Genomic DNA, 247651 nt, shown 5'->3' on the forward strand with positions numbered 1-247651 from the left:
TGTGGGAATGGATACTAAGGGTATGGGATAATGGTGGAAGGAATATAAGTTGGATCAAGCTGAAATTATTGATATCGCCCACTAAGTAGAAATTCTGGATTCAACACTGTAGCTCGAGGGGTTAGAAATGGCTCTAACAGTTTGTTTGGGTGACTGACTGAAACATGGATCAAAAGATGGCCTAGCATGTCTGAGGATGAGATGCCCGATTTGTCCTGGTATACAGTAGAAGAGAGAATTCAAAGACTTAGGGAAATTGGAATACTAGAATGGATTTACTATTTGAGGGCTGCCTACCCACCCTAGGAATGTCCAGAGGACACACCTATAACAAGGACTGTGAGGAATAAATGTTTAAGGCTAACTCCACCTTCCCTGAAGAGCTCTGTGGTTGCTCTTCACTGTAGTCCAGATATTACTGTAGGGAGGGCTGTGATGGAATTAGAATCCTTAAACATTATGGGGATGATTAAATGTATATCTGGTAAAAGTCAAGTATCGGCAGTTAATCACCAAAGTCAAGGTCGGTGGGGCTACCACCATGAAAGACAGATTCAAAAAAGAACTCAAAATAGTCTGAGTCACATAGAGTTATGGCATTGGCTAATACATCATGGGGTATCTAGCAGTGAAATAGATGGGCAGTGTAGTAAATTTCTTCTGGATCTGTATAAAGAGAAGAGCTCTAGGTCAAATGAACAAAACCCTAACTCAAATTACGGACACAGAGAATCATGGCCCCTTAATCAATTCCCAGACTTGGGACACCTTACAGACCCAGAGCACCTTGAATGAGGAGAAGGCTAGGTCTCCTTGGGGAAGGATCCTGTTAAAACTGCCCAAAATTTATATGGTTAATCTTCTTCTCCTTTCCCCAAAGGGATCTATGGCTTTTTACCAGAGTAACTGTGCACTGGGGAAAAGGAAATGATCAGACATTTTGGGGATTATTAAACATTGACTCAGAAGTAACTTTTATTCCAGGAGACCCTAAATGTCACTGTGGTCCACCAGTCAGAGTAGGGGCTTAAGGAGGGCAAGTGATTGATTAATGGAGGTTTAGCACAGGTCCATCTCACAGTTGGTCCAGTGGATCCCTGGACCCATTCTGTGGTTATTTCCCCAGTTCCAGAATGCATAATTGGAACAGACATACTCAGCAACTGGCAGAATCCCCACATTGGACCCCTGACCTGTGGAGTGAGGGCTATTATGGTTGGAAAGGCCAAGTGGAAGCCACTAGAACTGCCCCTACCTAGCAAAAGAGTAAACCAAAAGCAATACCAGATTCCTGGAGGGATTTCAGAAATTAGTGCCACCACCAAGGATTTGAAGGATGTAGGGGTCATGATTCCCACCACACCCCCATTCAACTCTCCTATTTGGCCTGTACAGAAAACAGATGGATCTTGAAGGATGATAGTAGATTATCATAAACTTAACCAGGTGAATCCAATTGCAGCTGCTGTCCCAGATGTAGTACCATTGCTTGAACAAATCAGCACGTCCCCTGGTACCTGATATGCAGCTGTTGATTTGGCGAATGCTTTTTTCTCAATGCTATTAGTAAGGACCACCAGAAACAGTTTGCTTTCAGCTGGCAAGGCCAGCAGTATACCTTTACTGTCCTGCCTCAGGGGTATATCAACTCTCCAGCCCAATGTCATAATATTGTCCGCAGGGAACTTGATCATCTCTCCCTCCCACAAGACATCACACTGGCCCGTTATATTGATGATATCATGTTGATAGGACCTAGTGAGCAAGAAGTAGCAAAGACCCTAGACTTATTCTGCTTTTGTGTCAGAGAGGATGGGAGATAAGTTGAACTAGAATACAAGGTCTTTCCACCTTAGTGAAATTTCTAGTGAAATTTCTAGTGGAATGGTGTGGGGCATGTTGAGACATCCCTTCTAAAGTGAAGCATAAGCTGTTGCATCTGGCTCCTCCTAAGACCAAAAAAAGAGACACAACAAAGTTGGTGTCTTTGGGCTTTGGAGACAAGACATTCCTTATTTGGGTGTGCTACTCTGCACCATTTACTGGGTGACAGAAAAGCTGCTAGTTTTGATTGGGGACTGGAACAAGAAGAGGCTCTTCATCAGGTCCAGGCTGCTCTGCAAACTGTATTACCACTTGGGCCATGTGATTCAGCAGATCCAATGGTGCTGGAATTTCAGTGGTAAATAGAGATGCTGTCTTGAGTCTTTGGCAGGCCCCCATAGGAGAATCACAAGGCAGACCCTTGGGATTTTAGATCAAAGACCAGCCATCCTCTGCAGATAACTTCTCCCCTTTTGAGAAACAGCTTTTAGCCTGTTACTGGGCCTTAGTAGAGACTGAATGCTTAACCATGAGCCATCAAGTTACCATGAGACCTGAGTTGTCTATTATGAGCTGTGTATTGTATGACCTACCAAACCATATAGTTGGGAGTGCACAGCAGCACTCCACAATAAACTCAGGGTGGTATATATGAGATAAGACTCAGGTGGATCCTGAAGGCACAAGTAAGTTATATGAGGAGGTAACCCAAAGGTCCATGGTTATTGCCCCTGGCCATGTTACCTTCTCTTTCCCAGGCCATGGCTTTGGCCTCTTGGGGAGTCTCTTACAGTCAGTTGACTGAGGAAGAGAAAACTTGGGTTTACAGATAGTTTTGCACAATATGCAGGTACCACCCAAAAGTGGACTGCTGCAGCACTGCAGCCCCTTTCTGGGACATCCCTGAAGGACAGTGGCGAGGACTAATCCTCCCAGTGGGGCAAAACTTCAAGCAGTGCACCTGGTTGTTCATTCTCTTTGGAAAAAGAAATGGCCAGAGGTGCATTTGTACACTGATTCATGGGCTGTTGCCAGTGGTTTGGTTGGATGGTCAGGGACTTGGAAGGAACATGATTGGAAAATTGGTGACAAAGAGGTCTGGGGAAGTGGTATGTAGATATACTTTTTTGAGTCATAAAAAACATGAAAATATTTGTATCCCACATGAATGCTCACCAGAGCATGAGTTCAGTAGAGGAAAATTTTAAAAATCATGTGGATAAGATGACCTGCTCTGTGGCTAATGCTCAGACTCTTTCCCTATCCACTCCTGTCATTGCCCAATGGGCTAATGAACAAAGTGGCCATGGAGGGAGGGATGGAGGTCATGCATGGGTTCAGAAACATGGACTTTCCCTTTCCAAGGCTGACTTGACTACAGCCACTGCTGAGTGCCCAATCTGCCAGCAGCAGAGACCCACACTCAGCCCCTGATATGGCACCATTCCTCAAGGTGACCAGCCTGTTACGTGGTGGCAAGTTGACTACATTGGACTACTTTGACCTTGGAAGGGACAGTGATTTGTTTTAACTGGAATAGATGTACACTCTGGATATGGGTTTGCATTTCCTGCATGCAATGCTTCTTCCAAAACTATCATCAGTGGATTTAACGAATGTCTTATCTACTGCCATGGTATTCCACACAGCATTGCTTCTGATCAAGGAACCCATTTCACAGCAAATGATGTGTGGGAATGGGCACATGCTCATGGAATTCACTGGTCTTACCATGTTCCTCATCACCCTGAAGCAGGTGGATTGATAGAATGGTGGAATGGCCTTTTGAAGACTCAATTATGGTGCCAACTAGGGGGCAATACCTTGCAGGACTGGGGCAGTGTTCTCCACGAGGCTGTGTATGCTCTAAATCAGTGTCCACTCTATGCTGCTGTTTCTCCTGTTACCAGGATCCATAGGTCCAGGAATCAATGGGTGGAAATTGGAGTGTCACCACTCACTATTACCCCTAGTGTCCCACTAGGAAAAGTTTTGCTTCCTGTTCCTGCAACCTCAAACTGCTGGTCTACAGGTTTTAGTCCCAAAAGGAGGAGTTCTCTCACCAGGGAACACACAATGATTTGATTGAATGGGAAGTTAAGACTGCCACCTGGGCACTTTGGGCTCCTCTTCCCTCTGAATCAATTGTCGAAGAAGGGAATTACTATACTGGCTTTGGAGATTGATCCTTACTCTCAGGGGGAAATAGGACTGCATCTACATAATGGGGGTAAAGAAGAGTTTGCCTGGAATACAGGAGATCTCAGGCATGTCCTAGTACTGCCATGTCCTATGATTAAAGTCGATGGGAAATTGCAACCCAATTCAAGCAGGACTAATAATGGCCCAGAAACTTCAGGAATGAAAATTTGGGTCACCCAAACAGGCAAAGAACCATGACCAACTGAACTGCTTGCTAAGTGTAATGGAAACCTGGAATGGGTAGTGGAAGAAGGTAGTGATAAATATGAACTTCAACCAAGGGACTAGTTACAGAAACGAGGACTGTAATGGTCAAGAATCTTTCTTCCTTGTTTCATTATGATGATGTCTGTGTGTGTACACAAAATGAACTTCTTTGTCTTCTTCCCCAAACTTTTCCCTTATCATGTAACAAGTTGTATCCATTTCACATCATAATAGTTAAGGATGTCAAGTTTAAGAGTGAATATCACCCAGGAATTTGCATGCTATTCTGTATGGAATTAAGAAGTTTCCAGTTGTACACAAGAGAGTTGAACATTGTTAGGCAGAAATATATATATATTTATGCATGTTTGTTATTGTTTTTACTTAGAGACTGAGTATGGTTTAAGGTAACTTGTATGGTTGCCAAGTTGACAAGGGGTGGGCTGTGCTTGTTAGGCTAATGTGTCAACTTGGCAAGGTAATTGTGCCCAGTTCTTTGGTCAAGCAAACACTAGGCTAACTGTAATACAAGGCATTTATAGACTTTAGTCACCACTGACTTTACGGCAGTGGTAAATCATAGATAACTGATTACAATTACAGCAATCAGGGAGATTGCCATAAACAATGAGTGATGCTTTATGCAACCAGTTCAATGTCTTAGAAGGGGAAGTGATTCCAGCATTGAGTGAGAATTTTCCAGCTCTTGTTTGGAAAACTATTGCCTCCCAGAACGCGCCAAGGACCTTCACTGGACTTTCTTCGGAGCCCCTGGTTGCAGCCTGCCTGCAGAACTTGGACTTGTGCATCCCCACGGTCATATGAGAGACTCATAAAATCATGTACTATTGACAAATTCTCTTGCTGATTCTCTTTCCCTAGCAAACCCTGACTAATACAGGGCATATGGTGTTACCTTCTGCAAACTTGAAAACAAGTTTGTTTGTTTGTTTTATCAGTGAGTGGTCATGTTCAGACTCAGATTCTTTAGGGTAGAAGGGAAAAATAACTTTTTATTCTAAAAGAAAATTTTAAACCCAGTAGAAATATGTACCTATGTAAATTGAAGCTAAAGGTAAGAGAGCTTAAGAAGCCATTGCATACAACTCCATTACCTTCAAAATCTAAAACTACAGCCTGAATATAAAAAGTTAAGTAAGCAAAAATCCTGCAAAGTAGTTATTTTGCTCATTATTCCAGCCAATTAAAATATTAATCCTGTAAAAATGTCTCTCTATTACATAATGCTACAATTGAATGTCAGTATCATGTATCTTATGTCAGAATGGTGAAAAGCATTGTCCTATAATGATGAATTGAATGCATATTATTGCATGTCAGCATCCCTATTTAGACTTCATAGGTAAAATATCCTAATATGTACACCATTTGGGGATTTCAACATATGGATAAAGATGAGGGAAACTCTGTCAATCAATTTTTAATTCAGATTGTCATTTTGTATACATGCTTTTGTAGATGGTAGAGGTTTGACTGCCCATCAGAGTTCAATTCCCTTGAGACAGCTGTTGCAGATAAACCTCTTTTACATGCTAAAGATCAAGAGTAGTTAAACCTGTTACAGCACCTGCTTTTGCATATGCAAATCTGTTGTTTTGTCCTATCATTAAACTAAGAAGAGATTAAGAGTCTCTTGGGTTGTAAATAAGTGTGTAACATCTCCTATGTGAAATGAAATCCAGCAAAAAAGACAACTGTGGTTTCTGTTCTGTAGTCATGGGAGGTTGAGACTGCCCATAATTCACAGGAAGGATAGAGAGGAAAATATGTTTGGAGGCCAGAAAGGTAAGGTGATTTCTGTCATTTTGACTCTAGGGTAGTTGTGAAGTTTGACATGCTCAGAAGCTACCAAATGCCATGTGGGTCCACAATACCACATCCCTCAGTTTTCATCATCTGGTGAGCCTGCAGCAGGATTTCCAGGCACTGGAGTTGACCAAGTTGTGGTTTGGAGCTGACTGACCCACAGAACAGAACACACTTGTAGGATCTTCCCTTGCTATAGAACAACATAAATTATTGAAATCCTTTTTTTTTTGTAAAATCAAAAGGATATCATTGGTTTATAGACCTTCCTGCTTATGGGAAGTAGACTGTTGAATAATAACACAAGTATAGTTTGCTGAAAAATTTCATAAATTAGTGAATCATTTCTTGCTCATCTTTGGTGAATTAGAAATTAAAATGGGAAAACACAAAGAAGGGAAAGAGAAGATAAAAGGAAAATTTCTCCTTATTTACTGTATTCTTAAAAAGGACAGTGGCATATAATAAAAATGGCATTTTAGGATTTTTAAAATGACTGAAGATTTTACTCTGTGTTGCCATAGATTGCTTTGGGGAAGAAAAGGGAAATACTAGAATTGATGAACAAATATTACATGCTGTCTTTTTAGTTTACATTAGTTTACTGTGAAGTTGTTCCTAATTTTCCTTTCTGAAAAATAGTGCAAAATGCCTTTACATAGAAAGTAATTTTACAAATCTGCTAATTGTGTTAATTATGTTGAAATGTGTTTATTCTGACAAGGGTTTACTTGGAGCAGAAGTAAAAATATTTCCTAACTTTGGGGGAAATTTTAAACATTCTTTCCTGACCTTTTAACCTTGTCAAATCATTTCCCTTCTTTGACACAGTACATTATATTTGCAAAGGTTGGGAGTTAAATTCAAGGTATCAGGAATCATTTTTATTGGGATATTAATTCTCAGAGGTACTAATCTCTTTAAGATTTATATGCATTTTCTTTCATAGGCCATTCTGATTTGTAGCTCTTTCTTTTCACAGCAGTGTTAAATACCAAACCTCTGATGTGGAAGTTCATTTGAGATAAGTTTTTGGTGGCAGCTCTTTCCTCTCTTCAGTTTCAAATACCTTGATGTAAAGTTTAAGAAGCCATTGTGTTGTAAACCCTCCTTGATGTGCCTTATTTAGATCTACAGAGTAAATCAAGGAAAGTAAGTAAAAAAGCCGCAGATGGAAGCATGAATATAAGACCAGTAGGGAAGCGGATTTGCTCAACAGAGCATCTGCCTACCACATGGGTGGTCCAGGGTTCAAACCCAGGGCCTCCTGACCAGTGTGGTGAGCTGGCCCACACACAGTACTGATGTGTGCAAGGAATGCCACACAACACAGGGGTTTCCCCCACATAGGGGAGCCCCACATGCAAGGAGAGCACCCTGTAAGGAGAGTCACCCAGTGCAAAAAATGGGCAGCCTGCCCAGGAGTGGTACGTCACACATGGAGAGCTGATGCAGCAAGATGATGCAATTTAAAGAGACACAGATTCCCACTGCTGCTGGCAAGAATATAAGCAGACACAGAAGAACACATAACAAATGGACACAGAGAGCAGACAATTGGGGAGAAGCAAGGAAATGGAGAGAAATAAATAAATCTTAAAAAAAAAAAAAGATAAGGCCAATGAACAATTGTACTTAGTTTTTGTTATGACGTTGACAGGAGCTAAAATTCACTAATCTAGTTGAACTGATCTGCATTTCAAAGAAACCTCACTTAACAGCAACTTGAAGGTTTATAGGCTAAAGTTATTTTATTGCAGCTTTTATTGCATTATTTGCTAATTATCTGGTCAATATTTTCAAGATTTAGCCTTGCTTACTTAAAGCTTCAAGCATGTTACAGGGAGTCTTAAATATTATGAAAGCATTAATGCCTATACTATGAACTAGAGGTAATTACAAATCCAGTCCTGAATAGGGTACATTTAGAAAATATTGTTGTCCAAACTGAATTGTCAGGGCAATACAGACAAGGTAGGTTTTTTAACCCCCTCTCCTGCCAGTTTGCTTTGAGATATTTTCTATGTTATAAACAAGCTCATATACAATCAACTCAGAAATTATGCACAAAATAAGTATATAATCTTTATGGATGAATTCATTAATGCTGATATTGTCTGTGTACTTTTGAGAGAGGAAGATTATTTGTTTAGGATGTCTGATACCCTTATTTGACTCAGTACAGCTATAAAATATGTGAAATGAGAAATCTAAAGTGTTTGAAAAAGTATTTGAAAACAATTTAATGAAAATTTGTTATATTGAACTCTAGTTGGAAAAATTATATACATGTATTTACATTATTCATGTATATTGTATATATATACAAATCATATATGTATATTTACATAGTGCATTTATAGATATATTTACATATAAATTACTACATATGTACATTACATATGAGAAAAACTATATATGTGTATGTACATATTTATAAACAATGATTTATTGATATAAAGAAATAAATAAAAATGAGTAGCAGACACTGACAGTTTCTTTACCAGCATATCTAATTTAATGAATGAGAGTTTTTTAAAGATTTATTTATTTCTTCTTCCCCCCATCCCCCCTGTTGGCTGCTTTCTGTGTCCATTAGCAGTGTGTTCTTCTGTCCCTGCTTGTATTCTCATTAGGGGGCTCCAGGAACTGATCCTGGCTCCTTCTGGAGTAGGAGAGAGAGGCGATTACTCTCTTGTACCACCTCAACTCCCTGTTCTGTTACATCTTCTGATTTTCTTTCCTCTGTGTCTCTTGTGTCATCTTGCTTCACCAGCTCTCCACATTGGCCAGCAATCCTGTGTGGGGTGGCTTTCCCACACAGGATAGCATTCCCACACAGGGGGCACTCCTGTGTGGGGTGGCATTCCTGCATGTGCCGGCATTCTTTGTGGGCCAGCTTGCCACATGGGCCAGCTTGCCCTCACCAGGAGGCCCTGGGCATTGAACTCTGGACCTCCTGTATGTAGATGGGAGTCCAGCTGGTTGAGCCACATCTGTTTCCCATGAGTGAGGGTTTTAATTGCCAATATTAATGATTGTTTTTTGTATATATTAAATCAATTGACAAATATACAAGCATCATTTTTATGGCCTTAATGGAACTTAACTACTCAGTTAAAAAAGTTGGTACCCAGTATATATCAAACTCTGTCCTAGGGCAATGAACATGATTAATATATAGTTACAGTTATTAAGGATTTACTATTGTAGTTGAGAGTCTGTGAACAAAATTTCCATGTAGTATGATAAGTGCAATAATGATAATGATAATGTCCAACTAACATTTTGGTATATTAGTCCTATGTTTTTTAGGGTTAAGATGATAGCATATTAAATATTGAAATGTTGAGGACTAGTTTGAGTCTTAAAAATTTGTTTCAAGGGAAAATATAAGTTATAGATAATTGTACATATAAACAGGTTTTTCTCTATCATAAAAAGTACATTCATTATATATATATTTTTTTCCATAAAGAGATGCATTTCCATATCCATAATATAATTTTAACCACAGTCAAGCTATATTTTGTGAAGGGTCTGGCATATTCCTCAACACCTCTACTAGATATGGATGGCATTAATTAACATAGGTCTTGCTTTAAATGACATCAGTCCAAGATAACAAAAAGCATTTGTTACTCTTGTCAATCATTCATCCTTTGTCAGTTCAAGAGGCTTCCCTGAAGGAATGTGTACTGATATACACTGACCCAAAGTACTGCAAAAATCATTTCTGTATGCTAGAAACCATAGTAGAACTATCCATGTTTATATAGCTATATGGAAATATTCATATAGACAGTGTATATTGATAAATTTTAGCAGTAGTACTTTAAAATAGGTCAAGACTAATTGAATACTTGCAAAAGAGAACACAACAGTTGTTTATAATACAAATATCTAGTCTTGAAAGGGTTATTGCCTTTAATAGCTTTCAACATTTGTATTCAAATTTAGGTTTTTTTTTATTTTGAATGATAGTAAGTAAATAATTCTAAGTACTATTTATAATGGTTAAAAACAGAAGGGGATCCCAAGAGTATCAATTTGTGACCAAGTAAATGGTTTCAAGAGGTTCCCTTTTAGGCCACATTTATTATGGCTTTATGTTTAGCTATTCTGATGTAGGTATTGATTGGCTTCTTTTTAATTACTTCATTTACTATTTTCCACTATACTTTTCAAAAAATAAATTTGCAATATAATAGATTTCTGAGCAAAAACTGGCTTTAAAGTAACAGCAGGCTGTGTCCCCAAGAATTGAACATTTCCCCCCAAAATCTATATTTTGTTTCAAATGCTCTACCAACATTATGGAGTACAAGGGAATATGAGTGAATTTAAGGTAAAACAAGAAGGTATGATCTAGCTATGGCACAGGCCAAAGACATTTATCTTAATATTTAATAAGCAGAAAGTGCCCATTATTAGAAACCAACCTTTTGGTAAAATTTGTAGAGTAGGATCAGTTCCCCTCAAATTCTGAATGTTTCTACCACCAAAGCTCACATAATCACTCAATCACCTTTCTGTGTCCCTGAAAAGGTAGGATGCATTGCATTTTATGAGTTATAGATTTGGTAGAGAATCAAGATGAAGCCAGATTTAGAACATTCTTGTGATTTATACTCTAATTTGCCCAATATGCCTGTTTAAACAGCAATTTACCAACCTTATTTTACCACCTTTAAAATTCTTATTCTAGACTTCTTGCCTGCCTTACAGACCCTCTGTTGCTTCTGGTCTGTCTCATGTTCTTGAAATCACCCTTTTTATTATTCCATTCAAATTTTTAAAAATGGATTTTGCTATACATTTTTTTTAATCATCCTGTAATTCTTTAGCCCTAAGACAATACCATGAATGAATAAAAATATTTAATACCTAAGCATCTCTGTCAGATGATTCAAACTCATGGATGTGCAAAATTATGTTAAAGTCTTATAAAAATGCATTGAATGGTCTTTTGTAGTCATTTGGATTTTGAGTATTAATTTTCTCTTGCTGTGCTGCTTAGCCATAAAAATAGAAAAGAAGATAGATGTGGGTTTCTTTTAGTGGTTTAGATTTAAAATACTAATTTTGTTTATTACACTGTTCAACAATGGCAATTCCTATTTTTTCTGTTTATCAAAGATCCAACAGAAATTAATGGGATGTGCCAAACCCCTGTCCCCACCAGCACTGTAAGAAGAAAGTTTGATGCATTTTGAAATAATTAAAAGTGTAATTTCCCCTTAGATCAAACAAATGATAAAAGTCTGTTGAAGCTTTGTCCTGACCTATTCTGGAAGTAGAAGAATACCCAGGAGAAAGGAGCATTGTAAGCACAAAGAATAAGACTTCTCAAACCTGGGAGAGAGAATTATTCTACACTTCTGAATGTAAGTCATCTGCACTTTATATTTTCTTTCCCTGTTTTTGTGCCTATTTAGGTATTATTAGAGAATAATGTGATAAAAATAGTGTTTGGAATTTCTTCCCTACAAAATTTACAGGTGTAATGGTTGGTAGCTTTTTAAGTTCAATTTGTGTTAAGCCTTTATTAACTAATAACATAAATATTGCCATAATAATATTTAATGAAAAATGGATTAATTTTATGTGAATTTTCTGGGAGAAAATTGTTATGAATTTTAAGAGTATTCTGATGAAAAGAAGTAATTTCCTTTGAATTTAATATCTGCAGTTGTGCAATGATAATCCCTTTTTGCTCTGAACTTAGATACTTCCTTTTATACTGCAGAGATTGCCTATCTTAATATGTAAAACCACCACCTGTAAGAGAAACTTTAAGTCCTTTTATCATTTTACACATTGAACCTGAATTGGACTAACTTTGTATCCATAATCTACTATGAAAATATATAAATTTTGCAGGCTTAGTGTACTGCAAAGACCAATTCCATGTCTTCTTAGGAAGAACTTAAAGACATGTGTTATTGATTTGCTGTTTAGAAAGTAAGAAATTTATCCTCTTTGTTAACTTCTGAAACAGAAAAAGAATGGCAGTGCAAGCTAATACTTGTTCTAGCAAAATTAAATTTCATGTTCATAACACTTTTTTTCTGGAAAGTTACCTAGTATGTAATCCTTGTGGTATTCACATGATATGTGATGTAATGGCTATACTATCAGATTTTTACTTAACAATTGATAACTTTTGCAGAAGGTTTGCCCTCATGCACAACTGAGCAGAGTCAGAGAGACAGATAAAGCAGATACAACCCCCAGATATTGGTTCCTTTGAGGGCTAAAGAGACCCATGGGAGTTATGGTCATGGCCGATGGGGTTAACTACCAGGGCAGATGGCCCCTCTTTGGAAATGGTGTTTATGTGTGATGAATCTGGACTCAGATGGGATCTCCCTTCATAAGACTTTCATGCTAATGTGCTGGAGGTGCAGTTAATGTTGGGGTTTAAGATATATTTAGGGGATTTGAATCTCTGGACTGAAAATGTGATAGCCAGATCCTGAGCCTCAACAGACTCCAGCACCTACAATCTGATTTATTGGACTTACCACACTCAGCTAAGATGGAGGTGAAGAAGGACAACCACCACACCATGGAGCCTAGAGTGATTACAACTGAAAATGGGAGGATTGCATCCAGCATCCAGGTGGAATCTGAGCCTCCTCTTGACATAAAGGTGCAATGGACACAACCAATCCAGTGTCCACATAGAAGAGGTGGCATTGGATTGGGAAAAGTGGACATAATGGACAAAGGGTATGGGGAAAGGCAGGAAGAGATGAGAGGTGGAGGCGTCTTTGGGACATGGAGCTGCCCTGGATGGTGCTTCAGAGGTAATCACCGGACATTGTAAATCCTCACAGGGCCTACATGATGGAATAGAGGAGAGTATGGGCCATGATGTGAACCAATGTATATGAGGTGCAGAGGTGCCCAAAGATGTACTTACCAAATCCAATGGATGTGTCATGATGATGGGAACGAGTGTTGTTGGGGGGGGGGGAGAGGGGGGGTGGGGGGGTGGGGTTGAATGGGACCTCACATATATATTTTTAATGTAATATTATTACAAAGTCAATAAAAAATAAAAAAATTAAAAAAAAAAAAACAATTGATAACTTTTTCCATTCCTCAGCAATAAGAATCAATAATTGATTCTTGTTTTGATTTTTAAAAGTATCCAGATTATGCAATATAAAATGAATACTTATTTAAATGCACTTAAATCATGTATTCCCCAGTTATCAACACAACTCTACAGATTTTGAATGTAACATTCTTGATGACATAGCTTCTGGAAGAGTTGTGAGAGTAATCTACAGTGAGAAATCTCCATAATTTCTAGGTTCATGTCTAATGCCATTTATTTGGAGCATTCTGAGTCACCATACATTATGGCTGTTGGAGAAAAGGGGGCCCTTTCTGGGACACAGAGACTGATTGCAGGCAGGAAGTTTATTTCAAAGCTCTATCAATGGAGGGGGTCTGAGAAGGCTTCAGCCCTTCTGCCAGCATGGTGGGTGTCTGAAGAGAGACTTCAGCCCACTTTAGGAAAGGAGGAGATTTAAATTTATACAGTACATCCTAGGTGGGGAAATGATAGTTGACGGGAGGGGCTCGAGGGTCCAAGTGAGGTGCAGGAACCAATAGGAAGCCTAGAGGTGAAAAATTTCCCTTGTATGACTACTGGGTAGTAGGTTAGGGAGTTATGTTTTCTTGGAATGCTGGGGGAGGAGGTGGCACTTTGATCTGGAAGGAGTAAAGGTCTCTATCTCCCTTTACTATGGTTTTCATGTGGTTTCTTTTTTCAACCTCTGGAAAAGTGCCATGCTTTCAGACACATAGGGTTATGGGGGGTGGGGTGCTTTTCTTTCCTCAGGGCATGTCAAGGGGAACTGAGTCACAGCTTGCTAGTTATTGCAAACCTAGTGAGAGGGAACCTTTAACATTCCTAACTCTTTGTTTATATATAGGAAGATGTGGAGGGTGAGTTCAGAGATAACACCAGAGGATTATATGGAGGAGGAGGTTTTGGGGGGCATGATCTGAGGAATCAAAGTCAGAGTGTTCAGAAGATTTAGGAGTTGAAAAATTGAGGAGGAAGATTTCTGAAGAGGTTTCTGGTATAAAAGAAGAACAGGATTGACAGAGTGAGGGAAGGAAGGAAAAGGAATGCCTGAATGTAAGGGATCTCTGGCCATCTGTCTTTGAATTGGATGAAGTTCTCTAAGTCTTGGAGAATTCAGAAATTGGAAGTGCTGTTTTTTTTTGATCATTGACTTTCATTGTCCAGTTTGTACTGTGGCCACACAGAGGTTGAATAGAAAATGAGCTTTTGAGGTCTGAGGTCTCCTTCTGGGTACAGAATTTTAAGTTTATGAAAGAGACAGTCCAGAGGTGTGGTTTTTTTGGGGGCTGAACTTGAATTCCCCATTTTAAGTGACTGGGTGAGACTAAAGATCTCAAGGAGAGATTCTGAGTGAGAAGGCATCCCTAATCTGTCAGATATCTCCAAGGAAACAGGAAACCATGCTTGGAACCAGAAGTCTCTAGAGTCAATAGGTTTCTTCCCATGAGAATGCAGGCATTCCACATGCTATGGCCCTCAGACACAGTGAGGTCACTGACCTAGTGTTAGGTTTTTTCCTGTGGGTTGTCCTGGACAATGGAAAAGGGGAGAGAGAGAGGCTGCAGTATCCCCCAGTGGAGAAGTCCTTAGGTCACCCAGCTGTGATTCAGTATCCAATTTTGGATGGGGATTCAGCCACAGCAGAGGGGAGATTCCTCACCAATCAGTCTCAATTTGACCCAGGTTTTAGCACCAAATGTAGGAGAAAAGAGGGCATTCACTGGGGCATGGAGACTGATTGCAGGCAGAAAGTTCACTGGGAAACTCTCCAAATGGAGGGGGTCTGAACAATAGACTTCAGTACCCTCCACCAGCATAAGAGTCTGAAGAGAGACTGAAAGGGAGGCTTGAATTTATATAGTACATTCCTAGGTGGGAAAATGATAGTTGGTGGGAGGGAGTCAAGAGTCCGAGGTGCAAGGACCAATAGGAAACTAGAGGTGAAAAATATCCCATGTATGACTGGAGGGTAGTGAGTTAGGGAGTTATGTTTCCTTGGAATGCTGGAGGAGCGGGTGATGCTTTGATCTGGAGGAAGTGAAGGTCACTCTCTCCCTTTTCTCCCATTTCCATGTGGTTTCTTTGTTCAACCTTTGGGGAAAGCCATGCTTTCAGCAATGTAGGCTTATGGTGGAGGGGCTTGTCTTTCCTCAATGCATGTCAGGGGGACCTGAGTCATATCTTGTTAATTATTGCAGACCTAGTAAGAGGGAACCTCTAACAATGGCTATTCCTGACAATCTGTAATTGTAAGTTAGGATTCTCAAATTTAGCAGTAACTGTACATACAAAGAGAAAGCTTTAGGTAAGGATTTAAATGTTTAGTTCAAATTTTGTTCTTAAAACTAGATAGAAATACCTTGGAGAAAGACAACAAGGATTATCATTCCTTTCACTGACAAAAAAAGTTGTTTTTCATTTAAAACTACTTTTTATTATTGAAAAGTTTGATGGAGCATAAAAATGTATTTAAGCATGGTGGATCAGTTGTGTACTACAATTTAATGGTTTGAGGCTGATAAAAGATTGGAAAATAATGCCTTTTACAGAAAGGTTTGCTGACTTCATGGTTTAACATGAAGCAATGAAAATGAACAAAGTTCAGCAACAATAACATGAATAAATCTCACAGACATAACTGTAGCAGTTTGATATTATTGATGAATTCCAAAAAGAAAATATTGGATTATGTTTGTAAACTGATCTTTTCCTCTGGGGATATTAGATTATATTGGATTCATAGGTTTTCTTGATTAAGTAACTATGTAAACCTCTTGTGTCAGTAGGGCATTGAGTCCTCACCCCATGGGGAGGGGATTCACAGATAAAAGGCATGGCAAAGGACAGAGTTAAGAGTTTTTGATATTGGAGTTCTGATGTTGGAATTTGATGCTGACACCTTAAGCTGGAGCCCCAGGAAGTAAGCACACAAAGGAAAGAGAAGCAAGCCCCAGGAAGGGAGGAACCCAGGAAGCCTGAACTCCTGCAGACATTGGCAGCCATCTTGTTCCAACACTGAAAATAGACTTTGGTGAGGGAAATAACTTACGCTTTATGGCCTGGTATCTGTATCTGCATGCTCCTACCCCAAATAAATACCCTTTATAAAAACCAACCAATTTCTGGTATTTTGCATCAGCACCCCTTTGGCTAATATAATAATGTTAAGTGAGAAAAGCCCAACACAAAAGAATAATACTGTATGAGTTCTCATACAAAGTTCCAAAGCTAAACTATAGTATTTAGAGGTATGAGAAATGATTACCACAAAAGTAACCATAATGATTAACTCAAAGAATAGAGGAATGAGTTAAACTTTAGAGAGATGAAGAGAAATTGTAGAGATCATTGTGGAGTCTCTAGGAGCTTCTGGTGTGTGGCAACATTCTATTTATCTACTGGTTGTTGGTAGCATGGATGTTTGCTTTATAAAATCCATTGAGCTGCACATCTGAATTTTGACATTTTTGCATGTTATATAATTCATAGCTAAAAGTAATTGAAAAAGCAATCCCAATATTAAGTAGAATTCTGACAAAAATTGAAATAATGTCAATCTATCTGGACATAAATATTCAAAATTAAAAATAGAACTTAAAAATCATTATTTTGTGTCATTAAAAAGCAGTGAATTTTATTTGGTGTTAAGGTCCATAGGAGATGACCTCTGAATTTTGTGATAATTTACTTACCTAGCATAAATTTGCCTTTAAGGTATTTAAAGATATTAGATATTTGGTTTGAATTAGAAAAAAAAATTAACATTCATTACATTAAATGTAAGCAAATATCATCCATTCTACAATAATGAACTACTCATTCTTATTGAGTTATTCATAGCTTCTTTCTTTACATTTTAACTTTTTTCTATCAGTTGTCTACCAACTTCAGTAACAGTCTCTCATTTAAGTAGGACTTTTATTTGTTTTATTTAACATGAGAATACTGTAAGAGAAATGAAAAAGAGATGCTTGTTGTGTTTTCTTTTACAAGAATTTTAAAAGTCTAATTGTAACTGCTGCAAAGATATATCAGAGATGGGCTACTTTCTAGTTCTTTTTGCCTTTAAAAATCCTTTCTTTCTCCCTCCCTCCCTCTTTCCCTCTCCCTCCCTCCATCTCTACATCTCTCCTTCTCTTCCCCCCCTTTCATTTCCTATTGAGTAATTTTCAAAAAAGTGAACATAACCTTATTTGATTGGCTGACATTAAGAGAAACTAGGAATACATTATTCATAAAAATGAAAAAGCCTCCCTCTTCTTCAAGATCTGGATATAACTAGGTTGAACACAAATATCTAGGGAGACTGCATCTGTTGCTTTTGCATTTTTGTTTCTTTGAAAATTTGGCATTTGTAAAATAGCTATACTTTTGATCTGTCTTGCCAAAGCCCAGATTACAAAGAAATTAAATTTTGAACATGTTCAACTAAGAATTCTCTTTGTAGCAATCTTTTCCTTTGCCATATCAAAATTTTGGGAATAGAATCAGATTTTGCTTTGAAAAACAACTGTTTCTTCATAGTGCCAGAATTTCTTTTTTGGTTAAAGAAGCAAAGAGAAATACTTACATACTTAAAACTTATTTTAAACATACAATGGAGGAAGCAGCACCCATTTTTACATTGGACAGACCTGGGTTCAAATGTTTTCTCTGCCACTTGTTTTTCATATTGATCTTGGGTAAGGATTTTGTCTGAAAAAAAAAAAAGCAATAATAATAATTTCATAATAGAGTTGTTGTGAAGATTACTTGTGATCAAGTATAATAATACCTGGCAAATTTCAGGTACTTAATCACAAAATAATCATTTATATGTGAGCAGTGGGATGGATTTCATCCTCTTGTCTATTCCTCTGTTTTTTAAAATATTTTTTATTTATTTGTTTTTAAATACTGAGATTACACAAAATAATATAAAGTATTCTCATATGCCCCACTCAACACACCTCCCACCCTTCCTCAATTAACAATTTCTTTCATTAGTGTCGTACATTCATTGTGATTGATGAACACATTTAGAGCATTGCCACTAAGCATGGATTATAGTTTACATTGCAGTTTACACTCCCTCCCACTCAATTCTGGAGGTTATGGCAGGATATATAATGGCCTGTATTTCTTGTTGCAATGTCATTCAGGACCATTCCAAGTCCCAAAAATGCCCCAATAGTACACCTCTTTTTCCCTTTCCCTGCCTTCATCATCTCCAGGAGCCACTGCCTCCACATCAATGATATAATTTCTTCCATTGCTAGAATACCAATAAGTCTATAGGAGAATACCAGTAAGTCTACTCTAGTCCATATTTTGTTCCCCAATCCTGAATATTCTGGGATGGTGGTGCCCACTCCACCTATACTTGAGAGGGGGCCTCGATCCCATATGGTTGATGAATGAGACTCTTTTTTTACAGTTGTACATTCTCTTGGTTCCTTGGTATGTTGGTTGTCCATCCTCACCTCCTTGTTAGTTGCCCTGGGTGAGTCCAATGAACAGGAGATTAGGTTTTGCAACTCTGCCCAGCTGGCACATGGACAGACCAGAGTCAAGTCTCTTGGATAAACACCTACTCTATTAGTCAGGGTTCTCTAGGGAAACATAATCAACAAGAGATACCTGTCGATAGTAAGAGATTTTATCAGAGTCTCTCACATGACCATGGGGATGCACAAGTCGAGGTTCTGCAGGCAGTTTGCAACTAGGGACCAGGGGTGCCAATGAAAGTCCATTGAAGGTCCTTGATGAGTTCTGGGAGACACTGGCTGTCCAAAGATGAGGGAAATTCTCACTTAATGATGGAATCACTTCCCCTTTTAAAGCATTCAACTAAGTGGATAAAGTTTCATTCATTTCTGATGGCAATATCCCTGATGTAATTGTAATCACCTATTTATGATTTACTACTGCAGTGAGGTCAATATTGACTAAAGTCCATAAACGCCCTTGTATTATAATTAGACCAATGCTTGCTTGACCAAACAATTGGGCACAGCTACCTAGCTGAGTTGACACATTAGCCTATCACACCTACCAACTCCAGCACCAAGAGAGGTTCAAATAGAAGGAAAAGAATAGGCATGCATAGAGAAGTCACAACTGAATACAACTCTGTCACACCCAGGAGCACAAACTCCAAAGAAGGGTAGAATAGCAAGGCTCCAAACTCCACAGTTATGTGCCATGACCTAAGACCTGGGCATCTCCAGAGCCCTCAGGAGTCCCACTATTTGGGGTAGTATCTACTTTGGCCATCTATGAGATCCTGCAGTTATATGCATAAGCATTATCTTTGGGATGACCTCCCGACTCATTTTGATGTCTCTTAAGTATATAAACTCATATCTCTATCTTTTCCCCCTTTAATTCAAGGTCTTTTTCCAGTTGCATTTCTAGTTGTTACTTGGTAGTAATCCCTTAGTGCCAGGGAGGTTCATCCCTGAGAGTTATGTCCCACTCTGGGGGGAAGGGAATGTATTTATATGCTGAGTTTGGCTTTGAGAGAGAACACATTTGAGTAACATGGAGGTTCTCAGAATGTAATTCTTAGATACCCTACAGCACTAGGCTAAGTTCCAATTTCAAGAGAAAAGACTCATAAGCATAGTTATCAATATCAAGGGCTGCATGAATTGACCATCCTTCTTCACTAGTCATTTGTCACTGCACTTGGGGGATTGGTGCTGTTCCGTTAGAGAATGTAGCAGAGCTCTCCAGGATGGGACTTCAATCTTCTCTTGGTTATTGTGTGAATCTCTATCCACTGTGACAGTGCCCAATTAACATCTGAACACATTTAAATACATTATATGTATGCCCAGGTGAACTTTCTTCCATATATACACCATCACTGACACGCCATACCAATGATCCTCCTCCCTACCACAGTTGTAATCCTTCTGTAATTGAAAACATCATCAAAAATGAAGCCAAGACTATTGCCCAATACAATTAATAGGAAAATCAAATAATCAAAATTGGTTTCGACATAAGAAGTAAAATACACAATAATTTAGAAAAACTGAAAGTAAAATAAAATTTAAAAATTGGTATATTAAAATAATAATGAAAAGTATTTTTTTTGAATTTTTGACATTTTGTTTTTCATTGCTGTAATATCTTTTTTCCTGTATATAGTGACATTTTCTTCCATTTCTTCCCCAGTGTCTTACTTTTTTTCATTTTGTTTTCAAAGAAGTTTTAGGTCACAGTAAATTCACATATGGAACACAGGGGACTCCCATATACCAAAATATCCTCTCCTCTTTCCCCCTTCCTGTATCAATACCCTTTTTATATGTGGATGGTACATTTGTAACAACTGATGTACAAATACTGAAACATAGTCACTGACCATGATCAGTGGTTTACATTATGGTCTCCCTTCTAGACCATACACCTTTAAAATTTTTGATGAAATTCAGTATGACCTGTATCCATCACTTGCAAGATCACACAGAACCCTTCCATTGCCACCTAAATACCTCCTTTCTGTGTATTCTGTTCCTCCCTCTCCCTCCCTTCAGGGCCCATGGCAACCACTGTGCTTCACTCAATGAAGGGCACAATCTATAATTAATTGCAACTACACTGAGGTCTGGACACATACTGATCTGTTCTCCCCTATTAAGAACTGCCCATGCTCTTGAGAGACACTGACCCCTCTGTTTGAGAACATATTGGGCCTCCCCAGAATGGGAGTCATACTCCTTCCTGCTTATTATGTGGGTCTTCCAACCACTGATACACCACAGTACGACAAAATGTTCACATGCACATTCTCTGGAAGACTGCCCCAGGTGTGCCATGTCCTGAATTCCCCCCATTCATCACCCTAAACAGTAACCCTTCCATGTCATATTGCCAGAAGAGCTTTCCCAACATTGTAGTTTCAACCAGATACCTGCCAACTCCCAGTGTTCACCTGGTCCTTCACCCAAACCTCCCAGCAGTTCCATGAACCACCCAAACCACCCTCCCCATCCTACTCCCCTGTCAAACTTGTATCACCCAACTTTGTAGTATGACTGCACCCAGTGATATTCCTTCACTTCACAAATATGCACTTCTACCTTATCATAGATTTCACCCATATGGGTATTGACTCACAACCTTCTTTTCCCTTTCTTCTTCCTATAAACATATCTTCCAGACTCTCTCTGAGTCTGCTTGATATGCTTAATTCATATCAGTGAGGTCGTGTAATATTTCTCCTTCAATGCCTGCTTTACTTCACTCAACATAAGGTCCTCAAGATTCATCCATCTTACCCCTTGTGTTAGGACAGTATTCATTCTTTCACCAGCAGCGAATGAGGGTTCCCATTCCTCCACATCCTCTCCAATACTTGTAGTTCTCTTTTTTTAAATGGCTGCCAGTCTAATAGTGTGAGATGATATCTCATTGTAGTTTTGAATTCTATTTTGCTACTAGCTTGTGATATTGAGCATCTTTTCATGTGCTTTTTAGGCATTTGTATTCCTTCTTTGTTGAAGTGTCTGTTCAAATCACTTGCCCATGTGTTAAATGGGTTGTATGTCTTTTTATTTTCAAGATATAATATTTCTTTATACATACTGGATATTTGGTTCCTATCAGATATATGGTGACCAAATATTTTCTCCCATTGGATAGGCTGTCATTTCACTTTCTTGACAAACTGGTATGAGGTGCATAAGGTTTTAATTTTAATGAGGGCCCTGTATTAGTCAGCCAAAGGGGTGCTGATGCAAAATACCAGAAACTGGTTGGTTTTTATAAAAGGTATTTATTTGGAGTAGGAGTTTACAGATATCAGACCATAAAGCATAAGTTACTTCCCTCATCAAAGTCTATTTGGAGAAAGATGACTGCCAATGTCTGTGAGGGTTCAGGCTTCCTGGGTTCCTACATTCCTGGGGCTTCCTTTTCTCTCTGAGTTCAAGGTCACTTTCTGCCTGGGGCTGGCTTCCCTTTCCTCTGTGTGCTGACTTCCCACTGCTCCAGCTTAAGTCTTCAGCATCAAACTCCAACATCAAAAACTCCAACTTCAGAAACCCTCAACTCTGTTCTTTGCTATGCCTTTTATCTGTGAGTCCCCACCCCTTGGACTCACACCCTAATTATAACTCAATCATTTCCAGGTAAATATCAGATTACAAGCATAATCCAATATGTATTTTTGGAATTCATAACCATATCAAACTGCTACAGTCCCATTTATGAATTTTTCTTTTGTTGTTTGTGTTTTGGGTGTGAAATTCATGAAACCATTTCTTATTACAAGGTCCTGAAGATGCTTCCCTACATTACCTTCCAAGGTTTTTATGATCTTTATGGTCTTGGCTCTTGTATTAGGTCTTTGATGCATCTTGAGTTGATTTTTGTATGAGGTGAGAGATGGTGTTCTTCTCTCATTCATTTGGATATGAATATCCAGTTCCCTAAGAACCGTTGTTCAAGAGGCCCTTCTCTCCCAGTTGAGTAGGCTTGGTGGCCTTGTTGAATATCACATAACTGTATATGTGAGGATCTATATCAGAACTCTCACTTTGGTTCCATTGGTTGGTATGTGTATCCTTGTGCCAAGACCATGTTTTGACCTTTGTAGCTTTGTAGTATATTTTAAGTCAGGTAGCATGATTCCTCCAATTTCATTTTCCTTTTTCAGTATGTATTTGTCTATTTGGGGCCTCTTGCCCTTCCAAATAAATTTCATAGTTAATTTTTCCAATATAGTAAAAATGCTGTTTATTTTTATTGGGATTGCATTAAATCTGTAGATCAGTTTGGGTAGGATAGACATCTTAATGATGTTTAGTCTTTCCATCCATGTACAGGATAATCTTCCATTTATTTAAATCTCCTTTAATTTCCATTAACAGTGTTTTGTAGTTTTCTGTGTATTAACTGCTTACTTCTTTAGTTAAATTTATTCCTTGGTATTGGATTCTTTTACTTACTATTGTAAATGGGTTTTTCCCCCTTGAAATCCTACCATGAAAATGTAAGTGATTCCCATATACCCCCTTTGACAATTTTCCTTATTAATAACATCTTACATTCTGTGTACATTTGCTATAGTTCAACAAATATTGAAGCATTATGACTAGCTATTGTTTACCCTTTGCACTGTACAACTTGTAGGTTTTGAAAAAAATGTATAATGGTCTGTATACATCACTGCAGTATCACGCAGTGCAATTCCAATGACTTAAAAGTGCCCTGTATTCCACCTATTCTTCCCCAATCCTCCCCTCAGACCCTTGATTAATGGCCACCTTTATAGGCAGCCCAGTGGTCTTAAGAAAAGAATAGACTGGAAAGTCTAGAAAGTCTTGGACAGTATATTAAATTTAGGAGCAACATCTGAGGTCTTTACTGAATTCACAGACCTCTGCACCAGGATCCATGGTGGCTTCACAGCTCCTATTTAAAGTCTTCTGGTGAAATTTAACATGTCCTATATCCATAATTGCATGATCTTGTGGAACACTTCCATTGCCCCCCAGTTACCCTGCTTCCATCTATTCTATTCCTCTCTCCCCATCCCCTCAGGGCCCATAGTGACAACCAAGCTTCACTGTTTGAAGGACCAGATTCACAGAAATTCACAGTAATGCTGAGGGCTTGACACACTAGACTGTCTTCCCCCATTGGGAGCCACCAATCCTCTCTAGAGACACAATTCCCTGTGTTTCAGAACATCATGTTAAAATTCACCAAAAATGGATAAAAGTCTATAGGCTAAAATGTAAAATATAATGTAAACCATAATGTAACTAAAATTTTAGAAAATTGTACAGTCTAAAATATAAACCAAACTGTAAACCAAAGTGAAACCATGTTTGGTAGCTATGTTTCAGTATCTGTACTTCAGCTACAGAAAATATAACAAGAACATATAAAAAGATCATTACTGGGGAAGGGGTAAAAGGGTTTGTTGTTGGATATATGGGAGTCCCCTATATTGTATATGTGACTTTACTATGATCTAAAACTCTTTTGAAGATAAAATTAAAAATTAAATAAAAGGATATAGACACTGAGGAAGGAGAGAAAGAAATTGCTTTGCCACTGTACATACAGGGCAACACTTATTACAATGATGAAAGGCAAAATGTCAAAAAACAAAGTTTTATGATGTTTCTCATTTTTTAATACCCCAATTCATTTTTTACTATATTTTAGTTTTTCTAAATTAGTATGTATTCTATTTCTAATCTTTAAACCTATAATTACTATTTCATTTCACTACTAATTGAATTTGGCAGTATATTAGGCTTCATTTTTTAAGAAGTTTTGGACCACAGAGGGGTTCAACTATGGCAGGGGAGGAACACTGGTATGGGGTGTTATTGAAGGTGGACACATGGCTGGGAGGAAATTCTCCAGAGAATGTATATAGGGTATATAAAAATGTTCAGGTGTTCATTGGGTATTTTCATAGTAGTTACAGTTATAAATGACAACTGAGGGAGTAAGGAGTTCCTATCTGGGGGAGCTCTGTCACATTCCCCAGTGGAACAGCAACAATCCCTAAAGTACAAGGGCAAAGACCAGTGAAGAATGGTGGTCCAATGATGAGACCTTGATACTGATGACTATGGTTATGAGCCTGTGTGCCTGAAATTTGAACTAGGTCTAGAGTTGCAGGGTGCCTAAGAATTACATCCTTAGAGCCTCCATGTTGCTCACATGTGGCCACTCTCTAAGTCAAACTCAGTGTGTAAATGAAGTACCTTCCCCCCAAGTGTGGGACATGACTCCTGGGGACGAGCCTCCCTGGCACTGAGGGATTACTACCAAGCACTAACTTGTTATGCAACTAGAAAAAAACCTTGAATAAAAGGGGGAAATGGTAAAGACAAATTAGTTTATACAGCTAAGAGTCTTCAAAAAAGAGTCAGGAGGTCACCAGAGGGATTGTGCTTATACCTCAGCAGGATCCCAGAGACAGTCAAAGATGATACAATCCCAAGTAGTGGTGCTCCTGAGGGTTATGGAGACACACAGGTTCTACAGTCATGGCAGATGGCTCTGGAGTTCAGTGCCTTGTCAGTGAGCCCTGCTTTGGAATTTGTGTTCCTGAGTGTGATGGAGTTGGACTCAGATGTGACCTGGCTACACGTGCCTCTTCTGTCACTTTTACTGAACCTGTGGTTGGTGCTGGGGTTGGTGTATACTCAGGAGACTTGAATCTCTGGATTGGCCATGTGTCAGCTGGACCCTGAACCTTAGCAGAGTTGCAACTCCTACTCTCCAGTTTGTTGGTCTTACATAGGTCAGCTAAGAGGGAAGTGAAGATGGTCAACCACCACACCAGGGAACCAAGATTGCCTATGACCACAAGCAGGAGAATTGCATCCATCATCCATGTAGAATCTCAGCCCTTGATTTATAGGTGGAGTGGACATCACCATCCCAGGGTCCACAGGATGGAGGAATAAAATATGGATTAGAATGGACTTATTGGTATTCTACTGTAGAACTATTTTGACTAGTAATGGAAGAAACTATAGCATTGATGTGGAAATAGTGGCCATGGCAGTTGCTGAGGGCAGGGAGAGGGAAGAAGAGATGTGATGTGGGGGCGTTTTGGGGACTTGGAGTTTTCCTAAATGATATTGCAGGGACAGGTGCTGGACATTATATCTTCTGCCATAACCCACTGACTGGGCTGGGGGAGAGTGTAAATTACAATGTAAACTATTTTCCATGCAGTGCAGCAGTGCTCCAAAATGTACTCACCAAATGCAATGACTGTGCCAAAGTGATGAAAGAGGTTGTTAAGTGGAAGGCATGAGGTGGGGTGGAAATGGGGTATATGGGAACCTCTTATGTTTTTTAATGTAAATTTTTTTGTGATATATGTATCTTCAAAAATCTTTGTTCACAAGCCTCTTCTGTTACTTTCACCAGAACTGTAGTTGGTGCTGGTGTTTAATGCATACCTAGGGGACCTGGATCTCTGGACTGACCACATGATAGCCAGGCCCTGAGCCTCAACAGACTTCAGCTCCTACACTCTGGTTTATTGGACTTACCCCACTCAGCTAACATGGAGGTGAAGTAGGTCAACCACCACACCAGGGAGCCAAGAGTGCCTACCAGTGAAAGCAGGAGAATTGCATCCAGCATCCATGTGGAATCTAAGCCCCCTCTTGATATAGGTGTGGAGTGGATACAACCATTCCAGGGTCCACAGGATGGAGGAATAGAGTATGGATTAGAGTGGACTTACTGATATTCTGTTCATGAACTATTGTGATTAGTAATCGAAGAAAATGTGGCATTGGTGTGGAGAAAGTGGCCATGGTGGTTGCTGGGAGTAGGGAGTGGGAAGAAGAGATGAGATATGGGGGCATTTTTGGGACTTGGAGTTGTCCTGGGTGGTGCTGCAGGGACAGTTACCAGACATTGTATGTCCTCCCATGGCCCACTGGGTGGAATGTGGGAGACTGTGGGCTATGGTGTGGACCATTGACCATGAGGTGCAGCAGTGCTCAGAGATGTATTCACCAAATGCAATGAAGGTCTCATGATGGTGGAGGAGATTGTTTTTATGGTGGAAGGACTGGGGTGAGGGGGTGGGGGTATATGGGGACCTCATATTTTTTTGAATGTAATATTAATAAATAAATAAATAAGGAAGTGTAAATATCATTAATCTGTCCATTCTAACCAAATGATTTACAGATTCAAAGCAATCCCAATAAAAATCCCAACAGCCTTTTCTGCAGAAGAGGAAAAACCAATTATCACATTTATTTGGGGCTTATGGGAAAGTGGCATGCATATAGGTAGGCACTGCTCAGCTCTTCTGCAAAAAAAACAGCAGAGAAGGGGCAATATCTTACCTGAGTGAGGTCCTTTGGGCATCCACAGAGCAAAAGCCTGCAGGGCATGGTTCAGGAAGGAGCTGGATAAAGTGTCAAAGAGCCCAAGGGAAAAGCATGAGTTGCTTGCCCCATGTGGCTGGGAACTGAGGGCAGGTAAGCCCCACATTCTGTAGATTCACTGGCTCTCATCAGCCAGCTTAGTGAGAGGGGGCATTTCCCAGAAGGAAGAGGAGTCTGGTGAGGGATGGAGAGTGGTTTTCTTTCCATGGGTTTGACCACCTGATCCCCTTTGAATCTCAGGATGGTAAAAACCAGCACAGGGGTTGCACTGGGGAGAGGAAAGGGGGGTATGTGCTTAGACAGGCTGTCACACCCAGCTATCCCTGGAGAAAGGAACTTGGTTAGAGAGACAGGCATCTAACTACCCTGAAAAATGTTAGAAGGCCAACTCGCCTAAGGGAAACAAGGGCAGGAAGAGCCAGATAAGCATTTAAAAGCTTATTTATGTGGTAGTGATCCCTTGGGGCCAGGGAGGCTCATCCCCAGGTGTCATGTCCCACGCTGGGGGGAATGCACTGCATCTACATGCTGAGTTTGGCTGTGAGAGTGGCCACATTTGAGTAACATGAAGGCTGTCAGGAGGAAACTCCCAGGCACAATGCTACTCTAGGCCTTGTTCTTATTGCAGGTGTATAGGATCACAAGTATAGCCATTAGTATCAGGAGCCCACTGTTGGGCCCTCATTCCTTCCTGGTTCTTACCGTTGCACCTGGGGGACTGCCGCTGCTCCCCCAGGGACCATAACAGAGACCCCCCTGCCGGGAACCCAGTACCCCCCCAGCTGTTGTTTTTAATTGTTTCCACTATATCTAAATGTTACCATGTACCCTGGACATATGCCCTGTATAACTCCCTGTCAGCCATATATAGCCTGTCAATAACATCCCATATCAGTATTCCTCTGCCACCATTGTTGAACCACTCTGTGATCCAAAACTTCCTGTAAAGTGAACACTACCACATACCAGCTGAAGATGCAACTAGAAAATGATCTTGAATTAAAGGTTCAATGCAGATCAGCAGAATATCCCTGTCTACATATAATAACATGACTTCAAAATGCTGTTTGACCTAATGTAAGGGGGAAATGGAAAGGAGAAATGAGTTTATAAGGCTACGAGTCTCTAAAAAAGAGTCTGGAGGTTGTCAGAAGGAATGCCCTTATGCACAACTGAGCAGAGTCTAAGAGACAGATAAAGTAGATACAGCCCCAGGTATTGGTTCTTTTGAGGGATAGAGAGACCCACGGGTTCTATGGTCATGGCAGATGGGGTTCACTGCCATGGCAGATGGCCCTTCTTTGGAGCTGGTGTTTATGCGTGATGGAACTGGACTCAGAGGGGATCTCTTTTCACAAGGCTTGCATGCTACTTTACTGGAATTGTAGTTGGTGCTGGGGTTTAAGATATATTTAGGGGATTTGAATTTCTGGACTGACAATATGATACCCAGGCCCAGAGCCTCAACAGACTTCAGCTCCTACACTCTGATTTATTGGACTTACTCCACTCAGCTAACATGGAGTTGAAGAAGGTCAACCACCACACCATGGAGCCTAGAGTGTCTACAACTGAAAGCAGGAGGAGTGCATCCAGTATCCATGTGGAATCTAAGCCCCCACTTGACATAGATGTGCAATGGACACAACCAATCCAATGTCCACAGAGAAAATGTGGCATGGGTGTGGGAAGGGTGGCCATGGTGGCTTCTGGGTGTGGGGAATGGGAGGAAGAGATGAGATGGGGAGGCGTTTTCGGGATGTGGAGCTGTCCTGGGTGGTGCTTCACGGTCAATTACGGGACACTGTAGATCCCCCCAGGGCCCACTGGATGGAACGTGAGAGAGTCTGGGCTATGATGTGGACCATTGACTATGGGGTGCAGTGATGCTCAGAGATGAACTTACCAGGTGCAATGGATGTATCACGATGATGGGAGAGAGTGTTGCTGTGGGGGGAGTGGGGGGCGGGGGCGGTGGGGTTGAATGGGACCTCATATATTTTTTTTAATGTAATTAAAAAATAATAATAATAAATAAATATTTAAAAAAAGGTAATGTAATATTTTAAAAAAATAAAATAAAAAAGCTTATTTAGTCTTAAAACTGCTGTGGCTAGTGCAATGGGTGAATTCCTGCCTTGTGTGCAGAATGTTCCTGGTTTCAGTGCCTGTACCTCCTAAGAGAAGGGATCTGGGGAGCGATAAGGCATATAGGTAACCTTTTATGATAGGGAACTTCTAGACTGAGTTTCTACTACTGTGTTTTATGGGTTGGTTTTTGCTTTTTGTGATTTCTGGATTCCCCACCCCCCTCTTTTTTTCCTTTATTGTATTCACTAAAACTGGATATGTCACCTGAGGAGGGCAGGCTGCAGGGTGATTAACTGATAAGCACCAGCAGCCTTAGTTAGGTCCCTAGGGGCCTAAGAGGGAAGGCTGCTTTTCCTGGATTGTTTCTTTGTTCTTGTTTTGTTTCTTGTTTGTTCTTTTTCCTTTCTTTGTTTCTTTTATCTCTTTTACTTATTTTTTCAACCTACTTTATCTTCTTTCCTTCATTTTTTCTGTCTTCTGACTTCTATTGCTTTTCTTCCATTCCACCCCTTCTTGTTTTATCTTCATTTTTTCGTTTTCTCTCACCTATTTTTTTCTTTGATTCTTTTCTCTTCTCTCTGGCCTTTAACTCATTCTATTTTTCTCTCTCTGTTTTGTTTCTTGCTTTTTTTTTTTCCTACTCATGTTTCTGAACACAATGGAATGAACCTGGAAATCAGTAAGGAAGATAAAAGCAGATTAGGCACAAAGATATTGTCATTAAACAACACACTCTTAGACAATCAGTGGGTCAAGGAGGAAATTTCAGGGAAGCAGAATTGGCCCAGTGGTTAGGGTGTCCATCTACTATATGGGAGGTCCACGGTTCAAACCCCAGGCCTCCTTGACCCATGTGGAGCTGGCCCATGTGCAGTGCTGATGTGCACAAGGAGTGCCCTGCCATGCAGGGGTGCCCTCACGTAGGGGAGCCCCCCACACAAGGAGTGTGCCCCATAAGGAGAGCCACCCAGCATGAAAGAAAGTGCAGCCTGCCCAAGAATGGCACCGTACACACAGACAGCTGATGCAGCAAGATGACGCAACTAAGAGACACAGATTCCCATGCAGTTGACAACAACAAAAGTGGACAAAAGAAGAACATGCAGCAAAGTGGACACAGAGAACAGACAACTGGGCCAGGGGGGAGGGGGAAGTGGAGAGAAACAAATAAAAAAGTAAATATTAAAAAAAGGAAACTGCAGAAGAAATCAGTAATTACCTTGAAAAAATGAAAATGACAACACAATGTATCAAAACCTATGGGAATCAGCAAGAGCAGTGTTGAGAGGGAAATTCATAGCCATTAATGCCTACATTAAAAAAGAAGAGCTAAAATCAAAGACATTATAGCACACCTAGAGGAATTAGAAGAACAAGAAATTTATGCCAAAGGAAGTAGAAAGAAGGAAATAGATGTTTTTCTTTCATTATCTGGAGCTACTTTCTCAATTTGTTTTACCTTCAACCTCAAGGAATGAATTTAATGTTTGGCAGAAAGGAGTTAAAGTTGGCAGTAAAACTTCTATAACCATGTCTGCTTTGACGGGTCTTTTTAAATTTTTAGAATAAATTTGCTTATTGTCTCAAACTGTTCATACTTCCTGGAACTCCATGTGTGCATCCTGTGGTCACTAATGTATATACTTTATCTCTGAAGCCAAATAATTTCAGAGCATATATACCCTGTTGGCTTCTAAGCTGTGCAGCTCTCTGCACTTTAAAAAAGATGCCTTCATAATGGAGAAGACATATGATATGAAGATTCACATCCAACTACCTATACTTTAGAATTTCGCTCTCCTATTCCTTCTCTTCAGACAAACTACAGAAATATCACTAGAAAATGTATAAGTATTTGCTCATAACTTAACCTTATACTCTACAATTCATAGTCTATATCCTTTATCTCCTAAAAATCAGCATTCTAAAATGTTGACAACCTTTTTCATAATAAAAATGAAATTATAAAACTTATGCAACATTTGTGTTCCAAGTACTGCCCATATATAGAGAAAAATAAGACTTTTAATGTAAAATTTGTTTCTCCTCCTGTTTTTCCACATCTTTGTTCAACAATAAAAAGAATTTTCTTGTCCTGTGAACCCAGAAATACTTTTGAGTATAAAGAATAGGGAAAAAATTGTTCCAACTAAAGATCATTTAGGTTGGCCAGTAATTACTTAAGGAATTGTATAAGGCAGCGAGAAAAATACAAGCATTGATTTCAGATTATTTATCTTAGATTTTTAAAAAAAATTTTAATGTATGTTTTGTTTATTTTTAAAAGATCCTTAGATGTTACATAAAAAATATATAAGGGATTCCCATAAGCCCTACTCCCCATACCTCCCACCCTTCCCCATATTAACAACTTCTTTCATTAGTGTGGTACATTCATTGCAATTGATGAACACATTTTGGAACATTGCCACTAAGAATGGATTATAGTTTATGTTATAGTTTACACTCTTTCCCACTCCATTCTGTAGATTATGACCATATATATAATGACCCGTATCTGTCACTGCAATGTCACTCAGGACAATTCCAAGTCCTGAAAATGCCCCCGTATTACACCTCTTTGTCCCTCTCCCTACCCTCAATACCTCAAGTGGCCACTGTCTTCACATCAGTGATCTAATTTCTTCCATTGCTAGAATCACAATAAGTCTCTAGTAGAATACCAGTGAGTCCTCTCTAGTCTGTGTTAAAGGGGAAATCATATATGTGAAATATTCCAGTTGTCACAAAGTGCCTGACAGAATTTAAGAAGCACTAAGTTCAGTTTTCAGTCCAAGGGAGGCCCTCTCTCTTTGACCCCACCCACTCCTTTTCCCCTTTCTGTTCCAGGATTTCTGGTTGGGGAGGGATTTTTATTGTTAGTGTACCCCCATGAGCAAATCTAGGTCTGGTGTATCCAGGAGAATGAAGAAGCCCCCAAGCTAGTGAAGTTCTCATTTGACAGGCACAGCTTTAAGAACACAGCACTGGGAAGGAGGGATTTTTTAAAATATTAAAATGGTGCCAAGTTAATAAGACTATAGTTTTGAAATATGAATAGTTGCCAAAATTTTGCCTACTTAAATCATCCTTCTCTGTGCTTTTTAACACTGTGCTCCTGCCTTCCTCCTACCTTGTCATCTTTTCTCTGATGAGCACTTCTCCCTTCTCTCATTTCTTCTTCATCCAAGTAAATGTTTAATGCATTCAATTTAAATCAGTTGAATAGAATAAAGGATGAAGCATCTCAGATTTCATTGATCTACAAACTATTTCAAGTTTTTAAATTTAGGGAAGTATTAGTTTTCTATTGCTGCATTAAAAAGTCACCAAAAACTTACTCACTTTATATAGCATACAGTATTACCTCATAGTTTTTGTGAATCAGTAGTTCAGGAACTGGTTAGCTGAGTCCTCTGCTTATAGGCTCACAATCAAGGTGTTGAAAAAGTTTTTTCTCACTTGAGGGCTCTTCTGGGGAAGAATCTGCTTCCAAGCTCTGTTAGTCTTGGGCAGAATTCATTCCATTGAAGTTGTAGGATTGGGGCCCCAGATGCTTGCTGACTATCACTGGTTAATGTAATGTAATGCAATGCAGTGTAATGCAATGCAACTGCTTGTCTCTGTTCCTAGAGTCCACCTGCAGTTCCTGGCCATGTGGTCTTTTGAAACATAGCCACTATTGAAGCTAGCAAAAAGGATCTCTAGAGCAAGTTATCTATCAGGACAGTCATATAATGTAATATAAACACAAGAATGACATCCCAGCACCATTGACATGTTCTATTGGCTACAAGCAAGTCACAGATCCCACCTACACTCAAGAGTAGGGGATTACATGGTCCTGAACACCAGGAGTGGGGGTCATGGAAATCCATGAAGGAAATCCACTCTGCAGAAATAGCTACCATTTTCCTTTATTATCTAAAAACAATGGATTTTAAATTTGTTCTTTCCTCAGAGTATCTATACTAGCACAAAAGAATTAACCTACACATTAATGACTTCAAGGACTTGTACAAAATATTTCAGAATTAATAGTTGAAGAATAATACACCAACACAAACTGATCATAACTCCCTTACAGTGATCAAATCTGAAATGAATAACTACAGAAAATAAAACTTTCATTTAGAACATGATGCAAGGATTTAATCAAGAAATATCATAGTTCTTTTTGCCTTAATTTTTCTTTCTTCGCATATCTTAGAGAGGAGATGTACAATTATATCCCCTAAATGCTGCTTTGATTTATCTCCTTTTCTCCATCTTGTCTACCTCTCTTTATCCAGTTTGTTCCTATTGTAGTATATGCTTTACACAGGCAGGAAAGTGATTTTCCATTTGAAAATCCTCCAATTTTTCCTTCAGGGAAAGTCCCAAATTACTTAGCATGGCTTACAGAAGCTTCCACTCTCTGGCCTCAACCACCCTTTCCAGTCTTAGCCTGTGTTTCTCTCTATCCAAACACACTCAACTAAACTCACTTGTCTCTAACTACACCATGTTTTTTTGCACAATTTCTCTTTATATAAATGATCTTTATATAACTTGTTCACAAGACCACTTCTCCTTCTCTTTCTGTTGCTCACTTATGCATCTATCAAGATACAGCTAAAATATCAGCTGCTTTGTGAAGTCGTTCTTGAGTCTCCTGGGAATTAAAAAATGAATTCTTATACATATTGTACTTTCAGAAGACATACATCATTCATCTATATTGTATTTCTTTGTCACTTCTTTAACTAGAATGTGAAACACTCAAAATCATAAACTTTATCTTATATTTCTTTTATTCCATGCACTTTCTGTGCTATCTGCTCCGTGATGTATAGGCTCACTACTTACTTATTAAATTAATACTTTGTCTTCTACATATCTCAAATTATTTGGGTTTATGAAACACAGTTAATTTTTATAATTAAAATAATACATGTATCTTTATTTGGTCAACAGTGTTATTTTTCCTAATGAGAAAATTTAAGGATATTTTAATAAATACTCTTAAATTATTTAAGTATCAATTCAGATATAAATACATTGAACATTTAGTAGATACATACCATGATTAAAATGCTGCATAAACACTGCGGATGAACTCAGTATCTAAATGGAAAGGGAGAAATATCCTTTCCAGAGAGTGCTGTACTGGTGTATATATATATCTGTTGTTTTCCAACTAGGCTCATGACTGAGTCATCATTAGGTTAATTCACTATTTCATCAAGTCACCTGATTGTATGTGTGTCAGCCTTCTGCTCATGTATTCTGCTGTAAAATGAATTCTCTAGTAAGAATGTTACACAAGCTCCCATAATGGCAAATAAGGCATTCAGTAAATTCCATAGATAGTGATACTGATAAAAAACATTGTAGTTAAGGAATGCAAATTCATATCCAGAGTAATGATCTATTTGAGAACAAAACCAGTAGTGCCTCTATGTAACCAACCCACCAGAAATGGTTGTTTGGTTCTACGAGGAATGGGCTGGAGGGTTCAACAATGATCTCTGCTCTTGACAAGTTTGGCACTCAGCTGGCCACTTCTATCCAGGTGAATCTTTATGAGGACAAGTCTATGTTGTTGAGTCCATCCATAACCTTCATCCTTGAGTCCATTGATACATTGTTTGTAGGCCTATTGGATAAGAACTGTGCAGAGGAAGGAGTCAAATATCCACAGAAATGTTCATTTTGTCCACCTACTCATTGAGAACATTCTCAGAAGTGGGTTCCTTTTACATCATTTCCATGAGATGCAAATATCCTCACTTTCTGTAACTATTCCAAGAAATTCACCATGATAATTCTCCTGGACCTCCTTATCACCAACATTCTAATTACATTCCTTTCAAGTCCATGAGAATTTGACTAAACCATTACCCACCTCTAAAATACATTGCTATCAGTCCATACTTCTGACCATACACAGTTTCTGGTCAAAACTTCACTTATCAACTGATCACATAATTTTTCAGCCCTAATTCTAATTAGGTGATTTTTGTTGGATCATTAATTAGTAAAGTAGTTCAAAGTCTTGGTATGTTCCTCTCCCAACTTAAAGGAACACTGGTAATGACCACTAATCTGGTAGAAGTTATAAGAAAGATTTATAGCACATATCTATACCAGTGTCTACAGAGGTATGAAGCTATCACTTTATTCAGAATTGCTAGTTTGTAAACATGCTGAGTTTGACAATTATGGAGAGAAGGTGTCACTCTCCAATGTAGAATATCAAGAAAGCTGTTGCTTATAATACCAATATTTTTTCAATATACAGATTAACCAAAACTTTAATAGGCTGTCAATTTATTTCAGTCCCAGGGGAAAATATGATTAAGCATTTGTTGCAAAATATCATGAGGTTGAAACAATTATTGTTATCATCGTTGCCCTGCTGCTCATCATAATTGTTCTGAAGTAACCCTGCTGCTACATACTACTAGTATACAAGAAATCAAGAAGTAGAAGAATAAAATGAAACCAGTCTATGATCTGAGCTTCCTGCCACACTGAAGTATGTCCATATAGTTTTCTTGTTTAATTCTGTTGGTTAAAATAACATATTTTGTATGATTTCAATCACTTATAATTTTTGAAATTTGTCTTATGACTCAGAATATACTCTATCTTATGGAATGTTTCATACACACATGCAAAGACATTTTATTCTGTCATTCTTTGGTAGAGTGTTATATAAATATCTTTTGGTTATGCTGGTGATTATATAGGTCAAGTCTTATCTATATTTTAATGAATTTTTTCTTACTTTCTATTATTTTTTAGGTTGGGTTTGAAATAGCCAAAAAAATTGTTGATTTTTCTGTTTTTCCATTCAGTAGTAGCAACATTTTTTCATGTAGTTTGAATTAAACAATATTTTTTCCTGGTGAATTGAACTCTTTATTATATTGAGATGTTGCTCCTTATCCCTCATAATTTTCTTTGTGCCAAAATATAATTTTTCTAATGTTAATATAGCCATTCCAAACTTCTGTTTATAGATCTTTACATGATAACCTGTGTTTATAAATTTAAAATGGGTTTCTTGTGGAAATAATATAATTGGTTCTGCTCTTTAAAATAAAATCAACCTCTTCCTTTTATTTGAATTGTTTAGACAATTTACCTTTAATACAATTATTGATATGCTTGGGTTTAAATCTATTCTTTAGGTGTTTGTTCTATTTTTCCTACCTCTTCTTTGTTCTTCTTTTTCCTATCTTATTTGTATAATAACTATTGATTTTCTTTATTAGAGAAGTTATGGGTACACAGAACAATCATGCATAAATGCAGGATTCTCATATACCACCTCCCTATCACCTTGAAATGGAATGGAACATCAGTTACAATTCATGATAGCACACTTCTACCATTGTACTATTAATTAAAGACCATGGTTTAACTTAGGGTTCACTATGTAGTGTACTTCGTTAGATTTTTAAAATAATTTTTCTTGTTACATATACACAGTCTAACATTTCCCCTTTTAATCATATTCATATACATATATCAGTGCTGTTAATTGCATCACATCATTGTGCTACCATCTCTACTATCCATTACCAAAACATTTCCATCATTCCAGATAGGAACCCTGTTCAGATTAAGCCCTAACTTCCCATTCCCTATTACCATTCCATCCCCTGGTAAACTATATGCTAGATTCTGATTCTATGAGTTTTCTTATTCTGGTAGTTTCAAATCAGAGAGATCATGAAATATTTTGGCCTTTAAGTCTGACTTATTTTATTCTCATGGTCTTCAAGGCTATGTATCAAGGACTTCATTCCTTTTAGCTGCTGAATTATATTCCATTGTATGTATATACCACATTTTATTTATCCATTCAACAGTTGATGGTAACTTGGGTTGCTTCAGTCTTTTGGCAATTGTGAATAATACCTCTAAGAACATATGTTTGTAAATATCTGTTCAAATCCCAGTTTTCAATTCTTTCAGATATATATCTAGTAGTGGGATTGCCAGTTTCTGTGGTAGTTCTATATTTAGCTTTATGAGGAACTACCAAATTGTCTTCCACAGCAGCTGCACCATTTTACATTGCTACCAGTCATAAATGTGTGTTGCTGTTTCTCTGCATCCTCTTCAATACTTTTTCCCATTTAAAAAAAAGTAATCATTCTAATGTTGAAATAATATCTCATGGTTTTGATTTGCATTTCTCTGAGGGATAATGATGTTGAGCATCTCATCATATGCTTTCTGATCATTTTTATTTCTTCTTTAGAGAGATGTGTATTCAAGTATTTTGCCCATTTTTAAGTTGGGTTGTTTGTCTTTTTCTTGGTAAGTTGAAGGATTTCTTTATATATACTGTACAATAATCCTTTATCAAATATGTAGTTTCAAAATATTCTCTCCCATTGTGTAAATTGTCTTCTTTTATGATAAAGTCCTTTGAGGACCAAAAGTTTTTTATTTCAATGAGTCCCATGTACCTATTTTTTTCTTTTTGTGGCTTGTGCTTTGGATACAAAGTCTAAGAAAACATTGCCTAACACAAGATCCTAAAGATGCTACTCTACATTTTTTTCTAGGAGTTTCATAGTTGTAGCTCTTATATTTAGGTCTTTGATTAAATTTTTAAGTTAATTTTTGTATATGGTGTGAGGTAGGTGTTGGAAACTGAGGCACAGTGGCCTCACAAGGAGAGATGTGCTGTCTCCATGTAGTGCTGTCTCCATAGCTATGCTTGCACCCTAAGGAATGTGGTAATTAAGAGTTCCCAGCAAATGGGATGAAGCTGTTAAAGGCTGAAAGACAAGATGAGCACATACCTTTTGTAGTGAATAGAACACTTAGACTTTGTACCTTGAGATAAGATTTTTTTAAATTCCTTAGGCTATGGGTAATGCTGATAGTTAACTGCATGTTGCTGCTTGATGTCACATAGGCTATGTGTTCCTGCTTGTTGTCACATAGACTAGGGTATAGAGAGAGTGCCTTGTAAACAATAAAGTTGTCTGAGGAGTTATTAACTCACAGACCCCCTGATCCCAGCTCTCTCATTCTTTATCTCTTGCTCTTTCTTTCTCTTTGTTTCCTTCTCCCTTCTCTCTGTCTTTCATTCCCGATACCCTTCAGGTCCAAATCTCCAACAGTAGGGGTTCTCCTCCTTCTTAAAAAATTTTTTTTTTCATTTTTGAAGAGAGTATTCTTTCCCAATTGAGTGGGTTTGTCCCCATGTCAAAAATTAGTTGGCCATAAATATGAGGGTTGTTTTCTGAGCTATCAGTTCTAGTCCATTGGTTTATAGGCCTGTCCTTAATGCCAGTAACAGGGTGTTTTGATTACTGTGGCTTTGTAATACATTTTAAGATCAGGAAATGGGAATCCTCCAACTTCACTCTTCTTTTTCAAGATGGCATAATCTATTTAGACACTTATTCTTCCATATAAATGTAATGCTTGGCTTTCCCATTTCTGCAAATAAAGTTATAGGAAGTTTATTGGGATTTCATGGAATCCATAAATTGCTATGGGTAGTCTTGGCAATATAACCTATTCAGTCTTCAAATCCATGAACAGGAAATTATACTTCCATTTATTTAGGTTTTCTTTAAATTTTTTAGCCTTTATGGTTTTCTATGTACAAGTCCTTTATATCCTTGTTAAGATTAATTGCTAGACATTTAATTCTTTTAGATGCTATGGTGAATGGATTTTCTTGATTTCTTATGATTTTTCATTGCTAGTATATAGAAACACTACTGATTTTGAGTGTTGGTCTTGTACCCCACCACTTTATTGAATTAATTTATTAGCACTAGGAGCTTTGCTGTGGATATTTTCAGGAATTTGTGTATATAGGATCACAGCATCTGCATATAGGGAAAGATTTACTCCCTCCTTTCCAGTTTGGATGACTTTTGTTGCTTTTTCTTGCCTAATTGCTCTGGCAAGAACTTCCAGTACCGTGTTAAATAACAGTAACAGTGGTCATCCTTGTTTTGTTCCTTATCTTAGAGGGAAAGCAATCAGTCTTTTACCATTAAGCAAGATGTTGGTTATAGGCTTTTCATATATGCCCTGTATCATGCTGGAGAAGTTTCCTACTATTCTTATCATTCTAAATATTTTTATCAAGAAAAGGTGCTGGATTTTTGTTGATTGATCAATCTGCATTGATTGAGATAATCATGTTTTTCCCTTCATTCTGTTAATGTGGTATATGACATTGTTTACTTTTCCTATGTTAAACCAACTTTGCATATTAGGCATAAATCCTACCTGATCATGGTGTATAATTCTTTTTAATTTGGGAATTCAGTTTGCTAGTATATTCTTAAGGAGTTTTGCATCTATATTTGTAAGACATATTCTTCTTTAGTTTTCTTTTCTTGTGATATCTTTATATGACTTCAGTACGAGGGTGAGATTTGCATCATATAATAAGTTAAGGAGTGTTCTCACTTCAATTTTTTGATAGAATTTGTGCAGAATGGGAATTAAGTCTTCCTGGAATGTTTGGTAGAATTCTCCTGTGAAGCCATCTGGTCCTGGGCTTCTCTTTGTTGGGAGGTTTACTGTTTCAGCTGCTTTACCAATAACTGGTTTGTTGAGATCTTCTGTTTCTTCTTAAGTTAATGTAGGTAGTTTGCATGTTTCTAATAATTTTCCATTTTATCTATTTTATCTAATTTATTGACCCACTTATAGTCCTGTTTTTTTAAAATGGGGTTTGTAGTACTGTTCCCCTTTTCATTTCTGATTTTCATTATTTGTATCCCCTCCCTTTTTTCTTTGTCTGTATAACTAAATGTTTATTGATTTTTTTATATTTTCAAAGAGTCAACTTTTTTTTATTAGTAAAAAGAATTTATTGGGAAATGGGGGAAAAGAACAGACCTTTCTGAGAAATGCAAGAGAAGGTTGTAAATATGCATCAAGCTTTGATGTGGGATCTTCTAGGCAGAGAGAGTGGGTTTTGGCACGTGTGGTCACCTTTTAAGCTATTAATTATTCCTCCCCTTGATCATGCTAAGGGTAGACAACCCAGGTGTTATTGAGTAACCCACATATGGTCGGGGCTAATTGTATGGCCTGGTTGGAATATCCAGATCCCCTCTCAATTCTGAGACTTTAAGGTCAACATCAAGGTCTTGGTGGGTTCTCACTGTCCTGTTGTCTGCTGGCCATGTTGTCTGTCAGTCAGGTTGTCTGCTGGGCCTGCTGCCTTCCCGCTTTCACTATACTAACCTGCCTCAATTCCCTTCTTGACAGTTCATGCCCTTATTCTTAAGGGGACACTGAGGATCTTTGGTTATTCTTCTGTAGCTACTTCCTGTTGAAGAAGCAACTTTTGATTTTATTGATTCTATCTTTTATTGTTTTCTGTTTCATTTATCTCTGCTCTCATGTTTAGTTCCTTTCTTCTGCTTGCTTTGGGTTTAGTTTGCTCTTTATCCATTGTTCTTCTAGTCTTGAGGTTTGGTTACTGCTTTGAAGTATTTCTTCTTTTTCAATGTAAGCATTTAGATTTAGCATGTGAGGTTTATTTCAGTGTTAAATTTCTTGAGCCTGATAACTGCACTTAAGGTGATTAAATAAGTGAGTATCCTTCCTAAGAAACATACAAGGAAGCATTGTGTTTGAGGATTACATGTACAACCTGCTTTCAAATGTTCAGAAGATAGATAGATAGGTAGGTAGGTACATAGGTACATAGATAGATAGATAGATAGATAGATAGATAGATAGATAGATAGATAGATATGTAGGTAGGTAGGTAGATAGATAGATAATATAATGATATAGCCAAAATGGAAAAATGTTAAAACTTGTGGATCTGGGTATCTGAGTACCTTGGGTGTGGGATTATGTTGCATTTCTCTGTATGGGTTTGGATTATTTCTGCAACTGTCCTGTAGATTTGAAATTATTTTAAAATAAAGAGTTAAAAAATAATGTTGCTAAAGAATTAGATGCCAGCTAATGATCTTTGTGGTCAATGCAGCCCTTGTGTGAACAGTGAATCCAAAGATCACACGAACAAAATGTATGTGCTTGAAATCTAAAGACTTGAAAATTCCATTATTTCTCCCTTAGTTTTTAAAGACGAAATTAGTAAAGTGAGTTGAATCTCTATGCAGGGGCTGTCATAACCCCTCTCATACTCAGAGTACACATTAAAGACCAGGAAGACACAAATTAAGGAGGGCAGTGACAGTTTGGAGTCTTATCTGATCACCATGGGTTGGCTTAGGTGTCCTAAGCCATAGAATGAAAAGCTTATGTGGCCAAGTCTGGGGCCTGCAAATCCTCTACCATGAAACCTCCCAATAAACAATCCAGATAGTTACAGGTATGGGAAGACATTTATCTCTTTCTTTCCTAAGGCAGTAGGGAAAAATTTAGGGTGGCCATCCTTGTTGGCCTACAGAGCTTACTCTATATCCCCTGGGTCATGAAATGTGACCACTAATTTGTGGGTCAAGATGTGGGGAAAGATGGAGGCACTGCTTTTCCAGACCCCTCCCCCACCTCCACTGAGGTCTGCCTTGGTTGCCAGGCAGTTGGAAGTTCTGGGCAGTATGCACACCATGGGGTTCTATCTTGTGTTGTGGCAACAGGTTCCTGGCAACCTGAGGTGACTCAGCAGAGGCTTGGGAGCCTCATATGGTCTGCTGATAATCATGATGCTCTGTGCAATCCTGACCTTGGTGACCTTGTGCCAGGTATTGGCAGCTCTGACAGAGGACTTTATACAAAGCCCAGATCTCCAAGCAATGTTGTGGAAAATGGTGGCTTGGGTAGTTATAGTGGGGATTTTTATAATTAAATCATATTATGATGGAAGGAGAGACAAAAAACTGGCCACTGGCATTTCTGCTCTTCTAGAGGGAACATGACAAAATGTTGGTAAGTTTCACCACATTGAAAAAGAATTTGGAGACCTTAAATCAAGTATAACAAAAGCCAGACTCAGGAACAAAGTATCAGAAACTGTAAATGTGAAGATCATGAGTGAAGAACTGGAAAGCTACAACTCTTCACTTGCACTTAAAGTAGATGAGTCTAGAAAATCATGGAAAGGATTTACAAGATGTTCTAAATATTTACAAGATGTTCACCTGACAACTGACCCTACAGGCAAAACTCTGACCTTAGAAGACTCAACAAGGCAACTCCAACATCAGGTAGCACCAATCAAATAATCCTTCAAAATCTCTCAAGTGAATACAGAACAGCTTCCCACATCAGTGACAGGAGCTTTCAAGAAAAATTCCAGACTTGAAAGAAGCATAAAACTCTCTTCATGGGAATCTCAAAAACAGAAGGGAAAGCTGGACACTTTTACTAAAAAGAGAGAAATCTCAGAAAACTCTAATCTACCTCTGGAGCCAGTTCTTAGTAATAAAGAGGGTCAGGTCAAACCTCCAGGTGAGCACTTGCTTAAGATTTTTTATTCAGCTGCTGTTCGTGAGAAAGATAATGTAGATCTTGGGAACATGGAAATGGATATACTGAAGACATCAGAAAATGGAGACTTCATAGTGGGAGGATCCAAAGGAGTGTTGATCAATGATATGAAGTTAAATGCTTACTTAGAAAGTGTCAAAGAAAAAAGAAAAGAAATGCACACAAAATTAGAAGAAGAAACTAAAATAATCAGTGAACTTGAAAATCACATAGAAAGATTCAAAACTGAAAAAGCTTTGCTCCAGTTATAAATCTCCCACCTGGAAAGGGAGAGGGAAAAGCTCCAGCAGAAACATCAAGTCCATCACCATCGAGAAAAGGAAACAAAAGTTTATCCAATATTCAATTTAAAGAGAATTTACCTCATAAAGATGGAGGAGGATTTTTCCAAAGCAAATAAAGGCATAAGCAATGGAGGTGAAAAGCTAAAAACCTATAAAATTCAAGCAGAAATCATTGCAGAAAAAGTTGATAGAACACTGAGTATTATGAAAGCCTTCTTATTTCCCAGAGGCATAAAGCACATGATATGGGGATAAGAGCTCTGATAGCTGAGAGAAACCTATTTGAACTGAGAAAAGAAAACACATCCATGGCACAAAAACTAATTGAAGAAGAACATAAAGTTTCTGAAAATTATCATTCCACCCCTCATGTTCCAAATGGAGCACATGGCAAAGTCCTGGAAACACAACCAGGATCCCTCTGGAGCAATAGTTCCCCAAAGAAGGAGGAACGTCAGGCTGAGATGGTAAAGCCATGCCCTGTATCAACCAGTTACCACACCTTGGGGTCCCTGCCCTTGGGCCAACCCCATCTAGAGTCAGAAGGTGCCACAGAAGATCAAGACAAATATTGTCTTGGAGCTCCTGTCACAAGCAGAAGCAGCTCAATAGAATCTTCTTATCCAACCCTGTCACCTGATAAGGAAGCAGCCAGCCCAGGCTCTGGTCCTCAACATTGCCCTCCTGTCAAAAGTCAGTTGTTAAGAAGGAGTCACAGGAGGAATGTTGGCAGAAGAGGACATGCTGTGCTTCCCCCTATTCCAGAAAGTGAGGAGGAAGCCCCTGAAGAGTCCATTTGTTAAGGGACTTCCTTGGCCCAACACTAATCTCCACCGGTAACAAGAATGCATCAACACCAACCTCTTGACTCCAGCTTCTGTTTATACAACCTGGAAACAAATGTAGCACCTGCTGTGTGGATCCTGCTTCCAATGAGTCTACTTTGAAGACCCACAAACAAGACCTTTTTGTCTCAAATGATACATTTTTCTTTCTTGTTTAGCCTTATTCTATTAAGAGATTATAAAAATGACTTAGTTCGATATTTGAGAAGTTATAACTGTTAGTGTATTTCATAACTGTAGATTATATAATATGAATCTGTAAGTTTTTTCTATTCTATTTAATTATTTTTTATACTATTTAATTTTAGTTACATTTCTAGGTAGGTATGGCATGATATTTGTAACAGCCGTAGTAGAGTTTCATATGAGAATGTTTATTTCTATATATCAAGGGGTCAATATCCTCTGGCTATAACAGTAATGAAATTTACCATTATAAAATTTGTATAATTAATAAAACAAAGTTCATATACCTTCTGTGTGCTGTTTTGATTAAAGATCAGAACATGAGATGTGTTTATCAATAATGTACAACTTAATCCATTTTATTTACTGGAAAGGAATATGTTTTCTGGACAGTAATTGATCATGTGATGACCCTTATTTATTTCTGTACATCTGCATTTCCTAAAAAGGATTCTGGAAGAAGTCTATCAGGCAAATGCACAATGCTTCCATATAGACAACATATTTGTCCTGTATTTAGGTCCCATGATCTTACAGAACCACCTGCCTTATTTATCCCTGTTTACCCAGCATCAAGAGTAGTTCCTTCTCTGGACTGACAATGTGATAGCCAGATCCTGAGCCTCAACAGACTCCAGCACCTACAATCTGATTTATTGGACTTACCACACTCAGCTAAGATGGAGGTGAAGAAGGACAACCACCACACCATGGAGCCTAGAGTGATTACAACTGAAAATGGGAGGATTGCATCCAGCATCCAGGTGGAATCTGAGCCTCCTCTTGACATAAAGGTGCAATGGACACAACCAATCCAGTGTCCACATAGAAGAGGTGGCATTGGATTGGGAAAAGTGGACATAATGGACAAAGGGTATGGGGAAAGGCAGGAAGAGATGAGAGGTGGAGGCGTCTTCGGGACATGGAGCTGCCCTGGATGGTGCTTCAGAGGTAATCACCGGACATTGTAAATCCTCACAGGGCCTACATGATGGAATAGAGGAGAGTATGGGCCATGATGTGAACCAATGTATATGAGGTGCAGAGGTGCCCAAAGATGTACTTACCAAATCCAATGGATGTGTCATGATGATGGGAACGAGTGTTGTTGGGGGGGGGGAGAGGGGGGGGTGGGGGGGTGGGGTTGAATGGGACCTCACATATATATTTTTAATGTAATATTATTACAAAGTCAATAAAAAATAAAAAAATTAAAAAAAAAAAAAAAGAGTAGTTCCTGATAGGAGCAAGGCCCCGTAAATAATTGTTCAGTAAATGACAGGAATCAATTTTTCAAGTGTGGAATTACTTTCACTCATCCTTCTGAACCCATTCATTTCCTTTCTCTAAAATATGTATAACAGCTTTATTGAGGTATGATTCACATACTGTGGTAGATTGAATTATCCACCCAAGAAGAACAAAAACACATTCTTAATACTAGTCCTGTTGGTGTGAACCCATTGTAAATAGCACATTTTGAAGATGTTATTTTTAATTAAGGTGTGCCCAGCTGAATCACAATGGGTCTTAATCCTATCTTTGAAGGCCTTATAAGGAGAAAGTCATGGGGAGAAGCAGGAAGTCACCACGAACACCCAGATGTGAAAAGAGAGGATATACCCATGGGCTTGGAAAGCCAAGGAACCCAAGAATTTTCAGATAGCCAGCCAGCCAGAATGCTACAAACTCTGGGAGAAGGCAAGCCTTCTAGCCCCTGAAACATTGTCAGTAAATTCCTGTTGTAAAGACAACATATTGTGTGGCATTTGTCATAGCAACTGTGGAAACTAAGACACATACCATACAATTCATTTAAATTGTAAATCATTCTTTTTTAATATAGTCACAGAGTTGTGCAACCATTACCAGTCAATTTTAGAACATTCTCATCACTAAAAAAGGAAGCTCTATAAATTAGCAGTCCCTCCCCATTTCTCTCCAAGTCCCCTAGTCCTATGTAAACATTAGTGCTTTCTTTTTTTTTGCCTACTAGCATTTATTTTGTTAATTTTATTTTATTTATTCGTTTTTTAAAAAATATTACATTCAAAAAATATGAGGTCCGCATTCACCCCCACCTCCCCCACTCCACCATTCCCCCCACAGTAACACCCTCCCCCATCATCATGACACATCCATTGCATCTGGTGAGTACATCTCTGGGCATCGCTGCACCCCATGGCCTGTGGTCCACATCATAACCCACACTCTCCCACGTTCCATCCAGTGGGCCATGGGAAGACATAGAATGTCTGGCAATTGTCCCTGCAGCACCACCCCGGACAACTCCAAGTCCCGAAAATGCCTCCACATCTCATCTCTTCCTCCCATTCCCCACACCCAGCAGCCACCATGGCCACTTTTTCCACACCAATGCCACATTTTCTCGATTATTAACCACAATAGTTCATGAATAGAATATCATTAAGTCCACTCTAATCCTTACTGTATTCCTCCTTCCTGTGGACCTTGGCTTAGTTGTGTCCATTCCACATCTATGTCAAGAGGGGGCTTAGATTCCACTTGAATACTGGATGCAATCCTCCTGCTTTCAGTTGTAGGCACTCTAGGCTCCATGGTGTGGTGGTTGACATTCTTCAACTCCATGTTAGCTGATTGGGGTAAGTCCAATAAATCAGAGTGAAGGACTGAAGTCTGTTGAGGCTCAGGGCCTGGCTATCATATTGTCAGCCCAGAGATTCAAATCCCCTAGATATATCTTAAACCCCAGCACCAACTACAATTCCAGTAAAGTAGCATGAAAGGCTTGTGAAAATAGATCCCGTCTAAGTCCAGCTCCATCACACAGAAACACCAGCTCCAAAGAAGGGCCAACTGACATGGCAGTGAAATCCATCTGCCATGACCATAGAACCTGTGGGTCTCTTTAGCCCTCAAAAGAACCAATACGTGGGGTTGTATCTACTTTATCTGTCTCTGAGACTCTGCTCAGGTGTGCATAAGGGCAATCCTTCTGACAACCTCCAGACTCTTTTTTAGAGACTCATAGCCATATAAACTCATTTCTCCTTTCCATTTCCCCCTTACTTTAGGTCAAACAGCATTTTTAACTCCTGTTATTATATGTAGACAGGGATATTTTGCTGGTCTGTGTTGAACCTTTAATTCAAGGTCATTTTCTAGTTATGCCATCAGCTGGTACTTGGTAGTGATCCCTCAGTGCCAGGGAGGCTCATCCCCGGGTGTCATGTCCCACGGTGGGGGGAAGGCATTGCATTTACATGCTGAGTTTGGCTTTGAGACTGGCCACATTTGAGTAACACGGAGGCTGTCAGGAGGGAACTCCCAGGCACAGTGCTGCTCTAGGCCTTGTTCTTATTTCAGGTATATAGGCTTACAAGCATAGTCATTAGTATCAGGGGGTCACTGTTGGATCCTCATTCCTTCCTGGTCCTTGCCATTGCACCTGGGGGACTGCCGCTGCTCCCCTAGGGACCACAACAGAGCCCCCCCTGGCCAGGAACCTAGTAACCCCCAGCTGTTGTTTTTAATTGTTTCCACTATGAGTATAGCCAAACATTTCCATGCACCTTGGACACATGCCCTGTATAACTCCCTGTCAACCATATGTCCCCTGTCAATAACATCCCATAACAGTATTCCTCCACTTCCCTTGTTGAACCACTCTATGATTCAAAACTTCCTGAAAAGTGAAGCCCAATATAATGTCAGGTACCCTTACTAGTAAAATGGAAAAAGCGATGAGTTTAAAGGTTAGATATAGAATATTTATTGATTTGGAAAAATTCTACATCCTATCTTTTTCTTTTCTTTTTTCCTAATTATTGAGCTTTTCTTCACAGGAGCCCTAGATCACAGTAATTCATATATACAAGATACAGCACTCCCACACATCCACCATAAAACCTTTTCCCTTCCACAGCAATAATCTTTTAACTTATTCATATCATATTTACTGAAACTGATGTACAGACCTTTCTATCCCTACAACTCTGCCTCTTCTGGAAAATTCATATGAATAAAATAATGTAACAAGAGGTATTTGGTAGAAAAATATTTATAGAATTATAGGGTATGGGTTGAATGATTTTAAGACAGCTCTTACAAGACAGAAGAGTCTGTGGATGTGGGCAGAATTTATTTAGATTGGTGAACCTTGCAAGGACACTTTCTTGAAGAGAGTCTTGAGGGGCAAGTTCTTGATTCATAAGCCATTTAGATCTTTCACAGTTTTACTTTCCAAGAGCAAGTATTCATGGAGCATCCATTTACACTACTATGACTTGGTCTCAGTATTGTTTAACATAGGAAGAGAATTATCTTGGCTTTAGTTAACAAGCCCTCAATTTTTTTCCAACAAGAAAGATATCACTTTTTATTTGTGTTGTCTATATTAATTAGAGCCTCCACATGATATATGACAGGGATGTCTTATTTCTGATTTTAAAGCAAATGCTCCAGAAATTTCCTGTTGTACTCTTGGATTTATTTGAGAGTTCTATAATCATGGAGTTTTCTATTATACTTTTTATCTTTATTTTTATTAAATGTTTATTACTACATGTATGTTGTATTATTTGGAATATTCAATTAGATATTTATTATGGATTGCATCCTTTACTATTATAAAGTATACATCTTCATTTCTTGGCCCTTTTTTGTCTTTTGTTTTTTTCCTTTTTGTATTACCCTATATTCATATTTTGGGAGCAAACTCTCCAACTGTAAGTTAACATGGTTGAAGTCCATTTATTCCACACATGGCTCCAGGGTGGTGATATCTTCCAAGTGTGCTGGTCAAAATATCAGTAGCTGCAACAGGGATATGAATAGGAACAAACCAGAAGAATGAACAAGAGCACAGGGGAATTTGATCAAAGAGAAATAGGCTCCCCCAATTTTTTTTTGCTAAACTGGAAATTGATACACCTAGAACTGATGGTGTTGGATACATCCTACCTTAAAAAGAAACCAACATAGGTGTAAGCTTCAGAGAGAAGTAGAAAAGACCCTTACAGCATTTCCAAGGAATGAGATCAAGTCACCTTCAGTTATCTGTACCTTTTGACATTTAATTAATGTGATCCAATAATTACACTGCTTTGGGGGATTTAGATTAATTTGAGTTGATTTGTGTTTTTTACTGCTAAAAATACCCATTCTGATACAAGTGGCAGGTTTTCTAGGGTCCTATTTTTCCCCTCAATGCAAAAGACATATTCCACAGAGTCTGTATAATTTTAAAATTCATTAAAATCCTTTGGTTAACTTCCAAAGTTCTAAAAATGTTGACTCTGACAACTTTTGCTGGGCTTTTTTTTTGGCTTTTATGGTGGGGTAAATTTTCAAAGGCCCTTAATCCACCATTTTGCTGATATACGCTACAAGATGGTTTATCATACAAAAAAGGAGAAACATACAAATAAATGGTAGCCAAATCATTTAATGACATTTGAAGCCTTTAAAAATAATTATATATGTAAATATTTGTGATATTTTTATCATGACTCAAGATTCAAGAAAAGAACTTCAGCAACAAACATTTATTAAACATATGCACATGCCAAACACTGTGATACATGCTTTGCATGCAGAATTCCATTTTATTTTCACAACAATGCCATGAGGAAGATATTAAGGTATCCATTTCACAGGCGATGAGACTGAAGCTTAAGATTAAGCAGCTTTTCCAAGGTCAGAAAGGGAGCTAATATCAGAACAAGTATCCAAACTGGGGTATGCATGACTCTTATAACCTCTCAATGACTAAAATCCTAATCCTTTAAATCTCCCCACTCCTTTCTTCCATGCAGTCCTAGAAGTTCCTGCATTTCCCTCATAAGGTAGATATACCCATTTATCATAGCTTTTTTTTTTTAACTATTAGACTTCCCATTAAAATATGGGCTTCTCAGGAAGCAGACTTGGCCCAATGGATAGGGCATCTGCCCACCACATTGGAGGCCCACAGTTCAAATGCTGGACCTCTGTGACCCATGTGGAGCTGGCCCATGTGCAGTGATAATGCATGCAAGGAGTGCCGTGCCACACAGGGGTGTCCCCTGAGTAGGGGAGCCTCACAGGCAAGGAGTGTGCCCCATAAGGAGAGCCGTCCAGTGCAAAAGAAATTGCAGCCTGCCCAAGAATGGCACCGCACACATGGAGAGCTGACACAACAAGATGATGCAACAAAAAGAAAAAGATTCTCAGTGCCTCTGATAAGGATAGAAATGGTCATAGAAGAACACATAGTGAATGGACACAGAGAGCAGACAACTGGGGGGAGGTGGGAAGTGGAAAGAAATTTTTAAAATGGGCTTCTTGAAGAGATGAGCTGTCTATCTTGATCATTATTGTGTCTCACAGATCAGTCACTCAACATGAATATAATAGTTATTTTTCAGTTATCAACATCAAATAAGTAAATGAATTAATAGGTATATAAAATTTTTATTAGTCTTGTGGTTAGTAGCATCATCAGAAGTGTATTCAATGATCAGATGCACACCTGGCAGAGAGGAAAAGGCATATGAATTGTCTGCATGATATTATTGGCATGAAACCTTCTTCACGATTTCTAGAAAAACAGGAGATAGTAGGAATTGGTCTAGCTAAGGAAGCTTTAAATGAGACTATTTAAGAGACAGATATACCTTATAATAAGCAAGGTTTAGGGTGCAAACTATAAGGTGAGCTAACCTTATCTAAAAGTCAGAAAAAAATGCCTCCCTGGTGAAAAGGTGATATTTAAATTGTGACCTAAATATAAGTTGCCAACAATTAAAAACCACAGCATGGGGGGTACTGGGTTCCTGGCCAGTGGTGCTCTGTCATGGTCCCTAGGGGAGTAGCGACAGTCTCCCAGGTGCAGCGGCGGGGACCGGGAGGGAGTGAGGGTTCAACAGTGAGCCCCTGACGCTAATGACTATGCTTGTGAGCTGATAAGCCTAAAATAAGAACAAGGCCTAGAGCAGCATTGTGCCTGGGAATTTCCTCCTGTCAGCCTTCATGTTACTCAAATGTGGCCAGTCTCGAAGCCAAACTCAGCATGTAAATGCAATGCCTTCCCCCCAGCGTGGGACATGACACCCGGGGATGAGCCTCCCTGGCACCAAGGGACCACTATCAACTACCAACTGATGATGCAACTGGAAAATGACCTCATACGGAAGGTTCAATGTGGATCAGCAGAATATCCCTGTCTACATAAAATAACATGACTTTAAAATGCTGTTTGACCTAATGTAAGGGGGAAATGGAAAGGAGAAATGAGTTTATATGGCTACGAGTCTCTAAAAAAGTCTGGGGGCTGGCAGAAGGATTGCCCTTATGCACAACTGAGCAGAGTCTGAGAGACAGATAAAGCAGATACAACCCCCAGATATTGGTTCCTTTGAGAGCTAAAGAGACCCATGGGAGTTATGGTCATGGCCGATGGGGTTAACTACCAGATCAGATGGCCCCTCTTTGGAAATGGTGTTTATGTGTGATGAATCTGGACTCAGATGGGATCTCTCTTCATAAGACTTTCATGCTAATGTGCTGGAGGTGCAGTTAGTGTTGGGGTTTAAGATACATTTAGGGGATTTGAATCTCTGGACTGACAATGTGATAGCCAGGTCCTGAGCCTCAACAGACTCCTGCACCTACAATCTGATTCATTGGACTCACCACACTCAGCTGAGATGGAGTTGAAGAAGGACAACCACCACACCATGGAGCCTAGAGTGATTACAACTGAAAGTGGGAGGATTGCATCCAGCATCCATGTGGAATCTGAGCCTCCTCTTGACATAGAGGTGCAATGGACACAACCAATCCAATGTCAACATAGAAAAGGTGGCATTGGATTGGGAAAAGTGGACATGGTGGCTGATGGGTATGGGGAAAGGCAGGAAGAGATGAGAGGTGGAGGCATCTTTGGGACATGGAGCTGCCCTGGATGGTGCTTCAGGGACAATCACCGGACATTGTAAATCCTCACAGGGCCCACTGGATGGAATGGGGGAGAGTATGGGCCATGATGTGGACCATTGACCATGAGGTGCAGAGGTGCCCAAAGATGTACTAACCAAATGCAATGGATGTGTCATGATGATGGGAATGAGTGTTGCTGGCGGGGGAGAGAGGTGGGGTGGGGGTGGTGGGGTTGAATGGGACCTCATATATATATATATTTTTTAATGTAATATTATTACAAAGTCAATAAAATAAATAAATAAAAAATAAATAAATATAAGTTGCCAGGGCAGCAAAAGAGAAAATTACTGAGAAAATAGCACATGCAGGGTTAGTAGAGTATGAGAAAATGTAATAAACTTGAGGTACAAAAAAGAAAGGGATAGAGGAGGTGGGAAAGAAAATGGAAGTTTGAGGAGTAAGAAATGGCTCCCAAAGTTACAAAGGGTCTTTATATGTTATTTTAAGTATTTTGGACTTGCTCATAAAGACAATGGAGGACACTGAAAATGGGTTAGAACAGATAATTAACATGTCTAGAATTACATTTTTAAAAAAGCAACCTGGCTACACTGATCCCATAGAAATAAAAGAGATCACAAGAGGATACTATGAACTGTACACCAAAAAACTCAATAATGTAGATGAGATGGAAAAATGCCTAGAAACACACAACTTACATTGACCCTAGAAGAAATAGAACCTCAACAAGCCACAAGTGAAAAGATTGAAACAGACATCAAAAACCTCCCAAAGATGAAAAGCCCAGGACCAGATGGCTTCATAGGTGAATTGTACCAACCATTCAATCTGAAACCAGTCTTGCACAAGCTCTTCCAATACATTGAACAGGAAAAAATACAATCAAAGTTGTTCTATGAAGCCAGCATCACTCTAATACCAAAACCAGATGAAGATACTATAAAAAAAGAAATTTACAGACCAATATCTCTAAAGAATACAGATGCAAGATCCTCAACAAAATACTTGCAAACAGAGTCCAAAAACACATTAAAATAATTATACACCATTATCAAGTAGGTTTTATCCTAGGTATACAAGGGTGGTTCAGCACAAGAATATCAATTAATGTAATAAACTACAATGATAAATCAAAGAAGAAAACTTACATAATCTTAATTGATGTAGAAAAGGCATTAGACAAAATACAGCATTCTTTCTTGATAAAAACATTCCACAAGATAGGAATAGAAAGAAGCTTTCTCAATATGGTAAAATACTTATATAGGAAAGCTACAGCTAACATTGTACTCAATAATGAAAGACTGAAAGCTTTCCCACTGAGGTCATGAGCACAACAAGGATGCCCAGTGTCACAACTGTTAGTCAATATTGTGCTAGAAGCTCTAGTTAAAGCAATTAGGCTACATAAAGAAATTAAAGTTCTCCAGATAGAAAAGGAAGAAGTTAAACTTTCCCTAATCACTGATAATATGGTCCTATATTTAGAAAATCCTAAAAAATCCACAACAAAGTGACTAGAACTAATAGATGAGTTCAGCAAAGTTATGGGATACAAAATTAATATGCAAAAACCAATAGAATTTCTGTACAATACTGATGAGCAAACTGAGGAGATAATCAGAAAAAATTTTCCATTTACAATAGCAAATAAGAGAATAAATATTTAAGAATAAACTTAGGCAGTGGACTGGTCCAGTGGTTAGGGCATCTGTCTACCACATGGGAGGTCTGCAGTTCAAACCCTGGGCCTCCTTGACCCGTGTGCAGGTGGTCCATGTACAGTGCTGATCCGCTCAAGGAGTGCCGTGACACGCAGGGGTGTCCCCCACGTAGGGGAGCCCCACATGCAAGGAGTGCGCCCCGTAAGGAGAGCTGCTCAGCGTGAAAGAAAGTACAGCCTGCCCAGGAATGGTGCCGCCCACACTGAGAGCTGACACAAGATGATGCAACCAAAAGAAACACAGATTCCCATGCCATTTACGACAACAGAAGTGGACAAAGAAGATGCAGCAAATAGACACAGAGAGCAGACAACCGGAGGGGAGAGAAATAAATAAATAAATCTTAAAAAAAAAAAAAAAAAGAAAAACTTAACCAATGACATAAAGGGCCTATATTCAGAAAATTATAAAACATTGCTAAAAGAAACTGAAGAAAATGTAAATAAATGGAGATTCCATATCCATGGACTAGAAGACTAAATATTAAGATGTCAATTCTATTGAAACATATTTACAGATTCAATGCAATCCCAATGAAAATCCTAACAGCCTTGTTTGCAGAAATGGAAAAACCAGCTCTCAAATATATTTGCATGGTTAAGGGGCCCCAAATACCCAAAAATGTCTTTTAAAAGAAGAACAAAGTTGAAAGATTCTCACTTTCTGACTTTAAAACATTTCATTTAGCTACAATGATAAAAACAGCATGGTACTGGCGTAAATACAGACAGACTGACCAATGGAACCAAACTGAGAACTCAGAAACCACTCTCACATGTACAGTCAAGTGATTTTTGTAAAGCTGTCAAGCCCTCCCAGTTGAGTCAGAACAGTCTATTCAATAAACGGTTCTGGGAGAACTGGATATCTATAAGCAAAAGAAAGAAAGAAGACCCCCATCACACACCTTATACAAAAATTAACTCAAAATGGGTCAAGGACCTAAATATAAAATGGATAACCATAAAACTCATAGATGAAAATTTGGGAAAATGTCTTCAAGATTTTGTGGTAGACGATAGTTTCTTAAACCTTACAACCAAAGCATGAGCAATGAAAGAAAAAAAGAGATAAATGGGTCCACCTCAAAATTAAGCAATTTTGCATGTCAAAGAACTTTGTCAAAAGGTTGAAAAAGCTATCAACTTAATGGGAGAAAATATTTGGAAATCACATATCCAATAAAGATTTAATATCCATGATATATAAAGAGACACTACAATACAACATTAGAAAGACAGACTACCTGATTTAAAAATGGGCAAAAGACCTGAATAAACAATTGTCCAAAGAAGAAACAGAAATGGTGAAAAAAAAAACACATGAAAAAACTTCAACATTACTAGTTGTAGCAGTTTGATATAGTTCCAAAACTATATCAGACTGCTACTATATCAAACTGCTACAACCTGCTACAACTGTTATGAATTCCAAATGTAGATATTGTATTGTTTGTAAACTGGTCTGTACCTGGGCATGATTAAATTGTGATTAGGGCTTTGACTGGGCCACATCAGTAGGGTATTGAGTCCCCACTCCTTAGTGGGGGGAAAATCACAGTTAAAAGGCATGGCAAAGGACAGAGTTGGAGCACTTTGATGTTGGGATTTTTAATGTTGGACTTTTAATGTTGACGTTTGATGCTGACATCTTAAGATGGAGCCATGGGAAGTAAGCACATAGAGGAATGAGAAGCAAGCATCAGGAAGAGAGGAACCCTGAGCCTGGAAAGAAGCAAACCTGGAAAGAAAGGAACCCTGAACCTGGAGAGAAGCAAGACATGGGAAGAGAGGAACCCAGGAAGCCTGAACCCTAGCAGATGTTGGCAGCCATCTTGCTCCAAAACGTAGAAATAGACTTTGGTGAGGGAAGTAACCTATGCTTTATTGCCTGGTATCTGTAAGCTCCTACCCAAATAAATACCCTTTATAAAAGCTAACATGCTTCTGGCATTTTGCATCAACACCCCTTTGGCTGACTAACACACTAGTGATTAGGAAAGTGTATATCAAAACTACAATGAGATATCATTTCGCACCTATTAAAATGGCCACTATTAAAATGTTGGAAAACTAAAAGTATTGGAAAGAATGAGGCTAGAGAGGAAAGTTTAGTCATTGTTAGTGGGCATGTAGAATGGTACAGCCATTCAGGACTGTTTGGTATTTCCTAAGGAAGTTGAATATAGACTTGTCATGTGACCCAACAATACCAGTACTAGGTATATACACAGAAGAACTGAGAGCAGTGACATGAACAGAAATCTGCAAACCAATGATCATAGTGGTATTATTCACAATTGTTAAAAGATGCAAACATCACAGGTGTCCATCAACCAATAAATGGATAAACACTTTGTCTATACACATGTTGGACTATTATGCAGCTGTATGAAGAAAAGAAGTCATGAAGTATATGACAACATGGATGAACTTGGAGGACATTACATTGAGCACAGTAAGTCAGACAAAAAAGATAAATACTATATGAATATGCTATTATGACCTAAGTATATTGTGTAATCTCATGGACTTAATAATTAGAATATAGATCTAGAATTTTTTTAAAAATGTAAAACCCTAAGCTTGTACAACACAAACATTGAACACTAATGTAAACTATGGACTACAATTAATAATACAATTATAATAATATTCTTTCAACAATTGAAAGAAAGATACCACACTACTAATGCAAAGTGTTGATAATAAAGAAAACTGTGAATGGAGGGTGATATATGGGAACTCTGTTTTTCATGCATGAGTGTACATGTTTCTACAAGTAAAAGAAAGGAAAGAAGGAAGGGAAAGAGGGAGGGAAGAAAACTAAAGAGATGACAATTAAATGTAATACATGATACTGGGTGGGATCTAAGAATGAAGATGCCAAAAGGACGTAATTGAGACATTAAAAAAAAAAATTGAGTGTATTCTGTTTTCATTGGGTGCAATGTTCTATGTATGTCTGTTAAGTCAAGTTGGTTTAGTGTATCATTCAAGCCCACTACTTTCTCAATGATCTTCTGTCTAGATGTTTTATCCATTATTGTGAGTGGTATGTTAAATTCTACTATTTCTGTAGAACCATTAATTTTTCCTCTCAAATTTGTCATTGTTTGCGTCATAAATTTTGAGGCTCTGCTGGTAGGTGCATATGTATTTAAAATATTAATTACATCTTTCCATTGAATTGTCTGCTTTATTAGTATATAATGACCATATGTATCCCTCATGACTGTTTTGTCTTAAAGTCTATTTAATATGATATTAGTATAGCCACCACAGCTCTCTTTTAGTTATTCCTGATGTGGTATATTTTTTCCCATCATTTCAACCTCAACCTACCTGTATTTTTAAATTTAAGGCAAGTCTCTTGCAGACTACATATAGTTGGGTCATGCTTTATTATCTATTATGAAAATCTCTGCCTTTTGACTAGAGAGTTTTAACCATTGATGTTTAAGTCACTACTGATAACACAGAAAATTCTTCTGTCATTTTTCTACTTAGCCTTTGAAAGTCTTACACATTTTTTGCCCCTTATTTCCAGTAAAGCCTAATTTTATATTTATTTGTTTTCTTGTGTTGTACCATATTGAGTGTTTTCTCATTTTTTTCCCTTTTTTTCTTCTTCTTTTTAATTTTATTTTATTTATTCATTATTTTTAAAAATATTACATTAAAAAATATGAGGTCCCCATTCACCCCCACCTCCCCCACTCCACCATTCCCCCCAACAGTAACACCTTCCCCCATCATCATGACACATCCATTGCATCTGGTGAGTACATCTCTGGGCATCGCTGCACCCCATGGCCTGTGGTCCACACCATAGCCCACACTCTCCTGCATTCCATCCAGTGGGCCATGGGAGGACATAGAATGTCCGGCAATTGTCCCTGCAGCACCACCCCGGACAACTCCAAGTCCCGAAAATGCCTCCACATCTCATCTCTTCCTCCCATTCCCCACACCCAGCAGCCACCATGGCCACTTTTTCCACACCAATGCCACATTTTCTCGATTATTAACCACAATAGTTCATGAATAGAATATCATTAAGTCCACTCTAATCCTTACTGTATTCCTCCTTCCTGTGGACCTTGGCTTAGTTGTGTCCATTCCACATCTATGTCAAGAGGGGGCTTAGATTCCACTTGAATACTGGATGCAATCCTCCTGCTTTCAGTTGTAGGCACTCTAGGCTCCATGGTGTGGTGGTTGACATTCTTCAACTCCATGTTAGCTGATTGAGGTAAGTCCAATAAATCAGAGTGAAGGAGCTGAAGTCTGTTGAGGCTCAGGGCCTGGCTATCATATTGTCAGCCCAGAGATTCAAATCCCCTAGATATATCTTAAACCCCAGCACCAACTACAATTCCAGTAAAGTAGCATGAAAGGCTTGTGAAAAGAGATCCCATCTGAGTCCAGCTCCATCACACAGAAACACCAGCTCCAAAGAAGGGCCAACTGACATGGCAGTGAAATCCATCTGCCATGACCATAGAACCTGTGGGTCTCTTTAGCCCTCAAAAGAACCAATACGTGGGGTTGTATCTACTTTATCTGTCTCTGAGACTCTGCTCAGGTGTGCATAAGGGCAATCCTTCTGACAAACTCCAGACTCTTTTTTAGAGACTCATAGCCATATAAACTCATTTCTCCTTTCCATTTCCCCCTTACTTTAGGTCAAACAGCATTTTTAACTCCTGTTATTATATGTAGACAAGGATATTCTGCAGGTCCGCATTGAACCTTTAATTCAAGGTCATTTTCTAGTTATGCCATCAGCTGGTACTTGGTAGTGATCCCTCAGTGCCAGGGAGGCTCATCCCCGGGTGTCATGTCCCACGGTGGGGGGAAGGCATTGCATTTACATGCTGAGATTGGCTTTGAGACTGGCCACATTTGAGTAACACGGAGGCTGTCAGGAGGGAACTCCCAGGCACAGTGCTGCTCTAGGCCTTGTTCTTATTTCAGGTATAGGCTTACAAGCATAGTCATTAGTATCAGGGGGTCACTGTTGGATCCTCATTCCTTCCTGGTCCTTGCCATTGCACCTGGGGGACTGCCACTGCTCCCCTAGCGACCATGACAGAGCTCCCCCTGGCCAGGAACCCAGTAGCCCCCTGGCTGTTGTTTTTAATTGTTTCCACTATGACTGTACCAAATATTTCCATGTACCCTGGACACATGCCCTGTATAACTCCCTGTCAACCATATGTCCCCTGTCAATAACATCCCATACCTGTATTCCTCTGCTGCCACTGTTGAACCACTCTGTCATCCAAAACTTCCTGAAAAGTGAAGCCCAATATAATGTCAGGTTCCCTTAATAGTAAAATGGAATATAGCGATGAGTTTAAAGGTTAGATATAGAATACATATTGATTTGGAAAAATTCTACATCCTATCTTTTTCTTTTCTTTTTTCCTAATTATTGAGCTTCTTTTCACAGGAGCCCTAGATCACAGTAATTCATATATACAATATACAGTACTCCCACATATCCATTATAAAACCTTTTCCCTTACACAGTGATAATCTTTTAACTTATTCATATCATATTTACTGAAACTGATGTACAGATATTGAGACAAGAGCTTTCAAACAAGGTGACCTTTGTGTTTACATTGTGGTTTATACTTTAGGCTATACAGTTTTCTAAATTTTTTAGTTATCCTATGTTTTACATTATGGTTTACATTATTAGTCTGTCATCCCCTATATGTCTTTGGTGTAATATTACATGTTTTATATCCATCCTTGTGTACTCTTGTGAAACATTTCTTTTGCCCTCACATTTACTTTGGTTCCATCTATTCAATATCAATTTCCCCCTCCCCTTGGGGCCCACAGTGACAGTCAATCTTCATTTCTTGAGGAGCCATGCTTAGAGATACTTGCAACAGTGTTGAGGGCTTGACTTGCTCAACTGCCCTAATACCCTGGGAGCCACCACTTCTCTTGAGAGATACAGTTCCCTCTGTTTGATGGCATTAGTCCTCCCCAGGTTGTGGGTCTACCTTCACTCTCATTATATGGGTCTCTACCCATTGGTATAACCCCACTCTGGGAAAATGAGCATTCAGATATTCCCTAGGAGTCTGTCCTGCATCAGGTTATCCCCTTTTAGTATCTTAAACAGGTAACTTTCGTAATTATATTTTGAAAAGGTTTTCTCAGCATTATACTCCCAACCAACACCTGACAATCTCCTATGTTCGTGTGTTGCCCCACCCTCCCCCCAATTTCTTAGGCAATATTACCCATCTGCCCATCCCTAGCCCCCCTCAAGCCCACAAAGCCCCACCCAGAGGTAACTCTATGCCCCCATTTTATCCCTTCCTTGTACACATACTTACCTCCAGCTTATCATAGATTTCACCCATGTAGATGTCAGCTTACATCCTTCCTCTAACCCCCGATTTCCTGTAAGCCTGTCTTCCAGTCTCTAGCTCTCTGAGGAAGCTCGTTTATTTCATATGATTGAGGTCATGTAGTATTTGTCCTTCAATGCCTGGGTTGCTTCACTCAACATAAGGTTCTCAAGATTCATCCATGTTATCACATGTGTTTGTAGTGTAGTTGTTCTTAAAGCCGAGTAGTATTCCATTGTATGTATATATCACATTTTATTGATCCACCCATCTGTTGATGGGCATTTGGGTCAATTCCAAATTTGGCGATAGTGAACAATGCTGCTATGAACATTGGTGTGCATATATTGGCTTGTGTCCCTACGTTCAGTTCTGCTGGTTATTTACCTAGCAGTGGAATTGCTGGGTCATATTGCAAATCTGTGGTTAGTTTTTTGAGAAACTGCCAAACTGTCCTCCAGAATGGTGGGATCCTTCTGCATTCCCACCAGCAGTGGATGAGTGTTCCCATTTCTTCACATCCTCTCCAGCATTTGTATTCTTCTGTTTTTTTCATAGCTGCCAATCTTATGGGAGTAAGATGGTATCTCATTGTAGTTTTGATTTGCATTTCCCTGATAGCTAAAGATTTGGAGCATTTTTTCATGTGCTTTTTAGCCATTTGTATTTCTTCTTTGGAGAAGTGTCTGTTTAAATCTCTTTCCCATTTTTTAAATGGGTTGTTTATCTTTTTATTTTCAATACATAGGAGTTCTTTATATATGCAAGTTATAAGTCTCTTATCGGCTATATGGTTGCCAAATATTTTCTCCCATTGTGTAGGTTCCCTTTTTACTTTCTTGACAAACTCCTTTGAGGTGCAGAAGGCTTTAATTTTGAGGAGGTCCCATTTATCTATTTGTTCTTTTGCTGCTCGTGCTTTTGGTGTGATGTTCATGAAGCCATTTCTTATTACAAGGTCTTGTAGATGTTTCCCTACACTGCTTTCCAAGGTCTTTATTGTCTTGGCTCTTATATTTAGGTCTTTGATCCATCTTGAGTTGATCTTTGTATAAGGTATGAGATGGTAATCCTCTTTCATTCTTCTAAATATGGATATCCAGTTCTCTAGGCACCATTTGCTGAATAGGCCATTCTCTCCCAGTTGAGAGGGTTTGGTGGCTTTATCAAATATTATATGGCTATATATATGAGGTTCTATATCAGAACTTTCAATTCGATTCCATTGGTCTGTGTGTCTCTCCTTATGCCAATACCATGCTGTTTTCACTACTGTAGATTTGTAGTATGTTTTGAAGTCCGGTAGTGTGATTCCTCCAATTTCATTTTTCTTTTTCAATATGTCTTTGGCTATTTGGGGCCTCTTTCCTTTCCAAATAAATTTCACAGTTAGTTTTTCTAGTTCCTTAAAGAAGGCTGTGTTGATTTTTATTGGGATTGCATTGAATGTGTAGATCAGTTTTGATAGGATAGACATCATATTAATATTTATTCTTCCTATCCATGAACAGGGAATAATCTTCCATTTATTTAGGTCTTCTTTGATTTTCTTGAACAGTCTTGTATAGTTCTCAGTGTATAAGTTTTTTACATCTTTAGTTAAATTTATTCCTAAATATTTGATTTTTTTATTTACTATTGTGAATGGTATTTGTTTCTTGATTTCCTCCTGATCTTGCTCATTATTGGTGTACTGAAATGCTAGTGATTTTTGCGCATTGATCTTATAACCTGCGACTTTACAAAATTCATTTATGAGTTCTAGAATCTTTGTTGTAGACTTCTCAGAGTTTTCTATGTATAGGATCATGTCATCTGCAAATAATGACATTTTGACTTCTTCCTTTCCAATTTGAATGCCTTTTATACCTGGTTCTTGCCTCAGTGCTCGAGCAAGTACTTCTAAAACAATGTTAAATAGAAGGGGAGACAGTGGGCATCCTTGTCTTGTTCCTGACTTTAGAGGGAAGGATTTTATGATTTCTCCATTGTAAATGATGTTGGCTGTAGGTTTTTCATATATACTCTTAATCATGTTCAAAAAATTTCCTTGTATTCCAATCTTTTGGAGTGTTTTTATCAAGAAATGGTGCTGTATTTTGTAAAATGCTTTTTCTGCATCTATAGATATAATCATGTGATTTTTTTCCTTCAATCTGTTCATATGGTGTATTACATCGATTGATTTTCTTATGTTGAATCATCCTGCATACCTGGAATGAATCCCACTTGGCGTGGTGTATAATTCATTCAATGTGTTGTTGAATACAATTAGCAAGTATTTTGTTAAGTATTTTTGCGTCTAGGTTCATTAGAGAAATTGGTCTGTAATTTTCCTTTCTTGTGGTGTCTTTGTTTGGCTTTGCTACTAGGGTAATGTTGGCATCATAGAATGAGTTAGGCAATGTAACTTCTGTTTCAATTTTTTGGAATAGTATCAGCAGGATTGGTGTTAGTTCTCTCCAGAATGTTTTGTTGAATTCACCTGTGAAGCTTTCTGGCCCTGGCTCTTCTTAGTTGGGAGGTTTTTAATGACTGATTCTATCTCTTTACTTGTGATTGGTTTGTTGAGATCTTCAATTTCTTCTTTCATCAATATAGGCTGCTTATGTGTTTCTATGAATTTGTCCATTTCCTCTGAATTGTCCTTTTTGTTGGAATATAGTTTTTCAAAGTATCCTCTAGTCTTTATTTCTGTGGGGTCAGTGGTGATATCTCCTTTCTCTTTTCTTATTTTGTGTATTTGCATCTTCTCTCTTTTTTTCTTTGTTAGTCTCGCTAAAGGTTTGTCAATTTTATTGATCATCTCAAAAACCAGCTCTTGGTCTTGTTAATCTGTTCAAGTGCTTTCTTATTTTCTATTTCATTTAGTTCTGCTCTTATCTTTGTTATTTCCTTCCTTCTTCTTCCTGTTGGATTACTTTGTTGTTGTTTTTCTAATTCCTTCAAATGTGCAGTTAGTTCTTCAATTTTTGCTCTTTCTTCTTTTTTGATGTATGAATTTATGGGTATAAATTTCCCTCTCAGTACTGCTTTTGCTGCATCCCATAAATTTTGGTATGTTGTGTTATCATTATCATTTGTTTCAAGGTAGTCATTGATTTCTTTTGAGATTTCCTCTTTGACCCACTGTTTTTCTAAGAGTGTGCTGTTTAATTTCCATATCTTGGTGTGACATCTGGGTCTCTGGCCCTTGCAGATTTCCAGCTTCACTCCACTGTGGTAAGAGATATTATTTTGTATGATTTTGATCTTTCTGAATTCATTAAGCCTTTCTTTGTGGCCTAGCATATGGTCTATCTTGGAGAATGATCCATGTGCACTTGAGAAAAATGTATATCCTGCTGTGTTTGTATGTAATGGCCTGTATAAGTCTATTAGATCCAGGTCCTCTAATATACTGTTCAAATATTTCATTTCTTTAGTGATCTTTTGAGATGTTCTATCCAGAGTTGATAGTGGTGTATTAAAATCCCCCACTATAATTGTAGATGCATCTATTCTTTCACTTAGTTTTTCCAGTGTTTGCCTCACGTATTTAGAGGCACCCTTGTTAGGAGAATAAATATTTATGATTGTTTGTTCTTCTTGAGAGATTGTCCCTTTCACTAATATGTAGTATTCTTCTTTGTCTCTCACAATTGTTTCACATTTAAAGTCTATTTTGTCTGATATTAATATAGCTACTCTTGCCTTTTTTTGGTTATTGTTTGCTGGTAAGATTTTCCAACCATTCACTTCAGCCTCCATGATTCTCTCAGTCTCAGATGTGTCTCTTGTAGACAGCATATAGATGGGTCATATTTCCTTATCCAATGTCCCAGTCTGAATCTTTTGATAGGTGTGTTTAATCCATTGACATTCAGTGTTATTACTTTCAAGGAATTATTTATGTTAGCCATATTTTGATTGGACTTTTGTTTGTCATATTTTGTTTGCTTTTTTCCCCCTTCTCTTTTTGTCTTTTTTGTTGCTCTTACACTCTCCTCCAACTCTGCCTGTCCTGTTTTTTCCTTTGTTCCTGCAGAACTCCCTTTAGAATTTCTTGAAGGGGAGGTTTCTTGTTGGCATACTCTTTCAGTTTCTATTTATCTGTGAATATTTTGAACTCTCCATCATTTTTGAATGCTAGTTTAGCTGGATAGAGTATTCTTGGTTGGAAATTTTTTTCCTTTAGTACCTTGACTATATCATTCAACTGCCTTCTTGCCTCCATGGTTTCAGATGAGAAGTCAGCACTTAATCTTATGGAGCTTCCATTGTATGTGATGGTTTTCTTTTCTCTTGCTGCTTTTAGAATTTTCTCTTTGTTTTGAGTGCTGGATAATTTGACAAGTATATGTCTTGGGGTGGGCCTGTTGGGGTTTATGATGTTTGGGGTGCGTCCTGCTTCTTGGATATGTACATCTGTCTCTTTCAGTAGATTTGGGAAGTTTTCAGCCATTATTTCCTGCAACACTCCTTCTGACCCCTTTCCCTTCTCTTCTCCTTCTGGGATGTGTATAATACATATGTTTGTGCGTTTTGCATTGTCATTCAGGTCCCTAAGTCCTAGCTGAATTTTTTTCTATCTTTTTATCGATCAATTCTACTATCTGTTTGATTTCTGATGTACTGTCTTCCACATCACTAATTCTCTGTTCTGCCTCTTCTAATCTGCTGCTATTTGCTGCGAGTGTATTTTTGATTTCTTGAACTGCGGTGTTCATTCCCAACATATCTGTTACCTTTTTGCGTATGTCTGCAATTTTCCCTCCAAGTGTTGTCTTCATATTGTTAACCTCTTCCTTTACTTCATTAAATTTGTCTGTGATATATGTTCTGAGATCTTTAATTACTTGTGTGAAGTTCTGATCCCCTTCCTGGTTTTAAGTTTGTTCATTGGATTCAGCCATTTTTTCCTGATTACTGGTTTGGTTTGTAGGTTTTTGTTGCTGTCTGGTCATCATTTTATCTTGACGGGTTTAATCAGTTCCTTAGCTTCTTTGTCTAGTCTTGGGGATTAATTAGCTGCTGTTTTTGCGTAAGTGTTATATCTTCTCTTTTTCACTTTGTTTTTCTTATTCTAATTTCTTGTTGCTGGGTGAGTTCACTTTGAAGGAAAGTATTAGGGCCAGGAAAAGGCAATTGTGTAAGCAAGGAAAATGTGTAAAGTAGTATTGGTAATAAATGTTAACAGAGCAACAATATGAGATCTGGGAGGATGGATATTAAATTCTTGTAAGTTGTGTAGAGTTATAGCAGTAAGTAGAGTACCTATAATGAGGTAGTCGACTGAATATGGGAGGAATATGGTATGAATTAAAAAGCTAGTGTTTTCATGAGGGAGGGAAAGAGAAAAGAAAGGCAATAGTTTTGAGAGTGGATAAAAGACAGAAAACAAAACAAAGGTATTAGAAAGTAAGAGACAATTTGGGGATCAAAGAAAGGGAGATGGAATATAGGAGAGACAGTAGATGATGGAGGATATCAAGATGTGGGTGAAAGGGGATAGTGTAGGTAGCCAAAAGCAATTCACACAGAAATGAGACAACAGAGGATGAGAAACCCAGCAAATGTGAGTTGTTCCCTGCAGCACCTATTGTATAAGTAAGATAAAATAAAATAAGAAGAAAATTAGGGACAAGAGAGAGAGAAATGAAAAAAAAAGAGAGAAGAAAGAAAGAAAAAGGGTGGTGGGTAAAGGGAGGGGAACAAGTAAGGGAAAGAAAAAAGGTATAGAACAACAACAACAGCAACAACAAAAAGCCCCCCTAAATAACTGGAAAAAAAAAAGACCTTGGGGGATACAATGGGGAAAAGACTAGGAGATATTGCAATGTTAGCAATCAGGACAATAAAAAATTAAAAAAAATTTTAAAAATTAAAAAAACAAAACAAAAAACAAAAAAGAAAAAATGCAAATGTTGAGGGCTAGGACATTCAATGACCTCAGATGGACCTCAGGGCATGGTGGATTCAGGAATGGAACGTCTGTGATATTGCAGACTCAAGAGGTGTGAGTCTCTGGGGTGTGGGCCACCAGGGTTTAGGCGACACAGACCTGGCAACCTCAAATCTGGTTAACAGGGAGCCTGGGAGCACCGCAGTGCAACACAGCCTTCAGGGATCCCTGCAGCTGGGTGCCAGCCCTATGGGGGGAGGTCACATCTGCAAACTCTGACCTATGTGTCAGAACCCCGCAATTCACCCTCTCACTAGGGTCTTCTCTGTGGCTGTATCACCAATTCGTCTTCAGGACACCTCCCGCCCTGCAATCACCTGAAACAGCCACCTGGTGGCGCCTCTACACTGCAGCCAATTTAATGACATTGCAGACCAGCAGCCAGACTCAGGGGGCAGGGCTCCAGCCAAAAGCACCGATATCAGTGTCCAAACCCAAAATTCCCACACCTCACAAAAGATTCCCCTAATCAGCTTCCAGACATCTCCCACCCTGCAGGCCCCTGAACCAGCCTCCTGGTGACGTCTCTTTATTGTGAGCAATTTAAGGCCACTGCAGATCGGCAGCCGGCCTTGGGGTGGGGCTCTAGCCAGAAGCACTATTATTCATGTCAGAAATCAAAAATTTCCCTGCCTCACACAATACTTCCGTCTGTCTCCCCAAATTGGTCTTTGAAGGCCTCCTGCCCTGTTAGCCCCCCAATAGCCAGCTCAGGGCTTATGAATTCCCCAGTACCGCAGAGCCTCCATAAATCACTGCCATGGTGCTGGTGCTGCAGCTCCGCCCACCCCAGGAGGGAGCGTCCTGTGCACAACCCCCACCTCCGTGTAAGAGAGCCTCAATTTTATCTTATACACGAATTTTCTCTGTTACCTTCCCACCAAATTGATGTCCAGACACCTCCTGCCCTGCAAAATCCCAAAACAGCCTGGTCCCAAAGAATTTCCAATGCTGCCCAGCCACTTCTTTGCAGGAGAGACACTCAGGTGCACTCATTCAACCACCATATTGCCCCACCCCCCTCTCTGGTTTTTTAGTAGCTGCCAGTCTAATAGGGATAAGTTTTGATTTGCATTTGCCTGTTAACTAGTGATGTTAAGCATCATTTCATGTGCTTTTTTAACCCCCAGGATCTCTTTTTTTTTTTTAATGTTACATTCAAAAAATATAAGAGGTTCCCATATACCCCACACACCCCCTCACCGCACTCCCCCCACATCAACAACCTCTTTCATCATTATGGCACATTCACTGCATTTGGTGAATACATTTTGGAAAACTGCTGCACCACCTGGGTAGTACTTTACATTGTAGTTTACACTCTCCCCCAGTCCATTCAGGGGTTATGGCAAGATATATTATGTCCTGCATCTGTCCCTGCAATATCACTCAGGACAACTCCTATTCCTGAAATACCCCCTTCACACCTCTTCTTCCCCCTCCCTGCCCTCAGCAACTCCCATGGCCACTGCCTGTACATCAGTGATACAGTTTCTTCCATTGCTGGAGTCACAATAATTCTATAGTAGAACACCAGTAAGTCCACTCTAATCCATACTTTATTCCTCCATCCTGAGGACTCTGGAATGGCAATATCCACTCTACCACTAAATCAAGAGGGGGCTTAGATCCCACATGGCTGATGGATGGGATTCTTCTGCTTGCAGTTGTAGACTCACTCAGTTCCCTGGTGTGGTAGTTGACCATAGTATGTTTTAAAGTCAGGTAGCTTGATTCCTCCAATTTTGTTTTGATTTCACAGTAGCTTTTTTTTTTTTTTTTTCATATTCAGGAACCCTTTCCCTTCCAAATAAATTTCATATTTAACTTCTCCAATTCATTAAAAAGAAATGTTGTTGTAATTTTTATAGGGATTGCATTCAATCTGTAAATCAATTTGGGTGGAACAGACTCCTGAATAATGTTTAGTCTTCCAATTCATGAACAATCCATTTATTTAGGTCTTCTTTGATTTCCTTTAATAATGTGTAGTTTTCTGTGTATAAGTCCTTTACATCTTGTTAAGTTAATTTCTAGGTATTTGATTCTTTTGTTATACATATTATGAATTACAGACTTTACACCGTTACTACCACTGGTACATTTCACCATAGTTTGTACACATCATATGATCATCTCATATAACATTATATTTGAAAATGTATCTGAGTGACACTTCTGTAACATTCACACAACATGCCACAGTTCCCTCCTGTAGCACTTCATTCTTGGTAATAAGGACAGTTTTTTGAGCTTAAAGGGCATTAGATCTCAATATAGTCAAGTAGCTGTGATTTACTAAAGGCCATCAAGGGCCATGACTGGACAATAAGTTCTTTTAAAATGAATGTCCTAGAAACAAATACCATCATTGGTTAAAACATCATCTAAAGAAGTCAGTTTTTATGCTGAAAATGATGTTTACAACAAAACTGAAAACTATTATATTAGTCTGCTAACCGGCTGTTGCTGCAAAGTACCAGAAAACTTTCAGCATTTATAAAGGGTATTTACTTGTGGTAAAAAGCTTACATTACAAAGCCATAAAAAGTCCAACTGACCAAAGTTATTTTCTCACCAAAGTCAGCTGCCATGTGTTGAAACCTGATGATTGCCCATCTCTGGCTTGTCTCTGCCTTCCCCTCTGGGCTTTCTCTTCCTTTTGAGACTCTGCTTCCTTTAAATTTCAGCTGCAGGCATAGAGCTTGTCTCTCAGGACTTCCTATGTAAGACTCAGCTCTCTTCCCAAGGCCAACTGAAACATCAGGAAAAATGGTTCATCTTTTTAGCTGTTTGAGCTTTCTCCTTTCTATCACATGGCAGAATAATGAAAGAGTTCTCTCTTCCATGTCTCTTCTTGAGTGAGTGTCCATTTATATAAGACCCAGCAAATGCCTTACTGACCTGGTTGAACCAAAAAACTCTAATCTTAACAAGCAATCTAATCAAAGTCCCCTCAGCTGAATTTAATTCCAACAAAGGGTCTCATGCCCAGTGAATAGATTAGCTTCCAAACATAACTTTTCTTTTCTTTTCTTTTCTTTTTTTGAATTCATAAAATTATCTCGAAGTGCCACAGTTACTAATGTTTTAATACACTTTGTTTCTTATTTTTCTGTTTACTTCTGATTTCTCTGAAACTTTTGCAATTTATTCTCTCTCTAATGTGTGCTCCATTTTACCCATTTAACATCATCACCTAAAATGGCATTAATATGGTGGTGAAAAATTCACCAGGGAAACCATTTACTCACCAGGAATATTCAGCTACTCAACACTAATCTAGTGACACACTAAGCAGAGCTGTACTTGATGAGAACATTCAGAAAGCTGCCATGCTGTGTCATTTCAGGGAAAGCAGAGAATCTTGCCAAACTGTACACATAGTTAACAATGATACCAACTCTAGATGTTGAAGAGGACTAGTAAATGATGGTCTCTTCCATGTCATCTGTTTGCTAAAAAGTTGTCTGGGGTTAGTAGGTTGGAAAATATAAGTCTGGATTCCTCAAGTGTTCATGAGAATGGCAAGGGAAATGCTTATATATCACTGGTGTGTATGTAAAAGTAGGTAGAGCTGATCTGACAAAATGTTTGGTATTATGTCAATCGGAAACAAAAAACAAACCAAAATGCAGTAACCAGAAATAATGTTTTGGAGTTGAGAGCCACAGAGATTATTTTAAAATTATGACACACATTCCTTTTGTTTTGACTATGGCTTTTCTCCATGCCTTCTATGTCCAGGCTGTTCAAGCTCCCTGTTTATGAGATGGTTCTTTGTCCATGCTAGAATAAATATATATCCTGAACAAGTACACATACTTTAGATCTTAAACCCACACTCTTAAGTTTTACTCACATTTTATTGTCCAAAGAATGTCAGCTGGTCAGGTTATTAATGAATTGGGACACTAAAACCCTTATTAGAAGGCTTGCTATGTTCTAAAATGCAGGGGTGGGAGTCTCTTGGGAGCATGGGTGGTGCCTAATAGGAGAGGACAGAACAATATGTCAAGCCCTGAGTGTTGTTGCAAGTAACTGAATTTTGTCCTTCAGGGAGTGAAGCTTGGTGGTTGCTGTGGGTTCCAGGGGGAGCATGAGGGAGGAGTAGAACAGATGGAATGGGGACATGTTGGGGGTGATGGAAGTGTTCTACATGGCCTTGCTATGATGGATACATTTCATGTTAAATTATATCAAAAATTTTAAGTATATGGTCCAGGGTGTAGACCATAATGTGGATCATTGACTATGGTTGGTGACTATGTTTCAATATTTGTACATTGGTGGTAGCAATCATGCCATTCACATATAAGATGTTATTGATGGGGGGTAGAAGGGGAAGATGTTGGGTATATGGGAGTCCCCTGTATTCAGTGCATGGCTTTTCTGTGGCCTGAAACTTCTTTGAGGTCAGAATGGAAAATGTGAAGACACTGGGGGAATATATGGAAGGAAATGTCACTGTACATATAGGAGAACAGATCTTACACTGATGAAAGACAAAATGTAAAAAAAAAATTTTAAATATTTTTTCATGTTTTATTATCCCAACTTTTTTTGTTCAAAAATTTTTTTTGTATTTTATTCCTTTTTAAAATCATCATTTTATTTTCTTAATTATATTTGGGTACATTATTGGCTTCATTTTTTAGAAGGTTTTGTATCACAGAGGGTTGTGGCTGTGGTGGGGGTGCAGAGTGTCATTGATGGGGGATGCATAGGAAGCAGCTCACCTGGGAATACATATAAGGCATGTAAATGTGTTCAAATGTTCATGGGACACTGTCATGTTGGTTGGAGAGTCATACAATAAGCCACGGGAGTCCAAGTCCCATCCTGGGGAGCTCTGCCATATTCTCATGAAGCAGTGGGGGTCATCCAAGTATAGGGACAATGACTGGTGGGAGGTGGTTCATTGATGGGTCCTTGATATTGATGACTGCTTATGAACGTTTTTTGGAGTTGAAACTTAGCCTAGTATTACAGGGTGCCTAAAAGTTGTCTCCTGGGAGCCTCCTTGTTGCTTAAGTGTGGCCTTGCTCTAGGCAAAGCTCAATATGTGAATGCACTGCCTTCCCCTCAGCATGGGACATGACTCCTGGGGATGAGACTCCCTGGCACTGTAGGATTGCTACCAGGCACCAACTGGTGATGCAACTGAGGAAGGATCTTGACCAAAAAGGGGAAAAGTAGGGACAGATGAGTTTGTGTGGCTGTGAGACTTCAGAGTGAGTCAGAAGGTTATTCCAGAGGTTGAACTTGTGCATGTCTGAGCAGGATTTCATTGCCAAAGTAGATACTACCACAAATAGCAGTCTCCTAAGGGCTCTACAAACATCCAGACTCTATAGTCAGGTAGATAGCTCAGAAGTTTGGTACCTTGCCCATGGGATCTACTTTGGAGTTTATGCTCCCCTGTGTGACAGAGTTGGACTCAGTTGTGGCTCTTCTGTCCTTCTATTTGAGTCTATAATCAGTACTAGTGGTGTTAAGTGTAAGTCCAGGGAACTCCAATCTTTGGGATGTCCATGTGGCAACTGGGCCCTGGGTCTCAGTGGAGTTGCAGCACCTACTTTTTAGTTCATTGGTCTCACCCAGGACAAGTAACAGTGAGGTGAAGATGGACAACTACCATACCAAGGACCCAAGAGTGTCTACACCTTCAAGCAGGAGAGTTCTTCCACCAGCCCTGTGGGATCACAGCCCTCTTTCACTTCAAGTTTAAGTGGATATCACCATCCCAGAATCCCCAGGATTGAGGAATTAACTATAGGCTGGGGTAGACTACTTGTATTCCACTATAGATATTGTGATTTTTGTTGGAGACTTGGACCCAAAGGGTATCAGGGATGAAAGAAAGAGAAAAGGGAGAAGGAAACAAAGAGAAAGAAAGAGAGCTGGGATCAGGGGGTCTGTGAGTAATGACTCCTCAGACAACTTTATTGTTTACAAGGGACTCTCTATATACCCCAGTGTATGTGCCAAGAAGCAGGCATAAGTAGCCTACATGCCAATAAGCATAAACACATAGCCTATGTGTCATCAAGCAGCAACACATATTAACTATCAGCATTACTCATAGTCTCAGGAATTTTTAAAAAATCTTATCTCAAGATACAAAGTCTAAGTGTTCTATTCACTACAGAAGGTATGAGCTCATCTTTTCTTTCAACCTTTAACAGTTTCATCCCATTTGCTGGGAACTCTTAATTACCACATTCCTTAGGTTGCAAGTGTAGCCATGGAGACAGCACTAGCATGGAGACAACACATCTCTCCTTGAGAGGCCACTGTGCCTCAGTTTCCAACATCTCCCCCTTTCTGTTTTAGTGGAGGTGACCATGCCTGTCTTAGGTTGCCCTCCTCTGAGAGTCTTACCCATCATTGACTACTGGTCAAGCTCTTCGACTTGGGGACATTATTGAAGTGCTTTTGAGAGCACCAGATTATTTGCATGTCCCATGGCTGTTATGCTTTGCAATATTCTCCAAAAGCACTGTCCGGCACAAGCAAGGATCATGAGCAATAGAACAAATATGATTAACCTATTCCTAAAGCTGACAGGAAATGCTGTGATTTCCACCAATTAACTGGGTTAAATTTTGTAATATGTGAAATCATATCTGAGAAAATGTCCTTATCATTGGCTACATGAATTTGACTTTCAGACATTTCTAATATTTTCCTTTGTAATTCAATTATTTCCAGAGAGATATTACTTTTATGGCCTAATAAATGATTATCAATTTTTTTTCTATCAGATGAATTATGGCAAGAAGCAACAAAAGTTGCTTTATTCCAATCACATTTCAATCCCCTTAAGAAGTTTAAATTATACAATGATCTCCAATATGCAAAACAGCAGATTCTAACTCATTAGCCCAATTATTTAACTGTTCATCAATGTGCTCTTGGCTATGCCACAAATCACTAGCATTTTTATGCCAATCATGCATGTATTGTTGAGTCTTACTTTTGCATAAAGCTACCATAGCAGTAGCAGCAGCTGTAATGATTTCAATCAGTCCCAAAATGCTTATAATAAGTAGTCCAATAAAGCATTTAGTCTGTTTGAAGAATTCTTTTGTAGCAATAATTGACTTTTAAAAGATGACTGCCAAATCTGCTTCATTCTCACCGGTATCCAGATGCATTTTCTTCTTCTGGCCATTGCTATTGTTTCTTCATCCTGCAACACACTTTCTGATAGACATATATACAATGCACCATTTTCATAAAACAATGAGTCATTCTTAATAGTTATCTTACCAGTTATGAAAACAAGTGGATCTCTAACACAGGTTTTAAAATGATATGTCTGATTAAGAGTCAAATACTGTCCTGTCTTCTTTATAGTCCCCAACCATTCAGAAGTAGGGGCAATTCCAAGGAATATTTTCCACAAATTCTTTTGCAGGTTATGACTATGAGTGCCATTAGCCCAAGGGACCAGTATCCATTTTCCTTTGTAATGTTAACAGTTCCTGCCACAATAGCATAAGGATAGGGCACACAGGCACAAAGTCCATAGGCAGACACAAGTTGCAAGTTCACAGTTCCAGAATTTGTAAAGTTAATGTAATGCATGGCAGCATTTGCCACAGGTCTCAGTGAAGTATTTTAATCTCTGGCCATATTTCCACATTTGCCCCTTTTTGTTTTTGTAACATATGGGGAGGATGCCTATAAGCTGTTGGCAAGTAACAGGCAGCTGGAACTGCTGAACTAGACACCACAAAGTTTGGTACTCACGATGTTCATCTTTCTGGTGGAGCCACTCTGCCTTTTCTCAGGTTTCAGTGGTAGGCCCTGGATCTTCACAAAGGCATCCGCATTAACAGTCCTAAAAGGGGTGTTAGAGGAGTGGCAGGGACATGACAGTCACCTGTTACTACTAGTAGGTATTCTGGATGTTTTTTCATAATCTGAGAGTGACTTATAATAGTCCATCATTTCTATCTTGTTTTTAGTATTTGCAATCTACCCCTGGATAGGTATGGCAGTCTTTAGAGTGACCAGACACTATTGGGTTAAGTCTTTCACTTTTAGCAGGACCTCCTATGCTGCACACAATTGCTTTTTTTATATTTTACTTTTGGCCTCTTTTCAGAATTGTGATTAAAACCCAAGGGGTACTTGTTTAGAATTTTTCCTTTGCCACAAACTCCACCCAAAGCCAATATAGGTGCTTGCTACATCCAATTCATAGGCTAAGTTAATGTCCACAATTTACCTTCCTTTTATTATTATTTAAAGCAGCTTGCTGGAGGTTTTCCTACTTCCATGAAGGACTTTTTCAATTAATACATACAATAGTTTTAACATTTGAGCTAAATGAAGGATGAAAGATTCTTAGCACTTCAAAATTATTACAAACTCTATTAACATGAGAAAACATTGCATTCAGTCAGTTATAACATAGGGCATAGTTTTATCCCACCCAACCAAACCACATTTAGGAATTTAATAGAGCAGCAGGGACTTTGCAGCCTGTGCCAATTGTTTGCTTAGTTCAGACTCTTAAGATAAGATAGTGTCTCTGACCTTTCTTTTTATTCTGAAAAAATGATTACTGGTTAACATAATGTCATCAGTAGAGTTTCAGCCACCAATTTTATGCAGTTAGATTATCACCATGCCAGGACAGATGGTTGGGCTATGCACACAGCCTTGGGGGGACACTGCAAAAGTCCATTGTTGGGTTTTCCTTTAAAAGAGATAAGATCCTTTCTTCTTCAAACACTAAGGAAATGATGAGGTTAAAGCACAAGAAGCTGTTTTGATAAAACAGACTTTCTTTGTATACTGATTTTTCAGGATAAAAACTTTTCATAAACTTTTACCAAAACCGACTAATGATTTGAGAGACTTTGAAAAGGACAAAATTTTTAACTTTGCATTAGTATACTATTTGATACTAAAGCTTTTAAAACTTTATAGATCCATCAAATCTTACTCCACTTAAATCATAAAAATTTCTTTTCCATGAACCTTCTACACTTTCAGTATTCATTCAGGTTTTGTCCCACACTCTACTCTTTCCTAATAATCAATCATTTTATCTTAGGACAAAATCATTACTATTATTTTTAATAATAAAACATTCTATATATTCCACATACTGAATTGCCAGGCAAACTTCTTACAACATATAATTGCCATCAACACTAAACAAGATTGTTAAAATAATGAACTTTTCTTCACTTTAAATACATAGTAGCATGTAATACTAGAAACAGTTCCCTAGAAGCAAATTGGCAGGGGAGGCTGGCCACCAACAAGTTTTCCTGTTATAAAATTTACTTTTATTATTATTGTTATCGATTCAGGTTTTGTTTAATAATGACTTTTTGGAATTTCCATTTAAATACCTTAATTTAAACAAAGCTTCATTAAAATTCTTATAATTATTTATAATTTTAAGAGAAATTTTACCTTCAGAGAACACATTCCCTTACTTAAAGTTACACAATACCTTCTACAACTTGCCACATACATTTAGGTTCCAAGAGTTTATGAAAATTAGCCATCCTGTTTTAGGACAAAACACACCTTTTAGGAAAAACTTATTAAATTTCAGTCAGCATTCCCATAAACTTTTAACCTTTTTTAATATTCATTTAAGTTTTACATCCTTCATTTTATACTGTGAAGAAAAATAAACTATTCATTTCAATCCAGGCAAAAACTATTTTTTTAAAGACTTATAGTAATTTTGTTAATCAAGACTTACAACTTTTATCATTGTAGATATTAACATATAAACTTATGTATTAATATAAGTGCTTATTTAATTTTTGGCCATTTGAATAGAGCTCTTTTTTAATAATTTTTACTTATTAATTTATATTACCATCCAGAGGTATCAAAATATACACTGACATTGAACAAACAGACAAACACAAAACAAATACAACACATTAACAGAAACATGCAGTTTACAATTGACTCATAATTCTTACTTTCTTGGTATAGCTGCTTTTAAGTTCTCCATTATATCACATCTTAGATTGTATTTTTTAAAATTTCTTCTGGAATCCATGTTACCTGTAACATGCAAGCTTGTGCTTGGAAACATTTTTATTACTTATCAGCAATCAGTTAAGATAACTTGAGCAGCATAAATGTAGCTAAGCTCTTATTTAGCAGTTTAGACAGACCATTAAAACACACATTTTTGGGTTACTACTTTGTAAGACTATACTGAGCACCTCAAGTTCCTGTTCTTGTTCCAGTTTGCTTTCTTTCATTTCAAATTTACTTATGGGCTTAGGAAATATAAATTTCATCTTTTCTCCTTCTTCAGACTGTAAAGGATCTAAAGCTGCCACTATCTGGTGGTATAAGGCCCATACTGATAATGGAATGAATTCCCTTTTTTTGATACACTCTTTGTAAAGCTTTCATTACACATCTCCACTGTTTCAAATTTAAAACATTATGTACCTGAGGCTGAAGTCAGCAACAATGCTTTTGTATATTAAAGCTAACAATTCTACTAATTCATAGCTTTTTACAGGCACCCCATTAACTTTCAGTAAAGTTCTTAACACAAATGAATATGCTTCCACAAGTCCCATTTGATTACCCATTACCCTGATGACTTCACAGAAAATGTTACTTACTTAAAAGAAGACTCAAGACACGCTGCTTTTGACGTCACATGACCCTCGACAAGGTCTTTTCTGCAGTTCCCGATACTGATTTGGAAGTCTCACTAACTTCTTCAGGCCCCATCTTGGGCACCAGATGTTGGAGATTTGGACCTGAAGGGTATTGGGAATGAAAGAAAGAGAAAAGAGAGAAGGAAACAAAGAGAAAGAACGAGAGAACTGGGATCAGGGGCTCTGCGAGTAATGACTCCTCAGACAACTTTATAGTTTACAAAGGGCTCTCTATATACCCCAGTGTATGTGCCAAGAAGCAGGCATATGTAGCCTACATGCCAATAAGCATAAACACATAGCCTACGTGCCATCAAGCAGCAACACACATTAACTATCAGCATTACCTATAGTCTAAGGAATTTTTTTTAAAATCTTATCTCAAGGTACAAGAATTTTAAGTTCCTTTTATACAGAGAGGAAGTGCCAAATGATGAGCTTCCCTGGCACTGAGGGATCACTACCAAATACCAGCTGAAGATGCAACTAGAAAATGACCTTGAATTAAAGGTTCAATGCAGATCAGCAGAATATCCCTGTCTACATATAATAACATGACTTCAAAATGCTGTTTGACCTAATGTAAGGGGGAAATGGAAAGGAGAAATGAGTTTATATGGCTACGAGTCTCTAAAAAAAAGTCTGGAGGTTGTCAGAAGGAATGCCCTTATGCACACCTGAGCAGAGTCTCAGAGACAAATAAAGTAGATACAACCCCAGGTATTGGTTCTTTTGAGGAATAAAGAGACCCGAGGGTTCTATGGTCATGGCAGATGGGGTTCACTGCCATGTCAGATGGCCCTTCTCTGGAGCTGGTGTTTCTGCATGATAGAACTGGACTCAGATGGGATCTCTTTTCACAAGACTTTCATGATACTTTACTGGAATTGTAGTTGGTGTTGGGGTTTAAGATATATTTAGGGGATTTGAATCTCTGGACTGACAATATGATAGCCAGACCCTGAGCCTCAACAGACTTCAGCTCCTACACTCTGATTTATTGGACTTACTCCACTCAGCTAACATGGAGTTGAAGAAGGTCAACTACCACACCATGGAGCCTAGAGTGCCTACAACTGAAAGCAGGAGGAGTGCATCCAGTATCCATGTGGAATCTAAGCCCCCACTTGACATAGATGTGCAATGGACACAACCAATCCAATGTCCACAGAGAAAATGTGGCATTGGTGTGGGAAGGGTGGCCATGGTGGCTGCTGGGTGCGGGGAATGGGAGGAAGAGATGAAATGGGGAGGGATTTTCAGGACATGGAGTTGTCCTGGGTGGTGCTTCACGGACAACTACGGGACATTGTAGATCCCCCTAGGGCCCACTGGATGGAACGTGGGAGAGTGTGGGCTATGATGTGGACCATTGACTATGGGGTGCAGCGATGCCCAGAGATGTACTTACCAGGTGCAATGGATGTGTCATGATGATGAGAGAGAGTGTTGCTGTGGGGGGAATGGGGGGTGGGGGCGGTGGGGTTGAATGGGACCTCATGGTTTTGAATGTAATATTTTTTTAAAAAATGAATTAAATAAAAAAAAGAAGATATCTATGGTATGATACTGGAAAGACAAAATTTCAAAATAGTCAGGTTTGAACAGTTTGTTAAAGAGGATCATGGGTTGCTGTGAAATAATATTTGGTTACTGTGGCATTTTGATATTTATGTATTTAATAAGAGATAATGATCATGTTTTTAAACTGGTCCATTTCTCTGGAAAAGATACCCTTTGCTTTAAATTCAAAGTCTTTACATTTACTTGATTAAATCAAGATTAGGGTTTTGATTCAAACACATCATTAGGGTATATAGGGTTGAGTGCTGGCCCCTTGGTGAACCCATAGAACACACTCTCACAGAGAAGTAGATACACAGTGGAAGATACACAGAGGAAAAGAGACACCTTCATCGACATTGCAGAGACCCTGGGAAGACAGACAAACCCTTCACCTGATAATTTACAGCTGGTTGTGAAGGGAACAGAACAGCAGGGCCTGGAAAGAAATGAGCCCTGGGAAGGGAGATGAACCCTATCCTGGCTTCAGCTGAGAGCTGAAGAAGCTAGACCCACATATCCTAAAGAGGGAAGATTAAGACTAAACCCTCACATATGGCAAGCCTGCCATCCTGCTTCAACATGTGGCAACAGAGTTTTTTAAGGAAGTAACTAACCTTCAGTTGGACTCTTTAGGACCTTGTGACTTTAAACTTTTACTCCAGATAAATACTTTATAAAATTCAGCAGATTTCTGGTACTTTGCATTAGCATATTTTTGGCTGAATAATATAGTTTTCTTTATATGCAAAATGACAGTAAAATATTTCAGAATTAAATAGAGAAGTTATAACGTTATAAGAAAAATACTTCATTCTTAAAATATTTTTCATAATTTAAAAAAAAATTGTAATAAATTGTATTTTTAGAGAAGTTTTAGATTACTGAAAAGTTACATCAAATTATGAGATTCTCATATAACCCCCCTCACCCACACATATATTTTCCCTATTACTAGCACCTTACATTAGTGTGAGACATTAGTTACAAATGATGAACCAATATTGAATCATTGCTACTAACCAAGGTCTGTAGATTACATTATGGTTTACACTTTATGCTGTTTTATAGGCTTTGATAAATATATTGTGTCATGTATTTGTCATGGCAGCATCATACAGAAATATTCCAGTGTCCTGGAAATGTCTTGTATTCCAACGATTCATCCATCCCCTCCCCTCAGAATGTGATAATCACTGTTTATATCAAGGCTAAAATTTCATTACCACATGCTAATAAAACAATAATATTAAATCTTTGTTCTGTGCTTACACTCCTCCCTTATGTGTTTCCACTCCTCAATCTTGAATAATTTGGGATTCTGACTGCTACAGGTTGAGAGGGTTTTAATTATTATGGGGCAGATGGAAGGAATTGTTTTGCTTGCAGTTGTACATATTCTTTGTTTTTTGGAATGGGACTTGTTCATCATCATTTTCTTAGTTGTTCTGAGCAAGTCCAGGGAACTGGAGAGAAGGTGGTGGCCACAACTCTGCTTAAACAACACAGGAGCAGACTGAAGATTTAAGTCCCTGAGACAGATCTTTAATGGGGATAGTGATAAATATAGGTTCAGATAAAAGGGATAGAGCTGTCAAGAGTAAAGAAATTATAAATTATTCCAACTTTGTTGTATGATGGAAATAGATTATCATAATCTCAAAATAGGACCTGCCAAGGCTTGTTGATTTCATGAGGCTGTATGTCTTGCCTATAGTTCCTGGACTCACTACCATTCCAACAATGTGAAACATGACTCCCAGGCATGAACCTCCCTGGCTCCAAGGGATTACCAGGAGCCATCAGTGATATATTTGGAAAAACACCTTGACCAAAAGTGGAAAACATTAAATACAAAAGAGCTGTATATTTCAAAGAACATTTCAAAGGTCATTGCAGAGGTTATGCTTATGCAGGTCTCAGGCAGATCTCACTAACTGCCACAGTAAACAAAGGTTCAAAGACTGAGTTCTTTTAAAAGTGAGAAGGTATGTTTTCTAAAACAAGTAACTATTATATGGGCAATATAATGCACAGAGAATTATTTTGTTTAGAGTCATAGTATTTGCCTTCCAGGCAGATTACTCAAAAGTTTAAGGTAACCAATTTAAACCTCTTGGCAGGCTAACCAAGAAAGCAGTTATTTTAACAAAGATAAAAACTAATTCCAGTTTTGTATTAGAACTCAAATTTGTATAAAAACTCTTTAAAAATTCTCATAAACCTATCAAATTTTAATCAACCTTGACCATGACAAATAAAATTCCTTTTCCACAAACCTTCTACAAGTTTCTATATCTATACAGGTTTTGTCCTACACATTGCTTTTTCTCACTCTGTAACAACCAGTCATTTTACATTAGAACAAAACTTCTCTTTTCCCTTAACAAAACACATTCTGCATACCTTACATATTTAAATTACCAAAAATATCTTGGAAATTGTCTTCAGACCAACAGCTTACAAAGCACAATCGATCAAAAGAATAATAACTCAACTTTTGTAAACAGAGATTTACATTTTTTATCATCTTAAAGAGCTCATAGATATGTTAGCTTCTTTGATCAGTAAATGTATGTAAATTTAAGAAGGAAATACCCAAGTAGGAAAAAATGTGTGCTTGTATTATAAATACCATTACAGTAGACATAGCTAATTTTATTTACTGAGCTAATTAGACCCATTTGTGAAAGGTTTATCTGAATTACATTGATTTGATTTGTTTTTAAATTTTGATATAGTTTTGCACACATTCTTTTTTTCTTTGGATATATTTGAAGTTTTGTTTCTTTAATTTCTAAGACTATAAGATTAATTTATATATAAGCATTTCTTTTTCTTCTAGAAAATTAGAAAATAGCTTTTTAAGGGGTTTTATAAGTTAATTTGCTATTAACATCCAGAGGAAGGAAAATCTCATATTCAGACATCCAGACAGATACAATTAGATTTTTGAGCTTCATTTAAAAATTTTCCAGTAATGAGTCAGAAAAAAAACACAGAAACATAGAAAATATAGGAATCTCATGAGCTTTTAATTTCTCATTTACTATTTGTTAGATATTCTTTTGTTTTAGTATGCCAAGGCTGCCCTTACAAAACCCCAAAAGTCTTTTGACACTTATAGTGGGGATTCATTAGAGTAAAAGCTTACAATTAGTTCCAAAGCTGCTAAAATATCCAAATCATGGCATCCTCAGAGATGCTTTCTCATCAAGGGTCATCTGCTGATCAATCCTGGGCTCCCTCCACATGGCAAAGCAAGATTTAGCTTCTACTCACTTCAGGCCTGCTCCACCGACTCCAGCGTCTGGCATTTCTCTCAGTCTCCAGGGGTTTCTCTTGGCCTCTCTTTCAGTTGTAACTAGTCCTGGAGTCCTCTTTCACAAGACAATGTGAAAATGGCATCCACATTTTTCTGAGTTTCTGTTTCCAGTTTGCTATTTATGTAAGACCCCAGCAAGAGGGTGGAGGCACAACCAACCTGGATCACATCTCGCTGAGGTAGTTGAAGCAAAGGCCCTAAAGTGATCTAATTCAAGTGACCTACCCAAAGGCTCCCATAGTGTAATCAAAGTCCCCACTCTCTAAGCTGCCAGCACCATGGAGAAAGTACCCTCTTAGGTTTTACTCCCCATCTCCAGGCTGTAACATGGTAGGCCCCTGGGAGGAATAAAGAATTGAGGGAATGATGAATGAGTTGTTTAGCCACAATTTCATTTACTGATATCAATCATTGTCAAGCAACCAACAGATGAGGTCAGAAGCACTGGCTTCTAGTGTGATTCCTGCCACTAACTTGCATCTCAGGTTCCCTAAACAAGAACTAGGGCTACCACTGCTGCCGAGCCTCCTCAATTGCACTTGGTGAGTAATGACTGAGCTCCTGCTTCATGCAGTTTCCCCTGTACCAATGAAGAATGACTGTCAAGGCCTGGCCCTGCCCCTGCATGTGGCAGAGACTGCACTCAGAGATCTTTCAGCAATCATCCATTAGCATCTCTCCCCAAATGTCTTCTAGGCTCTGCAAGGACAGGATCCAGTCCCATTCAGCTCTGAATTCCAGAGCCCAGCTAGTGCCTGGTGCACAGAAGGGCTAGCAGGGATATGAATGGATAAAACATGAGTACTCCTTGGAAATCAACAGGAAGGGGAACAATAGGAAAACAACTATCTGTGACTCAAGTTCTTGAATGTAGTAAATGGGCCTGACAAGTTCTGTGGGAACTTGGAGAAGGAAACTATTTATTCTGCCTGGGGAACATGAGGGTAGACTTCCTAGAAGAGTTGACATATGAGCTGTGCTCAGTAGGATGTTCTGGGGGACATTCATTACCCCAATGGAGGAAGGACAGGCAAAATTCCAGTGCTGACAATCAGTGGTTCTGGGAGTTTGAGGATCATATTAGGGACAGAGGGTAAGGCAATCCTTCCACTGTGGCATTCAGTGATTCTGGTTATTCAAGGATCATATTAGGGCAGACACTCACCAAGGAGGAAGCTCATCTCAGTGCCAACAGCCTCAGTGTTTTCCAGGGATCCAGACAAGGGGTAGACATGTAGTGGATGAGGACAAGCATGATGACATTTCAAAGAACTGCCTAAATATCAGGAAATGGATCTCCAGGTGTACCTGTTCTTCTGTGCCCAAGCTCATGCCTCTTTCACCCAGGTTCAGACATGGCACTAACGCTGTTTGAGAGACCCCAGGTAACTCCAGGATGAAGGCATCCCTTGGATCACTACTCCTGAACCTCAGAAGCCACTGTGATGTTATTGTCAGCAATGGCTTTCTGGACACTCACAGATAAGATCACCTGGAAAGCCCATGCACCTATGAGCATGGGTTCTAATAGTCCCTAGGTACCCACTCTTGGCCAAGTCTGTGTTGTTCATTAATTGGGTTGAAAGAAGCAGAGGCCCAGGCAGACTAGTTCCCATAGCCATGGGATAAGTATTGAGGAGATGAGAGTGGGACGAAGGGACAGGTGCCTGGCTGCTCTCTCTTTCTCTCTCTCCCATGGACCCCAGCTCACCCCCTCTCTCCCCACTCCCAGTCCCAACCTTCTCCTCCCTATCTCTCTTTCTGTGCCTTTTCTCTCTGGTCCTCAGCTCTGCTCTCTGTGTTGTCTGACTTTCTCAACTTTCTCCTAGGTTCTGCTCCCTCATCACTTCAGCTAGCAGGCCATGTTCATTTGACATGCCCTTCCTTTTTATGCTTAAACATGTTATATTTAAATGTTTTTACAGTGCAAGTGGCCATTGTTTCTTCCCACACCCCTTGAAAAGTCTTGGGGCATCTGTTACTGACCCTACCCCATAAACTACTGAATCCATCTCCACCTTCTCATGGAAAGCTCTGTACTAAGTTGCCTTCCCTCCCTTTCTTGGCCATACAGGACCCTTCAGGGGCTTTTCAGCAGAAAAGTACCCATCAACCCCAAGAGGCCTTGATGGCTTGGAGACAATGAGCAGGAAAAGCTGATCTGCTTTGACAAACAGAAGGAGCTTAGGGTCACGTGGTCATGCTTTTTCCCTGACAGCCAAGGAGTTGTGATAAGGCCTCCTGGAGTATTGGAAGGCTGGAAGAGAGGAAGTGCCTGGTGAGGGTTCTCTCAGCCCCAGGGCAGCCTAAAGGCTTGAGTGAGGGGGAACAGGGAAGGGAAGATTGGGGTGAGTGTGAGATTTAGAAAAGCTAGGGTCTGAGAGTGTCTTTCTTTGTTTTCCTGCATTCTGAGTGGCTTTTCTCTTCAGTCTCACAGCTACAAGATTAGTTTTGAGGTAGTCAGGATGGGGGAGGGAGCAGGGAGGAGCACCCAAGGAGCTAGGCTAGCAGTTTGGTCAAGAGAAAGAAAATCAATCTTGGTCTGGGTCCTGAGGCCCCTGCCATGAAGCATGAACCCTTTAGGTGCCAGGGAGGTCATGGGCCCCAAAGAAAGGGCCAAGGAGTCTAGGGTAGCACTCAGGCAACTCAAGGCCATGCCGGTTTATCAATCAGCACAGTAGTGCTTGACCAGTGACAGCACCCTGCTGTTTTACAAGTTCCCACAAAGACTTTTTCTTACCCATGACAGACTCAGGACTTCAAACAGCTTGCATAGAAGCTCAGGGTAATGAGAAGACTCTCTCTGAGCCCTCCCAAAAATACATGAGGGGGGATGCCATTCCCAGGAGGCCAGCCAGTGTGGGGTGTGGGATATGGGCAGAAGTGGTCAAGGGAAAAGGCCAGAGCTTGGGATGCAGCAACTCACCTGACCACCCTCCCAATTCCTCTAGTCTCTGAAAGCCCCTGAGTTTTCTTAAGACCATCAGTGAACGTGCAGGTATTTGTCTCTCTCACAAGCTGTACAGGCTCCACTAAAGGCAAATAATATTATGGACTTCCAGTATTGACTTAATTTTTTTGTTGTTGTTGAGCTATAATTAACATGCCATAGTTTCAGCCTGTGAAAGTGCCATACTCAGTGCTTTTTAGTATATTCATAAGGCTGTAAAACAACCACTCTCTAATCTCAGGATATTTTCTCAATTTCAAATGCAATCCTGGACCCAGTAGCAGTCACTTTCCCCCAACCACCCTCAACCCAGCCCCTAGCAACCACTAATCTATCTTCTGTCTGGATTTGCATAGTGCAGGTCCCTCATACAAATGGAATCCTCTTGTGTCCAGCTTCTTTCACTTGGCATAATATTCTTCAGGTCCCTCACCTTCTAGCATATATCTTCACTTCATTACATTTTATAGCTGATAATATCTTACTGTATGGCTAGATCATATTTTCTTTGTCCCTCCATCATTTCATGGGCATTTGAGTTGCTCATACTTTTTGACTATTATGAAATCAAACTTGTCTCAGATGTAGCCAGAAGGCCTTCCAGTTGGCTCCTGTCATGTTTTGACTCCACCCCTGAGGGCTTTGGTGACTTCCATTCTCTCCAGTAATGCCATGATCATTAAGTTCCTCTCATGTACTTCTTGTCACACATACCTTCTAGGTGCCCTCTTTCTTTCCATGAAAATATTTTGGGACCACAATAAGGGCATCAGCGGTGGATGTTGTTACCAGATTTTCCTCACTTATAGGCCTGCTCAATAAACAGAACAGGAAACTCTATGTTATTTACAGAGAAAAATGGATTATTTCAGACATATATTTGCTAATTAAAATGTAAGATTATAGTGTTTTACTTCCCTGATAAACCAGACTGAAGTGACCCCACAGCCCACAGCTAGGGCAGGGTCCTGGGGCTCTGTGTTGTGCCAGGGTTTAAACCTTTATTTCCTGAACATTGGGGAAGCCAGGGGAGGGCTCCCATATGGTAGACGGACGCCCTAACCACTGGGCCAAAGTCCGTTTCCCAGGTCCTTTCTTTTAACCCTTCCCCAGAGGAATTGCCCACACCCCAAAGAAAAAAGCAAAGCACAAATTTTAGAAAATGGATGCAGTCATCCCAGGGGGCTGCAATCTCTAAGACCCAGAACCAAACTTCTTTTGAGGACAATTAGTAGCAACACAACTGAGTGTAAACTGGAGATCCCCAAGGTGGTGGACTTCAAACCACATGGCCCAAGACTTCACTATGACCCACAGGAAAGAGTGCCTGGTTTCTCTTATTTAAAAGGGATAACTATTCTTGGCATTCAGAGGTCACGGGTGATACCTCAAGCCCAGTCTGGCAGGAGAGGTCGCCAGTACCTGACACAGAGTACAAGACCTGCCAGGAATTTTATGGGTTAATAAATTGCACAAGGAATGGCAGGGCAGTGGGAAGCACTAGTTCTTAGGGAGCATAAGTGTTTATGAAATGAAGCCCAGCTAGAGCCTGAAAAGCTGCCTCCTAATCTCCCCAGTCCCTTCATAAGGAAACAGAATTCTGGTGTCAGGGATACGGATCCAGAAGCATGAAATCTCAGGTAAAGATTTGACCATGGGGCATAGAGGGGGACTGAGGGCTCAGAGTGCTGCCTGCCCTGGACCATGTGCCAATAATCTTCCTCTGTCCTTTTTCCTTTCCACATTAGAATATGTGCCTTAATTTTATCTGCAACAAGTGCTGATGTAATTCAAGACTTTGCCCCTGAAAAGTACAAGTTCCTATTTGGTGCACAAACAAAGCCTCAGCAAAGAAGCAGAAAATGTCTTCCACCAAAATGGTAGAAAGGCAGCCACTGCCTTGTCCAGGGTCAGGAAATTGTCCTGGCAAATGGAAGTACCTTCAACGTCTAAATCTTGATGTTCTTTATGGGTGGTCTTTGCTCCTTCTAGGAACAAGACTTTTTTTTTTTAATTTTTTAAATTGATTTTGTAAAAATATTACATTACAAAAAATATATGAGGACCCCTTCAACCCCACCACCCCCACCCTACCACTCCCCCCCCAGCAGCAGTCATTCCCATCATCATGACACATCCATTGAATTTGGTAAGTACGTCTCTGGGCACCTCTGCACCTCATGGTCAATGGTCCACATCATGACCCATACTCTCCCCCATTCCATCCAGTGGGCCCTGTGAGGATTTATAATGTCTGGTGATTACCCCTGAAGCACCATCCAGGGCAGCTCCAAGTCCCTAAGACACCTCCACATATCGTCTTTTCCTGCCATTCCCCATACCCATTAGCCACCATGTCCACTTTTCCCTCTCCAATGCCACCTTTTCTCTGTGGACATTGGATTGGTTGTGTCCATTGCACCTCTATGTCAAGAGGAGGCTCAGATTCCTCATGGATACTGGATGCAATCCTCTCACTTTCAGTTGTAGGCACTCTAGGCTCCATGGTGTGCTGGTTGTCCTTCTTCAACTCCATCTTAGCTGAGTGAGGTGAGTCCAATAAATCAGATTGTAGGTGCTGGAGTCTGTTGAGGCTCAGGGCCTGGCTATCACATTGTCAGTCCAGAGATTCAGATCCCCTAAATATATCTTAAGCCCCGACACCAACTACAACTCCAGCACAGTAGCATGAAAGTCTTAAGAAGAGAGATCCCATCTGAGTCCAGATTCATCATGCATAAACACCAGCTCCAAAGAAGGGCCATCTGACATGGCAGTTAATCCCATCTGCCATGACCATAGCACCCATGGGCCTCTTTAGCCCTCAAAGGAACCAATATTTGGGGGTAGGAACAAGACTTTAATAATAAAATATTCACATCTAACATGAAGAATGGGCTCAGTGAAGAGGGTCTCTCCATCCACTTCTGAGGAGTGGGGGGACAGGATGGGAGTGAGCAGAGACTCCCTCACTCCTGATAAAGGCTAGCATGGGGGAGGCTGTGCTGGGAACCCTTGAATGTCATGACTGTCATTCAAAGGCTCCAGGTGAAAACCTCAATGGTCCCCTCAGTGAGTGACTGGTCACAGGAGTCCAGGACAGCCTTTCAAAAGGCAGAATCATGCTGGGCAGCAGGATAGATTCAGGAGTTTGAATGGAGTCTGGGGTGGCCCAGACTGGGTTGGTGGGAAGGGAAGTGCCTGCCTGGCTTGGGGGTCAGCAAACCTACTTGGGCAGGCAAACCTGGAAGAGGGACCATGAGGCTGGTGGGCACCAGGGGCAGTTAGAATTTCCCCATTTGGAACTTGGGGCCCTTCTGCTTCTTCCCCAGAAGGGCTGAGATAATTTTCTTCTTGACTTTGTCATTCATGCATGTGTCCCACTTCATAAGCAGAAAATGATATTTGTGTAAAGGATACATAGTATAGTACATGTTTCAACTATCTGGGATCTGCAGCACTGGGGAGTGGGGCAGAGGGGTTCAGCTGTACTCTGAGGGACCACAGGACACCCCAACTCTTTGTACCCTCATGAGAGCAGGCCTCCACCAGGGACCTGAATCCCCCAATCCAATGCCAGGACCAAAAAGGAGCCTCTGAGTGATACCTGCCTGAAGGAAAATCTCTGCAGAGGCACAGCTGAAAATGAGGAACCCTTGTTTTAAATTTACTCTGACTCATAACTGCTAACCTCAGAATGGAGCTGCTGATAAGCTGCTGATATTTTCTCCCTCGCTGCTCCCACTGATGTCTTCACTACTCAGGATCTCAGAGCTGAAATTGGATTTCTGGAGCCCAGTCCACAGCCTCCAAATCCAGCACTACCCAGGAAAAGACACTGGGGCCCAGCAAAGGGCAACCCTGGCCCAGGCCTCTTGAGCAGGGTTCCTGAAGGTCTCCACGACCACACAGAACCTGACATCCAGCAAATATTTACACTGGTCTTATTTTCCTCCAGTCTTCCTGGCCTAGGGTCAGTGAGACATAAACACTGGGCTGAACTCCTGCTCCAGCCTCAGTGGTGTGGCTACTCATCTCCTTTCTCAACTCTCCAGTCCTCAGTCTTCCTGTTCTGTAGGATGGGTGTTCCTGCCCTTCACACCACACAGCTCCCATTTCCCATTCAAAAGACAAGAAAGGATTTAGAACCAACTTCTAGGAATGGTGGGAGTCACTTTAATTTGCTTGAGCTAATGGCTGGGAGAAGGTGGCCAGCTCACTGACAAGAATCCAGCTAACTTTATTGTGCACAGACATACCATGTGCACATATCTTGGTTAATTTGCTCTCCCCTTCAGAGATGAGAAGCCAGCCCAGGTGCTTAGGAAACTTATCTAAGGGTTCAGAGTCTAGGACTCCTGGCTCTGGGTCTGTGCTGTTCTTCTGGATTCTTTTCTTTTCCCACTTTCTAGAATACTGAGTCAGCTCCCTAGAGCCTCCAAAGAGGATCAAGGAGATTTGGTCTAGTTGTCACTATCATAAAGGCATGGCCTGTAGCTTGCTTGGTGCTTGTGTGCACCAGTCATGGTGTTTTGGAGGTACAATCACGCCCTCCTGTCCAGAGGATGTCTTTCAAGTTGAGGCCCTCTGCTTGGCCATCTTATGATCCAAGGTGAATAGCCTTTTCTCTGGGTACCTCAATGTTGTTAGCTTTGAACTTGGTTTCCCACTGCCTGGGTCACATCCAGGAAAGGGTACACAAGGGAGAAGGGGAAGGTAGGGAGAAGAGGCTGAGGGCACCAAGGACAGCTCTAAGCAGCCTGGTTTGTAGACAAGGTGCCCACCCCACCTGCTGTCAGGTACACTGTTGCCAGAAGGCTTCGGACCTTCAGGTTGGGGACGTGGTGCTCAGCCTACCCCTTCCACCACTGCCCTCTCCAGCTCTCCCCCTGAACTTACTTTGATCCTCTGAAATGATTTGCACCAGCTTGTAGTCCTCTGGATTGTCACCACCCAGGTTGTGTTCTTCCATGACCCTGTGGATAATGGCTAGAGCTCTTGGTCAGTCACCTGTGGTGGATCAAGGGACAGGCCCTCAGGGTACTCCCCCAGAGTGCAGCTGCCAGAGACCTTGTGGCATCACCTCTGATCAGGGCTGGGTCTTTTGGGGCCTCACTGTCTTCTCTTGCTCCCCCAGGGACTCCTCCATGGAATGAGGTGGGTCTTTCCAAACATTCCTCATACCACCTCCTACATGAACCTTCACCTCTGTCTTGAGGTGGTTTCCCAGTGTGGGAAACCCCTGCCCTGTAGACTGAACCCTGTCCCCTGGTCCTCAGCCTGCACAACTGCTATGGGCTCCCAGGGCCCTGGGGTCAAATGGTGACCATGCAGCAGAGGGTGGGGACTGAGTGAAATCTGGGTCTCTCTCTGTCACCTCCTGCCTCCCAATCATGGGAGATGGATTGCTCTTAAGAAGTGTGCCTGCCCTGCCCCTACCCCTCCAGGACACCTCCAGGTAGCAGTGAAACCCCAGGGCAGGGAACAAAACATCTGTCCAGAGCCCAGATGTCAGAGAGGAAGAGGGGCTGGACAACAACCTACACACACCAGGACTGCCCTGAGCTCCAGGATGCAGCTGTGGTCGGCAAGGTTCAGACTGCAGTTGCCTTGACCATGAGGGCCCAGCTACATTCTGGGCTCAGGTCAAGGGTTGAACAAGTGACAGCTTAGTAAAACCACACCCATTCCTTTCCACAAGAGAAGTGTAGCCCAGGGTTGGTGTATAACACCGCAGCTGGGGCAGCCTCTGTGCAGTGGGAGCTTCAGGGTCTCCATCTGCACATCCCATCCAGTATCTGGCTCCTGTTCACACCTTGATGGCCACCATCCTGGGGCTAACCTGCCCTCCCTTCTGGTCATGACTGTAACCCCTCATTGGCCAGTGTCTCTGCACACTGGCCCAACCTCCACTTTGAGGTCAAAAGTAACCTGCTGTCCCTGTTCTGCTCTGACTTTCCAGTGACTCCCATCTCTCCCCAAGAGAAAGTCAAGCTCCATCCAGCAGCTCACAGGGCCTAATATGACCCAGTTCCCAGCACCTCTTTGACCTCAACTCTTTCCCTTGACCCCTGCTCTGTCAGCCTGGCCTCCAGGTTGTTCCTTGGGCTGGCCAAGCACATGTACCTATTGGGCCCAGCAGGCTGACCCCTCCCTCCTCCTTGACATTCTCCCATTTGGTTTAACTCTGTGACTGAAGGAGGAAGGAACCAGTGCTGAGGAAGTACAGCTGACCTCAGGTCATATAGAGACATAGAGCCCTACCCCCCCCCCCAGTCCCTGCCCAGGAGCCACTGCCTCCCAGGCTACATGAAGGGAGATGCCCAGGTCTGTGGGGTCCGTGGTCCAACCTTCTGTCCCTTGGAGAGAGGCCTGGCCACCTGGAAACTTCCTCCCATATCTTCTTCACATGGTGAATCGAGTGGCTTTTGAGAGCAGAGAGGATGGCCTTGAATGAGAAGTTCTTGAGGATCCAGCACTCCTGGGGAGGAAGAAATAATGAGCCATGAGGTGTGGTCTGAGTGCCCCCCTACTCCAGTTTTAGCCCCTCAGCTGACATCTCCCCTCCACAATGAGACAGACACCAGACACCCAGGGAGACCCTGAGGGCATGCCGTGGACTCAGAAACCTCAATCTGAGGTGGGAGGTGAAGATATTGTAGGGCTCTGTTACAGGACTGGGAAGGCCTGGAGGCCTGAGAGCCAATAAGAGCGCAGAGGGGTTCCAGGACTCCAGAGAGGGCCCTCTGAGCATACTGTGGCCACCTTGATCCAGTGCTGGACCACCCTGGTGCTGCCTGGACCTTCATGCTCTGGTCCCTGAGGCAGGTTGTAATGATGCAGCTTGTCACATGGTTTAACTGGGTGATTGTGGCATGGACAGAGGGTGTCACATGCTCCTTGCATTTTTTGTTGCACTGGGGCCAAATTGAGCCCAGGCAGTAACAGGGCACCACCTTTTTGAACAGCTCCTGGAAAGAAGATGTTAGCCAGCCCCAAAACCATACAGCACAGCTCCCAAAGACCCTCAAGACCCAGGCCAGGGTCCAGTGGTCTCTGCTGGAGCTTGGGAGGCTGAGGACAGGATGTGTTCTCTGTCCCCTGAGGGACCCTAGCACTTGAGTGACCCAGGGCCCAAGCCTAGAGGGAAAGAGAGAGCTGCACTTTCAAGTCCCTCTCACAAACTCCAGCATTGGAGGTGCCTCATGTCTCCACAAACCCAGGTGGCACCATCCTCCCACCTGATAATGCCTACTGGGCTTGCTGGTGGTCAGGTGCATGGTCCCTATTGGGACCAGAGGTTTTGGGAGCTGGCCCAAGGATCCACTACACATTAGGGTCTTATTAGCTTTGGTGCTGTGGAGACCCCCAGCACAGAGTGGACCACCTGTGGAGATGGTTAACCTCAGTGAGCTCCCTTCAACCCCCGATGGCCAAACCCCCTCAGAATTTCTATTTCTTTGCTTTCATGTAATCTTCAAGTCAGTGAGTGTGGCAGGTACTGTTAGTGTACTGTATCTACTCTCCAGAGGGGGGAAGTGTGGGCTTGGGGATTAATAAACTTGCCCAGGTTACAATGCTGGGAGTGGAACCAGACTTTGGACCCAGATCACAAGATTCTGGATTAGGCTATGATAAGGCAGGGACAGCAGATCCTGGGAGGACAATCCATCCAGCTCCAGCCAGCCGAGCCCAGGTGCTCACTGAATCCATCCATGTCAACTTTCTGCCACCAGCTCAGGAGGAAAAGCCAGGAGATTGATTAGCCTGCTCCCCATTCAGACTGTTCTCTGAGTTCTCAGGCCAGGGGCAGGAAAGCTCTGGTGGGGTTGCCAGACTTGCTTCGGCTATGAATTAAGATGGACTAGCTCCAGGGCAGGCATGGGACCTAATTCTGTGGGTTGGAGTTGTGGCAGACCTAGAGCCACCTTCAGCTCTGTAGCTTGTGCTACATCAGGTAATACATCAGGCTCTATTTCTAGAGCAAGCACTGGTGGAGACTTGGTAGCTGGCAGTATAGGTGGAAATGGAGCCGATTCTGGCTCTGGAACTGCCACTGCGTCCGCTGCAGTGGTGGAACTGGCACTAGAGGTCGCACTGGAGGCATTTGCAGCTCTGGAGCTGACAAAGGAGATGGGGAGGAAGAGGTAGATTCCATACCATGAATGGCTCCAAGAGTCTTTCAAATAAAGAGAAGATCCCAGAAGAAATTTTGGAGGAAAAAATGGCTCAAAATTTCCCAAGTCTTATGAGGCACATAGATGTACATGTCCAGGAAGCACAGCACACTACAAACAGAATACTAACAGGCCTGCCCTGAGATTCATACTTAGCAGATTGTCAAATGCTCAAGGAAAAGAGAGAATTCTGATAGCAAGTAAAGAAAACATATCCATCACATATATGGGAGGCACAATGAGATTAAGTGCTGATCTCGCATCTGAAACCATGGAGGTAAGAAGGCAGAGGTAGAATATAAAGTGTTAAAAGAAGAAAACTGCCAGCCAGGAATTCTGTATCCAACAAAGCTGGCCTTCAAAAATGAGGGAGAGTTCAATATATTCATTGTAGCAGTTTGAGGTTATTGATGAATTCCAAAAAGAAATATTGGATTTTATTTGTTAACTGATCTTTTCCTCTGGGTATATTAAATTATATTGGATTCAGAGGTTTACTTGATTTAGTCCCTGCCCTTTGGTGGGTGGGGACTCACAGATAAATGCTTGACAAAGGACAGAGTTGAAGCTTTTTGATGCTTGGAGATTTTGATGGAGTTTTGAGTTGGAGTTTGATTCTGGAGTCTTGACCTGGAGCCTTGAACTGGAACCCTGGGAAGTAAACACACAGAGGAAAGGGAAGCAAGCCCTCAGAAGAGAGGACCTAAGCCAGGAGAAGAAAACAGAGGAGTAGACACAGATCCTTAGGCACAGCAGAATCCCTGGAAGAGAGACAGAGCCATTTACCTGATGGTCTACAGCTGACCTCATGGAAAGAGACAAAGCCTAGAAAGCCTCAGAGTCTACAGTTGACCTTGTTGAGAAAACAGAGGACCTGATCCCAGAGAGAAGTAATACCTGGGAAGAGAGGAACCCAGGAAGCTTGAACTCTGGCAGACTTTGGTAGCTATCTTGATCCAACACATGGAAATAGACTATGGTGAGGGAAGTAACTTAGGCTTTATGACCTGTTATCTGTAAGCTTCTACCCCAAATAAATACCCTTTATAAAAGCCAACAGATTTCTGGTATTTTGCATCAGCACCCCTTTGACTGACTAATATATTCATAGATATACAGAGATTGAGAAATTTTGTCTACATGAGTCCTGCCATGAAAGTAATAATAAAGGGAGTGCTGCAGCCTGCAAGGAACAAAACAGGAGAGAGGGCTGGAGGAGAAGGTAGAAAGGAAGATTATTGGTAAAAGTAACTAAAATGATAAATAGAAATAAAATATGACATATATAAACAAAGATAAATAGCTAAATTAATTACTGCATTTACAGTAATAACATTGAATGTTAATGGATTAAAATATCCAATCAAAAGACTCAGATTGGTAGAATGGAAGAGGAAATATGACCCATCTATGTGCTGTCTACAAAAAGATGTGATCTTTGTTCACAAGTTTCTCCTGTTACTTTTACTGGATCTGTAGTTGGTGCTGGGGTTTAGTGTATACCCAGGGGACCTGAATCTCTGGACTGACCATGTGATAGCCAGGCCCTGAGCCTCAACAGACTTGCAACTCCTACACTCTGGTTTATTGGACTTACCCCACTCAGCTAACATGGAGGTGAAGAAGGTCAACCACCACACCAGGGAGCCAAGAGTGCCTACCACTGAAAGCAGGAGAATTGCATCCAGCATCCGTGTGGAATCTAAGCCCCCTCTTGATATAGATGTAGAGTGAACACAACCATTCCAGGGTCCACAGGATGGAGGAATAGAGTATGGATAAGAGTGGACTTACTGATATTCTATTCATAAACTATTGTGATTAGTAATCAAAGAAAATGTGGCATTGGTGTGGAGAAAGTGGCCATGGTGGCTGCTGGGGGTAGGGAGTGGGAGGAAGAGATGTGATGTGGGGGCATTTTTGGGACTTGGAGTTGTCCTGGGTGGTGCTGTGGGGACAGTTGCTGAACATTGTATGTCCTCCCATGGCTCACTGGGTGGACTGTGGGAGAGTGTGGGCTATGGTGTGGACCATTGACCATGAGGTGCAGCAGTGCTCAGAGACATATTCACCAAGTGCAATGAATGTCTCATGATGATGGAGGAGGTTGTTGTATGGGGGAAGGAGTGAGGTGAGGGAGTGGGGGTATAGGGGACCTCATATTTTTTGAATGTAACAATAAAAAAATAAATAAAGACCAAAAAAAAAAAAAAGTTATGTTAGAGCCAGAGATGCAAGGATGTTGCAAGTGAAAGACTGGAAAATGATTTTACACCCAAACAATAACCAAAAAAGGGCAGAAGTAACTATTTTAATATCAGTCAAAATAGACTAAATGCAAAACTATTGTAAGAGTCAAAGAAAGACATACATATTAATAAAAGCTGTAATCTATCATCACAAAACAATCTTAAATATTTATGCACCTAACCAGGGTGACCCAAAATACACAAAGGAAACAATAACAAACTAAGAAAAGAAATAGATGCCTCTACAATCACAGTAGGGAACTTTAATATACCATTATCTCCATTAGACAGAACATGTCAATAGAGGCTTAAGAAACAAAGACCTGAAATAATTCTTTAGGGAAACTACACCAAATAATATACACAGAATTTACACCCAAATACAGCAGTATATACATTCTTAAGTGTGCATTGGTCATTTTACATGATAGAACACATGCTTGGTTACAGAACAATTCCCAATGAACTTAGAAATATTGAAATTATACTCCCCCAAACTTTCTCACCACAATGGAATGAAGCTGGAAATTAATAAGGGGCAGAGAACCAGAATAGGCAGAAATACATGGAAGTTAAACAACACATTCTTAAGCAACCACTGGGTCAGGGAGGAAATTGCAAAAGAAATAAGCAACTACCTTGAAATGTGCATTAGGGAAAGGGGTGCTGATGCAAAATACCAGAAATCAGTTGGTTTTTATAAAGGGTCTGTTGCTGTGTGTTGATACAAGAAGGTGGGTGTTGTCTGTGAGGATTCCATCTTTCTCCTCTTCCCAAGGCTCCATGGTCCCAGCTTCTTCCAATCTCAGCCCCAGGCTAGGACAAATCTTGTCTCTCTCCTGGGGCTTGTTTCTCTCTGGGTTCAGCTGCTCTGCTCTCTCCACAAGGTCAGATGTAAACTGTCAGGTGAGTGACTCAGCTTTCTTCCTGGGGCCTCTGTCATGTCTAATGGAGCCCGCTCTCTTTCCTCATGTATCTGCTTCTCTGTGTGCTTACTTCCTAGGCTCCAAGATCAAAACTCTAACTTTCTCCTCTGCCATATTGTTTTTTCTGTGTGTCCCTGCCCACCAAATACATCCTACTGATGTGGCCCAATCAAAGCCCTAGTCATAATTTAATCAAGTAAAAGTGAAACCTCTGAATTCAATACAATCTAAGGGTATCACCAGCCCAGAGGAACAGACCAGTTTACAAGCATAATCAGTATTTCTTTTGGAATTCTAACAAACTGACATAAAACGGGTGAAAATGAAAACACAAAATATCAACCTTATGGGATTCAGCAAAGATAGTACTGAGAGGGGAATGTATAAATGTATAAATGCCAACATTAAAAAAGAGAAAAATCTAAAATCAAAGATCTAGCTGCTTACCTGTAGGACTTAGAAAAAGAAAAACAAACTAATCCCAAAGCAAGCAGAAGGAAGGAAATAAAGATTAGAGCAGAATTAAATGAAATTGAGAACAACAAACAAACAAAAAAACTAGAAAAATTAACAAAACCAAAAGCTGGTTCTTTGAAAAGATTGATAACATTGACAAACTCTTAGCTGGACTAACAAAGAAAAAAGGACAGAAAATGAAGATATATAAAATAAAAAATGAGAGAGGGGATATTACCATTAATCACACAGAAATAAAGAGTATCATAAAAGGATACTTGAAAAAATTGGATACCAATAAATGGATTACTTACATAAAGTGAATAAATTTCTAAAAGCAAGCAAACTACATAGAAGAAAGAAGAATTATAAGACCTCAGCAGACCAATCACAAGTAGTAAGATTGAATTAGTCATCAAAAACCCTCCATCCAAGAAAAGTTCAGGACCAGATGACTTTGTGGGAGAATTCTACCAATCATTCTGGAAGGAAATAACATTTCTTAAATCCTTCCAAAAAAGAAAATTGGAGGGAATATTACTTAACTCATTCTATCATGCCAACATCACATTATACCAAAACCACATAAAGATGCTGTGCAAAGAAATAAATCTAGAGACCAATCTCTCTATTGAACTTAGATGCTGAAATCCTCAACAAATATTTGCTAATCATATTCAACAAGAAATCAAGTGAATTGTACACCATGATCAAGGGGGTTTTAATCTCAAGTATACAGAATAATTGAACATAAGTAAATCAATCAATGTTATACACCACTTTTAACAGATTTTAAAAATCACATGATCATCTCTATTGATGCAGAAAAAGTATTAGAAAAGATAGAGCATCCTCTTTTGATAAGAACATTTGAAGAGTTAGGAAAAAGGAAACTTTCTCAACGTGATAAAGGGTATATATGAATAACCCATAGCTAACATTGTACTCAATGGTGAAATGCTAAAGGCTTTCCCTATGAGACCTGGAACAAGACAAGGATGCTCACTGTCTCCAAATTAATTTAATATTATATTATATGAACTTGTTCAAACACTTAGATAAAAAAATAAAAGGAGTCCAAATTGGAAAGGAAAAAGTAAAACTTTCACTATTTGCAGATAATATGATCATATATGTTGAAAGACCTGAAAAAAATATATAACAAAGTTTCTAGAGCTGATAAACGAGTTCAGTAATGTGGCAGGCAGGATATAAGATCAATTTGCAAAAATTAACTGCATTTCTGTACATTAATCATCTGAGGAGGAAATCAAGACAAAAATTCCATTTGCAATAGCAACTAAAGGAATCAAATATCTAGGCATAAACTTAACTAAGGATATAAAGGTCTTGTACACAGAGAACTACACAACATTGCTAAAAGAATTCAAAGAAGACCTAAATAAGTGGAAGAATATTCCATGTTCATGACCTGGAAGACTGAATATCATTAGATGTCTATCCTAGGCAAATTTATTTACAGATTTAACACAAACCCAATTTTAAAAACCCAGTAGCTTAATTTACTGAACTAGAAAAGCCAATTATGAAATTTATTTGGAAAGAATGGCCAAAAGTATTGAAAAAGAAAATCAAAATTGGAACAATCTTGCTTCCTGACTTTAAAGCAAACTTACTTCAAAGCTAGAGTGGTCAAAATTTCATGGTATTGGCACAAGGTAGACATACTGACTAATGGAACCAAATTGAGAGTAGTGATATAGACCTGCAAATATATGGCCAAATGATATTCAACAGGGCCACGCCAAGGACACTTAACTGGGAAAGAACAGCCTTTTCAGCAAATTTTGCTGAGAGAACTAGATAGCCATATCCAAAAGAATTAGAAAGGATCGTCATCTCATGCCCTATGAAAAAATTAACTCAAGATGGATCAAAGACCTAAATGTAAGAGCTCAGACCATAAAGCTCCCAGAAGATGGTGTAGGGAAGTTATCTATGAGAACTGGTATTAGGAAATGGTTTCATAAACTTTACACACAAAGTACAAGCAATGAAAGAAAAAATAGATAAATGGAGCATTCTCAAATTTTAAAATGTTTGTGCTTAAAGAAGTTTGTCAGGCAGTGGACTTGGCCCAGTGGTTAGGGCATCTGTCTACCACATGGGAGGTCCACAATTCAATTCCAAGGCCTCCTTGACCCATGTGGAGCTGGTCCACACACAGTGCAGATGCACACAAGGAGTGCCCTGCCATGCAGGGGTGTCCCCCGCATAGGGGAGCCCCATGCACAAGGAGTGTGACCCATAAGGAGAGCCACCCTGCACAAAAGAAAGTGCAGCCTGCCTAGGAATGGCACTGCACACACGGAAAGCTGACACAACACGATGACACAACAACAAAAAACAATACAGATTCCCATGCTGCTGACAACAACAGAAGCAGACAAAGAAGACACAGCAAATAGACACAAAGAACAGACAACCGGGGGAGGGGGGAAAGGGGAGAGAAATAAATAAATCTTTAAAAAAAGAAGTTTGTCCACAAAGCCTACACAATGGGGAAAAGTATTTGGGAGTGCCTTATTCAAAAAGGAACTAATAACGAGCATATATAAAGAAACTCTATGGATGTGTCATGATGATGGGAACGAGTGTTGTTGGGGGGGGAGAGGGGGGGTGGGGGGGTGGGGTTGAATGGGACCTCCCATATATATTTTTAATGTAATATTATTACAAAGTCAATAAAAAATAAATAAATAAAATAAATAAAAAATGATAATAATAAAAAAAAAAAAGAAACTCTACATCTCCAAAACAGACAAATAACCCATTTTAAAAATGGGCAAGAGACTTGAATACATGCTTTTCCAAAGAGGAAATACAAACATCTAAAAATAGCAGGAAACGATTCTCAACATCACTAGCTATTAGGGAACTGCAAATCAAAATATAATGAATTATATAAGGTAAATAATTGTGTTCAAATGTTCATAGGGCATTTGTCACAGTGGGTGGAGATTCACACAATAACTGAAAAAAATATTGAATTCTCATCTTGGGTAACTGTACCACATTCTCTAGTGGAAAAGCAACAATCCCCCAAGTTCAGGGCCGTGAGTATTTAAGGACAGTCCTTTGATTGGCCCTTGATATTGGTAACTATGCTTACAAGCCTCTGCTCTTGAAATTGCAACTTAACCTAGTGCTGTAGGATGCCTAAGAGTTACATCCTGAGGGCCTCCATGTTGTTCAAATGTGACCACTCTCTAAGCCAAACTCAGCATATAAATGCATTTCCTTCCCTTCAGTGTGGGACATGACTCCCAGGGATGAGCTCCTGGCACTGAGGGATTACTACCAAACACCAATGAGCAACATAACTGGTAAAAACCTTGAATAAAAGGGGAAAGTGTAAAAACAGATAAGCGTATATGGCTAAGAGCCTTCGAAGTGAGTTAGGAGGTCATCCCAGAGATAATGCTTATGCACATCTCAGCAGGATCTCATTCACTGCCAAAGTAGAGCCCCAAATAGTGGGGCTCCTGAGGGTTCTGGTGACACCCAGGTCCTAATGCCATGGCAGATATCTCTGGAGTGTGGTGCTTCACTAATGGGTCCTACTTTGGAGTTTGTACTCCTGAATGTCCCAGTGTTGGACTCAGATGTGACTTCTCTCCATGTACCTCTTCTGTCCCTTCTATTTGAACCTACAGTTGGTGCTGGAGTTGGTAGGTTTATGTCCAAGAGACTTGAATCTTTGGGCCATCCATGTGTCACCTGGGCACTGAGCCTCAGTGGAGTTGCAGCACCTACTCTCCAGCTCATTGAACTCACCCAGGACAACTAACAGAGGTGAGGATGAACAATCACCATACCAAGGAACCAAGAGAGCCTACAACTGCAAGCAAGAGGGTCCCATCCATCAGCCATATGGGATCAAGGTCCCTTCTCAATTTGGGGTGGAATGGGAATCACTATCCCAGAATCATCAAGATTGGGGAATAAAATAAAATATGGACTAGAGTGAACTTACTGGTATTCTCCCTATAGACTTATTGGTATACTGACAATGGAAGAAATTATATCATTGATGTGGAGACAGTGGCCACTGGAGGTGCTGAAGGCAGAGAGAGGAAAAAAGATGTGTCTTATGGGGGCATTTTTGGGACTCAGATTTGCCTTGAATGACACTGCAATGACAGATACAGGCCATTATATATCCTTCCATAACCTACAGGACTGAGTGGGAAAGAGTGCAAACTATAATGTAAACTATAATCCATGGTTAGTGGCAATACTTTAAAATGTGTTCATCAATTGCAGTGAATGTACCACACTAATGAAAGAAGCTGTTAATGTGGAGAAAGGTGGGAGGTGTGGGGAGTGGGGCATAAGGGAATCCCTTATATTTTTTGTGTAACATTTTGTGTAATCTAAGTATCTTTTAAGATTTATTTTTTATTTATTTCTCTCCCTTCCCCCCAGTTATCTGCTTTCTGTGTCTATTTGCTCTGTATTCTTCTGTGTCAACTTGCATTATTGTCAGTGGCACCAGGAATCTGTATCTCTTTTTATTGTGTCATCTTGCATCAGCTCTCTGTGTGTATGGTGCCACTCCTGGCAGGCTGCACTTTTTTTGAGTGGGGTGGCTCTCCTTATGGAGTGCACTCCTTGCACGTGGGGCTCACTTACATGGGGGACACCCCTTCATGTCATGGCACTCCTTATGTGCATCAGCACTGTGCATGAGCCAGCTCACCACATGGATCAGGAGGCCCTGGGTTTGAACCCTGGACCTCCCATGTGGTAGGTGGATGCTCTATCAGTTGAGCCAAATCCACTTCCCAATAAGTATCTTTTTAAAAAATAAAATTAAAAAATACAATGAGTTACCATCTTACACCTATTGGACTGATGGCTATTAAAAAAACAACAAACACCACATTGGAGAGGATTTGTAGGAATGGGAACATTCATCCAGCTGGGAATGTAGAATGGTGCAGCAATATTGAAGGACGTTTTTGTGGTTCCTCAGGAAGCTAAATATAGAATTGTTTTTTGATCTGGCAATCCCACTACTAGGCATATACCCAGAAGAATTAAAAGCAGGGACACAGCTAGATATAGGCACACCAATGTTCCTAGTGGCATTATTCACTATTGCCAAAGACTAGAAGGAACCCAATGTCTATCAACAGAAATGGATAAGCAAAATGTGATATATACATACAATGGAATATATTGACATATGTGATAATATGGATAATCACAAGGGCCTTCTGTTAAGTGAAGTAAGCCAGTCACTAAATGACAAATATTGCATGATGTCAGTGATATGCTCTAAGCATATTGAGCAGACTCACAGATATAGTCTAGAAGACAGAGTACCAGGAGACAGAGAGTAGATAACAGTAAGCTGATAGTCTGGGCAGATAACGTGGAAGGGTAAGGTTTGTCAGTGGATGGAGGTGATTGTGGTGCAGGGATGTGAGTGGGGTTGATGGTGCTGGAGTGTGAGTGTGGTCAGAGTTGGGGTGGTGGTTTGGGCTCTCCATCGAATGGGGCAAGTGCTAGAGGAATGATCAGGTGAATTCTGGGGATTTGCAGGTATGGTTTAAAATACAATAGTGAGAATATTCTTTTGGCAAATATGGCAGGGAGCTCCACTGGTGCAGGGTGTGGGAAAGGGTGCACATGGGGCATGCTTCTAAAGAATATGAATGTATTCATCTTGTCATAGTGTGTTATCTCAGTGGATGGAGATCCACACAATAAATAACACAATAATTGTTGCGGTGCCGTCCAGCGGCTCTGCTCCTGGAGAGGTAAATGAACAGAGCAAACAACACACAGTAACCACTCTGGAGACACAGGCTGGTGGCGCAGATCTGACTTATGGAGGAAGTGTAGTAGCTTTTATAGACCATGAGGCAATGTGCAAGGAGATTACTGGCTATGCTAATTTAGCGAGGCTGATTGGTTCATGCGCTCTAGTTGCTGGGGGGAAGGCAGATTTCTGAGGGACATGCCCAGGCATGCCCGGGCATGTCCGCTGCATGGCTCAGCACCAACTTTTGGGTGGAACCCCAAAGGCCTTATAGTTAGAGAGGTTTTCCTACATCCAACAAGGCATCAGTGGCTTGCCCACAATTCCCCCTTTTTTCTTTTTTTAGAGGCAAGGCGAAGCACCGGTGTTGTTTTGTGCCAAGGTGACTGTGCCTGTCTTAAGTTGTCCTCCTCTGAGGATCTTACCCATCATTGGCTACCAGCCAAGCTCTCTGGTATGGTGTTTATCTCTGCATTTTTTGCAGGACTGCAAGGCCGAAGATATTTGCAGCTTGAGAAACGGTTTCTGCAGTGCCTTCTTCTGCTTCTAGAGTGCTGACCATAGCCTGCTGGACAAGTACTAAAGTTTTAACATCTTTGTGGAGGTTTTGCACTTTGCACAGTACATATCTTATACAGAGTATACACATTAGAAGAACAGATCCAATGATAACAAATGTTATGAGATTAGAGGGAGTGAAAAGGGATTGAAGGTTAGGTAGAATATTGGTGATCAGTGTGGTGTCTATGGCAGTCACTTGGTTGCTATTAAGTGTCAGAATTTGATGGGTGAGCTGAGTGGTTAAATTTAAGTTGTTGTTCCAATGTCTGAGTAGGGTTTGTTTTAACATTGCTCTGGCTGTGGTAAAGTTTGCCATGCCATCAGTGGCACTGATGGGGGTAACACAAATGTGTGGATAATTAATGTCACAGGGCAGTCTTGTCAGTTGCATTATCATTTGTACTTCTTCTTCTAGTAAATCTATTTGTTGTTGTACATTAAGTAGGCTGCCACAAATATGATTATTGAGCAGGTTTTGTGTTTGCAAGGGGGTGGCCATTTTTTCTACTAAGTTGTTTATTATGTTAGCATTGGGATTGGATTGGACTATAGAAGTGATACTAGTGGCAGCGGCTGCTAGACTAGCCATAATAGCTGCGATGAGAGCTACAACTATACCAACTGCTCTTTTTTGCCTAAAATGTAAGTGCATAATTAATTCAGAAGGGCCAGTCCACTCAGTAGCATTAATGGGAACCCATATTAAGGAGGGAATTCTAACAATAATAGTGTAGGGATGCTTGGTATGGTTCCAGCAATTGGAAAGGACGCAATGGGTGATGTTACAGTCAAAGGATTGGTTGCTTGAGTCTATAAAAAGAAAGGGAAGAGTTACACAGGGTAAGGTGCACACAGAGAGGCTGGCATTTGCAGTCTTATTGAGGCTGGCTGTCCAGTCTGAGTCATTCGTGTGTGAAGAAACCCAAGTTCCATTAGTGAGCGTGGCATTCATCATTATGAATGGGCGAAGATCTAAGCAGGCATTTTCTCCGCAGAGCGTCCATTTTCCAAAGACTGTCCTCACGGCATAGCGGGGGTTGCAGCCTTGATTTGGATGTCCCATGACTGGAAGGGCAGGGGTCGAGGTCCAGAGGAATGGAGTGATCCAAAGGAGTGTGCCTGAAGCGGTGTGAGCAATTATTAAGAGAAGGATACACCCGATGAATAAAAGTGGTCCTGGTGCCTGTAATTGATGCAAGAGTCCAGAATCTTTCTTTCTCCTTGGTATTTTGGTGCTGTGTATCGACTTCATCTCTAGTGGCTGGTCAAATGAGCTGGCTGGGGACCCAGATTGGCTGTTGTGCATTCTCTGGAAAGACACAAGCATACCCTCATCCCTGAGTTAATAGGGGATGGGGCCCTTGCCATGCATTTGTAAGGGGGTCTTTCCATCTAACTAATGGCATGGGAGTTGGAGTATTTCTAAGCCCTCCCCAGTGTCCGACTGCTGGAGTACAGCATTCATTGTCAAATGTGAGAAAATTCATAGTGATTAAAGTCTTATTTAGAACATCCCTGGGGGTATCTCAGGGATATTGCCCCTTCATGTTTTTTATTTGGTTTCTAAGTGTGAGGTGGGTGCATTCTATGATAGCTTGGCCCTGGGGATTGTATGGGATACCAGTTTTGTGTGTGATGTGCCATGAGGCACGGAAATTTTGGAAAGATTTGGGAGTCCAGTGTGGGAACCAGGGATGTTTGCAATTTTCAAGGAGGGATTTCAAAAAAAGCAACATATTATCTTGAATGGTCATTTTGTTTTTAAGGACTGCATGTGGCAGTGCACAGATAGTATTAGCCACATATGCACTGTCAGTGAAGATATTGAAAGGGATGGATTGGTGATGTAGGAAAACTTGGAGGAGAGCACGTAATTCTCCTTGTTGAACAGAGCCAGTATGTTGCTCAACGTGGATGGAATCTGAGGCTCTAAGGGATTTTACTACTATAGAAAAGTGAGTTTTGTTAGCATCAGAAAAGATTGTAGCAGCATGAGGGATAGGAGAAGTTGTAGGAAAGGAGTGAGAGGAGAGAACAAATGGAAGAAGAATCATGGCAGTGATGAGTTTGTCTTTTGGCAAATGGTTATCAAGTTGACCTGTGAATCCTGATAGGAGAGTTTGCATGTTCAAATCAGTTTGGGAAAGATGTTGTATTTGTTCTTGAGTGAATGGTAGAACTAAGGTGTCAGGTTTGATGCCATACAAGAGAAAGGCTGTTTTTCTGAGTTTTCTCCCAAGGATACATACGGCATCACAATAAGAGGTAATTTTACCTAAATGACTAAAAGATAAGTGTACCCAAAAGAGGGGGGAATCCTGATATAGAAGACCCATGGGCGTCCCAGGGGAGTTGATGACTAGACCAGAAAGAGGGAGTTTTGGTTGAAAGCGGGCTAGGTGAAGATTTTTAATTCTGTCATTTATGAGGCTCAGGCAAGCTCGTTCTGTGCTGCCCACCAAACGACAGCTGGAAGGGTCGGGGTCACCCTCCAGGAGGTCAAAAAGAGGTTTTAGCTCATGAATGGTTACACTCAGATGAGGACGCAATGAACTGATATCAACACAGAGGTGCTGAAGCACATTAAGAGTACATTTATGGGGCAAAACAATAGTGGGAATGGCAGGATTGATAGAGCTCGTGATGGTATAGCCTAAGAAGGTGTAAGGCAGGTAGTTTTGTACTTTTTCAGGTGACATGGTGAGGCCCAGTTGCATAAGGCTATGTAGAAGAGCTTTCAAGCAGAATTGTAGGTGAATTGGGTCTGGGTGAGCAATGAGGATGTCGTCCATATAATGAATGATTTGACAAAACTGAGAAAGGGGACGGGTGGCTTCACTAACGAATATTTGGCACATAGCTGGACTGTTTTTCATTCCTTGCAGGAGTACCTTCCACTGATAACATTGTAAGGGGACTGAATTATTTGTTATGGGTATGGAAGAGGCAAAGTATTGGCGGTCATCCTCATGAAGAGGAATGGAAAAGAAACAATCTTTGAAGTCTATTGCAATAATGTGGTAATCGTATGGGATGGCTGAAGGATGAGGAAGGCCTGGTTGCAGGGAGCCAATCTTTGTCATATGAGCATTAATATTTCTGAGGTCATGTAGTAGCCTCCATTTACTGGATTTTTTTGAATCACAAAGATAGGAGAATTATGAGGACTAGTAGAGGGTTCTTTGTGCTGCAAGTTCAATTGTTCTTGCACAATTGAGTTTTAGTTGTTCTAATTTTACTCGAGGCAGTGGCCACTGGTCTGTCCAAATAGAGTTTTGCATTTTCCATGTTAATCTTATAGGTTTTGGTTTGGATAAAGTAAATAAAGGTGGACGGCCAGTGACCTTTATGCTTGGGGGTAATTTGTAGGATTAGTAGTAAGGATGGCTCCCACTTTGGGGAGAACATCATGTCCCCAAAGGGTATGAGTAAGGTTGGGTAACACAAGGGGGTGGAAGGTGCCTGTTCTGCCATCCGGGTCTGTCCAAGTTAATGTTGATGTAAGCTGGTGTGAGGGTCTTAGGCCTCCCACACCTTGAACTAGGGGACCTAGTTTTAGCGGCCATGAAGGGTCTGTGTCAGAAGAGCGGAGGACAGATAAGTCAGCTCCGGTGTCTATTTGCCCAGTAAAGGACTTGCCCTGCACTGCAAGAGTGAGAAATGCTTTACCTTGGGTAATGGGGGTAGTCCAAAAAATGTCGGGTGGGGGGTCCTCTCTTAGTTGCGGGGCTGAGAGGTGCCCCTGATCTCATTTAAAGGTGGAAGAGGATTGCCCTGAAGGTCGGTTTTTGAGTGACAATCTCTCTTCCAATGAAGTCCTTTCCTACATCTCGGGCAGACTGAGGGGGGAATATTTTGTGGCTTAGGAGTAACCACTCCTTGGCGAAATGACCAGGCTTGCGGCCCTGTAGCAGGTTTTGTGAGGTGGCTGGATGCACAAATGATCGGCTAAGGCAGCAGCTAGGACAGAAGCGGTATTAGTTGCAGCTGCCATAGCAGAAGCGGAAAGAGACCCAATCTCTCTGCAAGCAAGGACCTAGTCATTGGGGCTTCTATTACGAGTAGGCATAATTGTTTGTTGACACTCGGTATTGGCGCCTTCCCAAAGAAGGTCTTTTAATAAAGCATCAGTGGCAGCAGAATGGGAAACTTTTCTATCAACAGCCTCCTTCACTCGACTATAATAGTTGGAAAAGGGCTCGTTGGGACCCTGCAGAAGTTTGGAGAGGTGAATAGGTTTTCCCTGAGGGTTGAGTTTTTGAAAAGCAATTTTAGCAATGGTGAGGCACTGATCGAAGTAGGGCGCTGGACATGCAGCTTGGACTGTTGGAAGAGCCCATTGCCCCTTCCCTTTTAAAGCATCAGGGGGGAGGGCCGTCATGCCGTTGGTAAGATTGTGCATGCCTGTTTTCTCTGCTTCATCATTGTACAAAGATTTCCAGGTGATATAATCACCAGGAGTCAGAATGACATGCCCAAAGTTCTTCCAATCAGTAGCGCAATTGTGTTCAAGGGACAGATTATCCATTAACATCTGAGCATATGGCCTATTAAGGCCATCTTCCTGAATGGCTTTGCGAAGGTTAGAAATAGTTTTATGATCCCAAGGGTACCAATTGTAGGGGGTGTGATCGGTAGGATTGAAGTTCACTGGGTAAAGGTGTGCAGGGGAAGGGGTGGGAGGAGGGCCAGTGACAGATGGGTTAGCCAAGATGGCTGCCGAGCCAGAAGAGGAAGTAGAAGAGGAAGAGAAAATGGTGGGTGCAAGGGAAGGGGGGGGAACGGTTCTAGGGTCAGAAAGAAAAGGGCAAAGACCGCAGGGTGAAGCTCTAGAGGAGGAAGAGGAGGGGGTGGGGGTTGTGTAGGAAGGGAAAGGGGAGGTGTTGAAGAAGAGGAGTGATTGGTCACTGCCGAAGCAAAGGTGATTAGGTCCTCCTCCTTTGCAGAAAAGGAGGTGATGTTCTTGTGGCCAGCAGCTTCTGCTGGAGCCCGTGGAGCAATGGCTTCCTGTGGAGGGCCGTTAGTAGGGGTTTTTGTTGAGAAATGTTGGTAGCAGGTGTCGGGATGAGCAGAGGGGAAGTTTCAAAGGGGGAGCAGTTGGGGCTTTGGGATATATCTTTGAGTAATGGGTATAAGGAATCACTGTCAGGTGGTACGTAAGGAGGCGTGGGGGTAGAAGGAGTTGCGGGCATGACGGAAAATGGGATTGGGGAAGGTACATCTAGCAGAGCACCCATAAGGCAAGCATGAATGGCTAAGAGAATGGGAATGAGGCCTAGAGGAAAGGTTTTTCCCTCATGGACTTCAGCAGAGTCACGTGCTTAAGCAGCTTTGCCCATGTGGCAGGATCCCATAGGGTGGCTGTGCAAAGCCAGGGGTTAAAGCAAACAAGGTCCCAATATTGATTAGTTCCTTTTCAGAAATTCTGATGCGCCTACTTGTCAAAAGGGCATGTAGGGTGCGTGCTTGTGGAGCCTTCTCAGAGGAGGAGAGATTACCCATTCCAAGGGTCACTTACCGACTGCAACGCCGAGCTGCACTTGATAGCTCGCTGATATTGTCTCCGGGGTTTTCAGGCCCAATGTTGGGTGCCAGATGTTGTGGTCCCATCCAGCGGCTCTGCTCTCAAAGAGGTAAGGATGAACAGGACAAGACAGCACACAGTAACTGTTCTGGAGACGCAGGCTGGTGGCACAGGTCTGATTTATTGAGGAAGTGTAGGAGCTTTTATAGACCATGAGGCAACATGCAAGCAGCTTACTGGCTATGCTAATTTAATGAGGCTGATTGGTTCATGCACTCTAGTTGCTGGGGGGAAGGCAGATTTCTGAGGGACATGCCTCGGAGCCATCTTTTGGGTGGAACCGCAAAGGCCTTATAGTTAGAGAGGTTTTCCTTCATCTAACAAGGTGTCAGTGGCTTGCCCGCAAATAATAAACTCCCAACCTGGGGGGGGGGGGGCTGATATGCCCTCAAATAGGCAAGAATCTCTTGAGTACATTGGCAGTGCCTAATAAAAGGAAACAGAAGAATATGCCAAGGCCTCAATATTAATGCATGTGACTATGAATCTTATTCTTGAAATATTGAAACTTAGCCTAATAATTACAGTTGCCTAGGTGTTACCTCCTGAAAACATCCTTGCTACTCAACTGTGGTCTCTCTCTAAGCCAAACTCAGCAAATAAATGCAATAATTTTCCCATAGTTTAGGACATGTCTCCCAAGGATGAGCCTCCCTGGCACCATGGAAATAATACCAAGCACCAACCTGTGATGCATTAAAAAAAAGACCTTAACCAAAAGGGAAAAACATCAAATACAAAGAGTTTTTAAGGCTAAGAGATTTCAAAATGAGTTGGAAGTTCATTCACAGGGTTACAATTATGCAAGTCTCAGGAGATCTCACTAAGTTGCTACTGTGAAAAAAGTCTCAAATAAATGTGCTACTAAGGGCTCTAGAACAATTTGGACACTATAGGCAAGTCACACAAGTCCTTGAAATCAGCACCCTGTTAGTGGGCATTACTTTGGAATATATGAAAACCTATTTCTACAATGTAACAGAGTTAAACTCATTTATAATTTCCCTATACTTGATTCTTCTACTCCTTTTATTTAAACATAACTATCAGTGTAATTGTTAAATACATCTCAGAGACTTAAATCTCTGGTGTACTCATATGCCAGTTGAGTCCTGCATTTCAGAAGAGTCGCAGCCAATGCTTACTCTCCAGTTCATTGGATTCAACCAGGACAATTACCAAAATTATGTTGGACAACTGCCATCCCCCAAAACGAGTATCTACAACTGCAAGCAATACAGTTCTTTCTTTTTTAAAGATTTATTTATTTATTTATTTATTTATTTCCCCTTCCCACACCCCAGTTGTCTGTTCTCTGTGTCTATTTGCTGCATCTTCTTTTGTCTGCTTCTGTTGTTGTTGGCGGCATGGGAATCTATGTTTCTTTTTGTTGCATCATCTTGTTGTGTCAGTTCTCTGTGTGTGAGGCACCATTCCTGGGCAGGCTGCACTTTCTTTCATGCTGGGTGGCTCTCCTTACAGGGTGAATTCCTTGCACGTGGAGCTCCCCTATGTGGGGACACCCCTGTATGGCAAGGCACTCCTTGCACGCATCAGCACTGCACATGGGCCAGCTCCACATGGGTCAAGGAGGCCCAGGGTTTGAACCACAGACCTCCCATGTGGTAGACGGATGCCCTAACCACTGGGCCAAGTTTCTATCTGCTCCATAATATCTAATCCCTATTTAAATCTTAGGCAGAAAGGACAGCACAATCCCTAAATCTCCAAGTTTGTGGAATGAAGAGTCATAAGAGGGCAATGTAACCATAGACAAAGTAAAGTTATTAATAGCATAGTAATGGAAGAACATGTAACACTGACATAAAGACAGTGGTTACTAGAGGTTCTAAGGGTAGTGGAGGGAATAATATAAATGTCTATATTTTTCACTCAAATCATAGGGCATTTTTAGGGCTTTAGAATTCAGTGTAAATCATAGTGTAAACTATAGATCTTGCTTAGTAGCAATGCTTCAATATATACTCATTAATTGTAAGAAATCTACCACATTATTAGAAGATGTTATTAATAGGGGAAGATGTGTGAAGGGGAGAAGGTAAAGTTCATGGGAACTTCTTGTATTTTTTATGTAAATTTTCTGTAATCTAAAACCTCCTTAAAATAAAGTTTATTATATTTTAAAAACTTAAATGAGAAGCAGGATATTTCACTATGATAATTATATTAGGATAATGACTGTCACCCTGATGCAGGATATAAGATGTGACTGTGAAGTAGAATGCAGTGGTTTCCTGAATGTTAATTATTTTCTGTTTTTTTAACCTAGGTTGCACTTACATATAGGATTAATTTTAGAACAAATTTTATACTGTACATTTATTTATATTTTATGCTCTTTTCTGTATATTTATTTTATTTCACCTCCAATAGAGAACCTGATAATCCTTTAATAATCAATATCCTGAATAATATTTTTACAGATAAAATCATGACCTTTAGAGGAATGTGCTATAAACCATTAAAGAATGTAGTAAATAAAATCTTAACAAAAATTCTTCCTGGGAATAAAAAAGTAAAAATTTGCTTAATCATTTTTCATTTTTATGGCTTTATTGAAGTAGGATTGGCATACTTTAAACCGCATATATATAAAATGCACAAATGCATAGGTATTAATTTGCATATACACCCATGAAACCATCAAAAAAAAATCAAGATACTGAACATAGCCATCACCTGATAATTTTATTCACACAACTTTGTGGGGTTTTTTTTTCCTTTAACCCCTTCCCACTCCCTGTAAGGCATGCATGGAACTTATATCTGCCACTATAAACTAGTTCACATTTTCTAGAGTTTTATATGTGGAATTATGTGGTATGAACTATTTAATTATATTTCACTCAATAATTATTTTGAGATTAGCCCATGTTCTTTTGTTTCAATAGCTCATTCATTTTCCTTGCTGAGTAGAATTCCAATGTATGAATGTACCAATGAAATATTTTATTCATTGGTTTTATAATTTGGGTTGCTCCTAGGTTTTGGTTACTTTAAATAAGCAGTTATAAATCCCTAATTAATTTTATGAGGCAAATATAAAGAAAAATTTAAAATATATTATTCCAATATTAGGGCAGAAAAAGGAGATTTTTGGTCTGAGAAGTGATGAGAATGAGATGGTAATAAGGAGGCTAAACATTTCAGATTCCTTGGTTGTATGACTAAATATTGTGGACATGAAGCTAAGGGCTTGCACAAAATAATTTTTTTTTTAAGATTTATTTATTTCTCTCCCCTTCCCACTCACCACAGTTGTCTGTTCTCTGTGTCTATTTGCTGCGTGTTCTTTATCTGCTTCTGTTGTTGTCAGTGGCATGGGAATCTATGTTTCTTTTTGTTGTGTCATCTTCTTGTGTCAGTTCTCCATATGGGCGGTGCCATTCCAGGGCAGGCTGCACTTTCTTTCGCACTGGGCGGCTCTCTTTAAGGGGCACACTCCTTGCACGTGGGGGTCCCCTATGCGGGGACACCCCTACATGGAAGGGCACTCCTTGTGCACATCAGCATTGCACATGGGCCAGCTCCACATGGGTCAAGGAGGCCCAGGGTTTGAACCACAGACCTCCCATGTGGTAGACGGACGCCCTAACCACTGGGCCAAGTCTGCTTCCCCACAAAATAATTTTTATACTCTATAAACACATGAAGAAAGGTGAGTGAACTCAAATTTCAAAGCTAATGATTTTCTTGCCATTAAACTCATGTACACACAAACACAAATGTACTACCTTGCATTTGTCTTGCAGATTTTTGATATTTGCCCTTTAGCTTGACCTCTCTAAGAATTAGTCATTAAAGAAGGATGTTTTCAGCAGAAGCAAAGTAATTAATAAATGAGGTATGGTAATGATGGAGCATGTCCTTGAACTCAGGGCAAAAGGATTAAATCCTTATCCATTCTGTTACATACATATGAATTAAAAAGTGTCAGCACCAGTTCCAACCACAATCATTTGCAGCTGAGACATGTACCTAGAGGGCCTGGGTAACAAAGAATGCTTTTTCCTCAGACATCATGCAATCTGAATGCCCACGAATGTCACTTTGTGTAGCCAATAGTTAAATTTCTGCAGAAGGGAAAGGAAGACAGATGAGATGTACCAGGATTTAATGCTCCTGATAATTTTCTCCATTTTGCAAATCATAATAATTTACAGTTGGAAAGGAAATTAATGAGAATTGTTCAACTCTTTTAATTTGATTAATATAAGATCTCAAGGCCTAAAAATTTTAAGAGATTTTCCCACAGTAACTTTTTATTGACTGCTATTCAACCTACTAGTAATTCTATATGTTTAATAGGAATTAATTTTCAAACAAACTTGGTATTACACACTTCATTTGACAGATCATTAAGGTGTGCCTCTGAGTATGGAACATGCCCAATTTTACATAAGGTAAATATCAGTGTCATTTCTGGAATCAAAATGTTTTTCCCTCTTGTCAGTAATTAGAATATGACAATAAAATAATCTGATAGCCTTCCACACCCATCTTACTTAAAATATTTATGAAAGCTGATAATTGTAAGTATTGACAAATAATAAGTAAGGGGTAATTCTATACATTTATGGTGATTAACTTAAGGGTCCCACTCATTTGAAAAGCCATGGAAGTTCTCCAAGTTCTTTCAGTTATCTGTCTACTCTAGAGAATATCTTCACTTGTCTAAAAGGTGACATATTCAAAGAAATTAATGGTCACAGTGTCTGAAATACCAAAACATAGAAACAATAAACCTGATATCAGAAAGGAAATTAAATTGCAGTTTAATCATAGAATCAAAAACTATAAAGTAATATGTTATTTAGTTATCCCTCCATATACTGGCTTTGTTAAATCTAAGACAATATTGAATTTAAGTTTTACAAGTTATAAATATTATTATGATTCTATTTATATCATTATTTAAATTAAGTTCTAAAATAGCACAATGCATTATGTAGATAAATACATCTAAAAAAATACATAAAACACCCTTAGGAATGATACATGACAACTTTAAGATGGTGTTTCCATCTGGCAAGGGATAATGGGAAGGGATTGTGAAGGAGATTTTAGCCAAATATATGATTTATTTGTTAAACAATCAAGAGGTCATTTTTTTTCTCCTTATGAATTTTCTTATGTCCAGCACCATAACGCAAGTCCATTTTTATTGTTTATAAAATCATTACATATAGTTTATCCCTTTTGTGTATCACAACTGATCTTCAGAGCACTGGTCTCAAGACTATTTGGCCACACATTCCCATTGGTAAAAAGAAAAGTAAGCATATGCCACTTTTTCTTTGTTTTTTACTTGGCTGTTTATTAATACACATGATCTTATTTTACTGTAATTAATATATTAGGTACAATATATGCAACCCATATTTTCCCCTGGCTTCCCTATCTGTCCAGTACCCTCTCACTGGACTCAGAGCACCTCCTGTTCTATATATATCCAAAGGAACTGGAAGGGAAGAAGGTATCTGCTCCCCTCTCAGTCAGATACAATTCACCAGGAGCTTTACCCTCACTTAATATCTTGGGGATGGGAGAGGGGAACCCTTCCTCATGACTGAGAGGTTTAATAACAGGTGATTCGTTGTTTTGGTTTCTTTGTCTCTCTGTCCCTCACTCTCCCAGGAGTTGTGAATCACTGTCCTGGTTTGCTGTATCCCAAAGCAGGTCCCCAAGCAGCCTCTGGTTCTTTCTCCTTTGTTTTAATGAGAGCTGAGCCTTATCTGCCTAACCTGCCAGCCATGTTCCCATAATTCTTTAATATAATGTATAAAAATGTTCAGATGATGAGACTTAAAATAATTAAAAACACAAGTTTTAATATTTTCAACACTCCAAAGGACCTTCTAGTGTATCCCAGGGCATAGTACCTATCTGTGGGAACCATAACAAAAGAACAGCTTCATTTCATGAAAGAATCAAGACAGAATTTAGCAAAAAATTCAAAATCTATGCCTATGAATCTAACAAGTTGTCTGTTTAGAAAAAGGGTTCAGGAGTTCTGGCTCCTAATCACATTCTCTATCAAAGCACACCGCATTGCCTTCTCAGGGCTGCCTTCATGTCCTTGTTCCTTAAACTATAGATGATAGGATTCAGGGTTGGAGGCACCACTGTGTAGAGCACAGTTAGGAGAAGATCCAGCATTGAAGGAGAATCTGATGTTGGCTTGACATAGGCAATGATACCAGATATCATAAAGAGTGTTACAACCACAAGATGTGGGATGCAAGTAGAAAATGTTTTTGATCTACTCTGCTTGGATGGAATCCTCATGATGGTAGAAAATATATACACATAGGAGAGAGTAATTGAAACAAAACAGACTATTGCAAGACTTATAATAAAACTGTGACTCCAATTTCAATGATAATTACTTCGGGATCTAAGAGGCTTAGGAGCTGTGGGATATCACAGAAATATTGATATACTATATTAGACCCACAAAAGGGTAATGAGAATGTTGCAGCCACATGCATGACTGCACAGATCATCCCACTGAGCCATGAAATGGCCATCATCTTCACACAGGCACCTTGATTCATGATAACTGCATAGTGCAAGGGTTGGCAGATGGCCACATAGCAGTCATAGGACATCACGGTAAGGATGGCTGTCTCAGTACAGGCAAGAACAAAGAAAAAGAAGACTTGGAGAGCACACCCAAGAAAAGAAATGGAGGTATTGTGGGTTAAGGAATTAAAAATGGATCTGGGAACTGTGACAGATATGTAGCAAAAATCTAAAAATGATAAATTTTTCAAAAAGAAATATATTGGGGTTTGAAGGTGGCCATCTAGAATGGTAAGCATGATGATTAGGAGATTTCCAGTGACAGCTGCCAGGTAAACCAGCAAAAATAGAGCAGCATGTAAGGTTTGAACTTCCCAGGAGTCTGAAAATCCCATGAGGAGAAATTCAGTAACTTCAGTTCTGTTTAGATCATTTGTGGTTGTTCCCTTTCTTCCTATGAAGAAAGCAGAGTGGAAAAGATTAGATATAAATATGGTGAATGTGACTACTCAAAATGATATTTCTAATTAGTGATAATTAGATTAGATTTGTGATAATTAGATTAAAATCTCTCATTTACATATGTTTATACTATCTTCCTAAACCTGAATCTTTTTTTTATTGACTTTGTAATAATATTACATTAAAAATATATATATATATGAGGTCCCATTGAACCCTACCACCCCCACCCCACCTCTCCCCCGCCAGCAACACTCCCTCCCATCATCATGACACATCCATTGCATTTGGCAAGTACATCTCTGGGCACCCCCGCACCCCATGGTCAACGGTCCACACCATGGCCCACACTCCCCCATTCCATCCAGTGGACCCTGTGAGGATTTACAATGTCCTGTGATTGCCCCTGAAGCACCATCCAGGGCAGCTCCATGTCCCAAAGACGCCTCCACCTCTCATCTCTTCCTGCCTTTCCCCATACCCATCAGCCATCATGTCCACTTCTCTCAATCCAATGCCACCTTTTCTATGTGGACATTGGATTGGTTGTGTCCATTGCACCTCTATGTCAAGAGGAGGCTCAGATTCCACATGGATGCTGGATGCAACCCTCCCACTTTCAGTTGTAATCACTCTAGGCTCCATGGTGTGGTGGTTGTCCTTCTTCAACTCCATCTTAGCTGAGTGTGGTGAGCCCAATAAGTCAGATTGTAGGTGCTGGAGTCTGTTGAGGCTCAGGACCTGGCTATCACATTGTCAGTCCAGAGATTCAAATCCCCTAAATATATCTTAAACCCCGACACTAACTGCACCTCCAGCACATTAGCATGAAAGTCTTATGAAGAGAGATCCCATCCGAGTCCAGATTCATCACACATAAACACCAGTTCCAAAGAGGGGCCATCTGACCTGGTAGTTAACCCCATCGGCCATGACCATAACTCCCATGGGTCTCTTTAGCCCTCGAAGGAACCGATATCTGGGGGTTGTATCTGCTTTATCTGTCTCTCAGACTCTGCTCAGTTGTGCATAAGGGCAATCCTTCTGACAGCCTCCAGACTCTTTTTTAGAGACTCGTAGCCATATAAACTCATTTCTCCTTTCCATTGCCCCCTTACATTAGGTCAAACAGCGTTTTAAAGTCATGTTATTTTATGTAGACAGGGATATTCCGCTGATCTGCATTGAACCTTCTGTATAAGGTCATTTTCCAGTTGCATCATCAGTTGCTAAACCTGAATCTTAAAGACATACTGTAGTGTTTTATACATGGCATATCTCAATGTATCCTGCCTTCAAAGATGTATGTAAGATCTCATCTCCTCTGCCATGGATACAAGAACATTACAATATATCAATACTTAGGGTCAACAACAAGCTGTATAAAAGAGTATGGAATTTTTCCTTTTAGGGTAATTAAAACATTCTTAAAATGATGTGATGAAAACACACCCCTATGATGAAACTGAGTGCCACTGAATGTACACTTTGGATGGATTGTACAGGGCAGGGTACTGTATAATATAGTGAACCCTGTGGTGGATGATGGACTGTGGTTGACAGTACAAATATGAGAATGTTTTCTCATGAACTATAACAAATGTATAATACTAATGCATGATATTAATAATAGGGTGGTTTATGGAAAAATACACCAAATGTAAGGTATGGACTGTAGTTAGTGATATTATGGTGATGTTCTTTCATCATGTGTAACAAATGTTCCACAACAATGCAAGGTGTTAATGGTGAGGTGATGTATCAGAATCCTGTATTGTATACATAGCTGTTTTGTAAGCTCACAACTTTTCTAATAAAAAGATGTATGAAGATATGCAATCAAAATGCAAAAGGAAAAATGGGGATGATTACAACAATGAAGTAATCAAGGGGAAAAGTAGTAAGAGAATAGAGGAACACACACAAACTTGGAGATAACGTGAATATGAAACATTATTTGTTAATTCTGTGTTAAAATATAGCATTGAAAATAATTATCCTTCTGTTCACTTTTGGTAAAGTGAAGGTAAAGTTGTTAGCAATCTGAAAAAGATGCCCTATTTCCATAACTATTAAGAATTCAAACGCAAACTTTCTGAGGAAAAAAATGTATTTATTAAAATCTGACATAATTGGCATAATGATAGACTCCTATGATAAAATATTTTATAAGATATAGTTCTCAAATTCGAGTTTTCCAAGTCAATGGAGAACATGTTGAGTAAAATATTCCCTGGAATCTGATGTGATAATATCAAAAGGGATAAGGCTTAGTGATGGTAGATTATATCAGGGACAGAGACATTTTTCCTACTTTGTCTTTTTATAGAAAATTTATATATAAGGCATATTTGAGCTTGGATATGAAAAGCATTCTGCTAGATTAAGTTTAGAATAGCATTTTCAAAAGAACCATACAGGAAAAAACAGAGGATCAAAAGTATTTATTGTGTTTATGATACAAGTGTGGCTTAGGTAGAAAATTAGACTTGCTTATGTTAAACCTCATGCTAACCTTAGTGCTTTATGCCCTAGTCTTCAGAATTAATCTTCAATGTTGAGATAAAATGGAATATTGAACATATATCCAAGTATATTAATAAATTTCTATCCTAAATCTTTCCTAATGCCTGGCTCCCAATTCATCAAGTGTTTTTATTTAGTTCAGCTTAATTTAGTTTAGATTTTAGTTATGTTTAGTTTGGTTTTATTTTGGTCTAGTAAATGGTATTGGGGTTTAGCTCCAGAACTTCTATGATTTGTTCAGCAAAACTCTTGTGCTTTTTCCTTTTATCAATTTATGGAGCAATAATTTATAACAAGAAATAGCATCAATTTAAATTGTGAAATTCAAGGAGAATTGATAGTTGAATATACCAATAAAACACCACTCCAATAAGGACACAATATTTTCATCACACCCCAAATATTCTACCTATCCTTTTGTACACTATCTCTACCTGCTCCAATCCAGGGAACCACTGATATTATTTCTCTCACTGTAACCTTATTCTCAATAATTATCTCTAAAATCAACAGAGTAAAGATAATCCTTGCATGAACAATTGCAGCAGAATTGATTAATTAGTTGTCATTTTTTAAGGTTTTATTACCCATCTTCATTATACCAGTAAAACTCACCTCAGATGTGTTTCTCAAAGAGAACTGAGGAATGTGCCTTTTTTACCATTGAGGTCAAGTCAACAGTTAAATAGGTAAAAAAGAACAAAGAAGGAGCCAACCAACTGGTTCTCAATTGAAAAATTTTGTGTTTCCACTAATTGTGGTTTGTTCACACTGATTGCCTAGATAGCCTGATGTTATTATAGGGACAGATGCAACCAAATGGAAATGAAAATATTGTATGCCAACAAACAGATGAATTCACTCTATTTCAGATTTTCTTTTTAGTATGGTTTACCAAGGAGCCACTGAAAAATTATCTTTTCTTCCAGAAATCATTAGTGGGTCTTTTGGCAACACTAAGTAGAGAACAGGTATCAAAGTCACTACCTAATGTGAGAACTGTCATGTGGATTGAGGGAGGGAACCAGAATCAACTAATTGGCTATAAATTTTAAAAATTAAATCAAACCCAACTTTTTAAAAGCTCCCAGAACATCCCCTTCATACAACAATACACACACACCAGAAACCTTCCACCACTGAAAAGAAACATGGATACTTCTATCCCACAACACTTTGAGACTCTTACACTAGAGAATTATGCTAGCAGTCTACTCTCTCCTCCATCCATATGAACTTGTCACTTTAAGTTCATGAACCTGCTATCCCTGAAATGAAAGAGGTGAATGCATGTTTTAAAATTAATGGATAAGAACATGATATGGGAATCCATAAGAGCACTCTCTTGAAAGAATGATAAAAGTAACATATTTATGGTTTTATTGTGCAAAGTTATGGGGTAAAAACTGAATTAAAACTTACTGCATGGCATGGGCTGATTTTGGATGAGCTGGGTCATTGAGTAATTTCAGTTGTTAAAAATGTCAAACTTCTCTTTCTTTTCAAGGCAGAAATTTCTATTCCTTCAACTATATATTGGATAAAAGTTGAAAAATGCCTTGATCATGCAATGTGGCTAAATTTAATAAGTAAGGATCACAAACGTTTCCATCTTCTCTCTGATGCAGAAAGGTAAACTTGGTGTGTACCATGTCTGCTTTCCACTTGGTTTTGATTTGATTCACAGTCTTTGTAAGAAAATGGTAGTTTCTGGTGAGAGGAACTTTCATATTTCTTAGGCCTCTGGAGACAGAAAGAATTCTTGATATTTTAAATATGACCTTTGAGGAAAACAACCAAAACAGAGTTTAATTAATCCCAGTGGATAGCAGCCAAAGGAAAGTTCCTTTTTTGTTTGATGTAGAATAATAGAAACAAAATTAATTGATTAGTATTATCTTCCTCACACACAGTGGTTCAATAAGTAGAACACTTGCACTAAGAGTGAAAGATGAAATGATAGCTATAATCAGACAACAGATATAAACCCACCTAGATATCATATGACTACATTTCCATTTTTCATATTTTCTTCCCTAATGGCTATATTCTAGCTCCACTCATGTAAAGCAAAATTTATCATGTTACACTTGCCTTTATGACCCTTCAGTGGATTTCCTTGATAAAGATACAACTTGTTAATGTTATCTTATGGTGGAATACTCTGATTTGTATTTAGAATACTTTCTCATTTGATGCCATTCCCCACCCCTAAGTGGACAGAGTAGCCATTTAGATTTTGTCTTTTGTGAATTGCTGACAAAATATTTTCCTAATTTTTTATCAAGTTTATTTTTATTAGTATATATTATTTATAAATTGTAAATGCTAATTGTTTTTGAAATGGCTTATAGATGTATTCTCCTAGTTTGAGACTTGGCTTTTCTCTCTTTTTTTAACATAATTTTTTATTGTATTTGTTGATGATATATAGATCATAAAAAAAGTTACATTAAAAATATAAAAGGTCCCCACATACCCCACATCCATCCCCCCACTCCTCCCACAGTAACAACCTCTTTCATCATTGTGGTATATTCATTGCATTTGGTGAATACATTTTGGAGCTTTGCTGCTCCCCATGGATTATAATTTACATTGTAGTTTACACTCTCCTCCTGTACGTTCATTGGGTTATGGCAGGATATATAATGTCCAGCATCTGTCCCTAAAGTATCATTTAGGACAACTCCAAGTCCCAAAAATGCTCACATTACATCTCTTCTTCCCTCTCCCTACCCTCAACAACCACTGTGGCCAGTTTCTCCACGTCATTGCTACAGTTTCTTCCATTACTAGTCACAATAGTTCTATAGTAGAATAAAAGTAAGTCCACTCTAATCCATATTTTCCTCCATCCTGTGGGTACTGGGATAGTGATGTCCACTCCACCTCTATATCAAGAGGGGGCTTAGACCCACATGGTTGATGGATGCAATTTTCCTGCTTGGAGTTGTAGGCACTCTTTATTTCATGTGCATTTCTTTAATACACCTGCAATTGACTTTATTTTTGCTCTAGATCATATAATTTTACTTTTTCTTTTCTTTTACCCCAAATTTTACAACTTTAGTCCACAAATTATATTTCATCTTAGGGTTTCCTTTTTCAATATTTTATTATAGTAATATATACAATATATTGTGTTTGGATTAAATATATTCAATCCAATAGTTCCCATTTTAACCATGTTCAGGTGTAAAATTCAGTTGTATTGAGTACATTCACAAATTTACTACAATCACTAAGATCCATTACTCCAATTTTTATTACCTTAAAAAGAAACAGTAGGGAAGCAGATGTGGCTCCAGTGATTGGGCTTCCACCTACCATATGGGAGGACCCAGGTTTGATCCCTGGGGCCTCCTGGTAAAAAAAATAAGCATGCATGTGTGGTGACCTGAGTGTGCCCACACAAGTGCCTGCACAGCGAGGCAAATACCTTGCAGCAAGCTGAGTGCCTGTGAGGTGAGCCAGTGCCCATACAGCAAGCCAAGTGCCCATGCAGTGAGCTGAGTGCATGGGCAAATGCCCATGTGGTGAGCCAGGTACATGCACGGTGAACTGAGTGCCCATGCAATGAGCCAGTGCCCATGCAAGTGAGTCACATAGCAAGATGATGACACAACAAAAGAGAGATAAGGGGAGAGTCAAGGCAAGGTGCAACAGAAGCCAGAAACTGTGGTGGTGCAAGTGGTGGGAAATCTCTCTTTATATCAGAGGTCACCAGGATCAAATTCTGGTGAATCTTAGAGGAGAAAAATGAGAAGAGAAGACAAAAAGAGAAATAGATACAGAAGATCACACAGTGAATGGACACAGAAAAAACAAAACAAAACAAAAACCAGCAAGGTGGAGGAAAGGGGGAGGGGAAGGGAAAAAAAGAAACTGTATCCACTAAGCAAAAACTCACTCTCCCTACATCCCCCAACGCTTTCCCCTTGTATTTATAAACTACTCTCTCTTTCTAGAAATTTACTTCTTCTAGGTATTTCATATATGGAAGACCATATAATATTACAATATTTGTCTTTTTGCATCTGGCATATTTCACTTAACATGATATCTTTAAAGTTCATATATCTTAATATTATTAAGATGCCAGGTAAATAAATAAAAATAAATCTTAAAAAAAAAAAAAAAAATGGGAAACGGACTTTGGCCCAGTGGTTAGGGCGTCCGTCTACCACATGGGAGGTCCGCGGTTCAAACCCAGGGCCTCCTTGACCCGTGTGGAGCTGGCCATGCGCAGCGCTGATGCGCGCAAGGAGTGCCGTGCCACGCAAGGGTGTCCCCCGCGTGGGGGAGCCCCACGCACAAGGAGTGCGCCCGTAAGGAAAGCCGCCCAGCGTGAAAAGAAAGAGCAGCCTGCCCAGGAATGGCGCCGCCCACACTTCCCGTGCCGCTGACGACAACAGAAGCGGACAAAGAAATAAGACGCAGCAAAAAGACACAGAAAACAGACAACCGGGGGAGGGGAGGGGAATTAAATAAATAAAAATAAATCTTAAAAAAAAAAAAAAAAAAAAAAGATGCCAGGAATATCTAAAGCAATATACATATTCAATGCAAACCTATCAAAACACCAGCAGGTTTTTCTTTTTTATTGTCTTTTATTTTAAACATAAATAGACCACATAAAACACTACGTTAAAAAATGTAAGAGGTTCCCATATACCCCACCCCCCCAAATCCCCCACTCCTCCAACATCGAAATCCCCTTTCATCAGTGAGGCACATTCATTGCATTTGGTGAATACAGCCTGGAGCACTGCCATACCACATGGACCATAGTTCACATTGTAGTTCGGTTTCTCCCAGTCCATCCAGTGGGTTATGGTAAGATAAACAATGTCCTGCAACTGTCCCTGCAATATCATTCAGGACAACTTCAAGCCCCCAAAATGCCCCATATTGCACCTCTTCCTCCCTCTCCCTGCCCTCAGCAATTCCCATGGCCACCATCTCCACATCAATGATACAATTTCTCCCATTGCTAGAGTCACAACAGTTCTATAGTAGAATACCAGCAAGTCCACTCCAATCTATAATATATTCTTGCATCTTGTGAACTCTGGGATGGTGATGTCCACTCCACCTCTCAATCAAGACTTGGCTTAGATCCCACATGGCTGATGGATGCAATTCTCCTGCTTGCAGTTATAGACACTCTTGATTCCCTGGTGTGGTGGTTGACCATTCCCACCTCCCCATCAGCTGACCTGGGTACATCCAATGAACTGGAGAGGATGTTGCAACTCTGCTGAGGCTCAGGGCCCAGGTTTTACATGGACAGTCCAGAGATTCAAATCTCCTGAACATATAAAAAGCTCAGCGCCAATCACAGTTCAGTAAAAGTAACAGATGAGATATGTGCAGAGAGGTCACATCTGAGTCCAACTCATCACAATCTGGAACACAAATTCCAAGTAGGGCCCACTGGCAAGACAATGAACACCAGTCATCTGTCATGACCATAGAGTCTGTTTGTCTCTCTAGCCCTCAGGAGCACCAGTACCTGGGATTGTATCTACTTTGGCTTTCTCTGGGATCCTCCAGCAATCTTTTTTCCAAAAATAAAAATAGGAAAGCTAATCCTCAAATTCATGTGTAATCTCAGGAGGCCCTGAAGAGACAAGTCAATATTGCAAAAGAAAAACGAAGGTGGAGATCTCACACTTCCCCATTTCCAAACTTACTACAAGCCATAATAATCAAAGCATTGTGGTAATGGAATAGATTTTTTGAATGGAATGAGGTAGGGGTTGAAATATGTTGTTGTTGTTTTTTGACCTGGTGGATAACCAATTACCCTGCACAATTATTAGAGTCCATCTTCTTTGCTGATCTCCAATATACTTTTATACTTCATTGTGTCCATGGTGTGATCCTGTTTCTGAGCTGTCTCTTCAGATCCTTTGCTCTTTCACTCATTCCACTGGGCCAATACCATATCCTCCTAGTTACTCCTAGACATAGATTTATAATGCCATGCAAACAATTATAAGGCCCTGCTACCTGGTAGGGGAAAATCTATGATGTTTTTATCCTCTCAAGTGTGCTTTATATATTTTTTCTTACCATTTTGCAACTTTATTCATATTTTAGAATCAAATTCTACAAAGTGCCTTTTTTGAATTTTAAGTGAGACCACATGTTTAGGCAAACATGATATGAAATATACTTAACCTTGCAATACATGATGAAGATATAGTTCCCAATTCATATGGATCTAATTTAAAATATTTTAATTAAAATATTGTAATGTGCTGCCTAGCATTATCACACAAGTTGTATTAGATCTGTATGCAGGTATTTTTTATATATATATGTTATATATATATTATATATATTATTTTTAGAGAAGTTGTTAGCTTACAAAACAAACATGCATAATGTGCAAAATTCCCATACATCACCATTCCACCAACACCTTACATTATTGTGGAACATTTGTTACAGGTTTTGAAGGAAAATGATCACATTATTACCACTAGCTATGGTCCATAGTGAGGTACTTTATATTGATGATAATGTAAATAATTTGGAAATTATGTTGTTAAATATATGTTGATATAAGGAAATGCAATATAATTTATTTAATGAATTTGAATCTATCAATCTTATTTAAATCCTTCAAATTGAATAATTATTAATTCTCCTTTGTTCTCAGTCTATTCAATATATCATCAGTAAAAATAAAGAACATGTTTCTTTTTACTCATATTCTTAAACTTTTTTGTTGTCCATTCTGCCCTCTCCTTCTTCCTATTGCCATACTGGCTAAGGATTCTACAAATACAAAACTTACTGAGCTTAAAAAGTAAGTTGTTAATATGTGTTTCTTGATATTATTTAAACTTGAATTGACCTTGAACTAGATAACATATTTTATTCCACATTTATTAAATTAACACTTTTCTATTATCTGAATATGTTTTCAAATCTTGAAGTCACCATCATATGGCAAAGAATAACTCTAACTTGGGCTTAGGTACTATATTAGATTGCCACAGGGCTGTTGAGGCAAAGTACCAGAAATGTGTTGGGTTTTATAATGGGAATTTTATTAGGAAAAAATCTTACTGTTCTGAGGCCATGAAATGTCCAAATCAAGACACCATCAGAGATGCTTTCTCACCAAATTCAGCTACTGGTGATCCTGGCATTCTGCCTCATGGCAGCTATAGTATGGCTCCTGTTAGGAGACCTACAGGTGGCTACCAAGGCAGAACAAGAGGAAAGACCTCTATGCACTGCTTAGAAGGAAAGTTAAAGTTAGAAAGGGATCAGTCCTAGCATAGGCAGATGAACTATTTCTTAACTGATTTCCTGAGCTGAGTTGATGATCAGTTATATTGCAAAACTATGTAAACTGGAAGAGTTTGATTGGATGTTATTTTGACAATGTTTTAAGTTTTATTCACATTTTATTTTGATCATAATTTTTATCAAGGATTAAAAAGAACTTTCAGTTTTGAATCAGTAGCTTATTCCTGAACTTTGAGTCTAAGTGTAGTTCTAAAGAGTAATCCAGAATAGTTCAGTGTTAAATGTCTATCTAAACTGCTAAATTAGTGCTTAATGACATTTATATTGATCAAGTAAGCCTAACTGGTTAGTGGCTACTAATCAAAGTGTTTCCAAGAATGAGTTTGCATGTTACAAGCAACACTGATTCCAGAGGATAGCTTTTAAAAAGTAAAAATTGGAGATGTGGAATGAAGGAGAACTTGGAGGACACAGCCATATCAAAGGAGTGAGATTTATGAGTCAAATTAGTGAGCTTTGTTTTCTGTTGGTATGTCAACTCTTTTTGAGTTTATCTTTTTGTTTGATGTATATTTTCATACCTCCAGATAATAATATTAATTTAGTAAATCAAAATTCTTAAAAGAGCTCTATTCAAATTGCTAAATATTAAATGGGTGCTTATATAGGTAAATGAGTACTCCTGAAGACCAAATTGGAGAAACCAAACAGGATAAAAAGTCACATAAATTCTGAATAAAGAAAATATTTAAAGGAAAGAAAAGAAAAAGCTTATCCTGATTCTGATATAATCTTTCTATAGCCTCAACAGAATAGCCCAGAATTTCATACTTTGTCAGGCAGAGTCTTCTGCCTCTCACCAGCAGGAAGCAGCTACAGAAGAATGACCATCACCCTTCAGCTCCCTCTTAGGAATAAGAGTGTGAACTCTCTGTGGAGGGAATTGAGACAGGTTAGTATAGGAAACAGAGGATGTGGCTGGTTGGAATAAAGTCCACTGAAGACCCTTGTTATGAGGTCTAGCTTGAAAATCCCAGACTACATTTTTTTTTACCTACTAATGGAAATGTTGTTTGTACGCTGTTAGAAAATAACCTTCTTTTCACCTGTAGTGTCCTAACCAATACAGTGAGCTTTGGCAGTAACCCAAGCCCACGTTTGAACACAATGTTGGGTCTGCACACACTTACCATCCTCAGGTGTTACTGGCCTTCCTTGAACCACAACTTCTGCAAGTTGGACAGCATGGAACACCTTGCTGAAATAACAGAATATGATGCATTGACAAGATTGGTACAAGACCTTCTCATTTAAGACTGAGATTCAGCTGTCATCCCTTAGTGAGACTCATAATTATGTTTTTTCCCTTGTATGGGTGCAGGTGAATAAGCCCAGCCCTTTGTTAGGATATGCTGTATATAATGGTTTAGGATGGTTAGTGGCTGAGTGTGTCACCATAGTTCACATCACTCCTGTCTGCATGGAACATCTTCCCAAAGTAGTAAACATCCTTGGTAAATATCCTTCCTACAAGTGTAGGGAAAACATCACCCAAAGTATATGCTTCATGTCACCCTTGCAGAAACACTATTCTCATATCCTGTGGAATGTCCTTGTTCTGAAACCCTTTATATATCATCCCACATTTTCTCATCTCTTTGCAGAACACTAACTTCATTCATTTAGCTGCCATCAAAGAACCTCTCCTATCTGTAGGTATGAATAATGCTTAAACCTGATGAAATGCCAGGTGTGTTCTTTGGTCTTGCAACCTCACCAACTTGGACCCTTCAGGAGTTGGGTTGTAACACATAACATGCATGTACTATAAAAGACAATTTGATTTCTTCCAACTTTAGGGTGTTACAAATGAAACTGTTAAGGACAATAAGGAAAATAATTTTTTTTCAGACATGAGTTTTCATTCCTCTGGGATAAATGTCCAGCTATATTATTACTGGGTTAAAAGGATATGTTTGAGTTTTGTATGCTTGTTTTATGAATTTTTAAACAATAGCCAAATTATTTCCAGGATGATTATACCATTTAACATTCCTACCAACCATATATGAGAAATCTAGATTATATGTATCCTTGTCAGGATTTGATATTGTAACTAATTTTTAAATTTTATTCATTCCAATAGATGTGTAGGGATATCATATTTTAATCTAAGCTTCCTTTTCCTTAATAGATAGTGATGTTGACTATCTTTTTATGTGTTTATTTGCTATCTGTATATTCCTTTTGATGGAGTATCTCTTCATGTATTTCCCAGTTTCTAATTGTATTTTTTCATTTGTTTTGTTTTATTGATTTTGCAGTTGAGTTTTGAGAGTTCATCATACATTCAAACTACAAGTCCTTTGCTGAATGAGCAGTTTGTAAATATTTTCTTCCTTGTGTAGCTTGATTTTTCATCCTCATCACAGGAGATTTCATGTAGTAGATTTTAATTTTGTTGAGGTCTATGCTTTTTCATTTAAAAATTTTATGGATAATGTTTTTGAAGTCATGTTTAAGAATTCCTTATCCAGCCCTAAGTCCAGGTAATTTTCTTCTGTTATTTTTTTATTAAAATTTAGGGTTTTACATTTTACATTTATATCTATGATCAATTTTGAGTTAGTTTTACTACAAGGCATGAAATTTATGTTAAGGTTCAACTATTTTTTTGCCTCTGGATCTAAAATTTATTCAACATACATTTGTTGAGAAGACTTTATTTCCTTCCACTGAATTTTTTTTACAAATTTGTAAAAAAACAAAAACAAAAACATTCAATTGGCCATACACATACAGAGTCATTTCTAGAATTACTACTATGTTCTATTTTTTATTTATTTATTTAATTCCCCCGCCCCCATCCCCTGGTTGTCTGTTCTCTGTGCCTATTTGCTGGGTCTTGTTTCTTTGTCCACTTCTGTTGTCGTCAGGAGCACGGGAAGTGTGGGCGGTGCCATTCCTGGGCAGGCTGCACTTTCTTTCGCGCTGGGCAGCTCTCCCTATGGGCGCACTCCTTGCGTGTGGGGCTGCCCCACGCAAGGACACCCCTGCGTGGCAGGGCACCTCCTGCATGCATCAGCACTGCTCATGGGCCAGCTCCACACAGGTCAAGGAGGCCCGGGGTTTGAACCACGGACCTCCCATGTGGTAGACGGACACCCTAACCACTGGGCCAAGTCCATTTCCCTACTGTGTTCTATTGATCTATGTGGTTGTCCCTCTGCCAGTACCACACAGTCTTGATTACTGTAACTATTTAATAAAATCTTGAATTGGAGAAAGGGAAGAAATTTCATTTTATTTTTATTTTTCAAAATTATTTCAGCTACTGTGATTTTGTTACATTTCAATATAAATGTTGTGTATATCTATAAAAATCTTTCTGACATTTTTGTAGTTAACATATATCCATCTGTAGAGAATTGACATCTCTTATGGATTGAATCAGACCCCCCTGCAAAGATATGTTCAAGTCCTATGTATATGAACTCATTTATAAATTGTATCCTCAAAGTACTAACAGGATGAGGTCAATTGAGTGAGAGTGGGCCTTAATCAAACATCACTGAAGTTCTTATAAGCAAAAGAAATATAAACACAGAGGTAGGAGTGAGAAGGAAATGGGAGGATACAGATCAACATGTGATGGAGGCAGAGACAGAATCATGGACTGCCAGGAGTCCCCCATCAGAAAGCTACAGATTTTGAAAAAACCATGGCCTACTAATACCTTGATTTTGGACTTCTAACCTCCAAAACTGTGAGATGATGAATTCCTGGTATTTAGGACAACCAGTCTACAATATTCATTATAGCATACTTAGAAATTTAAGATAACATTTTAGTTTATTTGCTTTTACAATCCATGAACATGGTACATATCTCTATTCATATCTTTTTAGATTACTTCCACAGTGTTTTGTGGTTTTCTGCATACAAATCCTATACAAGTTTAGAGTTACCCATAAATATTTCCTTATGTGACTGATAGTAAATAGTATTATATTTTCATAATGCATTTCACATATTAATTGCCTGTTTATAGAAATATAATTAATATATTTTGTTCATATCAACTCCTGCAACCTGGCTGAACTCACTTATTTGTTCTAGGTGTTTCTGTTAGATACCTTGGGATTTTCAACCTCATACCATCTGAAAGTTGGAATACCTTTTTTTTACTTTCTGATTTGTGTGCCTTTTGTTAAATTCTTTTCTGACTCAGTTGATATTATGATGTGATTGCTCATTTTTTTCATAATAATGTGGCAGATTACATTGATTTACTTCTGAATGTTGAACCAGCCTTGCATCTTGGAAATAAACCTCACTTGGTATGATGTGTTAGTCTTTGTCTATTCTATCTAATTATATCTCATTATATATTTAAGGATTTGTGTGGCTGTATTCTTGATGGGTATTTGTAGTTTTTAATTTTTGTACTGTCTTGTTTGGTTTTGGTGGAATTTTCCCGCAAAATCCATGAAGCTGGAGGGTCCTTTTTCAGGGGTTTTGGAATGATTTAATAGATATAGATCAATTCAAATTATCAATTTTTTATAGGATTAATTGTGGTACCTTGTGGGTTTTTTTTTTTTATTATTTGTCCATTTCATTTAATTTGTCTAATGCATATGGATAGAATTGTGCCTAATATTCTAATACTAATTATTTGATATCTGAAGCACTTGTAGTTATATCATATTTCATTTCTGATCATGTTAATTTTTATCTTCTCCCATTTTATGCTTGTCACTTTTGTTAGAAGTATAGCAATTTCTTTGAGCACCTCATAGACCTAGTGGTGGGTTTTTAAAAAATATATCATTTATATTATCTATTGCTTTCCCTTTTTCAATTTCTTTGGTTTCAGATTTTACCTTATTATTTACTTCTTGCTCTGGGTTTTACTCTTTTTTTACTTTCTTGAGGCGGGAGCTTAGATTACTGATACATGGCTATTTCTAATGAAAGTATTTACTTCTAAATATTTCCCTCTCAACACTGCTATATCCATATGCCACAAAATATGATATGTTTTAATTAATTTTCTTTCAGTTCAATCTGTTTTTATTTCCCTTAACCTATTTATCTCCCTTAAGTCATATTTATGCTATCTCTGTGTTATTGATTTCTAGTTAGGTTCCTTTGTTGTCATTCATTGTATGATTTCAATTATTACAAATTTCTTGATGTTTGTTTTATGGCTCAGGTTATAGTCTAACTTGTTATACATTTACTATGAACTTGAAAATATTGCATTCTGCTGCTGTTGGATAGAGTTTTATACAAATGTCAATGAGATGACACACATAGGTGGTATGGTATTTATTTTCTGTCTAGTTGTTCTTTCAACTCCTCTACAACTCAAATCTTCAACTTAACTGTAGATTTGTATATTTCTTCTTTCAGTTCTATAAAACTTTTCTTTTCCTTTTCTAAAGTTATCTTCTTCAGAGCATATACATGTAGAATTGCTATTAATCAAGGCTATTTAAATACTAATATAGCCTATCCTGCTTCCTGTTTTATTAAAGCTTACATGGTATATCTTCTCGATCCTTTTAAACTTTTCTATATTGCTATATTTGAAGTAAGTTTCTTATAAAGAACATGAAGTTGTGCCATGTTTGTTTTATACACTGTCAATATCTATCTTTTCATTAGTGTATATAGGCCATTTATATTTAATGTAGTTCTTGGTATGTTATGGCTTAAGTCTGTTATTCTATGTTACTTTCTCTTTGGTTATCTATTTTGTTTTTCTCTTTTCCTTTAGTTTTTGAAATATTCCTAGAAATCCACTTTATTCTATATTATTTTGCAACTTAACATTTTATAGCATTTTTATAGATCATCTCTGCTATTACATCACACATACATATGGTATCACAGTCTAATATTGTCATCATTTTATCACCTTGATTGAAGTGTCAAAATTTTTTCTCCTTTTACTTCCCTTTACTCTCCTCATTTATATCATAATCATCTTACAGATTTCTTTTACATATATTGGAAACCACATCATTGTTATGATTTTGCCTCAGCTGTCAAGTACAATTTAGAAAACTCAAGAGAAGGAAAGTCTATTACATGTACTTAATTTTCAGATGTTTGACTATGACTTGATGTAGATTTATTTTAGATTTTACCTTGTGTGGAATGAAATCCACTTCTTAAATGATTAGATTTATGTCTTTAGTCAAGTTGGCAATTTTTCAGCCATTTTTTCTCCCAATAACTTTTTAGCCATACCCTCTTTCTCTTTTCCTTCTAGAACTTACATGACACAGATGTTAGATTTTGGTTATAGTCCCAAAGGTCCTTGAGATTCTTTTGTTGTTTTTAGTTTATTTTCTCTCTGCATTTTGCATGGGAAGAAATCTTAATGTTCTTTCTTAAAGATTACTTTACTTATTCTTTCCTCTGTCTCCTCTATTTTGCTGTTGCACCTATTCATTGAGTGTTTCATTTTAAATGAAAGTTATTACATGTTTAATCTATAGTTTCTATTTGGTTCTTCTTGATATCTATTTCTTTGCTGAGGTTTTCATTTTTGTTTGTTTGTTTCAAGTGCACTCATAGATTTTGCTGAATCATTTTATGACAATTGCTTTATAGCCCTTGAAAGATAATTTTAACATTTATATCACCCTCTGTGGCAGTTTGAGATTATTTATAATTCCAAAAAGAAGATATTGATTATGTGTGTAAACTGGTCTCTTTTGGGCATAATACCTTTTGATTGTATTAAATTCAAGTTCTTTTTCTTTTTCTTTGCCCCTTTGTCTTCTGGGTGTTGTCCAGACTTCCCCTGGTGTCCTAACACAAGAACATTTCTTTCCTGGCCATTTCTGTCTGTCCTCTAGTCATTTTTCTGAGAGAGAAATGAGTCCTATGTATCTCTAATCCACCAGCTTCTTAGAAGACCCAAAGCCTGGAAATTTTGGCAACTCTGTTATGAGATTTTGGTTCTTATTTAATTCTTCTTTTTTAGTTGCCCCACACACACACTGAATTGCTCTGGTAAAGAGGAGAGATACTTCCCTAAGTCATGAAGGGGAGGATTTCCTAGTTGTTTACCTCACTTCTCATGAGATACATAGGAGTTGAGGAGTTCCTCATTACTGTTGGGCAGGAGCAGAATTTCAAGCTCCCTATCGGGATTCTTCTAATACAAATTGGAATGGTGTGGTCAGCAGTTTTTTTGTTTCTGTTTCCCACACGGTTTCCATTAATATCATAAGCAGTGGCTTTGTTACCACTGGACTGAAGTAAAAGCCTGGACCCTCTAGTAGGCCTCCTCTGACACCAACCCAGCAAAGACTAGGAGGAGAACCTCATTAAAATCAGATGGGAGTGAAAGTCAAGATGCTCCACATGGTCTCTGCTGACACTGCTGTGGTGATAGACAAGGACTTGTTTGTACCAGTAAGGGCTGAAAGTCTTTGCACTCTACTGGCCTACTGTGACATCACCTTAATGGGGGAATTGAGATGTCCCAATGCAGCCTGGATGGGGTGGAAATCCCAGTTCTTCACTCAACCTTTCAGACAAAGCTGAGTGGGACCACAAGATTTTTCTTTGGTATATGCCTGAATAGTTTTTGTCTAAAGTTTTCTGTTATGTTAGACCTCCCATTTCCTGGTCTTTTAGCTAAAGAGAGAAGGTTTTTGTTGGAACACTCTTTTGTCTGTCTCTTCATGTTTCTGGTTTGCTATTTTCTCCAGAACCAAGTCTGGGGTATATGAGGCAAAATGATAGCCCTGGGAACTCACAACTGTGCTAATCCTTAGGTCTTTAGGTTCCTAACTGTTGTTCCTTCTTCTTCCCATCTTTCAGAATCTTCTTGTGCTTGGGATTTTACTTGAACTTAGCAGCAACAATAAATAAATTAACTTCTATTTGATCTTTTAAGAAACGGAAATTCTTAAACTGATAATTTAAGATTTACAGAAATTTTGCAATCCCATGACTGAGCCCATATCAGGGGCCAGGGCAAAGAAGGACATGATGAGGAAAAATGGTAAACTTACCACAAGTTTGATGGTATTTGAAATTCTGATCATTTTCAGTCTTCCTGCTTTTATTTACTGTTCAGACTCCTCACAGAGCTATTCCATCTATTTTGTCCAGATTTTATAGATGCATTCAATGGAAGAGAGTGGAATGTTCCAACTCCATCTTATCTGGAACTAGAATCTCTGAACTTCAACTCTCCCTTCTTCTCTTCCTGTCCTCCAGTGTTCTCACATTTTCTCCTCTATCCTTTATCAAGATCTATGCTTCTGATATATGATCTTAAAAATGCAATAGTGAAACTGAAGTAATAGTGTTATAATAAGAGGAAGCATCATCTTTAAGATGGCATCATAGTAAGAGCACCCACATCATCTCCTCTGCAAGGGAACAGCTGAGTGGGGACAGGATCCTGCCTGAGTGAGCTGTTTTGGGAGCCCACAGGACAGGAGACTTCAGGACATTGATCTGGAGAGAGTGTGACAAAGACAGTGTTTGCTCAAGGTGAAGCCCTGAGTTTCTGGTGCTTGAGGCTGGAGCTGTGGGATGGCTGATCCACTTCCTCAGGTCAGGATGCTGTAGAGTTTCCTGAGTCTTGCTGGTCATGCAGCAGGGGGTGACAAACTCTGAGAGTGTGAGAGTGGGTGGGTTCTGATGAAGGGTGGAGAGGGTTCCAAGAGTGTGAGTTCAATTGTCTGGACCCCTTTTTTGAGCTTTGAGGAACATACAAGCTGACTTGAGAAGAAACCAGGAAGAGGGGGAGGCAGCCAGAATTACCTAACCACCTTGGGATAGGGAAAATTGGTCTGGGAGAGGGTGGAGACAGGCTTAAAAAGCTTCCAAGAGCATATTTAGGGTTCTCAGCAAGGCAAGGTGTGGGTGCCCTCTCTCAAAGAGACTGAGAGTCATTATTTTATGTGGTGAGTTAATCCACCAGGGTCCCATTTGAATTTGAATAGGGAACTTGCACACAGTCTTCAGGTTGCCCTGGAAGAGAAAGCAGTTAGGAAAAAAAGGGTGGGGGAAGGACAGATTCCTAATCAGCAGTCTATCCAGTTGCAAAGAGTCAATCCTGCCCCCAGGGAAGGGAACTCTTTTTGAAGAGCAAATCAACCCAGAAAGAAAGATCAGTGGAGGAGTTTCAGCCTTGAATGTACAAAGTCTCTACTTCAGTTCCCTGCTCCTCTGAGAGTAGCAACCCACTGGGATATTAAACATCTAGCTGATACTTTAAGACATGGAAAACATAGACATTATCCTTGAATAACCTTCCCTTGGGACTTTTATTTTATCTAAAAAAAGGATTACTTCTGTTACATAATCTAACTTAGTTTACTCACTAAAACCCACTTCAAAATCTGCAGCAGGAAGACTGCAAGGTAATTGATTGATAAACACCAGCAGCCTGACAAGCTCCACAGGGGCTTAAAAAGGAAGTCTGCTTTTGCTTAATATTTCATTGACTCTTTGCCTTTGGATTTGCCTGTTTCTTTGTTTTCTTCTAGTTCCTACCTCTTTATCCCCCCTCTTTTTTTAAAATTAGGTGTAGCCACTTGTTTGCTATTTGTTGTGTTTCCACTTCCTCAATCTCCTCTTTTCTGTGTGTACTGATTTTGGTTACCATTGCTATTTTCCTTCCTACATCTTTCTATCTTCCAACTTCTGTTATCCCTCTTACATTCCACCTCTCTTTGCCTAGCATCCAATTTTTCTGTCTTTTTATTACTAACACTTCTATTCTGTTTTCTACCTTTTATTAACTCTTTCTGTTTTTGCCCTTTGCTTTCTCCTTCATTCTCACACTGGCCTTTCAATTCATACTATATTCTTCTCCATATTCAGTTTCCCATTTCATTGTAGGCACTCAACATTTTTATTCCTATAACTCTACACTGCTTATATGAGTTTAATATTGATTCTCCTAGGTCTCATATGGTACTTCTGCTAACATTTACTATCAATACTACTATTACACTTTTTCTTTTCTTATCTTTTTTGCTTTTCCTGGCCCTAATCTTTTTCCTTCAAAGGAATTTAGACAACAACAAGGAAATAGAACAAGAAGAACAAAGTGTCAAAGAGAATACTTAGTACACACAAAAAAAACAGCACCTAAATAAAACCTGAGACTAGATGGAGAAGCTAATCAACTGAAAAAAACCAACAAGATAAAATGATGACTAGACAGCAACAAAAAATTACAAACCATACCAATAATCAGGAAGACATGGTCCAGTCCAATGAACAAACTAAAACCAGGAAGAGGAACAGAACATAGAGCACCAAATGAAAGCTGTCCAAACAAATATCATGGACCAACTTAATGAAGTGAAGGAAGCGATTAAGCATATTAAGAAAACTCTTGGAGAGCATCAGAAAAAGTTGTAAACATACACAAAAAGATAATGGATATGATGGTGATGAATGGAACAATCCAAAAATCAAAACTACACTCTTAGCAAATAAGAGCAAATTTGAAGAGGCAGAGGAAAGAATTAGTGATGTGGAAGACAGTACATCTGAAATCAAACAGACAGTGGAATTGATAGATAAAAAGATAGAAAAAGTCCAGCAGAGACTTAGGGATCTGAATGAAAAATTCAAAATGAACAAACACATGAAATATAGGCATCCCAGAAGAAGAAAGGAAGGGAAATGGGACAGATGGGATGTTGGAGAAAATAATGGCTGAAAATTTCCCAAATATACTGAGGGAGATGGATGTACATATCCAGGAAGCAGAGCACACCCCAAACAGGACATATATTTGTCAAAATATCCAATGCTCAAGACAAAGAGAAAATAGTGAAGGCAACAAGAGAAAAGAGAGCCATCACATACAAGGGAGTCTCCATAAGATTAAGTGCTGATTTCTCATCAGAGGCAAGAAGGCAGTGTTATGAAATAGTCAAGGTGCTAAAAGAAAAAAATTTCCAGCCAAGAATATTCTATCCAGCAAAGCTGGCATTCAAAAATGATTGAGAGTTCAAAATATTCACAGATAAACAGAAACTAAAAGAGTATGCCAATAGGAAACATGTCCTTCAAGAAATACTAAAAAGATGAACATGGGCAAGATGGCATCTGAGTGAGTGCACCTCATAATCTCTCCTGCAAAGAAGTGGCTGAGTAGGGTTGGAGTCCTGCTGGACTGGGCTGTTTCAGGTGTTTGCAGGGCAGGAGGTGTCTGGATGTCAATTTGGTGGGATGGTGACAGAGGAGAATCTTGCAAGAGGTAGAATTTTGGGTCTCTTGCATGGAGGTCGGAGGTTGTGGGCAGGACCATTCCCCCTGAGGCTGGCAGCCCGGCTGTGGGTGATTCCTGAAGGCTTTGTTGTGCTGGGGTGTTCCCAAGCCCTGAGTGGGCTGTTTCAGAGGCTTGCAGGGTGGAAGGTGTCTGGATGTCGATTTGGTGAGACAGTGATGGAGGAGATTCTTGCAAGAAGTGGAATTTTGTGTTTCTGACATGGAGATCAGAAATTACAGGTGGAGCCCCTCCCATTGGGCTGGTGGCCTGGCTGTGGTGATCCCTGGGATCTTTGTTTTGCTGGGGTGTTCCCAAACCCTGAGCAGGCTGTTTCAGGGGCTTGCAGGGCAGGAAGTGTCTGGATGTCAATTTGGTGAGACAGTGACAGAAGAGATTCTTGCAAGAGGTGGAATTTTGAGTTTCTAACATGAAGGTCAGATGTTGTAGGCTGAACCCCTCCACCTAGGGCTGGCAGCCCCACCACTGTGATCCCTGAAGGCTTTGTTGTGCTGAAATGTTCCCAGGCCCCGTGTTAACCAGATGCATAGTTCCCAGGTCTGTGTCCCCTAAACCCTGGTGGCCCACAGTCCAGAGACTCACACACCTTGAGTCTGCAATATCACGGACTTCCCATCCCAGTATTCACCGCACCCTGAGGTCCATCTGAGGCTCTCGATTACCCTAGCCCTCTGTGTTTTGTTTTGTTTTGTTTTGTTTTCTCTCTCTCTCTCTCCTTGAACTTGGAGGAGTGCACCAGCTGACTTGGGGAGAGTCTGGGAAGAAAGAAGAGGCAAATCTGCTGAGGAAGTCAAATTTACCTAAACATCCTGAGATAGGAAGCTTGGTCTGGGAGAAGGTGGAGTCAGAAAATCAATTAGACCTCTCCTAGCACACCTAAGGGGAAGGGATTGTAGGAGGTGCTACCCAAGCTTCCAATAACATATTTGGGGTTTCTGGTGAGGTGTAGGTGCTCTCACGCTGGAAATAAAGAGTCATAGTCTTCTGTGTTGAGTTGGTTCAACAAAGACCTACTTGAATCTCCTACCAGACCTCTCAGGCAGCTTTCCTGCTGCCCTGGGAGAGAGAGAAGTGAGGAAGGGAGAAAGGAGGAAGGTCAGATCCCTAAGTGTATTATTTAACTGCAAAGAGGATTCCTAGCTTGAAACATTGGTTCTTTTTTGTGTGTGTGTGCATGGCATGGCTGCTAATATTGCATTGTCTCCTGGTCTTTTCTCCCATTTTATCCCCCAAGGTCCTTTTTCATTTACTTAGTTATTTTCTCTTTTACTTTTTCTGGCTTGTTCCCCCCCCCCCCCCATTTTCTTTGTCCCCCTTTTCTCTTCTCTTTTTTCTTTTCTCTCTTTTACTTCTTTTTTTTAATGTTCTTTTCTTTATAAAATAGGTGCTGCAGGGAGCACGTCACACTTGCTGTGTTTCCTATCCAACATTTCCTCTTTTTGGTGTGTATCGATTTTGGCCACCTACACAATCCCCTTTCCCCCATATCTTTCTATCCTCCATCATCTACTGTTTCTCTTACATTCCACCTTCCTTTCTTTGGCCCCCAAATTGTCTGACTTTTTATTTCTAATACCTTTGTTCTGTTTTCTATCTTTTGTGCACTCTTGATATTTTGTCTTTCTTTTCTCTTTCCCTTTCTCATGAAAACACTGGCCTTTTAATTCATAAATAGTCTAAAATATAAACCATAATGTAAACCCAAATGGAAGCATGTTTGAAAGCCCTTGTTTCCATGTCTGTACATCAGCTGCAGCAAATACAATATGAACATGTAAAAAGATCATTGGGGAAAGGAAAAAGAGTTTGATGTTGGATATGTAGGAGTACCATATATTATATATGTGAATTACTGTGATCTAAAACTTTTGTGAAGACAAACTTAAGTAGAATTTAAAAAGGATGTAGACACTGAGGAATAAATGGAAGAAATTGCCTTGCCACTATACATACAGGGTAACGCTTATAGTAGTGATGAAAGGCAAAATGTCAAATACAAAGCTTTATCATTTTTTCATTTTTTGATATCCCACTTTATTTTCACTTTAATTTTTCTAAATTAGTATGTATTCTATATCTAACCTTTGAACCCATCACTATATTCCATTTTACTATTAATGGAAACTGGCAATATATTAGGCTTCATTTTTAAAGAAGTTTTGGACCACAGAGAGGTTCAAATATGGCAGGGGAGGAACACTGGTGTGGGGTATTATTGATAGGTGGCCAGGGCATGTATACAGGATACATAAAAATGTTTGAATATTTTCATAGTGGTTTCAATTAAAAACCACTTAGGGAGTGCTGAGTTCCATGCCAGTGGAGCTCTATCACATTCCCTAATGGAACAGCAATAATCCCCCAAGTGCAATGGCAAAGACCAAAAAAGAAGGATGGTCCAACAATGAGTACTTGATAATAATGACTATGCTTGTGAGCCTGTGCACCTGAATAAGAACTAGGCCTAGAGCTGCAGGGTGCCTAAGAGTTACCTCCTGAGAGCCTCTGTGTTGCTCAATGTGGCCAGTCTTGAAGTCAAACTCAGCATGTAAATGCATTGCCTTCCCCCCAGCATAGGACATGACTCCCATGGATGAGCCTCCCTGGCACCAAGGGATTACTACCAAGCACCAGCTGATGATGTAACTAGAAAATGACCTTGAATAAAAGGGTCAACTCAGACCAGCAGAATATCTCAGCCTACCTGTAGCATCAGGTGTTAAAAACTGCTTAATGACTTTGGAATAAAGGGGAAAATGGAAAGGACAAATGAGTTTATATGGCTATAAGTCTCCAAAAGAGTCAGGAGGTCATCAGAGGGGTTGACCTTACACATGCTTCAGCAGGGTCTCAGAGACAGCCAAAGTAGATACTACCCCAGATACTGGTTCTCCTGAGGGCTACAGAGACCCATGAGTTCTACAGTCATGGCAGATGTCTCTGGAATTCAGTGCCATGTCAGTTGGCCCTACTTTGGAGTTTGTGTTCCTGGGTGTGATGGAGTTGGACTCAGATATGACCTTTCAACATGTGCCTCTTTTGTTACTCTTACCAGAACTGTGGTTGGCACTGGGGTTGCTGTATATACAAGAGACCCAAATCTCTGGACTGTTCATGTGACAACTAGGCCCTGAGCCTCAAAAGACTTGCAACTCCTACCATCTTGTTTACTGGACATACCCCAGCCAGCTAACAGGGAGTTGAAGAAGGTCAAGCACCACACCAGGGATACAAGAGTGCCTATAACTGCAAGAGAATTGCATCCATCATCCATGTGGAATCTAAGCCCCCTCTTGATATAGAAGGGGACTGTACATAAACATCGCAGGGTCCACAGAGTGGAAGAATAGAGTGGGCTTACTGATTTTCTACTATGGAACTATTGTGATTAATAATGGAAGAATTGTAACATTGATGTGAAGAAAGTGGCCACAGTAGCTGCTGAGGGTAGGAAAGGAAGAAGAGACATGATGTGGGTCATTTTCAGGACTGGAAGTTGTCCTGTGTTGTAATGCAGTGACAGATGGTGGACACTGTATTTCTTGCCATGTCCCACTGGGTTGAATGGAGGAGAGTGTAAACTACAATGTAAATTACTATCCATGTGGTGCAGCAGTGCTCCAAAATGTATTCACCAAATGCAATGAATGTGCCATGATGATGAAAGAGGTTGTTAATGAAGGAGAAGTAGGATGAGGACAGTGGGGGTTATATGGGGACCTCATATTTTTTTAATGTAACATTAAAAATAAAGAAAGAAGGAAAAAAGAGCAAAAATATGAATTCCATTGAATATATATATATATCTATATATGTATAATATGTGCCTCATTTTGTTAATCCATTCATAGTTGATTGATATTTGAGTTGCATCCATCTTTTGGCAATTGTGAATAATGCTGCTATGAACAATGATGTTACAATATCTATCCAAATAACTGCTTTATATTCTTTGGGGTAAATACCTAGTAGTACAATTCCCAGCTCACTTGGTAGTTCTATACTTAGCTATCTGAGAAACTGCCAAACGGTCTTCTACAGCAGCTACAAAATTTTACATTGCCACCAGTAATGAATGAATGTGCCTATTTTTCCACATCCTCTCCAGCACTTGCTATTTTCCATGTTTTCAATATCAGCCATTCAAATGGGTATAAAATTGTATCTCATTGTGCTTTTTATTGGCATTTTCTCAATGACTAATGATGTATACCATCTTTTCATTTCCTTTCTGGCCATTTGTATAGCACTTTTGGAGATATGTCTGTTCAAGTATTTGCCCATTTTTAAATTGAGATGTCTTTTGGTTGTTAAATTAAAAGATTTCCATATTTATTCTCAAAAGTAATCCTTTATCAGATATGTGGTTTCCAATTATTTCCCCAGTTTATAGTTTGTCATATTACTTTCATGACACAGTCCCTTGAGGAATAAAAGTTTTGCTGTTGTTGTTTCGTTTCTTTGTTTCTTTTTTCTTTTTTTGCTGATGCTTTGAGTTTAATGACCAAGAAACCATTGCCTACCACAGTGTTGAAGGTGCTTTCTTATTATTGTCTAGGAGTTTTGTAGTGCTAGCTCTAAAATTAAAGTCTTTTATCCATTGTGAGTTAATTTTTGTACATGATTAGTGATGGGGTCCTGCTTCTTCTTTTTTCTTTCTGCAAATGCAGATACAGTTTTCCCAGTATTGTTTCTAGAAGAGACTATTCTTTCCCAATAGTGTGGTCTTTGCCACCTCAACAAATATAAGCTATCCATAAATGTGAGGGTTGATCTTGGAGCTCTCCATTCTATTCTATTCATCCATTTGTTCATCCTTGTGCTAGTATCATGCCAGTCTACTTTTTGTGGCTTTGTAATAAGATCTAAGACCAGAAAGTGTAAGTCTTCTAATTTCATTCTTTTTCAAGATGGCTTTAGTTCTTCAGGGCCTATTACAATATACATTTGATGGTTGATGTTTCCTTTTCTGCAATGAAGGGTGTTGGGATTTTGATTGGGATTCAATTAAATCTATAAATTGCTTTTGGTTATATTGGTATCTTATGACATTTAGTCTTCCAATCCATAAACACACAATGTTTTCCTATTTATTTAGCTCTTCTTTGATTTCTTTTAGCAATGTTTTGAAGTGGTTTTATGGAGATATATTTACGTACCACACAGTTCATCAAAGCATACAAACAGGGAAGTGGATGTGGCTCAAGCAGTTGGGCACCCACTTACCACATGGGAGTTCCTGGGCTCAGTTCCCAGTGCTTCCTGAAAAAATAGAAAGAAGATGAGCACAGAACAGGCAGACAACTAGCACAAAAACAACAAGGGGGAGAAAAATAAATAAATAAACAAACAACTGCTGTCAGTATATTCAGAAAGTTGAGTGTTAAACACCAGAATCAATTGTAGAACATGTTCATTAATGCAAAGAGAAAAAATCTCTCAATCCTTCTGTCATCCCACAGGTCCACATAAACCACTACTCTATTTCCATCTACATAAATTTTCTATATTTATATTTTATACAAATGCGATCACACTATAGGTTGTGCTTTGTGTGTCTGGTTTCTTTCACTTAGCATAATTATTTTTCTTTAAATTTGTGAAGTTTTAGGTTTGCATTAATGTCTTCTAAGGAACACAACAGTCCCCTACACACCCCTATTGCTAACACTTAGTATTTGTGTGGTAACTATGTCAAAATTGATGAAAAAATATTACTAACTGTAGTCCATAGCTTGCATTAGGTGCCTTTTCTCCATATACAACCCTATTATTAATATTAATACCTTGTAATAGGGAAGTACATTTGTTATAATTCATGACAGAACATTCCTATATTTGTGTTATTAACCACAGTTTTCATCCACGACAGAGTTCGATGTGTTATACAGTTCCTTTTTATTTAACTTTTTAATTGAAATATATCATTCATTTATAACATACTCAAACAATAAGTGTATAATAATAGTTGTGAACTTACAAAGCAAACATACATAACATCAAACATATAACATCTCACCCTACCACCAACAATTTGCATTGTTGTTAAACTTTTTAAACTAATGATTAAAGAGCTTTGTCAAAATATTACTACTAAACAAAGTATTTTCCCCAACCAATCCTACTATTATTATCTTTATGTCATTTACATATGAACATACATAAACAACTAAGTGTGTAGTAAAAGTTGTGAACTTACAAAGCAAACATGCATAACATCATACAGGGGTCCCATACATCAATCTTCTACCAACACCTTGCATTGTTGTGAGATATTTGATACAAATTATGAAAAAATATTGTTGCAATCTTACTACTAATCATAGCCCTTATCTTACATTTTGTGTGTTTTTCCCCAAATCCACCCTATTATTTTTTAAATATTTCTTAATGACAGAAGTTGTAAACTTATAAAACAATCATGCACATATGCAGAATTCCCAAACAACATCCCTCCATCAGCAAACTACAATGTGGTATGTCATTTGCTACAGATAGAATAATACCATCTGATTATTGCCATGTCCATAGCATATATTTGGCTCACTTTTTCCATACTGCCTCAGTATCAACACAGTACATCTTTTGTGTAGATGTAAGAATATTATGTTATTACTACTAACCACAGTCCATAGGTCACTCCAGCTTTATTTTTCCCATGCTTCTCCACATTCCCAGCATCATGTAGTAGTGATATACATTTGTTCTAGCTCATAAAGGACACTCTTGCATCAATACCATCAACCACAATTCTCACCCACCTCTTGGTTTACTGTGCTATCCAGTTTCTAGATTATTCTCAACCATTCTGTCAATTGGCATTTATATAACTAGACTACCATTTTCAGGCACATCTCCATTTATAAACCAGCTGCCACTCACTGTGTTACCATCCACTCTATACATTTCCACAATTTTACAGTAAAGCTAATTAAAACATCTACATACATTAAACATCAGTAATCCACTCATTCCTTATCTTATCTCCTTTAAGAATCCACCACCTACCACCAGGTCTTGAAGATATTTTCCAATAATTTCTTCTAGAAGTTTTATGGTTCTTGCTTTTATTTTTGGTTTTCTGATCCATTTTTAGTTAATTTTTGGATAAGGTGTGAGATACGGGTCCTCTTTCCTTCTTTCAGCTATGGATGTCCAATTCTTTCAGCACCATTTGTTGAATGGATTATTCTATCCAAGCTGTGTGAGTTTGACAGCTAATCAAAAATCATTTGGCCATACCTGTCAGGGTCTGTTTCTGAAACATAAATTTGGTTCCATTGGTCTACTGTGTCTGTCTTTAGGCCAGTACCATACTCTTTTTACCACTATAGGTAGGTATTATGACTTAAAGTCTGGAGATGATGGTTCATTTTTCCTTTTTATGATGTTTCTGGTTATTCAGGGCTCCTTACCCATCCAAATAAATTTAATGTTCATGTTTTAAGTTTTTTCTTTAATGCTGGTAGAATTTTTATCAGATTGCATTAAATCTGTTTATCAATTTGAGTAGAATTGACATCTTAATGATATTTAGTCTTCCAGTCCATGAGTATGGAATGTTCTTCCAATTATTTAGGGCTTTTTTGATTTGTTTTAACATTGAGTTACACTTTTCTGAATACAAGTGCTTTACATCATTGGTTCATTTTAGTCCTGTTTGAGTTTAATCTGTCATATTTTATTTTCACCACTCCTTTGACATTCTTAGTTACTTTTATTGATTTAATCTTCATTTCTAGACTTTCTTCCAGGCCTTTCTCTCCTGTCTTTTCTTTTCAGGCTCTAACACACCCTTTTTTATTTCCTGAAAATCTGGTCTCTTGCTTAGAAATTCTGTTTCTGTTTATCTGTAAATATTCTAATTTCACCCTCACTTTTGAAAGACAGTCTTTCTGGATATAAGATTCTCAACTGGAAGTTTTTCTCTTGTAGTATTTTAAATATATCAGACCACCGTCTTCTTGCCTCCATGGATTCTGGTGAGAAATCAGCACTTAATCTTATTGGATATCCCTTATATGTTATGCATTGCTTTTCTCTTGCTGCTCTCAGAATTCTCTGTCTTTGGCCTTTGACATTCTCATGAGTGTCTTGGAGTTGGTCTATTTGGATTTTTTCATATGGGAGTACATTGTGCTTCTTGGGCAGGGATATCTATGTCTTTCAATAGGGTTGGGAAATTTTCTAACATTATTTTTTTAAATATTCCTTCTGCCTCTCTTCCCTTCTTTTCTCCTTCTGGGACACCCATGACACATATATTTGCATGACTTCTGCTGTCATTTAGTTCCCTGAGACCTTGTTGAATTTTTTCCATTCTTTTCTTCATCTCTTCTTTTGTATGTTCACTTTCAGAGGCCATTTCTTCAAGCTCACCAATCCTTTCTTCTGCCTCCTCAAATCTGCTATTATATGATTCCAATGTCTTTTTTAAATTTCATTGATTGCACCTCTCATTCTCATAAGATCTGCTATTTTTCTATGTATGCTTTCAAGTTCTTCATTTTGCCCAGCCAATGTCTTTTTAATAGACTTAATCTCTTTAGCCATTTCATTGAATTTATTAAGGAAATTTCTTAGAACATCTATGATTGTCTCAACTCCTTTACATCATCTGTAGGCTTATTTTGTTCCTTTAACTGGGCCATAACTTCCTGTTTCTTGGTGTGGGTTGTAATTTTGTGTTGGTGTCTTTGCATCTGGCTTACTAGAGTATTTTTTTTTCTGGGTGCAGTTTTTCTCTTTATTTCATGGCTTCCTATCATTTCTCCCTTGCTGGTTGTGCAGTAGAAGCCAAGCATGTAGTTGGTGCTGTAAGCTGTGGAGGCTCAAGCTGCCCTCATTGCACCAGGGACCAATGATGCTTCTTCCAACTTTCTCCTTTGCCAGGGGTAGGGACAGAGTCACAGCTATGTGGAATAATCCACATGCAGGCCAAGACTGTAGCTGCCCATAGAGACTGATGGAGCTTCACATCCCTTTCCCTCATATGCAGTGTGGGTCCAGATGAATACAGTTGCCCTGGTAGACTTCTGATTTTCAGTCTATGCCAGCCAAAGTTCCCTGCAGTTACCTGTATAGGCTCGTTCAGGGCTCCTCAACCTCTTCCCTGCCAGAGGCAGGACTGAAGCCTAGGCTAGGGCTGCAGGCTGATTTGCATGAAAGAAACTGGTTCCTGCAGACACTGAAAGTTTTAGCCAGCCCATCTTCCCCTCAGGCAGGGGCAGAGTCATAATCATGGCTACTGGCCTCTTTCTGACTTGGGCTCGTTCTCACCCCACCCCTTCCCAGGGTTATCTCTTAGCCAGCCAAGTCTCCCAGTCCATAGCTGAAATTTGCAGCCATCCATCTCTTCCTCCCATTTCTGGGAAATGGAGCTTCCAATTCCCATTACAGAACACCTCCTGGGGCAGCTCATGCTGTCAGAGTAGGATGATCACCAGTCTCCGTGGCTTGGCCAGTAATTACCTGGAGAGGCTGGTGCAAATCATTGCAGCTTCCTCCCTGCTGGAGGTGGCACTGGGGCCTAGGCTAGACCTGCAATATGATCTGGATGGGAAGAAGCCAGTCCCCACCAGCATTGGGATTGTCATTCCACCCCGCTTCCTCTTGTGCCAGGTGCAGAGCTAAGATGGTGGCTCCCAGCCTCTTTCTAACCTGGACAGGCTCAAACCTTAGCTGTTCTCAGGATCATACTGTAGCCCACTGAATTTCCTCATCAGTAGCTGAAATTGGTGACCAAATGTCTCTTCCTCCCCCATTTTGGGGAAGTGGAGCTTTCAATTCCAGCCACAGATAGCTCCTGAGGTGGCTTGTGCCTCCAGTGGAAGATGGGCACTGGCCTCCATGGTGTGGAACACTTTACTTATGAGTCTTCTCTGCAGACGGGCAGTTGCCTCCTTCCACTCCCCCAAGGGTGTTGTAGGATGTTCTTCTGGCCTCATGGAGCCCCCAAACATGTGCTTCAGCTAGCTCCAGAGAGCTCTGGGTGTTTGCTAACTGCCCTAAAGCAGGAGCTGACTCTAGGAGCTCCTTACTCTGCTGCCATCTTGCTGGTACTTCTACAGTTCCATTTTTGATCCTATAACTTTCCTTCTAGTAGCATACATGACCCAAAATTTGCTCTTTCACTATATTCACATGCATATTTTAGTACTGTTTATTACACTCTCAATAATGAGCTATCATCACTTCTATCCATTTCCAACATTTACAATCAACCTAAATAGAAATTCTGCAGAAATTAACATCAGTTTCCCATTCTTTACCTCCATTCTATCTCCACATGAGCTAGATTCTAGATTCTAAATCTATGAGTTGGTTATTATTAGTTCATATTAGTAAGATCAAATAATATTTGTAATTTTGTGTCTGACTTATTTAACTCAATATTATGACCACAAGGTTAATCCATGTTGTCACATGCATCAGGACTTCATTCTTTCTCACAACTTAATAATAATCCATCATATGTATATACTATATTTGTTAAGCCCTTCAAATCTATCTAGTTTATAGATAATTATATTGCTTACATCTTTTGGTAATTGTTAAAAGTGACGCTAGGAACATCAAAGTGCAAGTGTCTAGTTGCATCCCTGCTTTCAGTTCTTCTCTGTACATAACTATTAGTTGGATTGCCAGATCATGTGGTGATTCTATACTTAGCTTCTTGAGCAACCACCAATCTGTCTTCCATAGCCAATGTAATATTTTACATTGCCTCCAGCAGTGAATGAGTGCTGCTCTTTCTCCACATCCTTTCCAATGTTTGCTGCTTTCTGTTTTCCTAATAGTGGCCATTATAGTAGGTCTGAAATTAAATCCCTGGTTTTCTTTTGCATTTCCCTAATAACTAGTGATGTTGAACATCTTTTCATGTGCTTATTTGTCATTGTATTTCTTCTTAGAAAATGCCTACTCTAGTCTTTCACCCATTTTTATTGGGTTGTTTGCCTTTTTATTGTTCCGTTATAGGAATTCTTTATATATTCCAGATATTGAACTCATCAGATATGGGGTGTGCAAATATTTTCTCCCAATAAGTAGGCTGCCTTTGCACTTTCTTGACAATCCTTTGAAGTGCAAATGTTTTTAATTTTGAAGAGGACCATTTATATTTTTTTCTTTCATTGCCTGTGCTTTTCATGTAAAGCCTAAGCTATTGCCTATAATAAGATCTTGAAAATGCTTCCCTATGTCTTCTTTTAGTTTTATGGGCTCTGGCCCTTATATTTAGGTCTTTGATCTATTTTGAGTTAATTTTTGTATAAAGAGTGAGATAAGGGCCCTCCTTTAATCTTTTGGATATGAAAATCCAGTTCTCACAGCATTATTTTGTGAAGAGACAATTCTGCTCCATTTGTGAGGACTTGACAGTCTTGTCAAATATCAATTGGCTATAGATGTGTCAGTCAATTTTTGAACTCTTAAATCAATTCCATTGGATCTGATGTCCACTGGAAAGACATTTTGATCTTACATCTATCTTTATGCCACTACCATGCTGTTTTGACCACTGTAGCTTTGTAATATGCTTTAAATTCAGGAGTTGTGAGTTGAGTTCATTCTTTTTAAAGATATCTTTGGCTCATCAGGGCACATTTCCCTTTGAAATAAATCTGGTATTTCACTTTTCCATTTCTGCAAAGTAGGCAGTTGGCATTTTGATTGTGATTGTGTTGAATTTGTAAATCAATTTAGATAGAATTGATATTGAATGATATTTAGTTTTCCAAATCATGAGTACAAAATGTCCTCCCATTTATTAGGCTGTCTCTGTCATTTTTTAAAGCACTGTTTTGTCATTTTCTGCATTCAAGTCAAGTCCTTGGTTAAATTTATACCTAGATATATGGTTCTTTTAGTTACTATTGCAAATGAATTTTTTTTCTTTTTTTTTTCCCCTCAGCATGCTCATTACCAGTGTATAGAAACAGATGTATTATTTGATATTGATCATGAATACTGCAAATTTTCTGAACTTGTTAATTAACTCTGAGACCATTGTAGATTTTTTGGAACTTCTATTTTTCTCTTACTGTTCTCAGAGTTCTCTCTTTGCCTTTGGCATTTCCTATTCTGATTAGTCTGATTAGTATGTTTCTCAGAGTTTGTCTATTCAGACTTTTTCAGATAGGAGTACATTGTGCTTCTTGGACATGGGTATCTATATTCTTCAATAGGGTTGGGAAATTTTCTACCATGGTTTCTTCAAATATTCCTTCTGCCTCTTTTCCCTTCTCTTCCTCTGGGCCACCCATGACATGCATGTTTGCATGCCTTTTGCTGTCATTTAGTTCCCTGAGACCTTGTACTTTTTTTCCATTCTTTTCTTCATCTGTTCTTTTGTATGTTCACTTTCAGAGGCCATTTCTTCAATGCACCAGTCCTTTCTTCTGCCTACTCAAATCTACTATTATATGATTCCAAAGTTTTTCTAATTTCATTTATTACATCTTTCATTCCCATAAGATCTGCTATTTTTCTATGTATGCTTTCAAATTCTTCTTTTTGATTATTCAATGTCTTCTTAATATCCTTAATCTCTTTAGCCATCTCAGTGAATTCATTAAGGAGATTTGTTTAAACATCTATGTTTAGTAGTCTCAACTCCTTTGTAGTCTCAACTCCTTTATGTCATCTGAAGGTTATCTTTTTCCTTTAACTTTTTCCTTTAACTTTTCCATATCTTCCTGTTTCTTGGTGTGGATTGTAATTATTTTTGGTGTCTTGGCATCTGGGTTACTAAAGTATTTATTCTGGGTGCAGTTTTTCTTTTTAGGCAAGAAGCCCTTTCTCTCTTGCTGGTTGTGCAATAGGAGCCAAGGATGTAATTGGTGCTATAAGCTGTGGAGGCTCAAGCTGCCCTCATTGCCCCAGGGACCAATGAAGCTTCTCCTAACTTTCTCCTTTCCCAGGGGTAGGGACAGCTGTGTGGATTAATCCAAGTCTTGTAGGCCTAGACTGTAGTTGCCCAGAAAGACTGATGAAGCTTCATGCCCTTTTCTCCCCTGCCTGGGGCAGGGATGGAGCTGCAGGTGTGGGCAGCAATCTGCAGTGCTGGTCCAAGATGACCACATTTCCCCAATAGACTTTTTTTTTTAAGATTTATTTATTTATTTAATTCCCCCCTCCCTCAGTTGTCTGTTCTCTGGGTCTATTTGCTGCATCTTGTTTCTTTGTCTGCTTCTGTTGTCGTCAGCAGCATGGGAAGTGTGGGTGGCACCATTCCTGGGCAGGCTGCACTTTCTTTCGAGCTGGGTGGCTCTCCATAGGGGGCGTACTCCTTGCACGTGGGGCTCCCCTATGTGGGGGACACCACTGCATGGCAGGGCACTCCTTGCATGCATCAGCACTGTGCATGGGCCAGCTCCACACAGGTCAAGGAGGCCTGGGGTTTGAACCACAGACCTCCCATGTGGTAGACGGACGCCCTAACCACTGGGCCAAGTCCGTTTCCCTAGACTTCTGATTATTCAGTCTGTGACTGGCAAAGATACCTGCAGTTACCTGGATAGGCTGGTACCAAAACCACCAGCCTCCTCCCTGCCAAAGATGGAGATGAAGCCTAGTCTAGGGCTGCAGGCTGATCTGGGTGAAAGAAACCAGTTCTTACCATCACTGCAATTTTTGATCAGCCCAGCTACCCTTCATGCTGGGGGCTGAGTCAAAATGGCAGCCACCAGCCTCTTTCCAACTTGGAGAGGTTCACACCCCAGCTATTCCTAGGTTTTTACTTTAGTCAGCTGAGTCTACCAATCAGTAGACAAAATTAGTAGCCAGCTATCTCCTACCCCCTCTTTCTTGGAAATGCAGCTCCCAACTTCATCTGCAGAGCAGCTCCTGGGGTGGCTTGTGCTGCCAGAGTAGGATGATCACTGGCCTCTTTGGCTTGGCTGGTGATTTCCAGGAGAGGCTGGCACAGGTCCCGCCAGCTTTCTCCATGCCAGAGGTGGTGAGGGGTCCTAGGCTAGAGCTACAATCTGATCTGAATGAAAGGAAGTCAGTCCCCCCAGCCATGTGATTTTCAGTTTGCTCTACTTCCCCTCATGCCAGATGTGGTGTTAAGGTGGTGGCTACCAGCCTCTTTCTGATTTGAACAGGCTCAAACTTTAGCTATTCTCAGAATTATACTTTAGTCCACTGAATTTATTCATCAGTTGAAGTTGGTGCCCAATCATCTCTTTCTCCCTCATTTTTGGGAAATGGAGCATTCAATTCCAGTCACTGAACAGCTCCTGAGGTGGCTTGTGCCTCCACTGGAGGATAGGTACCAGCCTCTGTGGCATGGAAAGCTCTCCTTATGAATCCTCTCTGCATATGGGCAGTCTCTTCCTTCCATTCCTTCAAGTATGTTGGAGGATGCTCTTCTGGCCTCCTGAAGCCTGCAAACAGGTGCTTCAGTTAGCTCCAGATAGCTCTGGGTGTTTACTAACTGCCCTGTAGCAGGAGCTGACTCTAGGAGCTCCTTACTCTGCTGCCATCTTGCTGGTTCTCCTAGGGTGACATATTTTTTTCGTTCCAGGTGGAAAGACCAGGTCATGAGCACAGCAAGTTTCTGTGGGCACCATGAAATTAGACAGGGTGTACTAAAACAGTCCATAACACACAAAGCCCTCTGAAATTACTTGTTCTTCATCATGCAGAAAGCCTGAATGAATTGAGGATGGAATGTACTTTTTCAGCCAATTCACATGGAGAGAGCAATAGTATTCACAAGATATTCTGTGTTAAGGGACATGTTTTTATACTGTACTTTTAAATAAGGAATACAGTGTTAGCATGGATTTCAGTGCTATAATAATATTTATTTATTTATTTATTAAAGATTTATTTATTTATTTCTCTCCCCTTGCCCCCCCCCCACCCGGGTTGTCTGTTCTCTGTGTCTATTTTGCTACATCTTTGTCCACTTCTGTTGTTGTCAACGGCACGGGAATCTGTGTTTCTTTTTGCTGTGTCATCTAGTTGTGTTGCTCTCCATGTGTGCAGCGCCATTCCTGGGCAGGCTGCAGTTTCTTTCATGCTGAGCAGCTCTCCTTATGGGGTGCACTCCTTGCATGTGGGGCTCCCCTACGTGGTGGACACCCCTGTGTGGCAGGGCACTCCTTGCACGCATGAGCACTGCGCATGGGCCAGCTCCATATGGGTCAAGGAGGCCTGGGGTTTGAACTGCGGACCTCCCATGTGGTAGACGGATGCCCTAACCACTGGGCCAAGTCTGCTGCCCATAATAATATTTAAACCTGCAATTTTATTCTGCTATTTTACTTCACATCAAATCATTTTATTATATGGTGCAGACGGTTCTATAATGGTGGATACAAAAATATAATTTGAATTAAGTTTGCTAAATTCAAGCTATTTAATATTCTCATACTGGTTGAGTGTACCAAGTACCTTGATATCATCTCAAATGTATAGGCACATGCCAGGATACCCATCCAGGGCCTTCTACATATGCTATCATTATTTGCTTTTAACTAAAAACACTCAAAACTTTGTTCAAAAACATTATTCAAAACATTTTAACAATAAGGAAAATGTTTTCCAGAAGAATGCATGAATAGCAAATAAGAATGCATTTGAAAAATTAAGGTGCAGAAATATATAGTACACTGTCATATTTGCAAAAAGAAAATGAAAGTTATGTAGTAAAGAATATGTGACATTTAGCATGGATAGATTCAATTTCAAGTATATCAAATATAAATTTAACTTTATTCACTTTTTCTGAAATGTTGAACTTATTTTTTTATTACAGTTAATAGATCACAAAGATGTTACATTAAACTTAAGAGGTTCCCATATAACCCACTCCCACCCCTGACCCCATCATTTTTGTAAATTGTATTTTTGAAATGTTGAACTTAAAAATCTACTTGGAAACTCAAAATATCTGTTGGAGATTATGTGTAGAGTAGTATAAATCTCTCTGTTCTGCAGGCTGTAGATGATGGGATTTGTGAATGGGAGCACCGTGGTGTAGAACATGGCTGTGAAAAGATTACTAAGAGATGCTTTATTTGTATTGGGACCAAATACAGCAGTCAACAAAGAATTACAAACAAAATAAGAATTGCCAACTGTGAGGTACAAATGGACAAGGCTTTGTTATGGGCTTCCAAATAATGCATCCTAAGCACCATTGAAAATTTATCCACAAAGGACTAAAAAGGTTGAACATATTAAGATAATACAAGTGCTTATAACTTCATACATAAACATAGGAAATTGAACATCTGAGGAGGAGATCCTCAAAATTTGATGAACATCTCAGAAATATTGATAGATCATATTTGACTTTGTGAATGGAAGCCTGAATATGTGTGGATGACAGAATAAACCAGCCTACTTGCCCATGAGCCACCAGCTGCCTGTGTGCACAGACATTGTGTGATGATGAGCCCATAGTGCAGAGGGTTGCAAATGGCAACATAGCAATCATAGAACATCACCACAAGGAAGACCAGCTCTGTGGCTGCAAAGAAGATAAACAGGAAAATCTGAGAGTCACATGCTAGGACAGAAATAGATGTATTCCCTGTTAAAGAATTTACAATCATTTTGGGAAGGGTAATGAAATGCATCAATTATCTATGAAGGATAAATTCCCAATAAAGAAATATATTGGAGAGTGTAGATGTAGGTTGATTACAATTACAGTAAAAGTTAAAAATTCCCAGTCAGGATTCCCAGATAAATCACTAAGAATATCAGAACTTGCAAAACTTGGAGCTCCCAGGAAGTTGAGATATCCATGAGAAGGAATTCAGTGAAGATAATAATTACCCATGTCTTCTGATATGTTTCAGTCCCCCCTAGTGAAACAATATATGATAGAATATGCTAAAATCTAAGTGGAGAAAATCCCCATGTATCACAAATAAAATATCTCCATTAGTAGCAGTTATGTGACTTTTCCTTAGGAATTCAGAATAAAGGAAATGGGAAAAAGGAAGTATTTTGAAATCAATGAATCCATGTATTTATCTTTTTATTTTCTTTTCCAATTGTTCCAATATGTTAACTTCAACATTCATAGGATCAGAGAATCTAAGTTCATTAAATGTTTTAAAATAAAATAAGACCAAAAACATTTCAGTTTTTGAGTCACAGTTATTCTATTTTAGTAAAATATCTTTTCAGACTCTGCCTGGCAACTTCCAGGGACAATAGCTCATTTTCTTCCTTAGTGAATGGTCATCCCAGCAATTGCAGGAGAGGTTTGCACAGTCTACAGCTATTTCTGCCAATCTTACATATCAGTTGACTAGGATGATCACTCATATTCCTTATAAACTATTGGATGTCTTATAAACTATTCCTATAACAAATAATAAATGATTCTGATGTTCTTATGAGGAAAATTAATCCAAAGGTGTCTAGATAGATTATATTTCACCACTCTTCAATTTCAGTTGTTCTAATAAGAACATCCATATGAGCACTTTCTTTCTTTCTTTTCCAAACAGATCATAAAGTTTTTATTTGATTCTGATAATAAACAATTCCATTTTTCAGTTGTGCTGTGTACTAGAATTCCCTTGCTTACATTCTCAACTGCAGAGAGTATCTAAGAAAATCATCCCACCAGATATTACTCCTTCTTAAAGAACTCTTCCTGCAATCAGCTGTGAATCCCAATATTTGATTAAGGACTTTTTCCTGTCCAGACATCTTGCCTATATGGTTTCCTAGAATATACTGAAATTTCCTTATTTGAAATAACTATTGTAACCACATTTATTTTACTTATTTTGAAACATTCAAAATCATGAATAAATCCTGTTTCAATATTGATTATCCTTTCAACACTAAAACATTTACTTTGGGGTATAATTTTAAATTATTTAATTATAATAATAAATGTAACAATATAAAAATGTTATAATTCAAGTTATTGTTAATATTTGTTTTATATGTATTTATTTTTAATATATTTTATTAAACTATATCATTCATACATAAACATGCATAAACAATAAAACAATAGTAAAGATTGTGAAATTACAAAATAAACATACATAACACCATACAGGGATCTTATATATCACCCCTCCACCAACACTTTGCATTGTTGTGAAACATTTGTAACAAACTATGCAAGAGCATTTTCAAAGTATTACTTCTAACTATAGTCCCTATCTTACATTTGGTGTCTTTTCTCTCCCAACCTACATAATTTTTTAAAATATATTTTTATTACAGAGGTTGTGAATGTGCAAAACAATCATACACATGTGTAGAATTCTCATACAACACCCCTTCACCAACACACCACAACTTGGTGGAACATTTGTTACAGATGATGAGATAATATCATCCGACTATTACTACCAACCATGGTCGATAGCCTATATTTGGCACTTTATCCATACACCTCCATTATCAAAACAGTCCATCTTTTGTATTGATGCAAGAATATTAGAGTATTGCAGTTGACCACAATCTATAGGTCACACTAATTGTAGTTTTCCCATGCTTCTTCATTTTCCCACCACCCTGCAGTAGTCAGGTAGATCTGCTCTAGCTCACAGAAGAACACTCTTGCATTTGTGCCCTCAACCATAATTCTCATCCTCCTCTGGGTTCACTGTGTTAGTCAATCCCTAGATTATTCTTTAGCTTTCTTTCATTTGAAATCTACTTCCCCAGACTACCCTTTTCAGCCACAATCCCATTTATAAGCCAGTTGCTACTCACTATAATGTGTTACCATCAACTCTACCCACATTTTGACAGCCAAGTTACTTAAAACTTCTACATATATTAAGCATAAGAGTTCTTCTCAACCCTCTTATCTCCTAATAACAACCTATACTCTAGGTTTTAACTCCATATGTTTATACTTTATATTTAGTTCATATTAATGAGACCATGAAATATTTGTCCTTTTGTGTCTGGCTTACTTTGCTTACCACAATGTCTTCAAGATTCATCCATGTTATCATATGTATCCCAATTTAATTTCTTCTTACTGCAGCATAGTATTCCATCATATGTATATACCACATTTTATTTATCCATTCATTGGTTGATGGACACTTGGGCTGTTTCCATCTTTTGGCAATTGTGAATAATGCCACTATAAACATCGGTGTGCAGATGTCTGTTCATATTACAGTTTTTAGTTCTTCTGGATATATTCCTAGTAGAGGAATTGCTGGAGCATATGGAAGTCCTTTTAGCTTCCTGAGGAACCACCAAACTGTCTTCCACAGAGGCTGCACCATTTAACAATTCCACCAACAGTAAAGGAGTGTTCTTATTTTGCCACATCCTCTCCAGCATTTATTGTTTTCTCTTTTCTCAATAATGGCTATTCTATGTGGTGTTGGATGATATCTCATTGTTTTGATTTGCATTTCCATAAAAACTAGTGATATGGTACATTTTTTTCATGTGCTTTTCAGCCATTTGTATTTCCTTTTTGGAAAAATGTCTTTAAATATTTTGCCCATTTTTAATTGGATTCCTTGCTCTTTTATTTTTTATTGAGCTGTATGATCTCTTTATATAAAATGGAAATCAAACACTTATTGCATATATGGTTTCCACATATTTTCTCCCATTGAGTGGGCTGCTTTTTCACCTTCCTGATAAAGTCATTTGAATCAGAGAAGGATGTAAGTTTGAGGAGGTCCCATTTATCAATATTTTCTTTTGTTGCTCACATTTTTGGTGTAAATTTTAAGATTCCACCACCTACCACCAGGTCTTGAAGATGTTTCCAAACATTTTATTTTAGAAGCTTTATGGTACTTGCTTTTATACTTAGGTCTTTGATCCATTTTTCATTAATTTCTGTATAAGGTGTGAGGGTCTTCTTTCTTTCTTTTGGCTAAGGATATCCAGCTCTCCCAGCACCATTTGTTGAATAGACTGCTTTGTCCAAGCTGTGTGGGTTTGACCGGCTTGTCAAAAATCAGTTGGCCATAGATATGAGGGTTTCTTTCTGAATAATCAATTTGATTCCATTTGTCTATCTTTATGCCAATACCATGCTGTTTTCAGCACTGTAGCTAGGTAATATGATATAAAGTCTGGAAATGAGAGTCTTCCAAATTCACTTTTCCTTTTTCAAATATTTTTGGCTATTCAGGGCCTCTTACTCTTCCAGATAAATTAGATAATTGTGTTTTCCATTTGTTAAAAAAATGTTGGAGGAATTTTTATTGGGATTGCATTGAATCTGAATATCAATTTGGGTAGAATTGACATCTTAATGATATTTAGTCTTCCAATCCATGAACATGGAATGTTCCTCCAATTATTTAGGTATTTATTTCATTTAGCAATACACTATGGTTTTCTGAATACAAGTGTTTTGCATCATTGGTTAAATTTATTCATAAACATTTGATTCTTTTAGTTGCTATTGTACATGGATTTTTTTCCTGACTTCCTCCTCAGATTGTGCATAACTAGTGTATAGAAACACCACTGATTTTTACAAATTGATCCTATATCCTGACACTCTACTGAACTCGTTTATTAGCTCTAATTGTTTTGTTGTAGAGTTTTTGGGACTTTCTAAATATAGGGTCATATCATCTGTGAATAGTGAAAGTTTTACTTCTTATTTTGTGTCTTTATGCATTTTTTAAATATTACATTCAAAAAATATGAGATCCCCATATATCTCCCCATAGCAACATTCTCCTCCATCATCATGACACATTCATTGCATTTGGTGAATACATTTCTGAGCATCGCTGCACCTCATGGTCAATGGTCCACATCATAGACCACACCCTCCCACATTCCATCCAGTGGGCCATGGGAGGACCTACAATGTCTGGTAATTGTCCCTGCATCACCACCCAGGACAACTCCAATCCCAAAAATGCCTCCACATCTCATCTCTTCCTCCCATTCTCCACACCCAGCAACCACCATGGCCACTTTCTCCACACCAATGCCAATTTTCTTCGATTACTAATCACAATAGTTCATGAATAGAATATCAGTACCACTCTAATCCTTACTCTATTCCTCCATCCTGTGGACCTTGGATTGGTTGTGTCCATTCCACATCTATGTCAAGAGGAGGCTTAGATTCCACATGGATGCTGGATGCAATCCTCCTGCTTTCAGTTGTAGGCACTCTTGGCTCCCTGGTGTGGTGGTTGACCTTCTTCACCTCCATGTTAGCTGAGTGGGGTAAGGCCAATAAACCAGAATGTAGGAGCTGAAGTCTGTTGAGGCTCAGGGCCTGGCTATCATATGGTCAGTCCAGAGATTCAGATCCCCTGGGTATATATTAAACCCCAGCACCATCTACAATTCTGGTAAAGTAACAGGAAAGCCTTGTGAAAAGAGATCACACCTGAGTCCAACTCCATCACACAGAAACACCAACTCCAAAGAAGGACCAACTGACATGACACTGAACTCCATCTGCCATGCCATAAAACCTGTGGGTCTCTGTAGCCCTCAGAAGAACCAATATCTGGGGTTGTATCTACTTTATCTGTCTCTGGGGCTCTGCTCAGGTGTGCATAAGGGCAACCCGTCTGATAACCTCCCGGCTTTTTTTAGAGACTCATAACCATATAAACTCATTTGTCCTTTCCATTTCCCCCTTGATTTAGGTCAAAAAGCATTTTTAACTCCTGTTATTATATGTAGAAAGAGATATTCTGCTGGTCCGACTTGACCCTTTTATTCAAGGTCATTTTCTAGTTACATCATCAGCTGGTACTTGGTAGTAATCCCTCGGCACCAGGGAGGCTCATCCCTGGGAGTCATGTCCCACACTGGGCAGAATGCAATGAATTTACATGCTGAGCTTGGCTTCGAGACTAGCCACATTTGAACAACACGGAGGCTCTCAGGAGATAACTCTTAGGCACACTGCTGCTCTAGGCCTTGTTCTTATTTCTAGTGCACAGGTTCACAAGCATAGTCATTAGTATCAGGGGCTCATTGTTGGACCTTCATTCTTTCTTAGTCTTTGCCAATGCACTTGAGGGATTGTTGCTGTTCCTTTAGGGATTGTGATAGAGCTCCCCTGGCTAGGAGCTCAGCACTCCCTCAGTTGTTTTTAATTGTTTCCACTATGAAAACATCAAAACATTTTTATGTACCCTGGATATATATGCCCTGTAGAACTCCCTGCCAACCATGTGTCCCCTGTCAATAATATCCCACACCAGTATTCCTCCGCTGCCATTGTTGAACCTCTCTATGATCCAAAACTTCCTGAATAGTGAAGGCCAATATATTGCCAGGTTTCCTTAATAGTAAAATGGAATATAGCAATGAGTTTAAAGGTTAGATATAGAATACATATTAATTTGGAAAAATTCTACATCCTATCACTTTCTTTTCTTTTTTCTAGTCATTAAGTTTATCTTCACAAGAGTTTTAGATCACAGCAATTCATATATACAATATACAGTACTCCCACATATCCAACATAAAACCTTTTCTCTTCCACAGCAATAATCTTTTAACATATTCATACCATATTTACTGAAACTGATGTACAGATATTGAGACAATAGCTTTCAAACAAGGTAACATTTGTGTTTACATTGTGGTTTATATTTTAGAATACACAATTTTCTAAATTTTTGGTTATCTTATGTTTTACATTATGATTTAAATTTTAGTCTATCAGCCTCTATATATTTTTTGTGTAATTTTACATGTCTTATATCCATCCTTGCATACTCTTGTGAAACACTTCTATTGCCCACACGGGCACATTGGCTCCATCTATTCAATACCTATTTCCCCCATCCCTTAAGGCCCACAATGACAGTCAATCTTCATTTCTTGAAGAGCCATGATCAGAGATACTTGCAACAGTGTTGAGGGCTTGACATGCTCAAATGCCTTACTGCCCTCGGAGCCACCATTTCTTTTGAGAGATACAGTTCCCTCTATTTGATGGCATCAGTCCTTTCCAGGATGTGGGTATACCTTTACTCTCATTATATGGGTCTCTATCCAATGGTATAACCCACTCTGGCAAAATGAGCATTCACATATTCCCTGTGGGTAGAGCTGCTGAGACCTTCAGCCTTACCATGCTGTGCACCGCCAGATGAGCAAACTCTAAGGTGTACATGCTTTAGGGCACACCCTAAAGATGGCACACTGGCAGAGAGCAGAAGCTGTCAAGCGCCACCCCCCCCTGCATTTTCCTGTTAGCATATTGTCCAATTAAAAAATTACACATAAGCCACACTGTGCTTGCACCAATAGCTAACTGACTCCTTGCTGTGCTTTCTATAAAAGCTGCTGGTCTTCCTCAATAAAGTAGATTCGTGTCCTGAACTGGTCTCCAAAGTGTGTTTATCGCTGTCATCCTCACCCCAGCAAGTTTCAAGTTCAACAATTCCCTAGGACTCTGTTCTGCATCAGATTATCTCCTTTAAGTATCTTAAAAAGGTAACTTTCCTTATTAAATTTTTGAAAAGGTTTTCTCAGCATTATACTCTCAACAAACACCTGACAATCTCCTATGTTCATATGTTGCACCACTCTCCCCCCAATTTCTTGGGCAATATTACCCATCCTCCCATCCCTAGCCCCCCTCAAACCCACAAAGCCCCACCCAAAGGTAGCCCTATGCCCCCATTTTATCCCTTCCTTGTACACATACTTACCTCCAACTTTTCATAGATTTCACCCATGTAGATGTCAGCTTACATTCTTCCTCTACCCCCCAATTTCCTGTAAGCCTATCATCCAGTCTCTAGCTCTCTGAGGCATCTTGGTTTACTTATTTCATATCATTGAGGTCATGTAGTATTTGTTCTTCAATGCCTGGGTTGCTTCACTCAACATAAGGTTCTCAAGATTCATCCATGTTATCAAGTGTGTTTGTAGTGTATTTGTTCTTAAAGCTGAGTAGTATTCCCTTGTATATATATACCACATTTTATTGATCCACTCATCTGTTGATGGGCATTTGGGTTGATTCCAACTTTTGGCAATAGTGAGCAATACTGCTATGAACATTGGTGTATATATATTAGTTTGTGTCCTTGTTTTCAGTTCTGCTGGGTATATACCCAGCAGTGAAAATGCTGGGTCATCTGGCAAATCTATGGTTAGCTTTTTGAGAAACCGCCAAACTGTCCTCCAGAATGGTTGGATCCTTCTGCATTCCCACCAGCAGTGAATCAGTGTTCCCATTCCTCCACATCCTCTCCAGCATTTGTAGTCTTCTGTTATTTTCATAGATGCCAATCTTATGGGAGTAAGATGGTATCTCATTGTAGTTTTGATTTGCATTTCCCTGATAGCTAGAGATTTGGAGGATTTTTTCATGTGCTTTTTAGTCATTTGTATTTCTTCCTTGGAAAAGTGTCTGTTTAAAACTTTTTCCCATTTTTTTAATGGGTTGTTTATCTTTTTATTTTCAAGATATAGGAGTTCTTTATATATGCAAGTTATAAGTCTCCTATCTGATACATGGTTACCAAATATTTTCTCCCACTGTGTAGGCTCCCTTTTCACTTCCTTGACAAATTCCTTTGAGGTGCAGAAGGCTTTAATTTTGAGGAGGTCCCATTTATCCATTTGTTCTTTTGCTGCTTGTGGTTTTGGTGTGAAGTTCATGAAGCCATTTCCTGTTACAAGGTCTTGTAGATGCTTCCCTACACTGCTTTCCAAAGTCTTTCTGGTCTTGGCTCTTATATTTAGGTCTTTGATCCATCTTGAGTTGTAAAAGTTGAGTTGTAAAAGGTGTGAGATGGTAATCCTCTTTCATTCTTTTACATATGGATATCCAGTTCTCCAGGCACCATTTGTTGAATAGGCCATTCTCTCCCAGTTGAGAGGGTTTGGTGGCTTTATCAAATACTATATGACTATATATATGAGGTTCTATATCAGAACTCTCAGTTCGGTTCCATTGGTCTGTGTGTCTCTCCTTATGCCAATACCATGCTGTTTTCACTACAGCAGCTTTGTAGTATGTTTTGAAGTCAGGTAATGTGATTCCTCAAATTTCATTTTTCTTTTTCAAAATGCCTTTGGCTATTCAGGGCCTCTTTCCTTTCCAAATAAATTTCATTGTTGGTTTTTCTAGTTCCTTAAAGAATGCTGTGTTGACTTTTTTGGGATTGCATTGAATATGTAGATCAGTTTTGGTAGGATAGACATCTTAATAATATTTATTCTTCCTATCCATGAACAGGGAATATTCTTCCATTTATTTAGGTCTTCTTTGATTTCCTTGAACAATCTTGTATAGTTCTCTGTGTATAAGTTCTTTACATCTTTAGTTAAATTTATTCCTAGGTACTTGATTTTTTTATTTACTATTGTAAATGGTGTTTGTTTCTTGATTTCCTCCCAAGCTTGCTCATTATTGCTGTACAGAAATACTGATTTGTGTGCATTGATCTTATAACCTGAGACTTTTCTAAACTCATTTATGCATTCTAGAAGCTTTGTTGTAGACCTCTCAGGGTTTTCTATGTATAGGATCATGTCAGCTGCAAATAATGAAATTTTGACTTCTTCCTTTCCAATTTGAATGCCTTTTATGTCTGGTTCTTGCTTCAGTGCTCGAGCAAGTACTTCTAAGAAAATGTTAAATAGAAGGGGAGAGTGTGGGCATCCTTGTCTTGTTCCTGATCTTAGAGGGAAGGATTTTAGGATTTCACCATTGTAAGTGATGTTGGCTGTGGGTTTTTCATATATACTCTTTATCATGTTCAAAAAATTTCCTTGTATTCCAATCTTTTGGAGTGTTTTTATCAAGAAAGGGTGCTGTATTTTGTCAAATGCTTTTTCTGCATCTATAGATATAATCATATTGTTTTTTTCCTTCAATCTGTTTATATAGTGTATTACATTGATTGATTTTCTTAAATTGAACCATCCTTGCATACCTGGAATGAATCCCACTTGATCATGGTGTATAATTCGTTTAATGTGTTGTTGAAAACAGTTAGCAAGTATTTTGTTGAGTATTTTTGTGTCTAGGCTCATTAGAGAAATTGGTCTGTAATTTTCCTTTCTTGTGGTGTCTTTATTTGGCTTTGATCCTAGGGTAATGTTGGCATCATAGAATAAGTTAGGTAGTGTTCCTTCTCTTTTGATTTTTTGGAAGAGTTTCCACAGGATATGTGTTAGTTCTTTCTGGAATGTTTTGTAGAATTCACCTGTGAAGCCATCTGGCCCTGTGCTCTTCTTAGTTGGGAGGTTTTGATGACTGATTCTATCTCTTTACTTGTGATTCGTTTGTTGAGATCATCAATTTCTTCTTTCATCAATATAGGCTGCTAATGTGTTTCTAGGAATTTGTCCATTTCCTCTGAGTTGTCATTTCTATTGGAATATAGTTTTTCAAAGTATCCTCTTATGATAGTCTTTATTTTTGTGGGGTCAGTGGTGATATCTCCTTTCTCATTTCTTATTTTGTGTACTTATATCTTCTCTCTTTGTTTCTTTATTAGTCTCACAAAGGGTTTGTCAATTTTAGTGATCTCAAAGAATCAGCTCTTGGTCTTGTTTATCTTTTCAAGGGCTTTCTTATTTTCTATGTCATTTAGTTCCGCTCTTATCTTTGTTCTTTCTTTCTTTCTTCTTATGGGGTTACTTTGTTGTTGTTTTTTTCTAATTCCTCCAAAAGTGCTTTTAGTTCTTCAATTTTTGCTCTTCTTTTTTGATGTGTGAATTTATGGCTATAAATTTCCCTCTCAGTACTGCTTTTGCTGCATCCCATAAGTTTTGGTACGTTGTGTTATCATTATCATTAGTTTCAAGGTAGTTATTAATTTCTTTTGAGATTTACTCTTTGACCCACTCTTTTTCTAAGAGTATGCTGTTTAATATCCATATCTTGGTGTGAAATCTGAGTCTCTGGCCTTTGCAGATTTCCAGCTTCACTCCACTGTGGTCAGAGATATTATTTTGTATGATTTCGATCTTTCTGAATTCATTAAGCCTTTCTTTGTGGCCTAGCATATGGCCTATCTTGTAGAATGATCCATGTGCACTTGAGAAAAATGTATATCCTGCTGTGTTTGGGTGTATTGATCTGTACATGTCTATTAGATCCAGCTCCTCTAATATACTGTTCAAATATTTTGTTTCTTTAGTGATTCTCTTTTGAGATGTCCTGTCCAGAGTTGATAGTGGTGTATTAAAATCTCCCACTATAGTTGTAGATGCATCTATTCTTTCACTTAGTTTTTCCAGTGTTTGCCTCACATATTTGGAGGCACACTTGTTAGGAGCATAAACATTTATGATTGTTCATTCTTCTTGAGAGATTGTCCCTTTCACTAATATGTAGTATCTGTCCTTGTCTCTCACAATTCTTTTGCATTTAAAGTCTATTTTGTCTGATATTAATATAGCTACTCTTGCCTTTTTTTTGGTTATTGTTTGCTTGTAAGATTGTTTTCCAACCATTCACTTTCAGCCTTCAAGAATTCCTGGGTCTAAGATGTGTTTCTTGTAGACAGCATATAGATGGGTCATATTTCCTTATCCGATGTCCCAGTCTGAATCTTTTGATAGGTGAGTTTAATCCATTTACATTCAGTGTTATTACTTTCAAGGAATTATTTATGTTAGCCATATTCTGATTGGACTTGTGTTTGTCATATTTTGTTTTTTTCCTTCTCTTTTTGTCTTTTTTGTTGCTCTTACGCTCTCCTCCAACTCTGCCTCTCAAGCTTTTTCCTTTCTTCCTGTAGAACTCCCTTTAGTATTTCTTGAAGGGGAGGTTTCTTGTTGGCATACTCTTTCAATTTCTGTTTATCTGTGAATATTTTGAACTCTCCATCATTTTTGAATAATAGTTTAGCTGGGTAGAGTATTCTTGGTTGGAAATTTTTTTCTTTTAGTACCTTGAGTATATCATACCACTGCCTTTTTGCCTCCATGGTTTCAGATGAGAAATCAGCACTTAATCTTTTTTTTTTTTAAGATTTATTTATTTATTTAATTCCCCCCCCCTCCCCTGGTTGTCTGTTCTTGGTGTCTATTTGCTGCGTCTTGTTTCTTTGTCCGCTTCTGTTGTCGTCAGCAGCACGGGAAGTGTGGGCGACGCCATTCCTGGGCAGGCTTCTCTTTCTTTTCACACTGGGCGGCTCTCCTCACGGGCGCACTCCTTGCGCGTGGGGCTCCCCCACGCAGGGGACACCCTTGCGTGGCACGGCACTCCTTGCACGCATCAGCACTGCGCATGGCCAGCTCCACACGGGTCAAGGAGGCTCAGGGTTTGAACCGCGGACCTCCCATATGGTAGACAGATGCCCTAACCACTGGGCCAAAGTCCATTTCCCATCAGCATTTAATCTTATGGAGCCTCCCTTGTATGTGATGGTTTTCTTTTCTTTTGCTGTTTTTAGAATTTTCTCTTTGTTTTGAGCATTGGATAATTTGACAATTGTATGTCTTGGGGTGGGCCTGTTGGGATTTATGATGTTTGGGGTGTGTTGTTCTTCCTGGACGTGTGCATCCATCTCTTTCTGTAGATTTGGGAAGTTTTCAGCCATTATATCCTGCAACACCCCTTCTGTCCCCTTTCCTTTCTCTTCTCCTTCTGGGATGCCTATAATACATTTGTTTGTGCATTTTGCATTGTCATTCAGGTCCCTTAGCTGGATTTTTTTCTATCTCTTATCAAACAATTCTACTATCTCTTTGATTTCAGAGTACCATATTCCATGTCACTAATTCTCTCCTCTGCCTCTTCTAATCTGATGCTATTTGCTGAGCGTGTATTTTTATATTTCTTGAGCTGTGGTGTTCATTCCCATCATATCTGTTATCTTTTTGCATATGTCTGCAATTTCCTCTCCAAGTGTTTTCTTCATATTGTTAATCTCTTCCTTTACTTCATTAAGTTGGTCTCTAATATATGTTTTGAGATCTTTAATTATTTGTCTGATGTTCTGCTCCCCTTCCTGGTTTTTAGTTTGTTCATTGGATTCAGCCATGTTTTCCTGATTATTGGTTTGTAGTTTTTTGTTGCTGTCTGGTCATCATTTATCTTGATGGGTTTAATCAGTTCCTTAGCTTCCTTGTCTAGTCTTGGGGATTAATTAGTTGTTGTTCCTGCATAAGTGTTATGTCTTCTCATTGTCACTTTGTTCTTCTTACTCTAATTTCTTGGTTGCTGGCTAAGTTCACTTTGAAGGAAAATATTAGGCCCAGGGAAAGGAAACTGTGTAAGAAAAGAAAATGTGTAAAGTAGTATTGGTAATAAGTGTTGATAGAGCAACAATGTGAGATCTGGGAGAATGAATATTAGACTCACATAAGTTGTGTAGAGTTATAGCAGTAAGTAGAGTACCTATAATGAGATAGTCAACTGAATATGGGGAGGAATATAGTATGAATTAAAAAGCCAGTGTTTACATGACAGAGAGAAAGAGAAAACAAAGACAATAATATCAAGAGTGGATAAAAGACAGAAAACAGAACAAAGGTATTAGAATGAGGTAACAAGCATGCTACCATTGTTGGGCAGGCACAGCACGTTGAGATGAGGCCTCGTCTCCTGCTGGGTGAGTGCTTGGCATGGGTAGACTGTCGCCCCCCTGCTACTCTTGCCCGTAATGGCTGCCTCCTCTATCTCCACCCAGCATCTGGTCGCCATAGGGGCCGCCCTAGGGTAATCGGCCTGCCTCTCCCGTGCCTCACCAGAACCCAACCCACAACTTCCCCTTATCTTCTGCCCTAGCCCCCTTATAACCCCTGCCAGAATGATAACCTCACCTCTGCCCCTTTACCTAGCAACAGCCTCCAACAACCAATCGGAGGTCGCCTTCAGCTTAAGCCAATCCGCACCCCACACGTCGCCTCTTACCCTCGTACCTCACCCCCAACCGTCCCCCAGCCAATTAGTGGCCTCCCCTCACATACATTGCCTTATTTGGCTTAGCCTTGCTACCGCCAGCGCCCTAGCCTATATAAATGCTTGTCTTCCTCAATAAAGCAGACGCGTTGCCACCACTGTCCATCTCCGCAGCATTCTTCGTGCTGCTGTGCGTCCGCCCTTGACACCGCCCGCTGTCCACTGTGCGCCCTCAGTTGGCGCCCAACGTGGGGCAGGTAAGGACCCCCGTCCCCTCCCGGGCCTAACAGCCCACCGGAGAGGGCTCTTCCGTCCGCCCTTAGCGGACCCCTTGACCAGCCCTGTACAGGCTCGGTCTCTTCTGCCCGGCACTCTGCGCGGGCCCCTCAACAGCCCGCCAGAGAGGGCTCTTCCATCCGCCCTTAGCGGACCCCTTGACCAACCCCGTACAGGATTGGTCTCTTCCGCCCAGCACTCTGCGCGGGCCCCTCATCGCCCCCCCTCAGGAGGGCTCGGGCCACTCGGGCCCAGCCACCCTAGAGGCATCCGATAAAGTCCCTGCTGTCCCTCCACCTTACCCCCGCCTCACTTCATAATTTGGCGGACCTCATGCCCGTTCCCCTCCCACCGCAGCCATTCCTTTGTTACTTCCTCCTCGTCATTCCCGCCCTCATTACGCTCCAGTCCTGCCTCCAGGGGGCTCGCCCCCCCAAGACCTATTTTACAGAGGAGGAGGAGGACAACGCTCCCACCACCGCAGCCGAGGCCAACAAGGAGGGAGCGCCACCGCCTGAGGGCCCTGCAACACCAGATGAACCAGCTCTCTCTGGGTGCGATGGATCCAGAGGAAACGAGGAATCTACTTCGTCGATACCATGCAGCTAAACGCGCTCAACCCGCCCCTCACCCAAACCTCTCTGCTCTTCTTCTCTCCATGCTCTCACTCCTCCTCACAACCCCGACGGTGCTCTCCAATCCACAACATCAACCTTTCAATTGGTCTCCTTTTTTATAATCCAGAAAGCACCAGTCTTTTCCCCATCACCTTCAGTCCCAGTCGGCCCAAATAAGGTTCTAAACCCTCCCCCTCGGCCTAACCCTGCACCCGCTTCACACGGCACACCGGTTCCTTCTAGCATTGGCACACTTAGCAACAGCACACCCGTTACTCCTGACCGCCTACCCTCCCTGGACCTAAGCCACCCACTTATATCCCTTATCAATGCCTCATTTTACTCCCTCAACTCCTCCAACCCCAACCTCACCCAAGGCTGCTGTCTCTGTTACTCCTCCACGCTCTCTTACTAAAACCACGACCAAAACGCCAAAAACCGGCCCATCGCCTGCAGCCTAAGAGGACCATGCCACCGATTTGATTTTGTCCCCCTGTCAGCCCTTGCCCTATCCCGCTACCCCTTACCCTGCTCCTCCCACCTACCAGCCGGCAGAGGCCGTCTGCCCATTGCCATGGCAGCCCCCTTTTCTTCTAAACTAAAAAACAAGGGTGAGATGAGGTAACAAGCATGCTACTATCGTTGGGCAGGCACAGCACGTTGAGATGAGGCCTCGTCTCCTGCTGGGTGAGTGCTTGGCGCGGGTAGGTTGTTGCCCTCCTGCTACTCTTGCCCATAACGGCTGCCTCCTCTATCTCCACCCAGCATCTGGTCTCCATAGGGGCTGCCCTAGGGTAATTGGCCTGCCTATCCCGTGCCTCACCAGAACCCAACCCACAACTTCCCCTTATCTTCTGCCCTAACCCCCTTATACTCCCTGCCAGAATGATAACCTCACCTCTGCCCCTTTACCTAGCAACAGCCTCCAACAACCAATTGGAGGTCGCCTTCAGCTTAAGCCAATCCGCACCCCACACGTTGCCCCTTACCCTCGTACCTCACCCCCAACTGTCCCCCAGCCAATTAGCAGCCTCCCCTCACATACATTGCCTTATTTGGCTTAGCCTTGCTACCGCCAGCACCCTAGCCTATATAAACGCTTGTCTTCCTCAATAAAGCAGACGCGTTGCCACCACTTTCCGTCTCCGCAGCATTCTTCGTGCTGCTGTGCATCTGCCCTTGACACTGCCCACTGTCCACCATGCACCCTCATTAGAAATTAAAAGTTAGACAATTTGGGGACCAAAGAAAGGGAGGTGGAATGTAAGAGAGACAGTAGATGATGGAGGATAGCAAGATGTGGGGGAAAGGTGATAGTGAAGGTGGCCAAAATCAATTCACACAAAAACAAGAAAATGGATGATGAAGAAACACAGCAAATGTGAGGCACTCCCTGCAGCACCTATTGTATAAATAAAATAAAATAAGAAGAAAAAGAGACAAAAGAAAAAAAGAGAAGAAAAAAAGGGGTGGGCAAAGAAAAGGGAGGGAAACAAGCAAGAAAAAGAAAAGAAGAAAAAAAACCTAAATAAACAAAAAAGGACCTCAGGGAATTTAATGGGACAAAAGACCAGGAGATAATGCAATATTAGTAACCAAGACAATAAAAAAAGGAATAAAGAGAAAAAAAAACAAAGCACAAAAGCCGAGGGTTAGGACAATCAAGGACCTCAGATGGACCTCAGGGCATGGTGGATTCAGGGATGGGAAGTCTGTGATATTGCAAACTCAAGAGGTGTGAGTCTCTGGAGTGTGGGCCACCAGGGTTTAGCGGACACAGACCTGGGAACCACACATCCGGTTAACAGGAATCCTGGGAGCACCACAATGCAATACAGCCTTCAGGGATCCCTGCAGCTGGGTGCCAGCCATAGGGGGAGGGGTCAGGCCCACAAACTCTGACCTCAGTGTCAGAAACCCAAAATTCCACATCTCGCAAGAATTTCCTGTCACTGTCTCACCAAATCGACTTCCAGACACCTCCTACCCTGCAAGCCTTCAAAACAGCCTGCTGGGGGCGCTGCTGTACTAAAAACAATTCAGGAACCACCACAGCTGATCCGCCAGCCCTAGGGGGAGGGGCTCTAGCTGGAAGCTCTGATCTCCATGTCAGAAACCCAAAATTCCACGTCTCACAAGAATCTCCTCCATCACTGTCTCACCAAATCAACTTCCAGACACCTCCCACCCTGCAAGCCCCCAAATAGCCCACTCAGGGCTTGGGAACTCCCCAGCACAGCAAAGCCTCCAGGAATCACTGCCACCAGGCCACCAGCCACAGGGGGAAGCAGCCCACATGCAGCCCCAATCTCCATGAAAGAGACCCAAAATTCTACCTTTTACAAAAATCTTCTCTGTCACCATCCCACTAAATTGACGTCCAGACACCTCCTGCCCTGCAAACACCCAAAACAGCCTGGGTCAGCAGGATTCCAACCCTACTCAGTCTCTTCTTTGCAGGAGAGATTATAAGGTGCACTCACTCAGAGGCCATCTTGCCCCTCTTCTTTCTTATTTTGATGTCTTTTATTTCTTTTTCTTGTCTGATTGCTCTAGCTAGAACCTCTAGCACTATCTTAACAATAGTGGTGGGAAACAGACTTGGCCCAGTGGTTAGGGTGTCAGTCTACCACATGGGAGGTCTGCGGTTCAAACCCTGGGCCTCCTTGACCCTTGTGCAGCTGGCCCATGCGCAGTGTTGATGCACACAAGGAGTGCTGTGCCATGCAGGGGTGTCCCCTGCATAGGGGAGCCCCACGTGCAAGGAGTGCGCCCATAAGGAGAGCCGCCCAGCACGAAAGAAAGTGCAACCTGCTCAGGAATGGCACCGCCCACACTTCCCGTGCCACTGACGACAACAGAAGCGGACAAAAGAAACAAGATGTAGCAAATAGACACAGAGAACAGACAACCGGGGGAGGAGGGGAATTAAATAAATAAATAAATCTTTAAAAAGAAGTGGTGATAGTGGACCTCCTTGTCTTGTCCCTTATCTTAACAGGAAAGTTTTCAGTCTTTCACCATTGAATACAATTTTAGCTGTGGGTTTTTTCATATATGGCCTGTATAATTTGAGCGTTTCCTTCAATTCCTATCTTTTGTACTATTTTTATCAAGAAAGGGTGCTGTATTTTTTCAAATGGCTTTTCTGTGTCAATCAATAAGATCATGTGATTTTTCTTCTTTGATTTATTAATGTTGTGTATTATGGTGATTGATTTTCTTGTGTTGAAACACCCTTGCATTCCTGGTATAAAACCCACTTGATCATGATGAATAATTTTTTTAACGTTTTGTTGCATTCAATTAGCAAGTATTTTATTGAAGATTTTTGCCTCTGTATTCCTTAGAGAAGTGGGTCTGCAATTTTCTTTTGTCATAATATCTTTATCTGGCTTTGGTATTAGGATGATATTGGCTTCATAGAGTGAGTTTGGTAGCATTCCTTCTTGTTCAATATTTTGGAAGAGTTTGAGTAAGATTTTTGAATGCTTGATAGAACTCACCTATGAAACCATCTGGTCCTGGGCTTTTAATTTTGGGAAGCTGTTTGATAACTGTTTCAATCTCTTTACTTTTGATTGGTTTGCTGTCTTCTATTTCTTCTAGGATCAGTGTGGGTTGTTTGTACATTCCTAGGTATTTTTCCATTTCTTCTACTTTGTCTTTTTTTGGCATAAAGTTGTTCATAGTATCCTCTTATGATCTCTCTTATTTCTGTCTTATTTCTTATATCTCTTTTATTTCTGTGGGGTTAGTATAATGTTCCTGTTTTCACTTTTTTATTTCATTTATTTGCATCTTCTCTCTTTTTTCTTAGTCTAGCTAAGGGTTTGTCAACTGTGTTAATCTTGAAGAACCAACTTTTGGTTTTGAATATTCTCTCTTGTTTTGTGTTTGTTTGTTTTTGTTCTCAATTTCATTTATTTCTGCTCTGACCTTTGTGTTTATATTTTTCCTTCTACTTGCTTTGGGATTAGTTTGCTGTTCTTTTTCTAGTTCTTCCAGTTGTGCAGTTAGGTCACTGATTTTATCACTTCCTTCTTCTTTTATTTAAGCATTAAGGACTATAAATTTTCCTCTTAACCCTGCCTTTGCTGTATCCTGTAGGTTTTGATATGTTGTATTCTCATTGTCATTCATCTTGAGATATTTATTAATTTCTCTTTAAATTTCTTCTTTGAACCCCTGATTCTTTAAGAATGTGTTAATTTCCATATATGTGTGAATTTTTCCTTTTTCTGCCACTTGCTGATTTCCACCTTTATACCATTATGATCAGAGAAAGTGCTTTGTATAATTTCAATTTTGTTGAACTTCTTAAGATCTAGTTTGGGACCCAACATATGGTCTATCCTGAAGAAAGATCCACAAGCACTTGAAAATAATGTATATCCTGCTGTTTTGGGGTTCAATGTTCTGTATATGTCTATTAGATTTAGACCATTTATCATATTACTCAAGTTTTCTGTTTCTTTAATAATCCTCTGCCCAGATATTCTATCCAATGCTGACAGTGGTGTATTGAAGCCTCCAACTATTATTGTAGAGATGTCTATTTCTCCCTTCAGTTTTGCCAGTGTTTGCTTCATGAATCTTGGGGCATCCTGGTTAAGTATATATACATTCATGAATGATATTTCTTCTTCATGAATCATCCCTTTTATTAATATGTGATGTCCTTCCTTGCTTCTAATAACAGATTTGCTTTTTATGTCTATATCATCTGATATTAGTATAGCTACCCCAGCTTTTTTTTTTTTCATTACTTCATGCATGGAATACATTTTTCCAACTTTTCACTTTCAGTATATTGATATACTTGGGTTTAAGGTGAGTCTCTTGCAGACAGCATATAGATGGCTCATGCTTTCTTTTCCATTCTGCCAGTCTCTGTGTTTTGATTCGGGAGCTTAATCCATTAACATTCAATATTATTACTCTAAAGGCCATTCTTATTTCATCCATTTTGATCTTTGCATTTTATCTGTCATTTTCTTTTTTTTCTTTTTTTTTATTGACTTTGTAATAATATTACATTAAAAAAATATATATATGAGGTCCCATTGAACCCTACCACTCCCATCCCACCTCTCCCCCCCCCCCCCCCCAGCAACACTCCCTCCCATCATCATGACACATCCATTGCATTTGGCAAGTACATCTCTGGGCACCCCGCACCCCATGGTCAATGGTCCACACCATGGCCCACACTCTCCCCCATTCCATCCAGTGGGCCCTGTGAGGATTTACAATGTCCGGTGATTGCCCCTGAAGCACCATCCAGGGCAGCTCCATGTCCCCAAAATGCCTCCACCTCTCATCTCTTCCTGCCTTTCCCCATACCCATCAGCCATCATGTCCATTTTTCTCAATCCAATGCCACCTTTTCTATGTGGACAGTGGATTGGTTGTGTCCATTGCACCTCTATGTCAAGAGGAGGCTCAGATTCCACATGGATGCTGGATGCAACCCTCCCACTTTCAGTTGTAATCACTCTAGGCTCCATGGTGTGGTGGTTGTCCTTCTTCAACTCCATCTTAGCTGAGTGTGGTAAGTCCAATAAATCAGATTGTAGGTGCTGGAGTCTGTTGAGGCTCAGGACCTGGCTATCACATTGTCAGTCCAGAGATTCAAATCCCCTAAATATATCTTAAACTCCAACACTAACTGCACCTCCACACATTAGCATGAAAGTCTTATGAAGAGAGATCCCATCTGAGTCCAGATTCATCACACATAAACACCAGTTCCAAAGAGGGGCCCTCTGACCTGGTAGTTAACCCCATTGGCCATGACCATAACTCCCATGGGTCTCTTTAGCCCTCAAAGGAACCAATATCTGGGGGTTGTATCTGCTTTATCTGTCTCTCTGACTCTGCTCAGTTGTGCATAAGGGCAATCCTTCTGCCAGCCTCCAGAATCTTTTTTAGAGACTCGTAGCCATATAAACTCATTTCTCCTTTCCATTTCCCCCTTACATTAGGTCAAACAGCATTTTAAAGTCATGTTATTTTATGTAGACAGGGATATTCTGCTGATCCGCATTGAACATTCCGTATAAGGTCATTTTCCAGTTGCATCATCAGTTGGTAGTTGATAGTGGTCCCTCGGTGCCAGGGAGGCTCATCCCCGGGTGTCGTGTCCCACGCTGGGGGGAAGGCATTGCATTTACATGCTGAGTTTGGCTTCGAGACTGGCCACATTTGAGTAACATGAAGGCTGACAGGAGGAAATTCCCAGGCATAATGCTGCTCTAGGCCTTGTTCTTATTTTAGGCTTATCAGCTCACAAGCATAGTCATTAGTGTCAAGGGCTCCCTGTTGAACCCTCACTCCCTCCCGGTCCCCGCCGCTGCACCTGGGAGACTGTCGCTGCTCCCCTAGGGACCACGACAGAGCACCACTGGCCAGGAACCCAGTACCCTGCTGTGGTTTTTAATTGTTGCCACTATGAGTATATCCAAATATTACCATGCACCCTGGACATATGTTCTGTACAGCTCCCTGTCAGTCATATATCACCTGTCAATGGTATCCTATGCCAGTATCCCTCCATTGCCATTGTTGAAACACTCTGTGATCCAGAACTCCCTGAAATTTGAAGCCCAATATAATGTCAGTGTCCCTTACTAGGGAATGGCATATAGCGATGGGTTTAAAGGTTAGATAAAGAATATGTGTTGAATGGAAAAAATTCTACATCCTTTTCCTTTCCCCCCCCCCCTAATTATTGAGCTTCTCTTCACAGGAGCCCTAGACCACAGCAATGCATATATATAATATACAGCACTCCCATACATCCACCACAAAACCTTTCCCTTCCACAGCGATACCCTTACACCGTATTCACATCATATTTACTTAACGTGATGTACAGCATCTAAGACAATAGCTTTCTAACAAGGTGACATCTGTGCTTACATTGTGGTGCATACTTTTGGATACACAGTTTTTTACATTCTTAGTTATCCTATGTTTTACATTATGGTTTACATTATCAGTCTGTCATCTCCTATATGTTATGGTGTAATATTACATGTTTTATATCCATCCTTGTGTACTCTCACGAAACTCCTCTCTTACCCCTCATTTACCTTGGTTACACACATTTAACGTCCATTTTCCCTTCCACCTTGGTGCCCACAGTGACAGCCAGCCTCCGTTTCCCGAGGAGCCACTTCCAGATATAGATGGAATAGTGTTCAGGGTCTAACTTGCTCAACTGCCCCAATGCCCTGGGAGCCACCCTTTCTTTCGAGGGATACAGTTCCCTCTATTTGATGGCATTAGTCCTCCCCAGGATGTGGGTCCACCCCCACTCTCACTACTTGGGTTTCTACCCCATGGTGTCACCCACTCTGGCAGAATGAGCATTTAGACATTCCCCAGGAGCCTGTCCTGCATCAGACCCTCCCCTCCGAGCATTCTAAACAGGTAACCCTCTTTATTATATTTTGATATGATTTTCTCGGCATTTTACTCTCCACCAACACCTGACCCTCTCCTGTGTTCGTATGCTACCCCTACCTCCCCCCACTTTTGGGCAATGTTACCCATCTGCCCATCCCCAGCCTCCCTCAAACCCACAAAGCCCCAACCAAAGGCAACCCCTGCCCCCCTTTTATCTCTTCTTTGTGTTCATACTTACCACCATCTCGTCTTAAATTCCACCCCTGAAGACATCGGCTCACATCCTTCCTCCACCCTCCGATTTCCTGTAAGCCTATCGTTCAGTCTCTTGCTATCTAGGGCAGCTTGGTTATTTCAAATCATTGAGGTCATGTAGTATTTGTCCTTTAATGTTTGGGTTGCTTCACTCAACATAAGGTTCTCAAGATTCATCCATGTTATCACATGTGTTTGTAGTGTGTTTGTTCTTACAGCCGAGTAGTATTCCATTGTGTGTATATACCACATTTTATTGATCCACTCATCTGTTGATGGGCATTTGGGTTGATTCCAACTTTTGGCGATAGTGAACAATGCTGCTATGAACATTGGTGTACATATATTGGTTTGCGTCCTTGTTTTCAGTTCTGCTGGGTATATACCCAGCAGTGGTATTGCTGGGTCATATGGCAAATCTATGGCTAGTTTTTTGAGAAACCGCCATACTCTCCTCCAGAATGGTTGGATCCTTCTGCATTCCCACCAGCAGTGGATGAGTGTTCCCCTTTCTTCACATCCTCTCCAGCACTTGTATTCTTCTGTTTTTTTCATAGCTGCCAATCTTATGGGTGTAAGATGGTATCTCATTGTGGTTTTGATTTGCATTTCCCTGATAGCTAGAGATTTGGAACATTTTTTCATGTGCTTTTTTGCCATTTGTATTTCTTCTTTGGAGAAGTGTCTGTTTAAGTCTTTTTCCCATTTTTTAAATGGGTTGTTTATCTTTTTCTTTTCAAGATATAGGAGTTCTTTATATATGCAAGTTATAAGTCTCTTATCAGATATATGGTTGCCAAATATTTTCTCCCACTGTGTGGGCTCCCTTTTTACTTTCTTGACAAACTCCTTTGAGGTGCAAAAGGCTTTAATTTTGAGGAAGTCCCATTTATCTATTAGTTCTTTTGCTGCTCGTGCTTTTGGTGAGATATTCATAAATCCATTACCTATTACAAGGTCCTGTAGATGTTTCCCTACACTGCTTTCTAAGGTTTTTATGGTCTTGGCTCTTATATTTAGGTCTTTGATCCATCTTGAGTTGATCTTTGTATAAGGTGTGAGATGGTAATCCTCTTTCATTCTTCTACATATGGCTATCCAGTTCTCCAGACACCATTTGTTGAATAGGCCACTGTCTCCCAGTTGAGAGGGTTTGGTGGCTTTATCGAATATTATGTGGCTATATATGTGAGGTTCTATATCAGAGCTTTCAATTCGATTCCATTGGTCTATGTGTCTCTCCTTATGCCAATACCATGCTGTTTTCACCACCGTAGCTTTGTAGTATGTTTTGAAGTCAGGTAGTGTGATTCCTCCAATTTCGTTTTTCTTTTTCAGTATGTCTTTGGCTATTCGGGGTCTCTTTCCTTTCCAAATAAATTTCATAGTTAGTTTTTCTAGTTCCTTAAAGAAGGCTGTGTTGATTTTTATTGGGATTGCATTGAAAGTGTAGATCAGTTTTGGTAGGATAGACATCTTAATAATGTTCAGTCTTCCTATCCATGAACAAGGAATAGTCTTCCATTTACTTAGGTCTTCTTTGATTTCCCTGAACAATCTTGTATAGATCTCGGTGTATAAGTTCTTTACTTCTTTAGTTAAATTTATTCCTAAGTATTTGATTTTTTTATTTACTATTGTGAATGGTATTTGTTTCTTGATTTCCTCCTGATCTTGCTCATTATTGGTGTACAGAAATGCTACTGATTTTTGCGCATTGATCTTATAACCTGCAACTTTACTAAACTCATTTATGAGTTCTAGAATCTTTGTTGTAGATCTCTCAGGGTTTTCTATATATAGGATCATGTCATCTGCAAATAATGACATTTTGACTTCTTCCTTTCCAATTTGAATGCCTTTTATTTCTGGCTCTTGCCTCAGTGCTCGAGCAAGTACTTCTAAGACAATGTTAAATAGGAGTGGAGACAGTGGGCATCCTTGTCTTGTTCCTGAGTTTAGAGGGAAGGAGTCTAGAATTTCTCCATTGTACACAATATTGGCTTTAGGTTTTTCATATATACTCTTTATCATGTTCAAAAAATTTCCTTGTATTCCAATCTTTTGGAGTGTTTTTATCAAGAAAGGGTGCTGTATTTTGTCAAATGCTTTTTCTGCATCAATAGATATAATCATGTGATTTTTTTCCTTCAATCTGTTTATATGGTGTATTACGTTGATTGATTTTCTTATGTTGAACCATCCTTGCATACCTGGGATGAATCCCACTTCGTCGTGGTGTATAATTTGTTTAATGTGTTGTTGAATACGATTAGCAAGTATTTTGTTAAGTATTTTTGCGTCTAGGTTCATTAGAGAAATTGGTCTGTAATTTTCCTTTCTTGTGATGTCTTTGTTTGGCTTTGGTACTAGGGTAATGGCATCATAGAAGGAGTTGGGTAATGTTCTTTCTGTTTCGATTTTTTGGAATAGTTTCAGCAGGATTGGTGTCAGTTCTTTCCAGAATGTTTTGTAGAATTCACCTGTGAAGCCATCTGGCCCTGGGCTCTTCTTAGTTGGGAGATTTTTAATAACTGATTCTATCTCTCTGCTTGTGATTGGTTTGTTAAGATCATCAATTTCTTCTTTTGTCAATATGGGCTGCTTATGTGTTTCTAGGAATTTGTCCATTTCCTCTAGATTGTCATTTTTTTGGAATATAGTTTTTCAAAATATCCTCTTATGATAGTCTTTATTTCTGTGGGGTCAGTGGTGATATCGCCTTTCTCATTTCTTATTTTGTGTATTTGCATCTTCTCTCTTTTTTTCTTTGTTAGTGTCGCTAAAGGTTTGTCAATTTTGTCAATCTTCTCAAAAAACCAGCTCTTGGTCTTGTTAATCTGTTCAAGTGCTTTCTTATTTTCTATTTCATTTAGTTCTGCTCTTATCTTTGTTATTTCCTTCCTTCTTCTTCCTGTTGGATTACTTTGTTGTTGTTTTTCTAATTCCTTCAAATGTGCAGTTAGTTCTTGAATTTTTGCTCTTTCTTCTTTTTTGATATATGAATTTATGGCTATAAACTTCCCTCTCAGTACTGCTTTTGCTGCATCCCATAAATTTTGGTATGTTGTGTTATCATTATCATTTGTTTCAAGGTAGTCATTGATTTCTTTTGAGATTTCCTCTTTGACCCACTGTTTTTCTAAGAGTGTGCTGTTTAATTTCCAAATCATGTTGTGAAATCTGGGCTTTTGTCCCTTGCAAATCTCCAGCTTGACTCCACTGTGGTCAGATATAATGTTTTGTATGATTTCAATCTTTCTGAATTCGTTCAGCCTTTCTTTGTGGCCTAGCATATGATCTATCTTGGAGAATGATCCATGTGCGCTTGAGAAAAATGTATATCCTGCTGTGTTTGGGTGTAGCGATCTATATATGTCTATTAGATCCAGCTCCTCTAATATACTGTTCAGATGTTTTGTTTCTTTCGTGATTCTCTTTTGAGATGTTCTGTCCAGAGTTGATAGTGGTGTATTAAAATCCCCCACTATAATTGTAGATGTATCTATTGTTTCACTTAGTTTTTCCAGCGTTTGCCTGACATATTTAGAGGCACCCTTGTTAGGGGCATAAATATTTATGATTGTTCGATCTTCTTGACAGAGTTTCCCTTTCACTAAAATGTAGTATCCTTCTTTGTCTCTCACAATTGTTTCGCATTTAAAGTCTATTTTGTCTGATATTAATATAGCTACTCCTGCCTTTTTTTGGTTATTGTTAGCTTGTATGATTGTTTTCCAGCCATTCACTTTCAATCTCCATGCGTCTCTGGGTCTAAGATGTGTCTCTTGTAGACAGCATACGGATGGGTCATATTTCCTTATCCAATGTCCCAGTCTGAATCTTTTGATAGGTGAGTTTTATCCATTGACATTCAGTGTTATTACTATCAAGGAATTATTTGTGTTAGCCATATTTTGATTGGATTTGTGTTTGTCATATTTTGTTTGTATATTTTTTTTTGTCTTTTTTTTTGTTGTTGTTGGTCTTATACTCTCCTCCAACTCTGCCTTTCCTGTTTTTTCCTTTCTTCCTGCAGAATTCCCTTTAGAATTTCTTGAAGAGGAGGTTTCTTGTTGGTATACTCTTTCAGTTTCTGTTTGTCTGTGAATATTTTGAACTCTCCATCATGTTTGAATGCTAGTTTAGCTGGATAGAGTATTCTTGGTTGGAAATTTTTTTCCTTTAGTACCTTGACTATATCATACCACTGCCTTCTTGCCTCCATGGTTTCAGATGAGAAATCAGCACTTAATCTAATTGAGCTTCCCTTGTATGTGATGGTTTTCTTTTCTCTTGCTGCTTTTAGGATTTTCTCTTTGTCTTGAGCATTGGATAATTTGACAAGTATATGTCTTGGGGTGGGCCTGTTGGGGTTTATGACTAGTGGAGTGCGCTGTGCTTCTTGGATATGTACATCTGTCTCTTTCAGTAGATTTGGGAAGTTTTCAGCCATTATTTCCTGCAACACTCCTTCTGACCCCTTTCCCTTCTCTTCACCTTCTGGAATGCCTATAATACGTATGTTTGAGCGTTTTGCATTGTCATTCAGGTCCCTAAGTCCTAATTGGATTTTTTCTATCTTATTGACCCCTTCTACTATCTGTTTGATTTCTGATGTACTGTCTTCCACATCACTAATTCTCTGCTCTGTCTCTTCTAGTCTGCTGATATTTGCTGCAAGTGTATTTTTGATTTCTTGAACTGTGGTGTTCATTCCCATCATATCTGTTATGTTTTTTCATATGTCTGCAATTTCCCCTCCAAGTGATGTCTTCATGTTGTTAACCTCTTTCATTACTTCGTCAAATTTGTCGGTGATAAATGTTCTGAGATCTTTCATTTCTTGTGCCAAGTTTTGCTCCCCTTCATGATTATTGGTTTGTTGATTGGATTCAGCCATGTTTTCCTGATTACTGGTTTGTTTTGTAGAATTTTGTTGCTTTCTTGTCATTTCTTTATCTTGATGGATTTAATCAGTTCCTTAGCTTCTTTGTCTGCTCTTGGAGGTTAATTAGCTGTTATTTTTGCATAGGTGTTATATCTTCTCTTTGTCACTTTTTTCTTCTTATTCTAGTTTCTTGTTGTTGGTTAAGTTCACTTTAAAGGAAAGTATTAGTGTTGGGGAAAGGCAATTGTGTAAGCAAGGGAAAAGTGTAAAGTAGTATTGGTGATATATGTTAACAAAGCAAGAATATGAGATCTGGGAGGATGGAGGTTAGATTCATGTAAATTGTGTAGAGTTATAGCAGTAGGTAGAGTACCTATTATGAGGTAGATGATTGAATATGGGAGGAATATGGTATGAGCTAAAAAGCTATTGATTTCATGAGAGAGGGAAAGAGAAAAAAAGGTAATAGTTTCAAGAGTGGATAACAGACAGAAAACAAAACATAGGTATTAGAAATTAAGACTTAGACCCTTCGTGGATTGAAGAAAGGGAGGTGGGAGGTGGAATATAGGAGAGTCAGTAGATGGTGGTGGATATCAAGATGTAGGGGAAAGAGAATAGTGTAGGTAGCCTAAATCAGTTCACACAGAAATGAGGCAGTGGAGGATGAGAAAACCCAGTGAATGTGAGGTGTTTCCTGCTGCACCTATTGTATAATTGAGTTAAAATAAACTAAGTAGAATATGAGGGACAAGAGGGAGAGAGACAACAGAAAAAAAGAAAGAAAAAAAAGAAAGTGGGGGGAAGGGACGAGAGGAAGAAAGTAAAAGGGGATGGGCAAAGGGTGCGGAACAGGTAGGGGAAAGAAAAAAAAAAACAGATATGCACGACCCAGAATTAAAACAACCACTACACAGCACCTACCACGAAAAAAGCCTTAAATAACTGAGTAAAAGAAAGACTTTGGGGGAAATGCTCTGAGAGAAGACTAGGGGATAATGCGTTGTTAGCAATCAGGAAATTGAAAAAAGTAAAGAATAAGTCAAAATGAAAATAAAAACAAAACAAAATGAAACGATAAAGAAAGAATGCCAACATTGAAGGCTAGGGCATTTAAGGACCTCAGATGGACCTCAGTGCGTGATGGATTCAGGGATGGAAAGTCTGAGATATTGAGGTCTCAAGAGATGTGAGTCTCTGTGGTGTGGGCCACCAGATTTTAGGGAATTCAGACCTGGCAACCTCCAATCTGGTCTACAGGAAGCCTGGGAGCCCTGCAGTGTAACACAGCCCTCAGGGATCCCCACAGCTGGGTGCCAGCCTTAAGGGGGAAGTCAGATCCGCAAACTCTATATTATGACTGAACCCTGCAATTCATTTACTTAGCTGGGCTCATTAGTATATCTCACTTCAGCTTTTGGACAGTACCCGTCCTGTGATTCCAAACCACTGCCACTAGAGGGTGCCTCTACACTGCAGCCACTTTGCTAGTACAGATTTGAAGCCTGGCCTGTGACGCCGAAAACAGATTCGAAAACCGGATTTCCCAAGCTTCGCAAAATATTCCCTAATCGGCTTCCAGATGTGTCCCCCTCCCTTGCCGCAGCCTAAAACAACTTTCTGATTACGTCTCTTTATTGCCTACAGCCTATTTGGGTCGGAGACCGGCTGCCGGGCTTTTGGGGGCGGGGCTTCAGGTGGAAGCGCTATTGTTTATGTTAGCAATCACAAGTTTCTCCCGCTTCACAATAAAACACCGTCTATCTTCCCAAATCGCTCTGCAAAGGTGACCCGTCACCTCAACCCGTCCACAGCTCGCCCAGAACTCACGAACTCCTTAACAGCTCAGAACTGTCTAAAAGTGGTGCCTCTGGGCTGGACCGTGGTTCCCCCCACCCCCAGTAGGGAGGAGCCCGTGCGCGGGTCTCACCTACAGGCAATAGAACCAAAATTATATCTACTAGACCAATCCTCTCCGTTACCTTTCCACCCAATCGATGTCCAGGCACTTCTGCCCTGCAAAAATCCCAAAAAAGCCTGGCCTTGGAGAGCCTGTAGCTGCGCCCAACCGTCTCCTCCTGGGACCTACCGCAAAGGCAAGTTCACTCAGCGACCATCTTGACTCCTCTCTGTCATTTTATTTTTGACAGTTACTCTTTTTTTTAAGATTTATTTTTATTTCTCTCCCCTTCCCCCCCCTCCCCAGTTGTCTGTTCTCTGTGTACATTTTGCTGTGTGTTCTTCTTTGTCCACTTTTGTTGTCACCAGCTGCCTGGGGATCTGTGTCTCTTTTTGTTGCATCATCTTGCTGCATCAGTTCTCCATGTGTGCGGCACCATTCTTGGGCAGGCTGAACTTTCTTTTGCACTGGACGGCTCTCCTTATGGGGTGCACTCCTTGCACATGGGGCTCCCCTAAGCAGCAGACATCCCTGCATGACACAGCACTCCTTGCATGCATCAGCACTGCACGTGGGCCAGGTCCACAGGGGTCAAGGAGGCCCAGGGTTTGAACCACAGACCTCCCATGTGGTAGATGGATGCCCTAACCACTAGGTGAAGTACACTTCCCTTAGTTACTGTTATTGACACAGTCATCATTTCTAGACTCTCTTCCAAGCCTCTCTCTCCTGTCTTCTTTTCAGGATATAATAATCCCTTTAGTATTTCTTGCAAAGCTGGTCTTTTTGTTATAAACTCTCTCAGTTTCCATTTATTTGTGAATATTCTACTCTCATCCTCATTTTTGAAAGATAATCTTGCTGGATATAAAGTTCTTGGCAGTTTTCTCTTTCAGTATTTTAAGTATATTATATCTCAGCCTTCTTGCCTCCATGGTTTCTGGTGATAAATCAGCACTTAATCTTATTGTGTGTCCCTTATATGTTATGTATTGCTTTTCTCTTGCTGATCTCAGAATTATTTTTGTTTTTGGCATTTGACACTTTGATTAGTATGTGTCTGAGAGTTAGTCTATTTGGATTTATTTGGATGGGAGTATGCTGTGCTTCTTGGACATGGACATCTATGTACTTCAATTTTGGGAAATTTTCCACCATTATTGCTTCAAATATTCCTTCTGCCTCTTTTCCCTTTTCTTCTCCTTCTGGAACACCCATGAAACATATGTTTTCATGTCTCTTGCTGTCATTAATTCCCTGAGACCTTGTTCAAGTTTTTCCACTATTTTCTTCATTTCTTCTTTTGTAAGCCATGTTTTCAAGCTCATTGATCTTTTCTTCTGCTTCCTCAAATCTGCTATTATATGTCTCCAGCTTGTTTTTTATTTCACTTATTGTACCACTCATTCCCATAAAGTCTATTTTTCTGTGTGCTTTCAAATTCTTCTTTGTGCTCCACCAATGTCTTCTTAATGTCCTAAATTTCTTTAGTTATCTCATTGAATTTATTAAGGAGATTTGTTTGAACATCTATGATTAGTTGTCTCAACTCTTTATGTTAACTGGAGGCTTATCTTGTTCCTTTAACTGTGCCATATCTCCCTTTTTCTTGGTATCAATTGTAATTTTTGTTGGTGTTTTCACATCTGGCTTGCTCAATATTTATCCTGGGTGCAGTTTCTCCCTTTAGTTTCAGGCTTTCTTGTCTGTTGTCCTTGCTGTGCAGTAGGAGTCAAGGATATAGTTGGTAATTTAAGCTATGGCACCTGAAGCTGCACACATTTTCCCAGGAATTGATGAAGCTTCTCCCAACTTTCTCCTCTGTCAGGGGTAGGAACAGAGTTGCAGCTGTGAATAATAATCCAAGTTGAGCAAGACAAGACTTTCTGTAGTTGCCACCCAGAGAGACTGATGAAACTTCACAACCCTCCTCCCCTACCTTCAGCAGGAATGGAGCTGTAATTGTGGACAGCTATCTATTCCATTGGGTCCAAAATGACCATGGTTGCCCAAATAAATTCACATAGCACCAGACACACTCCCCCATGGGGGTAGGAATGGACCCACCAATCTAATCCATGTGAGCCAAATATGCCTGCAATTGCCCCAAGAGGCTAAGGAAGTTCTGTCTATTATGCCCTTTAGAGGGTGGGAATGGAACAACCAATACCCAACAGTTCAGTCCCTGTAGAATGAAAGTACCCTCCATTGCCCAGAGAGGCTGAGAAAGCACCAGCCCCCTCCTATTCTACTGGGTGTTGGGAGTGGATCTATGGGCACCAAAGAGTTCAGTCTCTTTAGGCTGAGAATACCTTCCATTGCCTGGAAAGGCAGAGGAAACACCAGTCTCCCCCCCCATCCTATTAGGTTAGATCCACAGGCACTCAACAGATCAGTCCCTATTGACCAAAAGTATCTGCTGTTGTCCAGAGAGGCTGAGACACCAGATAGCCTTCCTATCTATTGAGGCATCCAACAGTACAGTCTTCACAGGCCGAAAATGTCTGCCAATGCCCAGAAGGCTGTGGAAACACCAGGCCCCTCCTTTCCTATTGGAGGGTGATGATATATCCACAAGTGCTCACCAGTCCAGGCTGTGTGGACCAAAAGCACCTGCAGTTACCCAGAGATGCTGGGCAAACACAGTCTGTCTCTTGTCATATTGGGGATGGGGGTGGAGCCACAGATGCCCGATGGTTGGGCTTGTGCAGGCCAAATTGCCCAAAGTTGCCCTGAGAGGCTGAGGGAATACCAGCTCCCTCCTATTCTATGAGGACAGAGGTGAGATGGGCACAAATGCTCTCAACAAACCAGCTCATTTGGGCTGAAAACTCCTACCATTGCCCAGAGAGACCAAGGATACCCAGTACCTCTCTTATCCTATTAGCTTGTGGGCATGCAGCCCCAGGTGACCTACTATTCAGTCTGTGCCAATGGAGAGCACTTGCAGTTGCCTGGAAAGCCTGCTCCAGGCTCCACCAGCCTCCTCTCTGCTGGAAATGGGGCTGGAGTCTAGGCTAGGGCTGCAGTCAGATGTTGGTGGAAAGAAGCCTGTCCCTAACTTCACTGGATTTTTCAGTCAGCTGGGCTTCCCGTCATTCTGCAGGCAGAGTCAAAATGGTGGCTATCAGACTCTTTCCCACTTGGACAGACTCAGGCCCAGCTATTTCTATGACTATACTTTAGCCATCTGAGTCCACTAATCTGTAGTTAAGGTCGGTGAACAACAGTCCTTCCTCCACTACTTATGGGAAATGGAGCTTCTAACTCCAGCCATGGAATAGTTCCCAAAGTGGCTTGCACTGGTAGATTAGCATGGGCATCGGCCTATGTGGAATGGCTTGCATGTTCCCAGAGAGGTGGTGCAGGTCCCCCCACCTTCCTCCTGCCAGAGGTGGGGCTGGGGTTTAGGCTAGAATTTCAATCTGACATGGGTGGAAAGAATCTTGTCTTTATCAGCACTGTGACTTTCAGTCAGTCCCACTTCCCCTCATGCCAGGAAAGGAGTCAAAATGGCAGCCACTGGCCTCCCTCTGACCTGGACATGCTCAAAGTTAAGTTTTTCCTAAGATTATATTTCAGCCTGCTGCATCCACTAATCAGTAGCTGAAGTCAGTGCCACACCATGTCTTCCTCCTTCATTTTTGGGAAATGGAACTTCCAATTCAAGCCATAGAATAGCTCCTGAGGCAGCTTGTGCCACAGGCATCAACCTCCATGGTATGGGGGGCTCTACTCATGAATCCTCTCTGCAGACGGGCATACTCTCCTACCACACTCTCAAGGATGTTGTGAGATATTCCTCTGTTCTCTTGGGGCCCCCAAACAGGTGCTTTAGGTAGTTCTGAGTGACCACCAACTGTCCTGTATCATGAGCTGACTCCAGGAGCTCCTTACTCTGCTGCCATCTTGATTTCCTCTCTGTATTCCATTTTTCTTTACTTTAGTGGCTCCTGGAATATATTTTGGTTTTGTTAATTATTTTTTAAAGTAAATCATAAATATATCATTTTCATTCATGCCCAAATGTTACCCTAAACACTTAGAAAATATATTTTATTAAGTTTTGCACTATTTTTATATATTATTATATAAATAATTATAATATAAGATCATTAAAATGTATTGAATCAACAGTGAGCTTTTTAAAATTTTCTTTTTAACAACAAAAAAATCTGTACTAATTATATTGATAGTAAGCATTGTTACAAATTTAACTCAAGATTTAACTAAATCTCAAAAGTATAACTACTGTATCCTTGCAAATCAGGAGTGAAGAGAAAATCGGTCTCACTGGATTGTGAAATCGTCATCCTTTCAGGTCACCTGAGAGGGATTACCCAGATCTGTGCTTCATAAGGACTGAAAACAAATACAAAGAATCTAGAAGCAGAACTGATCATACGATTAAGGCTAAATGTAAATTTCCCTGGGATGTGACTCAAAGAATTTTATTCTGAGAAAAAAAGCAGATCACAGATTTTGTAAAATCTTTATAATTGTGCAAAAAGAAATATCCATGTTACAGAAGATAAATGTAATTCATCATTTACTAGGTATAACTGGATGTTTAAACTCATGTTTTTTCCCCTCTAAAATGGCTATCAAAAATTCACTGAAATAGCTGTGATATGACTCAAGATGTTTAGCATATGCAATTTCTGCTTTATTATAGGTCATTGGTTTTAAAAATGGTTCCTGATGATATGTTTGTGATACATAGGCTGGGCTCAGAATATAGAAAATATGTTACCAAAATTAGCAAGAAATTAAACTAGCACAAGCATTACTAAAGAAATATTGCTTGAACTAGATTGTAAATGATAGGTAAGGTAATCAGAGACAACAGTGAGTTAACATTGCATTCCATCAAAATCAATCTAAATAAGCAAAAATGGCTTCACTTGACATAGTGAGGTTTTTACATGAATGGTTTCTTATATCTATTTGTTGCATCTTAGGAACTAGATATGCTCTGTGGAGATTTTGAATATATTATACTTCATGTGTTTAACAATTCATAAAGAATAATTATCCTTCTCATTTTGTTTTTTCTTATATTTTGAAATTGTGAAATAAAGATTTTCTACATATTCTTGAGGTAGTAATGTCCAGAAAATACTTGAAATATCTCTTTTCCTCTTACACCCAAGACTATCAATTTTTCCATCACAATACACTCTGAAGCAGAAGGGAAACTTGAGAATTTGTACAGAACAAGAACAAGGAAATCTGTAATGATGAAGAGTAGGAATAAGACTTCAAAAGAGTAGGAATAAGACTTTAAAAATCATCTGGAAATTTGGATGTGTCCAGCCTGCTCTTAGGTCAATAGTATTAACTTAAAAACCAAGTATTTGTCTTTGACATTTAATAAAATTCTCTGCCTATAGGACTTTTACTATTGATGAAAAAGAGGTTGATAGAAGTAACATGCATAACTGAAAATTTATTAAATAAATAATTTGCATATAATTTGCAAATATACTGGAAATTCATATGTGTATATTCAACAAAGTGAATTGTGTCAGAATGTCATTACTATGATTATTGTCACAAAAATAATAGCCAAATAGTGTACTGCTTTCATTAAAGTGGATTATATAAGTAAAATATTAGTAAGATTAAAAATTTTAATGTTCTTATAGATATTTCCCTCTATTCTACATTTTCCACACATAAAAAAAGAGGTAATTCTGAAATGATACCCCTCAATATTAATTTTAGAGCTGAAAGTATGATTCAGATGGAAAGTTTGTATTTATGGTATGGAATACTTCAAGATAAGCACAAGTAAAATAGTTTTGTTACAGTAGTTATTTTGAATAAGGATAATTCAGTAAAATCTAAAAAAGCATATAGGCAAGATACCTGGCCAAAAATTAGTTTTTCATCAAATATAGGAATCCATGCCTGAAGAAGGAAGGGTGCTTTGAAGAGGAATGATGTCCAGTGGGATGTGTTTCTCAGATGCAGTGCACAGGAGGTGAAAAGTTTAACTAGACAGCAAGGGAACTCTGGCACACAATCTAACAGTAAAATGGAATTGATTATTATTGGAATTAAATAAAATCATTTATGGACTGTGAGGCAAAGGAAGACAGAAATCATTTACAGGAGTGTCTAATATTGCAACTGAAATGAAAGAGTAGTGAGACATACTCCATTTTGACTCCTTTAGATTAATCATTCTCAAAAGAACTCATAGCAAATGATTACCATTTTTTATAGGAACACTAAGTCAGCTGACCAAAGAACCTGAGTTGTCAGTAAATACACTAGGCTGATGGTACAAAAACAGCCTCAGCAACAGCTGTGGACTCTGCAAATAGGCTGTGCAGAGTCTCTTTTACACAGTACATCTGGATGACCATTCACAAATGAAGAAAATTAGAAACTAACCCAGGCACAGTCTGAAAAGATATTTTCCTGCAAAAGTGTAAATTTGACTCAATAACTGAAATGTTTATGTCTTGATTTATTTTAAGTAATTTAATAAATTTAGATTCTCTGATCCTGAGAATGTTAAAATTGATATATTGTGACAGTTGGGAAAGAAAATGAAAAGAGAAATATATGCATTCATTGATTTCAAAGTGTCTTTTATCCATTTACTTTATACTGAATTCCTGGTGAAAAGCCATATATTGATAACAATAGTGGCATTTTATTTTCAAGTAAAGTGAGCTGTCTCCATCTCATTTTTAGCATATTTTATTATATTATACTTTGACTTAAGGGAAGACATAGGTAATCTCACTATAGTCACAGAATTCCTCCTCATGGATATCTCAACCTCCCGGGAGATCCAAGGCTTGTAAGTTCTGATATTGTTAGTGATTTATCTAGGTGCCCTGGTAGGGAATCTTTTAACTTTTACTGCAATTGTAACGAACCCACATCTGCACTCTCCAATGTATTTCTTTTTTTTTTAAAATTATTTATTTATTTATTTTAATTACATTATGAAAAATATGAGGTCCCATTCAACCCCACCGCCCCCGCCCCCCACTCCCCCCACAGCAACACTGTCTCCCATCATCATGACACATCCATTGCACCTGGTAAGTTCATCTCTGAGCATCACTGCACCCCATAGTCAATGGTCCACATCATAGCCCAGACTCTCTCACGTTCCATCCAGTGGGCCCTGGGGGGATCTATAATGTCCCGTAATTGTCCATGAAGCACTATCCAGGACAACTCCACGTCCCGAAAACGCCTCCACATCTCATCTCTTCCTCCCGTTCCCCACACCCAGCAGCCACCATGGCTACCGTTCCCACACCCATTCCACATTTTCTCTGTGGACATTGGATTGGTTGTGTCCATTGCACATCTATGTCAAGTGAGGGCTTAGATTCCATATGGGTACTGGATGCACTCCTCCCGCTTCCAGTTGTAGACACTCTAGGCTCCATGTTGTGGTGGTTGACCTTCTTCAACTCCATGTTAGCTGAGTGGAGTAAGTCCAATAAATCAAAGTGTAGGAGCTGAAGTCTGTTGAGGCTCTGGGCCTGGGTGTCATATTATCAGTCCAGAGATTCAAATCCCCTACATATATCTTAAACCCAGCACCGACTACAATTCCAATAAAGTAGCATGCAAGTCTTGTGAAAAGAGATCCCCTCTGAGTCCAATTCCATCACGCAGAAACACCAGCTCCAAAGAAGGGCTATCTGTCATGGCAGTGAACCCCTTCTGCCATGACCATAGAACCCGTGGGTCTCTTTATCCCTCAAAAGAACCAATACCTGGGGTTGTATCTACCTTATCTGTCTCTTAGACTCTGTTCAGTTGTACATAGGGGTATTCCTTCTGACAACCTCCAGACTCTTTTTTAGAGACTCACAGCCTTATAATCTCATTTCTCCTTTCCATTTCCCCCTTACATTAGGTCAAACAGCTTCCCGAAGTCATGTCATTATATGTAGACAGGTATATTCTGCTGTTCCACATTGAATCTTTAATTCAAGGTCATTTTCTAGTTGCTTCTTCAGCTGGTATGTGGTAGTGATCCCTCGGTGCCAGGGAGGCTCATCCCCGGGTGTCATGTCCCACGCTGGGGGGAATGCATCGCATCTACACACTGAGTTTGGCTGTGAGAGTGGCCACATTTGAGTAACATGCAGGCTGTCAGGAGGAAACCCCCAGGCACAATGCTACTCTAGGCCTTGTTCTTATTGCAGGTGCATAGGCTCAAAAGTGTAACCATTAGTATCACGAGCCCACTGTTGGGCCCTCCTTCCTTCCTGGTTCTTGCCGTTGCACCTGGAGGCTTGCCGCTGCTCTCCCAGGGCCCACAACAGTGACCCCCCCAGCCAGGAGCCCAGTACCCCCCCAGCTGTTGTTTTTGTTTCCACTATGAGTATATATAGACATTACCATATACCCTGGGCATATGCCCTGTATAACTCCCTGTCAACCACATATATCCTGTCAATAACATCCCATATCAGTATTCCTCCGCTGCCATTGTTGAACCACTCTGTGATCCAAAACTTCCCGTAAAGTGAATCCCAACATAATGTCAGCTTCAGAAGAGTCTTAGATCACCAAAATTCATATATACAATATACAGTATTTCCCCAGATCCACCATAAAACCTTTTCCCTTCCACAGCAATAATCTTTTAACTTTTTCATATCATATTTCCTGAAACTGATGTACAGATTCCGAAACTATAGTTTTCAAGCAAGGTAACATTTGTGCTTACTATGTGGTCCATATTTTAGGTTGTACAGTTTTCTAAATTTTTTAGTTATCCTATGTTTTGTCTTATGGTTTTCATTATTAGTCTGTCGTCCCCTATATGTTTTTGGTGTAATATTAGCTGTTTTATATTCATCCTCATGTACTCTCACATAACTCCTCTTTTGCCCCCTTATTTACCTTTGTTCCATCCATTGCACGTCCATTTTCCCCTCCCCTTAGGGCCCACGACGCCTGCCAATCTAATGCCCTGGGAGCCGTCCTTTCTCACGAGAGATACAGTTCTCTCTATTCGACGGCATTAGTCTTCCCCAGGATATGGGTCCACCCCACCCAATGGTAGAACCCACCTTGGCAAAATGAGCCTTCAGCTATTCCCTCCGGAGTCCGTCCCGCATCAGACCATACCCCCTGAGTGTCCTAACCAGGTAACCCTCCTACTTATACTTTGATACGTTTTACTCAACATTTAGTTCTCAACGAACTTCTAACACTCTCCCATATTCGTATGTTACCCCTCCTTCCCACCTATTTCTTGGACAATATTACCCCTCTTCCCATCCCCAGCCCCCTCAAACCCAGAAAACCCCACCCGAAGGTAACCCCTTGCCCCCATTTTGTCCCTTCTTTGTGCTCATACTTACCGCCAGCTCATCACAGATTCCACCCCTACCGACATTAACTCACATCCTTCCTCCACCCCCCGATTTCCTGTAAACCACTTTTCCAGACTCTAGCTCTCTGAGGCAGTTAACTTATTTCATATCATTGAGGTCATATAGTATTTGTCCTTCAATGCCTGAGTTGCTTCACTCAACATAAGATTCTCAAGGTTCATCCATGTTATCACGTGCGATTGTAGTGTATTGGTTCTTACAGCTGAGTAGTATTCCATTGTGTGTATATACCACATTTTATTGATCCACTCATCTGTTGATGGACTTTTGGATTGATTCCAACTTTTGGCGATGGTGAACAATGCTGCTATGAACATTGGTGTACATATATCGGTTTGTGTCCTTGTTTTCAGATCTGATGGGTATATACCCAGCAGTGGTATTGCTGGGTCATATGGCAAATCTATGGATAATTTTTTGAGAAACCGCCAAACTGTCCTCCAGAATGGTTGGATCCTTCTGCATTCCCACCAGCAATGGATGAGTGACCCCTTCCTTCACATCCTCTCCAGCATTTGTATTCTACTGTTTTTTTCATGGCTGCCAATCTTATGGGAGTAAGATGGTATCTCATTGTAGTTTTGATTTGCATTTCCCTGATAGCTAGGGATTTGGAGTATTTTTTCATGTGCTTTCTAGCCATTTGTATTTCTTCTTTGGAGAAGTGTCTGTTTAAGTCTTTTTCCCATTTTTTAAATGGGTTGTTTATCTTTTTGTTTTCGAGATATATGAGTTCTTTATATATGCAAGTTATAAGTCTCTTATCAGATATATGGTTGCCAAATATTTTCTCCCATTGTGTGGGTTCCCTTTTAACTTTCTTGACAAACTCCTTTGAGGTGCAGAAGGCTTTAATTTTGAGGTAGTCCCATTTATCTATTTGTTCTTTTGCTGTTTGTGCTTTTGGTGTGATATTCATGAAGCCATTTCCTATTACAAGGTCCTGTAGATGTTTCCCTACACTGCTTTCTAAGGTCTTTATGGTCTTGGCTCTTATATTTAGGTCTTTGATCCATCTTGAGTTGATCTTTGTATAAGGTGTGAGATGGTAATCCTCTTTCATTCTTCTACATATGGCTATCCAGTTCTCCAGACACCATTTGTTGAATAGGCCATTCTCTCCCAGTTGAGAGGGTTTGGTGGCTTTATCAAATATTATATGGCTATATACATGAGGTTCTATATCTGAACTTTCAATTCGATTCCATTGGTCTGTGTGTCTCTCCTTATGCCAGTACCATGCTGTTTTCACTACTGTAGCTTTGTAGTATGTTTTGAAGTCAGGAAGTGTGATTCCTCCTATTTCGTTTTTCTTTTTCAATATGTCTTTGGCTATTCGGGGCCTCTTTCTATTCCAAATAAATTTCATAGTTAGTTTTTCTAGTTCCTTAAAGAAGGCTGTGTTGATTTTTATTGGGATTGCATTGAATGTGTAGATCAGTTTTGGTAGGATAGACATCTTAATAATATTCAGTCTTCCTATCCATGAACAAGGAATATTCTTCCATTTATTTAGGTCTTCTTTGATTTCCTTGAACAATCTTGTATAGATCTCGGTGTATAAGTTCTTTACTTCTTTAGTTAAATTTATTCCTAAGTATTTGACTTTTTTATTTACTATTGTGAATGGTATTTGTTTCTTGATTTCCTCCTGATCTTGCTCATTATTGGTGTATAGAAATGCTACTGATTTTTGCGCATTGATCTTATAACCTGCGACTTTACTAAACTCATTTATGAGTTCTAGGAGCTTTGTTGTAGATCTCTCAGGGTTTTCTAAATATAGGATCATGTCATCTGCAAATAATGAAATTTTGACTTCTTCCTTTCCAATTTGAATGCCTTTTATATCTGGTTCTTGTCTCAGTGCTCGAGCAAGTACTTCCAAGACAATGTTAAATAGGAGCGGAGACAATGGGCATCCTTGTCTTGTTCCTGAGTTTAGAGGGAAGGATTTCAGGATTTCGCCATTATAAACAATGTTGGCTTTCGGTTTTTCATATATACTCTTTATCATGTTCAAAAAGTTTCCTTGTATTCAGATCTTTTGGAGTGTTTTTATCAGGAAGGGGTGCTGTATTTTGTCAAATGCCTTTTCTGCATCAATAGATATAATCATGTGATTTTTTTCCTTCAATCTGTTTATATGGTGTATTACACTGATTGATTTTCTTATGTTGAACCATCCTTGCATACCTGGAATAAATCCCACTTGGTCATGGTGTATAATTTGTTTAATGTGTTGTTGAATACGATTAGCAAGTATTTTGTTAAGTATTTTTGCGTCTAGGTTCATTAGAGAAATTGGTCTGTAATTTTCCTTTCTTGTGGTGTCTTTGTTTGGCTTTGGTACTAGGGTAATGTTGGCATCATAGAAGGAATTAGGCAGTGTTCCTTCTGTTTCGATTATTTGGAATAGTTTCAACAGGATTGGTGTTAGCTCTTTCCGGAATGTTTTGTAGAATTCACCTGTGAAGCCATCTGGCCCTGGGCTCTTCTTAGTTGGGAGATTTTTAATGACTGATTCTATCTCTTTGCTTGTGATTGGTTTGTTAAGATCATCAATTTCTTCTTTTGTCAGTATGGGCTGCTTATGTGTTTCTAGGAATTTGTCCATTTCCTCTAAATTGTCATTTTTGTTGGAATATAGTTTTTCAAAGTATCCTCTTATGATAGTCTTTATTTCTGTGGGGTCAGTGGTGATATCACCTTTCTCATTTCTTATTTTTTGCATCTTTTCTCTTTTTTTCTTTGTTAGTCTCACTAAAGGTTTGTCAATTTTGTTGATCTTCTCAAAAAACCAGCTCTTGGTCTTGTTTATTTTTTCAAGTGCTTTCTTATTTTCTATTTCATTTAGTTCTGCTCTTATCTTTGTTATTTCCTTCCTTCTTCTTTATGTTGGGTTACTTTGTTGTTGTTTTTCTAATTCCGTCAAAAGTGCAGTTAGTTCTCCAATTTTTGCTCTTTCTTCTTTTTTGATATATGAATTTATGGCTATAAATTTCCCTCTCAGTACCGCTTTTGCTGCATCCCATAAATTTTGGTATGTTGTGTTATCATTATCATTTGTTTCAAGGTAGTCATTGATTTCTTTTGAGATTTCCTCTTTGACCCACTGTTTTTCTAAGAGTGTGCTGTTTAATTTCCAAATTGTCATGTGGAGTCTGGGTCTCTGTCCCTTGCAAATTTCCAGCTTCACTCCACTGTGGTCAGAGATATTGTTTTGTATGATTTCGATCTTTCTGAATTCATTAAGCCTTTCTTTGTGACCTAGCATATGGTCAATCTTGGAGAATGTTCCATGTGCGCTTGAGAAAAATGTATATCCTGCTGTGTTTGGGTGTAGCGATCTATATATGTCTATTAGATCCAGCTCTTCTAATATACTGTTCAAATGTTTTGTTTCTTTAGTGATTCTCTTTTGAGATGTTCTGTCCAGAGTTGATAGTGGTGTATTAAAATCCCCCACTATAATCGTAGATGCATCTATTCTTTCACTTAGTTTTTCCAGCGTTTGCCTCACATATTTAGAGGCGCCCTTGTTAGGAGCATAAATATTTATGATTGTTCGATCTTCTTGACAGATTGTCCCTTTCACTAAAATATAGTATCCTTCTTTGTCTCTCACAATTGTTTCGCATTTAAAGTCTATTTTGTCTGATATTAATATAGCTACTCCTGCCTTTTTTTGGTTGTTGTTTGCTTGTATGATTGTTTTCCAGCCATTCACTTTCAACCTCCATGAGTCTCTGGGTCTAAGATGTGTCTCTTGTAGACAGCATATAGATGGGTCGTATTTCCTTATCCAGTGTCCCAGTCTGAATCTTTTGATAGGTGAGTTTAGTCCGTTGACATTCAGTGTTATTACATTTAGAGAGTTATTTATGGTAGCCATATTTTGGTTGGATTTGTGTTTGTTATATTTTGTTTGTATTATTTTATTTTCCCCTTCTATTTTTGTCTTTCTTGTTGCTTTTACACTCTCCTCCATCTCTGACTGTCCTGTTTTTTCCTTTCTTCCTGCAGAACTCCCTTAAGAATTTCTTGAAGGGGAGGTTTCTTGTTGATATACTCTTTCAGTTTCTGTTTATCTGTGAATATTTTGAACTCTCCATCATTTTTGAATGCTAGTTTAGCTGGATAGAGTATTCTTGGTTGGAAATTTTTTTCCTTTAGTACCTTGACTATATCATACCACTGCCTTCTTGCCTCCATCGTTTCAGATGAGAAATCAGCACTTAATCTTATGGAGTTTCCCTTGTATGTGATGGTTTTCTTTTCTCTTGCTGCTTTTAGAATTTTTTCTTTGTCTTGAGCATTGGATAATTTGACAAGTATATGTCTTGGGGTGGGCCTGTTGGGGTTTATGACCAGTGGAGTGCGCTGTGCTTCTTGGATATGTACATCTGTCTCTTTCAGTAGATTTGGGAAGTTTTCATTCATTATTTCCTGCAACAGTCCTTCTGACCCCTTTCCCTTCTCTTCTCCTTCTGGAATGCCTATAATACGTATGTTTGAGCATTTTGCATTATCATTCAGGTCCCTAAGTCCTATCTGGATTTTTTCTACCTTTTTATTGACCACTTCTACTATCTGTTTGATTTCCAATGCACTGTCTTCCACATCACTAATTCTCTGCTCTGCCTCTTCTAGTCTGCTGATATTTGCTGCAAGTGTATTTTTGATTTCTTGAATTGTGGTGTTCATTTCCATCATATCTGTTATTTTTTTGCGCATGTCTGCAATTTCCCCTCCAAGTGTTGTCTTCATGCTGTTAACCTCTTTCATTACTTCATCAAATTTGTCGGTGATAAATGATCTGAGATCTTTCATTGCTTGTGCGAAGTCCTGCCCCCCTTCCTGATTGGATTCAGCCATGTTTTCCTGATTAATGGTTTGGTTTGTAGATTTTTGTTGCTGTCTTGTCAACATTTTTTCTTGACGGGTTTAATCAGTTCCTTAGCTTCTTTGTCTAGTCTTGGAGATTAATTAGCTGTTGTTTTTGCGTAAGTGTTATATCTTCTCTTTGTCACTTTGTTCTTCTTATTCCAATTTCTTATTGCTAGTTAAGCTCACTCTAAAGGAAAGTATTAGTGCTGGGGAAAGGCAATTGTGTAAGGGAGGAAAAAGTGTGAAGTAGTATTGGTGATATATGTTAACAAAGCAACAATATGAGTTCTGGGAGGATGGAGGTTAGATCATGTAAATTGTGTAGAGTTATAGTAGTAGGAAAGTACCTATAATGAGGTAGACGACTGAATATGGGAGGAATGTGGTACGTACTAAGAGGCTATTGTTTCCGTGAGAGAGGGAAAGAGAAAAGAAAGGTAATAGTTTCAGGGACGAATACCAGATGGAAAACTAAACAAAGGTATTAGAAATTAAGAGTTAGACAGTTTGTGGATCAAAGAAAGGGAGATGGAATATAGGAGAGATAGCAGATGGTGGAGGATATCAAGTTGTAGGGGAAAGGGGATAGTGTAGATAAGCTAAATCTATTCACAGAAAAATGAGGCAGTGGAGGGTGAGGAAACCCAGCAAATGTGAGGTATTTCCTGTAGGACCTATTGTATTGTTAAGATAAAATAGTATAAGAAGAATATTGGGGACAGGAAAGAGAGGATTAAAAAAAAACAACAACAACAACAAAAATAAAATAAAATAAAAAATAAAAAACAAAAACAAAAACAAAAACAAAGAACAGAAACCTCGCCACCAGGCTCGGCTGGGCTCGGCTGGGCTCGGCTGGGCTCGGCTGGGCTCCAGTCCCCTGCCCTCCGCGGCTCGGCTGGGCTTGCCTGGGCTTGGCTAGGCTCGGCTGGGCTCGGGTCCCCCGCCCGTCGCGGCTTGGCTGGGCTTGGCTGGGCTCGGCTTTCCCGCCCGCCGCCCGCTGCGGCGCAGCGCGGCTCGACTCTCCCTCCCGGCGCGGCGCGGCGTGGCTGGGCTCGGCTGAGCTCGTCTGGGCTCGGCTCCCTCGCCTGCCGCGGCTCGGCCGGGCTCGGCTGGGCCCGGCTGGGCTCGGCTGGGCCCGGCTGGGCTCGGCTTCCCTGCCCGCCACCCTCCGCGGCGCAGCGCGACTCGGCTCTCCCGCTCGCCGCCCTCCGCGGCGCGGCTGGGCTTGACTGAGCTCGGCTGGGCTTGGCCCCCTCACCCTCCGCGGCTCAGCTGGGCTCGGCCCGGCTCGGCTTTCCCGCCTGCCGCCCGCTGCGGTGCGGCTAGGCTCGGCTGGGCTCGGCTCCCTTGCCCGCCGCCCGCTGTGGCACAGCGCGGCTCGGCTCTCCCGCCCGCCACCCGCCGCCCGCCGCAGCTCGGCTGGGCTCGGCTCCCTTGCCCGCCGCCCGCTGCGGCTCAGCGCGGCTCGGCTCCCTTGCCCGCCGCCCGCTGCAGCGCAGCGCGGCTCGGCTCTCCCGCCCGCCACCCACCGCGGCGTGGCTCGGATCCCCCGCCCGCTGCCCACCGCGGCCCAGCTAGGCTACCCTGGCCGCCGCCCGCCGGGGCTCGGTACGGTGCTAGCTGCCTTGGCTCTGCCTACCCAAGGAGGGAATCCTCCACACGTAGCTGGGATCTCCGTGTATATTTCAAGGATGGATCCTCTCTGTTACCTTCCCTCCAAATCGATGTCTAAACACCTTGGGACCAGGAAAAATCCCGAAACAGCCCGGTCCCAAGGGGTCTCCGACGCCTCCCAGCCGATTCCCTCCAGGAGCTAGTAACCGGGAAGTTCACTCAGCCGCCATCTTGCCTCCTCCCTCTCAATGTATTTCTTTATTGCAAATTTATCTCTTAAAGATCTTTGTTGCATTTCAGTTAATCTTCCCCAAATGGTTGTGAGTTCTCTGACAGGCAATAAATTGATTTCTCTTTTAGCATGTGCCTCTCAGATTTTCTTCTTTATCCTCTCTGCATTGGCAGAGCTGACCTTCCTTATTGTGATGTCCTATGATCACTATTTTGCCATTTGCCACCCTTTGCACTATGGACTCACCATCACACCACGTCTGTGCACACAGGCCTCTGGTGGCTCATGGGCAAGTGGTTTGGTCTATTCTGCTATCCACACAAGCACAATATTCAGGCTTCCTTCATGGAGTCCAATGTGATCCATCAATGTTTTTGTGATGTTTCTCAAATTTTAAGGATCTCCTCTTCAGATGTTCAATTTTCTGAGTCTATAGCTTTACCTTTAAGTGCTTGTATTGTCTTACTACTTTCTGTTCTTTTGTTTAAATCTTATTTTGACATATTTTTATGGTGCTTAAGGTGAATTCTGTGGAAGCCCATAACAAAGCCTTACTCACCTGTACCCCACAGTTGGCAATTCTCATTTTGTCTGTGATTTCTTTGTTGACTGCTGTCTTAGGTCCCACTACAAATGAAACATCCCTTAGTAATCTTACTACAGCCATGTTCTATACCATGGTACCACCATTCATCTATAACTTGTGGAACAAGATTAACACTGCTCTAGGAAGAATGTTCCACAGAATTTTGATATTTTGAGCTATCCAAGAATAGTTTGGCTTTATTAATTCTGAAAACTTTGAAAAATTCTGAAAAATTTGAATGAAGTATAATTTATATTTGATATTATGATCTTAAATTTGAATCTATCCCTGCTAATACATGGTTTGGATAATACATACACTTTTGAAATTTCTGTTTGCGTATATATTAGTGAGCTATAAGTTTCTGTATCTTAGTTTTCTTGAATTCATACTTATATATAATTCATGAATTCATCTAGAAAAAATATTTACATTGCTTAATGTTTGGATAATATTTCAGGTGGTTTTGAGCTAAAAGAAAACAATGATATCACACGGAGAAGTTGAGGTTTATGCCTTTTAACAGGTGCCTATACATTTGTGACAATTTCAAGGGACTTGATACAGTCAGCTTGGAAGAAAGTATTGAATTTTTTAAATTAAAAATTTCAATTAAAATTGCAGTTTGTAGTCATCATTATACAAATATCTGTATGAAGTAATAAAATGGTATTGAGGCACAGCTGCAGAATGAGGATGCAATAAGTTTGTGGCACTGGATTGATGCAAAAGCTGCTTTCCTCTTTGAAAAATTAAAAATAAGCAGTTGGCCCTCAACACAGAATATCTTTTGTATGTTGGATGCTTTTGATCTCTACATATGATCTAGCTAAGAAAGTACCTGCCATGCTCAATTCATTCAAACTTTTTGCATAATTAAGGACAAGTAATTACAGAAGGGAGTGTGTAGTAGAGGATAGTCATAACATGGCTTGTTTCCTTAAGCTGGGATGCACAGTTGTCTCCTGTTGGCCTGGTAGTATAAATTACAACACCTTTGTATATAAGGAAACTACCTATTGGTACAGTCCTAAGCATATGTCAATATTCACTAGAGGCACTCATATTGTGGTGGGCATGTTTTATGATCCCTTTCCCTGATTTTATATAACATTCCCTGGTGGGGAGAACCTGGTTCTTCCACTAAGACACACAAACACAGAGAAGGTTCTGCACTTAAAATGTCTCTCTGTTTTGGCCATATATTTGGACCTGCTGGCTATGGGACTCCAATGCCCAGTAGAGAAACTGAACTTGGTGTGTTTCTTCTTTGTGTGAATAAAATATTGTTCCATCCAGTGCTTTGTGAGATGTGCATCTCTTTTTTTTTTTTAAGTGCTAGTTTTTTTTATTAATATTTATTTATTATTTTTTTATTACATTAAAAAATATATATGAGGTCCCATTCAACCCCACCACCCCTGCCCCCCACTCCCCCCACAGCAACACTCTCTCCCATCATTGTGATACATCCATTGCACCTGGTAAGTTCATCTCTGAGCATCACTGCACCCCATAGTCAATGGTCCACATCATAGCCCAGACTCTCTCTCGTTCCATCCAGTGGGCCCTGGGGGGATCTACAGTGTCCCGTAATTGTCCGTGAAGCACTATCCAGGACAACTCCACGTCCCGAAAATGCCTCCACATCTCATCTCTTCCTCCCGTTCCCCACACCCAGCAGCCCCCATTTTCTCTGTGGACATTGGATTGGTTGTGTCCATTGCACATCTATGTCAAGTGAGGGCTTAGATTCCACATGGGTACCGGATGCACTCTTCCCGCTTCTAGTTGTAGACACTCTAGGCTCCATGTTGTGGTGGTTGACCTTCTTCAACTCCATGTTAGCTGAGTGGAGTAAGTCCAATAAGTCAAAGTGTAGGAGCTGAAGTCTGTTGAGGCTCTGGGCCTGGCTGTCATATTATCAGTCCAGAGATTCAAATCCCCTACATATATCTTAAACCCAGCACCAACTACAATTCCAATAAAGTAGCATGCAAGTCTTGTGAAAAGAGATCCCCTCTGAGTCCATTTCCATCACGCAGAAACACCAGCTCTAAATAAGGGCCAACTGGCATGGCAGTGAACCCCTTCTGCCATGACCATAGAACCCGTGGGTCTCTTTATCCCTCAAAAGAACCAATACCTGGGGTTGTATCTACCTTATCTGTCTCTTAGACTCTGTTCAGTTGTACATAGGGGTATTCCTTCTGACAACCTCCAGACTCTTTTTTAGAGACTCACAGCCTTATAATCTCATTTCTCCTTTCCATTTCCCCCTTACATTAGGTCAAACAGCTTCCCGAAGTCATGTTATTATATGTAGACAGGTATATTCTGCTGTTCCGCATTGAATCTTTAATTCAAGGTCATTTTCTAGTTGCTTCTTCAGCTGGTATGTGGTAGTGATCCCTCGGTGCCAGGGAGGCTCATCCCCGGGTGTCGTGTCCCACGCTGGGGGGAATGCATCACATCTACACGCTGAGTTTGGCTGTGAGAGTGGCCACATTTGAGTAACATGAAGGCTGTCAGGAGGAAACCCCCAGGCACAATGCTACTCTAGGCCTTGTTCTTATTGCAGGTGCATAGGCTCAAAAGTGTAGCCATTAGTATCAAGAGCCCACTGTTGGGCCCTCCTTCCTTCCTGGTTCTTGCCGTTGCACCTGGAGGCTTGCCGCTGCTCTCCCAGGGCCCACAACAGTGACCCCCCGGCCAGGAGCCCAGTACCCCCCCAGCTGTTGTTTTTAATTGTTTCCACTATGAGTATATATAGACATTACCATATACCCTGGGCATATGCCCTGTATAACTCCCTGTCAACCACATATATCCTGTCAATAACATCCCATATCAGTATTCCTCCGCTGCCATTGTTGAACCACTCTGTGATCCAAAACTTCCCGTAAAGTGAATCCCAACATAATGTCAGCTTCAGAAGAGTCTTAGATCACCAAAATTCATATATACAATATACAGTATTTCCCCAGATCCACCATAAAACCTTTTCCCTTCCACAGCAATAATCTTTTAACTTATTCATATCATATTTCCTGAAACTGATGTACAGATTCCGAAACTATAGTTTTCAAGCAAGGTAACATTTGTGCTTACTATGTGGTCCATACTTTAGGTTGTACAGTTTTCTAAATTTTTAAATTATCCTATGTTTTGTCTTATGGTTTTCATTATTAGTCTGTCGTCCCCTATATGTTTTTGGTGTAATATTAGCTGTTTTATATTCATCCTCATGTACTCTCACATAACTCCTCTTTTGCCCCCTTATTTACCTTTGTTCCATCCATTGCACGTCCATTTTCCCCTCCCCTTAGGGCCCACGACGCCTGCCAATCTAATGCCCTGGGAGCCGTCCTTTCTCACGAGAGATACAGTTCTCTCTATTCGACGGCATTAGTCTTCCCCAGGATATGGGTCCACCCCACCCAATGGTAGAACCCACCTTGGCATAATGAGCCTTCAGCTATTCCCTCCGGAGTCCGTCACGCATCAGACCATACCCCCTGAGCGTCCTAACCAGGTAACCCTCCTACTTATACTTTGATACGTTTTACTCAACATTTAGTTCTCAACGAACTTCTGGCACTCTCCCATGTTTGTATGTTTCCCCTCCCTCCCACCTATTTCTTGGACCATATTACCCCTCTTCCCATCCCCAGCCCCCCTCAAACCCAGAAAACCCCACCCGAAGGTAACCGCTTGCCCCCATTTTGTCCCTTCTTTGTGCTCATACTTACCGCCAGCTCATCACAGATTCCACCCCTACCGACATTAACTCACATCCTTCCTCCACCCCCCGATTTCCAGTAAGCCACTTTTCCAGGCTCTAGCTCTCTGAGGCAGTTAACTCATTTCATATCATTGAGGTCATATAGTATTTGTCCTTCAATGCCTGGGTTGCTTCACTCAACATAAGATTCTCAAGGTTCATCCATGTTATCACGTGCGATTGTAGTGTATTGGTTCTTACAGCTGAGTAGTATTCCATTGTGTGTATATACCACATTTTATTGATCCACTCATCTGTTGATGGACTTTTGGATTGATTCCAACTTTTGGCGATGGTGAACAATGCTGCTATGAACATTGGTGTACATATATCGGTTTGTGTCCTTGTTTTCAGATCTGATGGGTATATACCCAGCAGTGGTATTGCTGGGTCATATGGCAAATCTATGGATAATTTTTTGAGAAACCGCCAAACTGTCCTCCAGAATGGTTGGATCCTTCTGCATTCCCACCAGCAATGGATGAGTGTTCCCCTTCCTTCACATCCTCTCCAGCATTTGTATTCTACTGTTTTTTTCATGGCTGCCAATCTTATGGGAGTAAGATGGTATCTCATTGTAGTTTTGATTTGCATTTCCCTGATAGCTAGGGATTTGGAGCATTTTTTCATGTGCTTTCTAGCCATTTGTATTTCTTCTTTGGAGAAGTGTCTGTTTAAGTCTTTTTCCCATTTTTTAAATGGGTTGTTTATCTTTTTGTTTTCGAGATATATGAGTTCTTTATATATGCAAGTTATAAGTCTCTTATCAGATATATGGTTGCCAAATATTTTCTCCCATTGTGTGGGTTCCCTTTTTACTTTCTTGACAAACTCCTTTGAGGTGCAGAAGGCTTTAATTTTGAGGTAGTCCCATTTATCTATTTGTTCTTTTGCTGCTCGTGCTTTTGGTGTGATATTCATGAAGCCATTTCCTATTACAAGGTCCTGTAGATGTTTCCCTACACTGCTTTCTAAGGTCTTTATGGTCTTGGCTCTTATATTTAGGTCTTTGATCCATCTTGAGTTGATCTTTGTATAAGGTGTGAGATGGTAATCCTCTTTCATTCTTCTACATATGGCTATCCAGTTCTCCAGACACCATTTGTTGAATAGGCCATTCTCTCCCAGTTGAGAGGGTTTGGTGGCTTTATCGAATATTATATGAGATGTGCATCTCTTGGTGACTCAACACCTCTATTGGGATGGGCTGACATTTCTTTAGGTACCTCTTTTTGGACAGACAGATTGGCTATGTTGGCTGGATCTCCAAACAAGCACACTATCCCATGGTGAAGGATTAATGGGTTGCCAGTTTGTTCATCACAGGGTCATGTTAGCTCCCCAAAGGGGTGCCTGGCTGATTGAGGAGCTGACTTATCTCTGGCTATGTGGGATCCAGTGGGATTTAAGCAGCCTCCCATTGACAGAGAAGAATTAATGTGGTAGATATAGGTGTAGATGATGGAAGTGGATTCTAGGAAGAGTAGAGATATTAAACATTGGCTCCTGGCTGCCTGTGCATGTGTCTGCCACTTGGCAAATGTCGTTTGTGTCTCAAGGGTTGCAAATGACAAGAGGAACATCTAGGTTCCCTGTGTAGGTGATCCACCTTTTTGGCACTGTTTGCAAGAACCAGCTGTCAACTACCCTTGGCATTACCAAAATTGAAACTTCTAAAAGAAGTATTTTCTGAGATCAAAATATGGAAGTTAAAAAGATACATGTTGGCAGAAGTCAGGGGAAGTTCATGCAGCTAGGTTGGTGTATCTATTTCATGTGAGGACATTGCAGGCTCAGATGTCTAGGGGTGAGTGTTGCAGCATGGAAAAGATGATTCCCGACCCTCTGCTCAAGATATTTTTGCCAGCACTAAAAAGAACAACTGATAGGATAGAGGCATAAACAAGCCCAGGCCACTTTTAGTCTGAGTTGCTGGAAGTATGAGAGTTGCATTTGTAACTGCGAGATTTATGCAAAAGTAAAACTGTACATTAAGTTGTAACTGAACTGAAGTAAAAATGATACATACTTGACTATATGTCCCTGCCCTGGGGTAGAATTAGATGATCCTAATTTGGTCAACTTGGAAGAGATTCATGAAAGAGGGCCTGCACCAATTGAAAGAACCACTGTCTTTTTTTCTGTCCATAGGGATGAAGGTGAAAAGTGGTAAGAAATCTCCACCATAATATCCAGCTCTTGGGTGGAAATAACAGGGATGTGTCAGTCTTCTCAACTGAGACAGGCTTGGAAGGACAGGTCTTTGCAGTCCTGAAATGGGAAGCTGCCACTCTTGAAGGGCCATAAAGGGAACAAAAAGAGCAAACAGGGAAAGAGAAAGGAGGGACATGGCCTACCAGCTGGACAATGTGGCTTTGGTTATTTATTGAAGAGAAAAGCAGAGCAGAATTTATAGAAATTTGTAGGGAAGAACTCAGCCAACATAGTTGGGTTAATGGGGGGTCCCCACTAAGTTAGATGTTAAGGCCATAATTCAAACCTTAAAGGAAGAAGAGGCTCAAAATGTAGAAGTCAAGAGAGTTCAATTAATTGCATATAGAAAGGCCAGGACCCAGGAATGATTTTAAGAAGGAAAAAATGATTTATTGATGGTTGGCCAGACTCAGGAGCTTTTTGTTTCAAACCTGAGCCCTGAACAAGATTTTTGAGTTCCTTTTATACAGAGAAAGGGCCAAATGGTTCTTTGTTTCAGTGTTCAATAGGCTTGAATTAGCATATATCGTCCACATCCTAGGTAAGCTTTTAGCATGGACTTCATACATTCTAGATAAGTTTCTAGCACATTTGGTTTGCATTTTCCCTGAATATTTAAAGTTTATAGAGTTTGCATTGCTAAACTGTTTCTCCAAGTCTGGAGTCTTGCCGTGGTCACCAAGGGCAGGGCTGTAGCCTCTCACTGTCCCACACCTACAGGTCAGGACACATACAGCTTAGATTATCTACAAAGAGATGAATAGCCTCCCACCCACAGCCCACATCAAAAGTACTGAAAATATTTAAAATCCAGGATCACCACCATCTGAGTCCCTGAACCAAGCTGTGGGAGTTGGAAAATGACAGCTAATAAGGCCTCCCTGTTCCCTGATCAGAACAGTGAAGATGACAATTTTGGTTGTGAGCATGATGTGTTAGGAACAATAACCCCACTTGCCTGTACTACAATATAATCCCCTTGGAAAAAAATGATTAAAGGTGGGGCCAATATCCTTGCATCCCTGTGGAAGATTGGCAGCCCCATGCTTCTCTTTGGGAAACAGGGAAAAAATGAGGAGTCCAGAACTTCATGCGGTTCTTAGACACAGGTGACCAAGTGAGAGTAGCCTCAGTGCCCCTCAAGGACAAGTACTAACTAGTGGCATTTGTGGATCTCTAGGGTGCACATGGTGATCCATGAGAGGCCAGTGCTCATGCGCTTCTGGGTGGAGCCATTTAGGTCATTTTGGACACCAATGGCCATATTTCCCACCACTGAGTGCATCTTAAGTGTTGACAGTTTGGCTGTCTGTGTCACAAATCGTAACATCACTTGATGGGGAGAAGTTTGAACAATAACTATAGGGCATGTCCACTCCTACTCACTGCTAGAGTTATTACAGCCCTGCCAGATAGTTCAACAAAAACAGTTCCACCTAGCCGGTGGGCCAGAAAGGATATTAATTTGTCAGTTCTGATTTACTGCAGGCAGAAGTGTTGAGAACCACCCTTTTGTAGATTAGCAGGACAGTCTGCCCTACAAAAAGGACTAAGTAACATGGTGACTGTCACCTTTGGTCCCTGTAGTACCTGATGACATTGCTGTCACTGAGTTGGTGGAAGCTCACACTGGGGATGCTGTTATTGACCTGGCTAATACCTAACTCCCTCTGTGAGTTAGGACAAAGATCAAGATATCTGAGAAATCCCCCAATTTGTCTCCAGTGGGTAAGTCTTAACTTATAACCAGCCCCTATATCCTAAAAGTACTTGTCATCCCTTACATGGATGACATCCTCATTGTAGAACTCACTAACAAAAAACTGGCTTAACAAACCCCACAAAACTTCATAAATATTATAACAACTACAGATTTGACAATCAACAGTAAGAAGGCCCAGGATTTTGCCCAACAGATGCAATTTCTAGGGAACATTTGGACCAATAGTAAGAGGAACATACCAGACAAGAACAAACAAAAGTTACTGTCAGTGGCATCTCCCTCTATGGGGACAGGGATTAAAGTAACAGCTTATGAGCTAGAAATGAGATCTATTTGTCACCTAAGTTGATGTCCAGGACAAAGGGCTATTTAAGGCAGAACCAAAAATAAAATTCCTCTGCTAACCAAGCATGTACCCAACAGGTTGTCATGACTGACTGCCAGACTACCACTGAATGGGACATGGAAACCCACATCAGATGCAAAAGTGAGCCAAATCAGAATGAATCACCCTAAAGAAGTAAAAGCCAACAATGCAATACAGTCATGTGACTCTTTCCAATGAGACCAGATCATACAAGGTTTTGAGCTGGGACACATCAGCTGGAGCATAGTTCTCATGCATTATGCAGGGTTCACTATAGAAACAGAACTGATAGGAGGTATCTGTAAATATTATGTGGTTTTATATCATTGTTTCACATGACTTGGGCAGGTATGAGTCTGAATTCAGTAGGGTAGGTTCAAACCAGGACTTCTTAGGAAGATCCTCAAAGAATTTCCTAGCAGAAGCTTGCTGGCTGAAATAAAGATGGGATTTCTCTCTCCTGATGTCTGAAATAATTTCTCCTTTTAAGGCCTTCAACTGACTGTGTGAGGAGTTTCTCATTGCTGAAGGGAATCACCTCAGTTGATTGTAGAGGTAATCAGCCATAGATGGAATGAATTCACTGATGATTTAAGTCCATGAAATGTCCTCACAATGCAATTAAGCCAGTGCTTGCCTGACAAAAATAACTGAGCACCATTACCTGGCCAAATTGACACATGAGCATAACAATCATAACTCAAATGTGTGTGGAATCTTTACAACATTAAATCTTTGTCTTTAGACATGAGTTCCAGTGCTGTCTTTATGCTATAGGCTCATATGCCAGGTATGGGAAAATTCCATGCAACCTACAAATGCAGAGGCCACTATTGCAGCCTCAAGAAACACCTAGCCACATATTAAAATAATCCCAATTCAAATCAAATCAATTTACCTCATTTACAGAAAGCAGGACCCAAGAATGGGCACATTGCCAATACAAAAGATAGACCTTTCATGCCTGTTATCAACTCACCCAAACAAATGGGGGCAATTAATTAGAAGACTCAAACCAGAACTATGCAATGACCATCAAAAAAGACAGTGTAGGGATTGTGGGAATATGGCAACAGATTAGGCAGATAAGGCTCAGCTCAAGCACAAAAGCAATGGAGAAAGAGTGAAAAGCTGCCTGAATGAACTGCTTTGGGGGTCAGCATACAAGGATAGTGCTTCACAACTTCCAGGAGAGTAAGGAACAGAGAGACAAAATAGCTAAACAAACTGTAAGTTTCTATGCCTCCCAGCCTCCAGGAAGGAGTCCCCTCCCAAACACCCAAGATATTAAGTGAGGGTTAAAAACCTTGGCTCATTGCAATTCTGTCAACTGTAGCCCTTGCTGGCTGGTCTGGAAATTACATGGACAGAAACTGCTTTTATTATTTTTTTTACTTTTAATTTTTTAAAGGTACTTAGATTATACAGATGTCACATAAAAAAATATAGGGGATTCTCATATGACCCACTCCCCACACCTCCCATATTTTCTCCCATATTAACGACATCCTTCAATAGTGAGGTACATTCATTGCAATTAATGAAAACATTTTGGAGCATTGCCACTAATTGTGGATTAAAGTTTACATTGTAGTTTACATTATCTCCCACACAATCCTGTAGGTTATAGCAAGATACATAATGGTCTGCATCTGTCATTGCAATATCATTCAAGACAATTCCCAAGTCACAAAAATGTCCCTGTATTACACCTGCTTTTCCCTTTGCCCTAAGCACCTCCAGTGTACACTGTCTCCACATCATTTATGTACTTTCTTCCATTGCTAGAATCACAATAAGTTTATAGTAGAATACAGTAAGTTTACTTTAGTTCATAGCTCATTCCACCATCCTGAGAGTTCTGGGACAGTGATGCCCACTCTACCTGTAATTGAGAGGGGCTGTGATCCCATAGGGCCGATGGATGGGACTCTTGCTCACTGTTATAAACTCTCTCGGTTCCTTTGTATGGCAATTTTCTTTTTTAAAAGATTTATTTATCTATTTAGTACTCTAGTACTAATTATAGGTTCAAATAAAAGCATAGAAGACCCATGTGTAGGAGAACCACAACCAAGTCCAACTCTGTCACATTGAGGGGCATAAATTCCAAAGCGGATTTCACTGGCAAGGCACCAAACTCCTGAAATATCTGCCTTGACTATACTGTCTCCATGTCTCCAGAGCCCTCAGGAGCTCTACTATTTGGGGTAGTATATATTTTGGCAGTCAAAGAGATCCTGCTGGGACATGCATAAGCATAACCTCTGGACTGATTCCCAGATCACTTTTAAGTCTCTTAGCCATATAAATTCATTTGTCTTTACCTTTTCACCCTTTTTGTCAAGGTGCTTTTTCCGGTTGCATAGGGGTTAGTGTTTGGTAGTAATCTCTCAGTGCCAGGGAGGCTCAACCCCAGAACTCATGTCCTATGCTGGGGGGAAGGTAATATATTTCTGTGCTGAGTTTGGGTTAGAGAGAGGCCACATTTGAGCAACAAGAAGGCTTCCAAGAGGCAGTTCTTAGGTACCCTACAATACCAGGCTAAATTTTCATTTTAAGAGTAAAGGTTCATATGCACAGTCACCAATATCAAGGATCCATCAATGGAACATCCTCCTTCATTAGTCAATGACCCTGTATCCAGGGGTTCTTGCTGATCCATTAAAGAATGTGAGAGAGCTCCCCAGGATGGATATTTGAGATTCCTTCAGTTATTGTGTGACACTCCACCCACCATTACAATGCCCCATGACATTTGAACACATTTATATGCCTTATTTTTATTCCCATGTGAGCTTCCTCCCATGTATCCCCCAACACTGAAACCCTGTACTAATGATCCCCCATCATAGTTATAACCCTTCTATTATTCAAAACTTCTTCAAAAATGAAGCCAATAAAATAGCTAAGTATCATTAAAAAGAGAATGAAATATTAATGATAGTTTTGAAAATAAATAAAATTTTTAAAAAACAAAAATAAATAAAAATATTGGATTATAAAAAAATGAAAATAATAAAATTTTTTTACATTTTGCCTTTCATCACTGTAAGATTGGTTATCCTATATGTGCAGTGACATTTTCTTCTGTTTATTCCCCCAGTGTCTTTGTTTCATTTTTTCCTCAAAGAAGTTTTAGGTTGCAGAAAAGCCACATACCTAATATAGGGGACTCCTACATACCCAACATCCTTCCCCTTTTCCCCCTTCCCATATTAATAACATTTTAAATGTGGAAAGTATGTTTGTTACAACTGATGTACAAATACTGAAACATAGCTACCACTAGAGCCTGGAAGATAGGTTTACAGGAAACAAAAAAGGAAAAGAAGATTGTGAGCCAACACCCATATGGGCAAAACATATGGTAAGGTGGAAATGTGCAGTTGTACAGTGGAGGGACAAGACAGTGGTGTAATGATTCTGTTGAGTTATGCAATGCTGGTTTGTCAGAAGTAGGATGGGAAGGGTCAGTTGGAATGTAACTGGAACTAGGGATAGGGTTGGGGAAGGAGTAGGTAAACACTGAGGATTACTAAGTACATGGTTGAAACTACAATGTTGGGAATGTTTTTTGGCAGTACAACAAGTGCAGGTTGCTGGTTTGGGGTGTTGGATGTGGGGGACATTTGGGACAGAGTACACCTGGGACAGGTTTCTAGGGAGTATGTGAATGTTAAGCTTGCCATAGTGTGTTATATCAGTGGGTGGAGACCCACAAAATAAGCAGCAAGATGGTTGACTCCCATCCTGGGGATGCTCACTATGTTCTCAAATAGAGGGGTGAGTCTAATGAGAGCATGGGCAATGGCTAATTGGGGAGGAGAAACCAGTGTTTCAAGTCCTTAGTATTGTTGCAAGTAACTATGAATCTTGTTCTTCAAGGAGTGAGGCCTGGTGGTTGCTATGGGTCCTGAGGGGAGAGGGAGGGAGGAATAGAATAGATGGAACAAGGTGCAATTTGGGGTGATGGAAGTGTTCTACATTATCTTGCTATGATGGATACAGGTCATGTCAAATTGCATCAAAGTTTATAAAAATATATGGTCTAAAATGTAAACCATAATTTAAACCAAAAACTGTTTTTAGAGCTCTCTTTACCCTACCCCTGCAAAAAAGTCTGTACCTTACTAGTAAGTCCTTGGCATGATTTTGATAACTTAAGCTGGGCAATTTTAAAGACTTAAGATATGTTGAACCAAATATCAGAGAACTGTGAAAAAAACTAATATGCAAGAGAGAAATTGTCCATCAAAGTAAATTTACCAACATATCAGATACCGAGACATCATCAAAAAATTATAAGCCATATTAGGAAACAGGGAGAGATGGCCCAGTCAAAGGAACAAAATAAATATAAATAAAAGACATAAATGATATTAAGAAGACACCCGCTAAGCATAAAGAAAAATTTGATGAGACATTGCCCCATGAGCACTTCAATGTATTCATGTGCCTTAGACTCATGCCCCAGGTGCATTCCTTCCCATCGCCATGATTTTCACCTGTTTATATTATTTTCTGCCACTTTACTGAACTCACTTATCAGGCCTAGAAACGTTTATGTAAATAATTCAGTGTTTGCTATGTACAAGATCATGTCACTGCAAATAGTGAGATTAGTACTTCTTCCTTTATAATTTAGATACCTTCCATTAATTTTCTTGCCTGAGTTCTCAAGTGAGGACTTCTAAAACAATGTCTAATAAAGTACTTACAGTGTGCATCCTTGTCTTTTTCCTAGTCTTAAAGGGAATGCCTTTAGCATTTCATCATGGAATATGATTTAGCTGTGGGTTTTTCATATATACCCTTTAGATGTTGAAGAATTTCCTTCTATTCCTATCTTTTGAAGTGGTTTTTAATCAAGAAAAGATGCTGTGTTTTGTCAAATTCTTTTATGCATCAATAGAGAAGATCATGTGACTTTTCTCTGTCAATCAGTTAATGTGGTGTAATACATTGGTTCATTTTCTTATGTTGAACCATCCTAGCATAGAGGGGTTAAAACCACTTGATCATGGTGCATAATTCATTTGATGGGTTGTTGGATTCATTTAGTATTTTATTGAGAATTTTAGCATCCAGATTCATTAGAGATTGGTCTACAGTTTTCTTTTCTTGTGGCTTCTTTTTTTCTTCTTCTTTATTTTCTTTTAAAGGTTACATTCAAAAAATATGAGTTCCCCATATACCTCCCACACCTCTCACCCCACTCCTCTCACATCAACAACCTCTTCATCTGTCATGGCACATTCACTGCATCTGGTGAATACATTTTGGAGCACTGCTGTACCACATGGATAGTTGTCTACATTGTAGTCTACACTCTCCCCCAGTCCACTCAGTGGGCCATGGCAGGACACACAATGTCCAGCATCTGTCCCTGCAGCACCACCCAGGACAACTCCAAATCCTGAAAATGCATCCACATCACATTTCTTCTTCCCTTTCCCTACCATAAGCAACTACCATGGCCACTTTCTCCACATCAATGCTACAATTTCTTCCATTACTAATCACAATAGTTCCACTGCAGATCACTGGTAAGTCCACTCTAATCCATATTCTATTCCTCCACCTAAATGTCCATCAACAGAAGAATGGATAAATAAAATGTGGTATATACATACAATGGAGTATGACTCAGCTATAAGAACAAATATAGTTTTGTGGCTTCTTTATGTGGCTTTGGAATTAGGGTGATGTTGGTATCATAGAATGACTTAGGCAATATTCCCTCTGCTACTAATTTTTCTCTGTGAAGATTTTAAGCATGATTGGGTGTTAATTCTTTCTGGAATGATTGGTAGAATTCACCTGTGAGGCCAGCTGGTGCTGGGCTTTTCTTGGTTGGGACATTTTTTGATGACTAACTCAGTCTTGTTACTTTTGATTTGTCTGCTGCATTCATCAGTTTCTTCTTTCTTCAATGTGGCTGCTTGTGTGTTTCTAGAAATATGTGCTTTTCATCCAAGTTATCCAGATAGATTATTGCCTTACAATTTTTGAAAGTATCCTGTTTTTATATAACTTTTTCTTTGGGCTCAGTAGTGATATCACCTCTCTCATTTTTTATTTTATGCATTTTCATCTTCTCATTTTTTCTTTGTTAGTCTAGGCAAGAGTTTGTCAATTTTATCAATCTTCTTAAAGAACCAGCTTTTGGTTTTATTAGTTTTTTCTAGTGCTCTCTAGAAATTCTCAATATCATTTAATTCTGCTCTAATTTTTTATATTTCCTTCCTATTTACTTTGGCATTAATTTGTTGTTCTTTTTGTAGTTCTTCTAGGTGTGCTGTAATGACTTCAATTTTAGCTTTCATCTTTTTAAATATAAGTAATTGTGGCTATAAATTTACCTCTCAAAACTGTTTTTGCTGCATCTCATAGGTTTTGATATTTTTGTGTTCTCATTTTCATTCATTTCATTGTAATTACTAATTTCTTTTGCAATTTCCTCCTTGACTCACTGATGGTCAATGAGGGTGTTGTTTAACTTCCATATTTATGTGCCTACTCTCGTTCTCTGCCCTTTATTAATTTCTAGCTTCATTCCATTGTGGTCTAAGAAATTATGTTGTATAACTTCAATCTCTCTGAATCTGTTGATTCTTGCTCTGTAGCCTAGCATGTAGTCTGTTCAGAAGAATGAACAATGTGTGGTTGAGAAGAAAGTATATCCTGCTATGTTGAGTTATAAGGTTCTGTGTATGTCTATTAGGTCCAAATCCTCTGACTTACTATTCAAGATCTCTGTTTCTTTATTGTCCCTATGTTAAGATATTTTATCTAATGGTGATAATTATTTATTAAATTTCCCCAATATATATGTAGAGGCATCAAATTATCCTTAGTTTTTCCCATGATTGTCTCATGTATTTTTGGGCACCCTGGTTATGTGCAAAAACATTCATGACTGTTCTTTCTTCTTGACAGATTACCCCTTTTATTAATATATAACATCCTTCTTTGTCTCATAGAATAGTGTTGTAATTAAAATCTATTTTGTCCAATATTAATATAGTCACTCCTCTTTTTTGTTTATTCTTTGCTCGTAAAATTATTTTTCAACAATTCACTTGCAACATCTTTTTGTTCCTGGATTTAAGGTGAGTTTCTTGTAGACAGCACATAGATAATCATATTTCCTTATCCATTCTGCCAATCTCTGTCTCCTTTGGAGAGTTTAATCCATTAACATTCAATGATATTACTGTTAAGACAATACTTACATTAGCCAATTTTTCCTTAGTTGTGTGTATGCCATATTTTTTTATCTTTTTATTATTCTAACTTGTAATTTTCCTTTATACACTCTCCTCCAATGCTGTCTTTTGTTTTTTTCCTTTCACCCTCTAGAATTCCCTTTAGTATTTGTTGAAGGGAATGTCTCTTGTTGACAAATACTCTGATTTTTGTTTATCAGTGAATATTTTTAATTCTCCCTCATTTTTGAATTCCATCTTTGCTAGATACAGAATTCTTGGCATACAGATATTTCTTTTAGCACTTAAAGTATGTCATACCACTACATTCTTGCCTACATGGTTTCAGATGAGAAATCAGTGCTTAATCTTATTAAGCTTCCCTTGTATGTGATGAATCTCTTTCCTCTTGCTGCTTTCAGTATTCTCTCTTTGTCTTGAGCATTACATTATTTGATAATATTATGTCTTGGGATAGGATATGTACTATTTGGGCTTAACTCTGCTCCTGGACATTCATATCCATGTCCCTCAGAAGAGTTATGAAATTTTTAGTGATTATTTCCTCCAACTCTTGGCCCCCTTTTCCTTCTCTTGTCCCTCAAGGATACCTGTAATGCATACATTTGTAAATAACATGATGTCATTCAATTTTGACCTATCTGTTCTGTGTAATGTAAGTTGTATCACTAATTCTTTCCTCTGTTCAAATTTTCTGTTATATCCTTCTAGCATGTTTCATTTGTTATGTGATGCCATTCATCTTGACCAGATCTGTTATCTTTTTATGTATGTTCACAATTTCTTCTTTATGTTATGTGTCTTCTTAATATTCTTTCACTTCCTTAAGTTGATTCATAATATTTATTTGGTCATCCTTTATTAGTTATTCTGTGTTCTGCATCTCTTCCTATTTGTTTCCTCTTTGACACTTGATTTCACTTTTTCTACATCATTGTAGTTATCCCTGTTTCCCTGAAAAAAATTTTAAAACCATAGAAAAGGAAAGAGGAAAGAAGAGAAAAAGAATAATAGTAATAATAAAAAGAAGATAGAAAAGGACCTAAAAAAGAGTGAGGAAAAAATAGGTAATTAAAGTGCAAAATCATAAAAATTACAAAGGTATAAGAATAAAAAAAGGAAAAAAACTTAAACTAGAAATGAGATAGAATATAAAATACCAGGAAGAAGAGACAAGATTAGGGGAAAAAAAATGAAGACCAAACAAGAGAAGTTGGAATGAAAGAAAAACAATGGAAATGGATAAAATGAAAGAAAGAAAATGAATAAAGAACCTAAGGAGAAAATAAGAAGGAAAAGTAAAAAAGGAAAAAAGTGAGAGAGAATATAAAAAAGAAAAGAAAAGAAAAGAAAAGAAAAGAAAAGAAAAGAAAAGAAAAGAAAAGAAAAGAAAAGAAAAGAACCTAGGAAAAACATACTTCCCTTTTAGGCCACTAGGAATCATCTCAGGGTACCAGCGCTTAGTAAGGAATCACCCTGTAGCTGCCCTCCCCAGATAAGGTACATGATTTTAGAGAATAAAATAAAGAATAAAAAAATGAGAAAAAATAAAAAATATAGAACAGATTTTTAAAAATCTATAATTTCCATGTCACAAGGTGCGGTCACCCCTCGGGCTGAAGTGTGGTTTGCTGGCCTGGCGGGGGAGCGGCTGCGGCAGGCCAAGCCGCTGCCCCCATAATAGGGTGGCTGGTCGGACTCACCGCCACCCCTGAAGGGAGCTCGGCATGGGCGCAGAGTGCCCGGGTCTCCCCTTCTCGGCAGCCATGCTTCCGCGGCTGCCCCTCCTCCCGGATGGCGCCACACGATGCCTGTGGGGTGGCACCCTTCTTCTTCTTTCTCCCTGCACAGGCGCAGGGCGGAAAAATCCAGCCCGCCCTTTTCCCTTCCCCCGACAGCAGCAACAGCCAGGCGTGGGCGGGAAACTCAAGTCTGCCCTCCACCCCAGCAACAGCAGCCACCAATCCCTAAACCCTGCCCCTTCCCCCAGCAACAGCGACAGCCAATCCCTAACCACCACCCCTCCCCCATCCAGTACCGCCCACTGACCTTTCGCCGGCAACCAATCAGAACAGGGCATGGCTTCGACCAATCAGCCTTCCCCAGCCCCTATAAAACTGTTGCCTCTCCCTCAGTAAAGTGGACTTGCGTGTTTACCTTGTCTCCGCGGTAGTTCTTCTGCCGTGCACCCTCCAGTCCTGAGAGCCCCCGACAAGGGCCTGGCCTCCCTTGTCCCCAGTTCGTCGCCTGCTTCTCCGGGCGACCCCTTCATCGCCGGTTTCGCCGGGCAACCCCGTCAGCCGAACCGCGCAACCCCTTGTGAGACCAATCCCTCGTCTGCTGCCAGACCGACCCCTCGTCCCAAGTGGGACCGACCCCTCGTCCCAAGCGGGACCGACCCCTCGTCCGCAGCCAGACCCCACCTCTACCGACCGAGCAAGCCGCCGCAACAAGGTACCAGCTGTATGCCTGACAATCTACTGGACCACCTTCTGCATCCCTTCTCTTAAGCAGTACTGTGAATTGAACCAGGGACCCAGTAGATTGAGGGAGACATTCATCCCCTGATCTACACATATTCCATAGCTTAGTTCTTTCTAGTTTATCTGCCTTTCCCCTCCTTCTATCCCCTCAGGCAAGTTGGGTTTCTAATAACTTGCTCTCTCTGCTGGCTACCTTCTCTCTAAGGCTGCTGGCCCACCTCCTCACAGACATAGTGACCTTCACTCCCCAGGGCCAGTGGCTGCAACAACTTATCTGCTCTGAACCCCTCTTCCTCTCCCTTAGACCACTTCAGCTGTGGCCAGGCTCTTTATTTTTATTCATTTTTATTTTTTCTACTCTGTTATGCCTACATTATCTCCCCTCCCAATTACATTTCTCTCTCTCTCAGTTTGCTGAGTGCCTACTGCACACTTATTTGCCCTTCAGTTCCCCCCACAGATGGGTCACTTGCAACTTCCACTTGTTAGGCTGGCTATAGCTGAGACTCAAAGTGGGATCAGTTGGCCAAAATTTCACTGAAGAGAAACCTCTTTCTCCTCTTCCAGGTCCCTTTAGTGGTTCTTCTCCCATAGCAGACCACTTTCCCCCTCAGTTGACCACAATGAGCTAAGGATTCTACTGAGGCTATTCACTTTGTGGGGGGAAGATATGTGCCATTCCTAGCCACAGGGGTGAATAACTAAATGTTTTCCTTTGGTCTTTTTGTATCTCTGTCACTCTCCCTCCTGGAGATGCCCAGCATTTTCCTGCTCTGCAGATCCCCAGAGCACCTTCTTGGGATATCTTTTTGCCCTTCCTCCATTGTTTTTGAGAAATGGTCAAGACATTCCTAGCTATTCTGAGGCCATCTTCCCAGAGTACCCCATTCCTGAATCTCAAGGATTTGAGGTTTTCTGATTGAGAGGGGTCTTAGATTCCATGGAGCGGGTGGATTAGATATTGTGTATGGGTGAGGAGGTAAAGTACAGACCAAAATGGAACTGTGGCACACACTGCAATGGGAAGTTTGAACTGATTATTATATGAATTAAATCAAATAATTTATGGACTGTGGGACAAAGGAAGAAACAGCTCACATGTCTGTTTTACTGAAAAAAAAGAAATGACAGTGTGGAGAGGCATAATTCATCTGATTTCCTTTTGATTAAAATCATTGTGAGATGATTCACTAACTAGTCTACAGAAATCCAATTTCATTTAGCTAGCCAAAGTTGGGACAATATAAGCAATCAACTACTTACCTAGTACAGGAGGAGAAAAACTGTTCAGAGTTTAAATGGAAAAGCTGTTATAGAGACTCTTTCACAGAACATATCTGGAATGAAAAGTTGTTAATAAAGAAAATAATTGGGTGCTTCCTGAAATAGATTGAGAATATATTTTACTAAAAGAATATAAATATTCCTCAATAACTGAAGAGGTTATGACCTTGATTTCATTTTTAAATCATTTGATATATTTAGATTATTTAATCCTATAAATGATGAAATTAACATACAGCAGACAGGAAAAAGTGTTTAAGGGGAAGTAAGTGAATTCATTGATTTCAAAATATTTTTTGTCCATTTCCCTTTACTGAATTCTTCATGAGAAACAATATTTTGATACCAATGGTGGCAATTTATTTGTGAGTTATGTGGGTTTAGCTTTAGTATATTCTTATCATTTTATAATTTGTCTACAAAGAAAGGAGAACATATGAAAAATGGACAATCTTTAACATTTTCACAGAATTCCCCCTTTTGGATATTGTCAACATCCTGGGAACTCTACCTCCTGTAAGTTCTTTTTTCAAAAAAAATTTAATTTTTTTTTAACTTTAAAAGTTAATTAGATTACAAAAATGTTACATAAAAAATTAAGGATTCCTATATGCCCTGCTCCCCATATCTCCCATATTTTCCCACATATACAACATCTTCATTAGTGTGGTATATTCATTGCAATTGATAAATGCATTTTGGAGCATTGCCACTGAGCATGGATTATAGTTTACATTGTAGTTTACACTCTCTCCAACACAATTTTGTAGGTAACTGGAAGAAACATAATGGCCTATATCTGTTATTTTGATGTCATTCAGGATGATTCCCAAGTTCCAAAAAAAGCCCCCATATTATACTTGTTTTTCCCTCTCCTTGCCCTCAGAGCCTCCAGTGACCACTGCCTCCATGTCAAGTTCTTAATGATGTATCTAGGAACCCTGACTGGGAATCTTCTGTTTCTGTCATTGTAAATGACACATATTTGCATTATCCAATGTATTGACCTTTGGTGTATTTCAGGTACTGTTTCCACATTAATTGTGTATTCTCTGAGGGGCAGTTCATTGATTTCTTTCCCATGATGTGCTGCTCAGATTTTCCTGTTTATCTTGTTTGGATCAACAGTTTTCTTTCTTTAAGGTGATACCCTATGATTGCTAGGTTGCCATTTGCCACCCTCTGCACTATGGACTCACCACTACCCTGTATCTGTGCAAACAGGCAGCTGGTGGCTTATGAACAAGTGGGTTGCTCTTTTCTGGTATCCACACAGATACCATACTCAGGCTTCCCTTCACAGATTCCAATGTGATCCATAACTATTTCTGTGATATACCTCAAATTTTGAGGATCTCATCTTCATGTGTTCAGTTTCCTGAGTCCATATCCATAGTTCTAAGTGCTTGTATTTTAGTATGTTCTACTTTTATGTTTAAGTCCCATATTGATATATTTTCTATGGTTCTTAGGATGCATTCTGTTGCAGTCCTATCCAATTGTACTCCATAGTTGACAATTCTCATTTTGTTTGCTGTTTCTGGGTTGATTGCAGCCTTTGGTCCCATTACAAATAAAACATCTCTCAGTAATCTTCTCATGGCCATGTTTTACACAATCATGCCCTCATTTTTAAACACCATTATTTATAGCCTGAGGAACAGAGAGGTTAAAACTGCTCTATGCAGAGTGTTCCACAGATATTTTGAGATCCTAAGCAGGGTTTTTCTTAATTTATAAAAAAATTCATAAAAATAAAGGAATGTGGCTTAATTCATGTGTGATATATTTTCTGAAATATGAATCTATCCTTATTAAGTATTCAAAATTTTGTTTTTTTAACATCCTTTTATTTACACAAGTGATAGTGAGCAAAATCTGTCCTAATTTTTCAAATTCATTCATTTGTGTAATTAAAACATTCTTCAGGAAAAGGTTTTCCACATTTTAAAATTATTTTGAATGGTGTTAGCATGACCTTTAGGTAAAAACATGGAATATCATTGGGTGAAGATTATGCATGAGTACATTAACAGGTACCTGTACATCTGAGAGAATTTCAAGGTACAAGAAACTTCTATTATGGAAGAGAATATTGACTGTTTTGAAGTAAAGAATACAATTCAAATTTCTCTCTTTTCATTCACCTTTCTACTAATGTCTGCACCAAGTAACAAAGGAATTAGAATTGTCACAACTGCAGAATTAAAAGGAGTATTTTAGCATTAAGATACCCCTTAAAGTTATTTCCTTCATACATTTGTGGATTATAAATCCTAACCCTCAACAGAGCATATCCTTTTTTATAATATAATAAAACTTTATTTTTAAAGAGCTTTCAGACTACAGAAAAGTTACATTGAAAGTATAAGGAATTCCCACATATCTGTTCTCCAACCTACATCTTCTTCTGTTAATATCTTACAAATGTGTGGTATATTTGGTAAAACTGATTAATAAATATTGAAGTATTGCTACAAACCAAGGTCTATACTTCACATTGTGTTTTACACTTAATTCTAATGCCCTAAAAATACCCTATGTTAAAATTATTATTCCCTCCTCCTTTCCTCAGAACCTCTGATACCACTTATCTTTATATCAATGTTACTTGTTCTTCTATTACTGCAATATTAATGTTTAGTTTGTCCATTGTCTTATCCCCATGTTTGTTCATTCCTCAACCTTGAGGATTTGGGAATGGTGATTCCCACTCTGCCTCAGGTTGAGAGAGGGCTTAGCTCTTATGTGGCAGATGGAAGGAATGGTTTTGCTTGCAGTTGTTGATACTCTGTTTTTTGAGATGGGTGTTATCCATCATTATCATTGCTAGTTGACCCAGGTGAGTCCAATGAACTAGAGAGTAGGTGTTGTGACTCTTCTGAAATTCAGGACTCAACCAGAATATGACCAAAGATTTGAGTCTCTGGGACATATATTTAATAGACATAATGCTAATTATTGCCTCGAGTAAAAGGAGTAGAAGAATAATGTGTAGGTACACCATAAATAAGTCTAACTGTAATACTGAGAAATAGGTTGTTGAATATTTCAAGATAAGGGCCACCAATGAGGGGATAATTTCAAGACATTGTGTGCCTTGCCTTATAGAGCCTGGGTGGCTCTATACCCTCAGGGGCACCCATTTTTGAGGCTTTGTTCACAGTGGCAGTTAGTGAAATCTGCCTGAGACATGCATAACTGTAATTTCTGGAATCATCTCCCAACTCATTTTGAAATCTCACAGGCATAAAACTTCTTTTGTATTTGGTGTTTCCCCTTTTGGTCAAGTTCTTTTCCCAAATGCATCACTGGTTGGTTCTTGGTATTAATACAGAGCATATCCTTGGTAAGCTTTTTTCTCTCTCGTGAGCTGGCTGAATAGACATACCACATTTGACTTACTTATTCTTTCAGTTTGGTGAAGAACATGTAATGATAGAGTGCTGTAGATGGAGCAACAAATGGAATTGAATTTTGCTTGCAGAATATTAAATATTTTTTATACACTATGGTATATTTTTCCCACCAAAAATTATGAAAACTTATCCTCTCAATATAGAAATTGTTTTATTTTTCTGATACTTAATGGATGAGCCAGTATTCTGATGATAATATAATTAATCACTTTATATCTTGGAACTGAATACCATAAAATATGCCTTTTTACCCTATCATCCTTATCTAGAAAAGGTTCAGCCTTAAGGAACTAATGCTCATTTAACTTTGCATTACTCCTGCAGTTGGTAAAGTGGACATACCAGGCTTATTACAGGTCAGTACATATTTGCATTATATTAAAATACATAATATTAGTAAGTAGTATAGGAAATGCAAGAGCCTATTGTCATAAAAATAATAATTCTGGCATTGATCAAGATAATGTAGTGAGATGCTTCAGGGCTATGGTTCCCCATAGATGCTTTGAATAACAAGCAAAAACTAAAAGAAATTCTTCCCTAAAACTCCAAGAAACTGTTAAGTACTGAAGTAACAGAGTGCATGCCAAAGGAAGTCAAAGACATCTACAAAATATTAGTATCTCTTAGCACACAGACTGACACCTACCCACTGGCTTGCCCTTCCAGTGTGGCTCACTGGGCAGGGTTCTGGAGGGAGCACAGTAACCCACGTTCACATTCTGGAAGCATATGTCTTGCCCAATCTGTCTTTTGGTGGCCTGAGGGAATCTCCATCCCAGAAATTGTCCTACATGTGGAAGGCATTTCAGAGAGCAGCTTAGTCATCCCACTTTGGGAAAGGGATTGTTGGCTGCAGGACTTTTAGTGTTGTGCCCAGAACTGTGAGGAAACTGTACCCTAGGGAAGAGGAGACCTTCATAACCCTGTAAAAGGTGGAATTCCTACAGCCACACAGACATGCCCAAGACAAGATGCATACACTTCAAGTACCAGGGTAGCCCCTATTCTTTGTCCTCAAGCTATTATTTTAATCTACTGTATGTATAAATTCTGAAAGATTGCAAACCCAAAGAAGGTACTTGTTTCTCTCCTCTCCTCCCCTCCCTTTCCCACCTTTCATCTCTTCTTTTAACTTTTCTTCTCTTTTCTATTTTTTCTTTTTCTCTTTCCTCCTGCCATTCAAGGAAAGTTCTGTCATAATACTAGCTGGATGCAAGCTTAATGAATAGGAACATCAGAGTCTTAATTCCAGGGACAAAAGGCTAAAATATCAAAATGTACAGGTTTCAACTTAAGACATAATGCAAAATTGTCTTTGTAGCTCTCAGCATCAACTTAAGATTTATTCAATATTGCAGCCTAAACTATTCTTAGGTGGTATAGCAGTGTGGCATTGCTTATGAATTCCAAAAATAGTAATTACATTATGTTTGTAAACTGGTCTGTTCCTCTGGCCATGTATTAAATTCAGAGATTTTGATTGTATTAAATTCATGGATCTCACTTTACTTGATTAAATTATGATTAAGGCTTTCATTCAGCCATGTCAACAGGATGTTGAGTTCCTGCCACCTTAGTGGGTGGGGACTCACAGAGAAAATGACACAGCAGAGGAGAGAGTTGGAGTTTTGATGCTGGTGCCCCAAGAAGTAAATACATACAGAAGCAGATATGCATGAAGAGAAAATTCACCATAGATACAACATTGAGGACAAATGAGCCTGATACTCTACAGTTGACCTTGTGGAGAGAACAGAGTAGCTGAGCCCAGAAAGAAATGAGCCCCAGGTAGAGTGACAAGCCTTATGCCAAACTACAGCTGAGACTGGAAGAAGCTGGAACCATGGAGCCTTAATAGGAAGGAAGGAAGGCTGAACCCTCAAGGAATTTGCCCAATATTTTGCTTCAACATGTGGCCATTGACTTTGGGTGAGAAGGTACCTCTAATGGTACCTTCAGTTGGACTCTTTAAGGCCTTGCAACAGTAAGTTTCTAACCCAAATAAATACCTTTATAAAAGACAACACAGTTCTGGCACTTTACATCTGCATCCCTTTGGCTGACTAATACAGATGGTTAATACAATATCAAGTGGTTTTCCAAAGCAGTTGAGCAACTTATGCATGCAAATAAGCAATATATCTGTAAATCCTTAGTCCACATAATCAGCAACATTTGGTCCACACAGGTATATTTTTCTAATCTTTGAATTTGTGGCAGAACCAAGCAGAAGCAGTTACAATTTTTATATTCATTCAAGAGCAATAGTGAAGAATATATTTATGTGTAAAATAAAATTTTTGTCCTTCTGTTTGTAATTCCTTTCTAGGATGTAATGGTTACATTTTTTATTGTTTATGATATCAAATTCTTTACTATTTTGTTGGTATTAGAGAAAGAAATTCTTCATTGAAATGCAGTAAAATTCATGAATATGTTTTCACTGTGTGATTTTTTAATCTTTTTGTCCTGTTTTTTCCTTTTTCTAAAAAAAATTCTTCTCCTGAAGATATCTACAAAGTATTATAATATTGAACTTTTCTGAATAAATTTTCAATTTTCCCCATAAGGTCTACTATGTGTGTGTGTGTGTGTATGCACATATATGTTATACATAGCCGCATATATATACACATATATACATACACACATACTTTCATTTGTTTCTTCTAAATTTTATTTTTTTAATCTTCAGATACTAGTTTTTGTTCCTGTTTGATACAACTTTATTTTCTCTTATGGAACTGATTGCCTTTGCAAAACCTTTTCCAATAATATTTTCATATTATCTGTGCACTAATACAGTAATAAGAATAAAAACAAGAGAGGATGTGGGAAGATGGCTGAGTGGGAATTTCTGGGAATCAGTCCTCACCAAAACAGCTATTGAACTGGCAGAAACTTTTAATCAACCATTTTGAAACTCTGGAGTCTAAGGAACACTATGCAGCATCCAGAGAGAAGCAGGAGATGTTGTCAATTCGCAAGAAATACCAGTGATCTTCACCCTCCCTGCAACAGCTAGCATCCCTCTTACCCCAGCATCATGGCCAGCAGCTGTGGGGACTAGAGCCCTGGCTCCTGACTCGGCTTGCTGATACCAGGTTAGGACATAAAGAACTAGTCCTCCAAACTGTTGGGATGTATGGTATGATCCCAGATCTCTATATTTTACCAGCTACTTCAGGTCACTGCTTCTGGTGCAAAGCCTGCAGAGAAATATTAAAGATTCAGAAAACAGTTAAAGGACTGCATTAACCAGAGAAATGCTGAATAAGAAAATGCAGCCTATGAGACCAACAACATATGGGGATTGTACAACATAATGGATTGTACAAGGCATAGGGCTGTATAACATAGTGAATCCTGTGGTGGATGATGGACTGTAGTTAACAGAATATGAGAATGTTCTCACATAAACTAAAATAAATATATAATACTTAAACAGGGTGTTAATAATCAGGTGGTTTGGGGAAAAAGTACATCAAATATAAGATATGGACTAAAGTTAGTAGTAATATTGTGAGGATGCTCTTCCATCATCCATAACAAATGTTCCATGACAATGCAAGACATTGGAGGTGGAGTGAGGTATGGGAGTCCTGTATGCTATGCATATTTGTTTTTTAAGTTAACAACTTTTACTACACACTTTTCTTTATGTAAGTTCATGTATGCATGATAGACTTCAATAACATTTTTAAAATGAAAAAAGAAACTGCATCCTAAAAAGCCATAAAAGAAGCCCTGATGCTTTTGCTGGCCCTTCCCCACCCCCTCACAGGTTGGAGTCAGCCTGCACTCCCATTTTGAGTCTTTGGCCCTGTTCCAGAGGGAGCAGAATGACCTCTGTGTGCGTGGAGGGGTGTGTGTCTGCCAGTCCCAATTTATCTGATAAATGTCTGCGAGAACCAGGAGCATATGTCAGGCTTTTCCTTTCATGGCTTGTCCTGAGGGCAGAGAAGCTGCATGCAGGCAGCAGGGACAGCAAGAGAAACAATAAAGTTGAAATGACCTGGGACAAAGAATTATCTGCATTTTGTCACTGGACAGAGCACCACAGAAAAAGGACACTGTTACGCTTATCCCTGGATGTCTATTGCCCATTAATAAAGAAGTACAAAGACTTTTAGTATTAATGGCTCAATATGTGTTCTGGCCACCACTCAAACATGTCTACCAACAGGAATGTCTGTCAACTGCATCACTGAATGAGGGGTAAACTGAGGCCAACAAAAGGCCTGGGTCATACAGAAAATCTATGGCAAGGCTAGAACAAACCAATGTCTCCTGCCCCCAGGTGAACTTCTTGATGAACCCCCACCTCATTCTGCCCCTCCCTGATTAGGCAGGGTAGAAGGATGACTTTTGTTTGTAATTTTATTGAGATTTATTCATATGCCACACAATCCATCTAAAGTGAGCATTAAGTGGGTTCTGGTATAATCACAGAGTGGTGCATTCACCACCACAATCAATAGTAGGGCATTTTCATCACTTCAAAAAGAAAAACCTTCCACCCCTTATCAGTTACCTTTCAACCCCTCTATCCATCCCATGCCATATATATCCACTAATCTAAATTCATCTCTATAAATTTGTTTTTATTTACCGTTTGAAATGGAGTCAATCAATATGCAGTAATTTGTGTCTGATTTCTGTCACTTGCAGTACTTCTTTTTATTTTTTCATAATTGATGTAAAATATTAATATATTACTATTCACTACATATTAGCATCTTGAAATATTAATGTATACATATTCTGCTACATTGAAGACCATTCTTAGTTTGTACTATTTAACACACTCATTGTCTGCAACAGCATTCACTATGCTGTATATTCAGGATGGGGTTGTTTAATCCTCCAGCTCAGAACTCTCCAACCACAGCTGCAAGATGCAAGGAAGGTGAGAAGTGTATCAGCGCATGATTTTGTATTTCTCACCCACTTGAGAAGGGTTTTTAGATGTTTACCTTGGGGTAAATTTTCACCTGAGAGTGGTATCCTTCAGTCCTGGGTTCAAATGTAGGATGGGAAGGTGTTCAGTTCCAAAGAGAGTAGAACAGACTTTCATTCAAAAGCCTGTGGATTGCAATGGAATTCCTGGAGCTTTTAGTTAGCCAAGGCCTAAGAGAAAAAGGAGGTTCCAGACTCTGGCTCAACACAGGCTCAGATAAAACACGGAGGACCCTGCAATTCCCACTTGCCACAGGATGATCAGCTTGATAGGAAGGCTAAACTTTGAGGGAGACCACAAGCCAAAGCAGAACAAATTTGCAAAGACAGTGAAAGGGGCTTTTTGCTTTAGTTTGTTAATTTTGAATAGCTCCTGGCATTAGAGAAATTCTGTCATATCACTAACTGGATACCAATTAAAGGAGAGTGCAGGGACAAAATCCAAAAGTTAACATATTAAATATTAAAATGTACCAGGTTCAACAGGAGATTGTTAAGACACATAAAGAAACAGAAAATGATAGTTCATTCAATGGAAGAAGAGAAAAATCTAGAATCCCTTAATGAGGACCAGACTTTTGACTTACCAGCCAGAGATTTTAAAAATTGATCCTCAATATGCTCAGTGAGATAAAGGAAAACATGGAGAGATTCCTAAAGTATATGAGGAAAACAATAAATGAACAACAAGGGAATCTCTCTAAAGAAATACTGGAATTAAAAAACTCAATAACTGAAATGAACAATTCCCTAGATGGTTTCAAAAGCATATTGAATGTGGCAGAAAAACAATCATGACTTAAAGATGAGAAAACTGAAATCAATTAGTTTAAAGTACAGAAAGATAAAACTATAAAAGAATGAACAGAGCCTAAGAGACAAGTGGGGCACCATCAGGCATAGCAATATAGGCATGATGGGAGTCTCGGGAGAAGAAAGAGGCAAGGGAATATTCAAAGAAATAATGACATATGATTTTCCAGATTTAATGAAAGATGTGAATATGCACATTCAAGAAGCCCAGAAAATTCCAAATTGGATAAACTGAAAGAGTAACAAGCAGACACACAGTAATCAAACTGGCCAACACCAAGGACAAGAAAAAAGCTCTGAAACTCTAAAAGAAAGGCAAAGAGATAAGTAAAAGGGAATCCCAATAAGATTAAACATTGATTTATCATCAGATACCATGGAGGCAAGAACAGAGGGGGTAGAAATAGTTAAAGTGCTTGAAGAAAACAATTGCAAACAGTCAATTTTATATACAATAGACTTTCAAGAAAGAAGGAGAGACTAAGGCATTTCCAGATAAATACAAGCTATGGAAAATTGTCAACACTAGACCTTCCCTACAAGCAATGGTATGCATATATACATTTTAAACTCACCTATGAAGCCATTTGGTGATGGCTTATCTTTATTGGGACACTTTTTTTCATTTATTTTTTTTATGTTATGTTAAAAAAATATGAGGTTCCCATATAGCTCCCATCCCCCTACCCCATTCCTCCCACACCAACCTCTTTCATCATCAGGGCACAACCATTGCATTTGTTGAATACATTTTGGAGCACTGCTGCACCACATGGATAGTGGTTTACATTGTAGTTTACACTCTCACCCAGTCCACCCAGTGGGCCATAGCAGGACCTACAATGTCCAGCAACTGTCCCTACATAACTACCCAGGACAACTCCAAGTCTGGAAAATGCCCCTACATTCTATCTCTTCTTCCCTCTCCCTACCCTCAGCAGCTACCATGGCCACTTTCACCACATTAATGCTATATTTTATAGACTATCAGTAAGTCCACTCTAATCCATACTTTATTCCTCCATCCTGTGGACCCTGGGATGGTTATGTCCACTCCCCCTCTATATCAAGAGGGAGCTTAGAGATTTCACATAGATGATGGATGCAATTCCCCTGCTTGCAATTGTGGACACTCTTGGCTCCCTGGTGTGGTGGTTGACCTTCTTCACCTCCTTGTTAGCTGGCTGGAGTAAGTTCATTAAATGAGAGGGTAGGAGTGGCAGGTCTGTTGAGGCTCAGGGCCTGGCTATCACATGGACAGTCCAGATATTCTGGTCCCCTGAGCATACATCAAACACCAATGCCAATCACAGGTCTGGTAAAAGTAACAGGAGAGGATTGTGAACAAAGATCACATCTGAGTTCAACTCCATCACACTCAGGAACACAAACTCCAAAGTAGGGCCAACTGACATGGCACTGAACTCCATCTGCCATGACCATAGAACCTGTGGGTCTCTGTAGCCCTCAGAAGAACCAGTACCTGGGGTTGTATCTACTTTGGCTGTTTCTTGGACCCTGCTGAGGCATGCATAAGAGTGACACTTCTGATGACCTCCTGGCTCTTTTTTGGAGACTCATAGTCACATAAACTCATTTGTCCTTTCCATTTCCCCCTTTTATTCAAGGTCAAAAAGCATTTTTGACACCTGATATTACATGTAGGCTGAGATATTCTGCTGGTCTGAGTTGACCCTTTAATTCAAGGTCTTTTTCTAGTTACATCATCAGCTGGTACTTGGTACTAATCCTTCAGCACCAGGGAGGCTCATCCCCGGGAGTCATGTCCCATACTGGGGGGAATGTAATGCATTTACTTGCTGAGTTTGGCTTCGAGACTGGCCACATTTGAGCAATATGGAGGTTCTCAGGAGGTAATTCCTAGGCACCTTGCAGCTCTAGGCCTAGTTCTTATTTCAGACACACAGGCTCACAAGCATAGTCATTAGTATCAAGGGCTCATTGTTGGATTTTGATTACTGTTTCAATCTCTTTATCAATTACTGGTTGGTTGAGAGATATTCTCCAGTTTCTTAAGTCAGTGTTGGTGTTTTTTTGTTTTTTTCTAGGAATTTCATTTAGAGTATCCAAGTTGTTGGCATGAGTTGTTCATAGTATCCTCTGATAAATCTTTGGTTTCTGTGGGGTCAATAGTAATGAACCCCCTTTCATTTCTGATTTTAGTTATATATGAGCTCACCATTTTTTTGTTTGTTTGTTTGGTCAGTCTAAATAAAGTCTGGTCTATTTTATTTATCTTTTCAAGGAATCATCTTTTGGTTTTGTTGACTATCTCTATTGTTTTGTTTTCTTTTTTTTTTTTTTTTTTTTGTATTCTCCATAACATCTAACACTGCTTTCATCTTTGTTTTTTACTTTCTTCTGAATACTTTCAGTTTTGTTTGTTCTTCTTTTCCTAGAACCTCTAGTGTTGATGTAAGGTTTCTAATTTGAGACCATTTTTTCCCTTTTTAATGTAAGCATTTAGTGCTTAAATTCTCTATCAGCAAGGTTTATGTTGCATATTGTAACTTTTGGTATGCTGTGCTTTCATTTTCCTTTGCCACAAATTATTTCCTGATTCCCCTTGTGATTTCTTCTTTGACCCATGGGTCTCTAATGAGTACTTCGTTTAATTTCCATATATCTGTGGTTTTTCCATTTTTCCCTGTTATTTACTTCACTCCCTTTTTTGTAGGATATATATTGTACAAAGTTTCTTTTGAGTTCTTTTCAATGTTTGTTAATGAATAGTGGTGACAGTATGGGAACAATGTGAAGATAATTGAGAGCACTGAAATATATATCTGAATGTGATTAAAGGGGAAAAGTTAGAATATGGTAACAGAAAAAAAATTTAAATCCATAGAACAACACTACAAAAGCAGTGAACTAAAAGTTAAACCATGGAATGCACTGTAGAAATATCTATTTCTCCCTTAAGTTTTGCCAGTGTGTGCCTCATATATCTTTGGGCACCCTGGTTGGGTGCATAAATATTTCTTATTCTCATATTTTTCTTGGGCTTTTATTCATTTTGTTAATATATGATGACATTCTTCATCTCTTATAATTGTTTTGCATTTAAAATCTATTTTGTCCATACTAGTATTGCTACTCCAGATAAATTTTGGTTACTATTTGCATGGAATATCTTTTTCCAACATATCACTTTCAACCTGATTGTGTCCTTATATCTGAGGTGAATTTCTTGTTGACACCATATGATGGCTCATAACTTTCAATCCACTCTGTCAGTGTATGTGTTTTGAATGGGGAATTCAATCCATTAACATTGAATGTTATTACTGTAAAGGCATTTCTTACATCACCCATATTTCCCTTTGGTTTTCTATTATAATATATTACTATTGTCTATATTTTTATGCTATTAGTAATCTTCATTTCTACACTCCTCTCCAAGTCTCTCACCAATGTGTTTTCCTTTCAAGGTATAGCACTTCGTTTAATATTTCTTGCAAATTAATTAATTTGGTAACATATTCTCTCAAATTTATTTGTCTGTGAAGACTTTAAACTCAATCTCATTTTTGAAGGACAGGTTTTACATATAAAGAATTCTTGGCTAGGAGTTTTGTTTTTCTTTCATAACTTAAATACATCTCACCAATTTCTACTTGCCTCCATGTTTTCTGATGTGAGATCAGCATTTAGTTTTATTGAGGTTCCCTTGCATATGATGCATTGCTTGTCTCTTGCTGCTTTCAGGATGCTCTCTTTACCTCTGGTATTTGTCATTCTGAATATCAGGTGTCTCAGAGTAGGCCTATTGAGATTTATTTTGTTTGGGGTACCTTGTCCTTCTTGGATATTGATATTTATATTTTTTATAAGGATTGGGAAGTTTTCAGTCATTATTTCCTCAAATATTCTTTTTGACCCTTTCCCATTCCCTTCTCATTCTGGGTCACCAGTGACATGTATGTTTGTGTATTTCACATTGTCAATTATCTCCCTGAGACCCTGTCCCATTCTCTCCATTCTTTTCTCTTTCTGTTCTTCTGTCTTTTCAAATTCAGTTTCTAACTTTTTCAATTCAATATTCTGTCAATCAGCAATTCATGTGTGTTCTTATAAACCTAAATTTATTATGTACTATTTATTTATTTATTTTATTTATTTAGGAGATACTGGGGATTGAATCCAGGACCTTGCACATGTGCAGGCCTTCAACCACTGAGCTACATACAGTCCCCTATAAGAGTCAGTTTTTCCATTTGTTTGTTTGTTTTGTTTTTAGGAGGTACTGGGGGTTGTACCTGGGACCTCATACATGGGAAGCAGGCACCCAACCCCTTGAGCTACATCTATTCCCCACTAATTTATTTTCATCCATTGTGCTTTCCTTTCCATTATCTCTGTTACCTTTTTTTCAGGCTTTCAAATTTTCTCTATCATCCCTGTAGACTTCTTAGTATATTTTATATCTTTGGTTATATTTTTCTTCAACTCTTTGAACTGTTTTAAGAGAGTTATATGATTATCTTTGATTAGTTTTCTTAAATCTTATGTCTTGTTGGGATTTTTGGTTTGTTCCTTTCACTAGGCCATCTCCTATTTCTTAGTATGGCTTCTAATTTTTTGCTGATGTCTAGGCATCTGGTTAGTTGGTGAATTTACTCTGAGGGCTAATTTCTCTTTTTTGCTTTGCTTTGATTTTCAGCCCAAATTATTCTCAGCCTTTAAGATTACCCAGCTTAACTTATCAAAATAGGGCTAGGGAATCACTAAGAGTGAGCATATCCAAAGAAACTGCTATGAGAGTCTCTTAAAAGTGACTTTTCTCATTGCAGTTCCCTGGCTGCCAGCAGATGGCAGTCTTGCCTAATCGTTCCATGGAAGCATCTCTTTCAACCTCTACATTCCTTTGATTTTGGTATGACCAAAGTCAAGATACAAAGGTTCTGCTGGCCAAATTCACTGAAATGAAACCATCTCCAATCTCTGCCACACCACTCCTCTTATCAGGGAGGTAGACATCCATTCCTCCCTCAGTTGTCTGCAGTGAACCATTGGTTTTTATTCAGGCTATTTGCTTTAAGCTGGGGAATGGTTGCCCTTCTCAACCACGTGGCTAACATCTCATGGTTTTCATTTTGGCTTCTTTGACTCTCTGTCTCTCATTCTCCTGTAGGATGGACAACACTCTTCTGGTGTGCCCATACCCAAAGCACTTCCCTCAGATAGATTTTTGCCTTTATTGCATTGTGTGTTTTTTTTGGAGAGAGTTGAGCCCTGCATACCCACTCTAACACAATCTTCCAAGAAATCCCAGAATATTCATTCTTAATTAATGTTTTCCCAAATCTTTGACATGAGAAATCATTAGTATGAGAAAAAATAATGCTAAAAATAAATTCTCCTGAGTCAAGCATCCTAGAAATTAATATATATGTGCTGGAAGCATCCCTTATAGGAAATCAGACCAAAAAAGACCATTTTTACCACGTTTATTATCCAACACAGATTAGAAGAAAAGGAAAATAAATAGTATAATTTGAAAAGAAGTAAATGCATTGCCTTTAGCTATAGATAAAATATTTTTGTGAAAGTTAAAAAATCTATGAAAGTTATATGAGAATGATATTGGTTTGAAAATGCAATTGGATGCAAAACCTCAAAAATAAAATATCAAACAGTTCATTTATTATACCAGATGGCATTGCAGTGGCTCAGTCAGGACATAGTTCTCTTGCAAAATAGAGGAGAATGCATAGAAGTAGTCAGAGAGAGCCTCTTTGGGGACCTCTGCAGTCCAGGAAAAGTGTCACATGTATTGTCCGGGGGGAACTAGGGATGCAGAGATGGAGAGCTATAGGTTTTACTGCAGTTGTTTACAGAACAGCCTCAGTAAAACCTGTGACTGAGTGGCAAACAGAAAGTGAAAGGACAGATTCCTCCCCTGAAAGAGGGAGGGTGTGGTGGAGGGCTGACTCGTTTCACTTTGGCAAATGTAACAACCATAACTCACTAGGTCAGAAGAAGTAATAGAAACAGGTTTCATTTCTGTGGAAGGGTTTGCTGAGGAGCACCATTTGCTGGCCAGCCAGGAAAATGAAGGAAGACAGACTGGTCTTTCTCCACTCTTTCCCAGGCATGGTAGATCTGGTCAGGCACCACTAGAAGCTTCCTGCCACAGTTTTTCTATTTAACCAGGGAAATATTAAAGTTTTAGAAAAAATAAACTGAAAATCAAAGAGCTGTGAAATAAAACCACTAGTCAAGAGACAGAACTTGATGGCTAGAGAAAAATCATCCACATAATCCGATGCCTAGTTCTCAAAAAAAAAAAAAAAAAAAAAAAACCCACTAAGGAAAAGGAAGATATGACCTCTCAAAGGAACAACCCAGGAATCTAGATGAAACTTAGAATTTAAAACAAATAATAAATGATGTTCAAAAAAACTCCTTAATTAACTTAAGGAGATGCAGGAAAATAAGACTAGAGTGATAAAGGATATTAAGTTGACAGTGTGAGCATAAAGAACAATTTGAGGGGTCTTCTGGGAAGCTGACTTCAGTGTATCTGGGCAGGGTTCAACTGTGACAAAACAATGGAGGAAGTACAAAAACTATCTGGATTTGGAGATCTGCAGACCAGAAGATTGTTGTTCATCATGCAGGAGGAAGAGGGACAGAGAGATAAAGAGGCCAGATGAAAACTCTCAATTACTCTTTGTGGGAATAGCCTAAATCTGAACTTGAGAAACTGGCTTGAAGTTGAAATGTCTCCATAATACAGATAAGAAGTGTGGGTTTAGGAACACTGGGCCCTGACTAGATGGAAAGCTGTCTGGTCAGCACAAAAATTGTTTGCGTGGAGAAGCATCTGAACTTTGTATGGCCTGTTCCCTATTATTATAGATGTTGCAGTTTTGATAACAAATGGCTGCTTGTGAGTTTCTAATAAATGTAATATGGAAACTAGGATTGAGGCTCTCAGTTCCAGAAGTTGTGAGTTCCCTGATCCCATCTTTATTTTCTCCCTTGTGTCTTTTTTTCTCTCCTTTTATTTCTTAAGTTCTGTGTCACCTTCCCTTTGAGCTAACCTATTCTGAGCTGGTCTCAGCAGATAAGGACCTCAAAGTTGATTTATAAACAGCAGAATCCTGTTCTGAACCCTGTTCACACCCAGATTACTGAGACGGCAACCATTATGCCTTCAGGACCAAAAGTGCTATCTGAGCAGAATTGCTTTGGTATTTTGAGGCTGAGAAAAATTAGACTTGATTTAACCTATTAAGCAAAGGAGAGAAAGTCAATAACTATATTAAGACATCTTCACACTTATGCAGTTTTAAATGGCCTGTAAAATGAGCATACTTACTGGGATGTTGATGGATTAAATTAAACCTCTGGTCTAGCACATCTGTATTCCCTTGTCTACTTTATTCTTTGGCTGGAAATACAAAATGAAAACACCAACATGGTCTTCAAGTAGGAATAAGCCAACTTATTCCTAGGAGAACTCTCAGCCCCACCCATCCCCATCAAGACTACTGACTCTTGTAGAAACAATGCATATGTTCTTGGTTTCTAGACAGAGATCAGGAAAGGGGCAGAGATGGCAAGGGAGCCAAGGGTGCTATTATAGGTGAGTACACTGACACTAAGAAGAGTCACGCTACTGAAAGACATAAACCTCCCCAAAGCACAGCCAACCCTGAGTCAATAGGGGGCAAAGGCATGTTCTAACCCCAAAGCCCATGTTTTATCTACTACCTTCATGGCAGCCTTTTCCTTGGTAGGAAAAAGCAACCTCAAAGTCTTTTGGGATATAGGGAGAGTAGGAATAACAGTTCAAAAGTTTATATAAGGTAAAGTTGTTTTTCAATTAATATTTACTTCACCACTCAATAACTGTTTACAGAAAACCTACTACATGCTCAGCACTCAGTATTAGGACCAATAAGCCATTATACCCACAACTAAAAGGGGAGACAGGCCAAGCTTCTCTATGCACCCTGCCCTATTTTTAGGGTGGGATGAAAAGAGAAAAGAAGCAGTGCTTATCTGGAAAATCAGTACTGGAGGCCAGAGCCAAAGCTATGCAATGAGAAAAAGAAGTAAAGAGAAATAAATATTGAAAACAAAAAGGCAAGAAGGATATCATTACCAGATAAACAAAAGACAAATTTTAAAAATTAACCTGATAATTAAGTTTTAAGCATTTATAAATGGACCACAGGGAATATATCTAAGAATGAAAACAACCAGTTTTTTAAAAAAAACATTAATTTAGTACACTGAGAAGTCAAAGACATACATTTTAGAAGCTGTTGTATTTTTTTCTAATCTCTTCAATCCTAAATGCTAAATCCTGGTCAAAATCCATTTTGTCATCTCCACCTCTAAAATGGAAATAAACATAGAAATTTTGTTTCTAAAATTCAACTACCTTTTAATTTGAGAAACAAAAATAACATTTCATAAATAGTAAAAATTTAAGCACAATATGGTAGAATGTGTTCAAATGCCACATGTGTTATTTTTTATAAAGATTACCTGAGAAAGGAAAATGAATAACATAAAGCAGCTCTTAATTTAGTGAACTCCTTTGGCAGTTGATAGCAAATATTTTACTAAGACCCTGGCCTGACTTCATCACATGGGCCACATGTCAAGTTGTGACACAATCCTTCATGCCTATTCATGGTAAGTGTACAGAGAACATACTTTGCTCCCTAGTACAATGTGCACACCAGTACAAAATAGCACAACTATTTCAAAGGTGCTAAAAAATCCTGGAAAATGGCAGAAAAGCATCACCAATGTTCCAGTTTAAGTACAGATTTAAAAGAAACATTTACAATAAGAAACTACCAAGTTTATCAATACGATTGGGTCTTAAAAAAACAAAACAGCCATGTTTGCTTAAGAGAAAATAAGCCAAAACAACTACTTGCACACAAAACTTCCTGCTCTGTCTGTTACCATCTTGTCCAATGTCTGAGGGTCTGCTGTTAGGCTGTGTACTTGTGTTCAACCTGGAACATGGGAACTCTGCCAATACTGGAGTCCATCACACAGCTGCCTCCAACCTCAAGGGTGAAGCCTCCATCAGAACCCTGCAGCTACTGCAGATTGTTTATTTGTGGTTTCTGCAGAGAGAAGAAGTGCAGGCCCTAACTTACTGAGACCATGATCTTCTCCATCCCAGTTCCCATGACAGTAACTGGAATCAAAATGGCTTTGAACTGTCAATCACAGATTGACTACCACCAAATAGGTCTGTGCCCAATTTCTAGAAACACAGTAAGGACTCAAACACACATAATGGGTTTCTCAGAATGAGGCTTATATAAATCCCAAGTAAAATAGACACAACAATTGTTAACTACGGGTTAGTAAGCAGGGGCCAAACAGCATTTTAAAACAATGCAATCCATTCTATTGCTCGAGACATGTAGTAAGCAAAGCACAGCGTGCCCAACAGCATTGGGCCAACAACCAGAAAACTAGGAGTTGAGTGTGAACCCTGAATCCAAAAAGCTCATATTCTGGACCAGAATCTAGCTAGGTAGAGTCCCAACTCTAAACGGCGATAACTGCCATAAGGTGTTGGGAAAAAATATGATAAAGAGTAATCTATTTTGGCTTGAAGAGTGGGGACGGGGTGGGGAAAATCGAGGAGCACCTCATAAAAGGAATGGCTCGGCCCTAGTTGAGGGGAATGAGCAGAACTTCACTTACTGGAGAAGAGAAAGAAGATAATTCCAGAACAAAGAGCAAGAGCTAAGCAGACTGTTGAGGCTGAATGGTTTCTGATGTTTGTACTAATTCACTTTTATATTTTTTCATTGGTTACAGGAACAGAAAGGACCTGCTATAGCCAGAAAGCAGGCAGCGTTTGCTTGCAAACCCACAGAAGCAAACCCAGATGACCACCAGCAGATGGAGGCCTAGTCCAGGCCTGCAGCCTAAACAGCTGGGCAGCCATCTGTAGACACTGAACCTTACACAACGACAGGCCTGGCTTACAAGATAGATAAGGTCCTTCCAAGTTCTTTGTTTTCTCTTGCTTTTGAGATTTTCTGATGAACAGACCAAAATTCCAATTCTGCATAGTCAACTCTGTGTTTTTAACATTTAAGGAGTGTACTCATGTAGAACAAGACACACCTGCTTTTTTGGGCTAATGCAGAGTGGATCAATAATTGCTGTATCAGGATCAGTTTCCAAATCTACTATTTCAAAGAATTCACATATAACAATCCAGAAATAACCACTCTAAATTCATACCTTTCCCACTATCTGAAGGTGTATTACAGACTCTCAAGTCCAAATTTATTTAAATTTGCTTTAATTCTGTATGTGCCTCACAGCATTTTCAGAGAAGGTAAGTGAAGTGGAAAAAATTATAGCAAAAACGATTGTCACCGATTTGAAGAATTATCGACAGCATGACCTTGTGGGCTCTGAACCTAGGATGACTTAAAGCTGGGTGCCCTCTCCCCTTCTGAGGCAATAAGTCACCACCTTTAAGAGCACAGACTCCTTTCTAAGCCAGACTGCCAGGGGTTCAAAGCCCAACTCCCTCAGTTACTAACAATATGATCTTAGGCAAATTACTTATCCTCTCTGTGCCTTGGTTTCCCTGTCTACAAATGGAGATAAGAATACCACTTGTCTCTTAGAGTTGTTGAGTAAAGGGCTATAAACCTGTCTGCTGTTTGGAGCAAGTAACTTTACTTAAGCTTCCCCATCATTTCAATGTGGTAACACCTCCTTCACAGGGTTATTTGAAAATTAACCAGCTGAGTCTGAGAAATCATTTTCAGTGCCCTGCAAAGAGCCACACTGGGCACCATTTTATGTTGGCACTGTACTGTGAGCTTTACATAGGCCCTAGTCTAATTCTCAAAGTACAAAATAGAATTTATTCCCATTTTATTTACACATATGAAATCAAGGTTAGATACATTAAGTAGCTTGCCTACATCATAAAATGAGCAGATGGCTAAGGCTCAAGTTTTAAGAGTACGTTTAAGATTGCATTTTTTAAGGGACCCATGTTTTTTTAAAAGATTTATTTAGTTATTTCTCTCCACCCCCCACCCCACCCCATTCCTTTGCTCTCTGTCTGCTCTCTTGTCTGTTTCTTGTGTGCTATCTGTGCCTGCTCGTCCTCTTTTTAGGAGGCACTAGGAACCGAACCCAGGACCTCCCATGTGGGGGAGAAGCACTCAATTGCTTGAACCATCTCAGCTCCCTGCTTTGTTGTGTCTATCATGGCATTTAACATGGTGTCCTTGATTGCACCCTAGCTGAAATAACTAACTATAAAAGAATTTTCAGACAACTGAGTCTGAGTGTTAAAGACATCAGGGGATTACTCTTAATTTTGTAAAGTGTGGTAGTGGAACTGTGGTTTCACAGTGAGTCTTCTTATCTTTTGAGAAACAAGCTCAAGTATTTACGTTTAAGAGTCTTGATGTCTGTAATCTCTTTGAAATGGTTCAGCAAAAATATTTAATTTTTTTTGAGAAACAGAAACTTCAAAATCAGGAAAAATATGACTTAGGACAAAGCTGCAAATCTATTCTCAGGAAGAAGTCTGTTGCAGAGAAGACTTCACAAGAGGGATGAAACAGAAAATGAATGGCATCGGTAAGTATCCTAAATTAGCACCCCATTCCAAATGTCTTATTTTGACAGAAAATTTCCAAACCATTCATAGCACATGATAAAACGCTTTAAAGGCATAAAGCTCAAATAATTTGGAAAAAAAATTCCACTTCTATGCATAAAAAAACACTTTCAATAGTTTGTTGCTGCTCTTTACTTTTTTAAATTTAAAAATAGTGCAAAATTATAATCTGACATGCATTTCTATCTGGAGTGGGATCAAAGAAGAGTGATCAGTATATTTTCTTTATGGAAGCTGTCTTTTTTCATTTTTAATATTTTTTTAGGAGATACTAGGGATTGAACCCTGAGAACTCATACGTAGGAAGCAGGTGCTCAACCACTTGAGCTACATCTGCTTCCCATGGAAACTCTCTTTTAGGACCATCAATGAGAAAAGTAGACAAGCTTTCCTGAATTTTCATGTTTATTAGAGGAGTATTAAATAGAGATTGAAAAGAAAATTAGAAGATTAATGAAATTTTATTAAGTGTAATTTTCCAGCTTTATTGCATTCTGCTGCTAAATGTAACATATTTAAAGTATCTGTACTTTTAAAAAAAATTTACATGTACTACAAGAAAATCAGTTTTACCTAAAATACATTTATATCTCCCCTTGGTTGCCAGTTTGCTGTCACTAATTCTCATTTATAGCTCAATCTGGAAAAAGCCTGGCTACTTCCAAAAAGTCATTGGGAGACCTCAGACATAAAATCATTAGAAGAGAAAACAGAAGACCAAAATTCATAGAAGGGAAGGGGTAAAGCCTAGCAGAAACCTAAGCTAATATGGCTACCATAATCATTCATTTTAGCGCTGTGCTTTCAGAGATGACAACAATAAAAAACGATCCCAGAAAGCTCTGAACCTCACAAAATGAAACCTTCCTGCACTAACATTTAAGAGGAATTTTTCAGATGGGTTATTACATAAGAACATTAGACAATATAACCGGCAGTGTCTACAATAGCTGTTTATAGCCCTTGCCGCTGCTTTTTTACCTGGGCATTTCATGCCTGTGCCAAGGTCATTACACTAAAAGCAACCCTGAAAAAGGCCATTTCTGCAGTGGGCTAAGGCGCCAAAGCTTTCTGATCCTCTAACTGAAGCCAGAATCTGCCTTCAAATATCCATGGTCTCAACTGGGCTTCTGACAGCAGTGAGGGCAGGCAGTTTATTTCCATGCAGAAGGGCTGAGAACCTGGGATAGAGATATTTATTTCTCCACATCCCAGTCGGAATCCTTTTTGCTTTGGGATATCAGATCGGGCAGTGGGCAAGGGTGACATGCTGCCCTGAAAAGGGAGAGGCCCAGCCTGTACTCACAATGGATGGGGCAAGGAACCCCCATGTAGAGTCTTAACCAGACTCCAAGGCACCCCAGCCCCAGAAGATGGCAACTGTCCCTCAGTACTACTTGAGTATGTGGGTACAATCCAGGACCGATAAAATATCTGCAAGGCCCAGCAGCATATTCCTTCCCTCCAAGTATCAGCCCTGATAGGGCAACTTTTTTTTCATATTACCATTTCAAGACATGGTCTATGAAGGTAAAGCAAAATATCTAAAGCAGAAAGATGAGCAGATGCGGTGGGGCTGCTGCGACACGTACCCCAGGAGGCATCTTCTCCTGAGATCGGTATATGGGCCACCAAGGGTTAGTGCAAAGCTCCCTAGGGACCCACGGGAAGGAAATTCCCTTTTCCAAACACCAACCCCCAGCGTGGCAACAGCAAACATCAAAAGATAAAGGGATTTTTAAAATTTAAAAAACTGAAGTTTCCTGGAGTAGAGCGACATATTCTGTCACCTGCTGCAGGGGACCCTCTTCCTAGCCTCCCTGTCGCCCAACACTGAGTCACTTCCCTTGTCTGCCCTGGAGACTCAACGCTCGCAAGGGGCAAAACAACCTTGGCTCGATAGTTCGCTTCCCGCAGCCCGCACGCCCTTGTGTGGACACGCGCGGAGCTCCCTCCAGGCGCACGTCCCGGGACCGCAGACCCGCGCTGTGCGCCCAAGCGGGCGCCGCTGCTCCCTTGCTGGTGGCAGCTCTGAAGGAAAGGAGCCCAGGCAGGCCCGGGATTTATAATGTGCAGGGAGGAGGGGAGGGATATCACGGGTCGATAAAGGAGAGTCTCCCATTCACACACACACAAGTGGCTGGTCAGCGAACAGGAGCCGCGGCCGCCCTGCGGTTACCACTCAGACCTCAGGCCGCAGACCAGAGGCGCGGGGTGCGGTGTCGCTGCTTCAGTAGCGCCACGAAGGGAAAAGCCTCGGGCTGGGGAGGAAGGAAGCGAAAACGGAGCCGGCGACTGCGCAGCGGTGGGAGCTGCACCTAGGCCTGCAGCGCCTAAGGCTTCCGACCCGGGAGGGCGGCGGGCCTGCCTGGGGTCCCCACGGGCGGAGACCGGAGCAGGGTTCCCCCCAGGCCTGCACGCGCCGTGCGCGCGCGCACACACAAATCCAGACACGCACACGCCCGCAACGCTCTGCTCCGCACGCTCCCGCCACCCCTCCCCCCAGCTGCCCCGACCCCGAGGAGCGCGTGTCCGGGCCCGCAGGCGCGTGCGCACACTTGCCCGGCCGCTTGACCCTGTGGGCTTCTTAGCGTGCCGGCCCGGGCAGGCCCCGGGCGCCGCCCACCCTCTCTCCTGGCTCCGCAGTATTTTTTATGAATGAAAATGTGGTAGCAAACGAGCGCGAGTCAAACTGCTCCCTTCATCTCCAGTCCGCCTAGCTCCCTTCCTACATCCCGGAGATCGCCTGGTGGGGTCCGGGCGGCTGGAGGAAAGGGGGCGTCGCAGGCAGAAGGGGAAGAAGGGTGACTGCAACGCGGGGTGATGCTTGCGGGTGCGAACCTCAGGAGAAAAGGGGAGCGCCGCAGCGAGGAGGGGCGGGAGGAGGCGGGAGGGTGCTCTGGGGGGCTCGGAACGGGCGGAGGGAGAGCGATCTGAACGGGGCCGGCAGTGGAGGCGAGGAGGCGGAGAACAATCGCGCCTCAGAGCCTTCAGGATGCTGAGAGGAGGAGAGGGGCGGCCGCGGTGAAGGCTTGGACCCGGGTGGCCCCGTGGTGCGGGGCCAATCGCAGTTCCGGGGAGCAGTAGGCCGCAGGGGTGGTACCCCTGAGAGGCAGTGCAGGGCGCCGGGACCCCGGTGTACATTTTAATAACATTTTATTAAAATTGTTGTAGAATTTGATACTAGGTTCAATTATTTGCGTACAGAGAGGCCAGGACTCAGGAATGATTTTGAGAAGGAAAGATGGTTTATTGACGGCCTGCCGGACTCGGGAGCTTTCTGTTTCGAACCCAGAACAAGATTTTCAAGTTCCTTTTATATAGGGTGGGGAGTCAAATGGTGCTTTTATCACAGAAAACTACTTTCTTTGTTAGTTAAGTCTTTGCCTGAGTACCAGGTAGGTTTTGAATTAACATATCACTCACACCTCTGGTGAGCTTGAATTAGCATCTTGCCACATTCCATCTGGATGAAACCTTGAATACACATTCAGTCTTACATCCTTTCTGAACATTCAAAGCCCATGTCACTAAACTGGATTTCTAGAGACTAGGCACACTTGGATATAGAATTAGATGATTTTGAATTTATGCACAGGCTATATTATATTTCCCATTCGAGGCCAAGTCCAAGTTCCCTTAAGTTTTGGTATCACCGCCATCAGAGTTTCCTTGGACTGACTGGTATGTATATAGAGTTTGCATTGCTAAATGGCCTCCCAGGACTGGAGTCGTTGCCGTGGTCACCAAGAGCAGGACTGACTGCAGCCTCTCACCATCCCACACCCACAAGTCAGGACAGACAGTTTAGGTTAAGGTTCTCTCTGAAGAGACAAAGAGCCTCCCACCCATAGCCCACATCGAAATATGTAATTTATACATAAATATACATAAACAATAAGTGTATAGCAAAAGTTGTGAATTTACACAAAAAATAAGCCCATCATCATACAAGGCTCCCACACATCACCCTCCACACCCAAATCCTGCATTGTCGTGAAACATTTGTTACAAACTGTGAAAGAGCATTGTTAAAACATTACAACTAACTATAACCCATATCTTACGTTGGTGCATTTTCCCCCAATCCACCCAGTTATTAAAACCCTGTATTAATATTGTATATTTGTTTCAAGCTTTTGAAGAATTTTCATTTTGTTCACCTATCATGTTTTCATATTTTTGGTAGGAGATTTTATACATTCTTCCACATTCTGGATTACCACTTTCCAACTTAACTGATGTCTTATTAATAAAATGAATTCTTAATTTTTATATAGTCCCATTTATTAATTTTTAATAATAAAGTTTAATCTGGTTTGTTTACAAAATTCTTACCATTTTAAATCACATATTAACTTTATCTTTTTTCCAAAATCTGTATTTTTAATTAATTCATCTATTTATTTTTACCTATACCTACAATCTATTTGGAATTGATGTTGGTTTATTGTGAGGTTGGAATTCTGAATTTGTTTCATTATGGGTAAACACTACTTCACAAATTACCATTTATTTAAAAAGCCATCATTTGACACACTGCACCACACTGCCTGCTTGTTTATAAATCAGATAGCTGCATAATTGTGGGTAGGCTTTCAAACTCCTTAGCCTGTTATGCTAATTAATTCATTTTCCCTTGTGCCACTAACCTACTCTCTGATAAATAGATCCCATAAGAGTTCTTCATACTTGGTGACTTAAGTCCTCCCACTTGGTTCTTCTAATTTAAGTTTGCTCTCACTATTTTTGGCCCATTGCTTACGAACTCAGAATTGGTTTGTGAATTACTCACATTAATAAACCCTGCAATCTTTTTTAAAAATTTCTTTGTCTTTACTTTTTTTAAAGTTACATTAAAAAAATATGAGGTCCCCATATACCTCTCCACCCCCCTCACCCCACTCCTCCCATAACCACAACCTCCTCCATCATCATGGGACCATCATTGTACTTGGTGAATACATCTCTGAGCACTGCTGCACCACATGGTCAATGATCCACATTATAGTTTACACTCTCCCCCAGTCCATCCAGTGGGCCATGACAGGACATACAATGTCCAGTAACTGTCCCTGCAGTACCATGCAGGAAAACTCTAAGTCCTGAAAATGCCCCCACATCACATCTCTTCTTCCCACTCCCCACCGTCAGCAGCTACCATGGCCACTTTCTCCATCTCAGTGCTGCATTTACTTCCATTACTAATCACAATAGTTCCAGAATAGAATATTAGTAAGTCCATTCTAATCTATACTCTATTCCTCCATCCTGTGGACCCTGGGATGGTTATGTCCACTCCACCTCTATATTGAGAGGGGGCTTAGATTCCACTTGTATGATGGATACAATTCTCCTGTTTGCAGTTGTAGGCACTCTTGGCTCCCTGGTGTGGTGGCTGACCTTCTTCACCTCCCTGTTAGCTAGCTGGAGTAAGTCCAATAAACCAGAGGATAGGAGTTACAAGTCTGTTGAGGATCAGGGCCTGACTATCACATGGACAGTCCAGAGATTCAGGTCCCCTGAGTATACACTAAACCCCAGCACCAACCACAGGTCTGGTAAAAGTAACAGGAGAGGCTTGAGAACAAAGATCACATCTGAGTCCAACTCCATCACACTCAGGAACACAAACTCCATATCTTAAGAGGAATTATATTTAATTTAATATATGGGAAAAATTTGGAGTTAATGGAATTTTAACAATTATATTCTATATGATATATGCCACCATTTATTAACATTTCTTTTACTTCTTTCAATAATACTTTGTAGTTCCCAATGTAAGGGTTTTAAACAAATTTTATGATGGTTACTTGATAGTTTCATTGGTGTTGTAAATTGTACCTTCGTTAAATTTTATCTTTTGTTTGTTTCCAGAATATGGAGATACAAACAATTTGTTATTAACCTTCCAACCAATTTGTAATGAGTTATTAAACCTAATAAATTGTAGATTTTGAAATTTCTAGATATATAGTTTGGTTATTTGGAAACAATGAGAGTTTTAGGTTTTCCTTTTTATATGCCATTTATTACTTATCTTAATTTCTTATACAATTGAGTCACAATGATGTGGCTATGGGTGGGAGGCTGTTTGTCTCTTCAGAGATAACCTAAATTATCTGTGATTTGTGAGTGTGGGGCTTGGTGACCATGGCTAGGACTCAAGTCCCAGGAAACAGTTTAACAATGCAAGGCCTATAAACTTTAAGTATTCAGGGGAAATGCAAACCAAATATGCTAAAAGCTTATCTAGAATGCCTGAGGTCCATGCTAAAAGCTTACCTAAGATGTGGAAATATATGCTAATTCAAGCCTATTGAGAACTGAAACAAAAGGACCATTTGGCCTTTCCTCTCTGTATAAAAGGGACTCAAAAATCTTGTTCCAGGCTCAGGATTGAAACAGAAAGCTCTTGAGTCTGGCCGGCCATCAATAAACCATTTTTCCTTCTCAAAATCATTCCTGAGTCCTGGCCTCTCTATACGCAAATAATTGAACGTCTCTCAAATTCTACAACAACAACAGTACAAATTAAATAGCAATTATAGTAGCATCATTCCTGTATAGAATATCAGGGGAAAGTTTTCAAAATCCCAACATTGCTTATAATGTTGGAAATGAATTTTAATTTAGGTATTCTTTGTGAGATTAAGGATGGTCTATTTCTAGGTTTTTAATGGTTTTTCACTGATTGGGCTGGATTTTGTCAAGTGCTTTTCCACATCTATTGAGATGATAACAGATTTTTCTCTTTTATTTCTGTTAATATAGTGAACTACATTGAATGCATTTACAAAAGTTAGGCAACATCATATACGTAGATTGATTCTCTTTTTTATAAGTATCATCCATTTAGTATTTCTCTAGGTTCCATTCACTTTTTGTATGTGTGTGTGTGGATTTTGCTTCCATGTCCATTAGAAAGAATGTTCTCTTAGTTTCCATTCAGGGAGTTAGCTTCCTATTTTACTATTCTATAGAGAATTCTGCCCAACATGGATAGTGAATACTCAGGAAGCTAGAGTTCTATGAGTATAAACATGCTATAGATATCTAGCTTCATTCCATTTTAGTTTATATATACTTTGGATTTTTCAATATTTTGAAATCTGTAGGTGATTTTGATGTGGGCTATGGGTGGAAGGCTCTTTGTCTCTTCAGAGATAACCCAAGCTATTTGACTTGTGGGTGTGGAACGGTAAGAGGCTGCAGTCCTGCCCTTAGGGACAATGGCAACTGCTCCAGTCCCAGGAAACAGTTTAACAATGCAAGGGCTATAAACTTTAAGTATTTAGGGGAAATGCAAAAACCAAATATGCTAAAGGCTTATCTAGAATGTCTGGAGTCTATGCTAAAAGCTTACCTAAGATGTGAAGATATATATGCTAATTGAAGCCTATTGAACTGACACAAAGCGACCATTTGGCCTTTCCTCGCGGTATAAAAGACATTTGAAAATCTTGTTCAGGGCTCGGGATTCAAACAGAAAGCTCCCGAGTCCCGCTGGCCATCAATAAACCATTTTTCTTTCTCAAAATCATTCCTGAGTCCTGGCCTCTCTATACTCAAATAATTGAACTTCTCTCAAATTCTACAACAATTTCTTTAACCTCCAACAAATGTATACTTTTCATAAACCTTCCACGTGATTTTGAAAAAGTGACAATTATAACATTATTAGTGTATTTACACCAGTTAGATAAAATGTATTATGTATACCTTTCACATCTTTCATATACTCAGTTCATGTTCGTGTGTTCCAAAAGCCACGAATAAAAGTAAGTTTAAGGTTTCTGGTTAGTTTTGTGTATTTTTGTCTCCTTTTAGTTATGACTTAATTTATGCTTTGTATGTTTTGAAGCTATGATGCTGGCTGTGACTGTACATGTCTATATAAAATACATCCTGAAAGAGGACTGGCATTCTAAATGCAACAATACTCTTAAAGCCTAAATCCTGGCTTCTAAGTAATTTTACCCATAAAAATAAAATGAGATTCTTTGGAGAATCAGCTGATTCAAGCCTGGAGTAGGGAAAATAAAAGATAAACGTGGAAATAAACTAGCATTAATACTTTATTCCATGAACTTTACCTTTTCAAACTCAGTAAGGTAGATTTTTAAAAGAATCTCTAAATTTTATTTCAAAAAATTTCATTTTTATATACAATAAAATGTATATAATTTCATTTTTATATACAATAGAGAAACTATAGTGGTGGACAGGTAATTAAAATTAAGAAAATGCTTACAATTTTGAAAATATAAACTTTTTAAAGTTGAGGTTTTGATAAGACCGAATAAGTTATAAATGGTTTTTGAAAAACCAACAACTCTAGATCCGCATCAGCTGCTGGCGGCGGCGGCGGTGAGAGTCGTTGGGCACGCCTGCACGCCTGCACGCTGCCCTCTGCCAGGCGCCCCGGGCTGCGGCGCCGCCTCGGGCTTCCTTCCCAGGCTGGCAGCGCGGGCGGTCGGTGGGGGAGGCGCCCGCACCCCTTCTGCACCGCGGGCGCCTCGCAGGAGGCGGGACCCGGGAAAGACGCGCGGCGGGGGGAGGACCCGCGGCTGCGGCGAGCGCGTCTTGCCCCCGGGGAGCTCCTGCACCTCGCGCGGGGCCTCTCCTGCCGGGTCCCGGCTGGGGGGGTGGGAGGCGGGAGAGCAGCTGCTGCGGCGCGAGCGAGGGAGCAGGGACCCGACGCTCCCCGCACACTGGGGGAGTTCAGAAGTGGTAGGGATGGAGTCCCGCCATCTTCCCGCTCCCACCGCAGCCGCAGCCGAGGCCGGACCGCGGCTCTAGGTTGGGGCTTTCCCGCCCGCACCTCTGGCCCGGCCCGCGCCCCTCCAGCCCCCAGGGCGGGGCCGCCCTCCGTCCCCCAAAGGGGCTGCTCAGCTGTGCTGGGCTGTGTGGGAACGACTCCCTTTGACTCCGGGTTTCTGTTATTATCTGGGGTTTATTTTGCGGGGAGGGTGCGGAGGGAGGTGGCTGTCTGCCTCTTACCCGCGCGTGTCCAGTTTCCTGCCTCGAGAGGGGGTTGGGTGCCGGCCCTGGCGCGAAGCGGGGTGGGGTGCACGCGAGGTCGCTTGCGGTCGGGGGCACCGTTTGCAGCGTCGCAGGAGCGGCCTGCGGCCCTGGCCCCGCGCCCTAGCCCTTAGCTCCGCTGGGGCCTGCAGCTGCCCAGGGCCCGCACTTGAGGCGTCACCCTCGGCCGGGTCTGGGGTGGGGGCTACAGGGACTTAACCAGGGTGCCCTCACTGCTGTAGCCAGGTCTGTGAGCTGGCTGTGCCCTGGGATGGCAGCCCTGGGGCGGGACAAAGAGCCTTAAGAACAGGAGGTGATTAGCGCCAACCGTCCTGAAAAAATAATAATAAATAAATGATCAGTAAATCTAACAGTAACTGCAGAATGCTTTTTTTTTTTTAACTGCGAAGGTACAGCTTTACAGAAATATAATGCCATAAATACTTAACTTGATATAAATGTGTCAAATATATTTAAATGACATCCAGACAAATTTCATAGATACATAAATTAATTAGTTCAATACTTATAAATTTGATTATTTAGCAATATTTATGTGCACAGGAAAATAGACTGAGAAATTTTAATTTT

At 39.7% G+C, this 247651-nt stretch overlaps 1 protein-coding gene across 1 annotated transcript; it reads right to left on the reverse strand.

Moving 5' to 3' along the window:
- Positions 1 to 114161: 114161 nt before the first annotated feature.
- LOC101423170 (olfactory receptor 14L1-like) lies at positions 114162 to 241177 on the reverse strand. Its single transcript, XM_058306363.2, is given in 4 exon segments — positions 114162 to 114508; positions 114511 to 115131; positions 152588 to 152713; positions 240766 to 241177. Coding segments are annotated over 4 exon segments (1479 nt in total). The 3' UTR covers positions 114162 to 114188.
- Positions 241178 to 247651: the final 6474 nt, after the last annotated feature.

This window comes from Dasypus novemcinctus, chromosome 10, assembly GCF_030445035.2.
Source record: "Dasypus novemcinctus isolate mDasNov1 chromosome 10, mDasNov1.1.hap2, whole genome shotgun sequence".
Lineage (NCBI taxonomy): Eukaryota > Metazoa > Chordata > Mammalia > Cingulata > Dasypodidae > Dasypus > Dasypus novemcinctus.